This window comes from Rhineura floridana, chromosome 2 (genome assembly GCF_030035675.1).
Source record: "Rhineura floridana isolate rRhiFlo1 chromosome 2, rRhiFlo1.hap2, whole genome shotgun sequence".
NCBI lineage: Eukaryota > Metazoa > Chordata > Lepidosauria > Squamata > Rhineuridae > Rhineura > Rhineura floridana.
Genome location: NC_084481.1, coordinates 9,287,757 through 9,507,889, shown reverse-complemented (window position 1 = coordinate 9,507,889; position 220,133 = coordinate 9,287,757). Strand labels below are relative to the sequence as shown.

The window sequence follows — 220,133 nt, the reverse complement described above, 5'->3', positions numbered from 1 at the left end:
CTTCTTGGGGCAGGGAATTCCAAAGTCTGGGAGCCACAATTGAAAAGGCTCTCTCCCGCGTGCCTGACAATCTAACTTCTTTCATTCCAGGCATGCAGAGGAGACAAGAGGTAGATGATCTTAAATCCAGGCTAGGAACATATGGGCGTAAGCAGTCCCTTAAGTACACTGGTCCAAGGCCATTTAGGGCTTTAAAGGTCAAAACCAGCACTTTGAATTGGGCTCGGAAACAAATTGGGAGCCAGTGGAGTCGATAAAGCACAGGGGTGATATGCTCCCTGCGCCATGCTCCAGTTAACATTCTGGCTGCTGCATTTTGGACCAACTGTAGTTTCTGAAACGTTTTCAAAGGCAGCCCCACATAGAGTGCGTTACATATCTTTATCTTTATTGATACAGTCATAGACCAAAATACATTTATAAATAAAACTACATACATTTATAACAAAAGGTTACAAAGTTGCAGTCATGTTAAAACAGTAAAAACAATAAAACAACAAGAAAAACAGTTACAGTTGGGTGGCGGAAGCTTCTGAAGGGATAGATGCCTTCCGAATTGATTGAGCCGCGAAAATATATTTAGCAACTGGCAAGATAGTATCCTTATTAGCCGCTGACAAAAGATGGAAAAGTAAACAGTTAAGCGGTTTGTAGGGGTTTTTATTTATGATGGGGGTTATGAATTTGGAGCGAATATCGTCATATAGGGCGCACTCAAAGATGACATGAGAGAGAGTTTCTATGGCGCTGACACCACAAAGGCATAATCGGTTTGCATACGGGATACGTTTAAATCTCCCTTCAAGTAAGGCAGAGATAAGACAGTTAAATCTAGCCTTTGTAAAGGCTAGGCGATATTTGGGGATCGTAAGAGTTTCCAGATAAGGGGCACTGAGCATAGGCGCAAAGCTCAGACCAAAGTGAATAGGAGAACAGGTCGAGGTGGCTGCAGTTATGGAGCGTTGGAAGTCCATATCTCTAATACGAGTCCGGATAGAATGTTTAACTGTCTCTGGAGCGAGGGACATCAGATGTTCAATTGACAGGCCAATACTTGCAAGGTAATTTGTAAACGTACGGGCCCATTTCGAGGTAAAAGAATCTTCCCAGAGTAGAGGGAGATAGCCAGTAGATTTTTCATAAGACATTTTAAACCAGAAATTTAGGGCGGCCAACCACGCTTGAGACTCAAGTGAGACTAGGCCAGATTCTAACCTAAGGACCGCCGCAGGAACGCACCTGGGAACGCCAAAAATTTGTCTGAGAAACAAGGAGAGAACTGTCTCCGCAGAAGAGTTGAAGGCGCCAATCCATAAAGGAACCCCGTAGAGAAGTTGAGAAATAGTTTTGGATCTAAAAACCTTTAGGGCTGCCGGAATGTATTGTCCTCCTTTAGTGAAGAAGAACCTTCGAATACCACTGGCTGAGTTGCGAGCAGTAGAAATAGCCCCACGGATATGGGGAGTCCAGGACAGAGAGAAATGAAAAAGTATACCAAGGTATTTGAAATGAGAAACCTGTTCTGTTTTATGGGTATTAATTGTCCATGCGTGAGCAGGAGAGTGCTTGGCAAAAGCTAAGATCTTAGTTTTGGAAAAGTTTATAGATAGTTTGTTATCATGACAGAAACTCATAAAAGCTTTAGTTAGGCGTTTGAGTCCTACTTTAGAAACAGAAAGGAGAACAGCGTCATCTGCATACAATAACAAGGGACAATGCAGGTTCGCGAACTTAGGGGGGTGGAAGTCCGGGGATTGACAATAAAGGGACAGATCATTCATGAAAAAATTAAATAAAAGTGGGGCTAGTATGCAGCCTTGTCTAACTCATTTTGTTGTAGTAATGGGGTTTGTGAGATGACCTTCACGACTACATCTAACACGAAGGGATGTGTGGTGGTGCAGACGGCTAATTAAGAAGAGGAGTCTCTTGTCGATCGTAGATTTTGCGAGTTTCGCCCATAGTATCTCCCTAGGGATGGAATCAAAAGCCGATTTCAAGTCGACAAAGGCAACAAACAGGCCGTTACCCCAGCGGTTCAAGAGTGCGTTACAATAATCAAGCCTCGATGTCACCAATGCATGTGTCACCGTGGCCAAGTCAGCTACTTCCAGGAATGGTCGCAGCTGGTAGACCATTTTGAGATGGCCAAAAGCACTCCTGGCTACCCCAGACACCTGATATTCCAGTAGCAGGGCAGGATCCAGAAGAACTCCCAGACTGCGGACCTGCTCTTTCAAGGGGAGTGCAACCTCATCCAGAACAGCATGCTACACACACAGTCAGAATTTCTCCCTGAAGTTTCTGCCTCTCAGGAGTAGATTGGAACTATCTTCCATTTTCACCTTATCTTTTCCCCCAGGCATTTGATAGATTGAGATGATGTTATTATACGGCCATAAGAGTCGCTGTATGCTGTAGCCAGCATAGATTTTTCAGATTCTGCCATGAAACTGAAAATACCTCCATGCCATTCTGCTACTTCCCATAGGTTCATTTCAAAACAAAGTTTTACAACATTTCTAGTCCTAAACTCAGGAAATCTTGCATAAAGACCCTTTACATTTTAATGGTGACACACAAAACACTCAGAGAGAATCCAGAGTTCAAAGTCTGAAACAAGAGTAAAAAATCCAGACCCCTGTTGGACTTTTTTCTGTCAGTGGTCTCATAATTTGATGAAATTAATTAAAAATTAGCCATGTTCAAAGAGTGCATGTAATCCTATTACTGACCTTGCCCCATACTCTGACCTTTATCTTCTACACTTTAAAAGTTACAAAAATGCATGGCTGATTTTTAATTAATTTAAGAAAATTAACTTTGGAGTCTATGATGAGTGCAGGCATGCTCAGTAAGAACCAACAGTCAGTGTTCTAAAAGCCAGACTAACAGCTGCTTTGCTTGGCTAGTCAGGGGGCCACACCCATGCCAGGCATTTATTCCACTTTACACAGTCATAGCTGCCCCCAAAGAACCCTGGAAAGCGTCATTTGTGAAGGGTGCTGAGAGTTGTTAAGAGACTCCTATTCCCCTGACAGAGCTCCAGTGGCCAGAGTGGCTTAACAGTCAGCCCTTCTTCCCAGAGAATTCTGGTGACAGTAGATCTGTGAGGGGAATAGGACATCTCTCAGCACCTTTCACAAACCACACTTCACAGGATTCTTTGGGGTAAGCCATGACAGTTTAAGGTGGAATAAATGTCTGATGTGGACATGGGCAGGGGCAGCTTTGGTTTAAATTTGAGAGTACATGTGTCTGCTGTAGAATATAAAGGTGGGGGAAATTCCCCAAAATGATACTGTTAACAATGTTTTCTTTTAGAAAGGAAAGGGGCTTGCCCTCTGCCCAGTGCCTACCCACCCAATCTCCTCCTCTCCCCCTCCTCCCTACCCCTACCCTTCCACATGTTACCAAATTCTTCCAAGCTACACAGCAAGTGGATTGGACTGTGAAAGACCAACCCAAATTGTGTTTGCATTTCTACAAATCTGTAGGGCAGTACAATATCTCAGAGAGGAGGTCAGGTCTCCTGCTCCCCTGGTGCATTTACTATAGCTTCCCAATTGCCCTGCTTTTTAAAGTTTTATAAGAAATATCTGTTGGCTATATGCATGTTCTTAAACTGCAAAGGTTTTTTTTCCTATTAGTGAATTTGTATTAGTGAGCTGCCAAAGCTTTCAGTGGCTGTATGGGGGTGATGGTTGACGAGTTACTTCCAAGCTCTGCTCCTGAGTGCTCCCATCTAGCATCTCCACAACATTAGACTCCCTTCTTCCTATAATGGCTTTCTGGTAACTGGACTGGCCTAAGCACATTTAAACCCTTCTTGCCAGAAGCAAGTAGGCTAGATTAAATGTTCCTTACCCAAGCTGTCTAAGCAGGTGAAAAGGAATGATCCCATAACTTTAGCTGGACCTAGAAACACCCTCAATTAGCTAAGATTTCTATCTTAATTTCCAATCAGAGAATATTTTTGTTTGAATGGTATTCTCCAAGCAATTGTGGTTCATGCTTAATGACATCACTAGGGCCCACTGCATGACATCATTAGTGCCCACCCCATGACATCACTAGGGTCACCCCTGAAATCTCAGGGGTTGGGATGCTTCTGACCTGGCATAGAGATATCTCTGCAGATCCATCAGAATCCCATGATTCCTTGGGGGAGCACACCACTTTACGTTTACAGTATTTATATGTGTGAGGCTAAAATCCCCCTTCAGTTTTTCTCAAGCTTAATTTATTTATTTATTTATTATTTTGTTTATATCCCACCCTTCCTCCCAGCAGGAGCTATTTATGTGAACATCTGAACAGTGTTAAAACAGAAGAGAAAACAAAAGCAAAAAGGTATTTTGTAGTGCAAATGAAATGAATCCTTTATCTTTTATTTTTATTTTATTTTTAATGTTTCTGTTTATTTTTTTTAACTTGTAAACCACTTTGATGTTTTTAATGAAATAGTGGTATACAAATATATTTATAAATACATAAATATAAATAAATATTATGGCTAATGTAGATTTTACTATCACGGAAACACAAGCCATTTGAAACCTCATCTGTGCAAACAAACTTGTTTGTTTAGTTACTAAAACCACATCCCATTCAGATACATGAATGCACAAATTCTTCACCCACACAGACACATTGCATTCAGACTCATTCATCCATATACTCCCATCTAGTGACACACATCCACATCTCCTATACACACGCGCGCGCACACACACACAGATGTTGCCGAACTATAATGCCCATGACCCCTAGCAAGCGTGGGCACATGGCCAGGGACAATGGGAGTTGTAGTTCAGCAACCACTGCAGGGCCAAGGTTCCCCTCGCCTGTTTTAAATAGATCAGTGGAATCATCTTTATTTTTGTTTTTTTAATATCTAAGTTTAGATCCCATTTTTTCTGTCTTATTGCTTCTTTTTTTAAAAAAAATGTTTAGTAAAGGCTAAGGAGTTTGTCACAAGGATACTTTGCAAATTTTAAACGTTTTGATTATTTTCCATTTCTTTTATGCTATGTGCAAATTCTCTTAAGGCTGGTGCTCAAATTTTGCAGTTCTCTTTTTGCCAGATCACTGTAAAAGAAACTGAATCTGATATCAGACAACTTCAAAAAGAGGGAGGAAAAGGAAGGACAAAGGGGCTTTGGTAAGTGGCAAGTTCATTAGCATTTGAAAACCTCAGATGTACAGGATGTACATCAGTTCAATGATGTGCAATTTAAGAAGACTGAACTCCTGAGCAGAAAGTGCTACAACGTACTATAGTATAACTAATTTCCTGTGCATGTCCAGGGCTTTGAAATGTTAATAAGCCTGCTATATAGAACAGTTCAACTCCCTGCCTTGACCAATGTCGCAGTAGCTTGTTGTTTTTTAATCATACTGCATCTGAAAGATACAGAATTGTTCCTCTGATCCTATGCTTCAAAAGACTTGCAAGTATTATGTGATGTCTGTATGGTTTAATGAAGGGATAGGGAACCTGTGGCCCTCCAGATGTTGTTGGGCAATTGCCACTTCCTCTGCCCTGCCAGTTTGATGTGGTCCAGGTGGGAGGTGGGCACGGCTTTTCCCTCTTTCTCTCCCTCCTCCCCCCGCCAAACATTTTATTTTCCGTTTCTGTAGTTCTTGGCCCTATGTTGGAGGGGAATGGCCAGAGTACAAGGCTTTGCATCCTGTGGTTTCAAGCCCGCCCTGCCCTCCCCCCCACTAGGGAACATCTAGAGCTATTTCGCTAAGGGCGGTATATAAATTGAAATAATAAATAAATAAATATGTGCCTAATGAATCCCAAGTCGCTTTTTATTAAAATATGATAGCAAAAATTAAAGACTGGGTAGAAGAGCCAGACCATAGGTCCATCTAGCTCAGTATTGTCAACTCTGACTGGTGGTGGATTTCCAGGGTTTCACCCAGCCCTACCTGGAAATGCTAGTCACTGAACCCAGGACCTCCTGCATGGACAGCAGATGCTCTACTTCTGGACTACATGCCTTCCCTGTTGTCAGTGCCCATCCACTGATGAAAGGAATCCATCAACAGGATAGGGGAGGAAGGCAACTTTGGGTGATCACCTCTTCACTGTACACCCAGCACCTCTCCTAAATCTACTCCAGATAAACCTGTCCAGAGCAGTTTTAGGGGACAGAGGAGCTGCTGGGGGAGGGAAAATCAATGCAAAATTACCCTTCTCTCCTTTTCCATTGACATTCTTTCTGTGGATGGACACCATTGGATACCACCCACTAGCTGGAGATTTAGCGCTTATCCACACAGGAGCATTACTTCGTACTAAAGACACTGTTTTTACCTCTGTTTTCTATTTGCACCATCCACAGTAAGGGCTCAATGCCAGCTGCAAACATGGTGTCTTCTATTCACACTGAGGGAAAGGACCAATCACACAGTTTCCTAATGACTATACCCTCTAATTTAACATTTCCGCTCCAGTTGGTTACTTGGCAACTGAGCATGCTCAGCTTGTTCTACCAGCTGCAGTAGGTTTCATTTAAAAACAACAACAACCTGGAAGTGCGATTATTTGTATTTTCACTGGTACAATACAGCTGAAATACAAATCTTTATCTGAGCAGTGTTATGGTTTAGCGCACAAGTTTGAGGAAAAGAAAAATAAGGCACTGTTTGCAGCAATGTAAAAAAGGCCAGCAGAACTGAGAGCAGCTGGAAGCTGCTTGTCAGCCTACAGGAAATGAAATAAAAGAAGGGAGGAGGAGGGAGCGGGCATGGAGAGAGAAACGATTGACACATTCACCTAAAAGCTTTGGAGCAAAGCATCTGACGCACTAGAGATACAGAGTGAAGACTTTTTTTCTTCCCTTATATTATCAGAGGATTGGATTAGTACAGATTTACAAGGGGGAAACTGTGTGATTGGTTCTGTTTGCCAGCAACATCATGTGAACCAAAAGGAGATGAGAATAGCACTGAATACACAGTAAGCCACCATGTAGATGAGCCCTTAGAAGCGTTTTTGGTTTGTTTTGGTAGAAGCTGGATATCTCTTCACTTTCATAAAGCCATGTATTAATACCCAAGGTATTTCAAGGTTAATTGGGAAATAACAAATTTATATTAATTTATTTAAGCATATTTATTACCCGCTTTCACCAATGGTCCCAGGGCAAGTTACAACACAATACAAACAATAAAGTGCAATAGACAGTAAACAATTAAAACAACAGCAAGGCCAAAACCGTTTGTTATATGGAGTATACCATAAAGGAACTTTTACCTGATGATCACAACCTAACTGTTCCCAAATACTGGCTAGGCTTTTCTGGTTCCTTTCTGCTATACTATATATAAAAAATGGTTTTGGCCTTGCAGGGATGGGGTAATAGACACATTAACACTTTTTGATTCTTATTATCTGGGAAGAAGGGTGGGATAGAAATATTATTATTAATAAGGTACCGCGCGGCCTCTGACAGACATGAGCGTCTGTTCTGGAATTTAGTTAAATCTGGGATGGGTGCGTTAAACCCCCAAGATGTACATCGAATTCCGACACCAGCCTGGCATGCCCATTTCCAAAGGCTTTATTGCCCAGCGATAGCCTCCAATGACCATTCATTGGATGTCGATATTTCAAAAGCGCCTCCGTGGCCCCCAGTCACGCCAGAAGAAATCAGTATCCTCATTGATTCTTTGAAGAGTGGTAACTCCCCAGGAGAAGATTTTCTCCCCCCCGAATTATTCAAGCAATTCCCGGACTGGTGGACCCCATTCTTGGCAAGCCTTTTCTCTAGGATTAATGACTCTGCCATTATTCCTGATGGGTGGAGGCGCAATATTATCGTACCAATTTATAAAAACAATGATCCCTCTAAACCCTCCAACTATCGCCCGATCAGCCTACTAAATGTGGCTTCCAAGCTTTATAGTAAATTCTTACTCCAAAAGTTGGAAGAATGGGTGGAGACTAACCAGCTCATACATCCCGAACAGGTGGGCTTCAGAAAAGGATCTTCTCCGATTGACCATTGTGTAACCCTGTACTTCCTGGCAAAAAAGAGTATAATTGGACCCACACGACATCTATATGCTGCATTCGTTGATTTGGCAGCAGCCTTCGACTCTGTCGATAGGAATGCTCTTTGGTTAAAACTTTATAATCTAAACATAGATCGCCGTCTTCTCTATCTCATCAGGGCCCTATACACTAATACTAATGCTATGGTTAGAGTAAGCCAAAGTGGAGACATGACAAGCCCGATAGTAATAGGGAGGGGCGTTAAACAAGGCTGCCTCTTAGCCCCCCTTCTCTTCAATCTATTTATTAATAACATCATATCTGACCTCTCCGGTCCACAATACTTTCCACCATCTATCGGCCACAGGAAGGTGTCCGTGTTGTTTTATGCGGACGACATGGTCCTCCTGTCTTTAGTCCCAATTGGCTTAAGAAAATTAATGAGAAACTTACAGGCACTCTGTACAAAGGAAAAGCTAGAAATCAATTACCAAAAAACGAAAGTTTTAGTTTTTGGTAAGAGATTTGAAGGACATCGTTGGTCAATGGCAGACCATCAGTTGGAGCAATGTCGGTTATATAAATATCTGGGAATATACTTTGCGGACACTCTTTCTTGGAAAAGACACCAGCAACACATAAAATTAACAGCCATAAAAACTGCAGGAACAATTCTAAAGTTCTATCGCTCTGTAGGAGGTAACTTAATTCCTCCGGCTCTAAAAATCTTCCAATCTAAAGTAATTCCTCAGGTCTTATACGGCGCATCAATTTGGGGTTGGGACAAGGAAACTGTTTTGTCCTTAGAGACTATTCAAACAAATTTCCTCAGGCGTTTACTATCCCTCCCTCCAGGAACATCAGCAGCCATCTTACGTGCTGAGACTGGCCTTCCTCCCCTGGGAGCGCATATTCATCTTGCCCTTTTGAAGTTCTCAAAACTAGCTGGAAGGTCGCCGGGCAAGGAACTATTGAATTTGTGCCTAAACCACCCCTTCTCCTCTAATCTTTGGGGTCCTAAATTAGAAGAACTATTATGTAGTTATCATATAACTCCTCAGGTTTTTATATCATTACCACCTAATCAAAAATTACGTGAGATTGTTTTCCGCCACTCTGAGTATTTGGATAACTTAACACTAACTAACTCTAGAGTGGCCCCATGGTATGGGAAGTTTAAGACCGGTCATTATCTCTCCCCATACCTCACGTATCCTTTTCCCAAAAGCCTCAGGCACGCGTTCACTGCACTACGCTGCTTCTCCCTCCCTGATGCAGACAGAGAGGGACGAATCCTCGGAATTCCAAAAGATCAAAGACGATGTCCCTGTGGATATAATAAGGAGGAGGACATTCCTCATATACTGCTTCATTGCACAATTTATCAGGACCCCAGAACTAAGTTCCTCAAGAAGCTTTTAGATGAATCTGAATCTCTTACAGAAGCGGGGAAAGTAATTTCCTTAATGTCTGATTCAAATTTGGACGTGACACATAAGGTATCCCTGTTTGTGTTAGCAGCTTTGAAACTACGAGCTAATTTTATTCTGAATCTTAATAACAGCTGCCGTTCAAGTCTGTCTTAGTTTTAAATTTTAGACGCTGTACAATCAGCATAGATTCTCATTGCCTTATGATGTTTTAAATTTTCCTTTATAGAATTTATTTTAAACTCAATTATAAATTTTAACATGGTAATTTTGTTGTACATGATATATTAATTAATTTTGTGTTGGCCTTTGGCCCTGCAATTTAAATAAACTATGAGATTAATAAGGTACCCAGGGCAGCAAACAAGGGACTAAACTCTAAATAAGTTCAAGGTTCTAGTTTTGGTGTACAAAGCTCTATACAGCTCGGGACCAGGATACCTGAAATACCATCTTACCCCTTATATACCCAGCCGATCACTGCGCTCTGCAAGTGGGGGCCTCCTGCAGATAGCATCGTATCAGGAGGGTCGTTCTGTACAATATAGGAAACAGACTTTTAGTGTGACAGCACCTACCCTCCCCTTAAATATTAGTCAGGCGCCATCTCTGCTATCTTTTCGGTGCCTTTTGAAGACTTTCCTCTTCCAACAAGCCTTTTAAGTTGAGACCTATCCCAGTCTGCGTCTGTGTTAGAATTGCTTTTAATATGTCTTTTAATATGTTTTTAACCCTTTTCTTTTAAAAGATGTTTTTAAAGTTTTTTTTAAATGTTTTTACTGTTGTTTTGTTGTAATGTATTTTAAGGTCTTTTTATGATGTTTTAAAGTGTTTTTAGTGTTTCTGTTTGCCGCCCTGGGCTCCTGCTGGAAGGAGGAGGTATAAATAAAATAATAAATAAATAAATAAAAATAAAAACATCTTAAAAACAAAACACCTTAAAAATCTTTAAAATAAATCAGCTTAAAAACATTTAACTTTTAAATATATATATATATTGAGAAGCAGGGAGTTGGACTTGATAGCCTTATAGCCCCTCCCAACTCTACTATTCTATGATTCTGTCAAAAAGCCATTCCAGCACAGACTTAAAAAGCAATTTCAGCACAGATGCAAACTTAAAGAGATGGGTGAAACAGTGTATTTCCTCCCATCCTATTAACCTACCCAGGAGGGACTTTTTAATGGTATTTGACCTACTTATTGGCCGACACAAAGTAATAATGGAAACAATTGCTAGATTTCTCCTTTCTGCTGCATAGGCCCCTAAAGGGATTTTATTAATTTAAGTGTATCTTGGTTTGTTCCTGTACTTAGTCTATATGAAAAAAATGGAAATGGACTGCCTTCAAGTCAATCCCGACTTATGGCGACCCTATGAATAGGGTTTTCATGGTAAGCGGTATTCAGTGGTGGTCTTACCATTGTCTTCCTCTGAGGCTGAGAGGCAGTGACTGGCCCAAGGTCACCCAGTGAGCTTCATGGCTGTGTGGGGATTTGAACCCTGGTCTCTCAGGTCATAGTCCAACACTCTAACCACTACACCACACTGGCTCTCCACATGATTGGTAGTGTGTGTTTATTTTTTCTTTATTAAATAGCAGGTGCTGTGGCCTTGTGGCGGGGGGGCTTTAACCCTCAACACAGTTCAAATCCAGATCCCCCACTCATAGCTACTGTTGCCACCAATGGCAGTTTCCCCCCCCCGGGGTAAATAGCCATCACAGGGGCCCCAGTCTGGACTGGTACCATGGTGGTGGCAACTGACCCAGATGGGAGTGGTAGCTCCTGTTGCTGTAGTTTTGTAAAGAAAAAAAACTCGCAAGGGGCAACCTTTTCTAATTTCACCCTGACCATAGAAGTGTCAAAACATAGGTGCAAGGGGTACAGCTATCTAAAGGTAAAGGTGTCCCCACACTTATAGCGCGAGTCGTTTCCGACTCTTAGGGTGACATCTTGCGACGTTTACTAGGCAGACCTTATATATGGGGTGGGATTGCCAGTTCCTTCCCCGGCCTTTCTTTACCCCCCAGCGTATGCCAGGTACTCATTTTACCGACCACGGATGGATGGAAGGCTGAGTGGACCTCGACCCCTTTTACCGGAGATTCGACTTCCTCCTTCCGTTGGAATTGAACTCCGGCCGTGAGCAGAGCTTCGGCTACGTTACCACCGCTTACCACTCTGCACCACGGGAACATATAGAATATCGGGGAACATATAAAGTGATGTGTTTTTAAAGAACTTGACCTAAAGAACAGCCTAAACACCAAGAAGAGGGAAGAGGAATGTCTTTGGACAGTAAAACATGTGACGAGCACTAGAGGTACAATGAAGAACTGCTAGGGAATATACCAAAACAAGAAACGTGAAGAATTGCAGAGGACTGACACTGCTGTACCTTCATATCAGGTAGATCTTAATTTTCCCCCCTACAGCATCTCATTGACTTCTTGCCTTGTGCTTATTAATTTCCCACACATTGAAGTTATATCAGTCTAGAGTTGGTTTTGTAATGTGCCATAACATCCTAGATTTGATTTTGTTTCGTTTTCTCCTTTCAGCACCTTAAGGTGGAATTCTCAGTGGGAATTTCCAATCCTGTTCCCCATTGGTTGTTTCTGTTGACTATTTGTTCATCATTTACATCACTGTTTTGTTGTAGTCCATCCCAAGCTCTTTAGCACTGCAGGTTTCAGATCAAAATTTAATATAATGTGACATGTTGTTGATTAGGAAAGACCAGACCATCACTGCAAATCTTGTCAGTCTGGATTTTTTGTTTTGTTTAGCCTGAGATCTCATTCATATTTACATATGCAAGAGTACAATACGCTATAATTATTTGTCAAATGCTCTGAAATTCAGTCAAGGGGCAAACAAGCTTGCATCAATTAGGGGAAAATATACAATTTACATGAAAGTCACCTTGAAGGTGGAAAAGAGGGTGGGCAGAAGGATTGCACCCACAGAATTCAAATGCTTACTACTTGCTAAGAAGTTATTCCATTGAGATCCAGTCATTTGGGGCACAGCAGGTATTTTCTCACTTAGAATTAATGTGGCAAACAAGTCACTATTGAAATGAATTGAATTTTTTATTAGTCAAAGGAAATATTTCCGAATTTGAATGCATTTTATAGGGGGTTTGCACACAAGGTTATCTGATCACCAGTGATAATAATTCAATTTTACTTACTTTCTTCTGTTCTAGGTGCCATTGTTATCTACAAGAAAGTATATACATATCCTTACTTACTAACAATTCTTCCCCACACAGTCTCTTTGCTTTGTCCTATACATGTCAGCTCAGAAATAGTGCAATCCTATACATGTCAACTCAAAGATATGCCCCATTGAGTTCAATTAAACTTACTTTCATGTAAGTTTGTGTGGGATTTTACTCTTGAAGGTTGTAAGTCTCTTTCTTCATGCTGTTGCTTTGTGAGAGGATTTGGCCTGTCTGTCCTTACACTGTAGCATGAGTGTCCAGTCAGGCACTGATTAAAAACAAGGCCAACAACTATTAATGTTGAGTAAAGGAATACATTACTGAGGAAAACTTTCTGGGAGGATATTAATAAGAGACTGGATATTTATAATGGATGGTAGAAATTATTGTCTATTATTTATATATCAGCCCTCAGATCAGAGTGGTGCACAGAGTGGTGTAAAATGCAATTCAATTTTAAAACAATTATAACAAGGAACCAGCAACAAAGACAAGAGGATACGACTCAATAATGCAGGATCAGCAATACAATAAATAACACAAGGCAATCTCTAGGGGGCTTTCAATCAACTTTAAAAGCTTACAGAATTTTTAAGGACAATGACCATCAAAATGTAACAACAAATCAATATATAAAATAACACCAGCCTCCACAGAAAACTGTCAAACAACAACAAGGCAAGCAAATAACAGGGGTGGAGATGGCATCCAAAAGGAGTAAGAGGGAGGAGAAGGGGGAACCCCAAGATGCCAAAAAAAGGAATTCTTGAGTAGGAAATCCAAATAGATTTATTAAAAAGGAAGAAGCACAACAACACCCTCATCAGCAAGCAACTCAGAGCAATATTAGCATGAGAGAAATCTATGGAATGCTGCTTTTGTACACTTCAAAAATCTTGCCATTAGGGTTGTTCATGAAATATTGTAGGCAATGGAGGATCTTACTTCTACAAGACCCAAAACGTCAATCCTGCTCTTTTATAACAAATAAGTGCCACTATCTTCTGTCCTTAAAAAGATGCTCAAAATATATCCTTAGAAAGAGAGGCTTGGAAACTGGTTTAAGAATGTGAATTAGCTGTAATAACTATTGATTATACAGTGCTTTCAACCACTTCCTCATTGCTTTGACAGGGAGGATTGCATCTCATTTCTCCTGTTGCTTAACACTCACATTTATTTTGCAACAAACAAAGCTGGCTGAGAAACAGAAATGCTAAAGAAGCCTTCCAATCCAGTAGTGTTACACAAGCAATGCGCTAACAAGCATCAGCCCTAGGATGAGTAAGTGGCCAATCAGGGCGATCACTTGTGATGCCATTGATGATACACTCTTTGCTTTAATTGGGCCAGCTTTCATGTAGACATAGATTATGACACACTCTGCTTTAATTGGGTCAGCTTTCATATAGACATAGATTAAACAGTAGGCACTCATCACATCCAAGTTATCGGCATCAATATAGTGCTTGGATGTAATTAGTCATAGTTTCCCTTTTTTATTTAATAAAAGGAAAATTGGTCTTTATAAACTTCAGAAGGTGAAGCACATATGTAGAGGTGGCAAACAAAAATTGACAGCAGGAGAAGGAAGGCGAACCAAAAGGAGATAAAATGCAACAAGAGACATATCTTCAGTTTCTCACTCTCTGACAACAAAATGAGATGGAGTTAGAATTTGTAGAATAGTCCCTTGAACAGTTCTCCCTGGTGTGCCCTTTTATTGCATGGTGTTTTTTTTTTTGTTTAACATGGGCAATAATGAAAAAGGATGTACTCCACTTTCAGTCTGAAGTCGTACAGTGCACTCGACTTCCTCAGAATTCTGTTGCATGTGCAAGGTTTAGCTGCATGTACAGACCAGGCCTTTCTCTCTGTAAGATTTGGCTGGAGGTTCCATATACATTTTTATCGATTTCTGTTATCCATGCCAATTCTATCCAGAATTGACTAGAGGCTGGAATTTGGGAACTGTTTTAGGCTAATATGACAGGTGCCCCACACTTTCCAACAATTGAAGATATTTTTGTTCCATCAAGCTTTCCCAGCCAGATGAATAGGTCTCTGCCATAAGTGTCCATGTTGTGTTGTTTTAAAACTCATCTTCTGTTATTTTGATAACTGCTTTGTAACCCTTTTTTTAACCTGTTTTTATTATATTTTGTGGATCCTTTTGGGACATATGTGGGAAGTTAAGAATAATGATAATGATAATAATGTGTTGCATATGCAGATGTGTACTAACTCATGCATATCAATCTGACGGTGGTTGTGGACCCAGAATTGCTGAAGAAGGAGCACTATCACATTTTCTTCTGCATACACAAGCAATCAAATGCACAGACAAAGAAATCAAATGCACACCAGGTTTCTTGGGTGCTTGCTGCTGCCTGCTCCTGCAGTGCTTTTATCCTCGGCTTCAACCACTGAATCCAAATATCAGCCTGACAAATTAGTATTTTCCCTATGCCCTGCCCTGCCCCACACATCGTAGGTGACTTAGGGCCACTTTAATTCACTCCATGTGGTGGCTGTCATCAAATGACATTTGTGTGCTTTGGATTGATTTTTCTCAGATGCTACATGGAGCCATTTAAAGTGGCTTCCATGTGTCAGCCTCCATGTGAATCCTTTCTGCTATCAGAATCCTTTCTCTTGTCTTCTGCTCTGACCAGTTCAGCCCAAACAATTTTTGCCAGTCTGCTAGTTCTTTTGCTTCTTTGTCCTTCAATGTCCTCTCCTTCCCCCAATTATTTAGAAGATGGATCCTACTGACTTTGGCCAGCATTTCATGAGTGCTAGTCAAATGGTAAATCCTTATGGAATGGTTCACATGGTGGCCTCCAACTGGGACAGATCACTATGAGTTGCTTAAGGTGTCATAGCACTTAAACATGCTATCCAGTGGCTTTCATTTTAAATCTCACCATGGGAGATAGGTACCACTCTATGTTGTAATAAAGAAGAAAGAAAATACCCCATTCTGCCCACCTACTCACTGGCATCATGTGAGTTTAGTGAAAATTCTGAACATTTTCAGAATTTTGAGTAACCCATTTCATCCTAAACTTAGATTAAAGACAAAGCACTATGCAGAGGCCTTCCAACAATCCACCCCTTTGTCTCAGATAAGGGACCCTTACAGTGACACTTGTTTGGATCATTCTTGACTTTGGATAACGATAGGGAAGATCAAGGCATTACTGTTCTGTGGTTAGGGAAGGTGTGTCCCAGCATAACTCAACAAAAGACTCTTAAGACAGCTCACAACCAACACTGTAAGTGTTCAGGTTTCCCCCCCATAACTTCTCTGTTGCGATGTGTGTAATTTGTGTGCTTAATTTAGTTTAAAGCAACACCACAGCAGCAGAGTAACAGCAGATGTTGAAATGCGAGTGTGCCAGCGTGTGCGTGCATTTGCCTAAGAAAGCAGGCTTTTACCCTGCATCAGCATCACTGAGACTTGAGACATAGTAAAATAAGAAAAGCTACTTTATTTATAGAAATACATAGTAGATAGAAAAGGCATACCTAGTTCTAACTAACTAGCTAAGTTGGAGGCATAACACCCAGGTGCGGGAGTTACCCACATGGCTTGGAGACAGCAGAGACAAAGGGATGTCTCCTCTCTCCCGGACAGTCGGAGGACAAAGGAATAGAAAGGGCGGAAGGAGGAGGGGCAGGTAAGCTTCCATAAAGACGTCACAGTCTAGCGACAGTAGGAAGTCAGTCAGAGGATCACAGGTAAAGGTAAACAAGCCTATCCATCTGGAGGATCCTAGCTCTATCTTCCCTCTGGAGCACAAACAAAAGAACAAAACAGGAGTTGCTCTTGCCCCACTTCCAACATTCTCAACATCCACAAAGGAAAATTATTATTATAATTATTATTATTAATTGAATTTATTAGTCGCCCATTTGGCTGGCTGTCCAGCCACTCTGGGCGACATACAACATAGGCATACAATACATAGGCATTAAAAATCTAAAAACAATGAAGATAAAATCTAACCCACCCCAAAAGCCTGCCTGAAGAGCCAGGTCTTCAAGGCCCGGCAGAAGCTCATCATAGAAAGTCAACTTATGTTGCTCAAGCTAGTGCTTATACTCATGAAAATGAGGCCAAAAAAAGCAGATCCCTACATCACATACATTAGTTCTGGACTTGTTGAGAAGTCTTAGTTTTAATCATTCTCTGAACTAGTGCCATGTTGTATACTGAACTGATTCTTATGATTACTGTATTTGTTAGTTTGTTGCTATAGCAAGAGAGTGAGTTGCTAAACCTTGCCTGCAGATGCAGAGCACTGCTTCCAAAATCACCCTAAGTGATGATGGCCTGCCTAGTCTTAACCTTGTAGCAGTGATGCCATGCAATTTGTCCTTCAAGAACAAACTACGTCAAAGCTGTTAAATAGTTAGGAAAGTTTTTTGTGTTGGTAAACAGAAAGCCATGGCTATGCCTGTCTTCTTTTTCTGGGGTTGCTTATCATGGGTGACAACAAATGGTGCCAGCCCACTCGCACAACAAGACTTCCCCTTCCTCTTTTACACCTATCCCCTCCCCCAAAAAATCTGTTCCCCAGGGGACTGCAGCAGGGGGGAGAAGAAGGGAAAATTTATTTGCATCCAGTGGCACAGTGATGGATGTTGCCCAGTATTATAATATACAAACAAGGTGAGAGTGCAGGCCAAAAAGATTTCTCCTTTCAGTACTTGCCTTGGTAACATTTCATTGGTCACCTGTCTTCATTTCCCTTTTGTCTCATCTACAAGATCTTTTGAATTAGCTGCAAATTGCAGAACCAGTACGATTGTTTCGAAAGTAAGCTGGTGGCAGGCAGCTGTTCCATTTGCTGCTGGCTGAATTCTCTGCATGCTGAGACTTGCTTCATTTCTTCTTCAAATGGCAGCTAAGTACCTTTAATGTCTGCTGTTTGCATCTGATTTCAGGAGATACTCTTTTCATTCATCCTTTAGCGACCTATCAACGTGCAGAGTTAATAGCTGCTAAGGGTGTTTTCACAAGTGACACCGAGATTGGCTGTTAACTCTAGAACTGAGTGACTTGTGGGGGATGGCTAATGTCAAATGGAAAGGCAGCAGGGCTTGTATATTACTCATTTACATAAAGATTTTTGTATGTGTATTACACAGTTGTACGGCATTCAGCCTGTGTCTGAAAAGCAGTGTGCAAATTTATACTGTTCATTCAGCTCACAACCTTTGGGGCTGTATGAACTTGCCTGCATGTTGCACTGCTCATCTGCAAGAAGCAACAGGGCACTTCTTCTCAGAAGCAGAGCAGACTTTACTGACAGTGGACAACAAGGCCCAATGGGGGCCCTTCATAAACCCAGTGGCAACAATACCATACATTTGCAAGCTGTCTAAAATACAGCAACAAAAATACCAGTTAAAACAAAAACTATATGTCTTTGACTGTGTGACTTACTCAAATAAAATAACTGGGAAGGTTTCAAAACGATTGTGAAGAGGACACCTCATTTTTTAAATGCATGGCTTGCACCGCCCGAATATGTAGAACAAAGCCGTGGGTGCTGTTTCAACAAACGTGTCCTGTCAGTGCAAGGCTTTCCACTTGTGCAATGGGACTTCCTACCTCTCCTTTCCCCACGTGTGCCCATGGAGGGTTGGGAAAAACCCCTAGAACAGGTTGTGGAGGGTGCAGGGGAGGAGGAGGGGGGGGAAATCTAATTTTGCAAACGGAAAGCCTTGCACTGTTGGGACTATGACTTAGCACTTTGTTGGAGAACAAAGAGCAAGCATGGCTGTTTGCATTTTCAACTTAGTTAAAACTCAGATCTTGTCTATCAAATATGTATTTCCTGTAATAAATCTAAGCTTTTGTATTTTCTTAAACCCAGGGTCACAGTGAGATTATATCCAGGGAAAGGTGTTATCCTTCAAGCCAAGACTCACACAGCTCAGCTATCACAGATGTCTTGCTGTTCTAATAAATACAACCCCGTATTTTGCATGTAAAACCCACAGAATTATGTTAATACATTATAAAAATAAGAGTTCTTTGGTAAAACCCTGGTTAGTTTAGAAATTTGAAATTCAAAATATTACTATCACATGTTCAACACTTACTTGCTGCTATTCACCCATCCAGCCTTTCCCAACCAGTGTGCCTCCAGATGTTGTTGGACCACAACTCCCATCAGCCTCAGCCAGCATTGCCAATGGTCAGGAAAGATGGGAGTTGTGGTCCATCCCTATTCTGTACCAACAAGGTATATGAGTGGCTACATAGAGGGATCAATGTATCAACAATGCCCGTGCTTATTTGCAAGTCACCATGCAATGGTATTTACTGACACAATGTTTTCAAAATCATATATAATGCAGTTGCAATGTGAATTTTGAACAGTTCAGTTTTCTACAAATTAGAAATAAGCATTTGAATACAAAGGCACACATCACCATGTTTAAGTGTTCAGTAATTGAGTTGAGAAAGCAAGCAGAACTTTTGTAGACAGAGCTCTAGTCTGTTCCAAACCAAAACCAAAAAGGAATGCTTGTGTCTTGGGGATAAATCCTTCCACTGTTATCATATTAGTTCTCTTCCACCATTTCTCTCCTTAGATTGTATGTTCTTTAAAGGCAGTGGTAGTTTTATGTCACTAACAGGAACAGCTTGTTCCTTAAACTTACTAGTTTTGTGCTACGCTGTTGAAGGCGTGGGAAAGGAAGGATTTGGGGTTAGAAAGTCAGGACAGAACATTGGTTCAACATAGAACCATGGCAGAATTTTACATGATGTGTGCTTAGGAAATATTTGGCAAAATGGCTGTCCCATGATTAATAGCTGGGAACAATAACAGGAGGTGGAAACCTAGTGGGGAAAACCCATTCCACCAGTGTTAAATTTAACACATGTAATTGGTAAAGTGTTAGGATACACCTGCAAGGCAAACATTTTCTGATACTGTAATGATGAAAGTATGGCAAGGAATATAAATGCCAGCTGCAGTGTTGACGAGTATTCTGTTCTAATCTAGAGGGGGCAGATGCACCTTTAGGGGGAAGCCCATAGCTGGTAGAGCATCTGCTTGGCATGCAGAAGATCTCAGGTTCAGTCCCTGGCATCTCCAGATAGGGCTGGCATCGCCCGCTGACTGAAACCCTGGAAAGCTGCTGCCAGTCAGTCAGTCACAGGCCAATGGACTAGCTTGGCATAAGGCAGCCCCTTTTGGACAGGGTTCATTTCACTGCCCCCAAAACACCAGTTGTGCAGCTTAGGAGTGATCCTAGATGCAGTCCTGTTCCTGGATGGTCAGGTGGTTGCTACTGGCATGGAGTTCTTTTATTTACTTCAGCTCATGCACCAGTTGTGCTTTTTCCTTGAGAATCTGCATTTCCTACAGTCATTCATGCCCAGGTCGCTTCCAGGCTAGGTTATTGTAATGTGGGTCTGTGAGGATCCCACCTCAGACCTCCACCTGTCAGGTCCCTCCAGTCAGGATCCCGGGTTTTATTTGTTCTCTCACCGGCTCTAGCACAGATCTCGCAAGATCCCACTGCTAGGCAGCACCACCAGCCACTCCTTGTTTCACAATATTGCCTTAGGACTTTGCCTTAGTCCCCTTCTGGCTTATTGTTACTTTGTGTCTGGGTGCACTTGCAGGCCACAACCCCCCTGTATCTTTGTGCCTATAAAGCATACTGCCCTGGGTCAGAGCTTGGAAAAGTTACTTTTTGGAACTACAACTCCCATCAGCCCCAGCCAGCATGGCCACTGGATTGGGCTGATGGGAGTTGCAGTTCAAAAAAGTAACTTTTCCAAGCTCTGCGGGGTTGTCCTGGCTACTTGATGATACACTATCTCTTCACCACTGCCACCATTTGATACTGTTTCTGCACCTTGGTAATTACCCTGCCCTCCCTTCTGGTCTGTGTAAACCCCAGCCAAGGATCAGGCTTTTGGTAAACCAATAAAATATTTATTTATAAACACCAGGAAATAACAAAATTACTTATGGGATATTTAACAAGCGTATGGTTTCATATAGTGTCACTCTTTATGTTTCCAGTCATATATAATCTGCCTTAATACCAACCAAATATAATCCAACCCACAACCAACTCCAATCCACAACAACCCACCAACCGACTCAACCAATAGAACTCCACCAAACTGTCATCCTCTCATTTATTCCTTCAGCCACTCAAACGCTCAGCCAATAACAATACAGCATTCTCTAGCATTCTAGCCCATGTACTCCCCCCTCTCACTCACTCTACTTACCACATTTACCCTACAAATCCTGCACTTACCATATTTACAGTAATCAAAATACAGGGGCATCACAGGGTAGCCTTTGAACAAAAATTGAGGTGCCAGGAGGAGACAGGGAAGAGTGGAAGGTTACTCCCCCCTCCTCTGGTAGACTGAGGGAAGGGCTTTTTGTGACACTACTCACCAGTAGGGTATTCTGGCACCTCTTTTTTGCTGCAGATGCCAGCCATTTTATGCTGGCATTTACTGCACTTTCATCAAGAGATGAGTAAATGCATCTCATTTTTTTTACCAAAAAAGCACTGACTATATGATTTTTGCGGGCTGTTTTGGCAGATTGTTAGGTAAATAGATGTAGCTTTTTATCCTTTTGACCTGCTCCTGTCCATCTCTCTTCCCACCCCTTTTTAATTCTGGTGCACCTCCCTCCCATTCCTATTATAATGTCTCATGTCTCTTCGTCTTTTAAATCCGCATTCGACCCGATCCCGAGGGACAGGCTATGGGAAAAACTGAGGGAGTATAAGATAGGCGATTACTCGCCTTGATTCAGAACCTGTATGGGAACACCTCTTTAAAAGTTAGATCCAATTAAGCAGGCCAGTTATCAGCTTCTATTCCAACACATAACGGTGTTAAGCAGGGGTGTGTCCTTGCGCCATCGCTGTTTAATTGTTATATTAATCCCCTAATTAAACATCTTGCCGTGGAAAATGCCCACCCTCCCATGCTAGTGGGTAGATCATTGTCATCTCTTTTGTATGCTGATGCCGCCATCCTAGGGTCCTTAACTTGTGTGGGTTTGCGTCGTCTTCTAAAAGCGCTTGGCTCCTTTTGTGAGACAGAACATCTTATAATTAATCATGACAAGTCTAAGATCATAATATTTACCCGTAAAAGATCTAAACATCGTTGGTGGCTGAACAACCATCCGATTGAACAAGTTCCATTTTATAGATATCTGGGGATTATTTTTCATTCGTCGGGTTCCTGGGCATATCATTTAAGAAATGCTGGTGAAAGTGTGCAGAGAAGCACTAGGGCGCTTCTCTCATTCTTTTTCTCCAAAGGGGGTCAATATACCCCTTCGGCAATGCTGGTTTTTAACACCAGAGTAATTCCCCAAATCTTATATGGAACACAGTTATGCCCTCAAGGCTACTATGCCCCTCTGGAACGTGTTCAATCAAAATTCATTAGGAGCATTTTAGGCCTGCCCAGCTGCATACCAAACGTTGTATTACGCCGGGAGGTAGACACCCTGTTGGTCGAGACTAGGGCATGGGCTTATAGGATAAATTTGTCGCTTAAGCTGATTTTTGCCCCCCTGGGTCTTGCCCCATTAATCCTTACCGACCTTTTTCAATCTAGATGGAAACATATGGTGACCTCTAAGTTGTTGTCCTTAGGCTTCTCCCAGTCAGCTATATTACAACTGGGATATTTCAAAGCCAAAGAACTCACCATACAACGTATTAGGGACATAGAACTTCAGTTTAATATGAGTCAGTTGCCAGCATTACCCTATATTAGGCCCAGCGCAAAGGTGCCCGCACTTGCGACTTACCTAACTACTTTGAGTCTTCCCAAGTACAGAAAGGCATTTTCCCGGGCCAGATTTAACGCTCTTCCCTCGGCTGTACTTGATGGGAGGTATAAGAAAGTGCCCTATGCAGACAGGCACTGTATCTGTGACTCCGGGGCGGTAGAAGGGGGGGAGCGCGTCATGTTACATTGTCACTTTTACTCTGATCTTTGCACTCTGTTCATCTATCCCTGCCTTCTTAAAAGGATCAGAACTTTCAAAGAAAATGAAGTCCATGTTTTACTTGAAGATCGACATCCATTCATCATGGATATGGTTGCGAAATTCTGTGTTGCGGCCATGGCTCGCAGAAAGAGCTTGGTCTAATCATCTTAAATTTTATTCTCACATTGGTGACCCAGACATCTACATTGCTTTCCAGTATTCCCTATCTACAATTGTTTGTTGATCATTACATGGAGGGAGGTGAGTCATTTTCATTGTTTGTTAAAGTTTTGCAAAACTGGACAGTTCAAATGAGAATTCTTAACTCTCCGTAAGGTGCCATGGCCTTTTGTAACACAGATAGGGGCACGGGCTGCGAGTGTAGACCAGGCAAGTTCAAACACAGGGTTTTTCTGTGCAAAGAAAGCTCAATTCAAAAAAGGTGGGACACTTCCAAAACTTGGATTTGCCATTTCACAAAAACCTTTTTTTTTTTTGAAGCATCCTATAAAGTTGCTTACCGGATTGCCAAACAAAAGAAGCCCCACGCTATTGGAGAGACTTTAGTAAAGCCATGTGCACTGGAAATGGTCGCGCTGGTTTGTGGACTGGAACAGAGGAAAAAACTGGAAGCGGTTCCCTTGTCAAATGATGTGATACTTTCTAGAATAGTTTATTATTTCTTTTAACATTTTGAAGCAGGTCATTGAGGAATTGGCAGCCTTCCCATTCCCCTTCAGTACGCAACTGGATGAAACTACAGATATCTCTCAATGTTGCCAGCTCCTTGTTTTTGTTCACTGTGTATCTGCTGATGCCATCAAAGAAGAATTCTTATTTTGTGAGTCCCTTTTGGAAACTACAAAGGCCGTCAACGTTTTGGAAATGGTAAAAAGTTTTTTTGCCAAACAAAACTGTGACTGGAAACAAAAGCTTCATACTCCTTACACAGATGGAGCTCCTGCAGTGCTTGGTAATACATCTGGTTTCGTTACTTTAGTGAAAAATGAAGCTCCTCACATCTCGTCACTCATTGCTTTTTACACAGACATGCACTGGCAACAAAGACTCTTCCAACAACCCTGAAAGACGTTTTGTCAACAGCCATAAAAGCCATCAACTTTATCAGAAGCAGGTCTCTGAATCATCAAGATTTTGTCAAGAAATGGGAACAGAATATAAAGTGCTTCTCTACCATACAGAAGTTTGCTGGCTTTCAAGAGGACAAGTCTTCAAGCGCTTGTTCGAACTAAGGGCAGAAGTCTCACTTTTTCTGAAAGAAAAAGAAAATCCACTCTTAGAACACTTTGAAAGAAAGGATTTTATCCATGGGTTGGCTTACTTGGCAGATATTTTTAACCATATGAATAAGATAAATCTTTCAGTTCAAGGTCCTGAAGTCACCATTATGGATGCTACTGAAAAATTACAAGCTTTCTTGGCTAAGCTGCCGATATAGAAGAAGAGAGCAGAGGCCGACATCCTTGCAAACTTTCAAATGCTGGAGGAAGTGCTTTACAAAGATGGAGCTGAGATACAAAATTCTCTGTCAATTTCTTTGAAAAGAGAAAACTGCGAACACCTGGAAACACTTCAGAACTCTTTCAAAAGGTATCTTGATGGCATTAAAGTTGAACCATGGATCTGCAATCCTTTTCTTTCTAATATAATCTGTATTGAAGATGTTGACCAAGCCAAAGATGAACTCATTGATCTTAGGACAAAAGCTTACAACAATTGCAGTTTAACTCAAAAAACCTTGGAGAATTCTGGTGTTCCTTGAGAGAAGCCTATCCTCACATTGTAAAGTGAACTATGGAAGCTTCAATTCCATTTGCAACAATATATCTTTGCGAATTGGGATTTTCAACATTTGTAACCATCAAAACAAAAAAATCGAAATCAATTGGATGTCCAACATGACATGCGTGTTGCCTTGTCAAAGACCATCCCAGTTTAATGTTCTTATTCAAGCTAAGCAACAACAGCCTTCACACTGTCTTTAAAAAATAAAATTTAAGTTTAACTTGCCTATATTTTAAATGTATTGTCTTGTTATTTAATGTGTTAATAAAGAAGCACATATATTACTATATCACAAATTTGTTTTTTTTAATATTTTGATAACTGTATTTCAATATAATTGGATTCCTTTGTAATCCTATGTATTTTATTTTATGCATTTAAAAACATTATTCTGAGAAGGGGTCCATAGGCTTCACCAGACTGCCAGAGGGCACAAAAAAGGTTAAGAACCCCTGGTTAGAGAGTAAGGAGGGAAGGCTAAGAGCTATTGACAAGTATTTCCCCAAAGAAGCCACAAAAGGTGAGCTAGATAAGAGGAAAGGCTAAGGAGTGGGAGAAACCACCTCAGCAGAAAAGCTGGTCTTAGCAGGGCCAAATCAGGCTGAATTTATGTGCAATATTTCATAGTGGATATATAATAATAATAATAATAATAATAATAATAATAATAATAATAATAATAATAATAATAATAATTTAATTTATAAGCCGCCTATCTGGCCGATGGCCACTCTAGGCGACGTACAATTTAGTTGCAATAAATGCATCATAATAAAATACACATAAAATACATATAACAGTAAAACTATAAATAAAGAACAATAGCAGTTCAGAGTAATAGGCGATTAGTCCTAAAAAATTAACCCTCCCCGGAAGTCCCAAAGGCCTGGCTATGAAGGGATCCCATGATGGCAAGAGCCCTAATCTTAGGGTGAATGGTGGGCTCACCAAGAGTCTCTGAATATAAGAAACCTCCTGGTATTCTGAGGATCCTTGGGACCTGAGGAGGAAGGTTTAGAGAGCTTTATACACGTTTACATATGAATTTTAGGTGTATTTGTACTCATTACTTTCTATATGCGTTTTCTCTCAATGTATACATGTTTTAAACATACTTTATTGTAAATATGCTTCTTCAGCCACAAACTGCATATGAACAAAATATGAAGAAATGCATAATTAAACTGTGTTCTGATTTGCACATTAGTCCAGGAGGTACAGATCAGGACAGGTCATATCGAAATTCACAAATAATGAATTCCTCAAGCATTCCTCACCATGCTTGAGGAATTCATTATTTGTGAATTCCGATATGACCTGTCCTGATCTGTACCTCCTGGACTAATGTGCAAATCAGAACACAGTTTAATTATGCATTTCTTCATATTTTGTTGTAAATTATTATATTTTGATTTTAGACTGTACAGTTTTGTGTACAGTTTTGTGTTATTTTTATTGTATTTTTAATGTTCACCGCCCAGAGAGCTGTTGCTAGTCGGGCGGTATATAAGCTTAATTAAATAAATAAAATAAATAAACAGGATCCTGCTACATGCAAAAACTGATCTTGATCCTGCTATATGCATAAACAAGGCCTCTACCCTTCTCTTTTATCTTTATTTTCATAAATATTTTCATATTTTCATTCTTTCTCTACTAAGTTAATTCCTTAGAAAAAGAAGAGTTGACTAAAGCTGCAATTCCATACATACTTAACTGGGAGTAAGTCCCTCTGAATCCAATGGAGCTTACTTCTGAGCAGAAATGTATTGGATCTAGGGTTGCCAGGTCAGAAGCATCCCAAAACCTGATATTTGAGGGGCGAGCCCTAGTGATGTCACAGGGAGGGGCCCCAGTGATGTCATTAAGCATGATATATTAAGCATCATTCACAGTTGCTTGGAGCATACAATTAAAAAAAATATCTGATTGGAAATTAAGCTAGACATCTTAGCTAAAAGATGGAGCCTGGGTAGGGAACATTCAATCTAGCCTACTTACTTTCAGCAAGAAGGGTTAAGTGCCTTCAGGCCAGGCCAGTCACCAGAAGGCCACTGCAGAGACAAAGGAGCCTAGTGTTGTGGAGATGTTAGATGGGAGCTTTGGGGAGTAAAGATGGAGGCTCCTGAAGGCTGCAATTCTAAACACACTTACTAAGGGATTAAACCCCATAGAACTCAACAGGACTGACTTCTAAGTAGATGTAGTTTGGACTGTGCTGTTGGTAAACCTTGACTAGGGTTCTTCTGCAAAGACATCCATATCCAAGCAGGGTTGGCAACCCCCTGCCTGGAATACCCTGCCCTTATCTTTTAACGTGGCTGCTCCAAACATTTTTACAGATTTGACCCTTTACTTCAGAAAGAGGTCTGAAAAATGAGTAAGAGTAAGAAGTATCTTTTAAAATTGTTCTTTTCAATTATCATACCTAGGGCAGATCCACACCATTAATTTAAAGCACATTCAACACCCATTTGAAGCACATGAATCCCACCACAGAATCATAGGAACTGCAGTTTGTTAAGAGTGGTGAGAACTATAACTGTGAAGGGGAAATGACACTTCCCAGAATTCTTTAGGGGAAGTCATGTGCTTTAAATGCGAGTTGGATGTGCTTTACATATATTGTGTGAATCCACTTAATAAATTTTGCCTGCATGTAAATTGTTTTAATTAATTTTTCAAAATGGAAATGAGCTATAAACTGTAGTGGGTGACCATGGGCTACTCACCATCTATCGGCCTATCTGCCCCTCAGGATGAAAACAATGGAGAACCATGACTACCCCAAGGCATACTTAAAATGTAAAGGAAATATTGTACAACCATAGTATGCAATTGGATACTTATAGGGACACAGCATGACAAAACTGGGTGGAAGTAATGAGTGGGGTACCACAGGGCTCGGTCCTGGGCCCAGTGCTCTTCAACATTTTTATTAACGACCTGGATGAGGAGGTACAGAGCATGCTTATCAAATTTGCAGATGATACAAAATGGGGGGGCATAGCTAATACCGTGGAAGACAGAAACAAAATTCAAAGGGACCTTGATAGGCTGGAGCATTGGGCTAAAAACAACAGAATGAAATTCAACAGGGATAAATGCAAAGTTCTACACTTAGGAAAAAGAAACCAAATGCACAGTTATAAGATGGGGGATACTTGGCTCAGCAGTACAACATGCGAGAAGGATCTTGGAATTGTCGTCGATCACAAGCTGAATATGAGCCAACAATGTGATGTGGCTTCAAAAAAGGCAAATGCTATATCAGACTGCATTAACAGAAGTATAGTTTCCAAATCGTGTGAAGTATTAGTTCCCCTCTATTCAGCACTGGTTAGGCATCTTGAGTGCTGTGTCCAGTTCTGGTCTCTGCACTTGAAGAAGGATGCAGACAAACTGGAACAGGTTCAGAGGAGGGCAACAAGGATGATCAGGGGACTGGAAACAAAGCCCTATGAGGAGAGACTGAAGGAACTGGGCATGTTTAACGTGGAGAAGAGAAGACTGAGGGGAGATATGATAGCACTCTTCAAGTACTTGAAAGGTTGCCACACAGAGGAGGGCCGGGATCTCTTCTCAATGGTCCCAGAGTGCAGGACACAGAATAATGGGCTCAAGCTGCAAGAAGCCAGATTTCGACTGGACATCAGGAAAAGCTTCCTAACTGTTAGAGCCATACGACAATGGAACCAATTACTAGAGAGGTAGTGGGCTCTCCAACACCGGAGGCATTCAAGAGGCAGCTGGACAGCCATCTGTCGGGAATGCTTTGATTTGGATTCCTGCATTGAGCAGGGGGTTGGACTTGATAGCCTTATAGGCCCCTTCCAACTCTACTATTCTATGATTCTATGAAAATATTTATATAAGCATGACTATCAAATATGTTTATTTATATAATCTGTAAAGATATTTATAGTGCAATCCTATGTTTGTTTACTCAGAAGCAAGTCCCAATGTATTCAATGGGGCTTACTCAACCAGGGAAAACTGCAGCCTCAAGTGATAAGGAACTTGTTCTTTTAACAAGTCCGTTAAGTTGAGACCTTATCTCAGTCTGCGTCTGTGTTGAAATTGCTTTTTAATATGTTTTTAAACTTTTTCTTAAAAAAAATGTTTTTAAAGCTTTTAAAAATGTTTTTAAAGATGTTTTGTTTTAATATATTTTAAAGTCTGTTTTTATGATTTTTAAAGTGTTTTTAGTGCTTTTGTTTGCTGCCCTGGGCTCCTACTGGGAGGAAGGGTGGGATATAAATCAAATAATAAAAATAAATAAATAAATAAACTTCATTTTTTTAAAAAATGAGTATTAGTTGCCTACATAATAAAAACTGTGATAAACCCTGCCTAATTTCTTTAAAAATAGGGTTGGAGGGAGAGAGATTTACAACACAAACACAAGTCTGCACTATGTTTACTCACAAGTCCCATTAATTTACAGCACAATCCTAACCATGTCTACTCAAAAGCAAGTCCTAATGGAGTTCAATGGGGTTTACTCCAGGTACATGCTTTACTTCCAGAAATGGCTTTACTCCCAGAAAAGCAGATATTGGATTAAATACTTTCATATTTCATAGCCCAGGGTCTGACTCTTGGACAGAAGAGGAAAAAAAACATTAAGCCATATTACTTACGCAAACTGCAAAAAATTCAAAGCCACCATATTCTGACGTTCAGCCTAGGCATGCCTGGATCAACAAGTCACAACTCTGGTGTCATTGGCTACAATCATGAAAGGGCGGGGTTACAGCCAGAGCTTTGAAAAGTTACTTTTTTAAACTACAACTCCCATCAGCCCCAGCCAGCATGGCCACTGGATTGGGCTGATGGGAGTTGTAGCTAGAGCAAGGATCTGTAAAAAAAAAAAGTCGCGCGGGGCGGTTGACGTTTTGGTGTATATCTCGGAAACTAGACCACCTAGAAACTTACTTTTTTTAAAAAAAATTGAAGCTGAGAGTCCGGCGATTAAGGGGTGCTAGCCAGAGGGTCCCCCAAAACCAGAGACTCCATCCGAAAACCGGAGATTACACAACATGGAGGCAATTCTGGCTGGAGGTGAGAAAGGCAAGGGCGGGGCTGGAGACTCCAGCCGTTTGCCGGAGATCTGGCAACCCTAATTGGATCGCACTGTAAGTCTCAGGGCCGGCTCCAGGCATGCGGGGGCCCTTGGGCATCAGCTTGCCCTGACCCCCAGGTGTGTGTGTGTGTGTACGCATGCACGCCCCCCCAAGGCCCCCCTACCTGTCTAGTCTTTATCATTGCCCTTAATGAAGATGGCGGCCGCGGTTTCCCTAAGGGGAATGAAGCCTCCACTGCCATCTTTGTTGATGGCACACGTGCATGCTACGTGCGCACATCTCTGCCATCAACTAAGATGGCGGCAGCGGCTTCAGTACCTTAGGGAAGCTGCGGCCGCCATCTTCATTAAGGGCAATGCTAAAAAGCTGGCTGACAGATAAGTGGGGGGCGTGGGGGGTGCGGATCGTGGAAGGGGAGCAGAGGGCCCCTCAGGGGCCCCTCAGGGGCTCCTGTAGCTCTGGGGCCCTCGGGCCAGTGCCCAACCTGGCCGCCCTTTAGAACCGGCCCTGGTAAGTCTTAACAGTGAGTTTAAGTTTGCTGTAGTTTTTGTTCTTCCAAAAAACCAACACAAAATCCTCTTCTTTGGATGCTTCTCCTTTGTCTAGTTATCTCCTGGTTTCTCTTTCTTTTGTTTCCAAGGTTTTCTTGATTTATCTGTCAACTAACTCCTATCTTGAACCATTTCAATCTGTTTTTCCTTCTTTTAATTGAATTGTAAATTATTTATTCACATTTAAATCACTATTGTTTTACTTTTTAAACGACCGTGGCATTTATCTGCTCTTTTTCTTGAACTTTCTCTGCATATTATACTGTTATTCATTTTTGTCTTTCTTCTCAATCTGAGAGTGGTTCATTTTTTTATTTTTATAACAACCACTATTACACTTTATAAACACGCAGTTTGATACATATGTTCTGTCACAATAAATCTGAAAAATGGTTATTTTTCCTATTTGAAGCTTTAAATGTGAATTCAAGGGCCACTCCACCGGTGTAGCTGAGAGATCAGCTACCAACTCTTCCTCTCATTGACCTTTTTCAGTTGGCCATTGGAAGAACTTTTACCTGAGTTGCTTATTTCCCCCTCCTTCCCAATCCATTTTCCTTTTGTGTTGTGCATTTTTAGATTGTGAACATGAAGACAGGGGCTATCTTGTCTGTAGTGATTTATAAGTTGTTCTGGGAGCCTCTTTTTAGCTGAAAAGTGTGATGGAAATTGTTTAGATAGTGAGTTCATATATTATATTATCATCCAAGAGCAAGTATTGAGCCAAAGCATACATTTATTTATTTATTTATTTATTTTATTGCACTTGTATACCGCCCCATAGCCGAAGCTCTCTGGGCGGTTTACAGCAATAAAAAACATTAAAACAAATATACAATTTAACACACATATTTTAAAAACAATTTAAAACACAATTGGAAATAAATAGCCTCTGCCTGCACATCATCATTTGCATCTCATAAAGTTACAAGGAGATGATACAAAGGGATTCAAAATCATTTTCTAAGCCTCCATGACTATTTTTTTCTTTTAAACCTTAAGAAAATGGGAGGAGTGAATTGCATGTGATGCACACATAGAGCTTTCTAACCTTACAAAGGCATGCAAGCACAAAGCTGTCATCTTCCCCTAGGAAACAGATGGACAAAATCCACTTTGGAGTGCATATGAATCTTGACCTTGGGTAACAATGTTTAATATTACAAATTAGTTCTGATGAAATTTACAGATCCATGCTTTATCCTTCTTTTTCCTACAGCCAATCACCTTTCTTCCTCTGTTTAATCATTAGAATAATTGAACCACAGAGGGAAAATGGATGTTTAAGTAAGCTCTTACATGCAACCTACATTAATCTAACAAAATCAATTCTAATCATCTTACATAGACACTAAATTTCATTTACTTTCAACCTGCCACACTCCATTCAGAACAAAATTATTGTATACTAGGGGCAGCCACCCCTGCTCACTTTGCGCACCAACCCCTCTACCTAACCCCAGGAACAGCAACCCCAGGTACCCCCACCCCCTCACCAAATCTCCAATGCTGCCAGGCATTGCTGTGTGGATACTTCTGCTTCCTTACTTTCCTAGTGCTGGCCCGCCTCATGCAACCACCTCATACCTGCTCATGCTCCTTGGTTGGTGAACTGGTTGCTCGCTTATATGCCTCACAGCCTTCCATCTCCCTCAGTCTCCTTGCACACTTGTTCTCCTATCATGCCTGGCCTGTTCACCATCATGGAATGCTGAAGGATTCATGCTACAGTTGGCAGCACCTCCTGTCTGCAGCGTGACAACTTCTTACATTTTTATGTATTAGGGAACATATATGTATTAGGGAATAAAAAAGTGCAGAGACTTGATGAAGAAAAAAATTTAAGTGCCTAAATCTTTTGAAAGCAAGCTCTCAGAAATTATGCCACCACAACACTTCTATAGTGCTGGCACAGGATTGGGAAGTAACCATGCCATCCACCCATTCTACATGGCCTCTCCGTTTTGAACATTAGTGGTTTGGTGAAAGACCCAACTACATGAAGGTCATGGACCAGCAACTGTGCTACCATGGTAACTTAACGAATCTGAACTAAGCCACTAATCAAATCTTCATGATTAAGAACTATCAGGAATATGTGCAAACTATCTTGGTATCTATTCACATGCATCCTTAAGGACTATGATTATTTTTTGTTTTAAGGCAAAAATTAACATTCACTCTACTTTGCTTAAATTGACAACACAGGGTGCCTGTTTTTCTTTTATATCTCTCCCTGCTAAGGATGGACAAATATGTCAATTTCGGTTCTCTCACTTTTTCATTTTTCCATTCTTCAGTTCTCTGCATTTCCACATCAGTTTGCATTAAAACGAAAGTCATCATGAAAATCCATGAATGAATTTCTCTTAATATACACTTTTGTTTACCTAATACAAGCATTTTTGCAAAGCAGTTTTCTCTAATATAAGTCATTTTGTACATTACTTTCACTAATATATGCATCTGTATGCACACTAGTAATTTGTTTTAAATTGTTTTTAGTGGTTTGTTTCTATTGTCACCCACCATGGGACTCACTGGTGAAGGGCAGGTAATAAATGTAATAACATTTTTTACGCATTACTTGACTGGAGAGATGCATTACAAAATTCGGGGAAGTGTGTGCTTTGAAGGATGCCTGCATTTCAGTTCGCATCTTGTTTCAGAAAGTACAAATTAGGTAAGTTCACCTTTAAATGCAAACTGAATCAAAGCTGTCCTTTATCCCTACTCCCTGTCAACTTGTCCATATTAAAGTAGGCAAAAGAAATGAGACTGGCCATACTGACTTGTCAAGCTGGTTCCTTGCTCATGTTCTTTTATAACACTTCTTCTGCAGGCAATATGTGTAGGTGGTAGGGAGTTCCTAATTGGGCAAAAGGTGTGCTTCTTTTGTTTCAGCGGAAGCATCTTCTTGGAATGCCACCCAGTTTTTTTTTAATCACATAGGGACTGAAGAGAACTCGGAGAGAGTGAGAATATTATAATTAACACAAGCCGGTTTTGGCTGGCTCCTGTTCCTTCATCGTTGCAGGAATAACCTGTTGCATTTGCTAGGAAAGGCCACCATATGTACAGAGCAGAGACGAGTTGAGGAGCCAACTCCCTGAAAGCTATGCTACACAGAAAAAGCTCATTTATGAAGTTCTCCAAGTTTTGGTGGGTCACTGCATAAGCTTTTGGCAACTTAAGGCAGGAGAGAGAGAAGGCCAAGCTTGTTTGCTTTGCCTGGGCTATTCCAGGGATGGCTTCACTATTCCAGCACCTGTGGGTGCTGCTGTGGAAGAACTGGCTAAGTGTCAAAAGGCAACCAGTAAGTATTTTATAAATAATAATAAAATGAGAGAAAGCCTCAGAGTCTTTGGGGGCTAGAGTGAGAAATGAATAGTGATTTTATTATTATTATTATTAGTAGTAGTAGTAGTAGTAGTAGTGAATATTTTGAAGATAGAAAATATTTGCTGGTAGAGGACCCTGGAGCAGGAGTGTGGTGATGTTCCATTCTAGATCATCGCCGGTGTTCGACGATGTACTACCTCAGAGGAGAAAGTCTTATTCATCTTTATTTGGCCTGCTCGAATTGCTATTGAAATGTTGTTGCCTTATTTAATGGTGATACCACAGAGTGGATCACATCCAAAGCTGATGAAGTTACTGAAATATGTTAGAGTGGTAGAATGGACTGCACCACTCTAGGAGGCAGATGGGGATCATATTTTTGAATGCTCCCATATGTTAAAATATTCTTGCAGAGAGAAAACCAGGAGCAGAGCGAAAATCTTCCTTTCAGTGTGCTACTTGCATGGAGTTGTTTTCATTTTTTTAACCTAAGAGAACATTCAAATATTACTTGTAGTCAGAAGTGATACAGACCATTCTGTCCCCTCAGAATTCTACCACTGTATCCCACCTCCTTCTATTGCATGTGCACAGTAGTAGACCAGACCTTACTGTGCTCTAGTCTTTATATATGAGCCAAATGCTTGTTGAGGCCAAATGCTTGTTGAGGCTTACTTGCCACCTCAGATGGAGGTAAAATGGCAAAAGTCAAAAACCATAATGAGAAATCTAAGATGGATTGCCTTTCATGGATACATAACATTTTAGTTTCTACCACACTTTTTCATCTATTTCATAGGTGCAATTATACTTGTTTAGTACGATAAGCCTACTTTCTGGATTTGTGAAAAAGTGCTCACATATATGTGACTGATTTATACTGAAGCTACTTGACAGCTGTACAAATTGGACTGGAATGATAAGCACAACTTTCTGGGTAACTTTGCTCATGTGTACAGAAACTTGGTAATTTGTGACATTTGTATAATAAAATGTACCGGCAGCTAAGCATAAAAATATACTTACTGAGTTTCAGTAAAATGTATTAAAACCATTTAAGCCAGTCTTTCCCAACTAGTGGGCCACCAGATGTTATTGGACCACAGTTCCCATCTTTCCTGACGGTGGGCAATGCTGGCTGAGGCTGATGGGAGTTGTGGTCCAACAACATCTGGTGGCCCACTAGTTGGGAAAGGCTGATTTAAGCAGACCTCTGCAAGTGGCCTGTTCATTTGGCTGCTCTGGATTGTTTGAATTGATAAATGATGTCTGTTGAGTGGATGGTCTTGTCTTATGAGAGAAGGCCAGATAACATTCTGCTTTATGATTCTCTACTTTTCATCCTATGAGTACTGCCCTTTATCCTAAAATTAGAGTATCTTTTCCCCTGTCAAATATTGTGTATCAGAGTCTGTTCACAAAACATTTAAGCATTTCCTTAGTATTTGTCCCTCTCTACGTAGGGCAAATTTAGAAGTCCAGGGTCCATTCATGAGTCATCAGGATTGGCCTCACAGGCCAAATTTAACAGGTGACTGGGGGCACCCACCTGTCAATCACATGGCATCATTATCCAACCCACTTATCAAAACCCCTTGCAGGGGGTTCCCAAGCTACAACATCCTGCTGGCAATCAGGTGCTTGGAAATAGCTGCACATTGGGCGTTGCTAGCCCTGTTCTTGGCACTTCCCAAAGCACCAAACACAGAGCTAGGAAAATGATTGTTTCTCCCCTCCCCATGGGGGGGTGGGGCCAAATAAGTTGGTATTTCACAGGCATTGCTGCCTGCAAGAAAGGTACCTGTCACAGCTGATCTTCAAAAAGGAGGCTTCTTTCCTCGGTGTTTTGCACATCAGCTGAGAGAAGGACTTCTCTCCCGCACATGACGCCTGTAAAATACAAGGGACATTGCATGACAAGTATTTGTTTCTCCTTGCACAGACTCTGCAGCCAAAATGGAGGGTGCATGGGAAGAGAGAAAAAGAGGGTTAAGAGGAGTGGGTGGAGAGTGAGGTGGTGTAGAATTTTCTCACAAAGAAGGGGGCAAAGGAAGGCTGAAGAAAGGGAGAAGGAAGGCTGTCTGTAAAATACAAGGGAAATTGCTTGTAAAGCAGTTCTTTTCCCTTCAATTGTGGTTTTTGAAGATAGCGAGAAAGTGGAGGGTGGGGAGAGAGAGTCTCATGAAGGGTGGGGGAAGACAGAAAGAGCAAAGGGCTAATAAGGCTGCCTGTATTTTACAAGGGGAAGAAACCTGTTTTTTGTAGATCAGCTGTGAAAAGGAGTTCTGTCTCATACAGTGATGTCTGTAAAATACCTCCGCTCTTTTTAGCCCTTTGTCTCTCTCCCACCCACCCTCCACTTTCTCCCAGACAAACTGCAAAAAGCACCATTGAGGGAGAAAAAAAATGCTTTACAAGCAACACACCTCGTATTTTACAAGCAGCCTTCCTTCTTTCAGCCTTCCTTCCTTCGTCCCCCTTCTCTGTGAGAAAACACTGCTTAGCCTCACTCTTAGTCCCATTCTCCCTCCCACCCCAATGTAGCTGTCTTCACCTACCCTCCATGTTGGCTGCTATGGGTCTGTGTGGGACTGTTTGAAAGCCCTTCATTTTAGTAAGATTCTGATGCAAGCCCCCTCTCAAATCGGGCTTGGTTGTCCCTTCTCTTCTCAGTAAACTTCCCTCTCTTGACTCTCTCCCTCCTTGTGTTTCTCTCCTTCCCACAACAATAGAAGGTGGGAGCCAATTAGCTTGCAAGGAGACTCATACAGACTGCTGATTAGCTGTAGTGACTCCTGACCTTGCTGGATACTCTGGCTGTGTAGCTTTTGAATGCAAGCATACATTCAGCGTTGAGCAATTGCAGTGGCTTGATTGGTGGTAGAAACAGATAGAGAGACTCAAGGAGGGGGCCAGCAAGGGGCCGGCTGCAAAAAAAGTAACGGAGCTGTGTCCTGGAGCATCTTCCCAGGGAAACATACCTACGAGAGGCTAAATAAAAAAATTGTTTCTCCTGTAACTTTTCCCATTGGGCTGTTGTCCAACAGAGCTACAGCTTGCAATATTTGTTGATCCTAAGATTGCCACTTAGAATTTGGTAGTGTGTTATAACAAAAAGTCGTATTTGCAGTGGTTTCAGTTGAATCAGAATGCTCATAGAGAACTGCTGATGCAACGGAACAATGGGCAGGCAGATGAAGCCATGCGCTAGGGCAGGGATTCTGAGAGGTTTTGTTTTTCCTATCTTCTTCCTCTTTCTCCAGCTTCAGCTGCTATACAGCTATGACCTTAGCTGAACATAAGAAGAGCACTGCTGAATTAGACCAAAGGCCAGTCTCATTCAGCATTCTGTTCTTACGATTGCCATCCAGATGCTTCTGGGAAGACCGTGAGGAGGGCAGGAGTGGAATAGCACTCTCTTGCTCATGATCCCCAGTGACTAGTATGCAGAATCATACTGCCTGTGATACTGGAGATGATATAGCAATCATGACCAGAGCTTGGAAAAGTTACTTTTTTGAACTACAACTCCCATCAGCCCCAGCCAGCATGGCCACTGGATTGGGCTGATGGGAGTTGTAGTTCAAAAAAGTAACTTTTCTAAGCTCTGATCATGACCTAGTGGTCTTTGATAGGAAGGACTTCTTCAGTGGTCCCAGGGTATGGTCTGAAGGCATGTAAAGCTACCACCTTGCTCAAGCTAAGCAGGTCTGGATCTGGTTAGTGCCTGGATGGGTGGCCACCTGGGAACACGTGTACATTGCCTTAGGTTCCATGATGGGAGACAGGTGGGATAGAAATGTAAGTAACTAAATAGCTTTGTCTTCCACCAGATGAAAGAGAACCTTGCCATAGTTACTTCCAGATTAGAGTACTGAAGTATACGCTACATGGGGTTGCCCTTGAAAAGTATTCTGCGTGGAACTTGATTGTGTAGCCAATCCCTGCAGAAAGCAGCTTTGCCAGTCCTACGACATCAGGTGATTGACAGATGGGTTGTCCCTGTCAAAGTTGGCCCCTTGGAGTGGGGACCTGGCTTGCTGGGTCAAAACGGTTCCTCACTCCTGTTACATGGACCAACTTCTTCCATATATGACTCCCTGCATGCTCGATTCATCATCCGAGGCCCTGCTCCAGATTCATTCGCTACCCAAAGCCTGATAGATGGTAACAAAGAATAGAGCCTTTTTAGTGGTGGCATCCACCCAATGGAATGCTCTCCTGCTTGAGATTTGTCAAACCATGTACTTTATGATTTGGTTAAAAAGGCCTTCAGCTGAACAACTTTTATTGTTGTGGTTATGTTAAGAGTATTCTCCTTCTGTTTTTTAAGATGTTGGTATTTTTGATGGCTGTTTAATGTATTTTGTGGATTTTCTTTTATTGTATTATATTTTATTTTTACAAGCCACTTTGGGTTTATATTGGGGGGGGGAATGGTATCACACACACACACGTGCGCGCACACGTGCATACACACACACAGAGGAATATTTTTTAACTAGAGACTCTTTGTAGTGTGTCCATATAAAAATGTGTCTTAAGCCTCATCTAAGCCAATCTTTGAGCATTTCCAGATGCCAGGCTTAAATAGCTTTGAGCCTTTCTTTCCACTATTTAAATAAGTATGTGAAGAGGGGCATTTGTAATGCAAATGAGCATTCTAGCTAATGAGGGCTTTATGTTCCCATTACAAAACCATCTGATGCAAGAGCTGCTTTAAGCCTCATAAGAAAATGCCCTGTGATTCAGGGATGGAAACAGTACTTTGCTTCACAGTGCATTCTATCAGCTTATCTGGTGTCTGCTTTGGCCTCTCCCCTGCCTTCTATCGCTTCTGTTGCCCTTGCCTGTCTCATGATTTAGGTTTCAGATGCAAAAATATAGCAGGGAATAACTAAAAAGACCCAAACCCATTACTACATTCACTCTCCCAGCTTTCAGTCACAGGATATTAAGATCCTATTTAGTATGGATTAAATCCTTGCTCTTCTAATAATTAGGGTTGCCGGAAGCATCCCAAACACTGAGATTTCAGGGGCACGCCCTAGTGATGTCATGAGGGTTGGCCCTAGTGATGTCATACGGGGCGACCCCTAGCGATGTCATTAAGCATGATACATTAAGCATCAACCACAGTTGCTTGGAGCATACCACTCAAACAAAAACATTTCTCTTATTGGAAATTAAGATAGAAATTTTAGCTAAACGAGGGTGTTTCTAGGTCCAGCTGAAGTGACGGGATTATTCCTTCACACCTGCTTAGACAGCTTGGGTAAGGAACATTTAATCTAGTCTACTTGCTTCTGGCAAGAAGGTTTAAGTGCCCTTAGGTCAGGCCAATCACCAGAAAGTCATTCTAAGAAGAAGGGAGCCTAATGTTGTGGAGATGTTAGATGGGAGCACCAGGAGTAAAGATGGATGCCCCTGAAGGCTGCAATTCTAAACATACTTACTAAGGGACTAAGCCACATAGAACTGAACAGGACTTACTTCTGAATAGATATGGTTGATTGTGCTGTTGGTAAGGCTTGACTAGGGATCCTCTGCAACAATATTCATATCAGAACAGGGTTAGCAACCCCCTACCTGGAATGCCCTGTCTATCTTTTAACATGGCTGCTCTAAACGTCTTTACAGACTTGACACTTTACTGCAGAGAGAGGTTTGAGAAATGAGTAAGAGTTAAGAAGATTCTCTACTCTGTGGGCTGCTATAAACTCACTTTGACAGCCAACCCAATTCCAATGAGTAATAATTGATAGAGAGAAAACACATGGTTTGGTCTACCTTCACAGGAAGTAGATTTGGAACAACAGCAATTGAAGCCACACTACCCAGTATGTGAATTCACTTTTACCACTATTGGGCAAGAAACAAACCGTCATGTAACGAACAAGGTGCATCATCAGTGGGTTTAACAGGGTTTAGCTGAGTGCATGGAAACACTGTTGTTGCTTCTATGGATGTAAGGGAGTAAGGTCAGAGGTAATTGAAATGCAAATAGAAAAAGAAAAGATAGTGATGATTTCCTAAATGCAATACCATACCAACCACAACAAGATTCCTATGAGTAAGACAGAAAACTCAGCATCCAACCAGTCAGGGTTCCTAACCAAAACTAAAAAAGTCCTGGCAGCCAGTCAGCCAAGGTCACAGAAATCCCCATGCAGCACAACCTGACCTAGGGGCTGCAGTTAATGTAGAATGTTGCGGCACGATTGTTGACATGAGTGAGACCCTATCAGCACATAACACCTCTGGTCTGAAATCTGCATTGGTTGCTGATTTGCTACCAGACCTTGGCTTGTGCTTTCCATGTTATAGGTGCCACATAGTACTTATTCTGCTCTTGTAAAAAATCAATCCTTTAGTTTGGCAGTATTTATTTATTTATTATTTGATTTATATCCCACCCTGACTCCCAGTTGGAGCCCAGGGCAGCAACTTACCTATGCGTTGGAACTCCCTGCCTATTTATGTTAGGCAGCATGTTGTTTTGAATGTTTTTAAATACCTGTCTTTAACTGTTTTTGCCAATAATTTTATTGTTTTAATTCCTTCTATAAACTGCATTGAGGGGTTTTTTTTTTACAATAAAGTGGTATATAAATGTTGTAAATAAAACAAATAAATACATTTTGGAGTCACTGTGGCCATTGGCCTCTTTCCTCTTTTGTACTGAGTCAGGCCATTTGGTACCATCTAGCTCAGTACTGATGACATGGCCTAGCATTGGCTAATGAATGCACAGCATACTAGGTAAGATCCACACCATGCATTTATAGCACATTCAACGTACATCTGAAGGACATGAATCCCACCACAGAATCATGGGAAATATAGTTTGTTAAGGGTAGTGGGAACTATAATTGTGAGGGGGAAACTTCACTTCCGAGGATTCTTTGGTGGAGGTTCTGTGCTTTAAATGTGAGTTGGATGTGCTTTAAATGTATTATGTAGATCTTCATTACATCATAAACTTTGCCTGTGTATAAATCATTTTAATTAAATTTTAAAATGGAAATAAGCTACAAAATGTACTGGGTGACCATGGGCTACTCACCATCTCTCAGCCTAATCTGCCCCTCACGGTAAAAACAACAGAGGGGGCCATGACCACCCCAAGGAAGAAGGGCACACTTAAAATGTAGAGGAAATAATAATTTGTAAATAATAATTTACAACCATAGTGTGAAATCAGATACATATCAAGACATAGTATGAAGAAATATTTATGTAAGCATGAATGTCAAAGATTTGTTATTTACACAACCTGTAAAGATATTTATAGTGCAATCCTATGCATGTTTACTGAGAAGTAAGTCCCAATGTATTCAATGGGGCTTACTCAGACAGGGAAGCATGCACAGTACTGCAATTCAATAAGAAATTTCACTCACCCAATCCAAAATTCAGAATCATGCCACTTTACACTGTTTTGCAACTGTTTTATATTTGTTTTATGGTTATTAGATTTTAAATGGCTTTATTTCTTGTTATCTGCCTTGGTTTCCAAGCGTACTTCACAGGGTTGTTGGAAATATTCCATATATACACACACTGGAGATGTAAAAATACATACACCCCATATAATAGTTTATTGTCAAAGCCATTGCAGAATATTTTTAAAAAATGTATTAGTTTCCTTCCAAATAAAAGCAGTGACACCTAAGTAAGCCCTGCCTGCTCTTTTTTTGAAGAAAGGATCAGGGGGAAGAGATTTACAACACAATTATTTTCTATGTTCACGCAAAAATCCCATTGATTTTCAGCACAATCCTAACCATGTCTACTCAAAAGTAAGTCCTATTGAATTCAATGGGCTTAACTCCCAGGTATGTGGGATTAGCATTGCAGCTTTACTCCCAGAAAAAAATCATATTGTGAAAGTTTTCAAAACAGATTATGAATAAGACAAATAAGCTGCCCTCTTCAACAGTCCAGTAAAATTTAAACTTGTTTAACTCAATTATAAAAGTGTAACACGGCAGCATGTACACTTTTTAAAACTTCTGTTCAAAAATTATTTGAAAGATAAAAAGTGTAATATACCATTTTTTGCAAGAAATTAAAAAAACCTTGCATGTATACTTTTATGCCTACCAAGATCCTGCTGTGATCTTCTGTTCTAGTGTAATCCTATGCATGTTTACTCAGAAGCAAGTCCCAATCCTGTACAGAGAAAGTACTCTTAATGCTGCTGAAAGCTATATATTTAATGAATTCCTGATGTGAGACAAATAGGAAAAGGAAACTGTTCTCAGAACCTGAAATGAGGTTGAGCTATTGCTATTGTCAGTCACAACCCTGACTTCACTTATTGGATAAAAACCTGAAAGGGCAGAGATTAGAGCAGCTGGTACTAACAGAAGCTGAGGGGGTGGCGGATGATATTTTGGTTTATTTCTTTTGAACCAGACCACCTAGAAACTTAACTTTTTTAAAAATGAAAGCTGAGGAGATTAAAGGTGATTCACCCAGTGAGGGCTCCCAAAAACTGGAGTCTCTGGGCAAAAATCGGATACCAGGCTACCCTACTAATAATGGTCTTTGTCATGCCTTAGTCCCCCAAACTAATTTTTGGGGGAGTAGCCATTTGCTCTAAAAAGATCATGGTTCCTGGAGTGGGGGCATAACTATTAAACCAGGGTGTAGTGTAGATTCAAATTCTATCACAAGAGCATAAGAAAAGGCTGCTGGATCAGGCCAGTGGCCCATCTAGTCTGCACTGTATTTACAGTGGCCAACCAGATGCCCATGGGAAGCCTCAAGTAGAACCTGAGCACTCTCCCCTCCGACGATTCCCACCAACTGGTATTCAGAGGCATACTATCTGAACAGTGGAAGTAGCCACTATGGGTAGTAACTACTGATAGCTTATCTTCCATGGACCTCACGAGAACACACTCTTTATCTTTGCCTAGAGGTGGGGAACCTGTGGTCCTCTCAATGTTATTGGACTCCAACACCCATCAGCCCCTGCTAGCACAGCCAATGGTCAGTGGTGAAGACAATTGTAGTCCAACAAGCTTTTAATTTTTAATTCTAATTTTTAGGATTTTGATTATGTCTGTATGGAATGTACTTGTGTTTGGTTGTAAGTCGCCCAGAGTGGCAGATTAACCTCTGCCAGATGGGCGTCTAACAAATCTCATAAATAAATAAATAAATAAATAAAATCTGGGGCAGATTGACAGATTCCCCATCTCTGTTTTAGAGTATCTACTATATATTTTGCAAACTTGTTTGTTTATTTGCTATACATTTTAACAAGGACTGGAAAGTTAAAATCTACCTTAAGAAGAAACACACAAAGTTCAAAGAGGAGTTAAGGTGCACATATGAAACACAAAATAAAATATAAACATTTAATGCACATACCTTGTTCAACCAGCATAAAATCACTGCTAGAATTCTGCATATGGTATTGAATCAATGCCCATATAAGGTAAAATACAAAAAAACAGAATACAGCCATAAAATTCTGCAGGTGTCAATGCTTACACAAGGTAAGATACAAAAACAAAGTGCAGCCAATATAAAAACAAAGTGCAGTCAAACATGTTTGGACAAAGAGTCTTCTTCAATGGCCTTGTGACTTATTAGGCATGCACTATAAAGGGCAAGAGATAAATGTATGTTAAGACATTAATTACTAATGGTGAGTGTCTCTGGATTAAAAAAACAAACAGCTGATTGTTGGAAGAGGATACTGTAAATCCACTTTCCCTTCTTTATTACTCCATTACTCTCAGGGCTGGCAATTCAAAAAGTCAAAATCTCTGCATATAAATAATTGAAAATTAGAATTTAATAAAATGCAGTAATAATAATCAATAAAGCAAATATTTTGCCATTGGTACATACAATTTTCTTCAGTTGGTATATTTCTAAAAATAGTAACAAGTTTTCACCAACATTATGCATCCATACCGCTATGGTTTCAATGCCATTTCAGTCAAGTTGTTATAAATATTGTCACTACTGGGCATAAAGATGTGACACGGCTGTGGAATTTACTCCTCCAGCCACTAGGCCAGCCTTTCCCACCCAGTGTGCCTCCAGATGTTGTTGGACCACAACTCCCATCAGCCTCAGCCAGCATTGCCAATGGTCAGGAAAGATGGGAATTGTGGTCCAACAACATCTGGAGGCACGCTGGTTGGGAAAGGCTGCACTAGGCACATGACATACACCAGCTGGAGTTGCTCAATAATGTACATTAACCCTTGATAATCCACCAGAGGCACTTCACCATAAAGAAGATAGTAACATGAGAGTTAATACCACCTATGACCCAACTGCATTTCTTAAGAAAAATAATTCAATGTACACATTTTCAAAAATACAAATAACAAAAATGGAACCTCATATTCTACAAAGAACAGATAAAATAGGAACCCCCCAAAATAATGCTGCACAGGGGTCCAGCTCAGGTCTTCATTTAGTCCATTTGGCACCATGGTCTTCAAAGAAAATATCCCAAAAAGTTTCCTTCTTTTCAGTCTTGCTTCGGTGTCTCCCTTCTCCTGTAACTTTCTCAAGGGTCCAGAATCTCACATCCTTTTCAGTATGTCCACATCTTATAGAATGTTTTACCATAGGGGCATGTAATCTTCTATTTTTAATACAACTCTTATGTTCACTAATTCTCATTTTGATTTTTCTGGTTGCCATTCCTACATATATAAGATTACAGAGGCATTGTATAGCATATACACACACACCCTTGGTGTTACAGTTGTGAAATCCTCTGAGGACATACCTGTTATTATCCAACTGATTGGTAACCTGTTTGAGTTTGACACAATTAATACAGGTACTACAGTTTTGAATGGTGATTCCTAAGATCCGGGAGCAGGTTTTCCTGTATGTTTGGATATAACCAGACACAATTTTGAATCAAGACGGCAGCCTGAACTTTCCAAAAATGTACTTTTTTTTTTGGTTTCTTAGAATTCCTGAGCAATGCCAGGTACAAGTCTGTTAGTGGCTTAATAAATTAAAAATAGTCAGGTCATTGATTACTATATAGACACACTATTCTTTATAAAACTACACATTTAAATGCCTCCTAATTATTACCCATTTTCAAACTTGATGCTTATTCTGATAGTAGCAGTAAATGCATTGCGTAGTACGGGGATGAGTCACCTGTGGCCCTCCAAATGTTGTTGGACTTCCAACTCCCATCGGCTCCTGTCAAGTGGGCACTGGTCAGGGATAATGAGAGTTGTAGAAAAGGAGTCCACTTGCCTGGGGACATTGGGGTGAGGCTTGTGCTCATGTTCCAACCTCTTCCATGTTTTAAGTCCTTGTGTGTTCAGGTGAACATCTGGATAGGGCTGTTGCGTCAGTGTCACATGCAATACTAGAGACTCTGCAACCTCAGCACATGCACTTTTATATTGCAGCTTTTATTCTGATTTGAGACATCATATAATTTACAACTTTCTGATCAGCTTACTGGGGCACCGAGATGAGTGGCTGGTTAGGCATTGTTTAACAGAAAAGGTCTGATATATTACTGAGAAGCTGGCTAATTAAAAAAAATATTTCTAGGCGTGTAAGAGCTCAGCTTCTTGACTGTATTTGTCAAACTGGATAAACTGTCCTCCTGTTTTTTGGGGGGCTGATGAGCTGCTTGGTTATTCATATGTGATGTGTATTTGAACCTGCTTTGGTCATATGATCAATTAAAGATAAGTCATTCATTCATTTTCATTCATTCATTTCCTTAGAATTTCTGAACCTTAAAAACATTCTCCATGTTTTTTAATCTGTAGATTTTCCCCTCACTGGGCATATATGACAAGAGAAAACAATAAAAGAGTAAAAGCATAAAGCAACATTTGAAGCAATTGGCAGCTCCTCCTCAAGCAAAACTTCTGAGGAACTTTGAAGGAAGCCAAAAGAATTCTAGTTAATAATTCAATTTCTTGGATTTGGGTGTGTTTGTAGGCACCAGGCATCCCTAGTTTAATTTGCATGTGCATCCCCATTCATATTCAGCAGTAACTATTAATTCATGCAAAATGGCACATAGGTAGTGCTGAATCAGGGGAGAAAGACAGGAGACAACCTGAGGAATTCAAGGAAGCAAAAGGGAAGCGAAAGGGATTTCAATTAAAAAGCTGTGCCAACTTCTTTTTTAACTTAAACATTTCTGAGATGAGAAATAGGTTTTTGAGCAGTGCAAAAGGCTACTTGAAAATCAAACTTGCCTTAGTGGTCCTTTGCATTTTGCCATGTGCATTCGCAGTCACACTCCATCAGCACTATTTTCAAGGCTTCTTTCTTCTTTGCCGGATGATCCCAGCAGATCAGGGATTACATGGTGAATGTGCTTATGTCATGGCAGTCAGATTTGGCTTCTTGAAGATGTCACTGAGGGTACATGAAGGCATCACAGTGCCTCACTCTGGAAGGGGGGAGCAGAAATGTATCTCCATTGCTGAGGTCACTAGACCGATGTTGCCTGTCTTGCTCTCCTACACGTTGCCCACCAACACTGTGCAGCAAGATAGTTGTCTCGACCCAGCTCTAGTCACCTGTAGCTCTGCATGAATAGTGGTGACAGAATGGGCAGGGATATAAGCACCCAAATGTACGTTGTCCAAGGCCCAACCTTGGAGACACATTCCATCTTCCCTCCCCAACATTTACCCATAATGAACATTTTAACACCCTTTTAGAAGGGGTGTGATAAATCACCCCAAAGGGAGGCACACTATACTAGGCACAAAAGGGTTTACAGAAAAACACCCACCCACCCTGCTTTGGCTTTGCACTAGTTTTGTTAAGACCGGGTTAAAAAAAACCTGCAAGAGTTTTGAACATCCAGTCTTAAAATGAGTTGCTATGTATATTCTATTCTGTTAGTGTCCGGTGATGGATTCTTTGAAAGAAAAGAAATCTCTCTAGGCTAATTTTTTAAAAATTAGGACCAGTTTTCATTTACTCGTGGATCTCATATGTGGAAAGCCCTGTGGTCTCCAAAGCAGCAAAACGTAGCTTGTAAAGGGTGTCATAGCAGAGATACATAAGCTCCCAGTTTGCATAAGTCCCTTGTGTGAAGAAAGCTGGATGTGACATATGGACTCTGTCTTGTAGTTCCCTTGGGCTTCCCTCAACATACAGACAATGGCTCAAGTTTTAACAGCTTCACAAAGAAGGATGTTTTCCAGCTGTCTGTTTCCAGCTCCATCTAGTTTTTATAGATATTAAAATCTTGTAAAATGTAGACAACCACACTAGAAGCAAAAGATTGAAACAAAAGTACTTAGCGTGCCCAGCTAAAGGACAGAGACACTCGCTACCCAGTAAGCTATTCCACCAAAAAATGCACATTGGGGAACCGATACAGAAACCACTTCTTTTGGAGCTGTAATTAACTGTGATGATGCTGACTGAGGCTATATATTGAATCAGACGTGCACGTTCCTATGCTAGCGTGGAAGAGAATTCACCTCCTCTGCTGGCAGTGGGACTCAATCAAAGCCCAAGCAGTGACACAGCAGAGCTCATCTGCACAACACAGCCACACTATCACCATTTCCTTTCCGCTGTGGGACATAGCACCCCATAAGCCAATCTCATGAACAGCAGCACAGTTGTGAGCTACTGTTTCCAAGTATGGCAAGAGCTTAAACTTTAAATTGGAGGCTCACGGTTTAAACTGGAGCTTTGTCATGCTCTCCACATGGCCTTAGCTAAGCCATTGTTTCTGAGAACAGCTTTGGATGGCATAGCAGCACTCTTAGCCACAAGGATGCTCCAAAGTCTTGCAGTTGTGCTGCCGTTGCTGACATAATGTTCAAAAAGAATCTTGTGCAGGAAAGAACCATGTTTGGATGGCATCCAGGTTGTGAATCTTTCCCTCTTTGGACAACCCTGCCATGAGCCAAGATGGCGGCAGAGGTTTCAGCCCCTTAGGGAAACCTCGGCCGCCATCTTTGTTAAGGGCAGCGCTGTGTGTGCAACTGCAGAACAGCTGAGAAAGGCAGGTTAAGCAAGGGAATGGTGGAGTGTGCGATCTGCGGCAGCAATCCTGCCACGAATCACGGAAGGGGAGCGCCTAGGCCTGGGGCAGGCTTGAGCCCAAGGGCCCCGGCATGTCTGGGGCTGGCCCTGCACACAGGGCACATGTACTGCCCCCATCTCACACCCAGGGAGGGCCAGTCTTCTGCCAGTTACAGACTCTCAAGGCATCCGGCAACGTTCTCCTGTCATTCAGTTCACGGCACAGGCTCTCACCCTGTGCAGGAACTACACATGAGCCATATGCCTCACTACCAATCTCCTCTAAATTGGTTAGAAAAACAACAGAAAGAAATAGAAGGGGGTAGCGCTCTCACTCTCAGGACGCCACTTTGGTGACGACCCCACGGGCAGCAGACCTGCCGCCCAAGGGCAGCTGGGCTTTCATGCTTCCTGACCCAGCCAGGAGCTGCTGCAAGATTAAGTGCAGCCTCTCTCTGGAGCCAGGGTCAGGCAGGGGGTCCCAGTCCTTGCAGCACTTACCAGGAACTTCAGCTGTCTCAAGAGAAAGAAGTCCACAGGAGCAAGCAGCAAGCATCCAGATGCTCAGATACTCACTCCCAGTGCAGGTCTTCTTCAGTCCTCCTAGTGCTGTAGCTGTCCCTAACATTACATTACAGCAGCAGTAACAACTGGCAGGGTAAAGGGACATGCACATCTGGGTGGCTGTGGGTCCTCCTATATTCAAAACATAAGTAATTTCATATGTGACAATTAAGGCTGACACCCCACTTGTGCACACTTACCTGGGACTTACCTCTGAGAACAGGAGTGCACTGCACATCACATTTATTTATTTATAAAAATATTTATATATGACCCTCTCACACAAAACATCAGGGCAATGTACAGCAACTTAAAAACACATACAAAATCATTAAAATCACTGGTGACTCAAAAACATTTAAATCATCTGCATAGGTCTGTTAGCATGAAAAAGACCTTCAAGAGATGCCTGAAAGTCAAAAACAAGGATGCCTGCCGAATCTCTGCTAGAAGTGCGTTCCACAGGATGGGACTGGGAAACTAAATGCCTGACTTCTAGTTGAGGCTTCTTAGGCCTCTGTACCACAAGGTATAACTAATAGTTTCCTCCGGATGTTCTCAGTGATCAGGCTGGGATACCTTAAGGTATCCTGAACCCAAGTTGTTCAGGGCTTTGCATATCAGCACAAGAACCTTGTACTTGGCCTGGTAGCATATGGGCAGCCAGCGCAGATGTTCTAGCAGGGGTGTTACATGCTGTTGGCCATCTGCCCCCATTAGTAGCCTAGCTGCTGCATTCTACACCAGCTGGAGCTTCTGGACCAGGAGCCCCACACAAAGCACATTGCAGTAATCCAGTCTCAAGGTTATCAAGGCATGGACTACACTGGCCAAGTTTTCCAGAGCTAGTTTCGGCCAAAGCTCGCATACCAGACGAAGCTGGTAAAAGGCACTCCTAGCCACTGAGGTCACTTGGACATCTAATGACAAAGATGCAGCCAGGAGTAACCCCAAATTACATACCTACACCTTTAGAAGGAATGTGACTGAACCCAGAACAAGCAACTAGCTTGTCTTCTGGACATGGGAGATAAGCCAGTTGCCTGTTCTGGATGGGGTTGTACTCCCTCTAAAGACCCTCTCTGCCTTGCTGTTTGGATTAATCTCTGGAAGAGAAAGCTGACAGAAGGCATTTGTAATACGAAGGAGCATTCTGGCTAATATAGGTTTCACATTTTGCAAACCAATTGATATAAGAATTGCTTTAAGACACAGGGAAAACATGAGTAGTATTTGCAAACCCCAACAAGAATATGGGACAGTAATAACACTGACCTACCTTACTGTATTGCAAAAAATACTGAAAAAATGTGCATAAGCTTGTTAACCATTTAGATACACAGTTTAAATGTGATTGTTGTTGCCATGACAAGCATGGCAGAAAGAATGTATTTGCTCCATGGCAAGTGAATTGAAAGTGATTCAGCAGCTGGTTGCTCAAACTATTATTTTCAGGTGCGTCCAATTCTTTTCTGTGGGTGTTGCTTAACAACTGCATATTTTCAGACCAGAAGAGTCCCTTTAATATTCCATGCTCCGTTCATGTTGGCAGACTTCCACTGACACTGACATAGTTCTTCTGGCTTCTAGCTATATGCTAAATAAATGTCAGATAAAATTTGCTGACTATATACATTCAGCTTGCATTGCTTGTAGGTCTTGTGACAAAAAAAAAATGGTCCAAGGGTTGAGTTGCTATGCTCTGGTGTAAATTAAATAAGAATTGTCTCCAGGCTGCATAGCAATATCAACTGATATGTGATTTCCTCTGACCTTCTAGCTGTTCAGTTAGGATAATATCTCAAAACTATTATAGAATTAGTTTAAAATGTACTACTTTCTTCAGGGACTGAGACTTTCTGGAGAGCCTTCTATATTTGAGCCGGGCATGAAGGAAGGAAGCTGTGGCTCCCGGAAAAACAAACAAACTTTGTTAAATAGATTTTCCTTTTGTGTTAATGATATACGCTTTTCATAATTTAACAAAAACAAATGAATCAAAGCAAATATTATTTTGCCTCCTTTTCTCTTTCACAGGTTTGGTCGCTCACTTTAATTTCATGGCCTGTGTTTTTATTCATCCTTATGGCCCTCATCCGAATCAGATTTCCTCCAGAAGCCCAGCCAAACTGTAAGTAACTTGATTTCCTCTTTAAATATGGCTATATATTGTTATAGAAAAGGCTCTTAATGTTCTTTAGTCTTAGAAGTGACATCTTCACACTCACTCCTCAATGGCTTTGAAAATGTTACTTTTTAGTTTCATTTAGAATTTGTCTTAAGTGGTCCTGAACGCCATAAGGGCCCTGCTGAACCAGACAAAAATCCGTCTAGTTCCATATTCCGTCTCTCAGCAGCAGACGAGATGCCTATGGGAAGCCTGCAAGCAGCACTCTCCCCAAGTGTGATTCCCAGCAACTGGTATCCAGAGGAATATTGTCACTAATACCAGAGGTAGTACCAGCCATCATGATTACTATCGCCACTGAGAGCTTTATCCTTCTTCAGTTTGTCTATAAGAAACATAAAATTTATTGAAGTTTAACAGAGACCGTTACACTTTGCTATCATCCTTACGAAGATGCAGTGGTACAGACAATCTTGGAGGCCACCTCACTCACAATGCCTCACTCTGAAGAAGGAATCCTTCCTCAGAATGTGACATGGGGAGCCCCTGTGTGACACCAGGTCAAGGAGACAGTGGGGAAGGGGACAAAAAGGGAGTGTCGGGAAGCAGAGGCAATGAGTGTGGCCACCCAGCATCGGTGGTGGTGACGGGAGGAGGCAGGAGGAGGAGGAGGCAGCCTACCTCAGGTGGTGCTATGTATGGTGCCAGTCCTGGGGATGATCCCAGACTGTTTTTCATTCAGACACAAAAGCTGTGGCGTTCCAGATGTTGCTAGACTACAACTCCCAGCATCTCTGACCATTGACATGGTGGCTAAGACTGATGACAGCTGGGAGTCCAATAACATCTGGTGTCTGGTATTGGAGCCAAGATGTTCATAAGAACATAAGAAGAGCCAGCTGGATCAGGCCAGTGGCTCATCTAGTCCAGCATCCTGTTCTCACAGTGGCCAACCAGGTGCCTGGAGGAAGCCCGCAAGCAGGACCCGAGTGCAAGAACACTCTCCCCTCCTGAGGCTTCCGGCAACTGGTTTTCAGAAGCATGCTGCCTCTGACTAGGGTGGCACAGCACAGCCATCATGGCTAGTAGCCATTGATAGCCCTGTCCTCCATGAATTTGTCTAATCTTCTTTTAAAGCCATCCAAGCTGGTGGCCATTACTGCATCTTGTGGGAGCAAATTCCATAGTTTAACTATGCGCTGAGTAAAGAAGTACTTCCTTTTGTCTGTCTTGAATCTTCCAACATTCAGCTTCTTTGAATGTCCACGAGTTCTAGTATTATGAGAGAGGGAGAAAAACTTTTCTCTATCCACTTTCTCAATGCCATGCATAATTTTATATACTTTTATCATGTCTCCTCTGACCCGCCTTTTCTCTAAACTAAAAAGCCCCAAATGCTGCAACCTTTCCTTGTAAGGGAGTCGCTGCATCCCCTTGATCATCCTGGTTGCCCTCTTCTGAACTTTTTCCAACTCTATAATACCCTTTTTGAGATGAGGCGACCAGAACTGTACACAGTATTCCAAATGCTGCCGCACCATAGATTTATACAACGGCATTACGATATTGGCTGTTCTATTTTCAATACCTTTCCTAATTATCCTTAGCATGGAATTTGCCTTTTTCACAGCTGCCCCACACTGGGTCGACATTTTCATCGTGCTGTCCACTACAACCCCGAGGTCTCTCTCCTGGTCGGTCACCGCCAGTTCAGACCCCATGAGCGTACATGTGAAATTAAGAGTTTTTGCTCCAATATGCATAATTTTACACTTGTTTATATTGAATTGCATTTGCCATTTTTCCGCCCATTCACTCAGTTTGGAGAGGTCTTTTTGGAGCTCTTCGCAATCCCTTTTTGTTTTAACAACCCTGAACAATTTAGTGTCGTCAGCAAACTTGGCCACTTCACTGCTCACTCCTAATTCTAGGTCATTAATGAACAAGTTGAAAAGTACAGGTCCCAATACCGATCCTTGAGGGACTCCACTTTCTACAGCCCTCCATTGGGAGAACTGTCCGTTTATTCCTACTCTCTGCTTTCTGCTTCTTAACCAATTCCTTATCCACAAGAGGACCTCTCCTGTTATTCCATGACTGCTAAGCTTCCTCAGAAGTCTTTGGTGAGGTACCTTGTCAAACGCTTTTTAAAAGTCTAAGTACACTATGTCCACTGGATCACCTCTATCTATATGCTTGTTGACACTCTCAAAGAATTCTAATAGGTTACTGAGACAGGACTTTCCCTTGCAGAAGCCATGCTGGCTGTGCTTCAGCAAGGCTTGTTCTTCTATGTGCTTAGTTAATCTAGCTTTAATAATACTTTCTACCAGTTTTCCAGTGACAGAAGTTAAGCTAACTGGCCTGTAATTTCTGGGACCCCTGGAAACATTTGAAGAAGGGAGCAGATTGGGTCAACCTTCCTCTCATGTTGTCATTCACCGCAATGTGGCCCCCACTGTTAATCCTGATACTGGTTAATCCTGATACTGGGGAAGAAGTGAGAGGGCCCCTAGCAACCCATTTGTTGAGCATTCACCCTTATTTGCTTACATAAATCTATTATCCTTTCAGTGCCTACTGAAGACCTTCCTCTTTCAGCAAGCCTTAGAGACCTTATCCCAGTTTGGTCTGTGTTGGAATAGTTTTTTAAGATGTTTTTAAACTAATTTTTGTTAAAGATGTTTTAAAGATGTTTTCTTTTAACAGGTTTTTAAATATCTTTGGTTTTAATGGGTTTTGAAGTTATTTGTTTTTAAGATGTTTAAAATGAGTTTAGCATTCTTGTTTGCTGCCATGGGCTCCTTCTGGTTGGACGGTCGGTCGGTCGGTCGGTCGGTCGGACGGTCTGTCTGTCTTTATTGAGCATTCATTCTGATTTGTTTGTGTTTGTATGCCTTGTCATTAGTCATTCATTCTTCCCACACTACTCAATGTATTTCCCTGCCACTTTCCAAGCCACAAAAAATCTGATTTTAATTGAGAGTGGATTTGTCGTGCTAGGGCGATAGAGCGTGTTAATCCCCTTTAACTGGGTAAACCAGTATGTGCTTGAATCCATCTTGCAAAATAGTGACAGTCTGGGGGCACCAGAAAGATGGCCAATAGAGAGCAGATTGCTATTCCACTTCAAAGGCTGGGTCTCTGCAGTCAGAGAGATAGTAAAAGGAGATGTGCCCACATGAGCCCTCATAAATATCACATGGAAAGAGTGTACACATGTGCAATGTATGCATGTGTAGGCTACCTGATACCTCATGCACTTTTAAAAAAGTAGTCAAAATGGTACCCTTCACACACAAGACAAAGGTATCAGCAGGCTCAGGGGAATCCTAAGGTGTGCTTCTGCAATCTCTAGAGAAAACAATAACGCTGAGGGGGCCCCAAAACAGCGTAGACGGTGGACACAGAATGCCCATTGACTGTTGGGGGGGTATGGAAAACCAAGAGTTAGGATGAGTAGAATGGAGTATCCTGAACAGGAGAGCTCCATAATGCAACATTTTGTTGCTGGTCTATTTGTATTCTATGTATCTCATCCTTTCACCCCTTGATTGTTCATGCAAGTCACACCATCTTGGATGAACTGTTGAAACATCTCCTAATGCTAAACATGTACTATCTCATGGGTTTGGGAAAAGGCATTCACTGTCTGAAAAAACCTTGCATCAGCTCTGTCCTAACACCGGGAAGAAGCAGGAGTCAAGAGAACTTCAGTGGTTTTATTTATTCATAGTAAAGAGAACAGCATCTTAGCATACCAAAATGAGACATTATCAATGAATGTTGCCCAAGATGACTCGGAGATACCCCTTGATAAAAAAAAAAAGTCATTTATGGCATTACAGAGACAGGCCACACACTCTACAAAACAGATTAAAATAGCTGTTCTCTGTATTAGATAATGTGTACAAATTCGATAATCATAATCTGCCAGATTCTAATTTACATACTTTTGCTTTCTTGTGGTTATGGAATCTTGGGTTTTGACTTGCACTAAACCACCATCCTTGTCTTTAGCCTAGCACTGAGTTAAACAACCTCTGACAGTCATCAGTTGCAGCTTGACTGAACAGAGTCAGGCTGTGTTTCCTTTTGATCTTCTATTCCTGTCCTTGCTAGGAAGAATTCTAATGAAGACCATTATAGGAAGAAGGAAATAAAGGCACAGAGATAGCACTTTACTGGAGCTATGGATGAATTCACCTGTAACTGACAACGGCAGAAATACTTGCTGTTCTCTGGCTAGGAAAGCAATAGCTTTTCCAGCATATTCAGCAACATTAAGTCCCCCAAGAAATCAGTACTAATGATACTTTGCATATTTGTGTCTGCCTTTCAGTTTGAGGATAGGAGACTGAAAAGTTTCTAACAGTTTATTAGAGTTCATTGTCCCAGATGGGTGTTTTCAATCCCACTTAGCCTGTTGTTACTTTATCAGCCTCTCCCCAATCTACCTACTGTATAATCAGCAAGGTTGGGACCCAGGTTTGTGTGGTGGTGGTTTTATGAATGAGAACGTAATGCACTGATGACAAGTATAATTTGGTAAGTGTAGAGACACCACACCCTCTCTAGTCTCTTCTTAGATGACACCTGCCTATGTGTGAAGTAAAAAATGCCTAAGAGCTAATCTGAACTCACTATATTCAAGGTTGTGTTGGTGGAACTTGTTTGCTGGAATGTTTGTTAATAGTTTCCTCAGCATCTCTCCCCCCCCCCTTTAAATTTACACCCATGTAGAGCAAGCTATTTCACTGGCTCACCTAGGAACTTTGGGAGCAAGGAACAGTGCCTGTAGCAGCATGAAAGTAGTTGGACAAGATACTTCTACTGTTAGCCAATAGTTTCTGGTCTCTACATGATATTAAAAAATTAGGAAAAGTTATGTTGAGTCATCTTCAGTTGCTAAAGGAGTAATGCATGTTTTCATGCATTAACTCCTACTGGGCTCCTACTGGGCGGAAGGGCGGGATATACATCCAGTAAATAAATAAAGTATACAGAATAGTTCATTAACATGGCAAATTTTCAGGATGAAATTATTCATGACAGGAAATATTACTTACCCAGTGTAGTTTCTCCTGACTTTTAAAAAACTTGAATGCAGCAGGGAGGGGTCTACATTTGATTGGGGGGGAGAGGAACTACTTAATCCTCTTCCATTAGACATTTGTCTGCTAAAAACTCTACCTAGGTGCTTTGCTCTTTGTCGGAGAAAAAATACATAGACTTGGGATGCTTCCAGACGGGAGCTTATTGTGGAATCGGTGCTGCTCATGCACACAAGTTTGTTGCAATGTCAGAATGATGTCGTTGTCATCAAAATGCCAGTCTGTACTATGTGTGTGTGTGAAATTTGGATTTCCTGTTGCTGCGGGAAATCCAGTAAGGAAAAATAACCATTGTACATCTGCAGTAACCACTAGTGTGGAAGCTCGTTGGCACATTTTGGGGGGCTGGTAGTTTGTCACATGTGTGGTGACGTTTTGGTTGGTGGCCTCTAATGCAATAACCCTACTTCTGCTTGCTCCTCATCTGAGCACAACTAGTCATTTTATTCCAGCAGTACCTAACAGAAAACAAAACCCTACCAATTTCCACTATATGCCAAATGCCAAAGCCACATCTGAATTTCAGCAATCCAGTTTGGCAGAGCTATTCTCACAAGATCTCCACAGAGTAAATATAGGGGATTACCATAGAACTATTACTGCAATATTCTTAATGTTTTTTGATATGGCCAGCCACCCTGACATCACAAAAGCAAAGCATATTTATATTTTGGAGGCCCCACACACCTCTTACCTAGAGGGTCAGAATCCCTTATGTTGTATATTGTTATGAGCATGGGGGTTGGAATGGATGATTACTGTGGGTCCCCTTTCCAGCCTCTGATTTGGAATCCTGTGCCCTGAGGCTGGCTCTGCTGGCCAGATGAATTTCTTTTAAACAAATAGAGTGGCCAGGTAGGATAATGGGTGTATCAGTTGCCCAGCAACTGGTGAATAGGCCAGGAAGACCCTTTTGTCATTGAAACTCTTCAGGAGAACCTTCCCCCCCCCCTCCTGGCGGCTAGCAGAAGTTTGTGCTTTGAATGTTTTTAGAATTGTCTGAAGAATTGCTGGGTACTGGAGGCAGGCAGAGAGGCTGGCTCTCTGCATCATGGCTATAGAATGCCTCCTGTAACACTGATGGAAAAACTGGATATTGGACTGCTGATGCCTTGAACCCCTCCATCCTAAGCTCAGGTTGGAATGTGTGTAAATAAATAAACCATATTTCATAAAGACACCGCAGTCTCCGCTGACCTTCTTCCCAAAGGAAACCAAACCCTGGATGAGCGCAAGGACCCCTGAGATCTCACCGCTCGGAGATTGGGGAGACAAGCAACAATATGTTAATAGAAGATAGCCAGGTTATACCCACTCCTTTCTTACACTGGGCAAATAAACCTTACCTGGTGTATTTTCCCATCCCACCCCCAAATATGGAGATTTTGGAGTCAGTGTACTAGGGACATACTTAAAAAGCCAAGTAATGTTCTTCTTTTAATGTTCTTGCTGTGCAACATTAATTATCAGTTGCTAAAAACTGCAGGAGGGGAGAGCACTCTTGCGCTCAGGTCCTGCTTGCAGGCTTCCCACAGGTACCTGGTTGGCCACTGTGAGAACAGGATGCTGGACCAGTTGGCCCTTTGGCCTGATCCAGCAGGCTCTTCTTATGTTCTTAATGTATGAAATAGTGTTGTGACTCAACACATCTTCCCACCAACTTGAGCTGCAGATATGCTTCAGCTTCTACGTCATTCTTCTAACTGTATCCTGTCAATACACTTTTACTATAGCGAACCCTGTCTTTTGGAGCTGCTTTGCATTTCACTCCCAAATTCTGTGGGCAAAAGCATTAACATTGCATTGGACAACCATTACAATGCACAGTGTATTTTCTACATAAACTACACAAACTCTTTGGTGGTATGTAAACTCTGCCACGATAGCAATCTCCACTAGTACAGCACAAGCCCAGAGACCCATGTGACAGCAGCAAGGGATTTTAGGGATCTTAGAACTAGGAAAGTGGGCAGTTTTTGTTCCAGTGAAAGATGATGTTTGGAAAATAATTTTCTCACACTTATGTACAAACTTGAGTCAATAATATAAGGTATATTTTTACTGTACATTCCACATACTTTATAGGAGGCAGAGCAGCACAGTGCTGACATAACACATTGCACTGCCTGAGGCAAGCTGCCTCAATTTCTCTCCTCCTCTTCCTCTCACCCTGTCATTGTTACTTCCTCTCTCTCCTCCATCTGTCCTGACCTGCTGTTGCATCAGGGCCATCCAAGGCATGATCTGAGGAAAGGGTCCTTCCTCAAAGTGAGGCATTGTGGGCGAGGTGACTCCGGAGGTCTCCTGTACCACCATCACTTCGCTGCAATGATGAAAAGTTTTTAAAGGTTAACATATATTGTTAAACTTTAAACCGGATTTTGTCACCATCATGACAAACTAGCAATGGCATCGGCAATCTCCAGGGCCACTTCACCTATATTGCCTCACTTTGAGGAAGGATCCTTTCCTCAGAATGTGTTGTGGTGGTCCTGGAGAACCCTCTTGGATTGCTGGTTGCTGCTTCTCTCACAGCAGAGGCACTCTATTCCTTGTGGGCGGATGGATGCAGGTGCCATAGCAACAGCTGCCACATTTTAGCTGCTGTGGGCAGTTGGATGGGTTGTGCAGCCACTTTACAGTGACATCAGGAGCCAGCCCTGTGGCCAGGAGACAGCCTGTCCACCACGCTTCCTGAACTGCTATCTGAACTGTGTCTCATTTCATCACACTATAGGGCCTGCTCTGGAGTGGCATAGTGCAACAAAGTTTTGGGATCAAGGTTCAAATCCTGATTTTCCATCACCTAACTTATTTTAGTTACTTTTAGGATACATATATTAACAATTGTAAAGCACTCTGCTATTGGAATAATAAGTTCCGATCATATGTCAGTTCCTGCCTTTCATCAACCTGCCCCCCAGCTCTGTACTGAATAAATACAAATTCACAGTCAAAATTAATCACCATAATGAATGTTGCAGAATAATTTTTATTTTGGAATTTTTGGCCAACAAGTTATGTGATGGCATGTGGTATGGGGTATGTTAGGACTGACAAGGCAGCATGAGTAGGAAAACATATCTGGTCATGAGAGAGATACAGGTAGACCTAAATGGTCCTGAACTCTACCTTATAATTAGAACATTTTGTATAAGCTGTCAGAAACATTTTACACCTATTTCCAATCCTTAAAATGTGGACAGAAAGAATGAGCTGGTCAAGAATCCCAAATCTGCCTCAGATGGGTTGTTTCCTTTTTTGGCAAAAGGCAGCATAGAAATAAACTATAACGTAACAATTCTACATTTATAATCTCAGAGGAGACAAGTTGCCTTTTGTTCATAATTCTCCTTGTTCTACATGTGAGCTGTACTCATAGAAATAGTATCTAAACAAGGAATCCTAAGAAACAGTAATTTAAATGGATAATTGTTCATTTAATGGATGTTACCAAAGCAGTGACCCAAGACATTTCTTGTGTGAGGCAGAACAGCAAATGGCACCCCTCCCTTCAAAAGGTCAAGGTTCATAGTACTCAAGGCTGCCTAAGGTTATTTAATTAATTTACAATATTCATATACACACTGTCTAATAACAAATCATATCATATACTTTGCACCTGCCCTTTTTATATAAGACAGAATAAAAACAGCAGCAGAATAAAACCATAGTAAAACAAGAAACAGGGAAAAAGCATAGTTGAAAATATCCAAAAAGCATCAGACACTTATTTGGGTGCCTAACAGCCCCTCCAGACATCCTTTTTATTGCACATTCATTATGTTTTGTGCTCATGATGCTATCAGGCCAGTCATATGCAACCCCACTTTCAATATGGTTGTGCCTGCAAATGTTTTGGGGGCATTCATACAGCTTCATTTCCAATTAGTGCACATCCTATAACTTCCTGATGAAATCCTGTAACTTTTTATACCACAAATGTTCTCTCTGTTTTTTGTCCTGCTTTTTGTTGCACTATAGCTCCTCTGGACAGCAATAATATGGCATCATTGGGAAGCATCACACAACTAATAAAGCAGAATATAGCCACTACTAATACACAATTATTGTGTCAAGAACATGTTGCAGAACTCAGCTGTAACAAAACACCAGTCCAGGTGGGTCCTGAGATAGAAAATCCCAACAGCCCCTCACCCTGGACATAAAATAATTTTACATTAAAGAACTATCAAGTTGCTACTCTTGCATGATACCCACAATCAGCTTCCTGAGGTGGCTGGCTCACTCTGCCAGCCCTGAATACTACACAATGCAATGCAACGCCAGGGCCTTTTTCTCACGGAAGAAGTAAACCTGTGTCTGGATTGTACCACTTCAGCCTACCAGTAGAAATCTTCTCCATAAAAAATGTCTACACATAGAAAATGATCATGTTAGGAATAAACCTAGGCTAACCCTTCTCCGAGAGCTAGTGTGGCATAGTGGTTAGAGTGTTGGACTACAACCTGAGAGACCAGGGTTCAAATCCCCACACAGCCATGAAGCTGACTGGGTGACCTTGGGCCAGTCACTGCCTCTCAGCCTCAGAGGAAGGCAATGGTAAACCCCCTCCGAATACTGCTTACCATGAAAACCCTATTCATAGGGTCGCCATAAGTCGGGATCGACTTGAAGGCAGGCCATTTCCATTTTTTTAAACCCTTCTCCTTGATGTGTTAGTTTTCTGTATGCAGGTTTAAAAAAATTAAATCATGTGAATCTCTACCTGCAGTTTAAAATAGTACAGCCTAGAGACAGATGTGCTGGCTCACTGACAACTGGACCCTAAGACTCATTGTGAAGGGCTTGTGAAATGGGCTTAAAGAAAATGATTTGCAATGCCAAGCACATATGTTTGAGTGCTCAGTTTTGCCAATTTTATTTTTATCCTTCATTGATATCCAGTCTTGATTTCTGAGATTTGTCATGCTACATATTAGGAAGTAGATCCTGAAATCATTGGATGTTGAAGCATGGAGGAGTGAGCAGCGTTTTGTGTTCTCATCCTCCAAGCAGGAGCACCTGACCTTCTGGGAAGCATGAGAAACTTTGTGCAGGAGGAAGCACTTGGTGTGAGTGAGGTGCAGTGGGAGGAAATATCAGTGAAGGAGTTTGAGTATGACAAGTAAACTGGGAATCTGAATTCAATTGGGTAGTGCGGGTAGTGAGTGATGGTGCTAAGGAGGAGGGCCGGTGTTTTTGTTGGTGCTCATAAAAAATATAATCAAGGAACTACTAAAGCCTCTTGACTTCTTGTTTGCTAGCTTAAAGTTGGGAAGACAAAGAATCCTTTGTCACTAGATTCCCTTAAACAAATCAAATGTAAAATTTGTGAATGTTCAAATAATTATAAACATGCCCTTTAAAAATAAAAATTTGTGATCAAAGACTGTAACAAAAGCCATAGTCGGTGTGCTCAAAGTGACTCAGAAGCAGCTGTATTTTCCTCTGAAGCCAGCCTTCCTCAACCTGCTGATGTTTTGGATGATAGCTCCCATTATGACTGACTATTGGCCATGCTGCTTATAGTCCAAAACATCTGGAGGGCATCTGAGTGAGGAAGGCTGTCCCAAACCAATGCTGCTTTCATTCTTGGAAAGACGCCAGAAACTATTGTCTCTTGTAACATTTACCATTGCTAGTGAAAGAGGTGTATTTCATCTTCACAGGATGAATGTGGGATATCTTGGCTCCAGCAAAGTAGGGTTGGGCCAAAAGCATCTTCAGGATTCTCCTTTGTAAAGGCTGTCTTATTTACTCCACAGGATACTTAGGATTCCAGCCTTAGGCTGTAAACCTAAACATTCTTACAAGACAGTGAGCTCCATTGAACCCAGTGGGGCTTACTTAGTTTTGCACTGTGAGAATCCAAGATTGATATACTCCTAAATGAGCTTGCTTCTTATTCCCTACCCTTCTCTTTTGAATTTTAGGAGAGCAGTGAAAGTTTTTAATTTTTCTTTTGCCAAACTTTTAATTTGCCTGGAGTTGTTTTGTCTTTTTAATTGCCCTGCCATTTGGGTGCTTTACTTAAAAAAAAAAATCACCTGGTTTTATACTCTGTCACTGCTGCTGTTCCGGTTCTTGCTTATTTGATGCTCTCTGCTTTACTTTGTTGGGTACAGTTATTATATTACTCGACTTCTTTATTCTATTTATACATTTTTCAGTTGGAAGCTGCCATGGGGCTGCCTTAGTGGCAGAAAGGTGGGGTACAAATGATTTAATAAATAAACCTTATTATACCTTGCATGATATAAATAGCGAACACCCATGGTTTCACATTGCTGTAATCACCAGTAGGGGGGAAAAAAGTAAAAACATATTTATTTTTGTGTCTCCTGTCTCTGAGCTCCTTTGCATACAGTTGATGCTCTGACCTAAGGATGCTCTAATTAGCTGCTTTGCCATTTTAACATGCAGTGTCACTTTGCTACATCAGAACCCCCAACTCAAACAGGAAGGCCATGGTGTAATCACTGCTGCTTTGCTATCCAGCAGTCATCTGTAGGTTGATTCCCTTTGCAGTTTCAACATATTGGGCTAAAATAGTTAAGAAGTCCTCTCCCTTGTATTACCGGCACTGTGGAGAAGTAAAACATGTAGTTTCTAGCTGCAGTCTCTATGAACATTAGAAGAGTCTGCTGGATAAGACCAAATGCCCATTTAATCCAGCACTCTGGGTGGTATCCAACACACTTGGAATGAGTGTGTTGGATACTGCCCTCTGTTCTCACATTGGCCAACCAGATGCACAAGAGAAGCCCATAAGTGGAATCTGAGCACAACAGTGCTCCCTCCCCCCATAATTCCCAGCAACTGGTATTCAGAGACATAGTGCCTTCAACAGTGGAGGTAGAACACAACCATAGTGGCTATTAGCCATTGATTACCTTACTCTCCATGAATTTGTCTAATCCTCTTTTAAGGAGCCATCCAAGTTGGTGGTCATCACCACCAACATGTAGGAGTTGATCCCATAGTTTAGCTACATGCTGTGTGAAAAAGTACTTTTTTTTGCCTGCCCTCAGTCTTCCAACATTCAGCTTCATTGGATGTCCACGACTTCTAGTGTTATGAGAGAGGAAGAAAATATTTTCTTTATCTACTTTATCCACTGCATGTAAACTAGGTGAAACTAAATGTAATGGCAGCAGACCTGAATCTTCAAACATGAGTCTACCCTAATTGTGCGCAAAGCAGATTATGAGGGTGTGATTTAAAGTGCAAAGAAGGGAACAGCAGTGGGCTGCATGTGTGAACTCATTCCTATCTTATTGCTTTTTTCCCGGTCAGTTTTCAGTACCAAAAGTGAACCAGGCTAGGGGATGGATTGCAGAAGAAAGAGTGGTGAATAGATTAGATTCAGCATGTACACCCACATACCTCATGTGCACTTTAAATCATACCACCACACCTTGATTTGCATGCAGTTGGGACTGACTCACCTTTAAAATATTAATGATAAAGACACAGATTTTGATGACTTTGGATTAATACTTGTCTCGGCACCTTAGGTGCTCATAGTGAGGGAAACATTGCAGCATTGGGTTAAAAAAAGTGGGCAAAAGCAAGGCAAGAAGGAAAAGAGAATCTCAAATGTTGGTTGGCTCATGACGCACTTAATTGGTTCCGTTCACTTAATCAGGTTATGGATCCTAGGGGTCCTAAGCTGCAGGTCCCTGTCTAGGTGGAGCTGTGAATGCATGGAGAACAGGGGCAGGGGCAGGGTGTGTGATCCCCTTGATCTAGTTGACCATCTGCACAAGGATTCTTTGTTTACTTCTGCCCTTGGCATTGACTGCTGAAAATAAAGATTGCCTTTCTTTGTCTTTAGATTTTCTGTCAAAATCTTTATTTCTGATCTATGTCTGGTTCTGTTCTATTTCTCTTTATTATCAGAAACTTTATATAAAAACATGAAGCCTCATAGTAGTTTTTCACTGACATGCCACCATATCATACCAGCTTACACCTTTCTCTTTCATTCTGTCCAGGTTATCTCGCCCCCCGGAACCTCCCTAGTGCAGGATTTTTCCCATTTCTTCAAACTGTGCTTTGTAGCTCAGATGCCAGATGCAAAAGCACACCGTATACACCTGAAGACCTGCTACCCAAACTAAATGGTATATCATCCATAAACAGGTAAGGAAGGAAGTTGCCTTATTACACAAGTAGAATGCCCAATCCTTACTGAAGTATTTATGAACACTGCTAATTAAAAATGAGGAAAATGGAGGTGACATTGGCCTAGTTCTCACAGAGGTGGAAAATCTGTGATGGAACATACCTCTTTAGATTGCGGGTGAAGATTTACGTGACTGAATACACCTCCAAACGCACACACAAAACTCTCCAAGAAAACTACCATGCCATGTAGAAGGCTGGGCTAGAACATTTCTCCCTAAAATGTACTTTTAAAAAAAATGTAAACAGATATATATATATATGTATATACATTTAATGAAGGAGCATTCACTAATGTTAGCCCTGCCTGCAGTTTGACATGGTCCTAGAGTCCTAGACCAGTGATGAGGAACCTGTGGCTCTCCAAGTGTTGTTGAGCTCCAGTTCCATTAGCCCCAGCGAGTGTGGCAAATGGTGAGGAAAGTTCTGGTCCAACAATATCTGGAGGGCCACAGGTTCTCCATCCCTGACTTAGGCAAAGCTTTACCATCTCAGTGGGATCTAGGCTATTGTTAGGCTGGGATGAATTTTACCAAGGATCTTCTGCCTTTGAAACTTGAGATTTTGAAATATGTTGACATCGACCACTCACAGGAACAAAGGAAGCTGAGTCAAACCATTGGTTCATCTAGTACTATTATGTAGGCTGGCTGGTAGTGTCTCTCCAGGGTTTCAGACAGGGGATAAGCCCAACCCTACCTGGAGATGCTAGGGATCAAACCGGGGACCTTCTGCGTGCAAAGCAGATACTCTAGCACTGAGCTACAGCCATTCTCCATATCTAGCACCCCTATCTAGGATCGCACTGATCGTGTTCAACAAAGACAATGGAGGGCCACCACATTGCTGACATTAATTTTGCTGTGTGCATTCCCCATGCAGTGTAATCTAGGATGGTCTTATTCAAGTAATTGTCTTGGACAGGATTTTTGAAAAATTCCTGTAAGTCTTGAAAGAGAAAGGTGAGGAAATATGATAGGTGAGGAATAGAGTTGCCAGGTTCCTGGCCTGAGACTGATCCTGTATCTTTAGGAGAAGAGAAAGTCAGCCAAGTGCAGGTGTTCTTGCAACACTGTAATGGGAAAAACCACAAGGTGGAATTCTCCCTTCCCCCTGCACAACCTTTAAAGATACAGAAGACGTCTTGGTTGCCAGGCCCGTCCTGCAAGAGGTCTTCTGTATCTTTAAAAGTTGTGCAGGGGGAAGGGAGAATTCCACCTTGTGGTTTTTCCCATTACAGTGTTGTAAGAACACCTGCACTTGGCTAACTTTCTCTTCTCCTAAAGATAAAGGATCAGTATCAGGCCATGAACCTGGCAACCCTAGTGAGGAATTATGTTTATGAGTTGAAGTCTCCCAAATTGCCCCACACACAAACTTAAATTTTATGAACACGTCTCATGAAGTTTTAAAGTGGAGAGTCTTTTTCAGTCCAAAGGCTGCATTCTGCTGTGGGCAACCTTCCAGAGCTTGCATATCAATAGTGGGAGAGACCAGAGACATAGTTCAGTGGGGCCAGGAGCAAAACGTTGGTGGAGCAATAGATGTCACTTTTACTGTGAGATTACTGACTGATTTCCCTTCAGTAGAAGGGTTTTGTTTTAGGCTCATTGTGCCATCAGAACCTCCAAACCATCTTATAATTCACTGAGGGCTTCTGATGAGTTCTTTATTCCTCTAGGAGAACATTCAGGACTCTTCTCATCAAAGGGCACCCCCACTTATCAAGTTGGTCTGCCCCTTTTTAGTTACAGAACCCTTCACAATTCTGTCCCTCTATTTAGGGAGTTAACTTCACTCCACTTACCAGGTAAATAAATTCCACACTTGCCTTGCACTCAGTTCCCTCACAGTGCAGGCTCATGGATCTAGTACGCTACAGTGGCCTACCATCTGTAACCTTCAAGATCAGTTGCTCACAGCCATGTATTGAGCCGTGCTCTGCCTCTCTGGCCGTACCCTCCCCCTGAATGGTGGCCTGGGTGGGCAGAGCATGCACACACCTCAGCTGGCACCTCCTCACACTTACCTTTGCACAGTAAGCTATATTCTAGCCACACAAAATCCAGAGGGTTGTATGCACACAAGCAAACACACACATCTCTCCATCCTCCCTCCAGGCAAGCAGGAGGTGTTATCACATTCTAGGACACATTCCAAACATACAAGTATATCCAAGGAGGGCATGGAGCAGGGCCTGTGAAGAGGAGGACCTGGGGAGTGGAAGTTTGACCTGGGGAGGAGCCTCAGGAGATTCCTGAGCAACAGATAGAGAGCCCTGGGGGGCCATATTCAGTCCCTGAGCCTGAGGTTCCTTACCCATGTTTCAGCCCATCCTTAAGATTTGGCCAAAGTATGTCCCTGTGAGAGAGGAGACCCTGGAGACTGGAATAGGGGTCCCTGTGAGAGAGGAGATCCCGGAGATTGGAACCAACGTGGAACAGGAACAAGATTTGGAGTCTATGGACTTTAGAAATAAAATCTATTGTTTGGAACTCAATGTTATCTCTGAAGAAATGAATGAAGATTCTAGAGATAAAGTTATCAATGGCATGGATAATCTTCTGGACTGGAATGATGTGATGGAGCCCAATATAGAGAAAATCTATGGAATTAACTGCAGCCATGTGACAATGGAAAAACTTTTAAGAGATGACCCAGTGTATTTTGAAAAAAAGAACAGAGATATGATTTTACAGCAGTATTTCAGCAACCTATTCAGAATGGATGGCAAGAAAATATTTGGGATAGAGGTAATTCCCATCAGACTCTTACTATATGACTATGGCTTTGACAGCAAGATTATTATGGAATACTGATAATGGAAGATTGGATATTGAAATTACTGGACTTAACAAGACTACTGAAGATGGAAGATGGAAAATGGAACTAATAGAGATAATAGAACAATGGCTACTGAAATTATTGAACCTAACAGATTCTGATGTGATGGATTAATTGAAATGTTTATTTTGACTATGGTTATGACAATAAGATTATCATAATTAGTAATGAGATGGATTAATCGATATGCTTATCTGGAAAAAAAAAATTGATAGATATATTTCTTAAAGAATTGAAACCTCTCTTTGACTTTTTGTGGAAAGAATAAAGTAATGTTTATGAGATTTGATGATTAAGTAAGATAACTACTGGAGGAAAGTGATTTTATAATATGACTTAAGAGACAGGATTGTTATATATTATAGACTTATAACTGATTTGATCTTTGACAAATGGGAAGTCAATATTTTACTCTTTATTTTTTATTTATTTTTTTTTTCTTTTTTTCTTTTTGTTTAACTATTTTTGATTTTGTTTTTTGTCTTTGAATGTTTTATGATTTTGTCTTGTATGTTTTATGAAAATCTGAATAAAAATTATTGAAAAAAAAAAAAAGATTTGGCCAAAGTATTACTTGTTTCTTTTCTTATATCAATAAGAAGGCAGGTGTGCATGTACGATTAATTTAGACTGCAACTTTTATAAAGTTCCGTTTTCATCTTTGCCACATGAACAAGCATCTCTAGCGCTGTGCTATTTTGTTTATTACTTTATGTATATCACCCTGAACACCTCATGGCCCACATTTTAAGCTTCTGTTGATGTCTTATGGTTGCAAAGGGCTCCTGGTTTTATCAGTGTGGATGCGGTTGTGGTTATAGTTGCCACTCTCTAGTCTCTCATCATGCTCACTTCTAGGAAACTCTGCTGAGATAAACACAGGCACTTGCAGTGCCCTAAACTGTAACACCATCAACATACTGGGTGCTTTTGCTGCACTCTTGTAGTATTATATTGTGCTGGATCAGCAGCCTTGGACTTCGTCCTATTCGCTTTTTGCGTCACCCTACAGACTATGAGAAAGGGCATTGTTATCTGAACAAGAGAAATAAGCAAGATGTTTCTTTATTATCATCCCAGCCTTGCCATAAAGAAGCTGTTTTGTTCCCCCCTCCCAAAATCTTTATCTTTAATGGAAGCAAGATCAAGGTTGGTTCAAGAACGGGCCTAAATTAAAAACTCTATATTTGAAATAGAGTGCTTTATAAAGAAATCCACATTCTGGTGGGAAGAACGCAGCTTGAATGTGGTTTAATGAAAGAAGTTTCAGTGAAGGGGGTAACTAGAAGTGATGATGCAGGATTCTTCTCCCTCCTTTTTTCTTATCAGAAAATGGAGAAGGTCAGCTAACCCGGAGAAGGACAGCAATCCATCATCCCAGAGTGCTGATGTTCCCAAAAGCAAGAATGGTTCATTGGGTAAGTTATTTGATTTTGTTAAGAGTTCAGTAAGCATTCTCTCTTTGCTGCTGATAAAGTTCTAATCATGGGAAAGTCTTTGAACAAGGCCCAGGCAAGTTTTATTAAAACCATTGCTTTGTTTTCTATGGATACTTGAGTGAGTAAGCAATTATTTCAAACTGTTGAGGATACTTTAGTAACAGTGGAATCATATATAAATGTCTATGCAGTTCACTGGGACTTACTCCCGGGTAAGTGTGCATAGAATTGCAGCCTAAGGCATAATCCTGTCTTCAATTATATGGGAGTAAGCCCCAGTTAACTCAGTGGGACATGATTGTGGGTAGACATTGATATGATTGTGCTTTATTATTTAAAACTATTGAGAATGGATACAAATATGTATCTTTAATTTTTTTAAATGAACAAACCCAAACAAATGTCAAGGCTGAAACTTGGATTGTGTCACACACTGGACATTTTTCAGGAGGAGGTGTGATTTGGCACATCTAAATGTGATATGGGATCTCCAGCAGTTCATTATTCTTTGTTGATAATAATGAGAGACACACACCCCACACACAAGAGAACAGTTCTGTGTATCTCAAAAGTTTGCGTGCTCTTGTGCAGTAGTGGGCTCAGTGATCACCTTTGTTCATTTTAATTTGAATCTTTGGAGTTTTATACATCCTAAAATGGGGCTAGTGCAGCCCAACAAATCCAGTCTACATAGTGGGCTGCTTTCATGATGATGTTCCCAAAGTATTCCTTACTGATCCTGGAAGAGATTTCATAACAATTGGGCAAGTCAGAAAATTTTAGGGATGCCTCTTTGAATCTCCTAAGCACCCACTTACCTCCCATTGATTTCAATAGGACTGAGGGTTGCTTCTCCTGAGACATGTTGTACTGAGGTAAGGAGAAACAGACACAAAATAGAAATCGTAGCATCTCAGTTATGTAGGTCACATGTTATGTGCGGGTTCAAATTTATTTACAAAACAAAATACGGTGTGGATCTGAGCCTTCCACACTTACCATCACTGTGTGTGTGTGTGTGTGTGTTGTGTATGTGTATTTTAACTGGTCTTCAATTGATTGCTCAGGACCTATCAGTGGATTATGTCCTGATCTAAACTGTAACATGATGCTCTTCCTTCTTTCCTTTCTTGATGGAGAGAGTAAGCAAGAAAAAGTGAGAGGAGTTGATACAAGTTACTGAAAGTGAATCTCTCCAAATGTTGACAAACATTTGTTAACACATATGGAAAACTAAACAATGGCCCACAGACAGGAAATGTTCAATATATATCCCAATTCCAAAGAAAGGGCAGTAATTATCGAACTATTGCCTTAATATCCCATGCAAGGAAAGTAATGCTCAAGATTCTACAGCAAAGGCTCTTACTATATATGGAGTGAGAAATGTCAGATGTCCAAGCTGGATTCAGAAAGTGAAGAGGTACCAGAGATCATATCGCAAACATGTTGGATAATACAGAGGACCAAGGAATTTCAGAAGAAAATCACCCTGTGCTTTATAGATTACAGCAAAACTTTTGATTATGTGGATCATGAAAAACTGTGGAAGGCGTTAAAAGAAATGGGGTGGTGCCACAGCATCTGATGTGCAACCTATACTCTGGACAAGAGGCTACTGTAAGGACAGAATACGGAGAAACCGATTGGTTCCCAATCGGAAAGGGTGTGAGACAGGAGTGTATTTTATCACCCTATTTGTTTAATCTATAGGCAGAACATATAATACGAAAAGCAGGATTGGACCAAGAAGAAGGAGGTGTGAAAATTGGAGGGAGAAATATCAATAATTTGAGATATGCAGAGGATACCATACTCTCAGAGCATACCATATTCAAAGATGCAGCACTGAACACCAAACTCGGGATCATTCAGCCTATGGTGTTCCTGATCTCTATGTATGGATGTGAAAGTTGGACAGTAAAAAAAAGTGGATAAGAAAAAAATCAACTCATTTGAAATGTGGTGTTGGAGGAGAGCTTTGCAGATACCATGGGCCATGAAAAAGACAAATAATTGGGTGTTAGAACAAATTAAACCAGAAACGGAGGTTATCATACTTTGGACACATAATGAGAAGACATGATTCACCAGAAAAGACAATATTGCTGGGAAAAATCAGAAGGGAGTAGAAAAAGGGGAAGGCCAAACAAGAAAAGGACTGATTCCATAAAGGAAGCCACAGACCTGAACTTACAAGATCTGAGCACGGTGGTTTACAAAAGATGCAATTGGAGGTTGCTGATTCATAGGGTCGCCATAAGTCGTAATCGACTTGAAGGCACATAACATCAACAATAGGACATTCTAGTGCCATATTCCTTCCCGCCTCTGTGCAGCTGGACCAACTATAGCAGCAGTAGAGTGCTAAGTTAGTGGACTCCCTTTCCCACCCTATGCCTTCTTAGGTTGTTAAGGTAAATTGCATATGGCTTCCTTCCTCTGGTGAAAAGCAAATGCAGCTAGAAAAGCAGAGGAGAAAAGGCAGACACATAATTGTCTTTGCAAGAAGGCAGTGAAGAAGAAAACTCACCTAGGTCTTTGGAAAGGAACAGTTGCCCCAGGCCTCACACAGAGAGGCCTCTGCATCGAGACACTTTAAGGAAAACGAGGAAGTCCTCAAATGACCATCAGCCCTTGAAGATGTTGCCTTTTAAACTAAGTTGGATGTGAGGGACAGCAGATATGCTTGGAGTTGCTGCTGCCAGAGATGGGAAGGAAGGACAAATTGCTGATGAACAGCAGCTGCTTTTCTCCAAGATATTTTCTTGAGGTGACATGGATTAATGTGCTGCTGTGGGGAAAGTAGAAGGGGGTATAGGAGTAGGCAAACCACAGGAATTCAGAGGCTCTGGCAGAAGGGTTACATATTAATAATCTAGGAACTCGCATAAAACAAGGCCTATATAATGTGCTAAGCCCTATTGTAGGGGTTGGGAAGCTTTGGCCCTCCAGGTGTTGCTGAACTACATCTCCCATCAGCTCCAGCCAGCATGGCCAATGCCCTGGTATGATGGGACTTGTAATTCAGCAACATCTGGAGGGCCAAAGCTTCCCCACACATGCCCTATAGCATAGCTCTACCAGCTCACAGCACATCTAGACACAATTCATACTGCTTCCAACTAAGAAGTTAAATCACAGCATCCCATCCTTCCCATCATATAAACCAAACCATTCCATATATATCTGTGTATATCTTGCTTGGCTGGTTAAGTAATTAGGAAGCCAAAGTGAAGGTGCTCAAGACTAAGCAAAGGCAGAATGTCCATTTTCTGAGCCATAAACATTTGTCCAGGACTACAGCAAAGTGAGGAAACGAGTTTTCTAAGCCATAAAAAAATTGTGGCTCCCACAGTCCTAATTGAAAGTGAAGAGATGACAGGCTTGCTAAAATGGCCTCAAGGTACAAAGGAAGTTCTACTGAAGAAGAAAACCCATTAGAGTGGATAGGAATTGTGATGCAGGCCACATTAGTATGCTGCTCACATTCATTTCAATGAAATCTATGAAGAACTTTCTGGTGATTATGCCCTCCTGACTGGTTCCTCAGTTTGCAAAATCCTCATAAATACTTCCCACTGTAGGTGCCTTACCTTTCCTGAACAAAGAAGTGGTTTGCTAGAGCTCCAGATTCTCACTGAACCTTTATTCTAGTTGCTTGCTTACTCCATGCCCTGCTCTGCTCTAGACCTGCTTTTTCTGGACTCTGTTTAGTTGAAAAAACACATTATTATCAGACCATTATTCTTAAGTTTTGTTTGGGATATTTGAATTCCCAAACCCCTTAAGAGGATAGGGTGGCCATGTGTCCTACTTTACAGAGGACAGTCATCTATTTTGAAGGGCTGTCATAGTCCTCTGTTCAATAGTGTCCTCTATTTGAGGGCTGTCCAGCCCAAGTCTGGGGTAAATATAAGGACTCATAAAAAGGGAGAGCAGGCTGCTTGAAGTTCCCCAACTAGAGTTAGCAAAACAAGGTCAGCAGACTGAGCAGGCATGCGAGTCAACTGGTGTCTTCACCACTTTGGTGAGATCTATTGTATTTCTATTTTAATTATCATAATTATCCTTAAAATTGCAGCTATCCATATAAATAGCTATATGCAAATTGTATGCAAAATTTGTATCCTCTTTTGCCCTCTTTTTTGTTGATGCAACATGGGTTACTGAATACCACATACCTTGTAAACAACTAGCAACTTGTGTTTTGTACTGCCAACAGTGAGTTTTCATCTTAATTTTTAAAATGGAGAAATATCACCTATGAGGTGAGAGGTACTTGTTTATTATTTGATGGCTACAGCTACTTATTAAAGTAGCACATGGGGTGAAAATGTACCCATAAAAATGTTAGTAAAAAGAAAATTGGTGCCTGTTTTTCTGGTTCAGAATGTTTGTGGGAACATTTGCAAGCAATGATGGCTCATGAGATTGTTCATTTAGAAAAACTGCAGGTGGCTGCAGTGTGAACATCAGTGTGTGTGTGTGGTGGTAGGGGAATTCCTACCCTTACTTTGAAGTGTTGGGCAGGAAATGTGCAGTTGTTGACTGGATAGTTGTCCTTGGGGCAGGCTGCCGACATCAGCAGGGGACAACTGTCCACTTAGCAATTGTATTCTTGCATCATGTTGACAGTGATAACCATCACTTTCACTGTTTAAAGGCAAGGACGTGAATCCCCACCCCCATCACTCAATATACCGTGGCTACTACCGGTTTTGCATAACAAACTGCCATATCCCCTTCTAGGAGTGATGGATTATGACAGCTACATATATCCATGCTAAAAGAAGGCATTGTTTAGCTTACATTATAAGATTCATAAGCTCACATGCTTGGACACAATCACCATTTGAAACATGTACATTTTTTAAATCATTGCAGAGTTAACTGATTCAGCAGCCAATCTGAAAAGCATTGTTGAAAATATTTCATCAGCCAGCCATGCCAGAATTCACTTGCTCAACAAGATTCTCAGTCTGGGAGAGGTAATTTCTACATTCACTTTAATAACACCACTTTGTAAGGTAACATAATATCAGTGTGTGTGTGTGTTGTAATAAGAAAATGCAAATTTTATTTTAGCTTCCAAAATTGCTGTCTTATTTTGTTCAAATAGCAACAGATCTTATTTCATATTGTCCAATAGAGGTTTTGTACAAACAGATGTTTCAACAATGGAAGCGTAGTTTATTGTGATTAGACGATGTGATTAGAATATGGCCTGTTTCACACTTAACATTAAACCATAGTTAAAATAAACTTCAATTCTCCACTACTCCTACTGCTGCTGCATCAGAAAGAACAAACTTTGGCTTTTCGATAGTGATTTGTTTGGAATGAACCATGAACTCTGGTTCACACAAAATGACAACAAGATTGTGGCTTGTTTCCTCCCTGGTGTGACTGCAGCAGGAGCAAGACAGGAGCAAAGCACCCACTATTTTAGTAGTATGCACCTCTAGCATGTTGCTTACCCCTATATTCTGCTGCAAAGAGCTAGCAGAGCTTAGGGTCCCGTGCTAAGCCCTCATCTTCCTGTTCCAGTCTTTCAAGCTGGATCCATCCTCTGCAGTGAAGTGGTAGCAGGCAGCAGCTGTTGCTGTTTGGTTTGCTCTGGAATAAAGCTCCTAAGCAGCACAAAGAAGTCTTTTCAAACAAATATTGAGTGGGTGGGGGTTCCCATTGAGCATACACTTAGTTAGAAATCCAGGTCTGTTTACTGTGAAATGGGTGAAATAGCTTTGAGGCAGAGCAGTTTAAATTTGTCACAGTAGCCTTGCAAAGATGCCACTGATTATCTGTGAGAAATTTACTTATCTTAATACTGTATAATAATTAGAACCTCAAAGCATTATAATTATTTTTTGTTTAAGCTTTTTGCTGAAACTGTGGCCATTCTGAAAAGAGCCTGGATTGCTTGTGTGCTAATAGCAGCTTCATACACAAAGTGTAAGAGGGACGTGTGTGTCCCTGAACTGCACATGTGCTGAGGTGCATGGCCAATTGTAGGCTGAGATGGTGGGACAGGAATGCTGCATATGACTAAATAAGGAAGTGTGGGAGGTGGGCCCTACCATAGAGGCTGAGGCGGTGATATTGGCAGTTTAGGCTTTTTAGGTTTCTTCTGATGCCCTGGCCTTGTGGGATGGTATGATTGTGACTGTGATTTTCAAATGTTTGCACCAACAGTCCTAGCTCTTCAAAATATTTGATCAAACCATTCGTGCTAATATGAATCTAATCACACATCAAAATAACCAGTTCTTATACTGAATTTTGTTTATAGATGCAGATGCACAAATCTTCTGGTGCAAACCTTAAAGCTGCTATCTGTGAGGTCATGGCAGCCAATGCATCTTCGCAGAATCTTCTTAAGGAAATATTTGGAACAAACATCTATCAGACATTTTGCTTCACTAACTTTTCCCTAATGGAGTCATTGTTTCAGGAATTCAAAAGTCAGATTCCTACAGTGAGTATTCAGCTCTTTTTGTCTTTAGTAAAAGGACTGCTAAATAATAGCCTTAATCCAAATGCTTAGAAGAAAGCTTCCCCCTCTTTCTTTATCAATGTGGCTTTTTACATTGTAGCCAATCACCCTGTACCCACATTACAGTAGCTGGCAATTTTGTGCTTCATGAGCTCCAATAGCTGGAAATGAATGGCAATTTTTATTTTATTTATTTATTTAGTTTCATTTTTAAACCGCCCATAACCAGTGGTTCCCTGGGCGGTGTACAACATATAAAAATACAATATAAAATACAAGTGCACTAAACAATATCAAAACAACTAAAGCAATTAACACATCAAAATACTTAAAAATATATTAAATATATTTAAAATGTATTTAAAATGCATTTAAAATGCCTGGGAGAATAGGAAGGTTTTAGCCTGGCGCCGAAAGGATAACAGCGTAGGCGCCAGGCGTACCTCCTCGGGGAGACTGTTCCACAATTCGGGGGCCACCACAGAAAAGGCCCTGGATCTTGTCATTACCCTCTGAGCTTCTCGATGACTCGGTACTCGGAGGAGGGCCTTAGATGTCGAACGAAGTGCACGGGTAGGTTCATAGCGGGAGAGGCGTTCCATCAGGTATTGCGGGCCCACACCGTGTAGGGCTTTGTAGGTCAGTACCAGCACCTTGAATCTGGCCCGGAAACAAATTGGCAGCCAGTGCAAACGGGCCAGAACAGGTGTAATATGTGAGGACCGACTGGTCCTTGTCAGTAATCTGGCTGCTGCGTTTTGCACTAGCTGCAGCTTCTGAACTGTCTTCAAGGGCAGCCCCACGTAGAGTGCATTACAGTAGTCCAATCTAGAGGTCACTAGAGCATGAACAACTGAGGCGAGGTCATCACCGCCAAGATAGGGGCGTAGTTGGGCTACCAGACGAAGATGGTAGAACGCATTCCGAGCCACCGAGGCTACCTGAGCCTCGAGTGACAAGGAAGGATCGAAAAGAACCCCCAAACTACGAACCTGTTCCTTCAGGGGGAGTGTAACCCCATCTAGAACAGGATGAACATCCTCCATCTGTGCGGAAAAGGCACTCACCAACAGCGTCTCAGTCTTATCTGGATTGAGTTTCAGTTTATTAGCTCCCATCCAGTCCATTATCGCGGCTAGGCAACGGTTCAGCACATCAACAGCCTCACCTGAGGAAGATGAAAAGGAGTAGTAGAGCTGCGTGTCATCAGCGTACTGGTGGCAGCGCACTCCAAAACTCCGGATGACCATACCCAGAGGCTTCATGTAGATGTTGAAAAGCATGGGGGACAGAACCGATCCCTGTGGGACTCCACAATGGAGAGTCCAGGGTATCGAGCAATGCTCCCCAAGCACTACCTTCTGGAGACGATCCGCCAAGTAGGAGCGAAGCCACTGCCAAGCAGTACCCCCAACTCCCAACTCCGCGAGTCTCTCCAGAAGGATACCATGGTCGATGGTATCAAAAGCCACTGAGAGATCAAGGAGAATCAACAGAGTCACACTCCCCCTGTCTCTCTCCCGACACAGGTCATCATACAGGGCGACCAAGGCTGTGCCAAAACCGGGCCTAAAACTGGATTGAAACGGATCTAGATAATCGGTTTCATCCAAGAGCGCCTGGAGCTGGCTGGCAACCACGCGTTCCAAGACCTTGCCCAGAAATGGAACATTCGCTACCGGTCGATAGTTGTTCCTGGGTCCAAGGACAACCTCTTCAACAGAGGTCTCACTACAGCCTCCTTAAGACAGCGAGGGACAACTCCCTCACTTAAGGAGACATTGATCACTTCCTTGGCCCAGCCGGCAGTTCCAGCCCGGCCAGCTTTAACTAGCCAAGAGGGGCAAGGGTCTAGTACCGATGTGGTTGCACGCACCAGTCCAAGCATCTTGTCAACTTCCTCAAGCTGCACCAACTGAAACTCATCCAATAAATGCGGACAAGAAGAATCAGGGGTGGAAGAGTGGGTGTTATCTCTGATTAACTGGAAAGCAGGCTGGCTGACTTCTCCTTGGTCAAGGCTGGTGACTGAAGATGGAAAATGCTTGCAGTATTTGTTAAATTGTGGACAAAACTTGACATGACAGTAGCAGATATGGATGTTTAAATCTGAATTTGCTCGGTCATGTATAAAGAGGGGGTTGGAGGGGGGTCTACATTTAACAGGAAAAGGATTGCATGGGCAGGCAGTGCTAAACCTTCTCCTTCATGTGGCTTACATAGACTGTATCAGGAATATTTTTCTTAGCTGAAATTTGATACAGGAAGTGCAAGAAAAGCTTTTGTGAAAACTCATGTTGCAGGGGAACCTGTAACCTTGCAAATTTGTTAGATTACAATTTATTTATTTATTAAATTTGTATCTCACCCCTCCTGGAAGGAGCCCAGGGTGGCAAACAAAAACACTAAAAACTCTTAAAACATCTTAAAAAAAGCTGTCTGGATCTTATGGGAATTGGAGGCCAACAACATCTTGAGGGCCGTGGGTTTCATATCCCTAGACCAGCCCTTCCCAACCAGTGTGCCTCCAGATGTTGTTGGACCACAACTCCCATCAGCCTCAGCCAGCATTGCCAATGGTCAGAAAAGATGGGAGTTGTGGTCCAATAACATCTGGAGGCACACTGGGTGGGAAGGGCTGCCCTAGACTGTGGGAAGGTCAGAAGCAGGTGCAGAAAAACTTCAACCTCCTCTAACCACATTCTTCCTTTTCTCTAACAATTGGGATTTCCATACCCACCTTTATAGGAGATAAAAACACGGTCAGAACCCTAAATGCAATAACACAGCTACTAGTATGTAGAGACAAAGATAACTATTACAATAGTTATTGTATAGAAATAGAAGAAGACAACAAAAAAAGTAGAACAAGAGCCTATTCCAAAATATTAGAGAAATTAAAGTGAAATTTAAACCAAGAGTAGGGATGTTCAATAATCAACAGGGGAACACACTGACTGACTGAGATGAAATAAAAGGAAGCAATACACTGAAGGGGGTGTATTTTATCACCCTATTTGTTTAATCTATAGGCAGAACTTATAATATGGAAAGCGAGATTGGACCAAAATGAAGGAGGTGTGAAAATTGAAGGGAGAAATATCAATAATTCAAGATATGCAGACGATACCATACTACTAGCAGAAACCAGTAATGATTTGAAATGAATGCTGATGAAAGTTAAAGAGGAAAGCACAAAAGCAGGACTACAGCTGAACATCAAGAAGACTACAGTAATGAGAACAGAAGATTTATGTAACTTTAAAGTTGAAAATGAGGACATTGAACTTGTCAAGGGTTATCAATACCTTGGCACAGTTATTTACCAAACTGGAGACAATAGTCAAGACATTAGAAGAAGGCTAGGACTGGGGAAGGCAGCTATGAGAGAACTAGAAAAGGTCCTCAAATGCAAAGATGTATCACTGAACACTAAAGTCAGGATCATTCAGACTATGGTATTCCCGATCTGTATGTATGGATGTGAAAGTTGCACAGTGAAAAAAGCAGATAAGAGAAAAATCAACTCATTTGAAATGTGGTGTTGGAGGAGAGCTTTGCAGATACCATGGACCGCAAACAAGACAAATAATTGGGTATTTGAACAAATTAAACCAGAACTATCATTAGAAGCTAACATGATGAAACTGAAGTTATCGTACTTTGGACACATAATGAGAAGACATGATTCACTAGAACAGACAATAATGCTGGGAAAATTGGAAGGGAGTAGAAAAAGAGAAAGGCCAAACAAGAGATGGATTGATTCCATAAAAGATAGCCAATAGGACTCACTGTGACTGGATATTGTGACAGAGGAGCCATTCAATGTATATCTTCAGAGCACAGATGCTCCACTAGCTCAATAAATAACATTTTTCCTAACTAAACCAGTATATTATCAAATGACATCTTCCAAACTATGAAGATAGGAACTTAAGCAACTAAGTTTACTCAGAAAGGGCTTTTTTAATGAGTGACTTGAAGGTAGGAAGACGGTCAGCATCACATAGGAGTTCTGGGAGGAAGTTCTAGGCATAAAGAAGAGCAAGCAAGAAAGGGAGAATTTTTATTAATAATTTGGTGGTGAAATGGAGACATCTTTCTTTGATTAGATGGACACTTCACATGTTTTATGGGTATGATATAGCAAGGGAGAAATTTCTAAATCCATTTCTTTCTCTTTAATGTTTCTTTTAAAAGTTTCCTTTTTGGTTTTAAGTTGCAGCAAGATCCTCAGGCCCAGGTGGCTTTTGTCAAGGAAACCGTTTCATTCTTATCACTCATCTCCCAAGTGCAGAATGAAACTTCTGTATGGCGCATCCTCCTGATGGCCCCAGACATCACTCAAGGTGTCATCAGTTTGAAGGATATGGTTGCTGTCCTTCAGAATACAAGCAGGTAAAAGAAAAGGCAAGCTATACACTGAAAATAGCTGTGCCGGGTATTTAATTGACAGTGATGAAGTGGTAGCTTCCACTGATAGTTATAAAGGGAGGTGTTATAAAAAGAAAGCATGATGTTTAGGGTCTTCAGTAGTAGGATGATTTATTTGAAGGTCTAGGCTCTGTACCTGGACTTCATCCATAGTACCTGTTGTATGAATGCAATTTTATTTTTGATTTTATGCTGTTCTTGTTGGTACAGAAATTTTTGCAAATAAATAAAAACAGTGCCCCAATGGACAGTAATTATTGTCATGTGGAAGTAGCATTGGGAGGGAAACACATAATAAGTTCATAGTGAATTTATAAACTTCATAAGAATCATTTTCATTATCCCATTCAGGGCTGGTGCCTGAGGGCGGCCAGATTGGGCCCTGGATGAGGGCCCCTGGGGCCTGAAGGCCCCGTGAAGGGAGCCTCCTTAGGGTGGGTAGGTAGCACTCCCTTCTGTGATCCACGGCAGTGTCGGCTCCTGACTTTGCCGCGTATCACAGAAAGGGAGCTTCCACCCTCCTACTACCGCGCAGGCCTGCGACACCCACCTACATGCCCCACCTACCTCTCCCTTGAAGTAAATGCTGGTTGTGCTGTGGGCGCCTGCCTGCCATCAACCAAGATGACAGCTGAGACTTCCCTAAGGGGCTGATGCGCCTGCTGCCATCTTGGCTGATGGCCAGTATGCATGCACAGCGTGGCCAGCATTCACTTCAAGGGAAAGGTGGGTGGGGTGGGTGGGGAGGTGCCAGAGCCTGGGGCAAGCTGGTGCCCAAGGGCTCTGGCGTGCCTGGCGCCAGCCTTGATCCCATTTATCCCCATTTGTTACTACGCTGGCAATAGGGTGGCTGCCTCCTGTTGGCTACCATTTTGTTTTCCTAAAATAGCTGTTTATAGGATCCATAGCTATTTGATGCTCAATGGTACACTCACCCTGTATTTCTCTTGCTGTTCCCTTTTTTGAAAGACATCTTGAGGTAAGATTATAGTAAGAGCCAAGATTCTTTATCGGGTGAAATTTGGGATTCTGCTAATGTAAAAATTTATTCTGGAGGATAATGGAAAGGGAAATTTGCAAAAACTGTATTGCTGTCACAAGATCCTGTGAGTGTTTAGCCAGCATCTGTTGAATTGGTTAGGCAAAGTTAGCCTACTAAACCGATGATGTATTGTGACTTTTAGTGAAAAATGCATGCATGAAAGTAGTATTTATGCAATTTTACCAAAACAACCCTATGCATTATTAAGTTGGAAGAAAGCCCTATTGTGTTCAGTGGAGCTTATTCCCAGATAACTATATAGGATTTCAACCATGACAACAAAAATCCATGACATGATGGCTGGGCTCAAATATAACACGAAACTATGGTTTAATGTTACATGCATGAGTCTTGAGCTCATGCATTCCACCCCTCTACTCCTTCAGTGCAACAGTGAGGAGGAGAGCAGAAGCTTTTTCTTCTTTTTTTAAATTAACAATAATGGGCTGTTATAAGTAAACCTAGAACTGTGGCATCATTCACAAATCAGTGGGAGAACATTTCATTCTTCCAGCAAAAACAGCACATTGTTATGTAGAATATTAAAGAACAATACATTTATTATGGCAAAAAGCCTATTCATTATGGCACGTTTAATTTCCATTGAATTTGCATTGCTGCATTTTTTTTATTTCAGAAAAATATCTCCAGATTTTGCTGGTGAATACTTCAAAATGGGCCATCTTTCAAAAGATCTGGAAACTATTAAGAAGTCGCTACATCTTTTCAAAGATTTGTCAGAGAAATTTAGTATTACTGAACTGAAGAACCTATTTAAGCAATCTGAGAACAACAGTATAGTGAACTTGGCTGAAATCCTACAGTGGCAAATGGAGACTGACAGGGACAGTAAATTAACAGATGCATTTAGTAAGGAAGAAATCAACCAGATCTACAACTTCACATCTCTCCTACTTCAAAATGGCTTCAGTGGGTTGACCTTGTTTGATATAATGGCCTGGTTGAAAGAAACTGAAAATGTTCACAACTTAACTAGAAGCATTTGGAATCTACTATTTTTAAATAAGACTAATATTAAGGCCACAAAGACATGGCATACCATTAAAATGATATCTTCTCACAAATTTTCTTACACGCCTGAAAAGCTTAGAAGATACTTAACTTCAGTGCAAGAAGTTCAATCATTGTTTGCAAATTCTCTGCTTAAACCTATTACTATTGACAGATTTCTTGAGAATCTCTTGACACTCCAGAAAATCTTTGATATTATCACAAATGTTAACACAAGTCACAATTACTTACTGATCTCCTTCTGTACTGATATGATGCAGAAAACCCAAAATTCCATAAATGAATCTCTGTGGAATGAATTAAATCATTACTGGCGCATTACTGAAAAACTCAGGTCTGCAAAATGGAGTGATGTAGACATCATTGCCTATGGGCAGGTTTTAGATATATTGCACAACAATCTATATGTCCGTCGCAATGGCTCAGGCTTTCCTTTGAAAAAGGAACTTGAGCAACTGACCAAATTTGTGAACCACTTACTGGAACATTATAGTAAAGAAAGCATCAGTGGGGCAAATGTTTCAATGGTTTTAGATGTCATCCTGAAAACTCTACATGTGTTAGAAGACCTAGAGGAAAAGTATATTAGTAAATTAATTACTGTCAATCCTCTAATAGATGCCAATAATGAAACTATCCAGAGATTGTTTCAAATATACAAGGAAGGGGTCGATATACTTTCTGATCCTAGGTTGACAGAAGCATCTAGTATAAAAAAAATTGAATCTCTCTTCAGTTTTTCACACATGTTACTTTTGCAGGAGTTGTATATGACTCAGATGTGGCATAATTCTTCAAGAGAAGCAAAGATGTTGGACCTTTTGTATTTAATATTGACCCCTTTTCTAAGGGAAGATAATCAGGGTAATGAAAGGCTGCAGAACTGCACTGTCAAAGATGTTCATCTCATTGCTGTTGAAGTGTTGTTCACTAATGCCACACTAAAGAAGGCCTTAAGAGGAAGCAGCTGCCATTTCCTTTTTACTTCCATGGACTTGGAAAACCAAACACCTCAACATCATACATTTACTGAATTGTGGCAGCTTGCAATAAGAAATTTAAAATTGATGCCAACTTTTAATACACTTCAGAAAGACAAAAGGCAATACTTTTCAGATGAATTTCACTGCCTCATTAAATCATTACAATTTTCATCAGAGTTTCTCTCCAAACTGAACAATTTCCATAACTACAAGAATCCCTGGATAGAAAAGTTGCATGAAAGTCTAACAACCATCTCGAAACAATTTCCCCAAAGTAATCTGACCTGCCAAGCTCCATTGTTTGGCGGTATGGCTGTTATAAATGAATCTTCTGCTTTGCACATTTTGAGTCCTTTTATGCTGAATGAAACAGAAGCCTATGCACAAAATGTATCTGGCAGTGCATTGCAATCACTTGCATCTTTTATTTTGTTCCACAGTGAGCCCCAGAAGAATGCAAATGGATCAAAAATCTTAGAAGTGAGCAAGAACGCTGCAAACCAACCAAAATGGAAGAACTTCTCAAAGGTCTCGAGGGAGGTTGCAAATATTTTGAGCTCTAATCAGAATGTGACAAATGCTAACCAGTATGTTCGACTATTAGAAATGACCAGAAAAGCTCTAATTCTTGTTGGCATGGAATTAGCACCCAATAAAACAGAAACACATCGGCTCCTTGAGACCTTAATTTGGGGGATGAAAGCTTTCTATTTAGAAGAGGTACTTGGTTCAGCAAAATTATTCTTCAGTGACACAGATTACAAACCTTATTTAGAAAAAGTTTTTAATACTTCCTCTCCACCTATTGATGTTCTTGCTCAAAGCCTTGTCTACCTTAATCCTCACTGGGAAGAAACTGAAGAGGTATTAAATTTAAGTGGAATTATTTGGAATCAGTTGTTTTTAAATGACACCAATGTTAAATTAGCAACAATATGGAGAGCTATCAAAGAGATGATGTCTGTGGCAAATCTGCTGTTTCCCAAGGATGTGCAGCAGGATTTTGATGCAACACATGAAATTCCATCACAGTTTTCAAATTTTCTGCTTAAATCTACAACCACAAAACAAGTTTTGGAGTACCTCTTAGTACTTCAGAATAACTACAATATTACAAAAAATATGATCATGAGTCATAACTACCCCTTGATGATATACCTTTCAGTTATAATGCAGCGAATCCAAAATATCCCAAATGTTTCTGCACAGGATGATGGTTCTGGTCTTCATTTCAATGTGGAACTGGAGGAGCTGACCAGACTTTTATCCCATGTTATGCAAAAATATGCTGAGGGAGACTCGCAAAGCAGCAACATCTCAGAAGTAATTGGTCCTGTCCTCAGGAATCTGTTGTTTCAAGAAGGCATTGGACACCGATTTAACATCAGCCAATTAGAAACAGCGCCTCCATTGGCCTATGACAGCAGTGAAACGATCCAGAGACTATATGACATATTGAGGCAAGGAACAAAAATACTTTCTGACACCAGATTGGAAGAAGAAACTGATAAAGAAAAAATTGCTGCAGTGTATGGTTTTTCACACTTTATCTTTCAAAAGTTTAATGGGTCTTTGTTAAGATTTAGTACTTCAGCAGAAACAAAGATAGTGGATGTCTTGTATTCATCTCTGAGTCTTTTCTTAGATATTGGGAGCCATAGACTTGCAAAGCCACATAACTGCAGTGCCCAAGATGTATTTCATGTAATACTTCAGACTTTGTTTAAAAACGCCACCTTCCATGAGTCCTTGAAACAAAGCCATTGTGAACTACTTTTCACTTCCAGGGATTTTGAAAACAGAACAATGCCCAATCAAACATTTACTGAATTGTTCCAGTATTCAATAAGAAACTTAGAGCAGACTCCAGAATTAGCAAGTCTTTACAAAAACAGTAACAAATATTTTTCAAGTGTATTGTTATGCATCATCAAATCACTACAGTTTTCTTCAAGTGTGCTTTCAAAAATGGACATCCTTTTCAATTTTAGACATCCTTGGATACAGGACATTTATAAGATTCTAGCAACAATCTCTAAAGAGCTACCCACAAGTAATCCAGCTTGCCCAATTCCAGTTCTTAGTGATACAAATAATATATTCAGTTATGATCTTTTAAATGTTGCCCCTCTTTTCTTTGCCAATGAAAGACAGTCTTATTCACAAAATTTCACTGACGGTTTAGCTGATTGGCATAGTTTGTCAATGTTCTTCAGGCTACTGCTGGATAATGTTCATCCAAATGCTCCCATGAATGAAGCTGTACAGATGACTGAGGAAGGTATTCCCAGCCTATCTGGATGGAATACATTTTCTCAAGTCTGGCGCATGGTGTCCAAATGGAATTTTACAGAAGCTAAGTATGCAAAACGTGGCTTGAAACTAGTGGAAAAAGTTCTGGTTCAAAATGAGGCAACTCCAGAAACATTTGATGCCAGTGTTTTTAAAAAAGTTATGTTTTGGGATTTGCTGAAGGAGCTAAAAGCAGATGAAAATCCACATTTTATTCAAAACAGAACCAATCTGGAATATCAATTTGACCATGTTGCACATCCTTTTGTCATGATGGCTGAAACACTTTTCAATAAAATTCTGCTTCAGAATGAATGGGGACAAACGCCATCTCCAAACAATTTGATTGGACAGTAAGTTACCGATTTAATAATTGTCAGAATGTGTTGTTGTATTCAATGTTATTATTTAACCTTGTTCTCTCACCTCAGAGGCATGGTGCCTCTGAATGTTAGTTGCTGGGATCGCCTACGGGGAGTGCATTTTTGTATTCAGGTCCTGTTTGTGGGCTTCCCATAGGCATCTAGTTGGCCACTGTGAGAATAGAATGTTGGACTAGATGGGCCTTGGGATCTTCCTAGGTTATTTTTTCACTTTAGGGAAGATAGATAAATGTTTAAGCCATTCAACATGGGATTAGAACAGTGGCTTGAATCCAAAAAACTCACTGGATGAGCAGAAGGCACTTTAGCTCACCATGGGGGCAGAGGGTGTCCCTGATTTCTGTCTCCCTTTTTGCCCCCCCCATGACTGGATGTTTACGAGTTCCTTCAGAGCAATCATTCTGGAGGCATGGGGAGCTGCAAAAGTATGAGAAAACTGACCACTTCTCCTGGACAAGCAGAACTGTATTTTGCTCATACTGCAGATCTTTGTATCCAAGCCATAGCGCTAGCCTACAAGTGTCCTCAGCCAGGAGAAAAATGAAATGAAATAAAAAGGAGACTGGGGGGGGGGAGAAGGAGGGCGAGAGAAGTGCACAGCTTGATAAAAATATCTTGAGGACCATGACAATTGCAGTTATCAAAAGAGGAAAGAGATGTAATTTAGAAGAACAGGGAGAATGACTATGTGCAATGTTGCTTAAAAGCTTTATTATCCTGATGCAAAATTCAGATAAGCTATCTGGACAAGCTGATTTAGCTTCACTAGATCAAATATAAGTGGGCTTCAGGGTTTTTTTAGGATTTCCATTGCAAGCCATTATGTAACGTTTATTGCCTTATATTTAACAAGCTGGGCCATTCTTTTTTTGTTTGTTCTAGGTTTCTATTTTCAGAATTTGAAAATGTCTTCCTACAGATGTTACCTAATAATGTCTTCAGAGCTTACTTGATTTGTATAATGAATGTATCCAAAAGGCTAGAGAGTGAATTATCAGGTAAGGTATATGTTGATTGTGGCATAAATGATCCCTCCTCATGTTTACATGCTTACACCACAGCAAATACTGGTGTAAATCTAGTGCAGCTGTGACAGATGAGATTTCTGTATAAAGTGTGAAACTGCTATGTTGTACATCTTGTATAATTCTTTGATAAAAAGATACTGAAGGACCCCAGATTCTACTAGTGTTAGAACTGGGTGAATTCAAAACTTATAAAAAGTCAAAATTCTTCTTCTTATTTTTTATTATTATATTATATAAACATTTTATATATTATATAAAATTATTTTATTGTTATAAATTTTTATTATTATTTGCTGATGTTTAGATACAAATATTTTATCTTGAGAATAGCCATCTTGGATTAGTTACATAGGGCTGATCAAACCACGTGATATTCATGTGTATATATATGTGTGTGTGTGTGTGTTTTCCCCAATTTTGTTTCTTCCAAGAGGAGCTGCAAAAGCTGAAGTCTTAAATGGAGGACCAGTGGGGATGGTGATTAATCCTTTCACTTCCAGCACTTCCCCATTCAATATCATCCTCTCTACCTGCATTTCCAACTGTAGGAACCACCACCACAAGTAGAATAATACCTGTATCTTAGTAACCACGTTGGAGGTCTTTGGAGCAAGATTCAGGACTAAGAATGACTGAAATAAATAGTCATACAAATAATTGTTTGTTTTTCTTTGCAGAAAATTCTACTTTTCCTCCAAACATTGCACAGTTGAAAAGAATTCTTCTCACTCCCCGTGATACCTACAAGAAATATTCATCAGTTCCAGAGATCCTGATGTTTAGAGTAAGTAGGCTTATGATGTTGACTGGTATAATATGAACGTGTGTGCCTCAGAACAGCTGTTATTAAGGCCTAGGTACATCCCATGTGCAAATGTTTGTAATAAAAGCCAGATGACTGCTGGGAAGGGTGTCTCATTCTTTCCTCATTTGCTGCTTCTCTGTTTCAACTCCCCTCCCCTCATTTGCCACTACAAACATATGTGTAGAAGAGGAATGGAAAACCTTTCTCAGCTCAAGGGCCATATTCCCATCTGGGCAACCTTTCGGGGGCTACTTGCCAATAGTGGGCGGAGCCAGAGTCAAAAGTGGATGGAGCAACAAATGTAAATTTTATCTTTCTACAGTAGTTTAGGTTCTACACCCTTGCACACCCCTCTCTATCCTTCATCCAGGCAAGGAAAAGGAATTATCAAGGTTTAAGGGCATATTCCAGCCAGTGAAAATAACTCAAGGAAGGCACGAAGCAAGGCTGGTAAGGGATGTTGCCTGTTGAGAGGAGGTATAGCTGCTGAAGGGGCGTGCATGGGGAGAGCTTTGAGGGCCTGATAGAGGGACCGGGAAGGGCACATTTGGTCCCTGGACCTGAGGTTCACTACCCTTGGTGTAGACCCTCAGAAGATGGAAATTGGTTTTGGCAGTGGCAGTTTAGAACAACAAAGTGGCATGTGGGAAAGTTAAACAACCATCTCCCTGCTTTTCTGCTCCAGATTCCCATCCCAAAACTAAGGAAAAGTAGCTGCTGAGCCTTTGTTACACACACACATGCATATGACTGGTAATGCCATCCTTGCCTCACCAGTGAAACAATTTTTCCGCCCAAAGTTGGCTAGATTTTCTTCATTGCTTTTTTAAAAAATCAGTCATTTGTGAATAAATGTTCTATTTCTCTTGATTGTATTTGAAGCTAACTCGTCTCCAAAACTTGGCATCACTTCTTTGTGACTACGAGAGTGTCAGATCATTGCAGCAAACCTGCCAACTCCCTGATGTTGGTTTTGCAGAGTTGTGTGATCAAAGTGAGTTCCACAACAACCTTCTTCGTGGTGTAGAACCAAGTGATTGGATTGTGACTTATTTTAGGAACCATAGAAGTGTGTCTGGAGAATTTAGAGAAACAGTCATAGGGGATCCCAGGAAACTGCAGCAACAAATGAACTGGTGAGTCCTTCTTTAATCTGTAGCAGCATATTCGTGTATATTACACTGCAATATCTGTAGCAGTGTATATTAAATTGAAAGAACAAGTATTTCTTTTATTTTCTTTTTTATAAAAGGTTACAAGAAAATGTGCTGCTGTTTAAATGTATCCGTGATATCCCTCAGTATATGGTGTCTTTGAAATCTATAGTGAATATCACTCAGAATGGAGTGCCTTCCAGAAAGCAAGGTAAGTTTTACATGCACTTCTTTTTTTAAAAAAGTTGTTTTGCTTATTAAATTTAGTTAAGTGTGGATAAAACCATTTTCATTATGTTTCAAATCTTGATCGTCATGATGAATATTGCACAGATTGCTTGTACTTGGGGTCATCCAATCAATGGCATGTGCATAAGGGAGTTACCCAATATCTCCTATGAAGAAAGAGAGAGAGAGATTCCCCAAATATATGGGGACACCCCATTCCATTTGTTTAATGCTCCCCTATTCCCACAAGACATGGGGGCCTCAATTTTGACCTTCCCATAACTCCCATAATCACTGAACATTGTCAATGCTGGCCAGAGTTGGAGTCCAACAACCCAGACATAGGAGAACTGGGAGCATCTGCATGTTTGGTCCTTCATGTGTGCATTGCAGCTGCCATTTCTGCTGCCTTCTTAAAAATTAAATATATAGCCCTTATTTACCCAGAAGAAATTTCCACTGACTTCAATGGGACTGAAAGCCAATATACATGTTACCCAAAATGAGGTGTTAAAATTCTCAACTTCAGAAAGTAGGCATGGGGTTATATTTTTGAATTCTTCCATAATTGGGAAAAAAACCACCCCTGCCTATCCGTATTAAACTAGCACCCTTCTTTTTTCAACCCTTCTATTTTAAGGGTTGAGTGTACTACCTCCAAGAAAGTTTTTTTTATGGGGGCACACTATGCATACGATACCCAGAGACAATCTGCACAAAATTCTACTCCCTGCAGTTGTAACTCTGGGTTGTGATTAGTATCAAGGGTGAAAAATGTTAAGGGGCCATCAAAAACCCAATGGAAAACAGAAGTGCTTTAAAAAATAAACCAGCAAAACTCAGTGCAGTTGGTCAGTTCTCTCAATTGGTTCCCACAAGTGCATGGTAGGTGTCCATTGGGTTCATGAATGTGGTTTTGTTTTTGTTTGTCTTTTGAGTGAGATAGGTGGGGAAATTCTACTACCTGTGCTGAACACCTCATGTATAGCAGCTAACCTGCTGCCTGGAACTCCGCATATAGAACATATTAGGCCAGCCCTTAAGGAACTGCACTGCCTCCTGATGTGTTTCTGAGGACAATTCAAGTTGCTGTTTTTTACCTTTAAAGCTCTAAATGGCTATGGCTTGGGACCTGGGTGTCTCAAGGACTGCCTGAACCTGTTTAAAAATTAATAGAGTCCTCAGCCGCCCTTTCACAGATACTCCCCATCCACCCACCTTGAAGAGACAGGGCCTTTTGAATAAGTCATCAACTGACCAAACTGAGCACCTGTCTAAATGGAGAGGTCTCCAGCATCTTAAAGATGCAACAAAAAGACAATGAGGAAAAACTAAACAGGTCTCTCAGGATGATGGATAAGTGGAAGTATATGTTTACCCTATAAATTAAATACTCTGTGCTGACTAATTTAAGGGGTGGGAAATCACTTTACAGTTTGTATAGATGTTAAAAGACACCACTTGAACTGTTAGTCTTGTTTTATTGTTTTATATTGTTTGGTTGTTGTTTTATTGTTTTGTTTTTATTGCATGATATATTTTTAACAATGTTGTGAGTGGCTTGCGACTAAGAACTCCAATAAACAAATAAATAAATAAATAAAAGTCTAGTACAGCAAATGCAAAAAGAGTCTAGTGGTATCTTAAAAGCTAACAGATTTATTGTAGTCCTTTTCACAGCCTAAAGCCCACATCCAATGCATGAAGTGTTATTATCTTCATTTGTCAGATGCATACGTAACCTACATACATGAAGATATAGAGAAAAACTGTAAACAGTGAGGCCAAAAGGCCATTAAATGCAGGAAATAGTCTGTTACATTTCTGTGTAAAGCTCAAATGTTTACAAGATAAGCAGTGACTATTAAAAAAAAAACTTTGGTCTGTGTTCATTCCTAAATAAAAAGAATCAAATTTACTCATAAATTTACCACTGGAGTCTTCCTTCTTCAATAATTGTGACTTTCGGATCAGCATCAGAGTGTTCTGGGAGAATTAATTATTCTCCCACTAGTCTCTGAAAGTTGCAATTTCTTATGTCAATTTTGTGTCCATTTATTCTCTGTTTGTCCTATGTAGACAGTGGAAGGGCATCAATGAAAAGTGATGGATATATCATCATATTGGATGAGCAGGTGAATGAGCCGCTGATGCTACAGCTAATGTTTTTCAGTTCTGTAACAGTGTTGCCTGAGTGGATATCCACTCAGGCAATACTATTATGGACAAATAACATCAACCATACCATTAGGGGCTCATTCACCTGCTCATTCTAATAACATAAGCCACACCATCAGGGGAAGAAATGAAGTATCTTATAAGGCAGGAAAATATAGAATTAGTGATGAACTTACTGCTAACAGCTAGGACTGAAAGAGCATTTAAATGGAAAACTGGTCTTTTGTCTAGTGTGGATTGGTAAAGAAGCAAATGGAATATATTGCTGATGGTAAAACATACTAATTTGCTATGATTCAGAGAAGGAAGTGAAATTAGAAACACATTTATGGGCAATTGGGATTTATTCTTAGGCATTTGAAATAGAAAATTTGGACAAAATGTAATAGGTAAGATTACCGTATTGATTTTTGTCAAGGGCTATGCTTTATTAATACAGTGTTATTTTGTATGTGTATGGAAAATGTTTAAATAGATAATAGAGAAAAAAAGTGGTCTAATTTGGAACACCGAATGGCCTTGAAATTATATTGTGGCCTCAGATCTGTCTGTGTACAGGAATATAAAATAATAAATGGGAATGATACCTTGGAGTTCTTTTGCCATTTAAATGCACCACATGGTGACACTCTTGAGGCATTTTTGTCACCTTTCCTGAAGCCTACTTTAAGTACTCTGTATAAGCAGTACTTCCTGAAGACTGATTTTTTTTCATTTTGCTTTGTTTTCTGACGTTTTGAAGACATGCTAATAGATCTTTTCAGAAACGTTGACCACCTCAAGAACGATCTCAGAAACACAGTAGGAATGTCAACAGAAAGTATCAATGCTTTGATGGAAGTGCCTCTTACCGAAAACATAACACAGGCAAGTTTATTAGGAATTATACTATGCCCTTAGCTGGCTTTTCACATACATGTGTCTCACATGTACTCATGCCCATAAAGACATGGACTGTGCTTACATGATTGACATCAGTCACTAGCTCATGATTCTTGCTGATTTGTTCATTCATAATGTATGTTCCTTCATAAATCATTTTAGCTTATGGTACATCTTGTTAAAGATTATGGATGGACTTAATAGCGTGACACACTTCTCCAACACAAGAAAATATTACGCTGATACATAGATAAAAAGGTCCTCAAATTCCACTAATTTAGTTGTTGAGGGGATCCCTTGTTAAGAGCACAACTTCATTGGATGGCAGAGAATGTGCATCATTCCCAACCACCTGTACAAAGCAAAGTGGTTCTTATTTCTCTGTAATAAATAAAAGCCTATCCTATCCTTAAGGGGGTGAGTTTGGGCAACAGTAACCACACAGGTTGTGTATATGCCAGTCCTGCATTTGCCTCTGATAATCAGGTTTGGCAGCTTTTTCTATTGTTAAAAAAAATTGTAAACCTTTTTGACAGAGGAACAAAAGAACTATGGAGGTACACCACAGGAAACAAAGCCTCTCTCAAATCACTTTCAGCTCATAAAAACTGTTATTTGTCTCCCACCTTGAGCATAGTTGGGCAGAGAATTGTGATGGATTCTTTCACATAGGTCAGGGCCTTCACCAATAATTTCCATATTTAAGATGCAAAAATAAGCCATTAATATTTAAGGCCAAAAGAAACTGAATTTTTTAACTTGTTTTCTTGCATACAAGAGGTTAAGGAAATCCCCTGGTTTATATTGTTGCTCTGTCCTCCACTTTGCTAGATGGCATTGGCAATGGTTTAAAAGAGAAAGCTATTTAATTCATCCTCATTAGAGAGAACGCACTATTTACAAACTTGCTTTTCTCCTGTGCCAATACAGCTGATTTTTCAGATACTCCAGCTGGAGTCCTGTCATACTGATGCTGCTGATGCTAAACTGGAAGTTGTAGCAAAGCAATTCTGCAACTTGTCACTCACTGAAAAGGTCCATATGTCTTATGTTTTGGGGGTCACCCTTCTGCATTACCTGGATGTCTACAACTTCATGTACAAGGTTTGGCTCAAATGTTATTCTTAAAAATATCTTCCTAGGTTTTCTAAGCTAGTTTATATCTGTACAAGTCTTTTACTTCCTTTGTTGCCTTGTACATCACAGGAAAGAGGTCCAGGAAATCAAGTAGCCCAGTTTGTGCATCCACATGCATTCCTTATAGTATATGCATATTTATTTGTTTGTTTATGGCATTTATATACCGCTTTTCTGGTGGACCTCACAAAGCGGTTTACATGTATTTATTTATAAAAATATTTATATACTGCTATTCTTTAAAAAAATGAAAGTGGTTTACTACATTTACATACACAGAACAAAGCCATACAAAAATTTTAAATCAGAATCAATCAATTATCTACTGCAGGAAGATACTGTCTCAGTTGCCTGCATGAGCCTGGTGACATATGTGTGTGTGCTCACATGTACTCATACCCATAAAATGCACATAAGCAATTAATACTCATAAACCGATGTGGGTTTAAAATGGCTGCATCTTTAACTGGTGTAGCATAGGGCAAACCTGGTTGCTGGGACACCTCAGCGAATTGCATGGCTCTCAGGTCCATCAAGGTGTGTGCTGTGCACATGAATCCCTCTTGCAGCCTGTGAGTGTGGCAGCCATGAGCCTCTGAGCAGTGGTCTTGAATTGTTTATTAGCATTGGGACACTCTAAGACTTAAGGTCGCATCTGATTCTTCCTTTGCAGCTCTGACTTGAATTCAAGCTGGGGATGGAAAAGAAAACCCTTCCTATGCAGTTCAGCATAGAAAGAATCTTCCATGGCTTGAATTCAATTCAGGGCTGTAAAGGAAGAATCAGGAACACACCTAGAGTCCTTTGCAGCTGTAAACTGAAACCGCAGTCACTGACATCACAAGACAGCAGGTGATTGACGCCTAAGCAGTCCCACCTACCTGCCATAGTGGTCCGCAGAGGGCTGGCTCCTTTTGGATCTGACTGGATCCCATTCCCCTCCCCTGGACTAGATTTACATCTTCTGTCGGGCTGCTTGCAATCCCTGGCAGTAGGGGTCAGCCCACAGGCCCGGTCTTCACCCACCAGAGAAGAGGTGTGACCACAGGGGATGAAGGGAGGCTTCTTTCCTTTCTTCACTGAAGCTGTCACGGAATGGGGAGGAGGAAATTTGGTGTGCTGATAGCTTAATTCCCTCTTGCTAATGATTGCTTTGGGGATGAAGTGAGCTTGAATTCTCCCTCCATCATAAAAGCAACCATGGGGGTGGCTGAGTTGAAGTTCTGAGGGAGCTTTTTCAGAGTCCACCCAGTCCATCCTTCAGTGGAAATGTATCGCAATGGGTAAAAAAGGAGGATAAAAACAGTACCTTGCCCTAGTTTCCATGCATTTCTTACCACCAGTGCATGATAACCTGAAAAAAACCTCAAAACGCCAACAAACAAAATTCTAAAGAAACCTATCTTACAATCATGCATTGCTCTAAGCCATCATTTTACTATTACTACTACAATTCTATTGCTATGCTCCCATGGTATATATATTTGAAGATACAGCCCATTGCAGAAGATTTTTTAAACAAATGATTTTGTGGAATTTAATAAAGCAATGATTAACCCGAGTCCAACTCCAAATTGCATTGAAGCACTCAGAGTGATTACCTACTTGAAAACTTAATTGCTAAACTAAATTAGGTGTGTAATACTTCCTCTTCCCCACTATCATGTCCTAATAAACAGTTATTTCCTTTGCTCCCCCTCCCCAAGTTAGGACTGCAAAATCTCAGGCATACCAAAATCCCATATCTAGTTTGCTCCACGGTTAAGTTATTGCCTTCCAAAAAGGATACTTTTACAATGCCCTGGCTAGGGCTGTTGTGGTTAAGAAAGACTGCTCTTGTTTATGGGGATGCCGTTGTGTGGCAAAAGGGTTGCCAGGCCCCTAAAGCTGAGATGCTGAGGGGTAATGACCCATAGGGCATGGGTTGGAGCCAGGGGATGGTACTTGGTGGATCAGGAGGCAGATCCTGACTGTCGCTGATGCAGAGCTATTTTATATTTATTTTATTTATTTATTATTAAATTTGTTAGTCGCCCATCTGGCTGGTTGTCCAGCCACTCTGGGCGACGTACAAGATAAAACAGTATATAAAACAATTAAAATTTAAAAACAGTAAAAAACTAGCCCATCTCAAACGCCCGCCTAAAAAGCCAAGTCTTCAGGGTCCTGCGGAAGCTCATTATAGACTATGGCTGATGTGTGATGTGGGGCCATGGTGGACTTGTAAGCGTGGAACAAACAGTCAAAGTTCTCATCCAGCTAAGCAGAGAGAACAGCCTGATCCCCCTGATTCCATCTTCTCACTATGTGATTTTACTACTTTCCATGAAGACTGTGAGAAAGAAGCTTAAACTCTGAAACTTCAGGTTAAACCCTGAGGCCTGGCAACTGTAGAGGTACTACTCCTACAAAACTTCCTCTGAGGTATGAAAGGAAGAGAAGCCATGTCACTTTGACAATATCGTCTCCTAAGCACCAAGTCCCACAAATGTTTCAGGTCTCCCCAATGGTTTATTTTGGGGTGGCAAAGAAGCAGGATTTGGGGTGACAAGGAGAACATCAGATTTCTGACAAAAGGCTCCAGGGTTTTTTTGTATACCTTGACTCTTGCCCGGTCTTGTATGTTGTGTTATATTCTGCAGAAAAGTGCAAATGGTCATCCACAAGCCTTAAATGTCCTTGAAATTATTAATAGGAACAATAAGTTGCATTGGGGTCAGTTAAAATCCCCAGCAGCCTACAGCAAATACTGATTTTAAGAATGTATTTTACTGTCCAAAGCAGTGAAAATGCAGAAACTTTTCCCTCTCTGTTGTTTTGCAAAAGTACATTTAAACAATACATCTTCAAAATTGCACTGCTCTGCTTAAACCTAAAGAAATTCTAATTTTTAAAAAACTTGTTTTCAACTGGGATAATAAAGAAAGTAATTCCCTGTCTTTCATCTTAATCTGTCTAAAAGCCATTCTAGCCAAAATCTAAATGATACAATAGCCATGTTCTGGCATTTGACTGAACATACAATAAGTAAAACCTGAGGTAGGCTTGTGAGGCCCACTTCCAATGTCCCTGGATGCAAGGTCTGCTCTTCAGATCTTTGCGCAATTAGTGCCAAGGTCTGATGATGGTTTTTTAAGAGTATTTTGTTTGATTGGCTTGTCATTAGAGTTTCGGATTGCGGCAACATCTAAGCATGTTTGATTGAACATACTGAACAACCCTCTACACACCTTTGCTGTCATCCCACAAAGATCTGAAAAGTAGTTCATATCCCTGGTGACATTGGGGGCAGGGCTTGCCTACATGCCTCCTTCCCTCATCCTATGACTAATGGACATGAATAATAATCCAGATGCGTTCAAATGGAGCAGAAGGTTGCATGCTATGTCTGGACTGTGTCTGGACTTTTGTGCCCACTTCCTTGGCTCCTTCTTGCCATCTGATCAATGCTGCCAGTGTTGATGATCTGGTATTATTATTATATCAAAATTTAGTACCTGCCCTTCACCAGCAGGTCCCAAGGTGGGTTACAAGTATTCAAAATTCAGTGTTAAAACAGTTAAAACGAATTACAGTCTCAATCATAAGGTGGGTCCTGAAAACACACATCTCAAGTGTCAAAGGCTTTCCTCTTCTCCCAGGCATTTTAGCATGTGTTTTTAATTGCTTTTTAAAAAATGTGTTTTTAAATTTGTATATTTGTTTTTAATGTTTTTAATTGTTGTAAACCGCCCAGAGAGCTTCGGCTATGGGGCGGTATACAAATGCAATAAATAAAGGAAGGAAGAAGGAAGGCCAGGGCAAAAAGGTCCATGTATAGTTTTCACTCCAGGGTAATGTGGGTCCCTTCAACGTTGTAGCACTTGATTCACATGGGCTAAAGGCAAATCTGGATGTGAGAACCAGGTTTTGCTTGCAGGTATATCTTGCTGGATCAATATGCATTATCCACAAAGAATTAAAGCTGTTATGGGCAGGATTTTAGATAGTAAAGCGTGTCTGTTTTCAGTATTTTCTTTCATGAAGCTAGGTTGGTCTTACTGTTGAATGGTTTCTATCAGTGGTGGTTGGTGCCCATTGGGACTGGCAGGGGAGAAGGCAGGGAGACCAACAGTATGTGGCACCCAAGCCACTGACAGGCAGAGTCAACTAATTTTAGTTTTGTCCCCCGCCCTCCACCCTGCTGAATTCTACAAGGGCAGCACTGAGATAATGTGGATTATTCTGCTGATCTGGGAAATGCTAACATATTAGGTCACAATTCAGCCAAAGTTAAGTAGGTTTGAGTCTTATTTATTTCAGTGGGAGAGGTTTAAGCATGTGCTCCATGCTCCTATTGGAATCGATGGAATTTAAACGTTCCCTGCTTTGATTGGATTTTGCTCCTTGTGTAAGCAAGCATGTTTGGTCTTGGTTATGATATTCCTTTTCCTTGGCTATTCTAGGTGCTTTTCCCGAAGGAACTGCAATCTTCCTTGGATAAGGTATTAGCTCTTCTCAAGGATTTGGATCACATCAAGAAACAGGTTGCATCAGATGTCAGCCCACTCTTGAATGCAATTCATTCCCTTAAAAAACTGCATCAGTCAAGAAATGCACCACTGTCTAAGGTTTGTTTTCTTTTTCAATAAGCAAAATACAACAATTCTTGCTGAGTAGTTAATAGTATAAAACTAGTTACTGGTAGGATTTCCAGTAATGTTAGCAAAAACAGTTAAAAGTCCACAAAACATATATGTGCATAAGAAGCAGATCATATATTTTCCAGAGAAGACATCCAATGCAGCGAAGTCTTTAGAATGTTGGACTATGAATGTTGGACTATGAGCCATGAAGCTCAGTGGATGACCTTGGGCCAGTCACTGCCTCTCAGGGATGTTGTGAGGATAAAATGGAGAGGGGGAGAACCATTTACACTACCTTGAGCTCTTTGGAGGAAAGGCAGGATATAAATGAAATAATAAATAAATACATGTTGGTCTGTTGCAGCAAAAACAACAAAGAGTCTTGTGTCACCTGAGAGACGGAAAACTTTGTTATGGCATACGCTTTCGTGGACTACAGGCCACCTTTCCAGAGGCATGAAAGTGTTTTACCCTGAGTACATGTGCATCTGATGAAATTTATTGTAGCCCACAAAAGCTGATGGCATAATAAATTTGTTAGTCTCTAGGATACTGCAAGACTCTTTTTGTTGTTTTAACATATATTCTGGGAAGAATTCCAGACAGGAGAATAGGACCCATAATATGTGGGCACTTGTATATCAGATCTTCCTTGACTTTATTTGGCACTGATGTATGGGCAAGACTGTATTTATTCATTTATTTAAAATACAATTACCGCATCTTGCAATATAAAATGTTCAAAGTGGTTTACAAACAGAATTTTAGAAGATATAGATGCCAGTCTAAGCATATAGTAACAACAGCATTTTAAAGCAACCAATAGACCAGTAAAACCACTGCTTAAAGATTTTTCAGTATTAAGCATTTACAAATGCTTTAAAATAAACAAACAAACAAAATAAAAACCATTTCCCTTTTCCCTTATACCTGGACATGGATAGCCTGGTCTCAGTCACCCATGTGTTAATAGTAACCTCAAGATTAGACTGCTATAATGCAGTCTGTGGGGGTCTCCCCTTAAGGCTGGTCAATAAGCTGCAGGTGGCATAGAATGCAGTGACTAAGTTGTTGAGTAGAACTACCTGCTCTGAGCATGTGACACCACTTTTAAAAGAACTTCAGGGGCTGCCAATTTGCTCCCAGGCCAGATTTATGGATTTGGTGCTGACTAATAAAGTCCTAAGCAATTTGGGACTGGGTTATCTTGAGGAATGCACTAACACATTCTAATTAACACCTGCTGGAGGAAGGGCGGGATATAAATTAAATAAATAAATAGATAAATAAATAAATAAATATTGTTGTGCTGCAGCCTGCTGAGATCCATCTTGCGGCCACTAGAAGGAGGGCCTTTTCTCTTGTGACACCCAGAGTCCTCCCCTTCAAGATAGAGTAGGTACCAATGGTGCTTTGCTTCTAGCGCCTGCTAAAACCTATTCTCCCACTGACTATTAATACCAGCTTACTGTGATTTGTACTGATTTTGTCAGTGCAATAAGTCGTCTTATTTTATTTTTAATGACAATTTTTTTAAAATTGTGAACCATCTTCAGACTTTTTTTTTCATGAAAGGTAGTATACAAATATCTAAAATAAATTGAAAATTAGAAATTTCTGAGATTTTGTTTTTTCTCATCCACCACAAAAAAGAAGGCCAGTTTGCAGAATTTTATCTGAATATTCTCCACCATTTTTGTAGTGGTTGCCATTTCCCTTCCACAATGCCCCAGAATGATGAAGCATCCAGGGCATTCGGGCAGATATAAAATGGTGGCCAGCTGCCAACACAATTGCTCTATGTTTACTGCAGCAAAAGCAAAACAAAAAATCCCTAGGAAAAAAAGAAAAGGCTCATTTCCCAAGAAATTAGTGGAGAATTTGGCCCTTCCCTGGTAAAACTTGATGAAATGTGAGCCACTGGGAATTAGTCCTCCCAATTCTCTGCCAACAAATAAGGTAGAGAATTTCAATAAGCCTTTTGCACTCAGCTCTGTTTAAAAGTCATTTAAAAGTCATAAAAGCTGTTAATTACTTGGAAAACCTGAAACGTTTGAACTTTGTGCTTAAATTCAGCACCAGGACAATAGTTAGAGGGAATTCCATAGATGAAGTGCCACTATTGAGAAGGCCCCTTTTCACTCACTTTTAGCTATGCACCTTGTCTAAGAAGCTGGGGACAGTCAGAACATGGGCGCCTGATAATGACTTCATAGCATGCACATGTATATATCCTTCATGTACCTTAGTCCTAGTTCATTTAATGCTCTAAAGACTTTAAGTCTAGCACTCTGGATTGTGCCCAGAATCAAATGGCAGACAAGATCATTTAGTTCCACAACAGACTAATACATATATTCTAGACCAATTACAATTTCCAGACTGTCTTCATAGGCAATCCCATGCAAAGTGCATTGCTGTAATCTAACCTGCATGTTACCATGGCATGAATAACTATGGCCAGATCACATTTTTCCAAGAGGCGTCACAGCTGGTGTTCACCAGGTGCTGTTTACAATCACTATGAACAACATGTGTTTTTTAATTAGACCCTTCATACAATTAGGAATGAATAAATTAATGTTAATTCTGAGCATCTGAAATACCTTATGAGGCATTTTTGTTGCATTGATTAATAATTTCTTGTTTTCACCATACAAACTGCTCTACAATTCCTGTTTTGTTCATCCTTACACATAGGAGGTTAGCAAGAAATTTCTAAGGCCTCTCGGTGAGCTTCATGGCCCAGTGGGAGATTTCAATCTGTTTGGCGTAGCATCCATACACAATACTAACCATTTCAGTCCTATTCTGGCTTCCAGTGGTACATGTTGTCTTATAAATGTTATCCCATATATACTTTTGAAGGCTATCATTATCTCATTTGCCAAAATGTATTCTGTCAATCAACATGCCTTCCGTTTGCTTCCACAGGCATTGTTTCAAGCAAGTAACCTAACAATGAACAGAGGGGCATTTGAAACCATTTCAAAAACTCTCTGCAACCAGGAAATCACTCCTTTGTTTTTTGAGTCTCTGCTTCCAGATTTTGAAGAGCAGAATGTTCACCATTCTTCTGTACAAGATGATCGTGTACAATCTATCATGAAGAAATATGGTATTCCACAAAATGCCAGTGAGTTGTTAATATGATTGTTATCTGAAGTCCCTTGTAAAACAAGCAGAAGCAAGTTGTGACTTAACTCCCAATTATTTTAATGGCACTTAAGATTTCAGCTCCGTCTCATGAGGTGATGAAACAGAGGCAAGTCAAGTGGTCCTAAATACATTAAAGACTCTTTCCCTTCCCCCACTTTCAATCACTGATTGACCTTGTTATTGTGTAAACCAATCAGAGGTCAGTGAAGTACACACACACACACACACACACACACACAAACACACACACACAGAGCATAAACTAAATCCAGACAAGACAGAGGTGCTCCTGGTCAGTCAAAGGGCAGATCAGGGAATAGGGATTCAGCCTGTGCTGGATGGGGTTACACTCCCCCTGAAGACACAGGTTCACAGTTTGGGTGTGCTCCTGGACTCTGCTCTGAACTTGGAGGCCCAGGTCTTGGCTGTGGCCAGGAGTGCCTTTGCCCATGTAAGACTAGTGCGCCAGCTGCGGCTGTTCCTGAAAATGCCTGATTTGACTATGGTGATGCATGCCTTAGTTACATCCTGTTTAGACTACTATAACGCTTTCTACGTGGGGCTGCCTTTGAAGACCGTTCAGAAACTTAAACTGGTACAAAGAGCTGCAGCCAGAGTATTAACAGGGGCTGGTTACAGGGACCATACAACTCCTTTGTTACAACAGCTCCACTGGCTGCCAGTTTGTTTCCGGTCACAATTCAAAGTGCTGGTTTTGACCTTTAAAGCCCTATACGGCCCAGGTCCAGGCTATCTGTCAGACCGTATCTCCCTATACGAGCCTGCCCGGGCCCTGAGATCTTCAGGAGAGGCCCTTCTCTCAGTCCCAACGCCCTCGCAAGTGCGATTGGTGGGGACGCGAGATAGGGCCTTCTCGGTGGCTGCTCCTAGGTTCTGGAACTCCCTTCCTAGGGAGGCACGAATGGCCCCCTCCTTGCCATCCTTCCGTCGGCAAGTAAAGACTTTTTTATTCTGACAGGCTTTTGGGATAGAAGGTGTTTAGGACTGGGCTTTACAAGGCTTGTTTTATTGTTTTATATTATCTGTATTATTTTAAATTGTTTTTAGATTTTTAAGTGCCTTTTACGGTTTTAAGGTTGTGCATAGTTTAATTGTATGGTTTTCTATGTTTTTAACTACACGTAGTTTTATTTGTAAGCTGCCCTGAGTTCCAGTTTGGAAAAAGGGCGTTGTAAAAATAAAGTTTCAATTCAATTCAATTCAATAATCCAATAAGAACCTCTCCTTTGCGAGCACTAGTGAAATGAACAGAAATTGCATAGGAACTTGCCCAAGAATAGCTTTTTTCTCTCCTCCCACCCTCTCCCCCTGCCTCACCAAAACAACAGAAATTTTGGGTTTTTAAAGACCTGACATCAGCTGTTATTTTAACTTCATACCTGTTGGTAAGTCATTAAAAGTCATACTGCTAGAGTAAAAGTAAGCACTTCAAAATTACATGAGAAGGATTTTGTGCCTGTTTATATTGAGTTAGGAAGATGACACATGAGGAGAGGGTAGAGTGGAAGAGCACACACTTTGTAAGCACAAGGACAAGATTTCAGGTAACAGGGCCAGGAAAGACCAATACGTGAGATCTTGGAAAGTGCTGCCAGTTAAACCATTGGTCCAATGGGCTTGATCTGAGTCAGAATGATAGTTTCATATGTTCATAAGGGACCTTCAGTCTAAGTGAGATCCAATTCTGCAAGACATGTTTCTGTGCAGTCACAGGGATTTCTTTACAAAATGGAAAAAGAGCTTCACAAAGAAATGCAAGGTTTGCATTTTCTTGGTAGGGAAAAATGTTTCTGTCTGAAAAGTGAAGCAATGCAGAGAACACTTGAAGTGGCTTTAATACACTGCCAGATCTCAAGTCCCCAATGAGTTTGGCTTTAGTATTCAAAAAGGTCACTGCTTTTATTTTGAAGAGTTGTTTTTCCATCTGTACTGACATTGGCTCCTCTGAGCTTCAAAAGCTCCATTTAACCTTAAACAGAAGGGGGTTTTGCTAGAACATTAAGAACCTTGTTAGCTGAGTTCAGCAACAGGAGATCCTTGGGGAGGATTAGCTTTGTCAAAAAACATCACATCAGTATGTGAAGGCAGGGCTTTCAAGAGATTCTGCAAGCATCTGCTATCATCTGGCAAGCATCAATATCTGTATCCTTCTTCAGATGCTATGCATCTCTGTTATGTGTGCTAATTCCCCCTTTGTCTTTTTGTAGCACCATTCTGCTTAGCATTCTTTTTGGACTTGGTGAAGACACCTGCTGGAGCTTTAATTTGGTCTTTCCTAAAGCCCATGCTGTTTGGGAGGATTCTGTATACACCAGACACCCCTGAAACAAGAGCAATCATGGAAAAGGTAATGCCATGCTCAATAAAATCAATGGTTCTCAGTTATTAGAAAACACTTGGTACTTGCAGCAGATACCAATTAGAAGATTGTTGCTCCAGTAACTTGGGAAGTTACAGGATTCCTAATGTTAATTTGCCTTCAGAATATGTGACTTGGCTGGGAAGACGTTTTGTAAAAACAGCAACTAAGAAATTACAATTAACCAGTATGAGAATGATCTCCGTCAGGGAGCAAACCAAGGCTTCTAAAGTAAACACTACTATTCTAAATATTTGCACCAGGACATTTGCCTTCAAAACTCCTGTTAGCATACTAGCAATCCCATTGTTTTTATGTTATTATGATGCTGTACCTGTTGGTGAACCTTGCCCCAGTAATGTTCAACAAATCTTAGACCTCAACACTAAGAATAAAACTTTGTATTGACAGCTTTGTCATTTAAATCCGCTTAATTGGCTAGATATGCATTTTTATTTGACCAGTTATTTTGGTGTTTCCCCCCCTCAATTCTCTTAGTCTAATTCAACACTGAAACTGATGGCTGATTTACTGGGAAAATCCCAAGAGTGGCTGGACACTGCACCATTGTTCATGAATTCATTGACGATGTTAAATGAGACTATTCCAGTAGCAAAGGTATGGAATATTTGCTCCACATCTTAATAACTGAAACTGATTTTGTCTTGTTATTGCTTTTGTGTTAGCTGATTTGCAGGTCTGAATTAATAATTATGTTTAACATCCCATAGTACAGGATTCCAGCAATGCTGACTTTGTCTAGGAGCTCCCTGATATGGAAAATATGGCTCCCTGTGTTGATTACTTTCAAATGCATGTGGAGGATGAGAAGTGTATCCTCTTCTCGTAGAAAGATGGCCATTGCCCCAGTGTCCAGGTGTGATAAACTTTCATATGCCGGTATCCTGTCCAAGATGAGTGAGAGATTAGCCCTGCTGTCAGCATTGCAGGCATTTTCACATGTATCATGAATGGGACAAAGAATGCCTTGCAGTGAATGAATGAAGGCATGTGTAAGGGTTTAGGAAGAAGAAAGAAACCTTGGCATCAGGGGCGGCCCTAGGCAAATCATGCAATCGGCGCCCCCAAACCCCAAGGGGAGATTTAGGCTGAGGTTTTTGGTAAATTGGTAAACATCTTGTCCCTATATTCCATGTGATGTTTTTAAGCTTACTTATTTAAACAGAGGCATAATTATTTGGTTTGTCCATCTATCTGTTTGATCTGGAACTCCCTCCCGTTCGATCTTCGCCATGCCCCTTCCCTAGATACATTTCGCCGAGCCTTAAAAACATGGCTCTTTGGACAGGCCTTTGGGGTCCCCGGGGTGGGCTAATTTCTTTATATTGTTTTAAAATTGTCTATTGATGGCCCTGTACTGCCGCTTTTTAAAATGGTTATTGTTGACTGCATTGTATTTTATTATGTATTGTATTATTATGTATTGTTGAATTTAATGTTGTACGTCGCCTAGAGTAGTTTCGGCCAGATAGGCGACACAAAAATTAAATTTATTATTATTATTATTATTATTATTAACCAATGTTTCTGGGATCAGACAAAATAGAGTCATTAAATTTTCAGAATAGATTTGTATAGAGAGCTTCGGCTATGGGGCAGTATACAAATGCAATAAATAAATAAATAAAATAAGTACACAAAAGTTAGATGCTACTTCAGTCCGATTTCAGCCCTACTGTATTTATTATTGCAAACAAATCATTGATTTCCCAGAAGGCCTAAAGATAAGTAACTTGCCTAAGAATGTTAGTAGGGCATATGAGCCCTAAAACAGTGTTTCTCAACCTTTTTTTATTTTTTTGTTGCTGGACTACAACTCCCACCAGCCCCAGTCAGCATGGCCAATGGTCAGGAATTATGGGAACTGTAGTCCAGCAACAAAAAAATAAAAAAAGGTTGAGAAACACTGCCCTAAAACATAAAGCCACTCCTTTGAATCCACAGTCTTCTGCTCCAGCATAACATCCATTCACAGAAGGCGTTTCCCCAAATAACCTCTAAATAAAATACACCACCCATACCCACATGCACATGCTTTCCCTCCCACACAGGCCCTGGCCCTCCATTTTCTTCTTCCTCCCCCAGCTCCTGGCCTAGATCCTCCATTTGTTTTTCTTCCCCCACAGTAACTGTCTTTCCTTCTTCCACTGAGGCACAGGCACAGCTGCTCCCTTGCTATCTCCACTCCTCTCTTCTCCTCGGAATCCGCATGCTCTCCTGCTGATAGTGTCCAGTTAGAACTGTTCTCTCAGTTCTGATTAGTGTTCTCATTGGAGAAGAAAGGGAACACTTTTAGCTGGTCTCTCTTCTCTCTGCTAGTATGGTCCATATCTGATTCTGTGGCCAATTATAATGGTAGAGGGTCTAAGAAAACTGTGTCAGTAAGAGTTAAGAAAAGCAGGTGGCCATTATAATTTATAATTATCTAATGAAGGCATATACCCTGAAAGACACTCTGGAAGGTCTCTGTGAGCGCACTGGTGCTTTTAGAATCTGCATTGAGGCCTGTGGAGTCAGTGTGGTGCAGCAGTTAGAGTGCTGGACTGGGGAAATCCAGGTTTTAGTCTCTGCTCAGCCATGAAGCTCACTGGGTGACTTTGGACTAACGATGGGCTCCGTTTCTGCAATAATCGGATTTGCCATCAGATTAATTATTTCTTCTGAAATTCTCTATCTTTGCGGAGAGAATTTTGAAGCAGCAACTCTCTGCACCTGGTTTCTAATTCATTTGTCTTCTTTTTTTCAGATTATTTTTTTTTAATTTTAAGAGAGTTGGCAATAATGCAGCAATGCCAATGTTCATGTGGACCTCTCCATGTGTGAGGCCACACATATATATGAGGGTTGGGGCAACTGCCCTCTGTGCTCCCCCCTTAAAAAGGCCCTGGTTAACGCTGGTACTTTTCTTTTATGGACCACCTTAATTATTATTATCATAATTATAATTCATATTAATTAATTAATTTTATTATTAGATTTATATCCCACCCTTCTTCCCAGTAGGAGCCCAGGGCAGCAAACAAAAAAACACTAAAAACCCTCTAAAACATCATAAAACAGACTTTAAGATATATTAAAACAAAACATCCCTAAAAACATCTTTAAAAACACTTAAAAAAATCTCCCCTGAATGCGCACTGGAATTGAAATAATGACAGATTCAACTAACTGCCCACTAGCAGGAGCCATTGAAAGGATTCCCCCCTCCTCCCCCTCAAATCGGCAAGAAGTGTTTGCAGTGATAGTTATCTCATTAGTGCTACATAGGATTGAAATAATGGTGTCTTCATTATTTTATTTGTATTTTTAAAAAATTGTATTTTTTCCCTTCGAATTCACTTGCCCCCTTAACTTGGCACCCTAGACAACCACCTAGTTTGCCTAGGTGGATGGGCCGCCCCTGCTGGTGTCAAAATGATTCTCCATAGAGTTTCCATCCATCTATCTAAAGTTTCTGCCCCCAAGTTCACAGGATCAAGCTTTATAGGTCAACCAATGTGAATTTCTTGGCATAATGTCTACAGTGAGATGGGCTGTAGAGAGTACCTGTTTTGGTTCCGCTAGACTTGTGTGCTTCCTATTAACTGCCTCCTCTCATATGTATCTTCATGCAATGGGAGGGCAGTGCTTGCACTTGGGTTTGGGTGTGCCTTCTCCGCAGTGGTACTTATTGCCAAATGATGCTCATTTGGCCTCACCACTGTGGATTTTCTAATGAAAAGGGTAGGCATGGCTTATTTATTTTATTTTATTCTATTTTAAATTGGTTATATGGTGCACAGAGCTGATTCCCTACCTAGTTGTTAAATGCAATTTTTACCTGGCTGTGCCTTTATTCTTCTGCATGGTCTTTTAATTAAGCTGTTTTATTTTTTAAAGTTATATTATTGTTATGATGTGTTTTAATGTCTTGTTGTACATCCCTTGGAGCGACTCTGTATTGTGGAAGAGAATGTAGTCTTAAAAGTTTTAAATATTTTTCCAAGATTAAATTATTAGTTTTAAGCCTTTTCCTAAATTGTAGAGACCCCTTTTCTCAGAGCACTGAAAGGTTGGTACCACCTCTATTATTTAAGAAAGTTCACCTGGTTAGAGTCAAGAGGATCAAAATGGCTCTGTAGCATATCAGTTATAATATTCAAATTTAAGCTGTAAAATTCAAACCTTCATAAATCAGTGCTAAAACTCAGAAAGTTGGATGTGCCTTTTTCTACTCCCTTCTGGCCCCGAGTTCTTTGGCAACAGTGATTTTCTTCCTTTTGCTATGAAATTCCAATCAGTCTTCTGTCAAATGATGCCTTTATTCACTCGTAGCAGCAGGTGAAATTCATGACGGTGTATCTAGCAGAACTATTTGTAACATAAGTCAGTCACATTCAGCATAACACACTCAATATAGCAAGGCTTGAGGGAACCTTAGAGGTGATTTATATTTCACTTTTGCAACACAGGGATTAAATCTGGACATTAAAAAAAATACTTGTACATCATAATATCTGAATGAAGTTTTCATTTGAAAGCCTCAGATGAAACGTGCTTATCTGATCTACTAATAGGGATATACAAAAGTAGCAATGTCCATTCCATCACTGATTCATTGTAAAGCAAGCTGGTTTGGTTTTGCTGCTGTTTCATTTCTGCTCAATACATTGCTCTTCATCCTGCTGATTGCTGGGGGGGCTGTTTGCTGTGGTAGCATTATACATATTTGTTGTCATAATTTTGTTGCCATCCATGCTTCTGTGTTACACTATATTTATGTTTAGGGGAATATAAGATGAGCGGAAGGACACAATCATCCCAGGAGTGCAGAATACACCTTTCTGAACAAGTGTGTGTGTGTGTGTGGGGGGGAGACATGCTTGTTCGAGGCTATACGTATTGCTCAGAGAATGTGTATCTTGCCCAGAGAATGTACAAAAGGCAGTTGATATGTGCACATTCTCCTAGGAAAGAGACTTGTGATACCTTAAAGACAAAGTTAACCATCACAAAGCCAGCTATGACTGCAAACCTAGCCACGTATACCTAGAAGTAAGCCCCATTAAATCCAGTGGGGCTTACTCCCAGGGAAGTGGGGTTAAGATTGCAGCCACTCCGCTAGCTTGATTTCACAGTTCAGTATAAACTTGTAATTCTATCTTGTTTCCCTCACTCAGGCATTAGAAAGGGACATTTTTGTTACAAGTCAAGAAAGCATCAGGGGTGGGAGAAGGAAAGGAATTTTAAATTCAATTTTAGTTTTAAAACACATCTTTAGGGTGGCCAAAAATAGGCAGTCATATCCAGATGGTTCTGTCCATTTTGAGAAAAAGGCTAGGGCTTTAATGGAGGAACACAGATAAAATCCAGAGGTAACAAGCAATATCAATTATTTCCATGTGAAAACAACAATAATGAATGATGCATTCCATTGGTTTATAATTTCACTGTAGGAAACAGTTTAAGGTTGAAATCCACAAACCTGGGAGTAAGCCACACTGAATTAAGTGGGATTTGCTTCTGAGTAGACATAGTTAGGATTGCAGTCTTAGTGCATATTGGCAACTACAAGAAATAAGAAAAGCAAAGATACATCTGCATACACCAATGACTTACTTACACCTTGGCAGCCCCTCTGTCACCCAAAAACAAATACCTTCTGTTATTAAGATCCCTGTTTGTTCCCTTTCAGAGTAAATGAAGCAAGTAACAGCACATCAATTAGCCATCTCCCCATATAGTTCTAACCCTCAATTGAGCTTCATGATAACAGCGTTAGGAAATATCAAATGATGTGTAAAAAAGTGATGTGTAAAAAATAAGCAATTAATTATGTAAAATCTGCAGTTTTTTAATAATACCCCCATTAATGAATCCAGATTGCATTCGCTTCAAGGAATTCCATTCCTGAACACCGGGAACAGAGAATTTCCATATCTGTGTATGATTATAGCAGAATTTTTCAACAACTCTAGCTATTAATTAAAGTGCTGTCTTGCAGAGGGATGATCTTTGTTCTTAATCTGAGGCCAGAATCAGTTTAGATTTATAATTCAGCCTTTTTAAAAATAAATAAATCCTGATTGACCCATAGAATCACATATTCGCTCCATTATGCCTCTCTCATATGGCTTTCCTCACACTCCTCTATACTGTTTTGAATTTACATTCTAATGAAACTAGATAGACTAACTCGCTTGGAGAACTTTGATTAACAGAAACAAACCATCATTCAGATATTATGAGGCATATAAGTTTGGAATCATTCCTCCTTCCATTTTAATCTGAGTTAGCACTGGTTGCATGGCATACAGAAAGTGGATGCATAGTTTTGGAACAGGGGGATTAACATGAGGGAAATATACAGTTCATTCTGGTGTGTTCTACCTGTTTGGTCCGGGCCCAAACTCAGTTCCTCTGTCTTGGCCCTTTGATTTTGAATCATACATAAAAACTTGGCTGAAGGAGGACCACTTCTGCCTTCCCTGGGAACGACAGTGCCTCCTACTTAGGGGACTTATTTCCTACTTTTGACAACCATGGTTCTAATTTTGAAAAATGGCTGAATATATACTTCAATAAAACCTCATTTCCATTGCTTTGTAGAATGCATTGCGGAATCCCTTTGTGCAAGTGTTCATCAAACTCATGGTGAACCTGGATGCTGTTGACCTTATAAACCAAATTGATGAGCTGGGTAAGTTCATATATATTCCCCCTATATGCTTATACACCTGTACAAGTACAAGTTAGTAGTGAAGCAAACTTGAAACATACAGCTTAATTCTAAACAATTAATTTCTTAATTCATCTGTGCACTCATGTAAACGTTACATGCTAGAATTTAGTTGTGTCTATATGTGAATAAAAAGGAATCTTTGGATGCAGAAGAATCTTTGATCTAGTGGAGTCCTTCCTTAATGGAAGGAAGGGAGCCGATTTTCACTCATCCCCCCCACCCCCGTCCATAGAGTTCCTGCCCTGTCCAGACAACATGTGCTTTTTGGAAGGGGAGGGGCTTTCGAGTGGAAGGGAGGGGGAAGGGAACTGTTGAGAATTACCTCCTCCTTCCTTCATCTACTGGATCAACACCCATTCCATTTGTGGAACAAGCAACTGGATTCCACCCAGATATCAGCCAGAGTGATGTTCGTGGCTGGTGAATCCACAAAATGTGTTTTTTATTGATTTGCTGGAGGTTCTGCAACTGAGATTTGTGTGCTCCTATTATGATTCCTGCTCAAAATGGCCACTGCTGCAAATAAAGGAGGTAGACAAAACTAAAGTCTGAAGCAACTGAAGTAAATGTGATTAGAGCTGTAACTTTAGCTCCTAAACTATGTCACTTTAAATGAAACTTATTCTGGAACTATGCACACACATATGTAACAAAGAAACATCTGTAGCATATTGTCTTAATCTCTTCTGCCCACTGGAGTATGCTCTTCTGCTATAATAATTTAATAGTCATTTGAAGGTCTGAAAATAAATATATAAACTCTTTAGATTCAGAGGTTTCAGGTGCAGAATCTGCTCAATGAACTAGAAACTGCAATTACAAAACATCTATAGAAACAAGCGATAAGAGAAAAGACAGATTAACATGTTTAATTCCTCTTCAGCAGTACAACTGTTTTTCAATTCACATACCTGGGTTTTTGTTTTTGTCCCCCGTTGACCATCATGCTGGAGCAGGACAAAGAAATGGGTCCCATCATCGTCGTCTTTATTACTGCCGTTGTTGTTTCTAGACTGCCTATATTAACTATATGGCTGTTCAAAAATAAAAACAAGACCCACCCTGAAATTTACAAATCCACACAAGGGAAGGGGAGTGGAGGGGAAAAGTCAAGAGGAGGGAGATAAATTTGATAATGCCAGAACAAAGTTGTGGGTTGTAAATGGGCATTTATATCCAAGCTGATCTTCCATTGCTGGTATTCTTGGTTGGATGGAGGTAGAATAACAACTCAGCAGCCCTTATGCTTCTGGCTGAGGCTGGTGACAGAGGTCAGTGATTCCTTCCCCTCACCGCTGTAGCATGTAGCTGACTGTCAGCTGAAACAAAGCTTGTTCTGCAGCTTTTCTTTCTCTAGGGTTAAACCTGTATTTGTGGTTCCCCATAACAGCCTTGTGGGCCAAATGGGGAGACCTGTTGGGCCATATTTGGCCCATAGGCCAGAGGTTCCCCACCCCTAACATAGAAGATCATGAGATCTCTTTGAGCCTTATGAATCTGTGAACAGAATCTACTAAAACTAATTTTCAGGCTTTCTTGTGAGTTCCAAATAACAGTCTCATATAATTAATAGATTATGGTTTTCTTCTTTCACTCCCCCACCTCCAGATGATATACGTTTGGAACTACAGAATAATGCTGACATCATAAATCAACTTGGCACCTTAGCAGGACTAACAATAAATATCTCCTCATGTGTGTTGTTTGATCGCATTCATCCATTCAAGACTGTAGAGGAGCTGGAAACGGAGGCAAAAGATTTATTTTTGAAGAATGAACTTCTTGGAAGTAAGTAATGTCACCTGAAATGTCACAGTTTTCAGCCAAATATCAAGAGAAGTGGAAATGTTTTTTCTGTGGGCTGAGATGAATTGTTTATTATTTATTTTATTTATTAAATTTATTTCCCACCCACCCAAAAGGAGCTTAGAATATTTAGGATTATTCTAATCTGTCACACATGTAGTTTTGAAATACTTTACTGGCCAAATCAAATCTGATGCTCAGTAGCATCTGCTCTATCATAATTTAGTTACAACTTTTACAACCAATAGTCTGCCTAGTAGGAAGGTACATACGATAAAAAAAACAGCCATGCAGACTGTGGAGTGTATTGTGGCTCTCTACAAGCACTGTATGTTGTAAGAATGGGCAGAGAATCTGGGCTGGGTGAAATCTCTATGTATCTGGGCTGCAGAGGCCAAGTATGAATTGGTCATGCATCTAGCTCACTTCTGAGATGTCAATTTTTAGTTTATTTCTCTTCCCACCTTTTTTTCCCATTGGAAACTCAAGGGAGGTGAGTTTGGCCAAAGATGACAGCGTGACAAAAAGAAAACGTGCGTACACTACAAGGGCAACAATGCCTGTATTAATTCTCACCAATTCAGCTGTCTCCAACCTGATTGTATACCTGTGTTTTTATTAGCAGCTGACTGAACTTCCTTAAGATATTCTACCTTGCAGTTTGAGAATCGGAGCAACGGATATTTTATTGAAGTCTGTTCATTTTATTAAGGCATGCTTGAGATCACAAGCAAAATAAATGGTATATCCAAATATACATAACTGGAGCAGTGAGCAGGCCACACAACTGCACTCACCCTGTTTTGGGCAGATGCATAGCCTTCTCATGAGCATCAAACGTAGGGGAAACCTGTTCTGCCAACTAACCCACCTTTCCCTAGAGCATTTTTAAGTTTAAAAAAACTAATTGCATTTTCTTCTTTCTTTTCTCTTTAACCAAGTATTTATTGATAAATGTTAAATGTTACAAGTTGAAAAAAACAGTTACAGAACAAAAGAAGTGGGAGAGTTTGCATTATCAGTTAAGAAATACAGAAGAAATATAGCATCAGATGCATTTACCAGATAAATAGTAGAATATTAGTATTACACAGTGATCAGATTACACTAGAACAATTTGTGTTGTTTCGAATACTGAGTGATCATTATTAACATGAGAAATAAAACTGAACTACTGTATTACAAAAATTACTTTTGGCTGCACAAATGTGTCAATTATTTCATTAAATGTAATCTCCAAATTCTGTTAACAGTTTTTCAAATGACAAAAACATTGTTTCCTTCAGTTGGAGTTCTGTCTTTTGGCTTGTAGCACATTTAAAACCAAGTGATAAGGAACCAAGAAACAAATTTAACAGAATTAGTTTGAGAGAAGGTTTTAATGGTTGACAGATTATTTTTCTTATTTCATTGCAAAATTAGTTCTAGAAAATCTATATGGTTGTGCATGTGATAGAGGAACCTGAGGCAACACATTGGGGGTGGTTTTCTATTAAAATGATGCAACTTCGTTAGAGTTAGATTCTGAATCATTGGGTTTTCAGTTGTTGTTGAACAAATGTTTCAACAATGAACTTGCAAGATGTTTGAAAAAATTAAAAGGTGGGCGATTTGCCTGAAGAATGGGAGGGGGAGAGGAAAGTAAATATGTGTTGGCTTCAGAGGTAAATACACATGTAATCTGAGGAATAAATTATGGTGGGGGAGGCCATGTTTACCCAACAACAGACAAAACTGTTGATCCCTATCTGTAGATATCTGCATTTGCATCCCAAAGTTCAGGAGTGGTGTTAAGAATCAGCATGGCTGAGCATGCTAGTGTCAAACATCAGTATGCTGATGGCCCATGCTCCACTAAGGGATCTTCTGACAAGAGCTCCCTGGACCTGCTGCAGTGAAATGCAAATATTTCTCAATTTTTTTAAAGGTATCCTTTTCAAGTTGCCCTCAGACTGGAAGAGGGAGGAGAGAGCAATTCCTGGAGGTCTATCCCTTCCACCACTAGTCAATTATACCATCCGAATGAGCAGCAAGATGTCCCAAACAACAAAAAGAATACGAGAAAAAATCTGGACGGTGGGTCCACATAACTCAGCCTCACAGAGCCAAATCTACAGCCGAGCATTTGTCTACATCCAGGACAGCATTGATAGAGCAATCATTGAATTACAGACTGGGAAAAGTGCAGAAGAAATAGCTGTACAGGTTCAGGCTACACCCTACCCCTGCTACAATAAAGACATGTAAGTCTCTTAACTAAACCATGATGGGTAGAATGTTTAATATTTTAGTGGGACAAAAATATGATTGCAACTTCACCAGTTCTATCAGACTTCTTATCTGAAAGATTTCATGGATTGATAAATCACCATAATGTCAACAACTGAAAAATTGTGGATTGAGCGAAACCTCCAAACCATAGCTGCTGTTCTGATTTGGACAGCTCATTCAAACCAGAGTTTGATAGTTTGGATATAATGTCAATCTGTGGTTTGATCCAACTCATGGAGAACGTTGCATTTGAATGTATCCAAGCTTCATCTATGCTTTCATAGGCTCCTAGCAAGATAAAACCCTGAAAAAGTATGTTCTGTTTCTGTTATTCCAACCCTCACCCCCCCGCCCCATTTTTGACCCTTTGGAGCAGAATCCTGCAACATCTGGTTGTCTGTTTCTTAAATTTAAGAATGAAGTCATTTTTTACTTCTCAGCTCTAAATCTCCCCTGAATAAATTATTCAATAACAGCCATGGTAAAAGTTTGATTTCTCACTAACACTGTTTTATGAAGTGCTAACATGCTCACAATAAATTTTGAGCCAAATATTTTGTTTAAATAAACCCAGAACACAAGTGGATCCATATCAAATCCATACTGTGCTGTATTAATAAAAAAATTGCAAAAAGATTCATTTTTAGTGGGAGTTACAGGTGAATATGTTTAGGTTTGCAGCTTAATCCTATGCATGTTTATATAGAAGTAAATCTTAGTGTTGCAATCCTATACACAGGAAATTGCCAGAGAATAAGCCACATTAGGACTTACATCTGAGTAAAGATGGACAGAACAGAACTTGTATGGCAGAGAAGTCCTTGTCGCACTTAAAAGGGTCACAACATTTTTCCTGATGGTGAAAGTAAAAGGATATCTTACTGTGAAGTGAATTTAATTTGTTTACAATTGCATTAATTCTGACCATTTAAGAAATTTATGTTAACAGCCAAAACTCTCTCTATATGCTTTGTTCTGAAATTTAAAATCCTGTTTTCAGTCTCTAACTTTACAGGCTAGGTGATATTTTGAAAAAAATGGTCTTGCTTAAATAAGGTAACAGCTCAGTCTTAGGCATTCTTGCTTAGAGATTGAGGGCCTAACTGCATGTGACGTTAACAGGATTAACAATCATGTCATGTGTTTGAAAAATATTGTTTATTTATTTACAAAACAATATAAGGCTGTCTGCCTAATGTAAATAGGCAGGGAGTTCCAAAGTGTAGGTACTGCTACACTAAAATATTTACTCCTCACAAATGCAGAATGAACATTATATGGCACTTGTAAAAGTTCTGTACATGGAATGGCCAAATAGGCATGTATGGGACAAGGGGATCCCAGGCTGTTAAGGTTTTACATACTTAGATTTTCAATAGTAAAACCTTGAACTTAGCCCAGTAATAAATTGGCAGCCAGTGCTATACATACAGCACCCTCTTCAATCACTACCCTTAAAGCCTTCAGTTCCAAAGGCCTGCCGGAAGAAAAAAGTCTTTAGCTGTCGGCAGAAGGACTGCACAGATGAGGCCATTCTTGCCTCCCTAGGGAGGGAGTTCCAGAGCCTAGGGGCAGCCACCGAAAAGGCCCTATCTCGTGTCCCCACCAATCGCACTTGTGAAGGTGTTTCAATTGCAAGAAGGGTCTTACCTGAAGATCTCAGGGCCCGGGCAGGTTCATATAGGGAGATACCGTCTGACAGATAACCTAGACCTAAGCCGTATAGGGCTTTATAGGTCATAACCAGCACTTTGAATTGTGTCCGGAAACAGACTGGCAGCCACTGGAGCTGTTGCAGCAGGGGAGTTGTATGATCCCTGTAACCAGCCCCAGTGAACGTTCTGGCTGCAGCTCGTTGCACCAACTGAAGTTTGTCCTTTGTGCTGTCCTTTGAGCAGAAGTATAATATGCTAATAGGGTCTCATCCCTGTCAGTGCAGGATGCTGCAGCACAGTTGCTAACAGCAGTTTCCACACCTACTGTAAAAGTAGCCCTACACACAGAATCCATTGCAGTAATCCAGGCTTGAAGTTACCAATGCTTGAACTTCTGTCGTCAAGCTATCGTGATGCAGGAACAGTTGCAGCTGTTGAACCAGCCAAAGCTGGTAAAAGGCACTCCTTGCCACCGAGGCCACCTGGGCACCCAGTGGATCCAGGAGGACTCCCAGGCTGCACTCCCCCTTCTGCAACCTCATCTGGGACAGCCAATTGGCCAATTTCTTGGACACAAGAAATTAAATATTAGGTATGGGGTATTATTGTTAATTGCAATTAAATACCAGGCACAGGGTGTGCACAATTGTTATAAAAATCTCAACATGTGGGGTGGGAAGACCCACCCTAAACTGTAAGGTCCCAGGGTGGGTGACAGTAATTTTAAATTCAATAGTTAAAACAGTTTAAATCAAATTACAGTCATAGGAATAGGGTGGGTCCCGAAAATATATATCTCAAGTATCAAATGCCAGGGGAACAGCATACAACTTAAACTCTATAATGAAGGTGCCAAATGCACCTCTGTGGGGCATTTAAGCCTTCTCTCTCCAGCAGCAATCTCTGTTAGATCAAATATCAAGTATCAAATGCCAGGGGAACAGCATACAACTTAAACTCTATAATGAAGGTGCCAAATGCACCTCTGTGGGGCATTTAAGCCTTCTCTCTCCAGCAGCAGTCTCAGATTCCCCACACCCACACAATACACAGCAATTTGCACTAGGAACAAATGCCCCATTGCCAATTTTTCGTAACGATAGTTGCCATGCCTGGGGTGAATTTCATGGAGATGGTGACTGGTGAAGAAGGGAGGCCTAAGGGCTCATCCAAACGGAGCGGGATAATCCACGTTTTTCATATCCGCTTTGTCATCTGACAGTCCCCACTCACCTGTTTGTTCTCTCTTTCCCGATGTAAAAAAACCACTTTTTTTGTGCCTGCACACGCAGCGGGAGGACCCCCACATTCTTTTTGCTTTTTCCCAGCTCCACCTCCAACACAACCCACTACCAGCCAATTGGTGCACAAAATCTGACATGTGCTCCTCCGCCCTTTCACCCATGATCAGCAACGCACATGCGCTTGAACGTAAGAGTGCGAAAGTTTGAATTTCCTGTGTCAGTAATGGAGTTCCTTGTCGCTCGTCACTCTTGTATTTTCGATATTATGCAAAAACGAATGTATGTGTTTTTGCTGAGCTTTTCTACAGTTAAGCGCTTGGCTGTGGCTCCCAGCTCCTCCCCAGGAATGCTGCCCCCGAGGGAAGCAAACAGCACCCCCCATGGGTGGCTGCTCTTGGCTCGGGCAGAGAATGCAGGCAAAGAGCCCCACATGCTGCTGTGCAAAGCCTGAGAGATCCAGGCAATTCTGCGAGGTATTGGGGGGGTTAGAGAGAGAATGGGGCAAGCCATCGTCACGTTGACTTTGCTTGGGGTTAACGTGCTGATTTTTAAAAGGGATTTTTTTAAAACAAAAAAAATCTCCCCTCTGAAATTGACAAGAGAGCAGGGAACCGGCTAGTCAGTTTCACGTGAGGGCGGCTCAAAGCATCCTTGCAGATGATGAGGGCGCCCTAGTTACACAACTCGCTCCCCCCACCCATAAATCCATATTAAAATTGCAGAAAAGAGCCCCATGCGCTGCCGTGCAAAGCTGCGCTGAAGCGGCCAGCACAGGCTTTGTGGTGTTCCCACTGATAAAAGAAACGTGCAAACCACTTATATGCCAATAATTCCTGTATTTCTGTTAGTTTGTATTTGCGATATTTTGCAAAATCGACTGTATGCGTTTCCACCTTTACGCATATTAATGTTTCTGGAGATACACACAGCTGGCAATTCCACTTTTTTCTCCAGAAATGCAGCGCGATGCTCTAGCAAACCACTTATGTGCCAATATTTCCTGTATCTGCACAGTAGAAGTTGCAGAGCCCCCCTCCCAACACTGGACCATTGCTCTGATTGGTTCCCCTTTCCTGGGCTTTCCCCGGACATTTGCACACATGCACAAAAGTGGGAATACGTGATTGGCTGGGAACGAGGGAAGGGGTATGGGGAAACGCCCAAGAACCACCCATCAAACACCCACAGCTGTAAAGTCCGCAGTATTGCATCCCAGTGGCTGAAGGCACAGCGGATGATTCCTGATTTAAAAAAGCAAATCGCATTTTTTGCGGTTATGCCAAAGCGGATTTAACCGTGTGAAAATGCGCAAAAGCACGCAACGTCATCTGGACGACTGAAAAATAATGCGTACACAAAGCGATCATGTCACACATTATACAGACGTCTGGATGAGCCCTAAGTCTCCCATCCCAAAATGCTGCATCTTAATAACAATTGCTGCCGCTCCTCTATAACTAGTCTTTAATTGTTTAAAAAACACAGGATGCTATTGGTAATTATGTTGTTAATTTCACATGTAGTTAGGTCTAAAATTCTCACTGCATTCAATAGCACTTGCTCCCAAATACGTTTGCAGAGGATTGCTATCTATGTCACTCAGGAGTTCTTAAAAGGAGCTCTGATGTGTTAGAACAATTCAGTTCTTCCCAGAGCTGATTTAGTATTATTTTAATGTTAGCATTATTTGGCAGGGGAGCTGTCAGCAGGTTACAACTGTGGGGCAGTGTAATATCCTGGGACCATGCTCAGCTGGTGCAGTAGAAAGGCTGGAAGATAAGCTGGACAGAGACTCATACCTTTGTGTCCCTTTGTAAATTTACATAGGAAGGAATGTGAAGTGTAGGTCAAAACATGGCTCACTAGAGGAATCAACATAGGAATCATAAGATCTACAAACCAGTATCTATAGATTTCTGTCTTATAGCAAAGGAACTTGAAACTAAGGCTATCAATGGCTACTAGCCATGGTGGCTATGCTCTGCCTCCATAGTTGGAGGCAGCATGCTTCTGAAGACCAGTTGCTTGAAACAGCAGGAAGGGAGAGTGCTCTTGCACTCAGGTCCTGCTTGCAGGTTTCCTATAGGCATCTGATTGGCCACTGTGATGCTGGACTAGATGGGCCACTGGTCTGATCCAGCAGGCTCTTCTTATGTTCTTGTCTTCCATGGCATGTATTTACTAGTACCTGGAATGATCCAAGTGTTTTTCAATGATAGTCCATGTTTCAGATATTTTTTTTATCCTGTTTATTCTGAAAACTGTGTTAATTTTAGCTCCCTAATCCAACATACTTTACACTTGTAACTAAATAATTACTTTGCTTTTTACAGGTTCCTAACTAGCGTGACTTACTCTCTTCCATTTACGTTGATGGCCGCTTGGATACTTTTCATTGCAGCTTTTGTGAAGAAACTCGTTCAAGAAAAAGACCTGAGGCTTTATGAGGTAGTTTGAACTTTTGAGTATTCACCACACTCTGCAGCTGTACTTGCTTGTTAGCCTTATAGAGTTTGAGTGCCTGTGTGGAAGGGATCTAGTCTACAACAGCATTCTCTGGCAGCAACCGCAAACTGTTCCCTGACATCTCCTCCAAAGAATTCATACAAGCACATTCAGTGAGAATTGCTCCTGGATAAGACCAGAGAATGCAGGCTGACCTCTTCTGTACAGAGTTCATTTATCAGAATGGGAAATAAGCTGCCCACAAGTCTGCACCCTTGGACTGATAGAGTTAGTCCTCCAAGAATTTAGAGAGGCATACTTGTTGGTTGCCTGTCGGTAGTTGATCTCCAAGACAGCCAAATCTTCTTTGTACTGCTTCTTTGCTATCTATCACTCCCAAGGGAGCATATTTAACGTTGTTTATCTATTTCAAATACTTCTAAACCTTTCTTTCATTGCTATGTGCTTCAAGAGTGGGTTACAATTAAACTTAAAAGAGACATTAGTCCAAGCACTAATATCCAGCAAAGGCCTGAGCCAAATAGGTAAGTTTTGAGAAGAAGAGGAGGAGCTGTATCTCAGATAACGGGGAGTTCCAAAACTGGGGGCCACCCCAAGAAGGTTTTCCTTCATGCTGCCACATAACAAACCAAGCAGGTCTATGTGGGAGGAGGCCTCAAATTGTGTAGGGCTTTATAAGTTAATATAAGCAACTTGAAGCAGGCTTGGTAGGATATGGGCAGCCAGTGCAGTTTTTGGTGTTATTTGTTGGCAGTAGGCTGCCCTTAATAACAGCCTAGCTATCGCATTCTACACTAACTGCAGCTTCCAAACCAACTTTGAGGGCAGCCTCACTTAAAACATGTTACAGTTGTCTGTTCTTAAGGTTACCAGCACATGATCCCACTGACACGAGGCTCTCTCTGTCAAGATATGTGACTTGTATCCAATTTACACATTGTGCATATTTGTGAATCGCTGTAGCCGCCAAATTAATAAGCATCCCTGCTTGAAGAAATACTATATTATGGGTGATGTTCAGTGCTAGCCCTACTCAGAGTAGACCCACTGAAGTTAATAGACACAACCAATTTGGGTTCACTAATTTTAATGGGTGTACTTCTGAATAGGACTTAGTTGAATACAACCCTTTATCTGTTCAATGTACAGTGCTACAAAATATGTGCAAGAAGAAAATTCTCACTTCCCTGGCTCTCTAGCAGGAAAGATTTGGCTGGAAACAGTTACAGTTTGGGGGGTTCTTTTTCCTTACAGCATTCTTTGTTGAGGGTCTAAGGAATCACACACAGATGCATGCACACATGCACCGGCTTGTTTATTGTGATCATTCTGCTCCAGTATCCTATAAATGCACAATCAATCAATTTTTGCACAATATATTTTTGAAACAACAGTTCAGTTTAATAGGATGACAGTCATCCACTACTACTGTAACCTAAAGCCTAGCTTGATCACAAGGCGCAACCACAGACAAAGAAACTAGATAGTGAAACACTGGAAAGAACAGGCAATAGTACAAGAGTACTTTGAGCAACAAGAGTTAAAAGAGCAAGAACAATAACTGGATGTATCCTGAAATGCATGGTGAATTCTATGCAAACCCCAAGGCGTCTCAGGCTCTCCCTGTCACACCACACAATCCCAGCCACCACCGTCCCACATTAGTCAATAAATGTTTTTGTTCATTATACCATCACTACTGTGTGTGACATTTTACAGAGTAATAATCAGTTAAGATGGTCTTGAAACTCAAGGCAGAATGGTATTCAGTATAACATGAAGCTGTACTCAGAACAACAACCAGAGGAAAGCCCTGAGATGTAGATGGGTAGGCGTCCTGGTTCAGTGGTAGATAGGGAGGGAAAGATTTGTCAATTTCAGTTCTCAGTTTCTCATTCTTCAAATCTTAAATTCAGTTCTCCACATTTTTGCAACGGATTTGTGATTTTTTTAAAAAAAATCCTCATGAAAATTCTCCAGCATTTTAGTGCAAATTTGTCCTAATAAGCATATTTTTGCATGCTTTTACAAGCAATTTATGCTAATATAATGCATTTTTGTATGTTATTTTCATTCATGCATTCATTTTTTATGCACGCTTTCCCCTAACGTGTGCATTTTTGTAAACATCCTTTAGTTGGCAAACTGAATTGCAAAATTTAGATAAATGCAAATTTTGAAGAATGGCTGTGTTTTGGTTCTCATACTGTTTCACAAATTGTGAATTTGATAGATTTGAAATTCAGGCTGAATAGAATTTCTTGCCCATCCCTAGTGGCAGAGCACCTGCTTTGCATGCCAGAAGTCCCAGGTTGAGTCCCCAGCTTCTCCAGGTAGGGCTGGGGGGGAAACTCCTCTCTGAAACCCTGAAGAGCCACTGATGGTCAGTGTCAGTAGTACTTAGTTGGATGTGCCAGTTGTCTGATTCGTTATAAGGCAGCTCCCTGGGTTGCCATGTTCTCAAAGCCTTTTGCACACAGCTAAGGAGTTCTTTGAATTACGGCCCCAGCCTCTGAAACAAAGCCAGAGGTAAGAGAATACGGTTCCTTAATGAGATTGGTAGTTGGAAGCTGTTCGTCAATTTGTTTATGTACATCAGTGAGTTGTTAATAAATTTATTTGCTTCATAATTGGTACTTCTAAGATGAGTCTAGATTACTGCCCCTTTACATACCAATTTTTGTGATTGTGTCGTTTGGGCTATGAGGCATGTGCAAGATTAGATTTCCTGTGAGACAGCAAAGCGATCAATGTGAAAATCTTTTCCATACCTTAACTGGATATAGTTTTCAAATAGAGCTTCTACCAGAGGAGCAAAAAGGCTTTGTAATTTTTTGTCTTAGCAGTCAATGAACTACAGCATCCACTTCCATAGAATTAATCATTGCCTTAGCCAAACTACTCTCAAATTAACACACGCTTATTTTAAAAATGAGCGATTTCTGCTAAAATGTTCCTGATAATGCCCTACTGCTAACGCTCAGTTATTTAATCAGAATGGGACTTTCAGCCATTTCATTAGCAATTTAATCAATTCCACTAGTTTAGCAAAGAAAATGGTTTTTGAACAAACAGATCCCCGCATATATATTAATATTTGTGTTCTATTAGAAGAGTGAGCAGCAGGTGTAAAGCATCATGACTGAGTTATACCTGTCTACATGAGCTCTAAATCTGGTCCTCAAAGTATATGTAAGAAAAGTGCAGTCTAGCTCTAAAAATGAAATTAATATTGCGAACCATCCACTCACCCTTTCTGTTTTAGAAAAGGAAACAATGTTAAGTGAAGTACAGAATTAAAATGCTACATCACTTAATACATGTTTGAACTGAATTAAGTCGATTTCTTTTTTATTTCTTCTCCATAGTACATGAAGATGATGGGCGTCAATTCCAGCAGCCACTTTTTCGCCTGGTTCATCGAGTGTGCTACATTTCTCCTAATTACTATCACATTTCTCATTATTATGCTCAAAGTTGGGAATGTCCTTCCCAACATAAATGTTGTGATCTTGTTCCTGTACCTCCTGGACTACAGCTTCTCGATCATAGCCATGTGCTATCTCATCAGCGTCTTCTTCAACAACACCAACATTGCTGCTTTAGTTGGGTGCCTCATCTACATCCTGACCTTTTTCCCTTTCATCGTCCTGCTTGTCGTTGAGAATCACTTGAGCTTCTCTGTGAAGAGTCTACTGGTAAAACTCTCTCTTATGTTAAAATCATGCGACAGCCTTTGCTAACCTGGTGCTCCTGGATGTTTTGGACTGCAACTCTTCTCTCTCCCAGGAGAACAATGCCTGCTGGGCTGATGAGAGTTGTAGTCCAAAACATCTGGAGGGCACCATGTTAGTGATGGCTGGGGAAAGGATGTTTACAAAAGAAAGGGACTTTATTTTTGGTCACCGTAAATGTACATTTTGGCTTGTCTCTCACACAATAGCGGCAGTCATTTTATTATGGAGGCCCTTCCACACATGATGCCTAAATTCCTTCCCACAGAGATACATCTGGCGCATTCATAATACAGTTTTCATTGCATGCTCTTTACCCTTGCCTTTGACACTTGAGATGGATATTTTTAGGACCCACCCTATTCTTGTGATTGTAAATTGTTTTGAACTGTTTTTAATGTTGTATTTTAAATGGCTTTGAAATGCCCTGGGACCTTAGGGTAAAGGATGGGTAATAAATCAAACTCATCATCATCATCATCAACTGGCAGTCATTTCCAGCTTTGTGTTTTGGGCTAGGGACTGAACCTGGGGCCTTGTGCATGTGTAAAGCATGATCTCTGTTACGATGGCTTTCCCTCACTAAAATAATTGCCGACTGCCCTTCTTCACTGAACACCCAACTGGGTGATGTTTGGAATAAGAGGGAAGTTTCTTTCAAAGGTCAACAGAATAATTCAAATCATCTTTGTGTGTGGTTGCATGCCTGGTGAAAGCTCTGAAAAAGAGAGACATGGCCATAAGAGTACATGGGTAATGATCATTGTTTTATTAACCTTCTTGGATCAAACCTCTTTTGATTGTCATGGGGATCTGAAAAGAGAGAGATGGTATTTTGAGTCAAATGAAAAATAATGTTGTCCTGAATATTTCTCTAAAACAAATTCAGGTTGTTTCACTGAGAACCAGTGTGATATAATGGTATGAATACATGAAACCCATATTAACTGCCTGCTGGCTTGTGAAGTTTACTTGGGTGGCTTGGGACAAGTAACTATGGGTGCTTCTAGACTGGGGTTTTTATATTGCAAGTGTTCAGATATCACAAATGTGTAACTGGTAACAGGATTTTTTTAAAAAAAACAACCAGATTTTTCACAGAAAAGGTAAAGCTAGATTGAATGGGGGTGGGTGGGATATGGCCTGGCAATCTGATGCTAACGATGTCGTGTAGATGCTGCAAAAAGCTTGCATGCATGAAGAGAGCTGATCCCACAATGAACATCCATCTTGAAGCACCCTATCCCTCACTTGAATCTACCACATAAGATTATTGTGAGGATCAAAGTACTCCTCCTTGGCAGATGAGTGGAATCTAAGGGAAATGGGCACATGTTATGTGAGGTTTTTGTGAACAGCTGTATGTCAAGGGCAATGTTTAAATGACCCAACCATATGGAGATAACAGCACTTCTATACAGTACAGGGTAAAGTAGAGAACGATTGGCAAAGTGTCTACAATATTTGGATATGCAATGCCAGATTAAAAAAAGTTTACTCATGAAGCTCACTCAGTAGCCTCTTGAGCAAATTCTCCCTCTCTCTCTCTCTTTCTCTCAGAACTCATTTTAGGGGATGATGGTAAAGACAGAATGAATTGTATGGACATTGCCTTGATCTTCTGGGAGGGAGGAGTCAGATACAAATGTGATAAATAGGATGGTCCTCAAGGATTCTTTGCATTCTTAAGAATGATTTCTCTCGATCCTGCCTGCTTTCTCCTTTCTTTTAAAATATTTTCATGCTCAGCTGAATTGTTCTGTATAATTTTACTTTTATATTGTATATTTCTCTAAAATCTGCATAATTTTCATATGTTTGCATAGCTATTTGTATGCAAGTATTTCAGTAGGTTTTTTGTCCCCCCTCCCATTTTTTTCCTCTAGAGCCTGTTGTCTCCAACTGCGTTCAGCTATGGAAGCCAGTATATCGCCCGCTATGAAGAACAGGGCATTGGTATGTGTTCTTTTTCCGTTGTCAGATCTCTGGGTGGCCCTGATGCAATCTGTTTCATTAGGCTAATGCAGAAATTGTCTTTTTCTTTTCTTTTTTTTGTAGGCCTGCAGTGGGATAATATGTATAAATCGCCTATGTCAGGAGACAACACAAATTTTGGCTGGATGTGCTGGCTAATTCTGATAGATTCTTTTATCTATTTCATTCTGGGATGGTACATTAGGAATGTTTTTCCAGGTAAGCAGTACAGGCAATTAATGCAACATTTATGTATTTATTTTTTACCACAGAGCTCATGGGTTAGAAAGGCATTATTTGGCTATTAAGATTGTATTCTTCTGGACTATTATTATTGTTGTTAGAATTTATTACCTGCCCTTCACCTAGAGGTCCCAGGCCAAAGGCCCTCAAGGCGGCTTACAAAGAAAAATAAACACAGGTATAAAAATACAATAAAAACAATACAATTTACAAAAATTAAATTAAATATCAAATAACATTATCATAATATTGTTAATTAAAAGCACGGGATTGCCCAGGGTTCCAGTCTGAAAAAGTTATTAGTTAAATCAAAAGAACTAGGGAGCCCCAGGTTCAAGTTACTGCTCAGCTCCCTAGGTGACCTTGGGACCATCATCTTCCCTCCAGCTAACCGACACTGCCTTAGTGTTGTGGGGGCTGCAGCCCTCCGGCACCGCTGCCACCAGCCTTGGGCTCATGCTTGAGTGCTTGCAGGGGCGCCTTCTGCTGCGGCTGGGCCTTGCCGGGCCTGCTGCCCTTGGCCAAGTACTGGTGGTGGTGGTTGTAAAAGTAGTAGTGGTGGTGGTGGTGGTGATGATGGTGGTGGTGTGACCACTATAAATTAATATAGGGGGGAAAGGGAAGAAGAGAATAATATAATTCTCTTAATACCAGCGATCATTTGTAGGAGTGGGGAGATTTGTTGATTGTAGTTTTGTGTTGTATATTTTTAAACTAAAAAAAAAGAAGAGAGAGAAAAGATTTGTCAGATGGAACAAATTATGGACTGGAGCCCATACTGTAGTCATCACAGAGAAGCCACCAAAACCATCATCTCTATGGCATCCTCTCCCCTCTCCCTTGTACCTTTGCTTCGCAAATGGTATGTGCCCGTCACATTGTGAATCTGCATGCTACCATTCTATAATCGCGGGGACTGTGGGAAGGATGTATTTGTGTGAAGACTGACTACATGATGTCATGCTGCAGGTATTTACAATAACCAGAATCACTCGCCATGGGGAAAATCATTTTTGTGGCACGTAGTGGTAACCATAACATGGACTCTGGCTCTGAGATACAATTTTCAGTGTGCAAAATTTTCTACATCATTGTAGATAAATTCAGGAATGTGTGTGTGGGTTTTCATGTAATTACTTTGATGTCATAGTGGCATCCATGTGGTCTGTGAGTACCCTAAACACACAAACATCACCCTGGTAACCTAGGGAGCAAAATAACACACTCACTTGGTCAGAAGTACATAACATGCATGTGTAATATACTTTGGGAAAATGATGAATTCACACTACCACTTTCTTTGCGCTTGAAGTAGTATAAATAATGTAAACATTGTTCTGAACTCCAGATACTACAGAGTAACTCTTCAACATCTTTCAAATCCCTTTCTCTATTTTATTTTTAAACAGGCAAGTATGGTATGGCAGCTCCATGGTATTTTCCACTCCTTCCATCTTATTGGGCAGAACGCTATGGTTATATCCCATTGTGGAACGAGAAGAGGAAAAGCTTTTTTTTCACCAATTTCTTCTTGAGAAAACAGCCCGCATTCCCTGAAAAGATGTGTATGTATTCAACATTTTTAAGTGTGGAGAATATCTCCTGATAGATTCACTTACCTTACAATGGAATCGCTGATGTAGTGCCCTTGAGATGTTCTTAGGCTAAAACTCTCATCAGCCCCAGCCAACATGGCCAATGGTCAGGGGTGATAGGAGTTGTAGTCCAACAACATCTGGAGGGCACCACGTTGGATCCTGCTGCCATAAACTGTTAGGCTTGTATTGAAAGGTAACATAGATATTTGCTAGAACCCAAAGCTGAGGAGTTATCTTGAGCAGAAGGGTAAACTTTAAAAGTAACATAGTTTAGATTTGTCATCATAATCTGCCTGTATTTGGGCATATTTGTGTTTCACATTTTGAAAATTTAAATATTTCTTTATTTATTTATTATACTTGTATACCACCCCAGAGCCGAAGCTCTCTGGGCGTTTTACAGTGATTAAAAACAAATACAATTTAAGATACATCTTTTAAAAAACAATTTAAAACACAATTTAAAAATTTAAAACAATATAATTTATGGGTAAATTAATTGATTACTATCCACTGTGATACCCAAAGGCAAGTTTAGAACTGAAAACTGATGTGGAAGAAGGGTGATTTCCTCACAGATAGCCAAAATGGAAATTGTTTCTCCTTAGATATACACACAGTGTCATTTCCATATTTAAATGTAACAGTTGCAGCTATTCAAAGGTTACCCATTTTGAACCATATCCTTCTGTGGTAAAAAATAACCACTGCTCTTAAATTTCCTGTTAAATCTGTTTAATTTAAACCCACATTGCTGCATTATGGTGTATTACAAAAGTTGTGTGTGTACAGTCATGTACATTTAATTTTGATGCAAGGCTTAGCATCCTTTCCAACAGCGATGTCTTTCTTTTTCCTACTGACATGTCAAATGTGCTATAACATGTATATACAACATATGTCCCTCTCCTATGCCTATAACAAAATTCAAACTCCCAGCTCTAGAGATCATCCAGCTCTAGCGATCATCCAGCTCACATACCTGTTTATGTCGGTACACTTTCATGCAACTCAGACACAGCTACCATTTCTTGTGTTTTCTTTTATTGAAAGCCCTCCATATGTTCCATATGCAAATTTCCACAGTCTCAAGTACAAAACAATAGGCATTTTAGCATGTGTTTTAAATTGTTTTATATTGTTTTAAATTTTTAAATTGTGTTTTAAATTGTTTTTAAAATATGTATTTTAAATTCTATATTTGTTTTAATGTTTTTGGTTGCTGTAAACCGCCCAGAAAGCTTCAGCTATGGGGCGGTATACAAGTGTAATAAATAAATAAATAAATTTTCCTGCTCTTGTTTTACAGATGTTCAGAGTGCTCTGCCTTCTAACCTTGAACCTGAGCCTACTGACCTGAAAGTGGGAGTTTCTCTTCATGGAATAACAAAGATCTATGAATCCAAAGCCGCTGTTCAGAATCTCAACCTGAACTTTTATGAAGGAAACATAACTTCATTGCTGGGTCACAATGGAGCTGGAAAAACTACCACAATGTAGGTTTCCTTTGAAGAGGAGTTGCTCAGAACCACAAGAAATGCAGCTTTGTAGCTAGTAACGATAAATGTTAGAATCAGTGGCAACTTTTTATGTTTTAAGATGAGATCAGAAGTTGTCACTGAGATCTGCTTTTCAAAGTTGTCTTCTGCCATATACTTGCAATGTTCTTTATCTCAGCAGGTCTCTGTTTCACAGATTTCTTATCATTACTGACAAGAACATTTAGGGAATTTTGTGCTCCTAGGCCAACAGATGTATAAGCAGTCACACATGTAGATGCTAAAGGTTTTCATTTTGTTGAATTACTGTAAAACTATGCACTGCTGCAGCAGGGCCTGTTTTTTGATGCTCATAGAGGGAGAATGACCTGCAGTAACAGCTTGTACTAATCACACTATACACTAACTCAGTGACTGTCAATTCCCACCAAACTTAAGACCCACCAGATTTGCAGGGAGCAGAAAACCTTTTGGGTAAATTCGGTAGGTTTTCAGTTTTGCTAGTCTGTAGGAAAATCCTGTACTGCATAGGGTGTCTTAATATGTCATTAGAGTTCCAGTTTTGTGGGTGTATCTATGTCAGACAACTTGAGTATATTTCAGGATCTGAACTGTAGTTTATAGTTCAGTCTGTTGTTATTGCTTACCAAAGAGCAATCTTATGACAGAGCTGAAATGAAATTTTGTCATAGTTTGAAGAGCTTTCCATATTCAAAATCTTGAAATATTTAAACTCTGAATTGTTTCTTTTAAAAAAACAATTTAGGAGATGCAGCCAGCAACATTTTTAGTTTTCAAAGGATAACCAAAACCCATATAAAACTATGGATCTTGGTTTGGACAAACATCAACAATAGTTTGCATTGTACTAATCAAAGGGAGACTGGCATTCATCTTCTTGGCTCATAGTGTATATGTAAACCAGTCTGAAAAAGATCGTGGAAGAGTGTGACTTCCTTTGCAATGAATAATCCTCACCTAGCAGTGTTTGCAACGATAGTTCTCCTTTGTAGTGTATGCTTTGCATATATTAATCGTTACAACAATCCTGTAAGATAGGTTATTATTATTTGCTCCATATTACAGATGAAAGTCTAAAACTGGGACAGGCAGATTTGCCTAAGGCCACCTTATGAGTTAATGGCATAGGCAAGATTTAAACCAGGGATTTTCTCATTTATAGCTCAGCTGCCACCACTGCAGCAGTGAGTGAATACATAATACTAGCTCTTATACCCTGTGAAATGAAATGTGGAATGTCTAAACTGTTCCCCATATCTCCTATTTCTAGATCTATTCTAACAGGTTTGTTCCCTGCTTCATCTGGCACTATATTTGTTTATGGCAAAGATATCAGAACCGACCAGGATATCATCAGGAAAAACATGGGAATTTGCATGCAGCACAATGTATTATTTAGTTACCTCACTATGAAGGAGCACCTGCTTTTATATGGATACATCAAGGTGCCTCACTGGAGCAAGCAGGAGTTACATAACGAAGTTCAAAGGTACGTCAGGGTGGCTATAAAGAGAACAAAATCCATTGTATGCTGTCTTCCTTTTGGTCCTATGCCCCTTATATATTCATTTTTCGCTTTGAGGATTGTGCTTTGTATAAGGTAGAACAGTTACTTCAAATAGGGCTGTAATTTATTCCAATCAGCGACCTCCATCTGTCTTGAACCACCCTGTTCAGATCTTGTAAGTTCAGGTCTGTGGCTTCCTTTATGGAATCAATCCATCTCTTGTTTGGCCTTCCTCTTTTGCTACTCCCTTCTGTTTGTCCCAGAATTATGGTCTTTTCTAGTGAATCATGTCTTCTCATGATGTGTCCAAAGTACGATAACCTCAGTTTCATAATTTTAGTTTCTAATGATAGTTCTCATTTAATTTGTTCGAATACCCATTTATTTGTCTGTTTCTCGGTCCATGGTATGTGCAAAGCTCTCCTCTAACACCACATTTCAAATAAGTTTATTTTTCTTTAATCCGCTTTTTTCACTGTCCAACTTTCACATCCATACATGGAGATTGGGAATACCATGGTCTGAATGATCCTGACTTTGGTGTTCAGTAATACTTCTTTGCATTTGAGGACCCTTTCTAGTTCTTTCATAACTCCCCTCCCCAGTCCTAGCCACCTTGTGATTTCTTCACTATTGTCTCCATTTTGGTTAATGATTGTGCCAAGGTATTGATAATCCTTGACAAATTCAATGTCCTTGTTGTCAACTTTGAAGTTACATAAATCTTCTGTTGTCATTACTTTAGTCTTCTTGACATTCAGCTGTAGTCCTGCTTTTGTGCTTTCCTCTTCAACTTTCATCAGCATTCGTTTCAAATCATTACTGGTTTCTGCTAAGAGTATGGTATCATCTGCATATCTTAAATTATAGATGTTTCTCCCTCCAAGTTTTCACACCTCCTTCATCTTAGTCCAATCCCGCTTTCTGTATGATATGTTCTGCATACAGATTAAACAAATGGGGTGATAAAATTCACCCCTGTCTCACACCCTTTCCAATTGGGAACCAATCGGTTTCTCCATATTCTGTCCTTACAGTAGCCTCTTGTCCAGAGTATAGGTTGTGCATCAGGACAATCAGATACTGTGGCACCTCCATTCCTTTTAAAGCATTCCATAGTTTTTCATGATCTACACAGTCACAGGCTTTGCTGTAATCTATAAAGCACAGGGTGATTTCCTTCTGAAATTCCTTGGTCCGTTCCGTTATCCGATATAATGTTTGCGATATGATCTCTGGTGCCTCTTCCCTTTCTGAATCCAGCTTGGACACCTGGCACTGCTCACTCCATATATGGTAAGAGCCTTTGTTGTAGAATCTTGAGCATTACTTTACTAGCATGGGATATTAAGACAATAGTTCAGTAATTACTGCATTCCCTGGGATCCCCTTTCTTTGGAATTGGGATGTATATTGAACACTTCCTGTCTGTGGACCATTGTTTAGTTTTCCATATTTTTTGACATATTTTTGTCAAAATTTGGACGGATTCGGTCTCAGTAGCTTGTAGCAACTCTATTGGTATGCCATCTGTTCCTGGTGATTTGTTTCTTCCAAGTATTTTAAGAGCAACTTTTACCTCACATTCTAAAATTTCTGGTTCTTCATCATACGGTTCTTCCATGAATGAATCTGTCATCCTTGCATCTCTTTTATAGAGTTCTTCAGTGTATTGCTCCCATCTTCCTTTTATTTCATCTTGGTCAGTCAGTGTGTTCCCCTATTGATTATTCAACATCCCTTGGTTTAAATTTCCCTTTCAGTGAAAGCTCATTATAACACAGGATGGGAGACAAAGGATGCACCCTCATTGTAGGGGTTCCACATTATAATGAGAACCACCATACTGTATACAGTATTTTACTTGGGGGACATCATCATACCTGCCGTACATCTGAATCTGTGGTACAACAAGATGCATTATAACGAGCTTCCACTGTATGTACAGTTAAACTTGTACATTGCCTAGCTTGGCCTTGAGGGCTAACCTTGGGGGGAAAACTACAAAGCGTCAGGTTGGTCTGAAACCAGGAAGATAGAGATCTTCTTTGCATAACTCATGTTTATCTGTGTTCTGGTTCCTGAGAATCTATGATGAGTCTTCATATGCCTCTGTGCCTCCTGCCCTATAAATGCTGCTGGATATTTCTGTTTGAGGAGGAAATCTATTGTGATTTAGGGAAAACCTGTTGGGGTAAGCTATAGCTGTGAATAAGATCTAACCTGTAGGGACATCATTCCACATGTAACAGACAGAAGTGTCAATCCTGTATGTTTCCTACATCCCTATCACCTTCAGGAAGCTCCTATTGCTTATTTGAAACTTGCATGTGTTTCTGGTAGTGTTTAAACTAGACATATAAGTAGCACAGTTCTGGCCACCTCACCTCAAAAAAGATATTGTAGAGTTGGAAAAGGTTCAGAAAAGGGAAGCCCAAATGATCAGTATAGCAGTTAAGGCTTTTTAGTTTAGAGGAAAGTGAGTAGGAGTACATGATAGCGGTGTATAAAATTATACATGGTATAGGGAAAATAGATAGGGAGTCATCCAATGAAGATGAATGTTGGAAGATTCAGGACAGACAACAGAATGTACTTCTTTGCACAGTGCATAGTTAAACTATGGAGTTTGCTCCCACCAGAGGCAGAGATGGCCACCAACTTGGATGGCGCCAAAAGAGGATTAGACAAATTCTTAGATAGGGTTGTCAATGGCTACTAGCCACGATGGCTATATTCTACCTCCACTGTTGGAGGCAGTACATCTCTGAACACTTGTAAGATACCCATAAGCATCTGGTTGGTCACTATGAGAACAGGATGCTGGGCTAGATAGACCTTGGCTTGATCAGCGGCGTCACCAGTGGGAGTGCGGGGGGGTGCGGACCTACGGCGCGCACCCTCCCAGGGCATGGATGGGGGTGGCTGGTTTTGCACACACACACACACACACTCACCGTGCTCTCCAGGCTGGTGGTGGAAGGCCCGTCCCTGCTTCACCACCAGCGAGCGGGCGCCTGCTGTCGGTTTCGCCCACCCGCCTCCGAGGAGGAGTTGGCTGCGCCGACCCGGAGCGCTTCTCGGTTCCTTTGCTGGCCAACGGCACAGGGTGGGGCGGCTCTGGGTGTCACCCCCCTCAGGGTGTCACCCGGGTGCGGTCCGCACCCTCCGCACCCCGATAGTGATGCCCCTGGGCTTGATCCAGCAGGGCTGCTCTTAGTTCCTAAGTTAGGTAGCATATTGAGAGACTTGTATCTGCAGTCTTATACGCACACACACCTGGTAATAAGTCTCATTGAACTCAGTGGGGCTTACTTCTGAGTAGTCATGTACAGGGTTGTACTGAAAGTCTCAGTGTCCACAGTCATCACTCATTCTACTGCACTGCACTGGCAGAAAGCATTACAAGTACAATATATCCATTTAGCGTACAAGGTAGTTTCCATATTGGCTACATAGTAGAAAGATGTTCACTTAAGAAATAATTTTAAAAAGTTGTAGCACTAGTTGTAACTATAGGAATATTTAAGATAAAAACAAGATAATAAAAATAAAAATATTAAAAAATGACATGAGAGATATACAGTAGGTACACTGAATCCTTGGTGTGCCTATAAGCTCACTCATAATGCAGTCCCAACCATGTCTGCTCAATTATTGAGCAGATTAATAGCAATCCTAAACTTAGAAAGGTGGCAGAATTTACACCGTCTTAAATGAAGACATTTTAAATTAAGCCAGCGTACGTTACCCCTGTTTCACGCTCCATTCAAGAGTGGCTACTGCTGGCTGAGCCAATCTGAACCTGGCAGAGGGGAAACAGGCCTTTAAAATAGAGTTTTGCCAGCATAAGTTCTGCCAAGTTGCCCGGTCACGTGACTGAGCTGAAAGAGGTTTGGCATAAGTGTAAGTCTCTCTTTGCCCCCTTCCACTTCTTGCCAAGCCCTTGGAATGCTTCTTTTGGGGGGGAGGCTTCAGTTTCCCCGGCTCAGCCAGCATAGTCCCAGTGCAGATGAACTGAGGGAGTTATGTTGGTGTATCCCCACAGCCAGTGCTGGATTTAGGAACAAGCTAAGTAAACCATGGCTTTACATTATGAGGGTCCTCTAAATATATTGGAGATAACTAAGAAGTTTTATTATAACTGAAATTGCTTTGGTGTAAATTGCTTTTCATATAAAATCCACCCCCAAAATTCTGAACCCTGACCTCCCCATCCCAGCCCACACCCAACCCCATCAACTTCCCTTCCAGGGCTTCTGGGCTACTTGCATCTTCCACAGGTTGCCTCAGACCTCAAGAGAAGACAATGGGAGCTAGCCTACCAGCACATTCTGAAGTCCCATTCCACACCAGGCATCATTTCCGCTAATCCCTGCATGCCACTTTCCCACCTCCTTTTCCCTCTTTATTTTTTATGGTATGGGGCCTCTGAATCTTGACATGGCTTAGAGCTTCAGCATATCTTTATCTGGCCATAGCTGCCCACAGTTGAGGCAGGATGAGGGAGTTCTGCCAGTGTAACCCTAGTTGAGCCCTGGCTCAGCCAGGGCAGCCCAAGATCCACCTGGTCCAAACTCACTCATCAGAGCAGATCTTTTGTTTGGGTTGTGCTAAACTGACCATCCCACTCAAGGATACCATCAACAAGGGGTGGGGGAGTGGGAGTGAATATTGAACTTACTATGATAAGTTCATTCTTCTCAGTGGAAGTTATCCTGCTTACATAGGGCATTCGAGGAAATAAGGCGAGGGAAAGTTCAACATTCCTCACCCATGTGTCCCAGTAGATGCTAAAATTAGATATACACACCCCCACACACCCTTATGTATAGGATAAAGATGTGAACAACAAACATGGATGCTGGCATCATGCCTAGTATGACCCTGTGGTAGTATAACAATAGCATGAACATATCTTCATTTATTTTGTTTAGGACCTCACATTTCACAGTCGTTGCTGGAAAATTCATTTTGATTCTGTAATTCTTTCTAGCTTACACAGAGCTCAAATCCTGACCTTTCTGTTTTTAGTTCTTAATTCTCCACCCCAATTTTTCTATATATTGTTGAAACAAAGAGATAACAACAATATATTCTATTTTCATTATAATTTGAGACAACCTGAGATCTTGCGTATATATTGTATGTAGCTGCAAGTAGGGATAAATCAATATGCCCATTTTGATTTCTTTCAGTTTTTCCTTTTTCCATATTTAAGCTCAGTTCACCACATTACTACATCAGATAGGATTATTATTTTTTAAAGTCTTAACAAAAATTCACTGGCATTTTAGTGAGCATATGCACTAAATAAAACTGCTTTTGCAAGCGGTTTTCCATAATAGAATGTAGTTTTGTATGTTGTCTTCACTAAAATATGTGTTTTTATGTACACTTTCTCCTAATATATACATTTCTTCATTGAAAAACTGCATTGTAAAATTCAGGATAGTTGAATTTTGGTGCATGCGTTATTTCAGAAAGTGTGAATTTGGTAAGTTTACATTAAAAAGAGAACCAAACCAAATTTCTCTCTCATCAAAATCAGAATCCAGTATTATTTTTGTTTGTTTGTTGCTTTCCCTGGCCTGACAACATTCATCTGCAGTGCACACAACTTTGTTTCTCAAGACTTAGTGACTAGTTTAATCGAAGTGGCATAAAAAGTTTGCACAGAGGAAACGATGTCCCCTAACTTACTAGGAAGATTGAAGAGCAGGGTGTAATTTGGGTAAAAAATGTGCTGCTTCTTTTAGCTGAATAAAGCCTATTGAAATATTGGTAGTGAAATCAGGGTTTCATCACATTAATCCAAGACAAGTGTGGAGGAATTCACTCGGAGGTAATTTGAACTGAAGCAGACTGCAAGCTTATTCAAAGCATACAGCACTAGAGAGTCAAGCAGAAAAACTGCACCTGACTCTGCCTTTCTACAAAATGGTGCAGGCCTTTATAGTTTTCAAGGAACAAAGACTTCAGGGATGAAACTCTAACATTTTGAGCATGTGTAATACACAGGAAATTTCTTTAGTTCAAAGCATTCTGATTATCTATAAATTGCTAGGACAAGTTGTTAGGGACTAGCAGGTCCTGTTAGGGAGTACTTGCTAAATACGGTTGTAACACTTTCAGGCCGGTTGTACTGTCATAAACAAGATACTTCAAGGACATGCAAGAAACTACAAAGACATTTTTGCTTAGCTAACTGTTCTATCAGTTGCTTTCCCACACCCTGCAGTTTTTGCACTCAGACACAGGCAGAAAGCATATTTTCGGATACCCAGAATCCTCTACAGCTTGGTTATTTTAATTCCACACAAGCTAATCCCTGTTGCCAAGAATTGTAGCTTTTGCATGGCAGTTTTTCCTCATTATTACTGTCATTTTCATTTGGTTTTACTGACCAGTTTTTCTAAGGCTGCTTTGTGCCACATTAGCAGCATAAACCAGCCTTTGCCATCCATTCACTATGAGTGTGTAGCTCCTTTGTGTCACTGCCATGGCAGGAACCCCGCCAAGCATATGTTGTGGTTCCAAATAGCAACTCTTGCCCCTTGACCTTGACACATTGGCCAGACGTTCTGAAGCATCTTAAAAAGCAAAATTAATAAAATCAAGTCTGAACATCATGTTAAATCATAGTCCTGGATTATGCCAGTTGTAAGTAAGCACTTTTTCATTTGTGTTTTTGGTGCTTTGATATGTGTAGGTTCCTTTGTTTTAATTACATACAACAGAACAAATTTTACTTGTTGTTTCCCTCCTGCCCCCCTCCCCCGGTGTTGTTTTGAAGGACTTTGAAGGAAACGGGATTATACAACCATCGCCACAAACTGGCTGGCTCTTTATCAGGAGGGATGAAAAGAAAGCTGTCAATATCTATTGCACTCCTTGGAGGGTCAAAAGTTGTGATTTTGGATGAACCGACTACTGGGGTCGATCCATGTTCAAGGAGAGGCATTTGGGAGATTATATCAAAAAACAGAAAAGGTAACGTGCAGAAAAGTTGGCATTCCAGCTGTTGAAAGCAATAGTTCCAAAAGTAGCCTTCACTCCTGTAAAATAATTTAGGGATCAGGGTGAGCTTGGATCATGGTTAAAACTCATGAATAGAGTGATAGGTAGTTTTATCATGAAAATATTATTCTTGTAAGATGCTGGAGGTCTGAAATTGGTATATCTGGTGGCCAGGCTCCAGCAATTTTCCTCCTGCATCAGTAAGACAACCTATACACTAAAGGAGTTGCAGGCTGAACTATGTTACCCAGAGGGTGCCCTTTAAGCACTACATGTCCTATCAGTTGTCTTGGCTCCTGCTGAGATAACCCAGGAAGCCAATGCAGTGCCATATGGCCCTAATAAAGCCTCAGCCAAGGACCTGCTCTTTAGTCTGAGCAACTCATCTTCTAGACAGCAGGTACTGTCACGTTGTGTCCATTTGCCAATGTCTGTCATGCTTCTTGTTGCCTATGAAACCTGACTGCAAGATACATATATATCTCCTGCCTTTTTATATGTTCTTTCCAGGCAGGACAATAATTTTGTCTACCCATCACTTGGATGAGGCGGAGGTCTTGAGTGACAGGATTGCGTTCTTGGAACATGGAGGGCTCAAGTGCTGTGGGTCCCCATTCTATCTCAAAGAAACTTTTGGCAGTGGATATCACCTGACCCTCACTAAAAAAAAGGTTTGGAATTGTTATACCAAACACTTGAATTTCTTACAGGTTATGACAATGTTTAACCATTTTCAATCCTGATGTAACACTAGATTAAAAAGGAAAGTGAAGAAATGGCATCTGATGAGCATGATATAGATACGTGTCCAGTGGTTACTATGAACCCATCAGTTTTAAGAATAGGTAATAGTAAAATCCAGAAGCCAATTGCGTGCCCTGGACGGGGTTGCATTCCACTGAAGGAGCAGGTACGAAGTCTGGGGGTGCTTCTTGTTTCAGCTGTCATTCGATCCCCAGGTAGTTTTAGTGATTAGAAGTGCCTTCTGTCAGCTGTAGTTGCTAAAATGACTATGACCATTCCTGGACCTGGAGAGTTTGGCCACAGTAGTTCAGGCATTGGTGATTTCAAGACTGGATTACAGCAATGCACTCTATGTGGGGCTTCCCTTGCACTTGACCTGGAAACTGCAGTTATGCTGCAGTCAGACTGCTGGCAAGAGTGAGACCCTGTCAGCATATAGCACCTCTGCTTAGGGATCTGTACTAGTTGCCAATTTGTTACTGGGCCACTTTCAAGGTGTTACTATTGGTATATAAAGCACTTAACAGCTTGGGATGAGTTTACTTGTGGGGCCGCCTTACCCTATATGTGTCTACTCAAGCACTTTGATCTGCAGCAGGCCCTGTTACAGGGGCTGCAAAATACTAGTTCTGCACTTGTAAGAAATGGTTTTTTCATTGTGGCAGCACCTACTCTTTAGAACTCCCTGCCTGCTGACATCAGACAGTCTCCTTTCTGTGCCTGCTCAAAATCTTTTTGTTTAGGGAAGCCTATTCAGACACATGTGTTTTAATCTTTTTAGTCTGTTGCTGTTTTAATTGTTTAAAAATGGCTCTGGATTCTAGTATCTTTGGTATTATTGAAGTGGCATGTCTGGAGAATCAAAATCTCACATGAGATTATTTTCTTGTGCTGTGTTTCTCTCACTCCTTCCCCTAGAGTCCAACCCTAAACCTGGCAGAAGAATGTGATACCTCTGCAGTGACGGCCATGATTCAGTCTCATCTTCCAGAAGCCTATCTCAGGGAAGATATTGGGGGAGAGCTTGTATATGTACTTCCCCCATTTAACAATAAAGTCTCTTCAGCCCACCAATCTCTTCTGAGAGGCCTGGACAGTGGCTTAAGTGACCTCAATATTGGCTGCTATGGGATTTCAGACAGCACTGTAGAAGAAGTGAGCATCTAACACTTTTTAATATCTAATGAGCTCTTAGTATTTTGTTTTATGACTGCTTTTTTGTTCTGATGTCTTATTGATTGCTGTTTTATTGCGAATTTATGAGCTTAAAGCCTTGTGGATAATCTGATGATAATTTTACTGAAAGGTGGGATACACATTAATTAGATAAATTTAATGAGAGTTAAAAAAGTGGAGCCAAGATGTTGAACAGTTTGCCATAATTTGCCCTTAATCGTATGAACATGCATTTTATTTATCAGTCCACCCATCCATCGATCCACTGATCCATCTACACAAAGGGAAAATTATACTAGGGATGCATAGGGACATTTACAGCAGTCACCAGGCTCTTCTTTCCAGACAGAGGGAGCCGAAGATGCTGCAAATGGACTCAATACCTGGCCAGTGGCAAAGGTGCCAGCCCCTCTGTGGATTGGTAGGGTCTTCTGACCCCTGACAGTGGGTTATGTTCTAGGCTCTTTCCTCCAGAGGAAGGAGGCAGAAGAAGCTGCGGATGGACTCGGGGAAGATGCCAAATCACAAATGCAGTCCTGTTGAACTGCACAGTTTTACTGTCGAAGCAAACAGTTTTAGTGGTGATTTAGTGCTACAGGTTTGCTTGAAATCAAGCCTTCATGAACAGATTGAATTCACAGAATGATCAGTTACAGAGACCCTCACCTGGCACTGTTCTCTTGCAACAGACGATGCACCAGATACATTGTCCCAACAACTCAATGCGATTTAAAGTCCTCCATTTCTTCCTTTTCTCTGTTCCTTTCCCTTTCCCTTTCCCTTTCCCTTTCCCTTTCCCTCCTCCTCCTCCTCCTCCTCCTCCTCCTCCTTCTTCTTCTTCTTCTTCTTCTTCTTCTTCAAAAACTGTAGTAGACAGTTTAGAGTAATTACCAATGACGTCAACAAAGCTTGTCAGAAGGAAAACAGAATTTTGAGGAACTGAAATCAAAGCATTTTCTTTTTGCCATTATGCAGGTGTTTCTCAATTTGACCAAAGACCTGGCAAAAGATGAACAAGGTGATGCGGAGTTGTCCCAAGAGGCAGCCAGTTGCTCTCTGGAGAATGATGACTTCTTCACGAACTCCAATAATTTCATGGAAAGAGATGGTATTTATCCATGATTAGGTCCCTGACAGATAAATATTTAGCTACATTGTCAAACTTGCATTGGCTAAGAGTCTCAAATAAGGAAGGGCTCCTAGTACCTAGGGCAGTGTAGAGTGAGGGAGGCTGCTCCCAGGGGGGTTAAAAGTATGAGGATTCCCAGGAGCACACCTTGGACCTCTTGCTCCCCACCAATGCACCTGTCAAATCATTTATCTCATTTCCTGCATAAAACATAGAACCTAAACATGGGGGGAAAGGTGTGTGTGAGGGGGAGGAGGTTATCTCAGTGGCAGAGTATCTGATTCACATGCAGAAGATGCCAGGTCCAAACCCAGCATCTCCATGTAGAACTTATGAAAGACACCTGTCTGAAACCCTGGAGAACTGCTGTTCGTCGTAGACAATACTGAGCTCGATCGCCCAATGCTTTGGCTTACCCTATGAAAATCTATGAAAGGGAGGAGGGTCAACAAAAAATAGTAGGAAATTTTGCCCCAGTATACAATTTTGTAGTTTTATTATTTATTATTTATTTATTTATCTATTTCAGTGGTTCCCAACCTTTATGAGTACGGGACCCCCTTTTTAAACTGTATCTGTTGATTGGAAAAAAATACACAATGAAGTGTTAAGTAATGTCATTTTTTATTCATCTCAACAACAAATATGATGATATTTATTATCTGCCCTTCACCAGAAAGTCCCAGGGCAGATTACAGAATATAAACAATGTATAACAAAATTTCAAGGATAGTCAACTTAGGTAACTAGGGGCTTCACGCACCAACCTCATACACATACATGTACACACACACACCCAAAACACACACACACAGGAGCTCCCAAAACACACCCATCCACACCCATACGCACAGGCGTGCTGGTGCGCATGCACACACACACACACACACACACACACACACACACACACACACTCACTCACTCACGTACCCACCCACCAGAACAGGTCCCTCTCCAAATGAATCTGCTCGGATAATTACTTCTGAAACCCACATTCTGAAGAAGAGTGAAACCAGGTCACATTCACACCATGCATTTATTCTGCTATTATTCCACTTTAAATACTCATGACTTGCCCCCCCAAAAGCCTGGGAAGTATACTTTATCAAGGGTGCTGAGAGTTGTTAGGAGGCTCCTGTTCTCCTCAGAGAGCTACAATTCCCTGAGTGGCTTAACGTTCCAACGGTTAGGAACCAATCAGCATGAAAGGAAGCATGTTACAGTACCTACTGAGAAGAGTCTTCTCAGCGGCTGACTCACCTCCTTTCACTCTGATTCACTCCAATCAGCAGGAAAAGGCAAGGAAGCAAGTTAGAAGACTCTTCTCAGTGGCTAACATATTCCCCTTTCATGCTAATTGGCTAGTAGGACACTGGAGACCTAGGGGCCCTTCCGGGACCCTGCTTCCAAAAAAGTAAAGGGCAAAGACATCCCCACCACCACCATGGAGGACTACACCCTTGTCAGGGAGTAAGTACCACCGAACAGAATGGGTGTTTGCTTCTGAGTGTACATGTATAAGATTGCACTGTTAGTCATCAGATGCAGGGCTATCCCTTGTATAAGATTCCAGGTGTGAACCCCGGCACCTCTGTTTTTGGGGATATAAATGGGCTCCGTATTGGGTTTCAGCCAGCACTGCATGGCCAAGATGTTGCCTTTGTGGGAAGCCGCAGCTGGGATCTGGGGCATGGCTGACACCGCCTGCCAGCTGACCAGCGTGGGGCGGTTGTTCCCCTGGCAGAAGTTCTCGCAGCAGTGGCTGGAGCCCGGGAAGCGGCTGGGTCCAGCAGGCACCATGGTGCAGCTGTACAACTTGCACCCGTTCGGCTCGCAGCAAGTGGTGCCTAGCAGGCAGGAGCTGGCACTCTTCTGCTGCGGGCGAGATGCGCTTCTGGTGGCTTGTGTCCTGGGCGCCTGCAAGGTGGAAGTCTTCGCCGTGGGCCACCCGGAGCTCTGCGAGCCGCTGGGCTCTTTTAATACTCTGGAATGGGTGGTGCGTATGGCGTATAGCGAGGTGGGTAAGTGCAAGCTAGCCAAGGTCCCAGAAGAGAGGATTTTATTTGTTTCATTTTTATTCCCCGCACTTCTTTTTCCTACACAGCTGCTCAAGGCTGCATGCAGGTCTCTCCTCCCTTCCCTCCCCCCCCCCAGCACATCAGTTTGTCCTCACAGTGATCCTGTGAGGTAGGATTGCCCAGTGAGCTTCATGGCTGAGCAGGGACTTGAACCAAGAGTTTTTATGGATCACTGGTTTCTTTCTGTAAGCGAGCTCGAATATGAATCCACCCACCCCACCTCCAGGGAGAAATCTGTCTCATGTGCTGAAATCCTGAACATGCGTGCTGAAAAGTGAACCCTCTAGTGTAGGAATGGAGAATCTGTAGCCCTCTAGATGTTGCTGGACTGCAACTCCCATCATGCCTGTCCATTGGCCACACTCGTTTGGGCTGATGGGAGTAGGAGTCCAACAATCTCCGGCTAGTAGGCGGGCAGGCTCTGTCCTCCCCGCCTCTGTTCTTGCGGGCGGCAGCAGTCTTGGCATTTCCTCTGCAGTCTGCACTCTTGTTCGCGACCCCCTTTTCATTGGTTTGCGGCCCCCAGGTTGGGAATCACTGATCTATTTGATTTATATCCCACCCTTTCTCCCAGTAAGAGCCCAGGGCGGCATAGTTTCCCAAAACGAGTGTACCCAAAAACTGGTGAGGAGGTTTATCAGGCTTCTGATATATAAGAACAAACAGTTTGACATAAACATGACTAACTACGCTGTAATGCAGGCCTGCACAACTCATGACACCCCCCCCCACACGCTGCCCACCAGCCTTATATCATGGCCTCCTAGGTCCTTGACCACCACCTTGTTTAGACAAGCAGCATAACCAGAGCTTGGAAAAGTTACTTTTTTGAACTACAACTCCCATCAGCCCCAGCCACCATGGCCACTGGATTGGGCTGATGGGAGTTGTAGTTCAAAAAAGTAACTTTTCCAAGCTCTGATTATAACCAAGAAGTTTATCAAGACGACTGGGTGGGTCACAGGCCCAGCCTTAAGCATGCTTATTGAGGAATAAATCCAACTGATTTTGCAAGGATTTTGCAAATAAATTCATTTTAAATAGAGTATCCAATAGGCCCTTTCATTCTGAGCAGTCACCTTTTTTGGGAGAGGGTGAGTTATATTTAACTTTTTGCTTCATTCTTAAACCTGGCAATTTGTGCCCCAATCAGCAACAGCTTGCAAGGACCAGGGGGCACCACACAAATAAAATCATATCTCTGAAGATGTAAGTTGCTTTAAGAAGTTTTTACTTGTGTATGGGAATGAAAAAACCAGCTTGAATTGTAGGCCTAGTTCTCAGGGAGGTGGTGCACCTCTGCCTAGACTGTATTACTTCAGTGCAAGTGGGAGCTCACATTACTGAATATTCCTGTAAAATAATAATAATAATAATAATAATAATAATAATAATAATAATAATAATAATAATAATAATAATAATAATAAAAAAATTGTCCACCCTTCACCAGTAGGTTCCAGGGCAGGTTACAAAATCTAAAATACAATATTAAAAAGAATGAAAACACATTTCAATCATAAGAATAGGGTGGGTTCTGGAAACATAATCTCAGGAGCCAAAGGACAGGGTAAAGAGATGTGTCTTTACCATTTGCCTATATATATTGTATATTAGATGTTGAGAAGAAGGCTTCTAGGCTAGATATAAAAATTAACCACTCATGTTAGCCCCCACGTGTAGTCTGAAGTGGTACAGCCCAGACAATTATCTCAGTGTAAAGAACCAGGCCTTAAATACCTTAGGCAGTTAAATATTATTACTGACTAGGTCAACTCTATTTTCTGTGGGCTAGTTCAGAGCAATAAAGCCTCCCAAGAGTGTCCAGGGCAGCAAATAATACAGATACTTCTGACCCCAGCAGGACAATGCTGAAATGCATGCACTGCTTTCCAGTGGTTAATCACATAAACATATTGGGTAAAAAATGGATACCTATTGGGTTAAAAAAAACTGTTTATCATGTTCACATGAATTATTGCTGTCCATGTAGTTGTGCCATATGAGACTTCCCCCCCCCCACATGACTGCATGTGAAAGGAGCTCCATGTAGCCAGTTTTAAGTACTGAACTGGCTCTGTGGCTACACAAAATGCGCACAGCAGGTATGGAAATTATGAAGAGGAGACATATGGAGCTTCGTGACAGTATTTCAGTCAGGCTTTTCAGAACAGAACTATACTTTCCATGTGCAAGTGTAGATAATCTAATGGGGACAGGGGCATGACATCTCAGATGAGCAGCATTTTTATTGTGGCAAATGTTGTGTATGTTCATCCTAGGAGACAATGTTCTCTTCTCCTTTTTAGGAGTCTCCTGTGAATCAGATAGGCAGAAATATCTTCTGTGAGAAGCTTCCATTACTGTTATCTTGTAGTTGCAGCTTGTGCTGTACAATTTTGAAGTATGGTATATTATTGGTATAATGCATAAATGTCAAACATTTTGCCTAGGAAAAGTAAAAATGCCTGCAGTTGTAAAGTCTCTATGTAGATTGGAATTTTATAGTTTGCTTGTTTCCCCCCCCTTCAACCTCTATTTTACAATGACCCTTCTTTTTCATTGGATCTATGGATATTAGCAGGTCCAATGAGTGCCGGAATACAACAGCCCAGATGTGCATTTAGGCTGCAACCACCAGTATTTTGTTTTGAGTGGCCACTGAGTGACTTGGGAGGAAGCACATCATTTTTGGATTGAGATACCTCCTCGGGCCAAGGAAAGGGAATTAAGCAGTATTAAACTTTCCTTCTCTTTCCTGGGTTTAGGCACCTAGTTAACCTCCAGGGGAATCTTCCTTAACGGAACTACTTAAACTTTTACCTCCCCAGCTAATGTGCTTCCACTTTGTGCTGCCTCTCCAGATAACTTTGTGACTGCCATTTTTCGTGCGATTAGGGACCAAAGATAGTGGTAGAGCACATGCTTTGCAGGCAGAAGGGCTAAAGGTTCAATCCCTGCCATCTCTATTGAAAAGGATCTCCTGTTAAAATCTTCCGTCGCAGGTGATGTGAATACTGGAGATCCTGGAGAGCCGCTGCTTGTCTAAGTAGACAATCCCAGACTAGATGGGAAAACAGTGTTGTTTTTGTAGAAAGCACCTTCCTGGCATGTCTCTGTTGCCTGGCGCTCCTCTGGCATCATTCCTGGGAACAGGTGGGGCAGCACCTCTGTTGTGATCCTGTTGGGTCAATTGGCACATGCTGCATCACCTTTCCTCAATTTGTGACTTTCTTCCAGCCTTAGATATGGGCCTGGGACCAGCCTCATACACATGGAGAGGGCTGAGCACAGGGTTGGCACAGTTGGGAGCTCTGGGGGAGCAGTGTTAGTGTGGTCATGGCACATGATGGCACATTGTTTATTTAGAAGTATTTAGCTTCTGCTTTTCACCAGAAAAAAAATCCCCAATTCATTTAAACATTGTTTAATTCTTTGTTGCTGTCTCATTCCTCTCACTTCAACTAGGGCTGCTACCGGGAGGAAGGGTGAGATATAAATCTAGTTAATAACAATAACAACCACACCAGGAGGGTGTCAAACACACAGAGTGTGTTTGTCCCAATCTTCATCCATGAACTCAGGATAGTGTACGTGTGCCCCTTCCTGTATCTGAACAGCAGCTGTGTGAAGTAGATTAGGCAGAGAGATCGTGACTGGATCAAGGTCATCCAGTAAGCTTTGTGGTAGGACAGGAATCTGAACTCATGTACCCATCCACCCCAGTCTAAATCCAATAATCTGGCCAATACGCCACATTACAGAAGTAAGTCCAGACTATTTGGAGCTCAGAAGCCTGTAGGAAGCCAAAGTCAGCACAGCAGCAGGAATTGCTGCAAAGCCATAATGAGGGTTCTCACACCTGCTGTACTGTCTGACATGGGGCTGTCTGCATTGGTCCTTTCATACCCTCCTAGTGTAGTATTTTAACACAAAACCACTAGTATGGGAAGCTGCATGTGGCAAATGTAGTGTGAGTTATCCACATGTTAGTGGAACTCTTTGCCCTGTGCGGAGTCCACCATCTGTGTTAAGTGCAGCCCATAATTCCATACATCTGCCATGAGGTTTCCATGTGTTCCACAAGTGTTAGAGGGCCAAATGAGTGCACTTGAGGCTCATTAAAACAAAAAAGTTTAGAGCAAGGGTTTCCAAACTCTGGTCCTTGAGCATCATTTAGGCGCTCTGCAGGATGTCTTTAAAAATACAATTAAAAATCATACAGCATCTAGCACAGTGCATTGCAGTTGCTACAAACAGGCAGAAAAATAATCAAGTGATCTGCCAAGACCCTCAGCAATTTTCAAGTGCTTTGTGTGTGTATGTGTGTGTGGGGGGGAATGTTTGGAAATCACTGCTTTAGAGGATATACTCATGCTCTTGGCCAGTCAAATATCTTATGGATCTCTCCTAGGAGGGAAGCACTTGTGCAACAGCTACCAGCTGCCAGGATTGTTGAGGATTTGGGTCTTCATTTGTAAAACAAACTCACATGTTCTGGTGGGATAAATACGGTGAATGCAAGTATGAGGAGGGAACAAAACTCAGTGCTTATGTATCATAATATCTCATTTCTCCCTTTTTTATCAATAGACCAAGCACTGGTGAGAAATAGGAAGCCAAAAAGCTTTCCTCTCTTGCTGAGGAGGTCCACAGCCTTGTTCATTAAGAGGTTCCACCATACCCGGCGCAATGTGAAAGGTTTTATTGCTCAGGTTATCCTCCCTGTTCTCTTTGTGACTGCTGCCATGGGCCTTGGCACCCTGAGGACTAAGGTGGCAGAATACCCGGCGCTCCACCTCTCCCAGTCTCTGTATGGTTCCTCCAGCCAGGCAGACTTCTTTGGGTGAATATCCCTTTTATATTTTTAAGCTAGCATTACAGATCTGGTGTAAGGACCAACGTTTGTTGTATGGTCAAGCTTCTAGAAATCCTATTGTGAGGCAAATCACAAACTCATCATGAGATGGAGTAAGAGGCCGAGTCAGCAATATGCAAGAGAAGCGCAGCTGCTGGCTGGTCAGTAGGGTTTTGCGTGCTGGCGCCCTTCAGCAGCCACACAGAGCTGTGTTGGCCAGTCAGCAGCCAAACACTTTCATGGTACTGACTCAGTTTCCCACTTCCTCTCACCTATTGCTAAGGAGCAATTCCCTTGCTTGTTACTCAGATGTGGCAGCCAAGTGTTGCCTTTTGACTCATGTCTTATTAAATACACTGTGGCTGCTTTAAAGGTAAAAAGAGTCTCCAGGTCTGTCAACCGGTGTGTTTGTGTGTGTGGTGTTACTTCAGCAATTTCATTAGGAATACTAAGGAATTATGTCCAAGTGTTTCTACACACCAGAGAGACTGCCAAATTCCACAGGACTGAAGCCACAAAACAAACACTTATGCAGAGCATCACAATTACTTTAAACATTTCCTCTCAGCAGCTCTGTTTAGTAAACTTTCAATTGCTACTTTGTATTCTTCTGTGTTTCTACAGTTTTGGCATAGGTCCTCTTGATAGGAAAATTGTTATCACTATGCATGCACTTTCCTCCGCGCCCCCAATACATTTCTGTATCAACACAACCATTGTGCTGAACTGCCAGACTGCTTTTTCAATTCCAGCTGAATTGAATTCTAAACAGTAGTTTGTGGATTCACCTTCAGGAACTGTTTATAGAGAAACACTTCAGAATGACTTCAGTGTACTGTGTACAAACTTTTTGGAGTGCTCCCTATGACAGAAATGTCCCTTACTGAAATGGTCTTATGAAATAGAAGTTGATAGTTCTCATTTAAAACCGCATTTATGAGTGATACAGTGAAATTTTTTTAGAGCAATAGTTGAAGAATTGCTCCCTAACTGCTTTTAGGATCACAGCCTAAAATTTTATTTGGCAAAGCATTTGCTTTTTATTTGTATCACTGTGAACATAGCAAACAAGTGGTCCTATTCCTGTGCTAAAACTTCACATCTATTCCATGTTTGCTGCACTGGGATATAAAATAGTGTTTGACTCTCACTATGCTTATTTTATTCAGCTTATATGTGACTATTCTGTCTCTTATGAAAGTACACTTAACTTTTTTTTTGTACTTTTTTAAAACCCTAGAAATTATAATGAAACCACCGATGGTTTGGTTGCTTCAATGCTTGCTTTCCCTGGAGTAGATAGCACATGCCTGAATAGAAGTAATTTGTAAGTAGTTATTTTCTTCTTTTAAATTCCTAATCTGTGAAGGGAAATTATCAAGAATGTAGAGTCATCCCGCATTAGGGACATCCTTTGATCATCTGCCAAGCTATGATATTCAGGTATCACACTGAAACCAGTCTCCACTCCAACAACAGTCATATTGTTAAACAAGTCCATTTTTAAAATATCTTGCATTTACTAAGGCTGCTACTCAAAGCACACTCACTTGGAAAGTTTAGACCTGCAGCCCAATTCTATGCCTATTTAGCCAGAAGTAAGCCCACTTAATTCAAATTATTTTTGGCAGTCTGGAGTTATGCATGTTTATCTGGAAGTAAGGCCTTTTGCATTTAATGGGACTCACTCTGAAGAAAATCCTTTCCCAACCAGTGTGCCTCCAGATGTTGTTGGACCACAATTCCCATCTTTCCTGACCATTGGCAATGCTGGCTGAGGCTGATGGGAGTTGTGGTCCAACAACATCTGGAGGCACACTGGTTGGGAAAGGCTGGATTAGAACCTTAAATGTCAGGTCTCTTTGAGCTCAAGGGGGCTTACTCCCAGGTAAATGTGTATAGAAATGTAGCCTTAATTACACAAGCCTTATTCACACATTGGTGTTGCAAGCTGAAATGTGTAGGAGACTCTGCATCACAACAGTTGATCCACATGTCTCACCCAAACTGTGTGTGTGGGAGAGCATGATGGGTTTTCACTTAGAAAGCTTTGCAGTAGCTTCTGATTATTCCTGAACTGATTTAGCAAAATTCTATTACTTGGGGATGTATTTGTGCAGACTGTACATGAGTAAGCAAGTATGACAATTAACGCTTCACCTGTGCAGTGCCTCACACATGGCACTCCCTTCTGCTTTCAAGATAATTTTGTAGTTTTAATGTTAATTTCTAAAGTTTCTTACTAAGGAATTTAAAGCAAGCCTCATTAGACCTTTGCAATTCTATCACAATTCTACAACTAAAAAGAGATTGGTGGAGCAATAGGCAGAACATTAAGAACAAGGCAAGGCTGAGTGAACGTAGGTCCCCTTAAAGCAAGTGGGATTTGTTGGGGGTTCTCAGGAAAATCAATAAATAAAGGTGATCTTCAGCCAAGCGCCATACATTATGTAGGATTTTGCCACCATATTACTATGTGTCATCTGTATACCTGCCAACAGGAAATGTTAGTGTTAAATCTTACTTTCAGAGAATGTTTCAAGGAAGATGTGCCTGGTGACTGGCTGTTCAGTGGGAACCAGAGTGCTCAGTATTCTGTCTGCAACTGCACAGACAACAGACAGGTAACGTTAAATTAGAACTCAAAGAGAAGAGATAAATATGAAATAAACATCAGGGACTTTCTGTTCTTATGAACTTGTTCCATGAGGGAATGGCTGGCTGCAGGGGTTGCAAATTTGAACATGGGATGCATACTAATGAGTTGCATGTTCAAGTCCACCTTGGGTAAACTGGTGCCAAGACTTACTGTTTTCTATCTGTCTCTGTCTGTGGAATTGAAAATAGGCTTGCGTTTTCAGCTTTGTACAGCCGTTTACGGTATGAACAGATATTTCTCTTTATATTGCAGCCTTCCTCAGGCCCAGCTAGCAGAGTGGAGGGCACCAGGATGGGAAAGGCTGTACTAGCATCAAAGGAGCCCTTCTTCTGAATGCTGTACAGTCACAGGGCTGCTTCACCAACAAGCCAGCTAAGCCCAGGGTTCAAGGAGTTAAACTGCTTTGCAGTCCAATTTTATGCATCTGTATTCAGAAATGAATTCCGTTAAGTTCAGTGGAAATTATTTCAAAATAACTGCATGGGATTTACAGCCTCAAGTTGCAGTCCTATGCACAAATAGGATGCTTAAATCCCATTGAAGTCAAGTATTGCAGCCTTGCAGCCTGACCCGACGGGTTTCAGTGAGAATTGCTCCAAAGTAAAAATGCATAAGATTGTGATCTCAGTCTTATTGAAAGCTCTGTTGTACATAAAGGACATTAAGGACATAAGAAGAGCCTGCTGGATCAGGCCAGTGGCCCATCTAGTCCAGCATCCTGTTCTCACAGTGGCCAACCAGGTGCCTGGGGGAAGCCCGCAAGCAGGACCCGAGTGCAAGAACACTCTTCCCTCCTGAGGCTTCCGACAGCTGGTTTTCAGAAGCATGCTGCCTCTGACTAGGGTGGCAGAGCACAGCCATCATGGCTAGTAGCCATCGATAGCCCTGTCCTCCACGAATTTGTCTAATCTTCTTTTAAAGCCATCCAAGCTGGTAGCCATTACTGCATCTTGTGGGAGCAAATTCCATAGTTTAACTATGCGCTGAGTAAAGAAGTACTTCCTTTTGTCTGTCCTGGATCTTCCAACATTCAGCTTCTTTGAATGTCCATGAGTTCTAGTATTATGAGAGAGGGAGAAGAACTTTTCTCTATCTACTTTTTCAATGCCATGCATAATTTTATACCCGCCTTTTCTCTAAACTAAAAAGCCCCAAATGCTGCAACCTTTCCTCGTAAGGGAGTCGCTCCATCCCCTCTTCTGAACCTTTTCCAACTCTATAATATCCTTTTTGAGATGAGGCGACCAGAACTGTACACAAAATGCGGCCGCACCATAGATTTATACAACGGCATTATGATATCGGCTGTTTTATTTTCAATACCTTTCCTAATTATCGCTAGCATGGAATTTGCCTTTTTCACAGCTGCTGCACACTGGGTCGACATTTTCATCGTGCTATCCACTACACCCCTGAGGTCTCTCTCCTGGTCGGTCACCGCCATTTCAGACCCCATGAGTGTATATGCGAAATTCAGATTTTTTGCTCCAATATGCACGATTTTACACTTGTTTTACACATTGAGCAAAGCAGGTCTGTAATACCCATGCCATAGAAAGGAAATGGAAATAAATAAGTGAATTGCATTTGCCAGTGAAGATTTTGTAAGCTGAGCATTGGACTCAGGTGCCTTCAAGACTGGTCTCCATCCAAAAGATAACAGGTAAAGCCTGACTTCCAACAGATCATCTTCAGAGGCCAATTCTCTAAGTGCTCCTCTTAGATTTAGTATTACACATGACATTATGGGAGCTATATAGTTATCATAGGTGGGAATTGATCTCACCCTTCCTCCCAACATTCTCAAACATCTTGTCTACCCCTGTATATGCTTAAATCCCATTGTGTGCAGAATTTTGTACATGCAATTACTGTACACAATTTTTGGAACTGGGGGGAGGGACAGATTTCAACTGTTTCTCTCCCTGCCATGGTTGTGACAAAAAAAACAAAAACTTCTTGGAAGTTCCTATTCACATTTCAAGGGAAGCTCCCATTAGTGCAATGGGTTTTTGTTGACACCATGCAGGGCTAACCCAAGACATTTTGCTGCCTGAGGCACAAGACATGATGGTGCTCCCCTACTATTTCATATTCAGAAGGTGACTGGGCTGGCCGCTGAACCTTGGTACAACAGTGGTAATATGAGCAATGTTCTCCATCCTATCAGAAGGCAGCAGGCTAACTTAGGAGGTCCAGAGTTGGTCATGTGACACACACACACACACACACACCTCCTTCCTCCAGCATCTTGCCACCACTCCCAACATCTGCTGCCTCAGATAGCTGCCTCATTCTGCCTATTGGTAGGCCTGGCCCTGGGACCATGGCAGGGAAAGAAAGAAGTAAACTTCCCCACCCCACCCCTACAGCTTGGAGCTGTCTTAGGCTTCCCCTTGGCTGCCATGTACACAACAAAACATGCACTTTAATTGCATTTACACAGTTAACTTCACTTCCGGTTTGGCCCTTACTGCTCATGTGTACCTTTGTGTCACTAAGTGAAAGTGAGAGTGCAAAGGAGTAAGAGAAGTGAATTATGTACTCCAAAGAGGTTGCACTTCCTGTGATTAGTGTTATGGATACGCAGGGTAACTCAGTGGTCAGTGTGTATTTACCTAAGAAGCAGGCTTTTACCCTGCATTTAAATCACTGAGACTTAAGACTTGGTAAAATAAGAAAAAGCTACTTTGTTAACAGACATACACAGTAGATAGGAAAGGCATACCTAGTTCTAACTAACTAAGTTGGAGGTGTACTGCCCAGTCTTGGGTATTGCCCTCATGGCTCAGGAGAGAGAACAAAGACTGAGATGTCTCCTCTCTCCTTGGACAGTCGAAGTAAAAGAAAACAAAGGATGGACGGGCAGGTCAGCTTCCCTGAGCATATCAGTTTACAACAGAAGGAAGTTAGGTATTGCGCACCGGTAAAGGTAGACAAGCCTAGCCGTCTGGAGGACCCTAACTCTATCTTCCTTCTGGAGTACAAACAAAAGAACCCAAACAGGAGTTGCTCTTGCCCCACTTCCACCAATTAGGAAGGTGCTATATAAACAGAGCTTCTTGTGGGTCCTCAACCCAGGATTAACAGGTGCTATAGAAATTCTGTGGTGCACATATAGTTTGATTTTAAGGACTGTTCGGTTCCTTAATGTTAATTGTCGTCACACTTGAATCAGCATAGAAGAAAAGCATGTGTTTAGCTGAAAACAAATAGACTAAATGTGCACGTTTTATGTATCCATTTTTAAATAGATAAATAAATTTAATTAAAATACTTTTCTTGTTTTAATATTATCTAAATGTTATGATGCCTGCTATGAATGATAAGTGGTCTAGGGGCAATAATGTGAGTTGTGCATCTATATGATTTATTTGCTAAACCTAACCACCTACTTTTTAGGTATAAAAAGCAATTCTCTTTTCTTCGTAGACTTGTCCAAAACCTAACTTTACTCCACCTCACAAAAGGACTTTCTTCTCCCGGACATTGTATAACCTCACTGGGCATGACGTAGAGACTTACCTTCTAGTTACTGCCAAAGACTTTGTGCAGAAGAGGTACCGCATTCATCCTATTACCCCCTCATTATTTCTTTAGCATTTGATTCTCTTTTAACAAATACTTTTTACAATACTATCTTCAGTTGTCAGGTCATTAAAATTACTGTAAAAGTTTACTGTGTATTAAAACGGTAGAGGTTAGATGTGTCTGAATAGTGTTCCTAGTAGTTATGGCAGAGGTGGGCAATGTCGTGCCTTCCAGATGTTTTGGACTTACAACTACCATCAGCCCCAGCCATCTTAACCAATGTGTAGAGATTATGATGATGAGAGTTGTAGTCCATATCATCTGGGAAACACCCCACTGCTTATCCCTGTGATACGAACTGGCTTCTTTATATGGCATATGACGTTCTCTCTGTAGTGCCCTATTCTTCTGATGCTACAAACCTGACATGTCCAGACACGGCAAAAAAAAAAGGGTGGGTGAGTGGGAGGAAACACAGCCAGTGGATTTCATTAAGTTCCTGGCAAGCTAGAATGGATGGCTGACATACCACATATGGTCCAAAGGGATCGGGCCTGCGCTAGAATAATGTAGGAATTCAAATATCCCTACTGTAAAAAGTAGCAAACATTTTTCAAAGTTCAGAAATAGCAAATTGTTCAGCCAAGAATATTTTTTTAAAAAATAGGAAAAGTGCATAAAGCATTTAAATTTCATTATCTGATTTATTGTGGCATTTGCAGATACTTGGTTTTATAAAGGTAAAATTAGAAATGTTGTGGCTCTGCTTCATTGTGTGTTAGACTGTTAAATCCTGAAAATGTTAAAAAAAATGCTAACAACCATTTGCAATTCCCATTCTTTGTCAAGCTTTTAATGTGCTGGCTTAGCTGTTGGTATTTCCTTGATATAAGTACTTATGCACCATTGCGGTACATTATATGACTGGACTGCTAAGCCTCATAGTTCTACCCACCTCCAAGGAATGAGTCAATTATATCACGTCTAGTATGTGTAGCTCATGACTGTACTGTATTTCCTAAGACGTTTTATTTTTCCCATATAGGTATGGTGGTTGGAGTTTTGGGCTGCCTTTGACTAGTGATCTACAGTTTGATATAAAGCCAGTACCTGCTAACAGAACAATAACTAAGGTAAACTACTGTCATTAAAATAAGGAATGAAAATCTGTAAAAGTGGTTTATTATGTTTGAAATGTGTATATAAAAATAGCCTAGTTGAAACTGGCTAAAATAATTAAATAAAAACTTAGGACATTGCCATCACCCAAATAAAAGCAGTACAGAGTTTATGAAAGAGTATTAGGTTTAGGGCTCTCACATGTTACCTATTTGAGGTTTATAGCCAAAATGTTTTATCTGTGCTCCTTAAAACCATAATGTGTGCACACAACTTATATTATTATTTTTTATTTTTCACATTCATATGCTGCCCCAATGCATGAGGTTTTCTGGGTAGCTTACATATGGGTGCAAGTGCCATGAATTGGCTATGGTGGAAACATGTGTTTTGTTGTTGGGTAGGTCTGGTTTGCCCATAAAGCTAAACTATGGTTAACCATGGCTTAGTGTATGCATGAATGCATCGCAGCAGCGTAATTGTGGTTTATTTATTTTTTCAATTAATTTTTATTCAAATTTTCAAAACCAAAACAATACAAAAAGAAAAAACACAAATCAATACAATAAAAAAAGAAAAAAAAAGAATAAAAACTATTGACTTCCGATTTGTCGTAGTTCAGCTATAAGTCTATAATATATAACAAGCCTGTCTCTTAATAGATTATAAAATCACCTTCCTCCAGCGGTTATCTTAGTTGGTATCAAATCTCATTAACATCATATCATTTTATTCTTCCACAAAAAGTCAAAGGGAAGTTTCCAATCCTTGAGATATATGTCCATCAATTTTTTTCTAGATAAACATGTCAATTAATCCAACTCATCAAGTCTATTAAGTCCAGTAATTTCAAATCGCTCTTCTTCCATTATCAGTGTTGGTTCCATCTTCCATCTTTACGCACCCAATAATCTTGCTGTCATAGTCATATAATAAGAGTCTGATAGGAATTTCCTTTATCACAGATATTTCCTTGCCATCAATTCCGAACGTATCACTGAAAAATTGTTGCAAAGCCGCATCTCTGTTCCTCTTTTTTACAGAATACACTAGCACATCTCTTGAAGGTTTTTCCATTGACACAAAACAGGGATTAATTCTGTTAACTTTCTCCATTTCAAGTTCCATCAAATCCTTCCAATCCAGAAATTTTTTCGAACCGATGATATCTTTATCACCAATCTCTTCACCAATTCCTTCAGGGACAGCGCTGAGTTCCAAACAGTAATATTTGTCTCCAGGATCCATCACAGCCAGGAAATCCAATTGTTTTTCTAAGTCCATATTTAATCCAATCTCCATATTTTGAACCTTGCCTTTAATTTTTCTTTCATCCTTTTTTGGTTTTCCAGATCTATCTTTATTCTCCTTTCTCATAGAATCCTGGATTTCGTAATTGTGGTTTATTAGCTATGGTTCAAATGTAATGCTAAACTATGGTTACCTAAAGTTTATAAACCAACTACAATTCTTGATAAATGAGCAACCTTTAACCATACGTAATTGTGGTTTATTAGCTATGGTTAAAGGTTGCTCATTAATCAAGAATTGTAGTTGGTTTATAAACTTTAGGTAACCATAGTTTAGCATTACATTTGAACTTAGCATTACGTAGTCCTTAATTATGGAGCTCTCACCGCCCAAAAGCTACAATCACAAGCAAAGAGCAGCAAGAACTCCAAACCACTCTCAAGATTTGGCTGCTTTCACTGGTGCTATTCTGTGATATAATAAATCAAGGTTTAAATGACTGTCTACCAGATACCTCAGCTTTAACTATGGTTTATTAGCTATAGGTAATATTAACCATGGTTTATTGCTATGTATGGATCAAGCCATAATGTATGAAGCAGCTCACAGAAAGAAAATATCCCTGATTTTCTCAAAGCCATTACATTAGCATCCAAGAAACTAATAGCATTTGTGTAGTGCTTTCAAGTGTTCAAAGTGCTCCACATACATTATCTGCTTATAAACATTACAGCAACCTTCTAAGGTAGGTCAGTCAGATGCGGAATTACAGCTAAGATAGAATGACTCGCCTAAGGACACATAGAACAGGAATAGGGTTGCCAGATCTCCGGTTTTTGCCTGGAGACTCCGGATTTTGGGGGTCCTCTCTGGGTCTCCAGGTAAGTCACGTTAATCTCTGGACTCTCAGCTGTAATTTTTTTAAAAATAGTTTCTAGGTGGTCTGGTTCACGAGAGATACACTTAAATGTCAACTGCCCCCCCTCCACAATGTCTGTGAAATGATCTCTTAGCTGGCTGCTCTAATCCTGCCCTTTCAGGTTTGTAGCCAATAAGTGAAGTCAGGGTTGTGATTTGTTGACCTCCAGGCAGTGCCTAGACCCCATTGCAATGCCAGGTTGTTTTTTTCTGCTTATTTGAAAATCTCATAAGTTGAGTAAGTATATAGCTTTCAGTTTTTTTCTCTCTTGTGTGAAGGAGTCAAACAAGTCTAAATTTTCCTGGGCTGTTACAGAGGGCAGTGTTTTGAAAACCTTCCCAATATGAAGCTTTTCTGGGAATAAGGCTGCAATGCTAATCCTACATACCTGGAGTAAACCCCATTGAATTCAGTAGTTTTAAGTAGACATGGTTAGGATTGTGCTGTAAATTAATGGGATTTTTGAGTGAACATAGCAAAGAATTGTGTTTGTGTTGTAAATCTTTCTCTCCCCCTCCAGTTCTATTTTTTGAAGCGATTAGGCAGGGCATACATAAGTATCAGTTTTCATTATCTAGGAAACTAATACTGTTTTTTAAAAAAATGTTCTGCAGTGACCAACTGTTTGACAATAAACTATTTATATGGGGTGTATGTATTTTTACATCTCCAGTGAGTGTGTGCATATGGAGTATTTCCAACAACCCTGTAAGGTAGGACTGGTGATTGGAAACCAAGGCAGCTCATATATTCCGTTAAATTCCACTAACCATAAAAACAAGTGTAAACAGTTGCAAAACAGCTTAAAGTGGCATTATTCTGAATATTGGGTTGGGTGAATGAAGTTTCTTATCACTTGAGTTTGCAGTTCTCTGTACACTTCCCTGTTTGAGTAAGCCCCATTGAATACATTGGGATTTGCTTCTGAGTAAAGAAACATAGGATTGCACTATAAATATCTTTACAGGTTGTGCAAATAATAAACATATTTGATAGTCATGCTTATATACATATTTCTTCATACTGTGTCCCAATAAGTATTTGATTTCACACTATGGTTGTAGATTATTATTTCTTCTACATTTTAAGTGTGCCCTTCTTCCTTGGGGTGGTCATGGTTCCCTTCTGTGGTTTTCATCCTGAGGGGCAGATAGGCTGAGAGATGGTGCGTAGCACATGGTCACCCAGTACATTTTATAGCTCATTTCCATTTAAAAAAATAATTTAAATGATTTACATTTACAAAGTTTATGAAGTAAATCCACATAATACATTTAAAGCACATCCAACTCGCATTTAAAGCGCATAACTTCCCCTAAAGAATCCTGAGAAGTGTAATTTCCCCCTCACAGTTATAGTTCTCACTACCCTTAACAAACTACAGTTCCCATGATTCTGTGGTGGGATTCATGTCCTTCAAATGTGTATTCAATGTGCTTTAAATGAATGGTGTGGATCTGCCCTAGGTATGATGTGCATTCGTTAGGGAATTGAAAAGAACAATTGTAAAAGATACTTTTTTAAACAGGGGAAGGGTTGTAGCTCAGTGGTAGGACATATGCTTTGCATGGAAAGGTCCAAAATTCAATTTCTGGAAAAGACTATTGCCTGGAATCCAGGAGAGCCAATGCTAGTCCATGTCATCAGTATTGAGCTGGATGGTACGAAATGGCCTGAGTGAGTGTAAGGCAGATTCCTTTGTTCCTAAAAGTGGGAAGAGCCCCAAGGGCCAAAGTGACTCCAAAATTTATTTATGTATTTTATTTACAAGATTTATATACTGCTTTATTGTAAAAAATCTCAAAGCGGTTTACAGAAGGAATTAAAACAATACATTTTTTGGCAAAAACAGTTCAAGACAGATATTTAAAAACATTCAAAATAATAAAACCAACAATGAGTTAAAAAGAGATTAAAAACATAATAGCTTCTACGTGCCTGGATGGGCTTGCCTAAACAAAAACAATTTTAGCAGGTGCTGAAAAGAGTACAATGAAGGTGTCTGCCTAATATCAATAGGCAGGGAGTTCCAAAGCATAGGTGCTATCACATTAAAAGACTGATTTCTTACAAGAGCAGAACAAGTACTATGTGGAACCCATAACATGGAAAGCACACCTTGAACTTGGCCTGGTAGCAAATCAGCAACCAGTGCAGATTTCAGAGCAGAGATATTATGTACTAATAGAGTCTCACTCATGTCACTAGGGCCCGCCCCCGAAATCTAAGGTTTTGGGATGCTTCTGACCTGGCAACCCTAAATAGGAAAGACATGGGATTCAAACTTCCTAACTGTTAGAGCAGTATGACAATGGAACCAATTACCTATGGAGATGGTGGGCTCTCCAACACTGGAAGCATTCAAGAGGCACCTGGAGAGCCACCAGCTGGTAGGCTTTAACTTGGATTCCTGCATTGAGCAGGGGGTTAGACTCTATGGTCTTATAGGTCCTTTCAACTCTACCATTCTAAGATTGTATGGTGACTTTCAGTTGACTTCAGTGGGACTTATTGGACTTAAGCCACCATACTGCTGTTTAGCTAGCCAGCAGAGCAGAGCGGAAAGCTTCAGCTACAAAACTGTTGTAACATTGGGGGTTTGGACTGGAGAAGGTTACTGGAGCCACAAGTGCTACTGGAAACTCCCTTGATACTCAATGGCAAAGCTGCCAGGCACATATTTTGTTAGGGAAGCTACAGGTAAATGGCCCAAGAAGATTAGAAGATGGTTAGAGGAGATGACTAGTTCTGTGATCACCCCTTCAGCCAGATAGTGAGAAAGGGTAACAAGGGAGAAGAGACTGCAGTTTAAGAGAGAGACAAAGAAAGGTTGAGTTTTGGGAAGCTCTGTAAGCTAACAGCTTCAAGGGATGCAAGAGTGCCTCTCTCTGCTGTGGGACAGTGTACATACACAAATATTACAAAGTATCTTAAAACATCCTCAGTGACCTTCCAAAGAAAGCCAAGCCCAGGTATGCACTGTTTCTCTGGAACTTCCCACTGCTTAGAGAAGTGTGGGTGAGTGTAACAACATGTTGTTCATCCTTTGCAAGCTTCACAAGGCCGGGCCGACCATTAGGCAGAGTGAGGTGGCAACCTCAGGTGTTAGTTGCTTGGGTGGGTGGCTGCAGCAGTGCCCCCAGCCATTCCTCCTGAGCATATCTTCCCAGCCATTTCTCCTGACCCCCATGACAGTTCCCATGTTCCTGAGCCAATAGTTTGGCAGTGATGATGCTTTCTTGTTGCTGCCATGGACTGTCTGTCTTGATCATCGTGCCCCAGTTCATCACGGAGAGCACTGTTGGAGCAGCAGAAAGCCAGCCAGCTCAGGCCATGAACTGCAGCAGGCACTGTGCATGTATATGCATTTCACTGCTCATGTGATGCATACTGCACTACAGCATTTGCTTGAGGAAGTGGATATCAGGTTGAGTGGGCCACGGTATTGGCAAACAGAGTGTTCCATGCTCTCAGGTGTAAGGTAGCCCGCTGCCCTCAAATGTGCAGGATTTTTTCCCATTCTCAGCATTGGTAAGATTCACCTGCCAGTCACTGTTCATGCAATATCATCCTTCACCTCCAGACCGGCTCTACGATAGATAACCGGCCCTTAAGTATAAATTGTTGTTGTTGTTGTTTGATTTATATCAACGGAATGGAACTTTTTCATCCTTGAAATCTGCATGTTCTCCCATGTGTAGAGCCAAACCTCTTTAAAAATCAACAACATGAGAAGCTTTTTTGGCAGCATCATGGCACTTGTCGAAGAAACACTCTTCACAATGAATTTAGGAGAACTGTTGATTGGACAGATGTTTATTGTAATAAAAGAAAGTACTGATGGCCATGAGGAGAGAGTGCCCAGTGCCAGTTGCCTGACCACTAAAGGAAATCTCTCTGCCTGAGGCACGGCTACACACAGATATATAGGCATGGCATGTAATGCACTGAGATTACCATATAAGGAAGCAATGTTATACATTTAGATGGGGTCTCCATATATGGGTTAAGGTACAAGTCACAAGGCACAATCACGTTTCCGGCATATCCTGTTGACCCTGCTTCTTACCATAAAACTCTCCACTGTTGCAAATCTTTCTCTAACCACTTCTGCTTTCTGGGCACCTAGTCTTTCTCAGTCATGCAGTTTGCCTACTTCTTCTTTATAACTTAAGCAAATACAAGCCACTCCAAACATCATTATTATGAGATAAGCATTGATTATATGAAATTCAGGCATTTTCCATTGATCCCTAAGGAAGGTTGAGGCCAGACTTCCTCACACTGATATGTGTGTGTTTCTGGAAATTGCCCTCCACAACTGTACCTTGTTTGAGTTGGGGGGGGGAGTAGAAAAAGGGCTAATTAAAAGCAAAAATGAGTAAGTGTTCCCTGTTGTTCTTCTCTCAAACTTAAATATAGGTCTGGTATAATCCTGAAGGTTATCACAGCCTCCCAGCCTACCTTAACAGCTTGAATAACTTCATTCTCCGTGCTAACTTGCCAAAGGAAAACTCTTCTGGATACGGTAGGCGCGTAGCAGACCCTGGCAGCATCATTTGCCAATGCAGGTTGAGAGGCTTTGTTTTCAGCCCATTGCCTAATACATTGTGACATAGTAAAGCATAACAATTTTATTCATCCCCATTAAGAATATCGGCATAAAACTGCAAATGGCTTATCCAATTTTTAGACTTTTCAGGGCATCAATTACACTTTCCTTGTGTTCCTACTATGTGCTGCCGGAGACAAAACTAATTAGTAAGCATTGTCTTCACGGTCATATCCCATGATCAAGCAGGAATTATTTTCAGTATTTTCACTTAAAATGTATTCAAGCACTTGGAACTGGTAAATATCCTATGGATTTGTAACTCTAGATAGGTCAGGCTTATTGCAACCTAGTTGGAGACAGAATTGATGGAACTTTCTCCATGGCACCTTTCAGGCGACCAAAGCCATTTGTTGCTTTGACAAATAAATGACAGCTTAAGAACCATTGAAATGGCCAGATAAAAGTTGACTGTCATTTTAGCAATTTCAAATAGGTGGCAATCCTGCTTTTGAGGTTTGACTTAGGTTTTGTGTATTTAAAAAAAGCACATAAAGAGAGCTTTATACACTGTCTCTAAGCAAATCATAATGGCTTTCGATTTACGTATAGTGCGCTCCTTCGTCTTCCAAGCCTTGGAAAATATGTATTGAAATGGAAATTTTGACTTCTAGCCTAAACTGCAGTAAAGAGAAAATGGCTTTGCCGAGAAGGAGCATTACAAGCTTAGTCAAACTGTATTTTTGATAGGAGGGGGGAATGCTTTCTAGTTGTTTGTAGATCTTTGTTTTCATCCATGGACTGGGAGGCATGAATCACTGCACTTAAGGGAAAATTTTGGGTTGATGGGCTTTTGTTTTGCAATCAGCTGTGAACAACGTCTTGCTAATCTATCTTGTTTTAATATCATCCTTCTCATATTCTTATTACTACTCAATAATAGATGGGCAACCTATTTTAGAAAAGCTACCCAAGTGCAGAAAACAAAAAGGGTGCTTTTGCTAAAGGAACAAATGCCAGCCAGGACCCAGTGAGTAGGATGCACAAGCATTACCATTGATTTCAAAATATTTTATGTGATATCCTACCACCCCACCCTATTACATTTTTGGTGCAAAATTAGGCAACAAATTTTACATTTTTAAATTTTAATTTTTATGGCCCTCAGAATCTGCCACAACATAAGCATTCTAGCCTTAATTCTGGATTTTAATGAAAGTGTAATTTAAGCATGTAAGACCTGTTGACATCTGTAGAAAGGTAAAGTCACTGGAATTAGATTTGGGTGTTATTTTTTGTTTTCTGTTTTTGGAGGGGTTTTTTTGTGGTGCAACTCCCTGAGTGGTAATAACTTTTTGAGTTTTGGATTATTTACTTTTGTTTTTATTTCTGTTTATTTAAAAATTTGTACCCCGTCTTCACCTTCAAAAAGGAGTTGCTTAAAGAAGCTTACAAGTAAAAAAGCAAACATAAAGCAACAATAATCCAATAATCCAAAAGATAAATTGACAAAATTAAAAATAGCACCAACCCCCCCCCCCACAAAGGACAGCAACAGAGTCAAAAGCTTGGTGAAGAAGGAATGTTTTCAGCTGCTAATGGAACACAAATAAAAAGGAAGATAACCTTGGGGCAGGGAGTTTCACATACGAGATGCTGCCACATAAATGTATGAAGTACATATGGGCTTAAACCTGGGTCCCTTTAGCCTTAGCTGAAGTGAAGGTGCATGGCAGTCCATTTAGGTGCATAATAAATGGCTAATTATTATGTATTCAAATTTGAATTCCGTAAAATGTGAAAATGTCATTATTATGTTTTTATCCTACTTTTCCTCCAAGACGTTCAGGGCTATGTACAGGATTCTCTTTCTCCATTTAATTTTATCCTCGCTACCACCCTCAGAGATACCTTAGGTTACCCAATGAGCTTCATAGCTGAGTGGTGATTTCATTTGGGTCTCCCCATTCCTTGCCTGAAACTCATAACTACTACACCGCACTGCATGATTATTATTACTTAAAGGTTTTTGCTTTAAGAATGTAATTACATAAAACAGTACCATTAGCCCATCACCATGCTAGGTCTAGGAGCTGCATGTGGCTGTATCTCCTCTAATATAGGTCACAGCTTTTCCATGGTTGATCACTCTGCAGAATTATTTTTATGGATTATGTCAAAATGGAACTGATGGTTTTCCAGTGCTCTGCCTCCTTTCATCAGGTCAGTTTAATTCTATGCAAACAATGTGCAAAATGTTGCGAGTGGATGCCGGCAGCATAAGCTGCTAAGTGGTAAAGAATCTCCTCTTTCTGAGTGGAGTAGGAAGCCGCATAATGATGGCGTCCTTGTCCTGTGAAAAATCAGCCGGATCACCCATTCAGAACATCCATACCTTTGACATCTGTCCATTCTAGACCACACCTGGCTGGCTTATGCAATACTGTATTACTCTTCACCTGTTCCCATCTTTGCTTTCCCGTCTTCTGCCCATTCTTTGTGCCCAAATGCTCTGCTGTTCCAGTTCACCAAGTTCTGGCACCAACACACCCTTCTTTATCAACCTAACATCATCCCTATCCACTAGCTCTGTCCCTTTAGCTTTTGAAAGAGGCACAGCTAAGGTTGTTCTTATTTCTGTCTCTCAAAGAACAGCAAACTGCTCAAGTTTTTAGATGGCCTTAGATATTATCCTTGAATTCTGCTCTTCTCTTAGAAAGAGCAATTTTGTTGTTATGTGCCTTCATGTCAACTACGACTTATGGCGACCCTATGAATCAGCGACCTCCAAGAGCATCTGTCATGAATCACCCTGTTCAGATCTTGTAAGTTCAGGTCTGTGGCTTCCCGTATGGAATCAATCCATCTCTTGTTTGGTCTTCCTCTTTTTCTACTCCCTTCTGTTTTTCCCAGCATTATGGTCTTTTCTAGTGAATCATGTCTTCTCATTATGTATCCAAAGTATGATAACCTCAGTTTCATCATTTTAGCTTCTAGTGATAGGTCTGGTTTGTTCTAACACCCAATTATTTGTCTTTTTCTCAGTCCATGGTATCCGCAAAGCTCTCCTCCAACACCACATTTCAAATGAGTTGATTTTTCTCTTACCAACTTTCTTCACTGTCCAACTTTCACATCCATACACAGAGATCAGGAATACCATGGTCTGAATGATCCTGACTTTAGTGTTCAGTGATACATCTTTGCATTTGAGGACCTTTTCTAGTTCTCTTATAGCTGGCCTTCCAGTCCTAGCCTTCTTCTGATTTCTTGACTATTGTCTCCATTTTGGTTAATGACTGTGCCAAGGTATTGATATTCCTTGACAAGTTCAATCTGCTGATTGTCAGCTGTAAAGTTACATAAATCTTCTCCTGTCATTACTTTAGTCTTTTTGACGTTCAGCTGTAGTCTTGTTTTTGTGCTTTCCTCTTTAACTTTCATCAGCATTCGTTTCAAATCATTACTAGTTTCTGCTAATAGTCTGGTATTGTCTGCATACCTTAAATTATTGATATTTCTCCTTCCAATTTTCACACCTCCTTCATCTTGGTCCAGTCCCGCTTTCCGTATGATATGTTCTGCGTACAGATTAAACAGATAGGGTGATAAAATTCACCCCTGTCTCACACCCTTTCCGATGGGGAACCAATCGGTTTCTCCATATTCTGTCCTTACAGTAGCCTCTTGTCCAGAGTATAGGTTGCGCATCAGGACAATCAGATGCTGTGGCACCCCCATTTCTTTTAAAGCATTCCATAGTTTTTCATGATCTACACAGTCAAAGGCTTTGCTGTAGTCTATAAAGCACAGGGTGATTTTCTTCTGAAATTCCTTGGTCCGTTCCATTATCCAACGTATGTTTGTGATATGATCTCTGGTGCCTCTTCCCTTTCTAAATCCAGCTTAGACGTCTGACATTTCTCACTCAATATATGGTAAGAGCCTTTGTTGTAGAATCTTGAGCATTACTTTACTTGCATGGGATATTAAGGCAATAGTTCGATAATTACTGTATTCTCTTGGATCCCCTTTCTTTAGAATTGGGATGTATATTAAACGCTTCCAGTCTCTGGGCCATTGTTTTCTTTTTCATATTTATTCACAGATTTCTCTCAAAATTTGGACAGATTCAGTCTCAGTAGCTTGTAGCAACTCTATTGGTATGCCATCTATTCCTGGTGATTTGTTTCTTCCAAGTATTTTAAGAGCAGCTTTCACATCACATTCTAAAATTTCCGGTTCTTCATCATACGGTTCCTCCATGAATGAATCTGTCATCTTTGCATCTCTTTTATAGAGTTTTTCAGTGTATTGCTTCCATCTTCCTTTTATTTCATCTCGGTCATTCAGTGTGTTCCCCTGTTGATTATTCAACATCCCTACTCTTGGTTTAAATTTCCCTTTCATTTCTCTAATCGTTTGGAACAGGGCTCTTGTTCTTCCCTTTTTGTTGTCCTCTTCTATTTCTATACAATAACTATTGTAATAGTACACTTTGTCCCTACGTACTAGTCGCTGTATTATTGGATTTAGGGTTCTGACCATGTTTCTATCTCCTTTTGCTTTTGCTTTCCTTCTCTAACCATTTTAAGAGTTTCTTCAGTCATCCATTGAGGTCTTTCTCTCTTTTTAACGAGAGGTATTGTCTTTTTGTATTTTTCCCTGATAATGTCTCTGACTTCACTCCATGGTTCTTCTGGTTCTCTGTCAACTAAGTTTAAGGCCTCAAACCTGTTCCTTATTTGATCTTTATAATCTTCTGAGATGTTATTTAAATTGTATTTTGTCATTATGATTGCTTTGTTCTTCTTCTTTAGCTTTACTCTGATTTTCGATACGACCATTTCATGATCTGTACCGCAATCTGCTCCTGGTCTTGTTTTTGCAGAGAGTATGGAACTTCTCCATCTTCTGCTACCAATGATATAATCAACTGGATTCCTATATTGACCATTTGGTGATGTCCATGTGTTCAGTCATCTTTTCGGTTGTTCAAAAAAAGTGTTTGCAAGAAACAAATTATTGGCTTCACAGAATTCAATAAGTCTTTCTCCTGCTTCATTTCTTTCTCCTAAGCCCCATTTCCTCACAATTCCTAGTTCTTCTCTGTTCCCAACTTTTGCATTCCAGTTTGCCATGATTATCAGAACATCTTGTTTTGGTGTGTGATCAATTTCTTCCTGTACTTCTGCGTAAAATCTCTCCAAGTCCTCTTCTTTCCCATTGGAGTGTAGACTTGGATGATGGTTATGTTGATAGGTTGCCAGTTTAATCTTATTGATATCACTCGCTCAGACCTTGTGTTGTAGCTCCTAATTGCTTTTGCTACATCACTTCTCACTATTAAAGCAACTCCATTTCTTCTTAATTTCTCATTTCCTGCATGAAATATTTTGTAGTTGCCTGATTGAAAATGTCCCATTCCCACCCATTTTAATTTACTCACGCCAAGTATTGTAATGTTGATGCGTTCCATTTCTTGCTTGACAATCTCTACCTTTCCCTGGTTCATGCTTCTCACATTCCATGTTCCTATTGTGGGTGTGATACAACTCCGGACTCTCCTTTTGCATCTGTGCGCATCAGCCTCTGAGCTTCCTTTCGGCTTTGACCCAGCTGTGTCATTAGTCACAGCGCTGCTCATACTTGTCCTTTGTTCTTCCCCAGTAGCTCAGTGAGTGCCTTCTGACCTGGGGGTCTCATCTTCCAGCACTATCTCGTGTTGCATTTTGGATACTCTGTTCATAGGGTTTTCGTGGTAAGAGGTATTCAGAGATGGTTTACCATTGCCTTCCTCTGAGTTTGGATGCATCTTAGTCTGGTGTCTCAGCTTTGACCATCCCACCTTACTGGGAGTCTAGCCTCTTGGTCTAGACTCCTGACGGCATCGCTCTCAGCTTCTTCAACACTCTCAACCCCCCACACCATGTTAAGGTGTGTATCCTAGAGGGGGAGAAAGAGGAATATATATGGGATTACCAGTGGACTTGCATCCAGTCACTGATAAAATCTGCAGCTCCTCAAAGTCAAACTGCATGTGACTTTGGAAACCCATTACTAAAATTGGCTGTGCGGTGCCTGCATATTCTTATAAAGTGTGTGCTGAGGGTGGGGAGGGATGCAATTAAAAGACCAGTGTTGGTGGGTAGAAGAGGGGAACTAAACCCTGCACATGGTCAGCACCTTTCATTCTGTAACAGCTGCATCCTAGCTGCTTGCCCCCCCCACCCCAAGCAGGGCTCCAAAACCAATAGCTATCCCTGCCACAATTAAAAAGTGCTGGGTTATGCAGTAGTATCAGGGCAAAACGTGTGTTTGGGGGGGATCTTTCAGCTCCCTTCTCCTGCCCACTTGGGGTTTACTTTCAATTGCACCCCTGCTTTATATAGATTTGGAAGGACTCAAGTTAGGCCTCTCATCAGTCATTGCACCCGGTGGACCTTCAACTTTACCTGTGATATAGGATTACCAGGCCATTCATTGGGTAAATGATTATAGGAAATACTATAAAAATGCCTAATTGTCTGACTTGTCCAAGATGAAATACTGTGGTACCCAGATAATAAATGGCCTGCTGTTAACTTTCTTGCTCTTCAACTAGTACCTGCATTCACCAGTTAATTAAAGGAAACCTTAAAAGTGTTTTTTTCCCCTTTGTATAGGCATTTCTGTTGTTGCTCATCCTTATCCTGGTGGGGAGAGTCAAGAACAAGCCATGTAAGATATTGATTTATCATTTATTTCTGTGGAATTTAAACTGTAAATCAGGGGAGGGGAACACCAGACCTGGGGCCTCCCCCTGCTGCTCCTTGCCTTTCCCTTCTGCCATTACAATCAGGTTTGGGGGGAAAGCTACGCCTAATATTTTTTTGGGGGGGGCAGAGTGTGTGTCTTGGGTATGCCCACTACTAGAATATGGCCCCTGAAGGATTAGCCAAGAAGGAATATGACCCTTGGGTTGAAAATAACCCTGCTGTGTAAGATAAGTACCAGTTGTTGACTGACTCTTGTCTATTTTAGATCATAGGAACAACAGAGGAAGCTGCCTTTAACTGAGTCAGATCACTGGCCCACCTAGCTCAGTTTTGTCTACACTGACTGGCGGTGTCTCTCCAGGATTTCAGGCAGGGGTCTCCCCCAGCCCTACCTGGAGATGCCAGGGACCTTCTGCATACAAAGCAGATGCTCTAACACTGAGCTGCGGCCCTTCCCAACCTAAAGACCACACAGTCTGGATCAGATTGTATGCCAGTCAACCGGGAATGGAAATGAGTCAGTCACTGGCATAGAGAATAGTGAACTGCTAATACATTGCAGTAGGTGAGCATAAGCAGGTCCCTAGAGCTGAAAACCTTGCAGGGCATCCTGGGTCAGTTTGACCATAAAAACACAATGAGATAGTTGGAAGTTTGTGACATGAGGTGGGCAGTGATAGCTTGAGAGCAATATACCCATCAGACAAGTAAGACATGTCCCAGTCCTTCCACATAGTCTTGAGTCCAATATTCAATATCTCTTTCTCCTTCCCTCAGTGATTTCTCCTGCAGTGGTTCCAAAACATTTTTGCTAAGAAATTCCACTATAAAAAGTTTGCCCTTGTTCAGATCCTATACATGACATTTACTTTGACGTTTAGGAGCCTGAATGACCACAAAATTCTTCTCTCCCGTTCACACAAGGACTTCTGCTTGTGCAATGTAACTTTCCCCCACACACACTCCCCCAATCTGTTCTGGGGGTTCCTTATGCAAACGGGACAACTTTGTTAGATACAACACATTAACACGATGCCCAGGGAATGTCCAGAGCTGCCCAAGGGAGACCACCAATGTGCAGGGCTAGGGCCCTGTATGGCTGCCTTTGGGACGCTGGGGAGAAGACAGCATTTTGGGGAGGTCTTATGGGGGATCTGGAATGGAGTCTTAGATCCTCTGTTCCACTGAAGATATCAAGAGGAATAGCATTTGGAATAGAATTGTTCTTGTTATTTCAATATCTAGTTTTAATATCTTATATTGCATTTTATATTTTACATTGAATTCTGTATTTAATATTGTTTTATATTGTATTTTTGTTCTACATTGTGAGCTGCTTTGAGTATTTCTGTAACAGAAAAGCAGGATATAAATATTAAATCTAATCTAACGTAATCTAATGTTTTATGTATAAAAAGCAGCCACTGGGGGCTGCTGTCAAGAATAGAGGAAAACCAACGGTAGGGCTGTTTAACCTTTTTTCTTTCCTGCTATTTCCCCTTTCAAAAACATAGCTGTGCTAGAAATTTTGAGTAAGCAAATGCACCCCCACATGCATGCTCCTGAGTTTAGTCTTCATGGTCTGCTGAGCAGGGCTGTGGAGTCGGTATGCCAAACCTTCGACTCCGACTCCTCTATTTCTCTACTGTCCGACTCCGATTCTGACTCCGACTCCACCCAAAATTGCTTCCAACTCCACAGCCCTGGAAAAGGCTGTAAATGTCTTTTTAAATTGGAAGCTCTCATTCGCTGCCTGACTATGCGCTGATCTTGGCATCACAGCATTTGTCTTCATCTGGGTCCTGTGTCATACACTGACACACAAAATGTTTTCCATCTTGAGTTATGGTGAAATGCTCAACTACAGCTGACTTCATGGGAAGCTTCTTTGACATTTTGAATTTATATTTTAAAAAATTTGTCAGTCAAAATTTATTTTGAAGTCGGAGTCGGTACATTTTTACCGACTCCGACTCCACCCAAAATTGCTTCCAGCTCCGCGACTACGACTCCACAGCCCTGCTGCTGAGGAATCATAGGACCGGCCATCTTGTATAGTTTAGCCTGGAACCCTGTTTGTATTTAATTTAGAATAGCAGGCAGAACTCTCTAGGCCAGAGTCTAGGCCCTAATAGAGTCTAGGGCAGTGGTTCTTAACCTTTTGTGGATTGTGGACACCTGTGAGAAACTGATGAAAGCTATGGACAACCTCCCCAGAAAAATGCACATAAACATATTGTCCGGTTCAGAGCAGGAACCACGAGTCGGAGACGAGGTTGCAAGGAACTCTTGCTTTATTAACGTAACGGATACATCAAAGGCTGAGCGCCTCATAGAAAAGACCCTATGCTAACTCACTGCAAGTCCCTAACTACCCTCTAGACATGCTCTGCAACGTGTGATGAAAGTTGACTCACAGTGCGGCAGTCTTAAATAGGAGAGGTCTTGGAGCGTAACCTCTCACTCCTTCGCACACATGCCCTCTGCCCTGTCCACTTCTCCCTACGTCGTGAGCGAGGTGAAGGGGGGCGAGTCTCCACGGGCTCATCTGACAAAACAGGGTTCTCTTCTGCAGGCGGGGAAGCAGAGGGCTGGGAAGCGTTGGGTGTCTGTAGAATACTGCTTGGCACAGGAGGAGTTACTGCTCTTTCGGAATCCTCCCCTAACGGCTCCATGGGGGTGCTTGATGGCTGAGCGCTGTCCCATTGAGGGGCAGGGCCATCCGTGGGAACTGGCGGGGTGGCTAGTTCGCTCTCTTTCTCAAGGTCTGGGCTAGACTCAACAACAGCTGGATCATGTAGTTTTATTTGTAAGCGGCACTGAGTTCCAGTTTGGAAAAAGGGCGGGGTAAAAATAAAGTTTCAATCAATCCATGCCCGCTGACGGCTGAGGTGCCTGCAACTCATGCCTTCCCCCTCCTTGATCCTCAGGAGGGAGGCTGGGCTCAACACCCCTGGGCTCAACACATATAGACACAGAATTTTGAATGCAGTTTATTTTATTGCATTGGAAATTGATTTTTTGCACCTGGTGCACGGATCCCCTGAAGGCCATCCACGCACCCTCTACAGGTCCATGGACCACAGGTTAAGAACCTCTGCTCTAGGGCTAATAGCAGCCCTGCATACATTTCCTCCTTATGTGTCCGTGCATAACACAGGCTAAGAAGTCAAAGGCATGCAAAATAATTGATTTCCCCTGGAGCTGATATTGGTAAGATGGCCAGGTTGCATCTGGGACCGATTTAGGAGGGTTTTTCTGTGTCAGTTATAATCCCTATAACACATCACCTAAAACACAGGATGATTTACAGTGGACTCATAGGCCTAGCTCTCACTGAGATGGTAATTTTCCCCCCTCGGCTCTACCACTTCAGACCGCATATAGAAGCTCACATGATTTAAAGTTCCCTGATTCAAAATAAATAATAAATCCCTGCACATAGGAGACTAGGATGTTAGGCGAAAACTACACTAGAATCCTTGTCTTTTATTCTGTTTCCTATGTAGAGGGGTTTTTTAAAATGCAGGAACACTGCATCATGTGATTCCCCCACCTGAAATATGAAATGGTATAGGCTTACCACCTCAGTGAGAATTAGGCCATAGAAACGGGGAAGGAAACATTTAATCAGCAAGCACTACAGCATCAGCTGGCCCAGAACTGATGATCAGCTAGAACTGGAACCTCTCAACTCTCAAGTATCTTGTGCTAAGGTTACTCCTGCTGGCAACCTATGTATCTTTCTGTTCACAAGGCTCCTGTGTGGTCAATCCTGATACCCAGCAGAAAATGATCTCTGGGTCAAAACTCTATGAATGCAACCCCATGCAAACCCTATGACTAATATCTCTGATACTGTACATACAGGACCAACATCAGCATCTGGAATCTTGGGCAGCTCCTAGAGGTCCAGCATCCTAGCAGCCGCTGCTGTGGAGCCTCTCCTGGGACCCCCTTAAATATTTTTTGGGTGGGCGCATGCTGCATAGCACAATGATGCTAGATCCACTCACCCCTTTAATTTCCCACGATGCCCCCTAGGGATGATAGTTGGTCCTAAGCAGGCTATTTTGCGCCCTAGGCAAGGCTAACTACTTGCACCCCCCCCCAAATTGCTAACTTCAATTTTCAAAAACAGATGTCTTGTAGAAAAAATGAAAAGCACAAAACTTGAAACTGCTAAATTTATTTTAGTTGCATTTTTTCCAAGGGTTAAAAAAACTAATCCGTATAAAACTGTGCCCCTCAAAGGTCAGTACTGTGCCCCTCTGAGGTCTGTGCCTAGGCGGTTGCCTAGCTGACCTAATGATAGCACCGGCCCGGGTCCTAAGACACCACATCTCCTCTTGAGCAAATCTTTAGACGTGTTCAATTGGGTACTTAACAGGTCATCAACTTAACAAAGAAACTGGCTTGACCAGTTCACTAGATTCCATTACTACAAACTCCATCTCTACAGACACAGAATTACAGCCTTAGAGGGTACCCACAGACATCATCCAAACCAACCCCCCAATTCTATAGTAATAGTTTGGAGGCACTGTAGAAAATTAACGGGGTGGCTAGATGCAGCCATCCAGCACTGGCTATAGCACAGCTGCCGGAGCCAGGTGAGGTCACTGGACAGAAGAGGGCCCTTCAGACCTGGAGCTGGACTTGTCTGTGTATTTAACTGGACAATGCTTTTGTTTACCTTTCCTCCCCTCAGGCTCAGTAGTTTACTGGATATCATAGTCTCTATGTCCATCCTGATTGGCTACTCCATTACAACAGCCAGCTTTGTGCTTTATGTGGTGAAGGAACATCAAACCAAGGCAAAACAGCTGCAGCATATTTCAGGCATGGGTGTGACCAGCTATTGGGTGACCAACTTCATTTACGACCTTGTAAGTAGCTTACTCCTTACATATAGTTTGCAAAATGATGTATGATGAAGAGCTGTATGGAAATGCAACATGCCGATGTTGTGCTTCATACTTAAATCAGCACTGGGGAGGCGGGGGGAGGAAAGTCCGAAGACTAGCGTGCTAGCCCCAGCACCCCCTTTTGCCCTCCACGAACTGGAGGGATAGCTTTTGCAGCAAGGAGCCTGCAGTATTAGAACTCTCACTTTCCAGTTTCTAAATCATGCAGGGAGCCTACACAAGAAGAGCAGACTCTCTACAGCAAAACATAGGAACATAGGAAGCGGCCTTATACTGAGTCAGACCAATTGGTCCATTGAGCTCAGTGTTGTCTAAACTGACTGGCAGCGGCTGTCCAGGGTTTCAGATAGGATTCTCTCCCAGTCCTTTCTAGAGATGCCAGGGGTTAAACCTGGGACCTTCTGCATGCAAAATAGATGTTCTACCACTAAGCCACAGCCCTCCAAAAGTTATCTTCCAACTCGTGAGACAACGGGAAATCTGCAATGGCAGGGCAAATCAGTGTGTTTCTACTCTTCTTTCCTTCACTGTATGTGGAACATCTGAATCGGTATAATGATTATGATGATTCTCACCCCCAAGGACATTTAAAGATACTTAGAACTAGACTTATTACAGTATCATATATGCTAAGAAATGGAGTCTCTCTCTTTGTTTGGCTGCACTATATGTTTTTTTTTTTCAATAATTTTTATTCAGATTTTCATAAAACATACAAGACAAAATCATAAAACATTCAAAGACAAAAAACAAAATCAAAAATAGTTAAACAAAAAGAAAAAAAGAAAAGAAGAAAAAAAAAAATAAAATAAAAAATAAAGAGTAAAATATTGACTTCCCATTTGTCAAAGATCAAATCAGTTATAAGTCTATAATATATAGCAATCCTGTCTCTTAAGTCATATCATAAAATCACTTTCCTCCAGTAGTTATCTTACTTAATCATCAAATCTCATAAACATTACTTTATTCTTTCCACAAAAAGTCAAAGAGAGGTTTCAATTCTTTAAGAAATATATCTATCAATTTTTTTTTCCAGATAAGCATATCGATTAATCCATCTCATTACTAATTATGATAATCTTATTGTCATAACCATAGTCAAAATAAACATTTCAATTAATCCATCACATCAGAATCTGTTAGGTTCAGTAATTTCAGTAGCCATTGTTCTATTATCTCTATTAGTTCCATTTTCCATCTTCCATCTTCAGTAGTCTTGTTAAGTCCAGTAATTTCAATATCCAATCTTCCATTATCAGTATTCCATAATAATCTTGCTGTCAAAGCCATAGTCATATAATAAGAGTCTGATGGGAATTACCTCTATCCCAAATATTTTCTTGCCATCCATTCTGAATAAGTTGCTGAAATACTGCTGTAAAATCATATCTCTGTTCTTTTTTTCAAAATACACTGGGTCATCTCTTAAAAGTTTTTCCATTGTCACATGGCTGCAGTTAATTCCATAGATTTTCTCTATATTGGGCTCCATCACATCATTCCAGTCCAGAAGATAATCCATGCCATTGATAACTTTATCTCTAGAATCTTCATTAATTTCTTCAGAGATAACATTAAGTTCCAAACAATAGATTTTATTTCTAAAGTCCATAGACTCCAAATCTTGTTCCTGTTCCACGTTTGTTCCAATCTCCGGGATCTCCTCTCTCACAGGGACCCCTATTCCAGTCTCCAGGGTCTCCTCTCTCACAGGGACCCCTATTCCAATCTCCGGGGTCTCCTCTCTCACAGGGACCCCTTCCAGGGTCGCCTCTCTCACAGGGACCCTTATATCTTTAATCTCCTGCTTCATTTTACTCAATTCAATTTTCGTTATCTCAATCTCATTCATTATTCTCTGAAACATAGTTATTTCCAGATTCTCAGCCACTTTCTTAATTGCCATTTTAAAAGAAAAATATAGGAAAACCACTTCTTATTTCAGCAACAATTGGGTTAATACTCCAAACTTGGTGACATCACAGTATAAACAGAGCAGACAGCCTTATCTCTCCAATAGTTAAGTAAACAAAATGCAGTTCCCAGGATCGAAGCAATTAATGGCAATCGTCAAGAAACAGATTCGTCAAAATAAAATAGACCAAAAAGAGAGTAGTCTCAAAACAGTATAATATTTTTCAAAATAAAAATCTGGAATAGAAATCCCTCTTCTGTGTGTATCTTTAGAATGCAAATCCAGGACAGCTTTTTGCAACAAAAACAGAGATAAGCTATTAATTAGTGCGTAGCAGAGAGAAGTTACGGCTCCCCAGTGAGATGTCAAAAACCGATCAATCTGGCAAATCTCTTTTAAACAGCAACAATTTAAGTCAAGTAAAAGAAAAATATAGAAAGAAGGGTGCTTGCCTGTTAGTGCGTTCTCTCTTAGAAGATAAGATGAACTTTCGCTTTAACAGATAGAGCTTGCTGTTGAAAATCCGTCCCACCTTCGTCGGCTGGACCTCGTCCCATAAATTAATGAGATCTGGTCGTCCCAACAAAAATAGGCTTTGAGGTTAATCTCTTCGTTTCTCCCTACCCGGGAGAAGTTTAATCAGTCAAAAAAAAAAGAAAAAACTGACTGATATATCTGAATAAGCTTCTTTTGAGGCAGGAGCCCGTCTCAAAAGCAGGCACAGGCTAAGTCACCCTTCCCGGAAGTCGTTTGGCTGCACTATATGCATAAAGCTCAGTACATTTATAAAAGATCAGTGTGCTGTTAAGGTCAGGACTTCAATTTATTTTCAACTTCTAGGCAGAAAAAAATGCCTTTAGGTTAAATTGCAAAGAGGCAAAGGCAAAAAGGCAGGTCTAAAAGTCATCCAGTGGTATGTATTTTGTTATGAACTGTGAGTAATGACTGCTTATGTAAGGGCTATTGCCTGTGACCTTGCCTTCTAAACGCCATCATAGCTAGGCAGAAAAGTTTCGCAAAAATACGCTGAACCATATTTTCCCAAGGAACAGTTTTCTTTTGTAATTACTAAATCATTTTTAAACAAATATTTTGAAAGCTGTCCCTCTTTTCGTGGGCTTGGGTTATTTTTTCCATAGTTACTAGACGTCAGAACATAAATATTTGTATTAAGAATTAGAAACATTTCACAGATTCACAAAACATTGCATTAGCCTCTTCAGGAACAAAAAATATTTTGGGATGCAGCAGAATGAAAATATAACCAGGACAGAATTGATGGAACCAATTTCCAACAGACGTGTTGGAATATGCTGTAAAATGTTATAAAAGTTACAAAAGTGAGGGGTGCATTATTAGAAGTAAATCATGGGATATTTACCCAGATTATAATACAACTTATCCATGGTTCCGTGAAAACGTGTCCAAAGTAAATAATAGTAATAATAAATCCATTATATGCTGGCCTAATTCCTACTCCTACCTGCTAAATTACTCCACCCCCTCCCAATAACTAGGAGGTGTCAAATCGTTTTCTAGCCCCAGCTTTTGACAACTAAAGGATCTACTTGTCAATGGCATGCTGAAAAGTTTTTTTTTTACATACTTTCTATTCCCCCACCAGGATTTATTATGCTGGTTCCTCTCAGTCCGTTTTGCACAGCTTGCAAGAGAAGCTATTTCTAATAGTGCATGCTAGTGCTGAAGGGCTGCATGATTCATAAAAGAGCTCTAATAAAACTCCAGGAAATCCCAGAGATACCTAGTTGCCCAGCATGTAGGGTCATGGGTGCCTACCCTAACACATTGGGGAGGGGGAGAGAAGGGGGGCATGAGAACATTTATGTGGGCTGTGGCTTCATTCTGTCCTTACAACACAACCATTTTATGCCAAATTATTAAATAGAACTATGTTGTTTTCGTAAGCGGGCTGTCACAAGCCACTTCCAAATTAGCCTCTGCATCTGCATAAATCATACAAACCACATCGAGCTGGTTAGATCTGAAGACCTTGCCAAACATACTCTTCTGGCTCAAACCTCAGTTTTACAGGCCTGCGTCCATCATGCTTAGGATGCTTGTTGTGAAATGGCGTATTTATAAATCATCCAGTCAAAAGCATCCCAGTGATCTAACTGAAATCAATATTTAGCAGACTGAAACTAACGCAGTGCAACTCTGCAACTTGTCACTTTTCAGTGAATTCCTGCTGGCAAACAATTCTCATTCCCAACCAAGGGAAAGACTGAAAAGGCTTGTGGATGCTGCTAGTAAGAAGCCAGATTGGTGCTCAAGTGATTTCATTTCCCCCAAAAAGAAAAAAATAAGCAGTAATATTTTTTTAAAATCTGAGATTTATACAATGCGATACAGAAATAATATTTCAAAAGGACTGAGAGGAATTACAGCACTTGGGTCTTCATCTGGTGGGTGGGAGATTATTTATATTTATTATAATGGTATCCCAGCTTTCCTCCAAAGAACTCAAGTGCATGTTCTCCCCCTCTCTCCATTTTATCCTCACGACTGAGAGAAAATGAGAGGCAGTGATTGGCTGAGTGTGGATTTGCACCCTGGTCTCCTTGGGCCTAGTGCAGCACTCTAACCACTACACCACACTCATTCTTTTTTTACCTCTTTGCACCCAGTAGTCTCCCCTCAACAGCTGATGGCATAGGGAGTAGGATGTGAGGTGCTAAGTTGTGGAGACAGGGGTTCCACACACACGGACCATGCTACCCTTTCTAAGTCTGTTGGTTGGCCCTTCAATAATCAGCATGGATATACTAGTGTTCACATGTGGTTTGCAGAGGCCCAAGCTCGAACACTGTTTTCACTATTCACTGCACATGTACATGAACCTTCAAGCCCAGAGCTAATGTGATACACTAATGTGTTCCCTGGAGCCTTCTGGGATCACCAAAACTGCCAAAACTGTCACCTAAATACGCTGTGTTGGTGACACTGTATCTCCAGAATTCAAAGCTAATTCCAGAGTGTGGCTTCGAATATCAGTGGAAATCCAGATAAGAGACTTGGCTCTGGGAATTTTTTTCTGAAACATAACTCAACTCCACAACTCTCTGCTTTAGGGTACTGATTAAAGTTTATTTATTTATTTATTGTATTTGTATACCGCCCCATAGCTGAAGCTCTCTGAGTGGTTTACAACAATTAAAAACATTAAAAACAAATATACAAATTTAAAAACACATCTTTAAAAAGCAATTTAAAAACACATGCTAAGATGCCTGGGAGAAGAGGAAAGTCTTCCTTTTAAAATGTAAACTCTGCACTCCTTACTCTCACACACCTGTAACTGAAAAAAATAGACCTCTACCCTCAATATGGGTAGTTTCATTTTTAAAAACACTGCTGATACACCACTATCATATCCAGCTAGAGCGCTACATATAATGTGTTAGCATAAATGTCACATAAAAACTGGAGAGTGCCTTTGACATGTCTGACAAATGACGCAGCTTCCCAATCCCAACCAATATTATGATGTTCTCAGATAAGTTTTAGTTTAATTTTTCTTCTTCAAGGCTGAAGGTATTTTTATTGTGCTATTTATTTTTCAAGCAATAGAAGCCAATTCCATTCCATGTGTGATCTGCATGTATTGCTATAATAAATGGGCTTAGTGTTATGATAAACTTAAAATTATTTCACAGGTGTACTTTCTGGTACCTGTTACACTCTCAGTTGGAGTAATTTCAGCTTTTCAGATACCAGCTTTCTTCAACAACAATAACCTATTGGCGGTATTTCTACTTCTTCTCCTTTTCGGGTAAGGATTTTGTTCAGTTTCATTCAACCTGAATTCAACTCCCCTCCCCAGCTCCAGCCCTGAGCAGAGCTCTCTGCCTTTGTGGCCTAACCATCCTGTGAATGTCCTCCTGCCCCATTGAAATTATGGTATTCCTTGGTTTCACAAAGTTGCTGAATGACATAAGATGACTCCTGGTGGGAAAGACCAAGGGTCTTTTTGGACTAGCATCCTGTTTTTCTGAACTTCCTCCCAATTTGCTCCAGGGGATTGGTGAACCCTGTGGAGCAGATGTAGGGGAGCTGAAGGGGGAAATCACCAAAAATGGCTTTCCTCTCCATTCTGCTAAAGGAAGCCTTACCATCAGCTGAGCAACACCCATTGGATACAATCAAGAGTAAGAAAGAAAGTTACAACAGTGTGCCATTATAATTTTGCTTTCTTTTTAAAAGAAAATCCTTTTTCAGTTTGGGATATTATGATTCTGTGCTGCCTTGCAGACCTCTTTGACCTGTTGAGTAGAAAGGCAGGCATAAATAGATAAGGATATAAATTACGAATAGTCAGACTGACCTCATTTAGCTGCTTGTTAATTAAAATTAATTTAGTAATCACTGCAACCCAGGTCATCCCAGAAACAAGAAGATTCTTTCCTCATCTGTTTGCCCGTGTTAGATATTTCAAGAAAGCTCAAGGTCAACATCAGTTTTGTTGTTTCTTTTGTTTTGTCCTTGCCAAAAAAGATGAATGAAAAGCCTCTTCTTGACCAGACAGGGAAATCAGTTCACAGACAGTCAGCGAATGAAGTACTTGGCTAGTTTTGATAGTCTTTTGCTTTATTGTACTTGTTATTCTTGTTGATGCTCTGCAGATATGCAACATTTTCATGGATGTATTTGCTGGCTGGAATCTTCAAGGAAACGGGAATGGCCTTTATAGTTTATGTCTGCATCAATCTGTTCTTTGGCATCAATACAATCATCACTCATTCAGTTGTGTTTCTAATTTCCCAAGAAAAGGCCACTGATCAGGTATGAGCCTTGCATGCACATCATTAACTCCCACATATTAATGTTGTATCAAAGGGCAAAATTCATTCTATTTCGCTCTTGCTGCATGGGAGTTTGGATTTAGTAGTACCACCTGGCAGGTCAAATAAGGATGTGATATAATTGATATATATTGCTTGTAAAGGTTTTTATGTTGTTGTATGCCACCCTGATGTTTTGCGAGAGGGCAGAATACAAATACTTTTATAAATAAATAAATTGAGCAATTCAGCCTATGCATGTCAGCCTCTACGTACAGTCAGCCAACCTCTTTATAATTCCATCATGGCATTTTTAAAGTAATTGTTACCTGTGTCCCATTTTTTTCATTCAAATGGCTGGCACATGGAAGCTTCTTTATCATGAACAAGCCCTGACATTTGGATTGAGGCGAAAGTGGTTCAAACTAGAAACAAAACGGGGTGAATACAGCCTTGCAAATGGATTTACACAAGTTACTGGGCTAGCAAAATTCTTACTAGCCTGCTCACCCACCAGTAAATACATGAATTAAAAAACAAATTACTATTTAAAACTGCTGCTTATGATCCACACCCTGCTGTAGCAGAATTCTTATAGAAAAAGAATGAAGATACAGAGAGCCAGGCATCACAGTGTACAGGGAGAGAGATTTTTGTTAAGAAGTTTTTCAGAAAGACTGGTGGTTTGTAATAACCCTAAGAATTATTATGTAATGTGCCCCTATGTTCTACTATTTCCATTCAATTTCACTAAAATTTCATACCTCTAGTCAGTGTTTCAGTAGCATGCAATCTGAATTTATGTTTTTGGTTCATTGATTAAATTTTATGTGTCCGACTGTGTCCATTGGGTGTCCAAGAACTAGGACTGGGCATTCATTTGGACACACAACTATTACTTTAAAAATGCATTACCATCTTTTATATAAGGATGAATGACAGAAGAGGATAGATGGTTTTCAGTGGCTTCTCCCAAGCAATAGAATTCCTTTTAGATAGCAACTATACATCCTCTTAGTTACAATTGCAAATAGGGCTGTGGTAGCTGGGCATCATCATCAGCAGGGCAATGAATCTGTGCTGTAAATATGCATCTCAGTGCTAGGGCTTCCCTTGTTAGGCTTCTCCTGCCTGGAAGTATCAAGTGCCAAACTGTACCACCACTCTCAAATCCCATAGTGTAGTACAACATATGGTGCATTTTATGGAAATAGAATTAATACATACCCTCCCTCCATAAACTAAAGTCTTGGGCCAAACTGGATGCAGTGTGGGTCACCCCTATGTAAAGCAGGAGGGGGGTTCTATTCTTAACACTAGGACGGTACTTGAGTGAGTGGAGTTGAAGTCTCCATTGCCTTATCTCCTCATGCTACCTAGCTTCATGCACTTTCCTCTGCAGCCTGATTTCACTTCCTGAATTGGAAGTGGGCAAGGAGAAAAGAGCCTGAAGTTATAAAGCACATGGAGGCCGGATGTGGGGTAGGCTGGGGGAGTGAAGATTCTCCAGTGCATGTAGGATGATTTCAGGTGGGACGAGCTCCACCTTGTGGTTGAAGGCAGAATAACAGGCTGTTTGATTTTGCCAGCTGTTCTAGCTCCCCCTCAAGTACAGAGGTCAGTTCTTTATTCTGCCTTCACCAATGTGGTTGCTTCAGTGCTCTCTGCTCCTTACTAGGACTTAAGCCTGTATTTCTGTGTGTTCTCTTGCATCTCTTGCTGTGTTCCTGCCCTTGTCTTTCCTCTGTTTCTTAGTGTTAAAAAAAAAATGAAGGCATTTTCCCCCGGATTGCCCTTCTGCCGCATCTTCAGCCCCTGAGTTTGGCCTTTGCTACATCTACTCAGTGTGCCTTGGCCCTGGGTTGCCTTCCCACCTCTCCTTCACCCATTTAACTCAGCATCGCCTGTTTTTACCACCTCTGCCTCGCCCTTCAGACGTAACTCAGCATCATGTGTTTTACTCAGTTTTAATTCTTGTCCTGGTCTCCGCTCCTCCACTGCCTTCCCGTTACTGTTTCTCTGCTTCTCCATAAAAGGGGGGGGGGAGAGAACGCTTTTACTTGCAGAGGTAAGGAGAGATCTTTTGAATCCCCCATAAGACCCACTAGGCCTGTTGAGTGCAGAGTTTCGCTGTAAGGCCATAGGAAAAGCCAAATAAAAAACTGCTGTTCCCACCAAAAAAAAAGACGCCTCTGCAGCAGCCGCTACCATCCCCCACCTCTGAGGCTCTCACTTGGACTTCTGTGGATCACTGCAGGTAGAAGCTGCAGCCAACGCACCACCACCACCAGAGTAGAAAGGGATTTAGCATTAAGTGAAACAGTGGGCAAGAAGGCTATGGGCAGTGCTGGAGGCCTGACAGCCCCCACTTTGGCACCCCTTACTACCAAGGGTCTGTGTTCAAGAACACAGTCAAGCACTGGGCTATGTTGCACACCTTATTTGAGGATGGGAATCTCGGTGGCAGTACCCAGCAGCCTGTGTACAGCCCAGACAAGTTGCCTGATGGGGAAGACAGATGCCCTTGGGCTGATCTTAGATCAATTTTCTCTGCCCAATCATCACCAGAGAAATTTCAGGGATTTCAGAACCCCATCAGAACTCAGCCCTCATGCTCCTTCCATGCCCCCCATGCCTCTACTTGCATAGACCTCCTCCTATGAGGCACAGTGTCACTCAGGGGCCATCCTGAAATCCCCGAAATTCCTCTGGCAATGACTGGACAGCTGCAATTATTGGATCATATGCTCCAGCAGTTGGGAGACACTATTTTGGCTGTCCTCCCTAAGGACCTGACTGAGATATCTCAAGCTTTACCTCAGACCCCCCTGCCTGTGCATCTCCTGGCTGTGGCTCAGACTGCACCGGCCTCTCAGCAGGCAGCAGCTTCCACCTCAGTGCCATCCTATTCAGCCCAACCAGCAACCTCTGCTGCTCAGCGGTTGGGTCCTACAAAGTCTCTGGTTCATGTCTCCCCAAATCCACATGGCATTTACAGGACACGCGCAAAGGGTCTGAGAGTCACATCCCCAGCCAAGGAATTTACAGTTGGCATGGAGGACCCAGAGTCTGACTTATTTTGGATGAGGAGTGGTGTTACAGAGTTCAGGGAAAAGGCATCTACTCACCTCTTTCAATGTGTCCATTTTTTTACCTTATTGTGTAAAACCATGAAAGTCATTAGACCTGGCTTCTAAGGATGATCCCCTCCAGCCCCTTCTACCTCCAGGGTGGCTGCCGTCTGTCTGGATCCTCAGCCCAGATTCAGAGTTGTGAAGCTTCCTTCTCCTCTGCCTAAGCTTATTCAGTCAGAATTCACTAGCCCCTTGCAGTGCAAGAAGTCTGTGTCCATAGCAAATAAATATTATGTCCTGGACCAAAGCTTAATTAATCAATTAATAATTCACCTCACAGATACGTCTATTGCTGGACTAGCGAATCCTTCACTGAACCCTAAGGACTCATCTGCACACCTCATGGACCTTTCAGATTGCAAATGGATCTGGGACTGCATCAAGCTCATGATGCAAGGGAACTATCCCTGTGGGCTGCAGCATCCTCTTCAGCGTTTGCTAGGACTGGAGGATTTATTGAATGATCTACTTGTTTTTGTCAACCCAACTTGTTTTTGTCAATCCATACTTAAGATCTCCAGAGCAGTAGCCTTCATGGTGAACGCAGGTATGGATGGAGCCCAGGCTCCTACACCAGGAGTCTTCATTAGAAATATTGTGGGATGCTGATACCACTGCCTGCAACAATTTGGCCTCAGAGCCCTATGTAGGTGGCAAGCTCTTCGGCATTGGAAAAGGTCCTAATTGAATCTAAGGACAAAAAGAAGGTACTCCCTTCTAAGAGGAAAAAGGACAGGTGGTCCTTTCAGAAACCCGTTCACCCCATTCATTGGGCCAATCCTTTTTGAGGCTCCAGGGCCTTAGGTAGGGGGTGAGATTTTTGGTCCTTCCACCCCTTCTGTAGTAGTAGACCGTAGAGGCCAGCAGCAGTTCTCCAACACCAGCACTCAATCACGAGGAGCCAAACGTCAGTTCTGACACTGCCCTCCCTCCAGTTGGGGGCCATCTGCAGCTTTTTGTGGACACCTGGCAGGAGTTCTTGTCAGACTGTTGGTTGTTGCAGAACCTGACTCTTGGCTTTCATCTGGAATTCACATCAAACCCTCATCACAAGTTCCTACCATTCCTCTATGCTCCAACCCTGTCCAGAGGACCAGGGTGCAGGAAGCAATTCACCATCTACTTCAAATCAGCTATAGAACCAATTCCATCATGAAAATCATGGTCACCCTGGTGGCTTACCTCAGACTCCAAAGGATTCATATTTATCACTATCTCGACCTGTTGATTTGATCTCCACCTCTCACAAAAGTTTGGGAGGACATCCATGTTACGTTAGCTTGCATCAAGGACCATGGGTTCCTAATCAACCAGGATAAGTCACCTTTTCTCTTTTCATCAAATTTATCACCTAGGAGCACTGTTGGACATGGAGCAAGGCTTGTCCCTAGAGCGAATTCTCAAAATTCAGATGGCAATTTGTTCATTTCTACTATGTACTTCAGCAAATCTTATGACACTGGCAGCAGGCTTTAGGCCTCATGGTTTTGAGTATCCAAATAACACCATTGGCACAACATCACACACCCCCTGCAGTGGGCATTGCTGCCCTTTCAACACAACATCAGCCTTCTGGAACTTCGAGTGATTCACCTAGCACTTCAGTCCTTTGTCCATTTCAAATACCTTTGAGCATCCTGGTGAGGATGGATAATGTGATTGCCAAGGTCCATGTGAATCAGCAAGGGGGCAAGTGGAGGTCTCCAAGCTTCTTAACTGGGCTGAAGCACATCTAGTTTCACTTACAGCGGAACACCTGAAAGAGGAGCACAATTTTCAGGCAGACTAGCTCAGTCATGCACAAGTTCAACCAGGGGAATGGAAACTTCATATACATCTTTGACAGGGCCTGCATGGATCTGTTTGCTTCACATCAGAACACTCTCCAGGTATGTGGATTCTTCACTGGAAGCAGTAGATGCTGCCACCTACCCTTGGCCCAGGGGACTCCTGTATGCCTTTCCACCAATCCCCCTGCTATCCAGGGTGCTCTAGAAGATCAGTGGTGAGAAGGCGAGAATTCTACTGGCAGCTTCACTTTGGCCCTGGAGGCCCTGGCTTTTGGAAATCCTCTATCTGCAAGTGGATCACCCATGGAGATTGCCTCACAGAAGGGACCTTCTCTCCCAGGGTCGTCTTCTTCACTCAGATCCAGCGTGGCTAGATCTTCATGTGTGGCTCTTGAGAGAAAGACACTGCTTAAAGGCAGGTTTCTCATCTGCAGTTATCAATAACATAATGGCTTCTCATTGTTCATTCACCCTTCATATCTATGGGGTGGAAGGTGTTTTCTTCATAGTGTGCTAATAAAAAGATAGCACCATTGAAGATGGAGTCTTGTCATTTCTTCATGATGCCATATCCTTGGGATTCAGACCCAGCACCCTTTAGCATCAGGTGTCAGCCCTATTCACCATCCTTTCTAGATGTCTGAAGTCACTGGGAATTCACCCCTTTCTCAAGCAGTTCCTGAAGGGAGCCACATTGTCTGCACCCCTACACAGCATAGGATACCTACCTGGGATTTGCATAAGGTTTTGACAGTATTACAGTGGCCTCTGTTCAAACCTCTAAATTCAGTTTCTACTCCGCCTGCTCTTGTTCACAATTTTGTTCCTGGTCGCTATCACCTCAGCCAGGAGGGTATCTGAGCTTAATGCACTTTCTGTGGACAGATCCTTTTGTACTTTTCACAAGGTCAGAGTGGTGCTCCGGATGGTCCCATCTTTCCAACCTAAAATTCTATCTTCATTCCACTGTCAGGAGGAACTTATTTTCCTTCGTTCTGCCGTTCTCCGGTTCACCCTACTGAGAAGGCATGGAATTCTCTAAATGTAAGAAGGGCCTTGAAAGGGTATATCTCTAGGACCAAGTCCATCCATTGCACAGGTGGCCTCCTTGTATTGTTCTACCCCTTTTCATTGGGAAAGAAGGTGTCTACTTCCATTTTGTTGAGATGGATTAAGGCATGTATAGACTTGGCTTATTGTTCTCTGAATCTTACATCTCAGTCGAAAATTCTGGTGCACTCCAGGTCTGCGGCCACCTCAGTGTTGTTTTTTTTCACTTAATGCATCCCTGCTGGAAGTGTGCAGGGCTGCCACATGGACATCACCAAATACATTTATCAAGCATTATAGATCAACACTTACATCTCTGCTGAGGCTGCCTTTGGGAGACAGGTGTTGCAGCATATCCTGCTAGTTCAGTAAGCACCCTATTCCTCTACAAATTGGATTACCCTCCCTACATGGATCAACTTTGGTATGTCTCACCTGAGATCATCTTATATGCATGGTAGAAGGGATCTTTGATCTTAGCTTGAAACAGCCTTCTATGTGCATGTAAAGGTGATCTCAGGGCCTTTCCCTAGATTGTGTTGGTCTACTTTTCTCATTATTACATGTTGTTTTCTGAGCAGAGTGTGCAGTGCTTGTTCTTTTCACTTATTTTATTTATTTATTTATTTATTTATTGTTTGATTAACATCCCACCCTTTCTCCCAGCAGGAGCCCAGGACGGCAAACAAAAGTGCTAAAAACACTTTAAAACATCATAAAAATAGACCTTAAAATACATTAAAACAAAACAACTTTAAAAACATTTTTAAAGCTTTAAAGACATCTTTAAAAAGGTTTAAAAACATATTGTTTTTTTTTAAAAAAGGTTTTTAAAAAAATATTAAAAAGCAACTCCAACACAGATGCAGACTGGGATAGGTCTGAATTTAAAAGGCTTGTCTTTGACTTGTCATAAAGGAACCGACCTCACTATACAAAGGGGAGCTAGAAGAGCTCACAAAATCAAACAGTGTGTTTTTCTGCCTTCAACCACAAGGTGGAGCTCAAGTCCCACCTGAGGTCAATTTACGTGCATGTAGAAGACTGTTTCATGGTAAGTCCCTTTGGCTCCCTTCACCCACACACCGCTTTTGGTATAAAAAGTCTTTTGTGTTGAGCTATTTTACAGGAAACAAAATTCCATATTGATGTATTTGACCCTTCAAAGGGTTAAATAAAATTTATCATTCTAACACAATGCTCAGTTATCAGATTTGTATTCTATCTTGTGGTTATATCTGTAAGTTTAAATATATTAATGTAAAAATATTATTGTCAGGTAACACAAATTATTCATGATAGAATAGGGATAAAGTTTAGGGATAAACTCCTTAACTGTTCTTCTTAACTATTTGGAACTTACAAAACAGCTGTTGTTGTCATTGTCGTCGGTGTTGTCATTGCAGTTGATTTTTTATTTATTTATTTATTTATAGCTAGCCTTTGCTAGAAGTCCCAGGGTGGGCTTTTTGCATGTCAATTTTCTGGTGGCTGCAAAAATTGTCTTGGTAAAATATCTGAGAATCATCTTCAATCCCAGCAACACCAGCATGGCTAGCCATAGTGTGTGAAATTGTACACATGGACAAGTTGGCCTCAATATGGTTCAGAGGAGAAATGGTTTTTCAGGACAGTCTACTCTTGCACAGAAACAGCAACCTTTTAAGCTATTTGAATAAATGGGTGACATCCAACTTTGTCAGCCCACTTGTGCAATGAGACTTCCCTTTCCTCTCTTCTTGCAGTCCTCCCCCCATGCAATCTGTCCTGGAGGAGCCTCTGGAACAGACGAGGGGTGTGTAAGGCTGCAAGGGGAAAGAGAAGAAGAGGAAGCCCCACTGCATCCACTGGCACAACACTGAAAATTACCCAATACTTTTATTCTTGAAGATGAGGTCCTTATTTCTAGTTATAATTTATTTGTTTAATCTACTTCACTGTATTCCCCTTTCTCTTTTATAATAACAAAAGAAAGGACCACACACAGTGCAGATATCTGAATAAAAACCAATTAGATAATAGCATGGCTGTAGTTTCCTGGGACATTACCTAACATTTTTTGAACCCTTGCTATAGATATTTACCAAATAGGGAAAACATGCTGCCTATTTTTAAAAAATGAGATCCTGTTGTAATAGTTTGTAAACTAAGTTCCTCATGTCTAAATATGAAAGAAGAGTATTTCCACCATAATAAGAAAGTGGGAAAAGCAAACAGCTTTATCTTAAAGAAAAGCATTGTTTTATAAGGGACCTGCTTGTCAGCTTCCATTGTGAACATATACCTTTCCTGAATATGCATTCAGCATTTTCCTTAAAGGCATTAGATCAGTAAAACACACACAACAGAGAGAGAGAAAGAGAGAGAATTGACAATATCTGTGTGCCCAAAGGCAGACAGGGTTTGTTGATTGACATTGATATGTTCGTTGCCGATGTCTGGTTAAGTCTCCCTATGATAATTTATTGCATATCTGCATGTCAACAACATTTCTCACTCCATGACAAGAAGTATAGGTATTGGATACAAAAACATGCTTGTCAGATGGTATTTTCACACATACCCTTCTTGGAACAGCTGTACATAATTTGGGACATGCTATAGCCTGACACAGTCTGTGAGCACCAGTTTTTGTAGTTTGCTAGCTAACCTGCAACAGATGTCTTTGGTGTAAATATGTGTTGAAGAGTAGCTGTAATGAAGGGTCATTGATAGACCATATGCAACAGTAGCATAATAATGCCAGAGGGGAGTGCTGGGTAAACAAACAGTTCCACAGCATCAAAATGAAGGTGCTGTAACCCAAATCAATTTGACCTAGAACTCTAGAATTTAACCTGAATCATGTTGGTCCAAACTACATCTCTGTAAACGAGATGTGTAGTCTAGCATCCTCTGATGCAGTGCTGGGGTACCTGTGACCCTCCATATGTTCTTGGAGTCCAACTCCCATCATCCCTAGCAGCATGGCCAATGGTTTGGAGGATGGTGAAAGTCTAACACCCACTGGTGGTACATGCCCTGGTCACCTCTCGGTTGGATTACTGTAATGCGCTGTACGTGGGGTTACCCTTGAAAACGGTCCGGAAATGACAACTTATACAAAATGCTGCGGCTCGACTACTTACAAACTGTCGCCGCCGGGAGCACATCACCCCAGTGTTGTTCGACCTACACTGGCTCCCAGTTATTTTCCGGGCCCAATTCAAGGTGTTGGTATTAACCTTTAAATCCCTATACGGTCTCGGCCCAGTTTATCTGATGGAGCGCCTCCAGCGCCACCAACCATGCCGCCCAACAAGATCAGCCACACAGGACCTTCTCTCAATCCCGCCAACTAAAACAGCTAGGTTGGCGGGGACAAGAGAGAGGGCATTTTCAGTGGCGGCCCCCACTCTCTGGAACTCCCTCCCGTATGACCTTCGACATGCCCCTTCCCTGAATGTATTCCGCCAAGCTTTGAAGACCTGGCTCTTCAGACAGGCCTTTGGGACTTACGGGGAGGGTTAAATTTTTACGACCAATAGCCTACTACTCTGTACTGGAACTGTTTTATTGTTTTATTGTTATATTGTATTTTATGATGTATTTTATTATGATGTAATGTATTGTTGTTAAATTGTACGTCGCCTAGAGTGGCCACTGGCCAGATAGGCGACCCACAAATTAAATTATTATTATTATTATTATTATTATTAACAGCATCTGGAGAGCCACAGATTTCCCATCACTGATCTAGACTGACACAGTCCTGTGGCATGTTTACTCAGAACTAAGTCCCAGTATGTTCAATGGGGCTTACTCTAGGTATGTCTAGGAAATAGAGAAGATAGGCTATCTGTAGCAGGCAGATATCAAGCTGTAGCTTTATAGATACATGTAGGCTCAGTTCAAAGAGAGTCTGGCTGCTGTTACATTCACCATGTGAAAAAGAGCCACATGTAAGCCAAGTATGTAAGAATTCTGAAGGCCTCTAATGCAGAGAAAGCCAGAAGAGATGATAGAGCAGCTATCCATATTTCTCCATTTGCTTTTTATCTGTTTATCTTCTCTCTCGTTAGCAGCCACTTGTCCTGCCTCTCCCAACTTCTGGGTCAAATAAGCAGCTAAAGGACACATAAGATAGCAAGCAGAGGGTAAAAGGTAGCCAGTAGCCTGACTTACGCATACTGCTAAACCATAGTTTGTTAAACCATGTCTTAGTGTTATATGTGAACAGGTTTATCATTCTCATCAATTTTCTGTGCCTCTCTCACTGTGAAGGAGCTTCAGAATTCTCAGGAGACAAAGCCCTGTCTTTCATGTGGCTACTTTTCATGTAAGAAGTGTAAGAGCTTAATGTATAGCCAAGCTCTGAGTATGTGAGACAAAGTAAAGCATGCATGACGGAAAAGGGCAAGCCTATTGGGAAGAATGATAGGAAAAGGGAGGAATGCAGCCCTTCTTGAGAAGGGAGCAGGTTAAGCCCTTACCCCAGCCTGGTCCTAACCACTGTTTACCTTTTCTCACATAAATGAACGACTACATTATCAGATAGGGGAAATCTGTCCTGTTCTGTTGATACTGGCTGACTAGGCCTCCACCGAAGATGACCTGTTGATGAGGGACTACAATAAATTTCTGTGTGGCATGCACACACATACTTATCTGAAAGATGTGTACACTCTATCTCCACCAGCACCACCATGATGGACATTTTGTTATAAAACTCAATACATTATTCATAATTTTTATGATATAAGTAATGTTTTGCAAAAAGAGAGTAAATGCATATTAAAATACTACTTTTTTCTTTCAGGCCTTGCATGATCTTGCTGAAACACTAAGGCATATTTTTCTGATGTTTCCACAATTCTGTTTTGGATATGGGTTGATCGAACTGTCACAGTATCAAGCGCTAATGGGTTTCTTAAAAGCATATGGAGTGATTTACCCTGACAAAACATTTGAGTTGGACAGGATAAGTTCCAAGCTGCTCGGGATGTTTGTCCAGGGGACTCTATTCTTTTCAGTCCGCCTCTTGGTCGATGATGGGTCAATTCAGAAATTCTGGTATAATACGTTAGAGTAAGTAACCTCCAGCGGGGCTGGGGGGTGCTCAAAAATCAGGAACAGAACGACAGATTGACATGGAACAAGTTGTGTCATATGTAATTATTGTTATTTATTATTTTACATTAACACCAGAGCTTTTTAAAATGCTTTGGCAACATACCTGAATTTTATGATTACATTATTATTATGGTAACAGACAAGTGCAGTTTGTTCCCATCTGCCATCCTCCCCTGACAATCTACTTTCTGTGCATCAAATACAGGGATTAGAAAATTGTCTTGTCACAATTTTGCCTTACTACATAATAGGGAAAGAATGTCAATGTTGGGGAAATCCAAAAACTAAAGGGAGCCGGTCTCTTTCCTTGTGACAGGGGAATGGTACCTCAGCTTGATGTGCAAGCCAGCTCAAGTAGGTAGTTCTTACACTAAATTGGGCTTAGGCTGCAATCGTAAGTCCAACTGAACTTAAAAGGTGTTTTTTTCTGAGTAGATGTATAGATGTGTATATGATTGCACTGTTTCTCTCACTTACTACAACAGGGGTAAAGACTAGAGACCATCTAGGCAGAAGAATAGTTTGTCCCATTGAAATCAGGGAAACTTAACAGTGCAATCCTAGACATGTTTACCCAGGAGTACGTCCCACTGAGATAAATCAGGCTTACTCCCAGGTAAGTGTACATAGGATTGCAGCCTTACTTGGGTTTACTGCAAGAACTACCTCCCTGAAATGGTGTGTGGATAGAGACTTGCTCTGATAAATGTTTAGGTCAAGTGAATCTTCATGTGTGAGTATTTTGCAGAAGGTAAGGTGGCATCTTGGCATGTGCGAGTTGTGGGAAACCTCTGGTCCTCCAGATGCTGCTGAACTACCAATCATCCCAGGCTATTGGCCATGCTTGCATGGCCTGACAGGAGTTGTAGTTCAGCAACATCTGGAGGGCCAAAGGTTCCCCACATCTGGCATAGATCATTTTTCACAGCAGGAGAAAGCGAGAATAAAAATGGTAGCTATTTTCTACATAAAGAGCAATCTCCCTTTTCAGATGATAATCACTGAGCGTATGGAAGGAGTGAGATTGTGTCAGGTGGTTTCTGTCTAAGCGCCATGTATTCAGCTGGAGGTCTGAAGAGAGCCTCAACATTGACAACCCTGCAACTTGTATGCAAGTAGGCTCTGTTCTCATCTTCACCTGGATGCATAAAAGTGGAGGCAATGATGGCTAGTGCAATCCTAATTCTCACTCCCCTAATGCAGCATTCAGTGAATGTGTGGAAAAGGTTAATGTTAGGACATAATCTAGCCAAAGTGAAGCGCTTTTAAGTTCCACAGATTTCAACAGCAGAGTTAGGCTCAGTTGTGAAAGCACTGTTCCAGACAAAGTGAATGTAGCTTATTGGAACATATGAAGAGTCCTGGTGGATCAGACCAAGGGGCAGTAGGAGTTGTAGCCCAACAACATCTGGAGGGCTACAGGTTGGCCAAGCCTGCTCACTTATATGCATTTGTCTAGTCCCCTGTAGAAGATGTCTAAGTCTGTGGCCATCACAGCAACATTTGGCAGTGCCAGAGCTACTTTGAGGATCGGAGTCAAGAACATAATCTCTCATTTCCCAATGCTACTTTGAAGCCATAAGAGTAGATGTCACCAGCAAGCTGCTATACACCCCTTGCCCACATCCCCCCCCATTGTAACCTGCTCTGGGACTGCTTTTAGTAATGAAGAACAGGCTAGAAATATTAAAATAAATATTTTTATTAAAAGTGTTTCAACCCTACCTACCTACTGCTACTAAGATAAAACTAACAATAGCTGTCTTCCACTCTGCTAGATTCTTGTTTAACAAAGTACATGGCAAGCCACAACTCCATCTGGAAGCCACTGATGAGACAGAAGACAAAGATGTCCAAGCAGAAAGACAGCGAGTCACATTGGGCCTAACAGACTATGACATGCTCCAGCTCCAGAACCTCACCAAAATCTACCATCTTCCCCTCCGAAGGATTGTGGCAGTAAAAAATGTCACTCTTGGAATCCCAGCAGGGGAGGTAAACTATTAAAATAAAAGCATGATTACTATTTTGGAATTTATCCACAGACCAGCTGGCTGGTGCCCAATACTCTGAGCATTTGGGAAGCCATTTATACAGAGCTTCTCTGCTACACAGTGTTATTGCCTATAATCAACAGCTCACCCCAGGGTGAAGTAGGCAAGGATGCAAGTGGGTTAGTGTGGGCTTTTTTCCGTAAATGGTCATAATGTTACATTGGAACTCTAAGTGTCAGCTAACTCCAGTATTCAGGAAAAGCAGGTCATACAGTCCTCACAGTATAGTACCATTTTACGGGCAAGATGAGAGGGTTGCTTCCTTGCATTAAAAATGTCCTTCATGTAAAAAACCAACACATTTACACAAGTATTCAGCTGAAGGGTTTGACTTTTTTCCCCTTGACACTGTGGTTTTGATATTGTTGTTTGAATATTAATGCACCTAAAGGTAAAGGTGTCCCTGCACTTATAGTGCGAGTCGTTTCCGACTCTTAGGGTGACGTCTTGCGACGTTTCCTAGGCAGACCGTATATATGGGGTGGGATTGCCAGTTCCTTCCCCGGCCTTTCCTTACCTCCCAGCATATGCCGGGTACTCATTTTACTGACCACGGATGGATGGAAGGCTGAGTGGACCTCGACCCCTTTTACCGGAGATTCGACTTCCTCCTTCCGTTCGAATCGAACTCCGGCCGTGAGCAGAGCCTCGGCTGCGTTACTGCCGCTTACCACTCTGCGCCACGGAGGGTCATATTAATACACCTAGTCACACTCATATCGCTTAGCTGAAGCCCATAAATCACTGCCTAAATTTCAGGGTTTTATTATTATTTTTCATTTGGATTAAAAAAACTATGCAAATATGAAAATCAGATTTTGCATTTTCAGAACCATTTTAGCTCTAGCTATTTGATATTCTGAAGGAAATTATGAATGAGTTATAATTAAATGTTGATCGTTATGAATATATTATAACTAAATGCTGGTCTTTCCCTCTAACAATCCAGTGTTTTGGCTTGCTTGGTGTGAATGGGGCTGGGAAAACCACCATCTTCAAAATGCTGACAGGCGACATTGGGCCATCTGCAGGACGGCTCCTGGTCCGAGATGAAACTGGGTATGGAGGGTTGATGCATTTTCTGCAATGAACGACAAGCATGTTAGCTGAGGAAATAAGTCTTAATGTGACATTTACTTGGGTGGCAAATTTAAGCGTGAAAATGAAGAAACCATAAAGGAAGTGCAACCAGTGTAATGAGTTTCAGTTACTTTGGTGTATGACTTATACCCACTTCTACTTTATGCCCCATTCTGTTCATGGGGGAGGGGGTGGAGGCAATATGGCAGTCTTGATGCACACTCACTCAGTTGAACTAGCTTCTAGAGAAACAAATGTATGATCAATCTGAAGGCTGCATCAAGTTATTTCTCAAGTCAGTCCTCCCTCTTTGAACGTTTACATGCAGGGAGGATTGCAGGGGCTGCTTGCACAGCTGAAAGGTTTACAAAATACATGTCAGCCTCTCAGATGTTGGCCCATGAAGTCAATGAAATTTGTAGGGCCCATTCAGTTTGAGTTATGCTATATACTGTAGTTATAGATAATATGGCAATCAGCCATGGCAATAGCAAGTTGTTCTTTACGAACCCTATGTTAGAGCCCTATGCGGATGGGCAAAGCATGTAGAAATGTACTTGTGGGAAGGTTTGGGATCATGCCTGGTGCCCTCACTGATCTCCAGACATTCAATGTCTCATCTGCACAGGGCTCTATATAGGTACACCCCAGCGCATGATCTGTACCCCCCCCCATTTTCTAAGTGTCCTCATCTTTACTGAGCCTGTGCCAATAAATTCTTCACTGTGTGGGGGTCAAGATGAGAAAACGGAACCAATAGGTGCTATCTTGCTGTACTCTCTGCACACTTTGTCTACACAGGGTTTAGGTGTTTACTTTCTGTGAAACTTTATCAATGGAAACATTTCAGAATTAAAAACAACCTATACTTTAATTGTATCAATTCAGATCCTTGAATGATGTTGGTGATACACACTGGTCACTATTTGGGTACTGTCCTCAAGAAGATGCCCTAGATGATTTGCTGACAGTGGAAGAACATATGTACTATTATGCTCGACTACATGGCATCCCAGAGAAACATATTAAAGGGGTAAGGAGATGTAAACAATGTACAGGAATACCCTGCTATATGGACACTCGCGAGTATGGACATATTTACAGTAGCACCATTCCCGTTTACGTACGCTCGCTTCGCAAGAACGGACACTTAACGGCATGACGCCACCGCCCAATCAGTTTCCAACTACAAACTTTTTCTTAAAATAAGGCCTACTGTGTTTATTTTAGTTATAAATGCGTTATTTACATCAGTTATGCCTGTATATGACGATTTCAGTGCAGTATATGCATCAATAAGTGAAAAAAGGTAGTGCTTCGCTCAGAGCTTGGAAAAGTTACTGTTTTGAACTACAACTCCCATCAGCCCAATCCAGTGGCCATGCTGGCTGGGGCTGTTGGGAGTTGTAATTCAAAAAAGTAACTTTTCCAAGCTCTGGCTTCGCTTTAAGTACATTTTCGGTTTACGTACTCGCTCTGGAACCATTGCGTACATTAATGCAGGGTATTCCTGTACTGTGCTGTGGAACTCTACTCATTGTAGCCCTCTTTGGGTGTTACTTTCATGGAGAAGAAACAAGAGTAGGAGAAACTTTAAAACTGTAGAAGATAAGGATTCTAAAACACACAGGGAACCTCTATGTGTACGGAAGGCTCCCTGCTTCAGAAGCAGTAGCCAAACACAAGAACAACTGGAAGAAGTTACATGACAATGTGGGTGGGGCTAAAGGTGTGCCCCCCCCCATAGCTCCATTCTACTCAGTCACTCCTGAAGAGCTTTGGTCAGATATATGAAAAAATATAACAGCATTTAAAATTAGTAAAATATTTTGATTATCACTAAATAAACAACATAAATAAGATGTCTTAAGTTTCCATTAAAGAACTGGAGTTTTTCTATAACTAATTTGCTGAACAGGTCACTAGCAGATCATAAGTTATAGTCTTACCAGTCCCAATAAAGCCACCCATAGTGACTTATGCTGCAATCATAAAACCAGTTAAATGGAAGTAAGCCCTTTAAAACTCAATAGAAATTATTTCTAAGCTGACATGTATAGAATTTCACTGTTAAAGTGTGAAGGTTGTGGATTGAAATTCAAATTGACTGATGCATTTTGATCTCAATGTCTTTTTCAATGGCTAATATACAGAGACTAGTGATCTGGCTCCTCCAGAGTTTAGTCAAAAAGTTCAGACTTTCATTAATCCACAGTGGTTCTTTTTAAGAGAAATATACCATTTTCCGATTTCCCTGCATAAAAACCATGGCTGATATAACCCACTAGAAATGGCCTCCAACAGACCTGAAAATTTTTACTCGTCACATGATAAGATATAAAAGCCTTATATAACAGATTTTCTGGTTCTTGTCCTCTATAATCTGGATACATACAAGCTGTATGTCAGGTCTGGGGTTACAAATGAGCATAGTGTCAATTATATATTATAGTAAGTACCCCTTACTTTGGGGTAAGCAACTAGTGTTTTCACAGCCCCAGTATCCCGGTTTGCAACAGAGGCTGTTGTGTTGCTTGCTGACTGGCTGGGAACTGGTGAGGCCATTAACCCACTTCCTCCCAGAAGTAATTTTCAAAACTAAAAAAAAGTCTTTGCTTTAATGAAAAAAAGGTAGAAAGAGAGAAAAGGGAAGAAGGGATTGAATGCACATTTTTATTGAATAAGTGTACATCAGTGCTTTAAAACTAAAAGAGCAGAGAGCCTGCCTGAATCATGGCAGGAAGAGGAGAAAGGTAGACAACCAAATCAGTTCACTGGGTAGTATGTCTGCCAAATCAATGGCAAACAGGGGGTGGAGTGTGTGTGTGTGGAGGTGGTAGGAGCCACGTTCAAGATGCAGCAGAAAAACACATGCAAAACAACAGTTTGACATGAAGGCCTTGTGAACACTAACCCGATCCCATTCACCTGTCTTCTTTGCTGACTCCAAGTTAGCAGGGAAGCTGGGCATAGGCATACTGTGCTTTTGTTTAACACAAGGTGGCTATAAATATGTCAGCAATTTCAGACTTACTGCTTAACTTGACAAGACAGGATAAGCATAAATAAGAGGGTTGTTATTTCCATTCCCTATAAATTCAGCAAAGTTTTATTTAAATGTATGCAAGCTTAAAATTGCTGATTAGCCAGCATTCAGGCTCAGCTACAAGAAAAAAAGGCAGACAGCTGAGAGGCAAAACAAATGTTTGGCAGTCTTGAAGCTGGCAAAGTAACTCATTTACCTGAATGGCAGGTGCTAATGGTTATGTTGTTTTGCTGTCATCGTTGCAGCTCACTAGAGTATACACAATGACATTTTAGTACCCAATGTTAAAATAAAATAAAACATTGTTTCCACAGATTGTGCTTCAGCTTCTTTATCGACTTAACCTGATGCCTTACAGACACAGAATCACCTCTATATGCAGTTATGGCACCAACAGAAAGTTATCAACGGCTCTGGCCCTTCTTGGGAAACCATCGATTTTACTCCTGGTGAGAAATTAACTGTGTGCGTGATGACTTATGAGTCAGCCTTTTCTCTGAATGCTTGCAGAGGCAGCAGGAGCAACAAGAAGAGAGGCTAGGCTATTTGTTGAAGTGAGAGGGTGTGCTAAGTATGTTTAGTCACAGGATTTATGTTCTGAACAGAAACTGAACAGTGGGGAGAGTTTGACAAGAAATGATCCCCTCTCAAGAAAGTTAGAAATATTCTACATACGCTTACTGTAAAATTATTTTCTGGTGGACTCCACATTGAAAGAGGAGTGGAATATAGAAGTTTTTAATAAATAAATACTCTCTCCCTCCTTATTTAATGTATAGCACTCCCTGCTTCTCCAAGTCCTGAGAAGTTCCAAGGGTAGGCTACGCAATTTAATTTCTTTTGAATGAGATAACATAGGAGCCTTGCATCATCTTTGCAACACTGGCTTTATTTATGAATATACAAGCAAAACATAATGGATGCAAATACACTCCTCTAAGCAGACAACATAGGCTTTCATTCTAGATCAGATCTTGCAGACAGAGCAGCTGTACCTAAGGATGGTTCATCTTCTACCATCTCTTTCCCTCTCTTTCTTTCTCATATTTAAATTGCAAACCAACTATAACCTTCTAACTCCGAAAAACACTGTCTTCCCCCATTAAGGTTCTTTTGTTAAATCCTGCATTATGCATTGAGGACAGGGTAGCCCATTACTCCCTCTAATAGCTAACTCAGCTGACGGATGCTCAGTAGCCATAGAAGAAGAAAAGAGGGGGATGGAATAGAACATCCTGAAAGAGGGTTAGCTGGCTGGAACACTGAACACTCTACTCTGCAACATTTTGTTGCAGGTCCCACTTGTCCTTGATGATTAACAACCACCAGCTTAGAAAAAGATGGTCATAGCTAACAAAGAGAGACACAACTCTTGAAAGGAAGTTTTTCTTCAAACATTTGCCCATTATATTTTCATCTGACTTTAAGTAAGTTATGCTGTCTCTCTATTAGTGTTACCAGGTCTCCGGTTTTTGGCCAGAGTCTCTGGTTTTTGGGGGGCCCCTCTGGCTCTCCGGCTAGCACCCCTTAATCTCCGGACTCTCAGCTTCAATTTTAAAAAAAAAAGTTTCTAGGTGGTCTGGTTCCTGAGATATATACCAAAACATCCCCCCCATGACTGTTTAATCTATTTAACTGATACGACGCTGAAGTTGGTTCCTAGTTCCCAGTTCCTTATTTGCTTGAAAGTTCAAAACACTAAAAAAGAAGAGTTGACAACTACAGCAACTTCATACCAAATTTAACATGTCTCTGAATCCCAAAATATATGTTGTGGTACCCTGTGTGATATATCACTGTGATCGGGGGACTCTCCCCGTCAAGAATAACAATATATTTATGCAATCAAAATCATCAGGCTTCTGAGATTATCATAAATACATAATGATGTCATAAAATCATAGAAAATAAGAAACTGGGGGTGCCCACCCCAAACTCTGCTCTGGGACAGGACAAATCATATACCCCAGGAACTGGGAGGGTGTCCTCTACGAGATGCCACTGTGTCCCGCCTGGCCCAGAGCTTCTGCTGGGTGCAGGGGAAGGATGAGGGCATCTATGCAGACAGAAAGGGTAGAGAAACTTCTTACTCTTACTCATTTCTCAGACCTCTTTCTGAAGTGAAGGGTCAAATCTGTAAAGAAGTTTGGAGCAGCCACATTAAAAGATAAGGGCAGGGCATTCCAGGCAGGGGGTTGCCAACCCTGCTTGGATATGGATGTCTTTGCAGAGGATCCCTAGTCAAGCTTTACCAACAGCACAATCCAAACTACAGGCATACCCCGCTTAAAGTCGCTTCACTTAAAGTCGCCTCGCTATAAAGTACATGCTCCATACTCCACCATACCCCGCTTTAACGTACGCGCTTCACAATAACGGACACTTAATGGCATGACGCCGCTGCCATCTAGTGGCGATTGCAGTGCAGTACATGCATAGATAATTGCTTCACTTTAAGTACATTTTCACTTTACATACACGCTCCTGTCCCATTGCCAGAGCTCGGAAAAGTTACTTTTTTGAACTACAAGTCCCATCAGCCCAATCCAGTGGCCATGCTAGCTGGAGCTGAAGGGAGTTGTAGTTTAAAAAAGTAACTTTTCCAAGCTCTGCCCATTGCATATGTTAAAGCGGGGTATGCTTGTATATCTACTCAGAAGTAAGTCCTGTTGAGTTCTATGGGGGCTTAGTCCCTTAGTAAGTGTGTTTAGAACTGCAGCCTTCAGGGGCATCCATCTTTACTCTTGAATGCTCCCATCTAACATCTCCACAACACTAGGCTCCTTTCTTCCTACAGTGGCTTTCTGGTGACTGGCCTGGCCTGAAGGCACTTAAACCCTTCTTGCCGAAAGCAAGTGCGCTAGATTAAATGTTCCCTACCCAGGCTCCATCTTTTAGCTAAGATGTCTAGCTTAATTTCCAGTCAGATATTTTTTTTAATTGTATGCTCCAAGCAACTGTGACTGATGCTTAATGTATCATGCTTAATTACATCACTCGGGCCCACCCTGTGATATTACTCGGGCCCGCCCTGTGACATCACTTGGGCCACCCCTAAAATCTCAGGTTTTGGGATGCTTCTGACCTGGCAACCCTACTCTCTATGCATCCTGTTATCTCTAAACAAAGGCAAGAAGAAGGATGGGACAAATCCCGCATGCTGGCATCAGAACAAGACAATAATACCACAACAGTATGATTTTATTTGTTCTGCTTGTGTTTGTATGTTGAGTTATGCTTATGGCTCAGATTAAAATTGGAATGTATAAAACGATAGTACATTAGAAGCTTTCCTCAGGCTCTGTATCCCTTTTGTATTATAATATTAGCACTCTCCTAATTTCCCCATAGAAAGATTGTTGTTTCCTCTTGCCTGTAACTTTATTCCTTCAGCTTCCTCCCAAGATTGAGTCACTTTTTGCTCGCCCCCCCTTCCTTCCTTTGCACTAGGCTCCTCCTCAGCAAGCTTCCCCTCCCCACCTTGGGATTCCTGTTTTATTTTTTTATCATCAGCCTTGTGACTTCATCCTTCCCCATCAGATTACCTTCCCAGCTCAGAGACTCATATTGTTTCGACATATAACTTCTTTGTAAATATCTCTCTTTGTGTTTGTTATATTCTGTTATATATTCGATGACATTTTATTCTGTATGCTGTCCTTTTTAATCACATCCGCCTCCCTGCAGCACTAAGGCTCTTGTGAGATGCAAAGATATTAGATCCACAGGTAGGCAGGAATCATTCTTCCAGAAGTATCTGAAAGCCACAGTTGTAGCCAGTACAGGCCATGTAGTTGCCATAGCAACTATGTGCAAATCGCAAAGAGTAGAAGACTTTGTTACATGTTCACTGCTGCCATCAACTAATAAGGTTGCAGTTTCACTTGTGTAAGTTAACTAATTCGCTTTTCATCTTGGCCAATTATGGTATGAAAAATCATGAGTAACAAGCGTTGCACATACATGCTGTCAGTGAAGTTGATGGTACAAATTCATCCTCACTGTCTTCCTCCAGGAGGCAGGATGTTAAATTGCTGCCTCCACTTTCAGTCAGAACTGTACAAGAAGCTGTATACCTCACCATATGTTAATTGTCAGTGCTAGGAATTTTAATAGATTGATTCTTTGCAAACTTATTACTTCCCTATAATCTTCATCTGCAGGGATACACAGATTTTACCTATTCAGTTCTGCAGCTGTTAGAAACCTTCACCCATGATGAAGTATTACTGATCTTATAACAGCTGCAGTGGTTGTTAATATGATTAAAGACACAATTCAAAGTACCGATAATTCCTTTCAAAGTTCTGAATGGTTTAGATCCACAATATGTCAGAGACCACCTCCTCGCAAATTATTCTACCTCCTGTCTTAAGATCTGAAGGACAGACCCTTCTTTGTGTTCTGTGGAACCATACTGTGGAAGAAATTTGGGTAGGACAAGAGACAGGACTTTCTCAGTAGCCACTCCCAGACTGTGGAATATCTTGCCCCATGAGATATGATCAGCCCTCTCCATCGCTGTTTTTCACCAGCTGTTGAAGACTTTTGTTCCAGCAAACTTTTGTTTTGTGAGGCAGCATTTTATAATTTGGTTTTTACTGTGAACTGTGCCTTTTTTATTTATTGTTTTTCTGTTGTTTTTATGAGATTGTGATGTTTATTGTTGTCATCCCAAGTGATGCATTTGCACTAGAAGGGCAGAATATAAGTGTATAAATTTAAAAAATGAAATGAGAAAAGAATAAGGACCTGGTGTTAATGAAGGAAATTTCCATAGGAGTGTTTGTGTGAGAGAGAGTGTGATTTCATCAGCAGAACAACTGCAAACCCAGCCTGGTTTCTGACTACCAAGTTGTGTTGTTTCTGTTTTGAATAACATGTTATCACCAAACAATCACAATTCAAACAATCAATGTTTGACAATTTCTGCTGCTGATGCCTGCTGTAGAACAACAGCATATGGTAGCTCATCTGTGGTCTATTGTCTATGTAATGCTCAAGGCAGAAACCTTGTGTTCATCTGTAAATGAAACAGATACTACTCAGAGAGCAAATATGTGGACAGCATAAGCACCAGTTTCTTAGCATCATAGAATCATAGAATAGTAGAGTTGGAAGGGGCCTATAAGACCATCAAGTCCAACACCCTGCTCAATGCGGGAATCCAATTTAAAGGATACCCGTCAGGTGGCTGTTGAGCTGCCTCTTGAATGCCTCCAGTGTTGGAGAGCTCACCACCTCACTAGGTAATTGGTTCTATTGTTGTACCAGTTAGGAAGTTTTTCCTAATATTCAGGTCGAAATCTGGTTTCCTGTAGACTTGAGCCCATTATTCCATGTCCTGCACTCTGGGATGATTGAGAAGAGATCCTGGTCCTCCTTTGTGTGACAACCTTTCAAGTACTTGAAGAGTGCTATCATATCTCCCGCCAGTCTTCTCTTCTCACTCAAGGCTAAACATGCCCAGTTTTTTCAGTCTCTCCTTGTAGGGCTTTGGTTCCAGTCTCCTGATCATCCTTGTTGCCCTTCTCTAGTCCTACACATCTAGTCCTACATATCTGTCTTCAACATCATAATATCTGTCCAGTGCTGTTTGGAACATTGTGCACCTATACATAACAATAAGCACTTATTATGTACGCAGTTGAAATTGACTTGAATTTTGCCATTAATACTAACCTTTGTTACAAGTAACTATGTTCTATGGAGCATTCTAAGCATCACTCACGATTCTCCAGTTTTAAAATGGCACTTAAGATATATGTACAACATGTGTCCATACAAGATTATCTTCTGGTGTTCTGTGAGGTCTAACATCGTGGATTGTGCCATGCCTAGGCAGTGCAATCTGACATGGCAGTGCCGTGGCATCTGTTCCCCTGAGGTTTTGAGGAGAATTCAGAAAAAAAAGAAATCACACATTTCAGTTAGGCTTCAAATCTTGTTGGAATTCAACTTTTATTTATTGTATATATTTATTTAACAAAATGTATACGCACAAAAGCAGGACTACAGCTGAACGTCAAGAAGACTAAAGTAATGACAACAGAAGATTTATGTAACTTTAAAGTTGACAATGAGGACATTGAACTTGTCAAGGATTACCAATACCTCGGCACAGTCATTAACCAAAATGGAGACAATAGTCAAGAAATCAGAAGAAGGCTAGGACTGGGGAGGGCAGCTGGGAGAGAACTAGAATAGGTCTTCAAATGCAAAGATGTATCACTGAACACCAAAGTCAGGATCATTCAGACCATGGTATTTCCTATCTCTATGTATAGATGTGAAAGTTGGACAGTGAAAAAAGCTGATAAGAGAAAAATAAACTCATTTGAAATGTGGTGCTGGAGAAGAGCTTTGCACGTACCATGGACTGCGAAAAAGACAAATAATTGGGTGTTAGAACAAATTAAACCAGAACTATCACTAGAAGCTAAAATGATGAAACTGAGGTTATCATACTTTGGACACATCATGAGAAGACCTGACACACTAGAAAAGACAATAATGCTGGGGAAACAGAAGGGAGTAAAAAAAGAGGAAGGCCAAACAAGAGATGGATTGATTCCATAAAGGAAGCCACAGACCTGAACTTACAAGATCTGAACAGGGTGGTTCATGACAGGTGCTCTTGGAGGTCACTGATTCATAGGGTCGCCATAAGTCGTAATCAACTTGAAGGCACATAACAACAACATACGCCTCTTGATTGTGAGAAGAAACCTCTACAAAAAATTAAAATTACCAATAAAAACAATGAAAAATAAGTAATTAAAAACATGTTAAAACAATTAAAAACAACCGTAGACTAAAAAGAGATTAAAACACATCAGCATCTTATCTATTTAACAAAATTTATATTTTTACTTAATCTTAGGTCACAAGATCAGCTTAGAATGTTCATATCTTTTTTTACATGGTGTCTAGACATTTTAGGTATTTTGAAATATAGTCCTATCTACTCAGAAGTCAGTCCTACACCTACCCACAAATAATTCTCATTGAGTTCAATGGCATTTACTTTAGGTAAGTAGGCTTAAGACTGCAGCATTATAGCTCACTTCTGTGTATGTTTACTCAGAGGTCAGTCCCATGGAGTTTATTGGGGCTTACTCCCCGACTAAATGTGCATAGGATTGCAGCCTTACTGTTACATCTTTGTTATTTTTAATAATAGTATTAGCATTGTTAATATTTTCTGGGAACAACTACAACATAAAGGGTTGAATCATTAATGTGAAGGCCAAATATTAGTGGAGGCCCTCCCCCAAAACAAACAGAAAAATGAGGGGAGAGAACACAAATTATTTTTCTTTACTCTTGACATTTGCTGTCAAATTCTTTTATTTTAGGATGAACCAAGCTCTGGAATGGATCCTAATGCTAAGAGACATTTGTGGAAAATCATCACTGAGGAAGTACAGAACCAATGTTCAGTGATACTTACTTCTCACAGGTATTGTTCTCAGGCTGATGGTAATATCTCATGAAAATGTTCAGACCCACTGTCTATAGTCAGATAAGCCCAGTTTCTTCTTAGGTTTAAAATTTATACTCAGACCTGTTTATCTTTACTCAGGTAGAGTGAACGTATGTGGAGCTTACCATGCACTCTGCTGATCTAAAAGCTGACAAGAAATTAAAATGCTGGCCTGGCTTCTCTAAATAGCCTAGGAAATATCTAACTCGTTTTTGCTAATCATATGCAAGATAAATGTATACAAGATGAATATAAGCCGTCATGTTTCATCTATATTCACAGAACGTTGCTACAACCTGTTTTAAGCTTTAGTTTATTTAAAATGTATACTCCACTTTTCTATTCAGACAATACTTAAGGTGGCTTACAATAAAACACAGAAATGCAACACAAAAACACAGACTGATATCCTATGATGTTCACCCACTTGTACAACAGAAATCCACTTATGCAAAAGGCTTCTGGTTTCTCTTCTTCTCCCTCCAGTTCCCTGAACGCACCCAAAATCAGCTCCAGAAGGTCCCACAACCCTCTGGAGCAGAGTATGGGGCTGCGCAGGGAGCTGGAGAAGGGACAACAGGAAGAAGGACCCCCATTGCATGAATAGAGGTCTATTCAGACTATGTTGGATCTCACCCACAGTAAATTACATATTTCATATAAAAATATCAGGAGCAACAATTATATGATCCAGCTACTGCAGAGTGCTCTTGCTGTTTTCAGCTGAACAGAATTTCTGTGACCCAAATTCTCCTGAAAGATTCTCCCCAAAGGGTCACTTGTCCTTTGGCAGTTCTCCTTTAGCAGCTGCCCAAAGGTAGCCACTTTTTAGTCCGCAGCTTGCTAAAGGGTTACAAAGTTAATCCAAATAAGAAATTTCATTTGTTTGCTTGTTTCTAACATATCTGTGCTGGGTTCTTTGCCACCAAAGCACTGGCCTACATATTAAGCAATAAAATAAAACTGTTTTGGAAATTAAGTGCAATTTAAATCCAATTATAAAATCCATAATAGCATTCATAACAGCAGCAGTAAAAAAAGAATCCCAAGTCATATCAACCTGAGCCAACACTGAACACTTTCCTGAAGAGTCATGCCGATGGAGAAATATCAGTAAATGGGCTTCCAAAAGTAGCACTTTCCAAGGTATGCCCTCAGGGGGTCTGTGTTTCCCCGACTATTCTGAGAGCAGGAAGGAACATAGAATATTCCCTGACTTCTAGGTGCTTGGTGGTGGAAACTGTAATCATTATTCAATCAATAATAGCACATTTTGCTGCAGCTCTGTAAAATTGTCAAAATGGTAAGATGGCAGCTTTTCCTTCCTTCCTCCTTCAAGAACAGCTGGAATTACAGAGTTGAGGGAACCCACTGCTTGATCTAGGCAACTATCTCTTAGCCCATGGCAAGAGGAGATGTCTGTTCTTTTCTCCAGAGTATCCAAGCTTGCTCCTATTTCCGTACAAGAGTAGCACGCTTTGGCTCAGCCAAGTGCAATCAGTGTGGGGGGTTTTTTGGACTATAGCCCCGTCTCCTCAGGTGTGCAGGGCCTAGATCAATGATACATGGAGAGTCACAGGGAAACAACTCCTGAAACCCATGCTAGAGCCCTGATAAGCAGCAGCAGTGATTCTGGCTGGCCTAATTGGCTTCTGAATGATGCCGTTCCCCCTTTTCCCCCAACTCCCAGTCCCAGTGCTTTCATCCTGACGGTGTTTTTTCCTCTGGGTGGTCTGCCTAACCTGAATGGCAGCTGCACCCTCCACCCTCGTCCACCCAATTCTTCTCAGATGTTTTTTCCCATCACAGCCCTCCTCAGGCATTCATCCTGGGCATATGAGGGCAAACGTATGGAGAGAGATGGGGGGAGGGACATGCATTGGCCTCACCCCCCAGTGTCTCTGGGAACACACACTCCCAACCTTTAGCACAATAAGGGTTTAGGGCTGATAAGGAGTGTTTCCCAGTGGGGATTACCCTTCACATTAAATCAGTCCATATTCCATGACTTTTAAGTCCATATGCCCAATGCTCAATAGAATTAGGAAGGAAATGAAAAGCTGGACAGAATAGCAGCAATTAAAATGACAACCCCCCCGCTGTTTTTTATGTTTCAGGTGCAGGTGTTTTGGAAAATGGGAAACTTCTATTAGTAACTTTATTTTTCAGGATAAAAGGGCCCCTTCTTGCTTAGTATTGACTGATGTACAGATTGCATGCATTTCCCAAATAGACTGCGGACAACCACCACACACACTTTCTAACCATCAGAGATTCTTCTAATTCTTCTTGGTGACACTACTCTATTTCCACTTTTTTTCAGCATGGAAGAATGTGAGGCTCTCTGCACAAGACTGGCTATCATGGTAAATGGACGTTTCCAGTGCATGGGTTCACTGCAGCATATAAAGAGCAGGTTGGTAAAATGCCTCTCTTGTGACAGTTTCCAGAGGCTTATGATGATACCCAACTGAAGGGACTAGTGTAATTAAGTCTTATTTTTGTTACAAAGAAAGAGAGACCGGGGGTGTGGGTGGGATGATACAAACAAAACATAGGCTGCAGTCCTGTGCACACACTTACCTACAAGTAAGTTTAATTGAACTCAATGGAGCTGGCTTCTGAGTAGACATATACAGGATTGAATTGTTAGGTTGTAATCCTCTAGCCTTTAAAGATTTTTTTTTTTACTTCATCTTTCTGACTGCAAACGAAGGATTGGGAACCTGCAGCTCTCCAGATGGTGCTGGATTACAACTCCCATCATCTCTCATAATTGGCCATGCTGACTCATATAGATACTTGGGGCATCTATCCTAGTATAGGTGCAACACTCATGCACTGAGGGATGAGCATAAGGTTCAGTGAAGCAGCACACCTTCTCCCCATTCAATGCACTCACACTGCCATGATTATAAACAAAGGATCTGCCTGCACCATCTGTATCCCCATCCAGTCCTCCATCTAGACCTGGTTGTAAAATGCTTGAGCACTGGCCTATTCTTGCTGATAATTCCTTGGGTTTAAGGTTGTGCATGCGCTCGTGTATATCAACTTGGTAGAGGAAAAAAGCTCTGTTGAAGTAAATATTAATCCCTCTTGTACAAATAGTGTACCAACACTAGGATGGATTATGTTTTCTTTTTTAAGAAAAAAAATTGTTATTTTCTCAAGATTCTAACTATATTTTATGTTACATTTATATCCCACCTTTCCTCCAAGGAGCTCAAGGTGGCATACAAACATGGTCCTCTCCGAGTCTAGTCCCTATAAACCTTCCCTGATATGCAAGTTTCTGCAGGTTGGCAGTGGTATATATTTATCCATAATGTCCTTGTGGTTTAGGGGTCTGCTAGAATTCCGCCCAATTTGGACTTGTTACCAAATTTTTCATTAATTCACTTAATGGATCATTGTGGATTGGATTTTTATGTCGCTATTTTCCAAGGTTATTTTTGAAAATGTCTCTAAAATATTGGTATTAAAAACAATAATGTTACCAATATTTTCTTTCAAAATATCAAATTTCCTTTAAAATTATTGATATTAACATCAGTATTTTTCTGAGGGGGGAAAACGGTAAAAGCAGCAGGCAGCAGACAAATAACAAGCTCGAATCAATACCTGTGAGGTCGACAGACTACTTTTGAACTATCACTGGCCAACCGATCCCATCTCTATTGTGATTACCCTAGGAATTTAATATAGTTTTAAGTTGGTTTTCTAGAGGGATTGCTTTTAGTTTTTAAAACCCTTTTATGTTAAAAAAAACCTATTTCATTTTATCCCCCTAGATTTGGAAAAGGATTCACTGTGAAGATGCATTTGAATAATGATACAGACAGCATAGAGAAGCTGACACAATTTTTGCAATCAAACTTTCCAAATACACATCTAAAGGTAAATATAAAAGAATGCGCAGGGCATTATGTTGTAAGGAGGTCTATGAAATTATGTGAGTATCCATCTGTAGCCTAAAGTAATGCAGCCCAGAGATAAGCTAGAATGAGGACAAATACTTCTGAATAAATTTGGACACTGGCAGAATTAGTTTATGCCTTGAGGTGTTTCAGCAATGCTACAGTCAAAGCACAGTACCCCCATGGTTAAATAGCACCAGCCAAATACCATTATCACAATTGTCATATGCATATCATACTTTGCATACTATTCATATCATACCAAAGCATATCATACTTTGAAGCATCTTTACAGCCTTTTTCTGATTCATCTTCAAAGATCTGTGAGATAGGTCACTAGTCTTCCTATTATAAAGGCAAGGGAACTGAGGTATAAGACTTTGCCCAGTTCCTTTCAATCCAGTATCTTCAATGAATCAGAGATACTGAATCAATCCAGTATCTTCAGTTCTATTAACAAAATGTGGGAACCAACAATTGAAACATCTTCCTGATCAACAGTAGCTAGTAACATTGGACATAACTGATTCTTGCAGAATTATTGACTGGAGATCCAGGAACAGCACCAGGGGCACTGGGAAAGGGGGCCTTGTGAAGGAATTGACACTAGCCTGCAAAGAGGCCAGGCAGGAGTGGACTAGGAAGGCTATCGCTGGATAAGATGAACAGCCACACTTCCTTTAGAAAACATCCCCCCTCATTTCTGAATCAGGCATTCATCTGCAGTAAATCTTCTTCTTTGTATAGGACCATCAACTGAACATGGTGGAATATCATGTACCAGTGTCTGCAGGAGGTGTAGCAAACATATTTCAACTGCTGGAAGCAAACAAAGAAGTCTTCAAAATCAGACACTTCTCAGTGAGTCAAACCACTCTAGAAGAGGTATGGGATTATACTTGTACAATATACATGTATTTATTTTTATTCTAAACATTTCTACCTTTCCTCTCAAAACCTCCAAGGCAGCTAATAACTTGATTGTTTTTACAAATAATATAATATACCACACTGACATCTAAAACAATGCAATCTAAACATTTAAGCATGTAAAATATCAGAAGAAAGTAAGCAGATCAATATAATTTACTATCAAAGGCCTGGAAGAACAGGGCAGTTTTAATTAAGCACCCAGAAGATGGCAGTACTGATGTCAGGCAAATGTGTCTGTGGAAGGAATTCAGGGCACCACCACAGAGAAGGTCCTGTTTCTGGACCATCCTCAACTTCCAAAGGAAAGGACACATGGAGCCAAAATTGAGGGAGGCAAGAGATATATTGCACTCCCTTTGCATATTGCTCCATTGCTGAACTTCTCTAAAAGAAGTTATTGCCAACTGTATCATGCTAAGTCTATTGCCCCAAGCATAGGAACAATCTGGCAGATACTAGCTAGATTCTTATGTACAGATATACCTGAGATGCAACATGGTTAGGCTGCATGTGCATGGAGAAATAAAAGTGAGACACTGATTGCTTCACATGTTTGTAGCATGCACTGGTTAGTGTTTTTTTAAGACAGATAACTTCCCCCCCCCATATGTGCTAAAAATGAAGTGGTTATGTATCACTTCTTAGCAGTTTCTGTTAAGATAAGGTCTAGCAGCTGGAGTCTAGCTGCTAGACCATATCTTAGCAGAAACTGCCAATTTCTGTTGACCTCAAGTGAAGCAGCACATAAAGGCTTGGATTTAATATACAATCTGTCTTACTGTTGAAACAAAAAGAGCATATATAAGGCAGGAAATTTCAGAGGGATCTGTAGGAAAATAATTATTTGCTTGTGGAATATATGTTTATCTAGTCTCTTTAAATGTTTGTGAATATCCAGCATCAGGAAGGCATTAGTAAGCTCTCCATAAAGCAGGACACATTTAATTTCATATAATATGTTTTGTTTCATTTTAGGTTTTCATCAACTTCGCTAAAGCTCAAACTGGCCCTGATATTTCGGATGCAAGCTCAGACGTAGGCTCAGATAGCTCTGATTTAAGCAGCCAAGATTCAAATGTAACTGTAGTGTACTAAGGTTTTATTTTCTAAACATATTTTATGTATTGATTTTGTAATCTTGAACACTAGAACCTTGAATGGAGGCACCTATCCTTGTATCAGATTTGTCTGTTCCATGTTTCTCTACAATTGGCTTCTGTACTCATGGTGATCCATCTACGCCAAGAATGTATGTACATTTTCTTGTACATGTGGCCTTGTGTGCTCGATAACTTCCCTACCCCAAGCGGTCCCCAAGTACCATATTCACTGTTCCCTTCATTTAGGGACATAAGCTAATGTTTTGCTGTGTATAAGGATTATGTCAGTATTAAATAAAATTATTTAAAATCCAAAGTAGTTATCAGTTAATTTCTATGATCTTTCTTTAGCCCCAGATACAAAACACAGAGAATTTCTTTAACAGCAGCCAAACTCTGCCTCATAATGGAAGTGCAGTATGACATTTTCTTGGAATATGAAACAGGATTTGATTGTCAGATTTCACCAAAGAAGAAATGTAAGTTTCCTAAGCAATGGAAGGCTTTGGGCAGGGCTCCCAAAAGTGCAACTTCCTTCCAGGTCCTCCTGCTACAGTTCCCATCCACATCATCGCATTTCCTTGTCTTCTACCATCTTTGTTCTTGCCATGATATGATTGATTCTGTAAAAAGCCAAAAATAAATTAGACATATTGTGTATCATTTTGCTTTGTACAGTCTTGGGGAGGAATTTGCATTTCCTTTTTTAAATTACAGATTTTAGCCTCAGTGTAACAAAATTTGCCTAGTAAAATTCCAAAGTCCAGGAGCACAGCAGTCTATCGCTACTGAGACCTATTGCAGGGTGTGACTCATTTGCACATTGTACTTGTGCAAATAGGTTTATATCCTGCCAAATCATAGTCAGAGGAGACCCACTGAAATAAATGAAGTTACTTAAGTCCATGAGAGCCAGTGTGGTGTAGTGTTTCAGGTGTTGGAATACGACCTGGGAGACCAGGGTTCGAATCCCCACACAGCCATGATGCTGACTGGGTGACCTTGGGCCAGTCACTGCCTCTCAGCCTCAGAGGAAGGGAATGATAAACCCTCTCTGAATACCACTTACCATGAAAACCCTATTCATAGGGTCGCCATGTCGGAATTGACGAAGGCAGTCCATTTCCATTTTCGTAAGTCCATTGATTTTAATGGGTCTACTCTGTGACTATAATCCATCATTTCCTGTTTCTTGTTGTTTTGATGAACATAAAGGTGAACACATTGCACTTTGTCTACAACACTGATTTTTATCATTAACATCATTAAAAAGTGAGATCTTGAGTCAGTCTATTTAAAATCTTGATATGTGGTTGTAGGAGACAGAGCCTTCTATTGCCTTTTAGTTCTCCAAGAACTGATATTTCGCTCAATGCAATCCATGCTTCCGTGAGAGTAAATCCCCCAATACTTCCTTCCCTCTTGTGTATGAAAGGTACCATTCTGGCTACATAAGCAACAGCTCTTCCCTCTGAATACTGGAAACAGAGGAAATGACAGATTTCTATTTACTAAGACAGTGGAAGACCTTTTGTGCCCTAAATATTTTTAACACCATGAAATGCCTACAAAGGGCAAATTAAGGGGAAATCAGGCTCATTAAACTGTAGTGGAACTTTGTAGGTGGAAGCAACATTGGCGATGTACTTTAGTACTGAAGTTAATATGACCAGGATGACAAACAGCTATTTATGGAGAAAAGGGTAATTATTGGATACATCGTAAAAACTTCTGAGCTTTTCTTTGTGCTTTTGATTATTATTGTTGACCTTATATTCTAAATTGGTTTGCTTGTTTTCTGTTGTATGTTGCACAGCATAAAATTAAGTGTGTCTTTGATGATAGGCTTGCTGTAGCTGCAAAGGGCTCAGAACATGAATGCCAATCATTTAAATCCAATCGCTAATTCCAGGCAGCACAATGTTTTACTAAGTCAGAGGCTTTGCTCTGCTGGTGAAAGATGAGTCTTCAGCCTCAGTGTCCAGGACTGCTTTACATTTGATTGAGAGGGATGGAGAGAAAGCTGTCCCCTTTTCCCCTTTAGATTTCAATAATGAGAACCAGGAAAATAATTTCTTTAAATGTGTTAACAAATTGTAGTTTAATAACTTAAATTAAATGGTTACTGGTTCTAGCTTTGAAAAAAACATCTTATGCTTAAGTATGTGATGGATAGATTGGAATATAATCAATGCTCCTAGAAATCAGCTGGAGGCTGAATCCCTGGAATGCACATTATGAAAATGAAATGAAAAAATGAAATTCTCTGTCTCTATTGTAAACAGCAACCTTCGGGGTTCTTGTCTTTTAGACTACCCAAGGCTGTTTCAAGCAGATTACCTTCAGAGAACCAGTATTACAAGACATCTTCAGGTCTTCTGTCTTCTAAGGACACTAGGACCAGTATCAGCATTCCCAGAACTTTTATCTAGACCAGTGGTTCCCAAACTATTTCCCCCATGGAATACTTGAAAACTGATGATGATCTTGGTGGACCACTTAATGATTTTTCTGCCACTTGTAGCAATTGTAATGCACTGTGCTAGATTCTGCATGATTCTTAATTGTATTTTTATTGCAACTTTTATCTCTTATATTGTATTTTATTGTATTTCAATTTGATTTCCATAGAATTCAAATGGTAAGACAATAAAATACAAGAAATAAAAGAAGTAATGCCAATACAATTAAAAATAACTATGAATATTTAACGCGGGCATGCTGTGGAGCACCTGAATGAAACTTGCGGGCCACTGGTGGTACCACAGCTTGGGAACCTCTGATCTAGACTGTCAGTGAGAATGAATGGCTAATCTGAAAACATAGAGGATGCATGTTCACATAAGAGCCGGCTAGCTTTAGAGTAGCTTTGTCCCAAAGTAACACTGGGGTTGCCTTTTGTTCACGTGAATGCATTTGTCATTGTGCCATAGAACACACACTGTTTTCCCCAGTCAATTAATGGGGCTGACTTTTAGTTTCTTACCATGTAGAATCCACCTTGTTGTAAGAAAGAGGGTTACCTCAGCTTGTCGGCTCAAATTAACATTGTCCTTCACCTCTGATCTGACGCAAGGGTTGCCTTGCCTCATTTTCCAAAGCTTTCAATGTCTTCCTCATTGACTTCAGGAGGACAGTAACAAAGACCAACAATGTTTTCTTTACATGTTGGCTGATTTGGATGAAATTTGCAGGAATAGTAGACATTTTCGAAGGGGATGAAGCCCATCAAAAGACACTTTATACACTCTCTAGAGACACTGAAGAGGTTCTGAAACCTTGGAGCCAGTCTGCTTTGCCTCAGAACGCATTGGATCTGAGCAGGGCTTTCTGTGATAGGTGCCTTTAAGGTTTCAGAATTTTTAAAGGCTTGATTTTCCCTGTAGCTGGGCATGAGCATGACATACAATGTTATTGATATTTAATCATTGTCATCATCATCATCATCTTCTAAACTTCCTCTCACAGAGCACAGGTCAATGCACAACACAGAAGTCCCCCTAAATTTCAGAGGGATAGATGTAGGGATTGGGGATTTATGAATTTAAAAAATTCAGCAGGCTTCCAACCAGCCCTTCCTATGGAACAATGTACAATAATGCTTGAAGGGGCCCAACCCAACTAGTCCTGGCAGGCCCTTCCATCAGAAAAGGCTGTGGGATGGTGGGCTGGACACCAAGAACTGAAAAGTTCTATGACTGGAAGTAACAGGGAAGCCCTAATACAGTCATACCTAAATGGCAGCTAGAGCTGTCAATCTCAGAACTACACAAGCGTGCATACACGCACACACACACATCCTTCACTACCTCTGCTCTTCTGCCTGGCATTTTCCTTTTTCAGAGAACTTGTGGAAGATTACAAAAATATATCAAAGTAGTTAAAAGACACTTTATACACTTTCCAGAGGCACTGAAGAGGTTCTGAAACCTTGGAGCCAATCTGCTTTGCCTCGGAATGCATTGGATCTGAGCCAGGTCTAATTTCAAGGCTGTTTGAAATATCTGAGGCATGTGTCCCCCCCTTAGATTCATACCTCATTCAATGTGAATGCACAGCTCTGCCACAGATATCCTCATTCTCCTATTGCACGCCTCCCCCTTTGGTTAAAAAAAAAGGTAAATACAAATGGTGGCAACAATATTGGTGTGACCTACATAAAGGCAGGATACAACAGCCCATTTATTAGCCATGAAGTTCTCTGGCATATGCTGTGGAACAATCATGGCATAACTGCCATTTCTGTGTGATTGCCCTCAGGCAGTTGTCTTGTGCAAACATGTTTTCCCCTTCAACGCAGCAGGAGAACTCATTCTTTACTGACTGTGATTCATCATTCTCTTTTTCCCACCATCCCAAACGACTGAAGTCCTCATTTCTTTTCCATCAGTAAGCTTTTGACCTCTGCTCCATTCCACATTACCCAGCTTCAGAACTGCACAGTGTCAGAGCATTATTCAAGGAGTAAGAGAGACGCGAGCGTCAACTAGATGAACATGTGGCCTCGAAATGTTAATTAGAAGAGAATGGTGCTAACTGTGCTTGATTGAAGGACACACTTGTAAATTACATATGCATGTGTGTAATATTTGTACTTTGTGCAATGGCTTAGAAAAGTCCAGGGCTAAAGATGTCAAGCAGGCATTTAGTAATTGACTCACAATGGTGAGTTGAATTGATTGGAGTTGGTTTTCCTCCTTTAGCTAATTTGGTACTTCAGATGGCATCTCCTTTATATTACATGAAAAATGTACCCTCACAGGTTTCCTCGTGGGCAAAAAAATGGGGCTCACGTGTAGAATTGCTCCTCCATGGGAGGGAGAAACAATCTGCATACAAAGCTTTTATGGGGAAAAGTTTCTCGTCTGGATTCCTCTCTAACATCCGGCTTATGTCAATTTTTTTTTTTTTTTGCATGGATGAGCAGCTGCAATTTGAAATGGTACAGGCCAGGAATAGGCTAGATAAATGAGACCCTCTGTTAATGGAGCCTGCATGGCTGTTTCAAAGGACTTGTTGATGAAGAACTTGCCATCTTTCCTCTTTCCCCCTCCAGATTACCATGACTGAAAGAACTGTGTCCGGCTGAATACTTAGATAAATAATGTGTTTTTAGGACCAAATGTACTGGAGGCACAGCTGGTGAGTGAAAGTTGCAGCCCCACCACTTCTAGGGGGAAAATAAGGGAGACTATAATCTGGACTCTTCCTATTCCTATTAAACAGGTATAAAACTGGTAGCATGTAAATATAATTTAAGTTGTATGTGGCTAAAAACATACATGCTGGAAGGACATCTGCTAGGAGGAAGGGAATTGGGGGTGGGGAACTAAAAAAACCTGAAGAGCTCAATACATAATAAGGTGTAGTAATCTATGAGGTAATACACTGATATATGAGTTTTCTTCATTTAAGGTGCTTCTTTATTATAAAATCTTGAAATCATTCCTATAAAAAACTCAGGAATAAGGAAAGAGTGCATTTTATATCATATAAAACATAATTTGTAGTGACAAATTTTTAAGTGCAAGAGTTCATCATGGCAGCCCCCTAACAATGCTCCTAAGTAGAGTCCAAAAATGCAGATAACTTTGTTGATTCATATATGTATGTAAATAGCATAATTCAAGGCACTTACAGAGCTTTAAATGACTTGGAGCCCAAATATCTGTCACTGTATATGTTTCAATGTCAACACGCACCTTTTTGCACAGGTCAGGGATGGAGTATGTTACATGGGTTTAATTGTATTGAGCAATATACAACCTACCCTTTGATTACATGCTAAAGGATGGGCTATAAATGCCTATAAATAAATACTTGATTAGGGTCAGCTGAAAGTCATAGAATAGTGAACTGGCAACAGGCAGTGTAGTGGTTAATATGTCAGACTGTGGCTGTGGAGATCTGGTTTCACATCCCTGATTAGCCAGAAAGTTCACTGGGTGACCTTGAGCCACCTGACCTGTTGTTTAATCTATGATGTTTAAAAATAAGCTTGTTTTAACTTGTTTTTTTCCCCTTGACACTGACGGAATATTCTGTTTAGTCTATTATGTATATTATGATTTTTTCCGTATATTTTTTGTATTTAATTTTTATATGCAATGTTTATATTATATTGATACTGAAGAGGATGTTTTGTTCAGTTAATTGTATTTTACTGATTGTTTTTTGTAGCGGCTATTTTAAAATGTTTTGACTTGTACACCACCTGATGTTTTGTTTAAATATAAGCAGTGTATAAATGGTCTAAATAAATAAATCTAGCCTTATTGTGAGGATAAAATGGGGTAACTCACCCCCCTGCATGCCATCCTGAACTCAGTGGAAGAAAGGGTAGAATTAGGGATGGACAAATCTGTCCATTTTGATTTCTCGGCTTCTCATTTTTCCAGTCTTTGGTTCTCCACATTTCCACATCAGTGTGCAAATTGGCTGGTCCGAAGGTAGTGGGATATTTCAATTTCAATTGATTGTTCACAGTCAGTATGCAAATTTATATTTAAAGTCCTCTTGAAAATTCATCATTGTTACAGTGTAAATTTCTTCTAAGATACACATTTGTGTATGCAGTAGACCTAATATACTGCATTTTTGTACGTTATTTTTACTAATGTAAATGTAATTTTTACTAATGCTATTACATGCTGGCCGCAAGGACATGGTAGAACCATCTGAGGCCTGCTGTAATGAATTTGATCGCACTTCCAGGATAAAATCGTTAGCATCCGCCAGGACTTAGACTCCAGTGTTATAGCAGGTGAACCAAGTGGGGTATTCAGAGCATGACCTTGTCCCGATTTCTTGGATGAGTTTCAGTTGGTACAGCTTGAGAACGTTGACAAGGTGCTTGGACAGGTTCGTGCAACTACTTCTGTGCTGGATCCTTGCCTTATTGGCTAATAAAAGCTAGCAGGGATGGAACGACCGGCTGGGTCAGGGAAGTGATTAATGCCTCTCTGCGACAGGGGGTGGTCCCTGACTGCCTGAAAGAGGTGGTAGTGAGACCACTCCTGGACCCAGAAAATCTTAATAACTAAAGGCCGGTAGCAAATGTTCCATTCCTGGGCAAGGTCCTGGAACGAGTGGTTGCGGGCCAGCTCCAGACACTCTTGGATGAGACCGATTATCTGGATCCACTTCAGTCGGGTTTCAGGCCTGGTTTTGGCATGGAAACAGCCTTGGTCACCCTGTATGATGACCTGTGTCGGGAGAGAGACAGGGGGAGTGTGACTCTGTTGATTCTCCTTGATCTCTCAGCGGCTTTCGATACCATCAACCATGGTATCCTTCTGGGGAGACTGGCTGAGTTGGGAGTGGGAGGGACTGCATTGCAGTGGTTCCGCTCCTACTTGGTGAGTCAGCTGCAGAAGGTGGTGCTTGGGGAACATTGCTCGGCACCCTGGACTCTCCAATATGGGTTCCACAGGGGTCAGTTCTCTCCCCCATGCTGTTCAACATCTACATGAAACCATTGGGTGTGGTCATCCAGAGCTTTGGATTGCGTTGCCATTAGTATGCTGATGACATGCAGCTCTATTTCTCCTTTTCATCTTCTTCGGGTGAGGCTGTCAATGTGCTGAACCGGTGCCTGGCTGCGACAATGGACTGGATGAGGGCTAATAAATGGAGGCTCAATCCAGACAAGACTGAGATGCTGCTAGTGGGTGGTTCTTCTGACCAGATGGTGGATGTCCAACCTGTCCTGGATGGGGTTGCACTCCCCCGAAGGAGCAGGTTCGTAGTTTGGGGGTTCTCCTAAAACCATCTCTGTCACTTGAGGCTCAGGTAGCCTCGTTAGCACGGAATGCCTTCCACCAACTTCAGTTGGTGGCCCAGCTATGCCCCTATCTGGACAGGGATAACCTGGCTTCAGTTGTCCATGCTCTGGTAACCTCCAAGCTAGATTACTGCAATGCGCTCTACGTGGGGCTGCCTTTGAAGACGGTTCAGAAGCTGCAGCTTGTGCAAAATGCAGTAGCCAGATTGGTAACAGGGACCAGACAGTTCGAACATATAAAACCGATTCTGGCCCGCTTGCATTGGCTGCCTGTATGTTTCCAAGCTCGATTCAATGTGCTGGTTTTAGCCTATAAAGCCTTACACTGCTTAGAACCACAATTAGGGTTGCCAGGTCTCCAGTTTTCTGCCGGAGTCTCCAGCAAAAGTCTCTGGCCTCCGGCAATACTTTGTTTAAACAGGGAGATCTCTGGCTTTTCATTGGCCCCCTCAGCCACGCATGCATGATTGACACACGCATACATTGGGCTGTGGCTGGCCGCCTTCCTGCCCTGTCAGTCAGGCAGGGACCACTGGAGAGCGTGGACTTGAGCAGCCGCCGCCCCTGCAGGGACCCCCCCAGCATGCAGCTGCAGCAGCAGCCACCACCCAGAGCCCACACACAATTGCAGGTGAGGGTGCTGCTGGACGTGGAGCCCGCAGCCGCCTGGCTGAGCGAGGGCAGCCTCCTGGCCCGCGTCTGCCACGACGACGTGGGCTCTGTCCAGCCGCCACCCCTTCAGCGACCCCCCCCAGCAGCAGCGGCCTGGCAGCCTCAGCAGGAGCCCATGAAGAGGCGGTGGCAGTGGAGCGGAGGCCAGGCTGGGCCCAGTGGCACCCACAGCAGGAGGGGTGAAGCCGTCGGGCCGGCCGTCCTTTCCGGAGCAGGGGAAACGGCTCCGGGGCTAAGAAGGAGCCAGCCCTGGCCGGCCACTCCTGCTGAGGCTTGCAGGCCGCTCGGAAGCCGTCTCCTAGCAACCGCTGCCGAGACGGGGCCCATGCGGCCTTGCAGCCTGAGCAGGAGAGATAGAGAGGCTGGAGAGAGAGAGAGAGAGGCTGGAGAGAGAGAGAGGCTGGCTGGAGAGAAAGAGAGACAGGCTGGAGAGAGACAGAGAATTTCTTAGATCTTACTACCCCTGCCATTATCAGTAGCAAATCTCTGAGCTTTGCTTAAAGAAAGTTGCCAAACCTTGTTTTAATCTGAATGTTGAAATCACAGTTCGGAGGGTAAAATAACCAAACAGAAACTCCGATTTGTTCAAGCTTGACTGCCAAACCTTTACATGGTGCTGTCCTTATAGTCATCCACAAGCCGTTAGTTTATGGAGATCTACAAAACTTTAAAATCTCCTCCTTGATGCTATTATTTATTTTATTATTATTTATTAAATTTATATACCGCCCGACTAGCAATAGCTCTCTGGGCGGTGAACATAAAATAGCATAAAAATACAATGAATAACAAAATAATACTAAAATACAATCAACAATCCAATGCAATAAACATTTTTAAAAGTAAATCAGTGTAACTTAAAATGCTTCAGAGAATAGGAAGGTTTTGACCTGGCGCCGGAAGGAGAGCAGAGTCGGCACCAGGCGCACTTCCTCGGGGAGACTGTTCCATAGTTCGGGGGCCACCACTGAGAAGGCCCTAGATCTTGTCATCACCCTCCGGGCCTCCCTGTGAGTTGGAACCCGGAGGAGGGCCTTCGTAGCAGAACGTAGTGCACGGGCCGGTTCATATCGGAAGAGGCGTTCCGCAAGGTATCGTGATCCCGCACCGTATAAGGCTTTTATAGGTTAATACCAACACTTTGAATCTAGCCCGGAAACATATTGGCAACCAGTGCAAGCTGGCCAGAACAGGTGTTATATGCTCGGACCGCTTGGTCCTTGTCAGCAATCTGGCCGCCGCATTTTGCACTAGTTGTAGCTTCCGAACTGTCTTCAAAGGTAGCCCTACGTAAAGCGCATTACAGTAATCCAAACGTGAGGTTACCAGAGCATGTACCACTGATGTAAGGTCCTCTTTACTCAAATAGGGACGTAGCTGGGCTACCAACCGAAGTTGGTAAAACGCATTCCTAACCACCGAGGCTACTTGAGCCTCAAGTGAGAGGGAAGAGTCTAAAAAGACTCCCAGACTACGAACCCGGTCCTTTAGGGGGAGTGTAACCCCGTCCAGGACAGGGTATATATCCACTATATATGCTATGCCTGAACTGGACTCAATATAAAAAAATCCTGAGGATACTTCCCTTTCATCAGAAAAATGTGAAAAGGCAGACCAAGAAGTTAGAATTCTAGATCATGATGATGGAAGCAATCTACATTTGTACTGAATCCCTGTTTTCTCTTTCATTGTACCACTTCACTGTTCTTTGGTGACTGGGAGCTCTCTTGAGGCAAGGACAATGTGGTATGTATTTATCTATAAGGCAGCTCTCTTAATTTACAGAAGTAGAGCCAGACATTAGATACAGTATGCCATCATGTTAAGACCACCACTTCTACCTAAAGCAATGAACAATCTCCCCAAATTCCTTGTTTGATAAACATACTAAACAAAAAACCCACAGGAAATAGTTATGGAAAGGCTCATTCTTGCCATCTTTGCCTAGTTTCCAAGTGCAGGCAAAATAACATACCTCTGCACATTATCCAGATTTAAAACCCTTAAGGCTGATCTGAAGCCTCTTTGTACTCCATTTATTTTCTCCTACAAAGCTTCACCTGCTCAAAAAATGTTATGCTCTTGGATTATACCTTCCCCTGCAAAAGCGTCATTAGGCCACATCCCATGCTTAGAAGTCTACACCTCAGTATTCAAACATCAGTTAAGGAAAAGTTGAGTTCTGTTCCTGGCTGCACCTGCAGTGTCTTTGTGCTATTTTAACTTACTTCAAGGCAGGTTCACCATAGACTCCAGACCTAATAAGAATCAGGAGGCACATGCTTCATATTCCACCGCATCATTCAATTTTTAATTAAATTTTGACATAACGGTACATTGCCTCTGCAAACTATCCCTGTAATCTAAAGAGAGGTGGCCTGACTTAGAAAACCAAACGCAATCTCTTTGTACAGTTCATCCAGTCCCTATTAAGAAAGAATACGGAGAAAGTACAGACCCAGAAATACTTCACATTTAATAAGGACTGGAAAGATTAGAAAACAGAGAAAATAAAATAAAATGTGTGCACACAAGCTAAAAATTGGGAAACTGGAAAATTGGGAGTGGTATCCCACATTCCACATTCCTCAAACAGGGAACATGATAATACTGTATCAAGGGAAAGAATAAGGGATTTAGTGATGTCAACAAACTGAGACCTTCCAGTATATTTTGTCCATATCCACTGCTGTAGAAAGCTTGAATACTGTTTTATAAAGCATGGAAATACATCTGTATCTTTTTGATTCC

General features: G+C 41.1%; 1 protein-coding gene across 2 annotated transcripts; it reads left to right on the top strand.

Moving 5' to 3' along the window:
- Positions 1–33,172: 33,172 nt before the first annotated feature.
- Positions 33,173–209,553, top strand: ABCA12 (ATP binding cassette subfamily A member 12). Of its 2 annotated transcripts, XM_061607702.1 has the most exons (52): positions 33,173–33,449; positions 50,102–50,195; positions 63,307–63,454; positions 67,670–67,758; positions 72,667–72,770; positions 74,072–74,257; positions 78,498–78,676; positions 80,392–84,414; positions 85,327–85,442; positions 86,150–86,256; positions 87,160–87,413; positions 87,530–87,642; positions 90,580–90,704; positions 91,650–91,823; positions 96,302–96,466; positions 99,416–99,617; positions 101,869–102,008; positions 102,519–102,638; positions 108,630–108,720; positions 110,371–110,550; positions 112,496–112,811; positions 118,072–118,186; positions 121,573–121,902; positions 123,825–123,894; positions 123,997–124,131; positions 125,565–125,720; positions 127,063–127,249; positions 128,544–128,762; positions 135,577–135,773; positions 136,311–136,471; positions 137,463–137,699; positions 138,696–138,828; positions 145,521–145,773; positions 147,026–147,112; positions 148,316–148,409; positions 151,877–152,004; positions 153,021–153,108; positions 159,687–159,792; positions 166,482–166,536; positions 171,286–171,463; positions 177,098–177,213; positions 178,064–178,223; positions 188,995–189,263; positions 191,087–191,303; positions 192,312–192,421; positions 193,331–193,475; positions 195,803–195,937; positions 202,847–202,950; positions 205,298–205,390; positions 206,769–206,874; positions 207,642–207,779; positions 208,803–209,553. In XM_061607702.1, the coding sequence occupies exons 1-52, from the start codon at positions 33,381–33,383 to the stop codon at positions 208,920–208,922; spliced, it is 11,637 nt and encodes a 3,878-aa protein (XP_061463686.1). In that variant the 5' UTR covers positions 33,173–33,380; the 3' UTR covers positions 208,923–209,553. The 2 variants fall into 2 exon arrangements, with proteins under 2 accessions (XP_061463686.1, XP_061463687.1); XM_061607703.1 differs by lacking the exons at positions 33,173–33,449; positions 50,102–50,195; positions 63,307–63,454; ... (1 more) ...; positions 72,667–72,770; positions 74,072–74,257 and adding an exon at positions 77,470–77,871.
- Positions 209,554–220,133: the final 10,580 nt, after the last annotated feature.

What these genes read in the sequence shown, in the direction of transcription:
- ABCA12 (XM_061607702.1), top strand. Translation starts at nt 33,381, where the DNA reads ATGGCTTCACTATTCCAGCACCTGTGGGTGCTGCTGTGGAAGAACTGG. An exon ending in CCAAACAATTTGATTGGACA is followed by an intron (nt 84,415 to 85,326) that starts GTAAGTTACCGA and finishes TGTTTGTTCTAG; the next exon opens with GTTTCTATTTTCAGAATTTG. An exon ending in CAGAGATCCTGATGTTTAGA is followed by an intron (nt 86,257 to 87,159) that starts GTAAGTAGGCTT and finishes TTGTATTTGAAG; the next exon opens with CTAACTCGTCTCCAAAACTT.